The sequence below is a fragment of the Narcine bancroftii genome, chromosome 3 (genome assembly GCF_036971445.1).
Source record: "Narcine bancroftii isolate sNarBan1 chromosome 3, sNarBan1.hap1, whole genome shotgun sequence".
In the NCBI taxonomy this organism is placed as follows: Eukaryota; Metazoa; Chordata; class Chondrichthyes; order Torpediniformes; family Narcinidae; genus Narcine; species Narcine bancroftii.
The window spans coordinates 349,512,192-349,741,514 of NC_091471.1; the positions used below are offsets into that span (position 1 = coordinate 349,512,192).

Here is a 229,323-nt window from a genome sequence, read left to right on the forward strand (position 1 = left end):
AATAAGATACAGGAGCAGGGATGTGATGATGAGGCTTTACAAGGGATTAGTGAATTATTTAAGAAAGGATGCGTTGGCATCGGAGAGGGTTTGAAGAAGATTCACAATTCCTGGAATGATTAGCGTATGAGGAATGTTTGGAGGCTCTTGGACTGTACTCCTTGGAGTTCAGAAGAATAGGGGGACCTGAATGCAATTTGAATGTTGGAAGGCCTGGACAGAGTAGATGTGGCAAAGTAATTTTCCATGGTTGGGGAGTTGAGGACAAGAGGGTGCAACTCTTCAGGATCAGGGTGTCAAAGGTTATAAGGAATGGAGCAGAGTGGGAGGATGGATCAACTCATGATGGAATGGCAGGGCAGACGATGGGCTGAATGGCTTACTTTTGTATTTTATGGTCATGATCTAACATTCATAACTGAAACAGGATTGTAAAATGATCAAGCTTGTGGTTCAAATCTTAGGTAATTAATGTTTAGAAGAGATTAACAAAATGGGCTTCACCCTGATGTCAATGAGGAGGAAAGGAGGCTGGAAGGGAAGGTCTAAACCTCACAAAATCTGGCAGAACTAGTTTGGGTGGAGCTGACAGCAAGGGGTGAAAGTTGCCCAAGCAGCAGAGGTAATTAAGGCATGGGAATATCAGGAAATCAGAAGCACAGATTTCCTGATAACAGAGGTTATCACGGGGACTTTGGTCTACTTGTAGATTATATGGAGTGAAGAAGAAATGTCTTTTTTTTCCCCAGTATTCTGAAAAAGAAGGGAACCGACTTTTTTTTCCCACATCAAGTACTGGATTATGGAAAGGGGGGGAACTGATGATCTGGTATCAGGGAAATTACATCACATCAAGAAATTGATGTCGTTCAATCCAGAACGAGGCTCTTAATCTCAATAAAGAATGGGGTATGAGTTGGCAACGGCAGATTAGAACATCACACTGAAGGTACAAACAATCTATGAGTAAGGACTAATATTTGAAGAACTGATACATCGTTAAGTCATGCATATCGCTCTAAGGCAAAAAGAAATCGAACAGGAAAAGTGGTCCTGCCTCATCTAATAAATAGAAGTTAACGACAGTACTAGATTGAAAGGAAAAGATTTAAACTGTTGTAGAGCCTGATGAGAAATTGTCAGAAATCATCAGGGGAAAATAAACGAAATAGAACACAAGGAGACCAGCAAGAGGCAATAAAGCAGAGGGCACAAACCTCTGTGGATATATTAACCACACTTGATGTGAGCTCCTTAAAGCCTGAGACAGGAGGGATTATACTGGGGAACAAAGACATGGCAGAGAAATGAAATATTTTGTCTCCATCTTCATACAGAAAGTCGAGGTTTTTGACAAAATGATGAGTATGATTGAGAATGAGAGGCGATAGATCAGTGCAAACTGATGCCTTTCTTAATAAATGATTAAAGAGATTGGTTCCAAATTGAGCATGATGGAGGGAGTGCAAAGTTCACTAGGCTGACTCCTGGGGTGATGCAGTGGTGATCTGAGGAGAGGTTAAGTAATCGGGACTGTAGTTCAAATTTAAAAAAGTAACAACGCTGGAGAAACTCAGCTGGACAAACAGTGCACTTCATGTGGCAAAGATAAAGATACATAACCAATGTTTCGGGCTTGAGCCCTTCATCAAGGTGTGTATCAAGGACTGTAGTTCCCCATGTTTAATTGAAGATCCAAAGGTGAGCTGACCTCTTAACTGGTTGTGAGGCTGACAAGGAAGGGTGAGATAAGGAAGGATTTGATTGAGCTTGTTCCGTTGCCAGTGCAGATCAACATGCACAGATGTGAGCCTTGTGCCTGGTGTCTCTTGTCTCAGTCCAAAGCTACTGCAGGAGGTCTGCACAACAGTGCTGTTACAGAGCCAGCGAGTGGGAATGGGGTTCAAATCCCACGATGTCTGTAAGGAGTTTGTACATTCTCCCCCGTGTCTGTTGAGTTCCCCCCAGCTGTTCAAACTGTACCAAGGGTGTAGGTTAATTGGGGGTATCTGGGCAGCATCTGGGCCAAAAGGGACTGTTATCATACTGTATGTCTAAATTTACTTTTTTGAAATAGCTAGAAATGATCCCAGTGCTTTGGCAAATGCCTCTGTCAACCACCATCGCCAAAACAGATTGCTACAATACTTTGTGACGTAGGAGCACATTCAACCAATAATTATTCTCAGAGCAATCCCCCTCCATTTCCCCAGCCACCTATTTTCCCTAGCCAAGTGGCTAATTAACCTGCCAACCCCCATGCCTTTGGAACATAGGAAGAAACTGGAGCATCCGATGGAAGTCGACTCCATCACGGGAGGAAACGTGCAGATAGTGGCAGAGGTTGGATTGGACCTGCATCACTGGAGCCCTTTCAGGCCAGAGCCCTTGATCGAGTTTCTCAAGCACCGTGGTTCTCAACCTTTTTCTTTCCACTCACAAACCACTTTAAGTATTCCCTATGCCACGGGTACTCTGTGATTAGAACGGGATTGGTTAAGGTGGTAAGTCGGTGGAAAGAAAAAGTTTGAAACCTCTGTTTTAATAGCCCCCTAATTGACTCATTATGTGCACGTTTTCATAACTCCAAAGGAGATGGGCCAACGACAATTTTTCTCAAGCAAAATATTTCAGTAACAATTGGGTCTAGAGCAGTGTTTCTCAACCTTCCCTTCCCACTCATGTACCACCTTAAGTAATCCTTTACTAATTACAGAGCCCCGATGGCATAGAGATTACTTAAAGTGGGATGTGAGTGGAAAGAAAAAGGTTGAGAACCACTGGTCTAGCTCCTCACTGTTTGTTCAGGATTCCAGCATCTCCTTTTTGTGTTTCTCTGAACTTCCAAACTTGATCTTTTACATGTTAAAGGTTCCATTTTAATACAAGGTCCTAGTTTATACCAAGAACCAGTTGCGACTCTAAAACACATACTCGTCAACAGTTCTGAGATGCGTGCTTACTAGTTAATTCAGGGAAGGTCTTGTATGCAGACGGTCGATGCTCATCGCTGCTGTATCCACTCTGTTGTCTTTGCAGCTTTTTGCTTTTGATGAGGAGCTGTTGCTCCCTCTACCTGTGGTTCTTTATAACGTCCTCATCTCGTTCCAGTTGAAACTGAGCCTTGTTTTCAGTGGGCTGTTTACAGGCTGAGAGCTGGGTGTGTGTAACCGGTGGCCCAGGATTGACAGCTGCAGGAGAGAAATCTTGCACTTGGTGTGCTGGGACAGGGAGAAGGTCCACTCTGGCCAGGAGGAAACAGCAGGCCTGGCGTTCAAGCAGCAGAAGAGAGAGGTTGCTCTAATCACAAAGTTATCAGGCAAGTGTTTGTTTGGGAGGAGTGGAATATTGGCCTTTACTGTAAGTGTGGGAGTTAAAGTAGAATTAAGCAGCATAGAAAAGGCTCTTCTAACTGCGTGAAAGAAAAATTCTTTTATTTCAAACATCTTTCATTCGATTCAAACCAAAAGCCAGCCTTTGAATGGATTGCAAATGGGAGATGGTCCCAGGAATCCTGGCCAAAATGTCTATTTTCCACTCCCCATCCAGGGACTCCGCAGAACAAATCAGTGTATTCACTGCACCATTCAGCCCATTGAGCCTGGTTATTCCCCTCAAAACTATCCCATCAGTCTCATTCCACATCACCTTGTTCTTCCACCAAACCTTGGCTGTGTGGATAAAAAATTGGCCTGCATGTAGAAAGCAGGAAGTAATAGTAGAAGGAAAGCATTCTGCCTGGAGGTCAGTAACTAGTGGAGTTCTGTGATTTTTATAAATGACCTGATGGGTCAGTAAGTTGCTAGATGATACGAGGGTTGGAGGAAGTTGTGCATGGAGCTGAAGGTTGTCTTGGGATACAAAAGGATATAGACAGGATGCAGAGTTGGGCGGAAAAGTGGCAGATGGAGTTCAATCTAGATACGTGTTAATTAATGCATTTTGGACAGCCAGCACCTTTTCCCTCAGGGCAGGAATAACAAACACCAGAGGTCATGTTTACAAAGTGAATGAAGGAAGTTTAGGGGAGACATCAGGGGTAAGTTTTTTTTTTACACACATGGATTTGTGGTGCGCTGGAATGCCTTGCCAGGGATGGTGGTGGAGGCTGAAACATTAGGGGCATTTAAGAGACTCTTAGACAAGGACATGGATGAAAGAAAACTAGAGGTAGGGAGGGTTTTGTACTTTTTTTCTAAAGGAATCTATGGGTCGGCACAACATTGAGGGCTGTAGTGCTCTATGGGGGTAGTTAACCCTACCTGCGTGTAACTGAGATGAGCAGGACCTTTGAGCACCCAAGGGAAATTCACACAGTTGTAAGGACAGAGTATATTTAAAGTTGGGAGGGAGTTTAAAGGTGTGCAAGGCAGGTTTCTCTGTGTAGAGAGTGGTGGGTACCTAGGGTGTGGACATGGGTGGAGCTATTCTAACAAGCCAGAAGGCGCTGAGGGACACAAGCTATACGCCCGCAGATAGGATTAGCTGGATTGGTATCATGGCCAGGATGGAAATGGTGGGCCGAAGGACCTGTTCCCAGCAAACAACAGAGATCAGGATTAAACCCACCTGGCTGTGAATCAGCATCACCAGGCAGGATGACAAGCATCCAGAGTACTATAACATAGTTGGGGAACAATAGAGGTTGCTCCAGCATGTCCCCATAATAGGCAGGGTTTGTGTTCAGATTCCCTAACCAAAATTTTCCCTGCTATCCAAGTAAGATTGGTATCCTCTTCAATGTAAGAGTCCTTTACACAGGTCCATGGCTCCCACATCACATCTGGTTGTACAGTGGCTTGCACATTTACACGTGCCCCTGTCCTCCCATGTCACAGTTCGTTGTACAGTGGCCTGCACTGAGGCTGCTGCTTGAACGACCCTGGTCTTCCAACACCCATCTGGGGCACACACCCAGGGGTCATCGGTCAGCCACTGCCATTTCTTCAGTTGCCCCTTCATGTCCTCCAGCAGGTTCTTGTACTGGGGGTTAGAGGCGAGGTTGTGAGTCAGGGCTGGGTCAAACTGGGTGTCAAAGAGTTCCCACTGCTCCCTGTAGTAATACTGGTGCAGTGTCTTCTTCCAGTGGGTCGGAAGGCCAGAGTGGCTGCGGTTTAACAGGTCCTGGAAGGTGGGTGAAAGGTAAAAGTCCTGGTCGATGGGGAACGGCATCTTGAATTGAAGGTTGTGGACTAGTTGGTACTGGAGGTGATGAAGGGCCCTCATGGGGTAGTACATGGTGACCTCATGGTGACTCTGGCTGGCAAAGCTAGTTTGCCAGGGCTGTTCGGAGCTTAGTACCAGGAGAATGGACTTGCCAGTAAGATGGACGATCTTCTTCCCTAAGATACTGTAGGTGGGGTAGGGGACAGAGAACCAGTCCAAGATCGTCGGCGTTATATCTGCAGAAGCAAACAGTAAGATGATTTAATATTCTCTCTCTCCCACCTCCCATTGCTGCTTGGCTTTCTAGGGGTCCAGGAGGTTTGGCAGAGAGAGAGAGAGGCAGAAAGAACATTACGGCACTGCATAGGCCCTTCAGCCCCCCAATGATAGATGTGCCGACCTATATATTCCTACCAAAAAAGTACAAAACCCTTCCTACTCCATAATCCTCTATTTGTCTTCCATCCGTAATGGCTAAGAGTCTCTTAAATGCCCTTAATATTTCAGCCTCCACCACCACCCCTGACAAGGCATTCCAGGCTCCCACAACTCTCTGTGTAAAAAACCAAACAACTTATCCCTGATGTCCCTCCAGAATCTTTCCTCCCTCACCCTATACAGATTTCCTCTGGCTGTTTGCCATTCCTGCTCCAGGGAAAAAGGCACTGGCTGTCCACCCCCACCCTATCTATGCCTCTCAGAATCTTGTAGACCTCTATTATCCTCTCATCCTTCTACAATCCAAAGAGAAAAGCCCCAGCTCTGCTAACCTTGCTTCACAAGACTTATTTCCCAATCCAGGCAACATCCTGGTAAATCTCCCCTTCACCCTCTCCATAGCTTCCACATCCAGAACTGAACACAATACTCCAAGTGTGGTTTCACCAGGGATTAAAAGAGTTTCAATATCACCTCACCACTCTTGAAATCAATCCCCCGACTAATTAAACCCAGCATCCCACAGGCTGCCTTAACTACCCTGTCACCCGCAGCAACCTTGAGAGATGTATAGATTTGGATCCCCAAGTTCCTCTGTTCTTCCACAGTGGTAAGTATCTATCCATTAACCTGTTCGGGCTTGCTGACCACACATCCTCCACCCCCTCCCCCCACACTTCCCCTCCAAACCATAGCACTCCATCATCCCCCAACCCCAGACCTCCACTCACCACACCACTACCCCCCCACTCCCCTCCCCACCACTCACCCAACCCCTCCCAAACTCCCCATCTACCCACCCCTCTCATCTTCCCTCACCCCTGCCAAACTCCCCCTCCTCCACTCCCCCAAACACCCCTTCCCCAACACTCTGCCAACCCCCCCCACATGCCCTCCACCCCTTCCCCAACCCCCACCTTTCATCGAACCCACTCTCCACCCCAGGCCAATGCCTCCTCCCCCACGATCCACTCACCTTCCACCCCCCTTACCCGCTCCACCCACATCACCCACCCCCTTACCCGCTCCACCCACCCCCTTACCCGCTCCACCCACATCACCCATCCCCCAACCTTCCCCACCCCACCTCTGCCCCACCTCCTTACTGCCCCTACCCTCTCTACCCCTCCATCCACCCCCACCCACCCTCTCGTCCACCATGCCCCACCCTCACCTGCTCTAACCCACACCTACCATCCCCCTCCACTCCCCACTCCACCACACCCTAACCCACCCTCCTCCACCCCCCTAATCTTGCCCACCATGCCCCCACTCTCCCCCTCCATCCCTCATTTCCCTCACTCCTCCACCTCCATCCCCCCCCCCCCCCCTTTCAGGTAGGCTGCAGAGACCTCTGGATCCTGTGTGGTTCAGTGGGCAGAGCGATATCTGTCAGACTGGAGGTTGTGGGTTCAGGTCTCGCGCTGGGAGTTTGCACTCAGTCCTGTGTTGATAGCACAGTGAAATCCTGCCCTGTTGGTGGAGGCCCTGGATATGCGAGCACGAGGGAACTAGTCCAGGCTCTCCTGCTCTGCACAGCCTGAATGGTGCATTCACCAAGCAAAAGCAGCCCAGAGGACACCAGGCCTTCCTGCTCTATTGTCCCCCGATGCTCTGAGCCATATCATACCAAGCAAGCTGACAAAGGAGTGGCTGACGTGACCCCAGCGCTCAGGGTGATCTGGAGAGTGAACCAGCATTGGCTCAGCAATTCCCGGCCGGTACAGGTTGGTCCTGCCGTTGGGGTAAGGGGTATTCCGTTGTCCTGAACTGTAGATCACCAGTGTGTCCTCGGTGTGACCAGCCTCTGCCAGCTCCTTCAGCACCAGCCCAATCCCTGCAGGAAAAGGATAATGGTCAGGAGGAGGCCACTCGGCCCATACTGTCGAGTATTTTATACAGCCTGCAGACCCACTCCCAGAACCCCTCCCCCCCAAAGTGTGCTGTGAACAACCCTGGTCTAGACAGCTGACGGGGGTGTACCATGAATTACCGTGATCTAGATGGCTGACAGGGGCATGCCATGAACTTAAACTGATCTAGACGGCAGTGTACAAAGCTTACTCTGGTCTCGATGGTGACGTGCCATAACCTTACCTTGGTCTAGATGGTGATATACCGAGCTTACCCTGGTCTAGACGGCTGATGGTGGTGTATTGTGCGGCCAGATCAGCGCGGGATGCTGGTGTGTCAGGCAGGAATGGAGGGACCTGAGGAAGAGCAAGAGGGAAGACAGTGGTAAAAGGGTGCCCATTACGGGATGGGTCTGGATTCCATTCCCAGGCCCATTTCGACTGAAAGATTCACAGAATCTCTGGAACCCCTGGATCTGACATGGATGAGGGATGGGATGTGTGACATGGATGAGGGATGGGATGTGTGACATGGATGAGGGATGGGATGTGTGACATGGATGAGGGATGGGATGTGTGAAAAACTCAGCAGGTCAAATAGTGCCTTTATGTAGCAAAAAGTGAAGATACATCACCAATGTTTCGGGCTTGAGCCCTTCATCAAGGGTGTGGGGGGGGGGGGGGCGGGGGGGGGGGGCGGGGGGGGCGAAAAGGAAAGGGGGAGGAGTCTATTCTAGATGGAGAGAAAAGAAGTAGGAACTGGAATAACGGGATGGGGAAGTGGGCTGTTGGCATCTCTGGCCTACTCAGAGCAGGAGCAGGAAGCCACATAGCCCTGCTTCTCACCTACCTCCACCTGTTCCGGGGTGTACTGTCTTGGATCCCAGTCTGGAATCAGGCCCATTCCCGGCTCCCCATTCCCAAACTTTTCACAGAAGGGCTCCGTACTGGGGGTGGGTGTGTCCACACCGGTGTGGGTCATGGAAGGCTACGTAGAGAAAGAAGGGCCTGAGGGCAGAAGCACAGCAAGGTTACACCGTCCCAAGGCACAGGCCCAGGAAAGGTCAGATTGCCCCTCATCTAGACATGAGCCAGTGAAGGACAGACGCCCCCTTTGTTTACACACAGGCCCAGTGAAGGACAGATGCCCCCCTCATCTAGACACAGGCCTAATGAAGGACAGATGCCCCCCCCCACCCCCCCCCCCATCTAGGCATTGGCCGGGGAAGGAAGGGGCAAATGCCCCCCTCATCTAGACATAGACCTGGGGAAGGATAGATGCCCCTTCGTCCTACACACAGGGCCTGGGGAAGGACAAACTCCCCTCGTCTAGACACAGGAAGGACAGGTGCCTCATTGTCCAGACACCAGCCCTGGGGAGGATGGATGTCTCCTCACCCAGCCAAATATCCCTCATGCAGATACCAGTCCAGCATTCGGTGTCAGCTCCTCATTGTCCAGACAGTGACCCAGAAAGATATCCCTCACCCAGACACAGTCCCAGACAAACCCGCTTCCCACTGAGACACCATTCACTGAGACACTGGGGTCCGGACAGTACACTGTGTCCACGTCCCACGGGAGGTGCTCACCCTCCCTGGAGTGGGGAAGAGGCAGCCCCCCTGGGTCACCCACCTGTCTGCTGTGTCCCGCAGGAAAGCCCTGACCAGCAGTTTGATCCGGGTGATGTTGCGGCCCACCTGCAGGATGGAATTGTTCTCCTCGGTCTTGGCATAGTCGAACGGGGTAAACAGCCTCTGGACCAACATGCTTCTTCCCAATGATCCCTTCAGAAACACATAGTTCAACAAGCAATCACACTTTACAACAAATATGGACAGGAAGGGTAAGGAGGCCTATGGTCTGGGTGCAGATCAGTCGGACTAGGCAGACAAATGGTTCAGCACAGACTAGATGGGCTGAAAGGCCTTGTTTCCTCTGCTGTTGCTCTATGATTCAAAGTGACACAGGATGAGGGGGAATGACAGCACTGACAGGTATGGAACCCATAGTGATGGGGAGTACAACAAGTAGAGACACAAAGGCCAGGTGTGCAGCCTGACACACAAGCCACAGTACGTCACACGTAGGAAACACGGGCATTAGATTATGTAAACAAGGAAGTCTGCAGATGCTGGGGGTCGAGTGCAACACACACACGCAACATCCACAGTAAAGGGTCACCAAGGTTTGAGGCCTGAGTCCTTAGACAGGAATAATAAAAAAAATCAGGAAGGTGTCTGAATGAAAAGGTGAGGGAGGGGGAAAGAGCAGAGGAGGGAGGAAGGGGGTGGGGGTAAGAGGTCATAAGTGGATATAATTGGGAGGGTAGAAGAGAAAAATGGGGGGGACGAGGTCGAGGACTAGGCTGGGCCTAGTTTGAAGGAAGGGAAAGGAAAGAGATCTGGAGGAAAGGAGTCAGAGGTCTGAGGAAAAAAGAGAGAAAGGGAGGGGGTTGTCGGAAACTGATGTCGAGGTTAATGCTGTCTAATTAGAGAGTGCCCAGATGGAATATAAGGTATTCTTCCACCAATTTGCAGGTGGCCATGGTCAAACATGTCTATGTGTTGGAATTGAAATGGGTGGCCATTGGGAGGTCCTTGCTGTGGCAGTGGACAGAGTGAAGGTGTTCCACAAAGGGACCTCCCAGTCTGCATTCAGTCTCCCCGACGTAGAGGGGGGCCACAAATCGCACACCAGTCAGCATGAGCTGTGCGCTGTTAGCAAGTGGCCCAGAGCAGGGTTTGGGATGCACACAGATCGGAGGGGGATGTGTGCACGTTAGGACGTGGGCCAGGGTGGCACACAGGATAACGTTATCCACAAGTTCATCTCAGTGTGGGTAACACACAGCAAGAGGGGTTACAGAATGCAGGAGTCAACGATGGGCCAATGGCTGAAGTTGGGGGGGTTCCAAGGGGTTTGGGAATTGGGACCATGGTCTGTGATCCTCACCGGTTCTAATCCCAGCCTGACTGAGCAGCTGCGGCAAACTTTGGACTGCGTCGAAGGAGTTAAAGTGGTGGATGCTTTGGTGGAGTCCGTACATCCCATTCTGATGCTGCCAAACACAGAACACACTCAGCGTTAACTCCCATTCCCCAACAAAGTCACCTCACAACACCCCCCCCACCCCAAACACATATGGTTCCACTACAGTGAGACACACACACACAGGGAAGGGGGGGGGCTCAGGTTCAGTCTCCAGAGACTGACTGACCACTACCCATTGCCCTCTGTGTACCTGTATGTGTACCTTTGTCTGTGCGTGGACACTGTGATGCCTCCACAGATTAAAAAACCAGCTGACGACACATTGCGGAAAAGGTGGGCAGGTGGCCATCTGGTTACCATAGTTAACAGAACATTGAGCAGTGTACACAGGGATAGGCCCTTCGGCCCACATGCCTATACCCAACATGATAACCCAATTACACCCTCCTGCCTGAACCTGATAGATATCTCTGGATCCCTTCACATTCTGTGTCCATCTGTGTACTGGTAAGAGTGCTAGTGCTGGGTGAGTTGGGAGATGAGCTGTTGCATCTTGGGTAGATTCTAATAAATATAGTACTTTTAAAAGAACCCATTTCTTTATTACAATAAAAGCAACATCACATGGTACCAGAAGTGAGAATTAGTTGATATAGCAGCTGAGAAAACATGGAGAGTGTAAAGACTCCTGACGCTGTAAATTGGACTAGAAATGTTGTCCATAAGTTCAAAGATTCACGCTGTACCTGCAAGCAATTGGACTCAATAGCAAACCTGAGGTATGGAAGATTGCACTGCTACTTACTGTGGCTGGACCTGAAGCAATACATTTGTTTTCACCAAGGCAGATGACCAGGGAAAGTTCGACAAAGTTATCAAGATGTTTGATGAACTCAGTTCACCAAACAAAAATGAAACGTTCGAAAGATGCATGTAAACCCAAGGGGAAAGCTAAAGATAAAGAGCACTACCTCAGGCTAGCAGTAGTCCCAGATGGACATGAATCACTGCTTGGTGACAAAGCATGCAAAAACTTAAGCTTAGTCAGGAAGGTGTACCACATTAACAGTGACAATGCACAGAACAGCATAGACACCTTCAAGGGGTTTGGAGTTCTACCATTAACCTATAAGCTACAGTTAAAGGAGGGCACACAGCCTGTAGTGCATGCCCCGAAGCAGGTTCAGGCGCCACTAAAAGAAAAGCCCAAGCAGGAACTTGACCGAATGATGGCACTAGGGGTCATAAAGAAAGTGGGGGAGCCCACAGAATGGGTGAATTCAATGGTGTGTGTCAAAAAGAATGGTGACCTGTGCATATGCATAGACCCAAAAGATTTGAATGCCAATATAAAGAGGGTGATCAGATTCCAACCAGGGATGAAATTACAAGTGAGCTAGCTGGTGCAAAGTTTTATCACCAAATTGATTGGAACGGCTTGTCTCCCAACTCCCCCAGTGGTCAGGATTAGCACTCACACTCTATCAGTACACATCTGCAAACCTCACCAACACTACCATCATGTCTGCTTTCACCTCTACCCCTGGAAGTCACTTCCACCACTCTGATTCGCCCCACACATCTTAAACCCCTTCCTACCTTTAACAGCTCTTCTAGCATGCTACACTTTGACCCTGGGGAAAAGATTCCACCATCCACCCTTCTATCAGTCTCCTGCACTCAACCTAACCAATGGTCTACCTCACAGAGTTATGTACCGATAACAGTCTAAAGTATTTAACACATTAGAATCAGTCTAGTTAAAATAGCTAACAATCTAGTTACTATAGTTAACATTCCCAGGAATCTGGTTAAACCAGATAATGTACCTACGGCAGTCTAGTTAAAATACTTAACATTACCAGTGACAATCTGGTTAAAATAGGTAAAAAACCTGGGGTTGTACAGGTAAGCTGGTTTCAATAGACCCTCGCCCCCTCCTGTTCAGTACAGTTAAACGGTTCAGAACCCATTCTGCACAGTTAAACGTTTTAGGAATCGTTCAGCACAGTTAAACATTTTAGGAACTGTTCAGGACAGTTAAACATTTCAAAGCCCATTCAACAAAGTTAAACAGTTTGGGTACCTGTGGCAGTCCAGTGAGAATGGATGAGCGGCTGGGGGAACAGCTACTGACAGATGAGAAGGTGTTCCTGAAGATGACACTGCGCTCTGCCAAGCGGTTGAGGTTGGGTGTCCTTATTGCTGTGTTGTTATACACCTCACTCTCAAACCCGGCATCATCAGCTGTCACAGAGGTACAGAGTGGCGTTTAATATACAGTTCCATGCTGGAATCTCACAATCCAGAATCACACAGCAACAATGTGTTGTAGGTGTGCCACATGATCTCCAAATGTACATGTACCACACATATGGGCACGGACCACTCCTGTGCACCAAACATTGAAAGAGTTTCCAAGAAAATTCTATTGCATGCAGCTTCACACAATCCATGAGTTAAAGCTGAGCCAGAAGTCATTTCCGAATATAGGGTTCCATAAAAGCTTATCTGAGAGGACAGATTATGTTTTACTACTAAAATTAAGAAGGATTATATGAAAGAAGTAAATCAGTTGGAGCAAGAAATAAAATTATTGAAAAAAAAAGTCTTCAGAAGTGAAGTTCTGAGATAGTGTAGGCAATTAATTAATAAAAAAAAGTTCAATACAAACTTAGAGAACCAAAAAAATTATCACAAGAACTAAACAGAGATACTATGAATTTGGTGAATGAGCACATAAAGTACTTGCATGGCAACTGAAAATCAAACAAGCCCCAAGAACAATTAAGGCAGTTAAAAACAATTCAAATGTAATTAGTTATAAACCTTGAGAAATAAAAACCTAAAAACTTTTATTCTAAATTATATAGTTCAGAGTCCTTAAAAGGCAATAATAAAATAGATAGCTAATTAGAGGATAAATTTAACTACACTAAAACTGGAAGTACAAATAGAATTGAGTGCACAATTTACATATTTAGAGGTAAAGGAAGCAATAAGTTTGTTACAAAGTAATAAATCTCTGAGGGAAGATGGTTTTCCACCTGAATTCTACAAAGAATTTAAAAGATTTATTGATCCCTATTTTTATGGAAATGTTGGATCAAGCATCAAGAACTTATACTCTTCCAGATTCATTTGTTAAAAAGAGACAGTCAGTGGACAATATGGACAGATTAATTAGTATTATACATGCAGCACAAAAAAGGAAAGATCTAAGTATAGCAGTGGCACTAGAAATGGGAAAAAGCATTTGATAGATTGAAATGGAACGTTTAAAGTATTAGACAAATTTGGGTTTGGACATACCTTTATAAATTAGATCAAGGCATTATAATAATAATCCTAAAGTGAAAGTAGTAACTAATGGACAAATGTCTAATCCATTTCATTTGACAAGATCTAGTAGACAAGGTTGCCCCTTATCCCCAGCTTTGTTTATTGTAGCTATAGAACCACTGGCTGAGGTAATTAGTGATTAGAAATTAGGGAGTTTAAGATTGGACAGGAGGAATACAAAATCAGTTTATATGGAGATGGTGTTTTGATACACCTGACAGAACCAGAGACTTGTGCAAATGACATTTAAATTTGGAAGAATAAGGTAAGCTTTCAGGTTATAAAGTAAATTGGGATAAAAGTGAAATTATGCCCCTTATTACAAGGAGATTATACTCTTTGCTGAAGAAATACTCAATTTACATGGCCAAAAGAGGCAATTAATTACTTAAGGATCCATATAGATAACAATTTAAATAATTTATATACACTGAATTATTCATGGTGTGGGGGGTGTTGTGTGGGGGTGCACATCACTGATGGCAGGCAAACTGGCTCTGCGTGTTACGGTTGCGGCAGCGGAGAAGCCACGTCAAGATGGCACCACCGGGATCGTCTTTTCCGCCGGCTGGGTCGGGTCTGCATGCGCACAGGGTAATGCAATGACGTTGTTTCCGGCGCAAAGGCGGTATTTACCCGTGGCTTTATAAGGCGTAGTGCAGGAAGTTTCAATAAACAACCAGAGTGCAAACGAGCCCGCTGGTTACTGGCGACATTGCCAAATTTAGAGTATCATGTGCAGTTTTGGTTGGTCACTTAACTACAGAAGGATACCAATAAGATTGAAAGAGTGCAGAGAAGGTTTACTCAGAAGTTGCCTTGACTTCCGGAAATGAGTTATAGGGAAAGGTTAAACAGGTTAGGACTTTATTCCTTAAGAAGTATAAGGATAAATTTGATATACAAAATTACGATGGGGATAGACTGTGAGAATGCAAGCAAGCTTTATCCACTGAGGGTAGATGAGATACAAACCAGAGGACATGGGTTAAGGGTGAAAGGGGAAAAGTTTAGGGGGAACTTCTTCACACAGAGAGTGGTGGAAGTGTGGAATGAGCTGCCAGCTGAAGTGGTAAATGCGGCCTCAATTTTGACAAAGAAAAGTTTGGACGGGTACATGGATGGAAGGAGTATGGAGGGCTATGGACTAGGTTCACGTCAGTGGGACAAGGCAGAATAATAGTTCAGCCCAGACTAGATGGGCTGAAGGCCTGCTTCTGTGGTGTTCTATGGTTCTAGGATAGGCTGGGATGCATCTCCCTGAAGCGTAAAAGGCTCAGGGATGACCTGATAGAGGTTTATAAATTCATGGAGTGCATGGATAAGGTCCCAGGGTTGGAGAGTTTTATACCAAATAGCAAAAATTTAAGGTTTAATAAATTAGTTTATTTCCTCTATTACAAGATATGTACATCCAGGACTGTGTCACCAAATAATGCCCCAACTCCATCTTTATGTTCGCTGACAATACCACCGTCTTTTCACAGCAACACTCCACAGGGAAGCATGCCCTCGCTCTTCTACTTTAACCTACTATTTGCACATTAGAGTCACTGTGTTAGACTGTTGGTTGGTGATTGTGTCAAAAATTTCAGCGAGAAAGAATGGGGTTCAGAGGAAATTGTGATTCAAATGGTGTAGGACTCAAAAGGCTGAATGTCCTAATTCTGCTCCTACATCTTGTGCTCACAAAGTGAACCCAACTTTTGGTACCAGGTGCAAGGTGCAATTAATTTGAACGTGCTGTTCTTTTCTTTGCATCTCACACGTGAGACAAGAGTGCACTGGAAATAGACTCCACTGGCCTGAGTGCGTACAACTCCAATAACTCACTGGAATCTTGATTCCTCCAGAACTTGATTGTTTTCCCTGTGGTTCTCTCCAGCCCAGTGCACAGCACCTTTCATGCACTATTAACAATGCACTCTGCAGTTACCCACCCGGGTACTTCCTACAGCATTACCCACCTGCCACCTCTACCATCAAAGCAGACTAGGGGAGCAGGAGATCCCCACCATCGACAAACCCACACTCTATCAACACCTGAATCCTTCATCATCACAGCCCAGAACCTGGCTCTCCCTTCCCAGTGTCATCACTAAGACCACAGCAGTTCAAGGTGGCTCACCACCTCCTTTTCAAGGACAATAAAGGCTACCTTGCCAAAAATGAATAATTTTTAATAAATTGTTTATATTTATATTCCCACAGTCTTCAGTCGCCCTGAGAGATGGTGAAGGCGCCACAGTGTATGATCAGACAAATCTATTTTGGATTGATGTAAAACTGGGGGTCCTGCTGAAGGGTGGGGGAGAGGGTGGTGGGACATGGGACTGTGATGGAGGGTGGGGGAGAGGGTTGTGGGGTATGGGACTGTGATGGAGGGTGGGGGAAGAGGGTTGTGGGGTATGGGACTGTGATGGAGGGTGGAAGAGAGTGGGGGTGATGGAATAAGGGACCGTGAGGCGGGGGGTGTTTAACTGCACGTGGAGATCTGGATAGAGGGGGGCAGAGGAACCGAAGCCCGAGCTCCACACTCACCGATGATGAGCAGCACGTTCCTCCTGTGCTGAGGCCACGTACCAGTGAGGCTGGCGATGAGACAGAAGAAGAGGAAGCCGCGGCCCAGCATAGTCCGGGAATCACACCAACCCGACCAATTCAACAGCAAAAACCCGCTCCGTAAACCCGGCGGCTTCCCGGAAGTGAAAAGGATTCATTCTAGGTGCGATCACGTGTGGCGTGGTCACATGATCGCTCCTTGGACTCTGCCAGGATGTGGGGGTGAGTGGGGATTTGCTGGGACAGGGCGGGGGGCGAGGGGTGACCTGCTGGGGTAGGGTGGGAGGGGCGAAGGGTGACCTGCTGGGGCAGGGTGGGGGTAAGGAGTGACTTGCTGGGACAGGTTGGGGGTGAGGGGAGGGGTGGCCTGGATAGGACAGGGTGGGGGGGAGGGGAGGGGTGGCCTGGATAGGACAGGGTGGGGGTGGGTAAGGGGTGACCTGGGACAAGGGTGGAGGGAGAGGGGGTGACCTGGGACGGAGTGGGGTGGCACTGATTTGAGGACGGCCTTTGTTCCCCTCTCTAACCTCCAAACACGGATGGAGCAGAGACTGTTGCAATTGTTTCCAATAATTCTATCGGATAAACTATTTAACGTAAATGTTTCAATTATTTCTGTCACCCTTTTTTTAAACGTGTCGAATGGTGTTCCACTTTGATGCAACACATCTATGTATAGACTCTACGAGACCTGCTGAGTTTCTCCAGCACTGCGTGTTTGAACCACACATTCTTCAGACGTTCCTGTTCCTTTCCAAAGTTTCGATTGTGTGTGTTGTTCTTGATCTGTTCCTGTCGCTCTGAATGTCTTGGTCGCGTCTCTTTCCCTCCATTGCTCAGTGTCTCGGGCCCTGAATCCTAACCTGTCACTTCCCCTCCTGTGTTTGTTAACCGACTAATTTGTGGTCAGTTGATGGATCCTTAATGAACGCTGTATCTTTTGAAGTTAGCCCATCGGCGGCACCACACCAGTTATGACACATCCTGATGAGCGAGTTCTCTCTGCATCTCCCCCTCCACGATCACTGTGTGACTGTGCTTTGAACCGAGGATTCTCTCCCCGCCCGGCCTCCTCACTCGTGGTCTATTTTTTGCAGTAGAGTTGGTGATCAGAGTGGTATGGGGATGTTCTACCCATTCAGCTGTTAGCAAGGTCAGTTTGTAGCCCCCCCACCCCCCCCTCCCAATCACCAGAACGTGGAGGGTGAGCTGTGGCCTTGAACCCATGAAGTTACAGTCGTACAGCCAAGAACAGGCCCTTCAGCCCAGCATTCTGGGTCAGGTTGTTTCCTGCATTTGAACCCATCGTCTCCATGGATCTGTCCCAATGTCATAATAACATCTTAACTGTACCTGGTTCTACCCCCATCCTCTGGCAGCCTCCACCCTGAGTGGAATATTTTGCCCCTTGGGTCTCTCATAAACCTTCCCCTCCCCACCTCATCTGAAAGCGATGCCCCTCGTTCTAGAATTACCTTCCCTGGGAAAAAGTCTGGGTCCTTTCACTGGAAGATACTGTTGGGAGGGGTTCCCACATTTATACTTGGTGACAACAAGGGGATTTCTTTCCAAGTGAAGATGGGGTGTGACCAGGAGAGGTGCCCACAGGATGTGGTATTCTCCTCGGAGAATTGGTGAGTTTGGCAGGTATTGGAACAGCCTGCGTGAATCTCGAACTTGTGCTGAGTACAGCAGCTGTGGAGAAGGGGACGGGGGTTTGGAGAGACGGATGGGCTGTTGGGATGGTGTTGAATTTTGGACATTAGTCCACCTGCAGACTTGGTTTCACTCCATCCCTGAACATTGCAATGGTCTGGGACGGGCAACCTCAGGATATTTTGCCCTCTGAGGCAGCAGGCCATTTAGCCCCTCATGACTCTGCCAACTCACAGAGCAATTCCATTCCTCACTACTTTGTAAACTGAGGAATCAAGTGCTTTGTAAACTGTTGTCTCCACTTTCCCTTGAAGTCTGCCACCTCCATACAAGGGGAAATTTACAGTGGCTAATTAACCAACCACTGGCATGTCTTTGGGATGGGGGTGGCTGGAGAAATGGAGCACCCTCAGGTAATCTACGTAGCTACAGGGAGAATGTGCACACTCCATGCCAGCAGCACCAGAGCTCAGGATTGAAACTGGGTTGCGAGAGCTGCAGTTCGTCTGGCCGCACCAATGCACTGCTGATGGTTACTGCCTTTATCCTGAATTTGGCAACAGCATCTCTTGAAAAAAGCACCAAAATAAAAGCCAAGCATGCTGAAAATTCTGGGCAGACAAGGCAACATTTGTGGGGAAGGAGACACATAATGATTTCCCAGAACTGGAAGGAGCTTTGAGGTGTGGAGAGGGGAACAGAGAGGCAGGAGGGAGCAAATGGTGATGGTGGAGAGGGAAGGAGGGGTCCCTTAAATGAGGGGCCCCCAAACCTTTTAGACCATTGACTGCTTCATGGAATCCTTGATCCCTCATGGACCCCAAGGCATTGAAATCCCCTGGTGGGGGGAGGAGGGGTTGTGGCAGTGCTGGATGGGGGGGGGGGGGGTTGCAGCACTGGATGGGGGAGGGGGGATGGTGATGGCAATGGACAGGAGGGATGGTGGCGAGGCTGAATGGAGAGGGAGGTGGAAATGGCGTTGGACACATACACATTTCTCTGCTCTGTCCATCCTCCTGTTCACTCTACTTATTAAAAGTCTAAAGACAAATTAAGCATGGCGGCCACCAAGGCCAGCTCTCGCAAGAGGTTGGTCACTCCTGCCATAGGCACTATTTTCCGTAGATGCACTCCTGCTTTCATCCACAAAAGTTAAATCGAAGCTGCCCCCCCCCCCCCAGTGTTTATTGACCCCTTGAATTGTCCCATCGATCCCCTGGAGTCGATATCGACTACTTTGGTGACACCTGCCATAAATCAAAGCTGCAGGCAGGGGAACGGTGTTCTCAGCTATTGTCTTCTGAGCATAATTCCAGGGCTTTGTTTTTTTAAAATACTTTAATACAGAATCATGAACTCAAGTCAAGTCGATAGAACTCCTATAGAAGAGGGACATAATAATGGCCAGTAGCCATGCCCATCTCAGTCTTCTCAGAAAGTCCAGTCACTGTTGTGCCTTCCTGACAAATGAGGAGATGTTGAGTGTCCATGATAGGTCACTAGTTTAAGTGAACTCCAAGGAACTTGGTGCTCTCCACTCTACTACAGAGTTGTTGATGAGTAGTGGAAGGTTGACATTCCTGGTCCTCCTGAAGTCCACAACCATTTCCTTCGTTTTGTCTACGTTGTTACTCTTGCACCATTTCATGAGATTTTCCACCTCTTCTCTGTAGTGCGACTCATTGTTGTTGCTGATGAGGCCAACTACTCCAGGATCTGTCTGCAAATTGAAACGACTTTTATTTTGTACTCATGTGCTAATTGATACTGTTGTCGTCAGTATACCAGGCATACAGCAGGTAAGAATCTTGGTGCATCTGTACAAACAGAATGAGGAAGCATACAGGAGGGTGATAGATCCACTCATTGAGAGGTGTCACACCAACAACCTTGTGCTCAATGTTAACAAAACCAAGGAGAGGATTGTGGATTTCAGGAGAACACGACCCAGTCCTCATTGAGGGATCAGTGGTGGAGAGGGTCAAGTACTTCAAATTCCTCAACATCTCTGAGGATCTGTCATGGAGCCTCCATGTCGACGCAATCAGGAAGAAGGCTCTCCAGCAACAGCAAGCATACTTTGTGAGGTGTTTTAGGAGATTTGGTCTGTCACCGAAGACTCTCAAAAGCTTCTAAAGGTGTCCAGTGGAGAGAATTCTGGCTGGTTGCATCACTGTCTGGTATGGATGCACCAATGCTCAGGACGAGAAAAAACTCCAGAGGGTAGTTAACTTAGCCTGCGACATCACAGGCACCAGACTTCACTCCGTCGAGGACATCTACAAGTTGTGGTGTCTTAAGAAAGCAGGTTTTATTCTCAAGGACCCCCACCACCCAGGCCATACCCTCTTCACTCTGCTACCATCGGGAAAAAGGTACAGGAGCCTGAAGGTGAACACTCAGTGGCACAAGGACAGCTTCTTCCCCTCCACCATTAGCTTCCTGAATGATCAATGAACCACAAACACTTTCTTACTTTGACTTTTCATGCACTCTTTTCATTTATTTTGTAAGGTGGTTTATATAAATGTTTTCACAATTAAGCTGCTGCAAAACAACAAATTTTGTGACTTGTTCATGACAATAAATTCTGATTCTGTAATTGTGTACATGGCAATAAACTCTCATCAATCCTTCAGAGGTCCTGAAACATCGAGGACCGTCCGGGTGGATTCTGAAACTGTTGCTCGGGGTAGAGGGTAATGCCATCACCTGAACCCGGAGAAACTGTGGACAGCTCCAGTGATACATCCAACCAGGAGAAGGGCTTGGCGAGACCGGTGCTGGGAGAGGGGACTGCAGCAAGATGGCGTCCGTGGTGAGCAAGGCCTGCTTCCAACGCACCTTGCAGAGGTGTTTCCCCATCCTGGTGTGGCTACCGCAGTACTCAGTTCGGTGGCTGCGGATGGACATTTTGGCTGGAGTGACAGTGGGGCTGACCGTGGTACCTCAGGCGCTGGCTTACGCTGAGATTGCTGGCCTTCCCGTCCAGGTAAGTGTGGCTGGTTGGGGCTCGTACGAACAAGCATATCATCACGTCATTCCCATTGTACCTCTGGAAAACACCCGGCAGGTCAGGCTGCCTGTGTGGAAAGAGAAACCAGTTGATCATCTTTCCTCCATGTAGTTCAGGGGGAAGTTCCCCTGGAGGCTGGGCTCCTGTGAAGTGCTGCACTGTTGGGGTTTCTGTCTGATCATGCCAGGCCTCTGAGTTCTCAGAGCCATGTCTGGCCAGGCCCATCGGGTCTCAGACCCACATCCAGACCAGGCACCCGGGGTCTTGGGTCCCCATCCAGACCAGGCACCCTGGGTCTTGGGTCCCCATCCAGACCAGGCACCCGGGGTCTTGGATCCCCATCCAGACCAGGCGCCCGGGGTCTTGGATCCCCATCCTGGCCAAACTCTGGGGTCTTGGACCCCCCCTTCCATCCCTACATGCAGAGTCTCAGACCTCTGGCCACACCACTCGGATCCAATCACTCCTTCCAGCCATCAAGTTTCACAAAGGTGGGAATTATTCCCTATATTTCTTCCCAAAGGAACGTAAATCCTCTGGGATCTTGCTGTGTACAAAGTAGTGTCCTGCTTTTCTTCCTCCCACCCTGGCCCTGACTACGGATTCAATGGCACTGAACACATCGGGATGTTCTACAAGGTTGGGATGGGCAGGGCCTCCCATTAACCCAAACACAGGTTCTGAATCATTCTTGTCTAAAAACCACGACCTTTCTCACTGAAATAAAAACATCCGATGAAGCCATTGTAGGTTCTGAAGACGCTGTTCTGGTTTCTGCTGCAGTATGGCCTCTATTCCTCCTTCCTGGGCTGCTTCATTTACTGCCTGCTCGGTTCCTCCAAAGACATCACACTGGGCCCCACAGCCATCATGTCCCTACTCGTCTCCACGTACGCCCACCATGACCCCAGGTACGCGGTGCTCCTGGCTTTCCTCTCCGGATGCATTCAACTGGTGATGGGAATTCTGCGTCTCGGTGAGTTGCTCTCCACCAAGCTTAACCTCAGTCAGTGTCTGAATGGGGGTAAGGAAATGGGTGTTAGATGCACGGGACAGAATTTGAACCCTCGTGGTGTTTATTGTAATACATATAGTTCAAAGTTCAGATTTACTGTCAGAGTACATACATGACATCGCATACAACACTGAGATTCTTTTACCTACGTGCCAGGCAGAATTTCTAAATTATAGGTAACAGAGCTTGTTCTGGCTGCTCTCCGACGATAGCATTCCCTGTAGATGTTCTCAATGGTGGGGAGGGTTTTGCCTGTACAGTGGACAGGTGCACAGAACTTCTTACTTGCTGCAGCCATACAGGTTCATAATGTACACCAATGACAATTTGATATGTTAAATTAGCACAATATTCCAATGCAGAGAAAGAGATCAGAAATGTGAAGGTTGAATGATAAATATTCACAGTTGCAGCTTTAGCAAGAAAAAGGTAATGTTTTAATGGAGCAGACAGATTTTTTGGTCGTCCCAGAGTGGGTAAGGGAACCTGTAAACTGTTCTTGAACTTGGAGATGCTGGACTTCAGGCTTCTGCTCCTTGTGCCCAAAGGTGAGAAGAGATTGTGACCAGGGTGATGGGAGTCCCTTATGATGTTGGTGACCTTCTTGAGGCAGTGTCTCGTATATACAGTGGATGGGTGGATGGTGCCCGCGGTAGGCTTGTGTGCCCTGCGGTGGTAAGGGTCGGGTCTGGGCGAGGCAGGGGATTGAGAGAGAGATGCATACACTAGATCTGGGAAACTCATGGAGATGTGTTGGGGAGACATGGGAGACCCCAGACGCTGTCATCTGGAACAATAATCAAGCAGGATTGTCGACCTTTTGGGTGTGTCATTGGTACCAGTGATTGCATCCTCTCCTCCCTGATGGGTAGACGGCTATGAACCAAACTCGTAGACATGTACTTTATGGTCAGTATTATCAGGGTGGGCCGAAGGGCCTGTTTTGGGCTCTGGTTCAGGACAGAGACGAACACCAGCTGGGGTTTGGTGCTCTAACACTATATAATGAGTGCTGCACTGTGGGGTCCTGTGGAAGGAGGCTGATCTAAAACACTACCTTGTTCTTGTCTCCACAGAAGCTGCCTGACCACCTGAGCATGGCGGCATTTTCTGATTTTTAGTTTTGACTTCCAGCAAGGGCAGCTTTGTTTTGATAAATTTTAGCCCTGCCTGACATTTTGGCAACTGGACCTAAGGCAGGCACTTTGATGCGTTCTTACCCCCTGTTCTATTCACTTTACACCAATGACTATGTGGCTCAGTTCAACAATAACACCATCTACAAATTTTCTGATGGGTTGTGTAAAAAGGGGAGATGAGTCTGCATACAGGCAGGAATTGAAAACTTGGCTGAATGGTGCCCCAACAAAACCTCGCACTTAATGTCACCAAAACTAAGAAACTGATTGTTGACTTCTGGAAAGGAAAGCCAGTGATCATTGGGGGATCAGAGGTGGAGAGGTTGAGCAAATTTAAGTTCTTGGGAGGAACTATCTTGGAGAACCTCCCCTGGACCCAACATACTAATGGCATCATGAAGAAAGCACACCAGCGCCTCTATTTCCTCAGGAGTTTGCGGAGGTTTGGTATGATATCAGAAACCCTGGCAAATTTCTGCAGATGTGTGATGGAAAGAGTGTTGACCATCTGCATCAGAATCTGGTATGGGAACACAATACCCGAGTGGAAAGCCCTCCAAAAAGTGGTAGTCACAGCCCAGGACACCACAGGCAAAACCCTCCCCACTATTGAGAACATCCACAAGAGAGCAGCAGCAATCATCAAAGATCTACACAACCCAGCACACGCTCTGTTCTCTCTGCTGCCATCAGGAAAGAGGTGTCGGTGCCACAAGACTCGCACCACCAGGTTCAGGAACAGCAGCTTCCCCTCCACCATCAGATTCCTCAATCAGACACTCACTTAAGGACTCTTACTTTTGCACTTATTGATTTTTTTTCCTCTCTGTATTGGAGTCAGTTTGTTTACATTTCTTTATTTGTTTACTTGCGTACAACTTTTTTTGTATGACTGATAAGTAGAAATTCTGCCTGGCCTGCAGAAAAATAATCTCAGGGTTGTATGTGACGCACTTCATTTAGGGTTCCCACTGACGCTCTTCAACACCCTGACTCAGATCCCACTGAAGCTCTTCAACACCCTGACTCTGATCCCACTGACGCTCTTCAACACCCTGACTCTGATCCCACTGACGCTCTTCAACACCCTGACTCTGATCCCACTGACGCTCTTCAACACCCTGACTCTGATCCCACTGACGCTCTTCAACACACTGACTCTGATCCCACTGACGCTCTTCAACACACTGACTCTGATCCCACTGACGCTCTTCAACAACCTGACTCTGATCATAAATCTAAATCTGAAGGAGAGCAGGGGAATTAGCCCTTGAATCCTGGGCAATATTTATTCCTTGCTCAACATTATTTGGCCACCTCTACAATCTGAAGGAGTTCTAATCCCACTGATGTTCTTCAACACCCTGACTCAGATCCCACTGACGCTCTTCAACACACTGACTCAGATCCCACTGACGCTCTTCAACACACTGACTCAGATCCCACTGACGCTCTTCAACACCCTGACTCTGATCCCACTGACGCTCTTCAACACACTGACTCAGATCCCACTGACGCTCTTCAACACCCTGACTCTGATCCCACTGACGCTCTTCAACACACTGACTCAGATCCCACTGACGCTCTTCAACACACTGACTCAGATCCCACTGACGCTCTTCAACACCCTGACTCTGATCCCACTGACGCTCTTCAACACACTGACTCAGATCCCACTGACGCTCTATAACACACTGACTCAGATCCCACTGACGCTCTATAACACACTGACTCAGATCCCACTGACGCTCTTCAACACACTGACTCAGATCCCACTGACGCTCTTCAACACACTGACTCAGATCCCACTGACGCTCTATAACACACTGACTCTGATCCCACTGACGCTCTTCAACACACTGACTCAGATCCCACTGACGCTCTTCAACACACTGACTCAGATCCCACTGACGCTCTTCAACACACTGACTCAGATCCCACTGACGCTCTTCAACACACTGACTCTGATCCCACTGACGCTCTTCAACACACTGACTCAGATCCCACTGACGCTTTTCAACACCCTGACTCTGATCCCACTGACGCTCTTCAACACCCTGACTCTGATCCCACTGACGCTCTTCAACACACTGACTCAGATCCCACTGACGCTCTTCAACACACTGACTCTGATCCCACTGACGCTCTTCAACACCCTGACTCTGATCCCACTGACGCTCTTCAACACACTGACTCAGATCCCACTGACGCTCTTCAACACACTGACAGTCTTTAACACACTGACACTCAAAAGCACTGGAAATGCAAGTTTAGTCTTTAGATTTGTATCAGCATTCCTGCCAAATCCTACTGTGTACGTTCGTGTGGCAAATGTTGTCCTGCTTTTCACCCAATGTCTGGGCTCTACTGCTGTCAGTTAATGTTTGAATTGAATTGTTTATCGTCCTGAATACTCAGATGCAGTAAGCTTTGTTTTCATGCCACCCAGGCAAGTCAACCCATAATTGAGTATAGCAGGAAGTGCAGTAATAAAACAAACTTGCAGGGTGACATGTTACAGTGTTGATGGACATAACCTGCATTGATTTATTTCCAGGCTTTCTAGTTGACTTCATCTCTTTGCCAGTAATAAAGGGGTTCACTAACGCCGCCACTGTGACCATTGGCTTTGGCCAGGTGAAGGTAAGGAGAAACCTTTCCATTGACTTGCATTCTAGCTGCAGCTGGATTGATGGATTTGCAGCGGGAGGCTGATGGATCAGGTCAGGGGTGCTGATGGAATGGCGGTGTGGGCCTAATGGAATGGCGGCGCAGGGTCTGATGGAACAACAGTGTGGGGCTATAGCATCACTGAAAGAGCCCATTGTGTCCTTTGAGGCTGTGCCAGCATTTTCTGCTTTGTTAAGGCCAGGCAATATCTTCACACCCCACCCCCCCCCCCCCCCCTGCCCTGCTCCCCTTTTCTGAGGCAGAATCTGCTTTGCATCCCTGATCTTTTAAACTCATTAAAATTGTCGCCTTGTGTGACCTTTTCCCAATTGCGTGACCCTGCTGCCCTGCATGTAGAAGCTTCCAACAGAGGAAGCAGGATTTCATTATACAGTCCGGCTCCTCGTGATTTTGAACATTTTCTTTAAAAATCTTACCTCTGTTGCCTACATTTGCCCATCAGAGATGGGGGGCTAGTGAGGGGGATGGGGGGGGGGGAATTGAAGGTGATGAAAGGGAAACATTTTTTTGAGTGTTTGCTTATTTTGAGCAGCTTAATCCCCAGTGATTGGTGAATTCCAGAATCTCAGCCTACGGGAGCTTCCCAAGTGAAATTAGAAACTTGGCAAAACTTTCTCTAATTCACCTTGTTTGTAACCCAGGCCACGGTTCATCAGCCTCTTTCTCCAGTGAAACAACAAGTTCAGCCTCTTCAGTCCTTGTTTATCAGCCTGATAAAGCCAATGGGCCCTTTTGGCCCAAATCAACCATGTTGCCCATGTTAATGTTCTGGCCTCATGTCATCTGCCTGCATAAGCACCGTATTGTTCTTAACCATTCCTATCCATTCTATCCATCATTTTTAATATCATGATTGGACCCGCTTCCTCTGACAGCTCGTTCCAGAAACAGACCACACTCACAGTGGAAAGAGTTGCCCCTCGGTTACCTCTGAAATCTTTCCCTTCTTGGCTTCTGGTTCTAGAATAGTTCTAATCTGGGAATGATTCATTACCAATGTCCCTCATGATTTTAAAAACTGTTATATACAAGATCACCCTCAACCTCTTAATCTCTGGGGAATAAAGACTGGCCTATTCAACCTCTCCCAATAATACAAGCCAGTCCCAGTGCCATCCTGGTGAACCTCCCCTGCATTCTTTACAAGTTATCAATGTCCTTCCATTAGTTGGGTGACCAGAATTGCACACCATGCTCTCAATGTGATCTCACCAATGACTCATACGGCTGAGTCACTCTGTCCCATTGCTAGTGAAACCAAACATCTCTTCATCACTGTTGTCATTTACATGGAACTGTGCACCTTAACCTTCCACATTCCTACGCCCCCCCCCCCCACCCCACTACATTTTGCTCACACTTAATGAAGGGCTCAAGTCCAAAATGTTGGTTATTTTCTTTATCTTTGTTACATAAGATCTTCGCTACACTGTTTGACCGGCTGAGTTTCTCCAGCATTGTGTTTTTACTTCAATCACGGTGTCTGCAGACTTGCATATTTTACTACTGTCTACAACACCCTCCAGGGCCATGCCGTTTTTGACAAATCCTATCCTGTTTTGACTATCATAAGTACAGCACTCGTAAAAGTTTGACTGTGTTTGCCACTCCTTGGCCCACCTTCCTAACTGATCTAGACCCTGTTGTAAGGTTAGATTATCCTTCCTCACTGTTGAGACAATTTTGGTGTCATTTGCAGATATACTGATCGTGTTAACAACATTGCCATCTGAATCATAAATTTCAATGATAAAGAGCAGCGAGCCCAGTAGCAGTCACAGGCTTCCAATTAGACAGGCAGCTCATCCCTGCCCTCCAATTCCTTGCTGTTGGGCCCTGTGCGACCCAACCTTCCAGACTAACCTGCTCTGCTGGACTTGGGGATGCGTAGTAACTGGCCAAGAATAATTCTTCATTCCTCCCACCTCTTGTGTAGGGCCTAGTCCTCAGTGTGGGTTGATATCTCTCTCTCTCTGGGCTGTAGACCTTCCTCCTGCTGCCTCATTGGATGGAGTGGTTGTCACTTGCCTGGGATTTAGGCCTCTTCCTGCTCCATGATTTGACCTAATAGAGGTGGGAGATGAAGGAAAGAGTGAGGGATGGGTGAGTTGTGGGGAGACTGAGGAGAGGGGGAAATGGGAGAGACAGGTGAGTAAGGGCAGTGAGATGTGAAGGCATGCCATGTTATTTCCTCCTGTGGCCAAATCATTGAGGACCCCTTCCAGCTGCTCCTGTCGGGGAAGAGATACAGGAGTATCAGAGCCAGCACCACCAGACTGAGGAACAACTTCTTCCCACAGGCAGTGGGAATGCTGAACGACCAAAGGAACTGCTCACTCTAATCATGAATTTACAAAAAAAATTATTGATTTATTTGTATATATGAATATGTCCTGCATATGTATTGTGTGTCTGTATGTATGAGTGTTATCTCTGGTTGTGTGTCTGCATGTTTTGCTCTGAGGACCAGAGAACGCTGTTACGTCAGGTTGTACTTGTATAATCTGATGACAATAAACTTGAATGGACCATGGTATTGCCACTTTCTCCTGACCTTGACCTCTGCAATCAATGTGTGACCCAGGCCTATAGCAATGCCCTGATGCAAGGTCTTGACCTGAGATGTGGATCACCCTTTTGCCTCCATTGATACTGCTCGACACGCTGAGTTCCTCCAGCAGTTTTATCTTTTGCTTTAGATCACACCATCCACAGCTAAGTACAACTCCGATAGTAATGTGCTTGAGTGTATGTTCTCCATGGGAAGACCAGATGCTCCTGGGAGTGGATGATAATGGTGGTCTCGGTGGAGATACCCAATCCTTCAAGAAACGCATCACAAGGAGAGTCTGCTGCTCAAACATTGCAACATTTCAAATCTCCAATTTCCTCTGAGCACATGCCTACGTTGCATGGTTCCGGTACAAATATTTGGCTTCCAATGTCACATTTCCGTGGGTTATTTCTGCCTGTTGTTCTGTGAGAGAGAATCTGGAGTGATGTTTATATGTATGTATAACCACATCCTTAGCAAGCTGGAAGTTTGCCTTTGCAGCTGTGGTTTGGTAGGTAGTCTGGTAAAAAGGAATGCTAGGTTTGTAGGGACGCTGATGTGCACATCAGTTTGGTGAAGGTTCAAAATGGATGGCATTGTCTGTCCACAGAGTACGCTCCCTGTCCACACACTGTTCTGTGAGGGTCAGCAAGGTATGTGCAGGGTCTTTTGTGACTGCATTTGTCTAATGCTCTGTCATTTCACCCAGAACATGCTCGGACTTCGTGACATTCCTCGCCAGTTCTTCCGTGAGGTCTACTATACCTTCCACAATATTGCTCACACCAGGTCAGTGTCCTGTTTCATGGCAGTTGCTTCAGTTTGGTCTCTGGTTTCATTCTGGCCCCATTGCAAGTGAATAGAGGAGATGAATTGGCCATTACCACTGTTCGCGATGTCTCGGACAGGGAAGAGGGGTTACAGACTACATAGGGCAGGGGAGAGTGGTTATGGATTCTCTCAGACAGGGAAGAGGGTTTACGGACTCCCTCGGACTGGGAGAGGGGTTACGGACTCTTTCGGACCGGGAGAGGGGCTACGGACTCTTTCGGACCGGGAGAGGGGTTACGGACTCCCTCGGACGGGGAGAGGGGTTACAGACTGCCTCAGACAGGGGAAAGGGGTTACAGACTGCCTCAGACAGGGGAGAGGGGTTACAGACTGCCTCAGACAGGGGAAAGGGGTTACAGACTGCCTCAGACAGGGGAGAGGGGTTACAGACTGCCTCAGACAGGGGAGAGGGGTTACAGACTGCCTCAGACAGGGGAGAGGGGTTACAGACTGCCTCAGACAGGGGAGAGGGGTTACAGACTGCCTCAGACAGGGGAGAGGGGTTATAGACTGCCTCAGACAGGGGAGAGGGGTTACAGACTGCCTCAGACAGGGGAGAGGGGTTACAGACTGCCTCAGACAGGGGAGAGGGGTTACAGACTGCCTCGGGCACGGGAGAGGGGTTACAGACTGCCTCGGGCACGGGAGAGGGGTTATGTACTGCCTGGGATAACACAAGAAATAGGAGTAGGAGTTGATTCACAGCCAGGAGATGCAGCCGCTGTTGTGAGGTACAAGATAGAGACACTGTCCAGGCTGACAAACCATTGCAGACCCCAGAGGGAGCTGCCTCATCATTCGTACCATCTTTAACAGGATCTGAGTGCAGGGGTCTTTGTGACACAAATAACTCAGAGGCCTGGCCTGACGATCTGCAGTTCAATCCTGTGGATTCAGTAAATGTAGTGCAAAATTTGAATTAAACTGGGTGACTGCATCACTGGACACCAACAGTCTGTCTGTGGGTCTACACTGGGCCTTCCTATAGCCAATCACCCATTCCTACAGTGTCATTTATCCTCAGCCTTATCTGTTGTCAGGGTAAAAGGTAAACATGAGTAACCACACATCACATTCCTCCTGGACAACCTTAAATCAAACAGCATTAACATGGAATTCCCAAGTTTTAGATAACCCGCATATGATTCCACTGTTACCTGCACAAGGAAGGGGAGGGAGAGGGAGGGTGGGTGAGTGAATATGTTCAGTGTTCCCAGTTCAGCTCAGTCTGACCCAGTTCCCAATGGCTGAGGCTTGTGGGAAGAAGGCAAGAGGAAACAGTCTGTTCCTGGCTGGCAAAAGATGCAGCTCATTGCAGCTGGCAAATGCACCCCACCCATCCCTTCGGTGTCCCAAACCCTTGTCCGTGCATATGGGAGTAGCCCCAGGAACACCCACCTGGAGGTCAGGGGGGAAGGAAGGGAGATGCAGAGATGTGATACATCTCACCCCTATGACTTGGAGCATAGAGAAGGGCAGGAGAGGGCCAGGCTACTGATCCTATCCACTGGGCAAGAGGTGGGCAGTGTTGGCTCAGAGTACATGAGAAAACAGCTGAATGATTGGTATGGCCAGTGGTTGGGGAATGACTTTGTAACACAGGGGAGGTTACCATGTGTAGAATAGCAGTGGGCAAGAGCCCACTGGGTTGGCAGGCACCTGGTGTTGATCCTGGTGTCCATCCGCCTGGCGTCAGCCCCTGGCATTGGCCTCCGTGGAGTTGGCACAGCCCACTGTATCGGTGGAATTCACAGGAGATCTGAGCCTGATTCCCTTCTCCTTTGCCATGAAGGTTTCAACAGTCCATATCCCATCTGATTGTTACTGCAGCCACACAGGGAGATATGATACACCAAACACAGTTGTACAAATTACATTGCCACAATATTGGTAAGGCAGCAAAAGAGAATGATAAAGGATAGATATTAAATATTCAGAGTTGCAGTGTGGGCAGCCCCAGAGTAGCTAATGGTTCGGGTGGTCAGAGCAGGTTCAAGAGCCAAGTGGTGTTTGTGGAGGGATGGGGGAAGAAACTGTTCTTGAACCTGGAGGTGCTGGCTTCTGTACCTCTGCCCAAAGATAGCAGTGAGTAGAGGTTGTGACCAGGTTGATGGGGGTCCTTTAGGATGTTGGTTGCCTTCTTGAGGCAGTACCTCCCATAACTAAAAGGTCTATGGCATTCTTAATTACACCATCCGTTGAAAAGCCAAGGATGGTTGAACTCAGTGGAATGATTGCACAGTGCACGTTGACCCCAACCACCAGATCGCGTTTGGATCCAGCTGTGGCCGCAACTCCATCACCATTGTCCCAAGTTGAAAACGGAGGGGTGGGTTGGAGGGCAGATGGTCAACACCAATCCGCCTATCTGTCACCTCCTGCCGCTTCATCATTCCTCCCTGTGCTTTGGGCCTGCAGGGTGGGAGACCTGGTCCTGGGACTCGCCTGCCTCTTGCTGCTCGTACTGTTGAAGGTGATGAAGGGCCGCCTGCCAGAAGAGCCCAGGCACCTGCCGCTGCTGATCCGGGTGTGCCGTGCCACCATCAGCTTCACTGCCACCGGTCCGTGAGTCTGCCCAGCCTCTGTCAGTGGGGTCACATTGGGGCTGATACCCAGGGGAGTCCCTGTTGGGAATTTCTGGGGGCCAGGGCAGGCTATTGACAGATGTGGGGAAGAGTCTGGGCATAACTAGCTTTGCTGTTAGCCATGGCAAACCATGTGAGGATTTGGTTATCGAGACCCTAGCCCTTAAACGATGGCTGTTTGGACCTCCAGGATCCAGTTGGTGGTGGATTAGGGGGAATATTCAGTGTCAGTGCACGATCTCTTGACTGGTGTTGCTCATTCTGGACCTGCCACATTGGCACACAGCAGTCATGGGTACTCCAGAGACTTTGGCTCGATCAGGGGCTAGAGTTTGCTCATTTTCTCCTTGCGACGGGGTCGGTTCCTCTTCGTGCGATCCTCTGCTTTCCCCAATTCAGGTTGTTCGTTTAAGTGGATATTGTCAAATTGCCTGGTGAGTGGATGGATGAGAGGAGAATAGGGATGAAGATGATGGATGTGTGGGGGTCAGTGACATGACCAAGTGAGGGGGGGTGGTGAGACTGCTCAGAGTAACAGGCCAGACCTGGTGGATGCCCATGTCAGTCCTCTTTGCATTTAGCATGTTCCCAAGGTAACTAAAGAAAATGGCCTTGGGTATCAGCCTTAGGGAACAGGTGAAAGTGGGATGGTGGGGAGAGAGTCCAATGCACTGACATTTTGCTCTCTTCCCTCCCCCTTCCTCCCCCCACAACAGAGTCGGCATCAGAACGTCTAATCAGGTGGGGGGGGGTCACAAACTGCTTTTAGAAAACTCACTCAGTGGGGGGGTGGGGGTGGATGCCCTACCTGCCATGAGCCTCCTCCGTTTGTGGCCATTACACTTCCCCCTCCCTCCGACGTAACAGCGCATGGAGACGAAACCACGTCACGCTAGAGCTGTGGGAGGGGGCACAATAACTTATTTGACATGACGCCTCTGTAGTGTCAGTTGATGAAGTAGACAAAGACAATGCAGAAACTTATGGTACAATAATGAAAGACAATGGGTGCAAACACAGCCCAACCCAAGGGAAGTGTCCTTAACGGTAGAGATAATGCACAGCCAATGTTTGTACAGCAAGGCTCGCCAGAGGGGAGACAGGCAGCTTGGCAGATGTTCACCACAGTCTTCCCTCCCCTCCATCTCCTCCACCCCCTCTCCTCCCCTCCATCACCCCCTCTCCTCCCCTCCAACCCATTCCTTACACCCTCCCCTCCAAACCCCTCTACCCTCCTTCCCTCACCATCATCCTCCCACCTTTCCCCTTCCCTCTCCTCCACACTGCTCCCCTCAACTCCCCTACTGTTTTCACTCATTCCTAGCTCTTCGACACTGAATCCCAAGGGACTGATGTGAGTTTTTTTTTAATTTTTTTATTTTTCACACTATAAACCACATTGATCAAGATGCATACATTTTCCCTCTTGAACATATACAGTGTCGTTTTCTCCCCCCTCCCTCCTCCTCTCCCTCCCTCCCTACCTCCCCTCCCATTCATTTAAAGTTCAGAAAATAGGATACATTAAACCCGTCAAACAATGTTGTCACTCAATAAAAACAAACAAGAAATTCCACTGAGTCAGTTCTTTTCATTCTCTTCTCCTTCTGTCATTTTAAGTGGTAGATGTCCCCGGTAGGTTTTCTCTATTATGTTTCATGTATGGCTCCCATATTTGTTCAAATATTGTAATATTATTTCTTAAATTATATGTTATTTTTTTGTAATGGAATACATTTATTCATTTCTATATACCATTGTTGTATTCTCAAGTTATCTTCTAATTTCCAGGCTGACATAATACATTTTTTTGCTACAGCTAGGGCTATCTTAACAAATCTTTTTTGTGCACCATCCAAATCAAGTCCAAATTCTTTGTTTTTTATGTTACTTAGGAGGAAGATCTCTGGGTTTTTTGGTATATTGCTTTTTGTGATTTTATTTAATATCTGGTTTAGATCTTCCCAAAATTTTTTCACTTTCTCACATGTCCAGATTGCATGAATTGTTGTTCCCATTTCCTTTTTACAGCGAAAACATCTGTCAGATACTGTTGGGTCCCATTTATTTAACTTTTGAGGTGTAATATATAGCCTGTGTATCCAGTTATATTGTATCATACGTAACCTCGTATTTATTGTATTTCTCATAGTTCCTGAGCATAACTTCTCCCATGTTTCCTTCTTTATCTTTATGTTTAGATCTTGTTCCCATTTTTGTTTAGTTTTACCATATGTTTGCTCATTCTCCTTTTCTTGTAGTTTAATATACATGTTTGTTACAAATTTTTTGATTATCATTGTGTCTGTAATCACATATTCAAAATTACTTCCCTCTGGTAACCTCAGACTGCTTTCCAATTTGTCCTTCAAGTAGGATTTCAGTTGGTAGTATGCCAACACTGTATCATGAGTTAGATTATATTTATCCTTCATTTGTTCAAAGGATAATAATTTATTTCCTGAAAAGCAATTTTCTATTCTTTTGATCCCTTTTTTCTCCCATTCTCTAAAGGAAAGGTTATCTATTGTAAAAGGGATTAGCTGATTTTGCGTCAGTATTAGTTTTGGTAGTTGGTAATTTGTTTTATTCCTTTCCACATGAATCTTCTTCCAGATATTGATCAGATGATGTAATACTGGACAATTCCTACGTTGTACCAATTTTTCATCCCATTTATATAATATATGTTTAGGTATCTTCTCCCCTATTTTATCTAGTTCTAATCTAGTCCAATCTGGCTTTTCCCTTGTTTGATAAAAATCTGATAGGTATCTTAATTGTGCGGCTCTATAATAATTTTTAAAGTTTGGCAATTGTAAGCCTCCTTGTTTATACCATTCTGTTAATTTATCTAGTGCTATCCTCAGTTTCCCCCCTTTACATAAAAATTTCCTTATTATTTTCTTTAACTCCTTGAAGAATTTCTCTGTCAAGTGTATTGGCAATGCCTGAAATAGGTATTGTATCCTTGGGAAAATGTTCATTTTAATGCAGTTTATCCTTCCTATCAGTGTTAGTGGTAAATCTTTCCAATGCTCTAAGTCGTCCTGTAATTGTTTCATTAGTGGATAATAATTGAGTTTATATAGATGGCCGAGATTTTTACTTATTTGTATACCTAGGTATCGCATTGCTTGCATTTGCCATCTGAATGGTGATTCTTTCTTAAATTTTGAAAAATCCGCATTATTCATTGGCATTGCTTCACTTTTATTTGCGTTAATCTTGTATCCCGACACTTCTCCATATTCCTTCAATTTCTTATGTAATTCTTTTATTGATATTTCTGGTTCTGTTAAGTATACTATAACGTCATCTGCAAATAAACTGATTTTATATTCCTTGTCTTTTATTTTTATCCCTTTTATTTTATTTTCTATTCTTATCAGTTCTGCTAGTGGTTCTATGGCTAATGCGAACAATAAGGGCGATAGTGGGCATCCCTGCCTTGTTGATCTGCTTAAGTTAAATTGTTTTGATATATATACATTTACTGTCACTTTCGCCAATGGCCCCTTATATAATGCTTTAATCCAATTAATATATTTCTCTGGTAAGCTGAATTTTTGTAGTACTTTGAATAAATAATTCCATTCTACTCTGTCAAAGGCCTTCTCTGCGTCTAAAGCAACCGCTACTGTTGGAGCTTTATTTCCTTCTACTGCATGAATTAAGTTAATAAATTTACAAATATTGTCTGTTGTTCGTCTTTTTTTAATAAATGCAGTTTGGTCTAGATTTACTATTTTTGGTACATAGTCGGCTAATCTGTTTGCTAATAGTTTAGCTATTATCTTATAATCTGTGTTCAGTAAAGATATTGGTCTATATGACGCTGGTGCGAGTGGATCTTTCCCTGTATTTGGTATTACTGTAATTATTGCTGTTTTGCATGAATCTGGTAAGCTTTGTGTTTTGTTAGTCTGGTTGATTACTTCCAGGAGGGGAGGAATTAATAAATCTTTAAATGTTTTATAGAATTCTATTGGGAATCCATCCTCTCCTGGTGTTTTATTATTCGGTAGTTTTTTTATTATCTCTTGTATTTCTACTATTTCAAATGGTTCTGTTAATTTATTTTGTTCCTCTGTTTGTAATTTCGGTAGTTCAATTTTAGTTAAAAATTCATCTATTTTGTCTTCTTTCCCTTTGTTTTCAGTTTGGTATAATTGTAGGTAGAATTCTCTGAAGTTTTCATTAATCTCCTTTGGATTATATGTGATTTGTTTATCTTTTTTCCTTGATTCCAGTACCATTCTCTTAGTTAGTTCTGTCTTAAGCTGCCATGCTAGAATTTTGTGCGTTTTTTTCTTCTAGTTCATAATATTTCTGTTTTGTCTTCATTATGTTCTTCTCCACCTTATATGTTTGTAGTGTTTCATATTTTATTTTTTTATCTGCCAATTCTCTTCTTTTAGTTGTGTCTTCCTTCATTGCTAATTCTTTTTCTATATTTGCTATTTCCCTTTCCAACTGCTCTGTTTCCTGATTGTAGTCTTTCTTCATCTTGGTTACATAACTTATTATTTGCCCTCTGATGAATGCTTTCATTGTGTCCCATAGTATAAACTTACCTTTCACTGATTCCGTATTTCAAAGTACATTTTAATTTGTCTTTCAATTAATTCTCTAAAATCCTGCCTTTTATGTAGCATGGAGTTTAATCTCCATCTATGCATTCTTGGAGGGATGTCCTCTAACTCTATTGTCAATATCAGGGGTGAGTGGTCCAATAATATTCTAGCTTTATATTCTGTTTTCCTAACTCTGTCTGGCATGCGAGCTGATAACAGGAATAGGTCTATTCTTGAGTATGTTTTATGTCTACCCGAATAATATGAATATTCCTTTTCCTTTGGGTGTTGTTTCCTCCATATATCCAAAAGTTGCATTTCTTGCATCGATTTAATTATAAATTTGGTTACTTTGTTTTTTCTGTTAATTTTTTTCCAAGTTTTATCCATGTTTGAATCCAAATTAAGTTTGAAATCCCCTCCTATTAGTATGTTCCCTTGTGTGTCTGCTATCTTCAAAAAAATATCTTCCATAAATTTTTGATCTTCTTCGTTAGGTGAATATACATTGAGTAAATTCCAAAACTCCGAATGTATCTGACATTTTATCATTACATATCTCCCTGCTGGATCTATTATTTCCTCTTCTATTTTAATTGGTATATTTTTACTGATTAATATAGCTACTCATCTAGCTTTTGAATTATATGACGCTGCTGTTACATGTCCTATCCAATCTCTCTTTAATTTCTTGTGCTCCACTTCAGTTAAGTGTGTTTCTTGCACGAATGCAATATCAATTTTTTATTTTTTCAGTAAATTTAGCAGTTTCTTCCTTTTGATTTGGTTATGTATTCCATTAATATTTAAAGTCATATAGTTCAACATAGCCATTTCATACTTTGTTTATCTTTCCTTTCCGTTTCCTCATCATCACCTTTCCTTCTTATCCATTTCTGCTTTCTTTTTTTGAACACTTTATAAGACAACATTTCTAAAACATAAAACATTTCCCTTATTCTCCTATCTAAAATTTCTTTAACCCCACTATCCCCTCCCCTTCCTGAGTTCCCTTTATCCCTTGTCGGGCAACCACATCTCCCCTCTCCATTTGGATTTGCGAATTCACTCGCAAGCGTCAACTGATTTCGCAGTGACCGTAACTCTTCCCCACCCAGCCGCCCCCCAGAAAAGATTTTAATTTTCATATACAACAAAGGTCACTCTCTTAATTCCCCCCATACTTCCTTTCTTCCCTTTCTTTCCCTTCTTAGTTCTTACCTATCTTTTCTTCTTTGGCTTGGCTTCGCGGACGAAGATTTATGGAGGGGGTAAAAAGTCCACGTCAGCTGCAGGCTCGTTTGTGGCTGACAAGTCCGATGCGGGACAGGCAGACACGATTGCAGCGGTTGCAGGGGAAAATTGGTTGGTTGGGGTTGGGTGTTGGGTTTTTCCTCCTTTGCCTTTTGTCAGTGAGGTAGGCTCTGCGGTCTTCTTCAAAGGAGGTTGCTGCCCGCCAAACTGTGAGGCGCCAAGATGCACGGTTTGAGGCGTTATCAGCCCACTGGCGGTGGTCAATGTGGCAGGCACCAAGAGATTTCTTTAGGCAGTCCTTGTACCTTTTCTTTGGTGCACCTCTGTCACGGTGGCCAGTGGAGAGCTCGCCATATAACACGATCTTGGGAAGGCGATGGTCCTCCATTCTGGAGACGTGACCCATCCAGCGCAGCTGGATCTTCAGCAACGTGGACTCGATGCTGTCGACCTCTGCCATCTCGAGTACTTCGACGTTAGGGATGTAAGTGCTCCAATGGATGTTGAGGATGGAGCGGAGACAACGCTGGTGGAAGCGTTCTAGGAGCCGTAGGTGGTGCCGGTAGAGGACCCATGATTCGGAGCCGAACAGGAGTGTGGGTATGACAACGGCTCTGTATACGCTTATCTTTGTGAGGTTTTTTAGTTGGTTGTTTTTCCAGACTCTTTTGTGTAGTCTTCCAAAGGCGCTATTTGCCTTGGCGAGTCTGTTGTCTATCTCATTGTCGATCCTTGCATCTGATGAAATGGTGCAGCCGAGATAGGTAAACTGGTTGACCGTTTTGAGTTTTGTGTGCCCGATGGCCAAAATGTTTGGCCTGGAAGTCAGCCTGAAGAAAACTGAGGTCCTCCATCAGCCAGCTCCCCACCATGACTACCAGCCCCCCCACATCTCCATCGGCCACACAAAACTCAAAACGGTTACCTATATTCTATTTTTTTTATATATATACATACACACATACACATACATATATATATATATATATATATATATATATACCTACATACACACATACATATAGTTTGTGGTCATTTTTGTTCTCGTTACATATCTTCCTCTCTCTGTCTGTTTTGTAGTTGTTCTGCAAATTTTCTTACTTCCTCCGGATCCAAGAATAGTCTGTTTTGCTGCCCTGGAATAACTATTTTAAGTACCGCTGGATACTTTAGCATAAATTTATATCCTTTTTTCCATAGGATCGTTTTTGCTGCATTAAACTCCTTCCTCTTCAGGAGTTCAAAACTTATATCTGGATAGAAAAAAATTTTTTGACCTTTGTATTCCAGTGGTTTTTTTGTCTTCTCTCATTGCTTTCTCCAATATATTTTCTCTTGTTGTATATCTTAAGAATTTTACTAGAATGGATCTTGGTTTTTGTTGTGGTTGTGGTTTAGGGGCTAATGTTCTGTGTGCCCTTTCTATTTCCATTTCTTCCTGTAGTTCTGGTCTTCCTAGGACCCTGGGGATTCATTCTTTTATAAATTCTCTCATATTCTTGCCTTCTTCATCTTCCTTAAGGCCCACTATCTTTATATTGTTTCTTCTACTATAATTTTCCATTATATCTATCTTCTGAGCTAACAGCTCTTGTGTCTCTTTAACTTTTTTATCAGATTCTTCTAATTTCTTTTTTAAGTCCTCTACTTCCATTTCTATGGCTGTTTCTCGTTCTTCCACCTTGTCCACTCTTTTTCCTATATCTGACATGACCATCTCTAATCTATTCATTTTTCTTCTGTACTTTTTACTCTTTTTATTTCACTGAATTCTTGTGACTGCCATTCTTTTACTGATTCCATATATTCTTTAAAAAAATATATATCCATTGTCTTGCCCTTCCCTTCATCTTCCATTTCTCTGTGTTCTTCCTCTTCTTCTTCTGAGTCCACTCCAGGATCTGTGTCCTTTACCTCTGTCTCTTCTGGTTTTCTTGTTGGTTTGTTTGTTTTATTTTGTTGGGTATTTTTGGTCTTCTTATTTTTATTTGAAGTGTCTTGCTGCTGGTCTTCTTCCTCTGGTTGTTGTTTCTTTGATTTCTTTTTACTCTCTTCTTTCTTGCTCTCGTTATGTTCTGTGTCTTCCTCTTGCTGTTTTGTTGTGGCTGTCATTCTAAGCTGTGGAGATCAACTCCTCAGCTGGTGCCCCCTCCCGTCAGTGTTATTTTTGTCTTGCGCATCCGCGCATGCGCGACTCCTCGCGCATGCGCGGTTGTGCACTTTTGCTTGGCTCCGTGAGCCATTTTTGTAGTCCCGAGTTCGGGACTTCAACTGACCTTGGGAGCAGGCTTCTCTCTCCGTAGCGGGCCTCCTTGGACAGGTAAGGCCTTCACCTTCTTCTTTCGACGTCCTTTCTTCTTCCCGTTGTTTTTGACTTTTCTTTTTTCGCTGCCATTTTCTCCACACCTTTATTTTCACTTTATTTTGGTTTTTGTGTTTGTGCCTTCGTTTTTTCACTGTCTTTATTTTACTTTTCTGGAGAGGGCTGGAGTTCCCTGACCGGCCACTACTCCATCACGTGACTCCTCCGATGTGTGAGTTTTCATGTCGATATTGAATAAGTTAAAAATGATTTTAAAAATTAGATTGTGAGCAGAAGGGCTGTACACACTGTGCTGAATGTTTCTAATGCTGCTGTGGAACTACTGATTTTTCAGGAGGGGGAGTGGGGGGGGTAGAAGGAGATGTATGAGTGGACAAAGGATCTCAGTGGGAGAGTGACTCCAAACTGACCCCTCATCCAGTCTGGAATTGGAGACGCGATGGTATTAGTAAAATGAATGTTGTGGTGGGGTAGGGGTGGTGTCGCTATATGCTGGAAGGGATGGGATGGGATGCAGGCAGGAGGGGGGTGATTGTTTGTGAGGGACTTGCCGAGGCTCCTGAAGACCCAAAAGACACGTTGGTGAAATGCTGTGACTTGTGAAAGAGGCCTATTGGCTTTGGTGTAACCTTCAGTTTGTCGACAGCCCGGAATGCGATGGTGGTGCTAGCTGCCAGCATGGTGGCCCTCTGCTTCGAGAGTCAACGTTGGCACGTGTTTACCCTGACGGGAAAGACGGTTCAGGGACTCCCACTATTCCAACTTCCGCCCTTCTCCCAAGTGACGACCAATGGCACAGTGACCTTCACAGAGATGGTTCAGGTAAGTGTCCTCCTCTCTATTTCCCGTCCTGCAAGAGATCCTGGTCTATTCAAAACCAGCCTCTCCATCCCACTGAGAGCGTGGGGACTGTACCAAATTCGCCATCCCACTGAGTGTGTGGTCCCTGTACTGAGCTCACCATCCCACTGATAGTGTGGTGTCTGTACTGAGCTCACCATCCCACTAGTAGTGTAGGGAATGTACCTATCTCACCGTCTCATTGAGAGTGTGGGGTCTGTACCAAGCTCTCCATTGCACTGAGAGCGAGGGGACCTTACTGAGTTCACGGTCCCACTGAGAGCATGTGGTATGTACCGAGCTCACCATCCCACTATGAGCATGGGATCTGTTCTGAGCATACCGTCGCACTGAGAGTGTGGGGTCTGCACTGAGTTCACCATCCCACTGAGAGCATGGGGGCCTGAGTGTATTCTGGTAGGACAAACTGCACTGAGCTAGGCTGGGTACACCTGTGAGGTGAGGCCAGGGTACCTCAGTACCTTGTGGATGAAGCTCAGACTCTTCCGGTGGTGATTGTCCATCTTCCTCAATGGCCTATTGTCCATCTGCTGACGGAGCTGCTGCCTCTCTGCTCCAGTCACCGACCACTGCCAGTGTAATTGATACAATGCATGGGCTTGTTCTGCTAGTGTAGTGGGTACAATGCAAGGCCTGACCCATAGTGGGAGGGTGGGAATGATGTGTGATGGCCCAATCCGCCCCATTCCACTCAGGCTGATGGTTGTCAATCACTCTTGGTCTTCTCAGAACTTCGGAGCAGGATTGGCTGTGGTGCCTCTGGTAGGATTTCTGGAGAGCATAGCGATTGCCAAAGCATTCGGTGAGTAGCTTCAGGAGCTTCACTTCCCTGACCATTCGCTCCCACTCTCATTCCTTGAGCTACTTTGGAGGAACAAGATGACAGAATGATCAGTGGGAGAAAATGTTGACAATTCTTCCCCCACTGCTGGCTGAGTTCCTCCATCACAGTGAATGTCAGAGACATCTTGATGTAAAACTGAGCTATTGTCAGACATTTTAAGTCTATAAAAAATTAAACTAGTACATTTTTATTAAATTCAAAGCTTATGAATTTCACTAAATCCATAATTGGAAAAATGAATTATTTTGTTTTTAATTGTTTCATTTAGGATTACTGCCTGTTAATTTTAAATCATTGTTATCCCTGCATTAATGCCATGAATCTTCTACAAATCAATGCATTTAAACAGGAAGTCCCTTTCAGTCCCAGAACCACTGACCTCCTCTGGCTCTGTCCCCAACCAGGTAATCTCCTTGGAGATATTCTGCCCAGACCCACCATGTCCTTGCTTCCCGGTGGCTCACGGTTGAATGCTGGTGACCCAGACCTGACAAGTCACTGGGAGGTTCCCTGGGCTGGCCATGTCCTGTCTGACCCTCCTCGTTAGTGGGTGGAGGTACGGGCCTTTTGACGGGTCTCCTGTTGTATTGCAGCCACTCGGAACGGATACAGAGTCGACCCCAACCAAGAGCTCATTGCGATAGGTAAGAGGCACATTTGGAGGGGTGGGGCAGTGGGGAGATTACCCAACCTCTGAAATCGGACCCTTGCCAGATCCAGGCTGGTCTCTCCAGGTAGGGTGGTGGAGGGCAGCATATGGAATGCAGCTGTATTGATCCTGCACCCTTGTGTCTTGAGGTGGATCTGTGTGGATGCCTGAATGTTTAGTACTTCCAACCTTTCCCCTCTATCCTGCTGCTTTTTTTTTGATCTCCTAGATGATTCCTTCCCACTTCCCCACACATTCCCCCGGAGTGTGTAAAGGAGGGGAGAATGGAGAGGATTGGGTTGGCTGTTGAGTAGGACTCTGGGGCCAATATGACTGAGCAATCCAAGCATTGCATAGCACAGGAGAAGAACGTTTAGCCCATGTCCCGGCTAAACCCATTTCCAGCAGTCTCCAATCTTAGCAAAGTCCCCATCACAGTATCTTTGGGAACCCTGGATTCTTTGAATCATCAGATCTCAATGAATGGGTGTCATGTGTTCTAGAAAAGGAGCAGATCCAGATGCACTTGAAAGGGGTGCAGAGGAGATTCACCAGGATGTTGATGTTAAGAGAGGCTGAAGTAGACCGTGTAGAGGGTTACAAAATCACAAGGGATATGGGTATAGAGAATGCTCACAGTCTCTTTTCCGGTGTAAATGATTCTAGAATTAGGTGGCATAAGTTTAAAGTGAGAGGAGAGGGACGATGGTTGGAACGGTTAGCATAATGGCTAGTGCAATGCTGTTACATGGCCAGTGACCCAATTTCGAATCCTGCATCGTCTGTAAGGAGTTTGAACCTGTTGCCAATTTCTTTGGGACTCTATAATTATTTAAATAGAAAACACAACCCAGGAGATTGTTTCAGAAGAGTTTATTGACAAGGTTAAACTTGGACAGTCCACCACAGAGACTCTGCCCATATGAAGCAGAGAACAAGTTTTTATAACCCAAAACAAACAAGTCTTTAATCAATTGCTACTCCCTCTCGCACAATATTGTTACAAGACAGATTGAAAAGGGGAACCAGGGAGGAGTCACGTGATGGAGTAGTGGCCGGTAGGGGAACTCCAGCCCTCTCCAGAAAAGTTAAAAAAAGATAGAGAAAAAGCAAAGGCACAAACTTAAAAACCAAAACAAAGTGAAAGTAAAAGTGTGAAGAAAATGGCTACGAAGAAAGAAAAACCAAAAACAACGGGAAGAAAAGAAGAAGGAAAGACGTCGGAAGAAGAAGGTGAAGGACTTACCTGTCCGAAGAGGCCCGCCGCGGAGAGAGAGGCCCGCTCCCACAGGTCAGTGGAGGTCCCGGGCTCGGGACTACAAAAATGGCTCGCAGAGCCGAGTAAAAGTGCGCTACCGCGCAAGAAAAAAAACACACTGACGGGCGGGGGGAACAACTGCGGAGTCGATCTCCACAGCTGAGAGACACCTGCAGCACAGCAGCAGGTGCAGAACACAGGCAATAACGACAACAAGAAAGAAGAGGGTAAAAAGAAAACAAGGAAACAACAGATGGTCAATCCAGAGGAAGAAGAAGAAGAAGAACAGAAAGAAGTGGAAGAAGAAGAGAAAAGCAAGACAATGGATGTATCTTTTTTTAAAGAATATATGGAATCAGTGAAAGAATGGCAATTACAAGAATTTGATGAGATAAAAAGAAGAATTAAGAATACAGAAGAAAGAATGAATAAAATGGAAGTGGCCATATCAGAATTGGCAAAAAGAGTGGAAAATATGGAAAAAAGAGAAACATTTGTAGATATGGAAGTAAAAGACTTAAAAGAGAAATTAGAAGAATCTAATAAAAAAGCTAAAGAGGCACAGGAGCTGTTAGCTCAGAAGATAGATATAATAGAAAACTATAATAGAAGAAATAATATAAAGATAGTGGACCTTAAGGAAGATGAAGAAGGCAAGAATATGAGAGAATTTATAAAAGATTGGATCCCCAGGGTCCTGGGAAGACCAGAATTACAGGAAGAAATGGAAATAGAGAGGGCACATAGAACTTTAGCCCCGAAACCACAACCGCAGCAAAAACCAAGATCCATTTTAGTTAAATTCTTAAGATATACAACAAGAGAAAATATATTGGAGAAAGCAATGAAGAAAGTAAGAGAGGACAAAAAGCCACTGGAATATAAAGGTCAAAAATTTTTTTCTATCCAGACATAAGTTTTGAACTCCTGAAGAAGAGGAAGGAGTTCAATACAGCGAAAACGATCTTATGGAAAAAAGGATATAAATTTATGTTAAGGTACCCAGCGGTACTTAAAATAATTATTCCAGGGCAACAAAACAGACTATTCTCGGATCCAGAGGAAGCAAGGAAATTTGCAGAACAACTACAAAACAAGCAGAGAGATGAAGACATGTAATAAGAGTAAAAATGACCACGATCTATATGTATGTGTGTAAAGGGGTATATGTGTGTGTGTATATATATATATATATATATATATATATATATATAGTGTGCATACATGAATGTATCCGTATTTAGAGGAAAATATATAGAGTATAGACAAGAATTAATAAGGGAGGGAAATGGAATAGAGGGAATAAGGAGGGAATTAAAAGAGTGACCTTTGTTACATATGAAAATTCAAATCTTTTCTGGTGGGGTTGGGTGGGGAGGAGTTACGGTCACTGCAAAATCAGCTGACATTTGCGAGTGAATTCGCAAATCCAAATGGAGAGGGGAGATGTGGTTGTCCGACAAGGGATAAAGGACAACTCAGGAGGGGGAGGGGAGAATGGGGTTAAAGAAGTTTTAAATAGGAAAATAGGGAAAATGTTTCATGTTTTCTTTCTTTCTTTTTCAATCTTTTTATTATTATTATAATTTATAAACACATACAGTTCAAAGAGATATAAAAAATACATAGTAAGTAATGAATTAATACAGAGATATTAAACAATAATATTACAGAATAAAAATATATCATTAAAAAAAATTTTTTGATCAGTTTAGGGTGTGAACTATCTCTAAAAAAAAAGATATAATTAATAACAATATATGAAAAAAGAGAAAAAAAAACCCAAAAAAGAAGAAAAAACAAATCTGAATTTAAAAAAACTTTAAAAAAAACCTACAGATATAGCTAAACCACGCCGATCACTCCGATCTCATCTTACAGCCCAATTATCATACATAATCATAGAAAGAAAACAGAGCCAGATCAACTCACCACAAATGAAAATATTGAATAAATGGTCGCCAGGTTAACTCAAACTTAGAAGGGGATTCATAGACAGAGTTTCTAATTTTCTCTAAATTTAAACATAGTATAGTTTGGGTAAACCATTGGAAAACAGTGGGAGGATTAACCTCTTTCCAGTTCAATAGTATAGATCTTCTAGCCATTAGTGTAAGAAAAGCAATCATACGATCTGCAGGAAGAGATAAATAAGTCAAATCTATCATAGGTAATCCAAAAATTGCAGTAATGGGATGTGGTTGTAAATCAATATTCAAAACAGTAGATATGAAATGTTGTCTTATAAAGTGTTCAAAACAAGAAAGCAGAAATGGATAAGAAGGAAAGGTAATGACGGAGAAACGGAAAGGGAAGATAAACAAAGTATAAAATGGCTACGCTGAACTATATGACTTGAAATATTAACGGAATACATAACCAAATTAAAAGGAAGAAACTGCTAAATTTACTGAAAAAAGAAAAAATTGATATAGCATTTGTGCAAGAAACACATTTAACTGAATTGGAGCACAAGAAATTAAAGAGAGATTGGGTAGGACACGTAACAGCAGTGTCGTATAATTCAAAAGCAAGAGGAGTGGCTATATTAATTAGTAAAAATGTGCCAATTGAAATAGAAGAGGAAATAATAGATCCAGCAGGGAGATATGTAATGATAAAATGTCAGATATATTCGGAGTTTTGGAATCTACTCAGTGTATATTCACCTAACGAAGAAGATCAAAAGTTTATGCAAGATATTTTTTTGAAGATAGCAGATACGCAAGGGAACATATTAATAGGAGGGGATTTCAACCTGAATTTGGATTCAAATATGGACAAAACTGGGAAAAAAATTAACAGAAAGAACAAAGTAACCAAATTAAATCGATGGAAGAAATGCAACTTTTGGCTATATGGAGGAAACAACACCCAAAGGAAAAGGAATATTCATATTACTCGGCTAGACATAAAACATACTCAAGAATAGACCTATTTTTGAGGAGTCACGTGATGGAGTAGTGGCCGGACGGTGAACTCCAGCCCTCTCCAGAAAAGTCGGGAAAAACAAGAGAAAATACAAAGGCACAGAAATACAAGTTAAAGAAAAGTGAATATAAAGGTGGAAAGAAGATGGAGACAAAAGGAGAAAAATCAAAATCAACGGAAAGAAGAGAGGAAGAGAAGACAACGGAGGAAAAAGGTGAAGGCCTTACCTGTCCGAAGAGGCCCGCTGTGGAGAGAAGACCCCACTACCTCAGGTCGGTAGAAAGAGAACTACAACAATGGCTCACAGAGCCGAGTAAAAGTGCGCAACCGCGCATGCGCGACTCCTCGCGCATGCGCGATGCGCATGAAAAAAAACACACCGACGGGAGGGGGGACCAGCTGGGGAGTCGATCTCCACAGCCGGCAACGACAGCTGCAGAACACCTGCAGCAAGAAGAGACCACAGAAGACAATAGAAACAAGAAAGAAGAGGAGGAAAGGGCAGCAAAGAAACAACAGATGGTCAACCTAGAGGAAGAAGAAGAGGAAGAGGAAGAGTACAGGGAAATAGAAGAAGAAAAGATAGGCAAGGTAAAGGAGGTACTTGCTCTTGTCAGAGGATACATGGAGTCATTTAAAGAATGGCAAACACAGGAATTCAATGATTTAAGAAGAAGAATAGACAACACAGAAAAGAAAATAAATAAAATGGATATGACCTTAACAGAAATGGGGAAAAAAATGGACAAGATGGAAGAACGGGCAATAGCAGCAGAAATGGAGGTAGAAGACTTAAAAAAGAAATTGGAGGAATCTAATAAAAAAACTAAAGAGACACAAGAATTACTAGCCCAAAAAATAGATATAATGGAAAATTATAACAGAAGAAATAACATAAAGATAGTGGGCCTTAAGGAAGATGTAGAAGGCAAGAATATGAGGGAGTTTATAAAAGAATGGATCCCTAAGGCCCTAGGATGTCCAGAACTACAGCAAGAAATGGAAATAGAAAGGGCACATAGAGCATTGGCCCCTAAACCACAACCACAACAAAAACCAAGATCTATTGTAGTAAAATTCCTAAGATATACTACAAGAGAAAAGGTACTTGAGAAGACAATGGAAAAAGTAAGAGAGGGCAACAAACCACTGGAGTATAAAGGGCAAAAAATCTTCATTTATCCAGATATAAGCTTTGAACTCCTAAAGAAGAGAAAAGAGTTCAATGCAGCAAAAGCGATTTTATGGAAGAAAGGATATAAATTTACACTGAAGCATCCTGCGGTATTGAAAATATTTATTCCAGGACAACAAAACAGACTATTCTCGGATCCAGAAGAAGCACGAAAATTTGCAGAACAATTACAAAAATAGACTGAGGGATGAAGACGGGTAATGAGAGCAAAAATTATCACGATTGATATGTATGTGGGTAAAGACAAAAATAGACTGAGGGATGAAGACGGGTAAGGAGGGTAAAAATGACCACGATTGATATGTATGCGGGTAAAGAGGTATAAGAGTGAATAGAGACAATGGGCATATGTGAAAGTATCTGTAATTAGAGGAAAACATAGAGAGTATAGACAAGAATTAATAAGGGAAGGTAATGGAATAGAGAGAATAAGGAGGGAACTAAAAGAGTGACCTTTGTGACGTATAAAAAACGAAATCTTTTCTGGGGGGGGCTGGGTGGGGGGAAAAGAGCGGTCACTGCAAAATCAGTTGACGCTTGCGAGTGGATTCGCAAATCCAAATGGAGAGGGGAGATGTGGTTGTCCGACAAGGGATAAAGGGCAACTCAGGAGGGGAAGGGGAGATTGGGGATAAAGAAGATAGAAATAGGAGAATAAGGAAAATGTTGGATGTTGTAGGAATGTTGTCTGGTAAAGAGTTGAAAATAAGAAAACAGAAATGGAAAAGGAGGAAAGGTAATGATGGAAAAACGGAAAGAGAAGATAAACAAAATATAAAATGGCTACGCTGAACTATATGACTCTAAATATTAATGGAATACATAACCAAATTAAAAGGAAGAAACTACTAAATTTACTGAAAAAGGAAAAAATAGATATAGCATTTGTCCAAGAAACACATTTAACTGAATTGGAGCACAAGAAATTAAAGAGAGATTGGGTAGGACATGTAACAGCAGCATCGTATAATTCAAAAGCAAGAGGAGTGGCTATATTAATTAGCAAAAATGTGCCATTTAAAATAGAAGAGGAAATAATAGATCCAGCAGGGAGATATGTTATGATAAAATGTCAGATATATTCAGAGCTTTGGAATCTACTTAATATATATTCACCTAACGAAGAAGATCAAAAGTTTATGCAAGATATCTTTTTGAAGGTAGCTAATACGCAAGGGAACATACTAATAGGAGGGGATTTCAATCTGAATTTGGATCCAAATATGGATAAAACGGGGAAAAAAATTAACAGGAAGAACAAAGTAACCAAATTTATAATTAAATCAATGCAAGAAATGAAACTTGTGGACATATGGAGGAAACAAAACCCAAAAGAAAAGGAATACTCATACTACTCGACTAGACATAAAACATACTCAAGGATAGACCTATTCCTGTTATCAGCCCACATACAAGGGAGAGTTAGGAAAACGGAATATAAAGCTAGACTATTATCGGACCACTCACCCCTGTTATTGGCAATAGAGCTAGAAGACATCCCTCCAAGAATGTATAGATGGAGATTAAACCCCATGCTACTTAAAAGACAGGATTTTAGAGAATTTATTGAAAAACAATTAAAAATGTACTTTGAAGTAAATACGGAATCAGTGGAAGATAAGTTTATACTATGGGACGCAATGAAAGCATTCATTAGAGGGCAAATAATAAGTTATGCAACCAAGATGAAGAAGGACTATAATCAGGAAACAGAGCAGTTGGAAAGGGAAATAATAAACATAGAAAAAAAATTAGCAATAAAGGAAGATACAACCAAAAGAAGAGAATTGGCGGATAAAAAAATAAAATATGAAACATTACAAACATATAAGGTGGAAAAGAATATAATGAAGACAAAACAGAAATATTATGAACTAGGGGAAAAAACACACAAAATCCTAGCATGGCAGCTTAAGACAGAGCAAACTAAGAAAATGGTATTGGCAACAAGGAAAAAAGACAAACAAATTACATATAATCCAAAAGAAATTAAGGAAAACTTCAGAGAATTCTATGAACAATTATACCGAACCGAAAACGAAGGGAAAGAAGGGAAAATAGATGAATTTTTGACTAAAATTGAACTACCAAAACTACAAATAGAGGAACAAAATAAATTAACAGAACCATTTGGAACAGTAGAAATACAAGAGATAATAAAAAAATTACCAAATAATAAGACACCAGGAGAGGATGGACTCCCAATAGAATTCTACAAAACATTTAAAGACCTAATAATACCGCCCCTCCTGGATGTAATCAACCAGATTGATGAGACACAAAACTTACCAGATTCATGTAAAACAGCAATAATTACGGTGATACTAAAACAAGGGAAAGATCCACTCTCACCAGCGTCATATAGACCAATATCTCTGCTAAACACAGATTATAAGATAATAGCTAAACTATTAGCGAACAGATTAGCAGAACAGGTACCGAAAATGGTAAATTTAGACCAAACTGGATTTATCAAAAAAAGACGCACAACAGACAATATTTGTAAATTTATTAACTTAATTCATGCAGTAGAAGGAAATAAAGCACCGGCAGTAGCAGTTGCTTTAGACGCAGAGAAGGCCTTCGACAGAGTAGAATGGAATTACTTGTTCAAAGTATTGCAAAAATTCAGTTTACCGGAGAAGTATATTAATTGGATTAAAGCATTATATAAGGGACCGTTAGCGAAAGTGACAGTAAATGGACATGTATCAAAGCAATTTAACTTAAGCAGGTCAACGCGGCAGGGATGCCCACTATCACCATTATTGTTTGCGCTAGCTATAGAACCACTAGCAGAATCGATAAGAAGAGATAATAATATAAAAGGAATAAAAATAAAAGACAGGGAATATAAAATCAGTCTGTTTGCGGATGATGTGATAGTGTACTTAACAGAACCAGAACTATCAATAAAAGAACTATATAAGAAATTGAAGGAATATGGAGAAGTGTCGGGATACAAGATAAACGTAAATAAAAGTGAAGCAATGCCTATGAATAACGCGGATTTCTCAAAATTTAAGGAGGAATCCCCATTCAGATGGCAAACGCAGGCAATAAGATACCTAGGTGTGCAAATAAACAAAAATCTAGGCCAATTATATAAACTCAATTACAATCCACTAATGAAAAAATTACAGGACGATTTAGAGCATTGGAAAGAGCTACCACTAACACTGATAGGAAGGATAAACTGTATTAAAATGAACATTTTTCCAAGGATACTATACTTATTTCAGGCATTGCCAATACAACTGACAGAAAAATTCTTCAAAGAGTTAAAGAAAATAATAAGGAGATTTTTATGGAGAGGGGGGAAACCGAGGATAGCACTAGACAAATTAACAGAATGGTATAAACAAGGAGGCTTACAATTGCCAAACTTCAAAAATTATTATAGAGCCGCACAATTAAGGTACCTATCAGATTTTTATCAAACAAGGGAAAAACCAGACTGGACGAGACTAGAATTAGATAAAATAGGGGAAAAGATACCTGAACACATATTATATAAATGGGACGAAAAATTGGTACAACATAGAACTTCTCCAGTATTACACCATCTCCTCAATATATGGAAGAAGATTCATGTAGAAAGAAATAAAATAAATTACCAAATACCAAAACTAATATTGACGCAAAATAAGCTACTCCCTTTTACAATAGACAACCTTGCCTTTAGAAAATGGGAAAAAAAAGGGATTAAAAGAATAGAAAATTGTTTTTCAGGAAGTAGATTCTTATCCTTTGAACAAATGAGAGATAAGTACAATATAACGGGAGATACAGCGCTGGCATATTACCAACTGAGATCCTACTTGAAAGATAAATTAGGAAGCAACTTGAGTTTACCAGAGGGAAGTAACCTTGAATATGTGATTACAGATACAATGTTAATCAAAAGATTTATAAAAAATATGTATATTAAACTGCAAGAAAAGGAAAATGAGGAAACAAATGGTAAAACTAAACAAAAATGGGAACAAGATTTAAATATAAAGATAAAAAAGGAAACATGGGAGAAGTTATGCTCTGGAACGATGAGAAATACAATAAATACGAGGCTGCGTATGATACAATATAATTGGTTACACAGACTATACATTACACCGCAAAAGTTAAATAAATGGGACCCAACAGTATCTGATAGATGTTTTCGATGTAAAAAAGAAAGGGGAACAACAATTCATGCAATCTGGACATGTGAGAGAGTAGAAAAATTTTGGGATGATCTCAATCAGATATTAAATAAAATAACAGAAAACAATATACCAAAGAATCCAGAGATCTTTCTCCTAAGTAACATAAAAAATAAAGAATTTGGAATTGACTTGGAGGATGCACAAAAAAGATTTGTTAAGATAGCCCTAGCTGTAGCAAAAAAATGTATTATGTCAACCTGGAAATTGGAAGATAATTTGAAAATACAACAATGGTATATAGAAATGAATAAATGTATTCCATTAGAAAAAATAACATATAGTTTAAGAAATAATATTGAAATATTCGAACAAGTATGGGAGCCTTACATTAAATACAATAGCGAAAACCTACCGGGAACAAACATTACCTAAGTTGATGGAAGGAGAAGAGAAGAAAAAAATGGACTCAGTAGAATTTCTGGTGTATTTTTGTTGAATGACAACATTGTCTAACTGAATTAATGCAACCTAGATTGTATAACTAAAATGGATGAGAGGGGGGAGGGATGGGGGGGTGGCTTGGGAGGAGGGAGGGGGGAGGGAGAAAAAGTCACTGTAAATGTGTGGAAAAGAAAAAGTGTATATCATGGCTATTGTGATTTATGGTGTGAAAAATAAAAAATTTAAAAAAAAAAAAAAAAAAAAAAAAAAAAAAAAAAAAAAAAAAGAATAGACCTATTTTTGTTATCAGCTCGTATGCAAGATAGAGTAAGAAAAACAGAATATAAAGCTAGAATATTATCGGACCATTCACCCTTAATATTGACAATAAAGTTAGAGGACATCCCTCCAAGAATGTATAGATGGAGATTAAACTCCATGTTACTCAAAAGGCAGGATTTTAGAGAATTCATTGAAAGACAAATTAAAATGTATTTTGAAATAAACACGGAATCAGTGAAAGATAAGTTTATACTATGCGATGCAACGAAAGCATTCATTAGAGGGCAAATAATAAGTTATGTAACCAAGATGAAGAAGGACTATAATCAGGAAACAGAGCAGTTGGAAAGGGAAATAGTAAATATAGAAAAAGAATTAGCAATGAAGGAAGATACAACTAAAAGAAGAGAATTGGCAGATAAAAAAATAAAATATGAAACACTACAAACATATAAGGTGGAGAAGAATATAATGAAGACAAAACAGAAATATTATGAACTAGGGGAAAAAACGGATACCCCAATGCTGCCAATTGTCTTATAACTAAGGGGCACTCCGAGGATGACGGTACAGAGGACGTGGTGGCTCCGGCATCAACCAACATTAAACTCTCCCTCTCTCCCAATTTTACACTGATCATGGATTGGGTCTCTCCGCTGGAGGACAATTGGATGAGGGGAGCCTGCACCACCGATTCCTCTGGGCACCCCTATGGGTTCTGTTGTCGAAAAGAGAATTGGGGTCGCTGGCCATAGGCGTCACATTTCTGGCTCGGGTTAGAGTATGAACCTTTCTGGGGTCTGAATTCCTCCGGGCATCGAGTACCCTCCTTTTGCCAGCCTCTCCCTCGGGATTGACTTCTACACTCCCATGCCCAATGGCCTCTTTTTCCGCAGTTGCGGCACTGATCGTTACCCTTATCTCGGGATCTACCTCGTCCTCTTCTTCTCCCATCATGTGCATATAACATTTTGCGTAAACAGTCCTTCCCTGTCCATATTAGCCAATACCGTGAAAGTATCTGCCCAGTTCTTTCCTTGCCAATCCAATTGCTTCATCTTATACATTTTTTCATTTTGGGGCAGCATACAATTCAGCAAGGTTTGTACCACCAAGGTCTGGTTATTGTGTAGGGATACCCCAGCATTTTCCTCCCAGGTGTTTTTAAATCGAATTACAAATTCCATCATCTCGTCCTCTGTTTTCTGGAGACAGCGGGTGACCACTCCAATATCCCCGTGTCTTTTAGGACTCCGCATGATAGCTTCTCTTCCCCTGTTTTGCAACCAGTGGACCATGAATTCATTCCCATTATCCGCCATAATGTCGTCTGTTCTCCAATCCCCATTCTCTCCAGGCGGTACAGTAAATGATTCTTTCACCGCCTGCCAATGAGAGCCGTAAGCGGCCTGAAGTAACAACCAGACACCTCCTGGTAGGGGATGGTAAAGTTGGCAGGTCTGGTCCACCCAGTGGTGAAATCTAGTGGGGGCCTTAACAGTGTCAGGGGCATTGGTGATCATATCCCGCGCCTCAGCTGGCGTCCAAGGTTTCAAGATTGGGGTGTTGCCTATCATAACTCTAGGGTATTGAGTAGTAGAATCAGGTAGACCAGCTTTGGTCTGACTCCGGGTACGGACCTGCGTCCTGAAATCCCCTTCCTCTTCCTCAGTGCCCTCCTCCATCCTTGGGAGGTTCCCTCTCACTTGGGGATACCTGGGCGGCGTGGCCTAATCCAAGGGTGCGGGTGGGACACTTGCGGGAGTGGGTACGGGTGGAGGTATTGAACCAGCCTCTGCCCCTACTGGCAAGGCAGCTCCCGGCAGTTGTGGCCATAGGCAGCGGCGACGGTCTGAATTAGATCATCCCATCCTTTCCTGTCATAGTTTGTGGGCCATCGTGGATACAGCAGGACAGGTTGGGGGGCCCTCGCATTTGGGTCAGGATATAAAGACGGTTGGTTCGTGGGGCTTGAAGGCGATTTACTCTGTGGCGGTTTAGGCCACAGTTGGTGGCGCCCTGCCACCTTGGTACAGGCTATAAAACATCCCACGTCGGATCCCCTCCTCCTGACTGAATGTCATCTTTGAAGTCGGATATTACTTTTAAGTCAAGTGTTCCCTCATATGGCCAGTCTCCCTGGTACCATCCATAGAGATTGTTACTGAACGGTATGGCATAGTCCCAGTTACCCATCTCGTTCATTACGATGTCCGCTGTGTCTCCTACCAGTTCCTTTCGTTTGCGTTATTGTTTCGATCTCGCCTTCGTAGATCTTCCCATGGCAGGCTTAGGCTTTATCCCGGGAATGGAACCAGGCGCTCGACCGGGCTCTGTCTCCTTAGTCTGACAATTTCCCATCTGTCTGCAGACTTAACAGAATTAGGATACACAAAATAGCAAAGCAACAACAATTTTCTTCTACCTTTATGCGCGTCACTGGTGTCTCTTCTTTCCACGTAGTCGCCCCAGGCTGCTTTAGAATTCAATTTACCTAAGTCTTATCAGCGTCTTACTCCGTCCTTGCTGAGGTCTCGATGTTCACCTCACCCTTCTATACAGGGGTCTTGGTGTGTGAGCCTGGCTCACCCCATTTCAGCTAGGTTCTTGGTCAGGGCCGTCGCCCGCTCACTTCTGTCCGTGATCCTGCAAATGAGGATCCTGCTCACAGCGCCAGATTCTGTCGCCGATTTCTTCGGGACTCTATAATTATTTAAATAGAAAACACAGCCCGGGAGATCATTTCAGAAGAGTTTATTGACAAGGTTAACCTTGGAGAGTCCACAACAGAGACTTCACACAATATGGTTACAAGACAGATAGAAAAGCAGGAAACATACAAGGACACGTCCTTATCACATTCCAACAACTTTGTGTGAGTTACTCCCTCACCCTCTTCTGTCTTGGCGTCTACTTGATTAAAGTCATGTTCCCTTCCACAGTACCTTTTCCTCGTGTTTGTGTGGGTTTCCTCTGGGGGCTCTGGTTTCTCCCACTGTTCAAAATGTACAGGGTTGTAGGTTAATTGGGTGTACTTGGCCGGCACAGGCTCATGGGCTGAAAGGACCTGTTACTCTGTGTATGTCTAAAATTTTACAAAAATCTAAAAAAATAAGATTTGAGGAACCTGTGGGATAATGTTTTCACTCAGAAGAGGGGTGTCTGTATTTGGAATGAGCTGCCTGAGGAAGCAGTAGAGGTGACACAACAATGTTCAAAAGGCATGTGGACATGTGTGGATAGGAAGGGCTTGGGAGGATGGGGACCAAATGGTCAAGAAAGGCAACGTGGACAAGGTGGGTCCATGTCTACACACCGTGGGGGTCATGATCACCTGGTTCATTCTGGAATTCTGTCATTTCTTCAGTTTGTTGCCAGTCCAGAGATCAGCCTGTATCATCCACCTCCTAACTGACCCCTCTCTCCTTTCCAGGCAGCACAAACATCTTGGGATCCTTTGTCTCATCCTACCCAGTGACGGGAAGTTTTGGGAGGTAAGCCTGGTTTCGGGGCTGATGCAGGAGGAGGAGGTTTGGAAACAGTTGGATTTGTGAAGCTGAAAGGTAGATGTTTTGGGGGTTGGGTTCAGGATTGTGATATGTGTGCAGCTGCTGGGAAAGTTGATCCACCAGTTACCCATGGGGCTCTTCCTCTCCTGTTGATCACAAAAGGGGGCGAGAGTGTGGTATGATATGGGTTTGTTGTATGCACAGGTACAGTGTACAGATGCATAAATTGGCCATGGCCTTGGGTACTGCCAAATTGGAGGAACAACACCTTGTATTCCATCTCGGCTCTCTCCAACATTGCAGCATCAATATTGACTTTCCAATTCCTGTTAACCCCCTCCCCTGCCTCTCCCTTCCTCTAGCTCCCCACCCTTCTATCAGAGAGCTACGCTTCATAGCCCTTTCCCCTACCACTTCTTTCTCTTCTGCCTTCCCACCTGCATCTATCCATCTCTTACCTGTTGGTCTGTGCTCTTCCCCTGCCCTCATATTTTCAGTCCAGCATCTTCCTGTTTTACCTCAGACCTGAAACAGTGACTGCCTTTTGTATCCTCTGGATAGTGCGTGACCTTCTGAGTTTCTCCAGCATGTTTGTGCCTCCACAAATTGTTGCTTGCCGCAGCCACATTACACCAACTACAATTGTATACATGGCATTTTGGTGGTCACAGATTAGTTCGTGCTTGGGGTAATACAGGGAGGTTCAAATGCCTGATGGCTGTTGGGGAGACAACAAACTATTCTTGAAATTAAAGGCGCTGTATTTCAGGCTTCTGTACCTTCTGCCCAAAGTGGGCAGTAAGAAGAGGTTGTGACCAGGTATGTGGGGGTCCTTTACGATGTCAGCTGCTGTAGATGTCTTCAATGGAGGGAGGGCGATGCCTGTGATGGACTTGGATCAGTCAGACGGCAGTTTTCTGTGGCGTTCTACCCTCCTGGGGACTTTTCCAAACTGGGCCATGATGCAACCAGTCAGATAACTTTCCATATTGCACCTGGAGATGTTCGATATTGTATATGACAAGTCAAGTTTATTGTCATCTGACTGTACAAGTACAACCTGATGAAACAGATGTACACACATACAGACAAACAATACATATGCGGGACAAGAATCATATCTATTAAAAATAAATATGGGTTTGTACGAATGACGGTCTCGGAGGGTTAGTGTGAGCAGTTCCTTTGGTCATTCAGCATTCGCACTGCCCGTGGGAAGAAGCTGTTCCTCAGCCTGGTGGCGCTGGCTCTGATACTCCTGTATCTCTTCCCCGATGGAAGCAGCTGAAATATGCTGTGTGCAGGATGGAAGGGGTCCTCATTGATTATATGTACCCTCTGCAGACAATGATCCCAGTAGATCACATTGATGGTGGGGAGGGAGACACCTGTGGTCCTCTCTGCCACTTTTATGGTCCTGTGGCTTGACCTCCAATCCATTTCTCTGCAACAACTGTACCACACTGTGATGCAGCCGGCCAGGACACTCTCAATAGAGCTCCTATAGAAGGTTCACATAATGATGGCTGGTAGCCTTGCCTGCTTCAGTCTTCTCAGGAAGTGCAGTTGCTGATGTGCCCTCCTGACAAATGAGGAGATGTTGTGTGTTCACGATAGGTCACTAATTAAAGTGAACTCCAATGACCATTCTCTACTACAGAGTTGCTGATTTGCATTGGAGGGTGGTTGTTCTCGGTCCTCCTGTTTTCCACGATCATCTCCTTTGTCTTGTCCACATTGAGACTCGGGTTGTTACTTTCGCACCCTTTCACGAGATTTTCCACCTCTTCTCTGGAGTGCAACTCATCGTTGTTGCTGATGAGACCAACTGCTGTTTTTTCATCTGTAAGCTTGATGACAGTGTGGAGCTGGATCTGGTGATGCAGTCGTGGGTCAGTAGCTTGAACAAGAGCGGACCGAGCACACAGCCCTGAGGTGTGCCAGTGGTCAACATGACAGTGCTTGATGACTTGCCAAATATCCTCGACCTTAAAAAGTAGAGGCGTTGGTGTGCCCTTTTCACAGTTGCCTCTGTGCTGGCTCTAGGAGAGGTCCTCTGATATGTGGACTCCCAGGAACTTGAGGTTCTCAGACTCTCCACCACTGTTATATCAATGAAGACAGGTGTATGCTCTCTCTCCTTCCCTTCCGAACATCCACAATAATACCCAGCAGGTTGTTGCTCAGGCACCACCCAACCAGGTTCCCTGTCTCCAACCTGTATTCTGATTTGTCTTTTCCTGTTATTCAGCCAATGTGATGTATGTACTCTGACATTAAATCTGAACAACGGCAGTATCACCAGTGAATTTACAGATGGTGTAGGAGCTGAAATTGGCAATGCAATCGTGAATGTGCAGGGAATAGAGCAGGGGACTTAGCATGATGGTGACCATTGACCCGGGAAGGAATGAGCAGTGGAGAAGTGTCAGGTAGTCTCTTGCCTTGGGTTAGAGCCTGGTGCGTTTGTCCGAGGTGAGTTAACCTGGTTGATGCCAGCCCTGACTCTTGATGTATCACTATTGACCATCCAAGTCCCACAACTTTCCTGTGTAACTGGTCTTGTTTTGTCCCAGAACTGCGGTGAATTCCCAGACTGGTGTGTGCACCCCTGCTGGTGGAATCGTCACTGGTGAGTCCGGTTTGTCAAATGTTAACTGTAGCTTTGTCCTGTGACTGCCACGGATCAGAAATGCAGTTCATGGATCTTTTTAAGAACGATCCAGTGTAACTGCATTCCCAGGATGAGGATAATCGAGGGGTGCACAGGGCAAGACGAAATGTGCAGCTTGAATTGAATTGTTTATTGCCACATGTATTGAGATACAGGGGGAAAAAAGCATTTTGGCTGTGATCCAAACAAGTCAACCCACACGTAGTGCAACAGGTAATGCAAGAATAAAGGCAACGATGTGGAAATGGTGTCAAAGAAAAATGTAGTATGGCAATGCAGGGGCACACCTTGTGATTACACTGGACAACAAAGATTTTCCTTCCTGATCACTTTTGGGTTTATGTTATGTATTTTGACCCACTGATCACAAAAATGACCTGAAAATTTCCCAACCACGCACCACTTTTTTAGATATAACCTATTTTTGTGATTTCCTGTCCTATTTTAAGACTATTTCAAGCAGACAAAACCATGAAATGCAACATGTCCTTGAAAATTAATTTTCTGCATTTGCACTTGGACTTCCTCCCAGCTGATCTTGGTGGCGTCAGTGATGAACATGGTGAAAGGTTTCACTGGGACATTGCGTCCATGGAAAAGCGGTATCAGGGCAACTGGAATCCATCCATGCTGGCCGACTGTTGTTTGACACTGACACAAGAGGCATCAGATGCTGAGTACAAACAAAAATCAGCTGTAAAATATTATTTGGTCAGTTGAACTAACACAATGTGTCAACATATGTAAACATTCTAAATTCAATAAAAGTTAATGTAATGTTTCTTCAACTTCCTAAGTGATACAGTAAATCTGAAATTATTTTTGTGTTCAGCTTAAAGTTGTCTATCATAATCTCCAAATTTTATTTCAGGAAGCAAACCTTTTGAAAACATTTGTTGTCCACTGTAACAGGTAGAAAGAACCCAACTGGTGTCTTTGCCTGACGGGGAGGGGGGAGAAGAGTGTGTGATTGGGAAGGATGGGTTGTGTTTGCAAGGCAGTGTGTGGATGGAGGGGAGGTTTACCTGCAGCTTGTGGAGCTGTTCCTGCCTCTTTGGCTGACCCTGATGCTGACAATTCACTTGTGTTCGCAGGAATCATTGTGCTGCTCTCACTGGCCTTCCTCACTCCACTCTTCTTCTACATCCCAAAAGCAGCCCTGGCCGCCGTCATCGTCTGTGCCGTCTCCTCCGTCTTTGACCTGGGAATTGTCGTCACGCTTTGGAGAGTGAGCAGTAGGTGTTGCTGTGTGACTGGGGTTGAAGTTCCAGTTGCTAACCTCCTCGTTACTTTGTCATCTTGTCGTTAGAGGCTCCTTGCACATTTCTGATCAGCTGCTCATCTCGGCAGGGTTGTGGGTTCAACCCCTGACTCGGGTTTGTAATCATACACTGATGCGACAACTAAGGGGCACAACACCAACAACTCCTTTTTAGATGAGCGTAACCTCAGTGCCTCTTGAAGGTGCAGAATGGCTAATAGATATTCCTCCATCAACTATACTGGAGCCTCTGGGTCACACAGCCCCAGTGTCTCGGTCTGGATCATGGCCTCTGGTACAGTCTGTGTAGAGTTCCCTGGTACATGCATGGGTTTCCCCTGGGTAACCCAGCTTCCCCATCCCCCACATCCCAGAGATTGATTGCCCTGGGGTAAGATAGAGATTCTGTATCACTGACCGAGGAGGATCAGAGGGTAGTTGATCGGTAAGAGAGAGAATGTAGGAATGACTATGGGGATGGGAAAGGCCAGTGTGGACCAGAAGGGTCAGGGTTGAATGGCTTCCATCTATGTTTTTTTAATTTCAATTTAAATTTAGATTTGCAGCATGGTTACAGGCCCTTTTGGCCCATGAGCCCATGCCACCTAATTGCACCACAACCTCTTGGTATGCTTTTGAAGGGTGGGAGGAAACCGGAGCACCCGGAGGAAACCCAGACAGACACGGGGAGAATGTAGAAACTTGTTACAGCACGTGAATCGAACACAGGTCGCTGGCGCTGTAACAGTGTTGCGCTAACTTCTACATTAGCCGCGCTGCCCATTGTGAGAATTAAAAGCTTACATAATGATTATCATGTTGCTATTTCTGGGAGCTTGCTGTGAGCAGGGATGTCTCCCTGTTTCTTCCAGTGCCACAGTGATGCACTTCAGAAGTATGTGCCGCTGCCTTCAGAGCAGACGACAAGGTAGCCCTAGCTATTGTAAGAGCCAAGCTCTCTAAGGCCATCACCGAAGCAAAGCATGCACGTGCTCAGCACATTCACAGTCACGTCCTGGACAGCAAGGACACGCGATGCATGTGGAAGGGCAACCATAGAACTACACCATCTGCCTGTGCTGCCTCCCTCCCAGATGCACTGAACAACTTCTACTCGCGTTTTGAGGTGAAAAACGACGTGGCGACAAAGAAGACCACCTCTCCTCCAAATGATCAGGTGCTGTGTCTTGCAGTGGCTGATGTGAAGAGAGAGTTAGGCAAGGTCAACCCACAAAAAGCTGCTGGATAGGATAACATTCCCGGTAGAGTGCTCAGGGGATGTGTGGCTCAGCTAGCAGATGTTTTCACCGACATCTTTAACATCCCCCTGAGAAGTGCCATGGTCCCAACCTGCTTCTAAGTCGCCACCATTGTCACCAAATTCCCAGAACATATGTGGATAGTGTACCATGGACTTTTACTGCATATGGATAGCATATTTTAATATTTCAAAATGTTTAACTTCTATTCTATCATATTTATGTAAATATGCTCTGTGGTCCTGGAGAAACACTATCCCGTCTCTACCGTGCGAGCATGGTACGAACGATAAATAGAGGTGACTTGACATGAAGTATTCGGTGACAAGAAATGCTTTGGGATGTCTTGAGGCTGTGAAGGTGGTATAGAGATGCAAACTCTCTGCACTGTCAGTACTAACTCTCCAGTCTACACTGAGAAGCTGGGAAGTGGATCACCTTGTTGGGCTGAGCCATCTCATCGAGCATTAATGGGCTTTGTGCTGTGAATATTCGTGGTGACTAAAACCATCAGATTATATATCCTGCATTTCATTCTCCCCCAGAGCTGGACCTGCTGCCATTCCTAGCATCATTCCTGGGTTGTTTTTGGGAAATTCAATACGGAATTCTGGCTGGAATTTCTTTGTCTGGGATAATTCTGTTATTTAACATTGCCAGACCAGAAACAAAGGTATGTAGGTCACTCCTGAACACAGTTCTGTTCTAAATGTGCTGGGTCTGACCATTGGAGGACGAAGGCCCTTGGAACTGCCTCCCCCCATTTGTATAGCTGGCCAGCAGAAACAGAGTAGGCCAAAAGGCCTGTGACTGTACACTTTGATGCTAGCTGTGTAATTTGCCCAATGTCCTTTGCATTGAGATGTGTCAGGTCATGTACTCGTGTGTGGCCTCCTGCATGGTTCTTGGCATCCCCTTCTGAGAACAGGAGAGGGAGGGGGGAGCTTGGACCTGATATCTCAGATTGTGGAGGAGTACCATTCTGCTGCTGATGTTCACGGCTTCCTTGGTGGCCCCATTTCAGCTGTCAGATCTGTGCGTTTATCTGGTTTGGGACCACAGTAGTCCCACCCAACAGTGCACCCCTTACCACAGTAAAATTCCAACAATCCGGCACACTCAGGCAGGACTACTGGGTCTTGCATTAAATCCCACAAGAATTTTTTAAAGATATTACACCTTATTAAACTCTCAAGTTCATGCATTAAGTCTCTGGAACATGGGAGCACAGCAAATCCAGGATCAAGAACCATTTCTTTCCTACTATTAACTGACTCCTGAATGAACCTCACTCAGTAAGATCATGTTGCCTTTATCCCTATTCTAACTGATCTCACTCAATCTGTAACTCTGCATTATGTATGGGTTGACTAGTTGGACTGATTGCAAAATGAACTTTCTCACTGTACCTCAGTACACATGGCAATGAACTTTAACCTCACCTGGTGAACAGTCTGAGTTCCCAGTCAGATAGTGGATCATCAGGGTTTTACTTATTGCCACACAACTCTCCAGAGGCCACCTCTTTGGTACACCTTGTCGAGCCTTATTGAGAAACGTCCCCTCTGCCGTGGTTCGTCACTCCTTTGAAAGCAGAACTTTGATTGGCCTCTGCCTGTGTCCTAGGTCAATGATTACGAAGCACTAGTGGTGCAGTTGCAGAGTGGTCTGAATTTCCCTGCTGCTGAGTACATTCGGAACCTGCTGTACAGCCAGGCTTTGGAAGGTGAGTGGAAACTGGAAACCTTGCCAATCCCAGGCCAAATCCTGTATGTCCCTTCTCTGCATTTGTTCCAGCTCGCTCAGCAAGTGTTCTTCAGGGCTTTGCTTGTTCTGTGGCAGGTTGGGATTCTGCCTACATGCCAGCAGACAAGGATGTCTGGAATGGAGCCATCCAATGTAAAACCTGCTCTACAGCTCATCCTTCTACAAATATGGGCATCCAGTTTCCTGTTGCAAACCTGTCCGCTTAATGCTGTCTAATGCATGTCCAAAATGTCACCTCCTTATGAATCATTTAACTGGATCACTTAGGAATGTGCGACTCCTTCCCATCATCTCCAGCTTCACGTGGAGCAGCACCAGTAATAGTCCGCCTGCATTACTGAAACAGCACACTTATTTTCGCTTGTCTGCATCTATGAATATTTGTCCTTTACATATTTATTATATTTTGTCCATTAATTTATGTCTTTACCTACCTGTGTGTTTAAAAAAAATTTTTGGTGCATATCCACATTGAACAATACACTTTCACTTTTTTTCATATATGGATAGGAAAGATTGAGGGATGTGGCCAAATACAGGACGATGAGACTAGTTGGGTGGATGGATCAGTCAGCATGGAGAACCTGGGCTGAAGGGCTTGTTTCTCTGCTACAAATCTGTGACTAGCCCATTTCACTCAGGAACATGGCTTTGTGTTAACTGAGGGGAAGATGACGCCCCTGCAGGCAACCTGGATGATGCTGTGTAGCTGAGGGTGACTGGTGCCATGGAACCACATCTGGCCTCGTGGAAGCGGGAGAAATTGGCAGGGTACTTGCCAGCAAAGTACCTGTTTTAAGGAGTAGTTACAAGGTCACTTTACATTTCAGCCTCGCCTCCCCGCTCCGCTATAGTGGACTGCCTTCATGTAAGCAGCATTGACTACACAACCATCAACAGTTTGCGGGAGCTGACCCTGACGTTTCAGCAGAAGGATCTGTTTCTGCTACTCTCCAACTTGCAGGTATGTGCCCACAGTCAATGTGTTTGGACTCGTTCTTTGACAGTGTACCTTCAGCTGTCAAAACCCTGCCTCTGCAATCTCCACCTAAACCCCTCCCTTCAAGATCTTCCCCAAAACATTTTCCCGTTCCTAGCCCTTTTGCCAAATGTTGTTGATACTCCCGTTAGCTGCCTTTTACCAACTCAAAAAAGCACTTTATGGGAATGTTTTATTCAAGTTTAATTCTGTGAGATTTGGGAACTTCCAATCTCTGCACCCACTGCAGATTTGAGCTTTCATTCATTGGATGCTGTACACATTTCAGACAGCAATCCTACTGCAGAGCTATAGATTTGGTTTAAAGGGAAATTCTTGAAATCAACCTCCTGCCTGGTGACTGCGCAGGGTATTAAAGAGGAGTGGGCTTGTATTGTTGGTGCAGATATAATGATGTTAATGGGAGGATATCAGAGCAAATGACTCTTGCCGCAACTCTCAACAGTTAATCTTGGAACCATAGAAAATTGCAGTCCAGAAAACAGGCCCTTTTGCCCTACTAAACTGTCATACTATTAATCTGTCTAGTCCTGACCCAGACCATAGCCCTCCATACCTCTCCCATCCATGTACCTGTCCAAATATTTCTAAATGTGAACATTGATCTTGCAGTCAGCTGGCAGATCGTTCCACCCTACCACCACTCTCTGTGTGAAGAAGTTCGCCCTCACGTTCCCCTTTCACCCTTAACCCTTGACCTTTGGTTTGTATCTCATCTACCCTTAGTGGGAAAACCCTACCTGCATTTACTCTGTTGCCCTCATAATTTTAAATACCTCTCCCCTCATTTTTCTATTCTCCAGGGAATAAAGTCCTAACCTGTTTAACTCTCCCTGTAACTCAGTTCCTCAAGTTCAGGCAACATCCTAGTAAATCATCTCTGTACTCTTTCTATCTTATTGATAACTTTCCTGTAGTTAGGTGACTAAAACTGCACACAATACTCCAAATTTGTACACCTTTACCATAATATCCCAGCTCCTATACTCAGTACTTCGATTTATGAAGGCCAATATGCCAAAAGCTCTCTTTACAGCCCTATCTGTGACACCACTTTCAAGGAAATGTGTATCTATAATTCCCAGATCCTTTTGTTCTGCCGCACTCATCAGTGCCCAACCATTTACCGTGTATAACCTACCTTGGTTGGTCCTTGCACTTGTCTCCATTAAACTCCATCTGTCCTTCTTCAGCCCATGTTTTCAGCTGGTCCAGATCCCTCTGCAAGCTTTGAATATCTTTCTCACTGACAACAATGCCTCCCAGTGTGAAGCACTGGCTTAGCTAGGTATGTGCTCTTTAAGAACTAAAATTGGTATATATTGCAGGAAATGTTCCAGCTTGCAATTCTTACCCTCACATTGATTAGGCAGCAGGGAGACTAATTCATTCTTTTTCTAACTCAGCCCAAGATATTGTCGATTCTGACTTCAGCAGAGATTGAAGGACTGAGATACTTCCACAATACTGAATCAGCGATGCATCACTTGGGTATGCTTCATTTATTTTGCATTATTTGGTGCTGGCGTTGGGGTGGATTTGCATTTGTCGATACCTGCACAGCCCCAGATCCACAAATCTTCCAGTGAAGGCAATCTTCCCCTATAGACTGGCTTACCACATTACACAGCAGTAAAAACTATTATCAGCTTGCTAAACGTCAAATCTTGGAGCTTTTAGTGTTGAGGATAACAAAACCAGAGAATGTATGTGATTAGAAGTGCTCAGTGCTCCCTATGCCAGTGTTCTCTTAAGAAAATGAGTTTCAGCTCCGTTGATGAACACATCATCTTTCCGAACTTCCCTGCCCTGCTCGTATTATACGGGTGCCTGGTTAGTAAACCTCTTTCTGTGGAGAGCCATCATTTTCTGCCAGGGACCCTTTGGAAGGACCCCTTCAGCCCTCTCAAGCCTGTTTGGCCATTCACTGCTCTGAGGTGATCTGGCTCCTTACCCCAAAGTTGGCTGTTGACCCAAGAACTGGCTTTTCCTAACATGACTCAGCTACAAACCATGGCTTTAAATTAATGATTTCTTTGGCTTGGCTTCGCGGACGAAGATTTATGGAGGGGGTAAAAAAAGTCCACGTCAGCTGCAGGCTCGTTTGTGGCTGACCAGTCCGATGCGGGACAGGCAGACACGATTGCAGCGGTTGCAAGGGAAAATTGGTTGGTTGGGGTTGGGTGTTGGGTTTTTCCTCCTTTGCCTTTTGTCAGTGAGGTGGGCTCTGCGGTCTTCTTCAAAGGAGGCTGCTGCCCGCCAAACTGTGAGGCGCCAAGATGCACGGTTTGAGGCGTTATCAGCCCACTGGCGGTGGTCAATGTGGCAGGCACCAAGAGATTTCTTTAGGCAGTCCTTGTACCTTTTCTTTGGTGCACCTCTGTCACGGTGGCCAGTGGAGAGCTCGCCATATAATACGATCTTGGGAAGGCGATGGTCCTCCATTCTGGAGACGTGACCCATCCAGCGCAGCTGGATCTTCAGCAGCGTGGACTTAATGATTTAACTTGATGTCAATTGGCATTTGTGGATGTTGGCTACAAATATCTACCACCCCCTTGTTGGTGTGTGGCTAATTCTGCATGTATCTAATCTCTCTGTATACAATGCACTCAATTATGGTTCTTAAATACCCCTTCCATTTTGGAAGGTCCTGGATACAGAACTTGCATGGGGGTGAGTCTACTAACCCCAAGATGGCTCTCTTGGCACCATCAGAGCATGTCTTCCCTCATTGTCCTTGAAGCCATACTTGCATGGACGCTAAAGATTCCGAACCCCTAGAGAACACGGGTAGAGGTGAGAGGGAATGTTTAAAGATTTGAGGGGTAGGTTTTTCTACATGATGGTGGGATAAGCTGCGAGAGGCGGGCGTAGAGGCAGTTCCAGCCACAGTATTACAAAAGCATTTGGACAGGAACAGAAATAGGAAGAGCGGATTTGGGCCAAGAGTGGGAAATTGGGAGAGATCGCGGTTGGCATTGACTGCGCTCTTAACCTCTGTTTCGATGAATGTATTTGAGGAAAATCCTTTCTGAATACAATGTGTTTTGGAAATCCAGAGGTTGGAAAAATGTTCCACAGAAAAGCAAATGCCTTTGCTTCCTGTCTACAACTTCAACTTCAAAGCACTGGGGAATTTTATCTACATTTCCTTCCACTCTATTAACCTTGATAACAGTTTTTAATATTTAGTTTTTTTTTTCCATTTGTTTCCAAATGAGCTGAACTGCGGTGGCTGCATGTCACCTCGCTCAGAGCAAGGAACGTGACAATGGGAGTAGGCCCTGATCTTGGTCTATACCACGCTTTCTCCAATGTTGATACCCTTTCCACTTTTGAATGGAAGGCCATGGATCCAGAACTTGTATGAAGGGGAACCAAAAAAGATTTCAGCCCTGCACATTTGAGAATGTCTGCACCTCTCCTCCAGTACCAAAACAGTGCACCTATTCCACAAGTTGGCAAGAGATCAGCACACTGTCGGCCAACGTTCCAAGCACTTTGAAGATCATAAGCTAGATTTTGTTCACCTCGGAATAGTTTACATTGGAAAATCAGAGACCAACAAAATGATGAGCAAATCTCAAGCAACATCTCTCACCATGGGAAATTTTGTGCATTTTTTCAATAATTAGTTTTACAAGTAAGAGATCCAATCTCGAAGGTGATGTGTGTGAGTCCATGTTGATCTCAGCACCATTTTCCTGTTGGTATTCATAAATGTATTCACCCAATCTTGAATGAACTTTCCTTTAGTTCAAATTCAGCCAGGGGAAACACCAACTCCATGATATTCTATCTAGCTTCACCTCAAAGATTTTATTTGGTTCTTCATTATCACTTTACAGTATGCTTTCATAACACCTTCCCAGGAATCAATCCTTTTACTGCACACCTTCTTTCATGTATATTCTTCTTCAGGCATGGGAGACTAGACTGTATTCCAGATATAGTCTCACCAGCACCCTGTATAATTGGAGCAAGAGGTTTTTATTTACTCTGATCCTGTTGCTATAAAGTCAACCTCCTTGCTGTATCTATATGTAAACTTTAAATTTTTTTAAAATTTAGACATGCAACACTGTAACAGGCCAATTTGGTCCTACAGGTTCGTGCTGCCCAATTTAAACCCCATTAACCTACAGCTTGATATGCTTTTGAAGGGTGGGAAAAAAATCAGAGTCCAGGAGAAAATCCACGCAGACACAGGGAGACAGTGTTGAATTCAAGCCCAGGTCCAGTCCCAATTGCTGGCGCTGTAAAGGTGTTGCGCTAACTGCTACACCAAACGTGCTGTCCCTACACCAACTGTACCTTGCCCTGATTTTTGTGTTCAAGGACCCTGACACCTTTTGGTCTTGTGCCATTTTACAAAGTACTAATGTTCCCTGTGTTAATCAGAGGAAAAATCTATTTTTCCACACCATTTTCCTCTGCCTGTCTCTGTCCATTCACAGGAATTGTTTGTTGCTCCATGAAGCCACGACATCAGTCAGGGGTCCACACTACAAGGTAATGTAGACCAAGTGTTAACAGAATACCAGGACTGAGGAGACGGTGACCTGCTGTGCATCAAAAGGGTTACAAAACCCAGATGTTTTGAACATTTTTTTTCTCTTTCCACCTCAGCTACAAGAAGTGACCATATCCAAGATCTGGATGAGAGCGAAAAGCTTCTGTTTGATGGCTCTGGGCCAATAATGTAGTCGCTTACAATGGGGCAACACGACGACATCGGGCTGCTTGGTTGTAGCACTGTGCAGAATGTCACCAAGTTCTGCTGAAAACAGGTACCTGCACTCGGTGGTGACCGAGCCTCTTTTTTGTACGTGCAGCAGCAATAAATGTTTCCAGAGGACAGGTACAAATCCTCGTTCAAGCAGGTTTCGCATCAGCCTGTCATTCTCGTCACCGATTTTCCACAGGAGCTTGTTTTGATTTGCTTCTACAGTAAATGACGTTCACTGATCTGGAAATAATGATGTAGCCTCAGCTGGGCAGTTTCCAGCTCTAGAGGCTAGTTATGGATCAGGTGATCAGAGGATGAGTGATGGACAGATGTTTCAACGTTCCGACTGTTGGATCTGAACCACATACACTTGTGGGTGTTAATCTTCTGTTGAAGAGGCTCAGGCTGACCAGCCTCAGTGTGATGTCCCACTCTATACTGAGCACAAGTTCTAAGATTTCAGAGCGCATTTTTCTTTTGTGATGAATTTTCAGAAAGGATTCAAATCCATTTAGAATTTATTTGTCCTCATTGACTGCATTTAGAAACCATATCCACTAGTTTTGCACATTTGAGACACCTGTACCTCATTTTCCTCCTCTCCTCCAGTACAAAGAAATGCACCTGTCCAATAAGCAGGCTGGGGATCAGCGTGGAACAGATCAGTTCCAAGACACCCTCGCTCAGTGTTGTGAACATTTATTGCACTCCTTCGACTTGGAACAGTTTACATCAGAAAAATTGCGGACCCTAAAAGGACACGGAACAATTGCATCTTGAAGGAAAAATTTCTAAGTTTCACTGGGGAATTTTAATTATACATTGTGATAGGTTTTACATTAGTTATTTAATCTTAATCTTTTGTTACTTCCGTTTTTCGCACAGAAATTGGGCAGCAGCTGTTTTTGTGCTGAACTGATTTGTGCTAAGCATAGGGTCAGAGGGGAACATTTTAAATAATATCCTGGAAACTACAATCATGCTGTGTAAATAATCTTGTAAGTATGAGGCTGGCAACATCCTTGGTAAGACACTGTTTTAATCGTGACTAATTAAATTAACTTTGAAAGTTAACCCAGTTTCTCTGGTATTTGTAGCTGGGGAAAGGGCTTCCCTTTATTCCCATATTCTGGATTTCAATCGAATTCCCTGCCTTAAATATTTAAAATAGATTTTTGCAAGGTAAGGGAATTGAGGGTAAGGGGTAAGAGGTGGGTCCACAGCCAGGTCAGCCATGACCTTCTTGAATGTGGAGCAGGCTCGATAGGCCAGACGGCCAACTCCTGCTCCTGTTTATTATGTTCTTAGTAAAAGTCCTAAAATCCAGACTGCTTGGGGATTGGATCAGTCCAGATTTTCAGGATTCTCAGGCAATACTTTTAAAATTGAAATTAGGAATAAAGAAGAGATGAACAGGTAAATTTTGATAGTTTATTCATTAGCAAATACAGCATGCTTCATTTATCAAAACGAGCAATTTTAAAGAAAAATAAGTGTAAACATAAATATTTTTCACTACAATAAAAAGTGTATAATACTTGAAATTACGTTAAAAAATGAACTAAAAGAAAAATTACAGTATACAAATGAATTTCTTTGTGATGGGATTATCTATATTAAGCATGGTGGCCTGTTGCCGCTGTGTATCTGTGGCGCTTACGCATGCACACAAAAGCCCACTAAATTTAAAACGTTTTGAGAGTCCAATTTGCAGGTGGTCTGGCATCCGGATTTTTTGACTTCTACTGCATTAAGACTAGGAAATGTAAAGAAAACCATCCACTTCCACTATTTACAATCCAGGTATATATTTTTATAACTAGTTCTTTATGAAATATATAAAGACAAATGACAGCACATTTTAATTGCATTTTTTGTTTTTAAAGTACAAATGTAACAGGAATCATCCAAATGCAGTGGCATATTTACTGAGGCAGGAATAATGAATGCTTCCATTCTCTTTTTAGAACTGCGTATAAGTGTCCTTAAATCCATATTTTTGTTCCTCAAGATTGAATGTGATTCAAAATGTACAGAATTTAGTCTTTCCACACAATTCTCTTGACATAGGTTTTGGGATATTCTCCTTCATCTTGTTTCTGAGGAAGACAGCGCATGCAATGTTTCTGGGCTCTGCTGAACACATGGAATGGGTCCTGTGGGAAAAGCTGCAGCATCTACGGACTTCAGGGCAAGTTTTTCCCCTTGAAGTGGGAATTAAGCCATTTCAAGACCTGGTCTAACCCTCTGCCAGTCCGTGCACTCACCTCCAGCACATGGATTGTCTGCTTGGCGCAGGCTAATATGTCATCCATTCTGAACAGGCTTTTCATTTCAACAAGAGACATGTGGCAGGGTAGATCACTGAAATGAAAGGCTAAAGTTATTTCCCTTCATTTACAATGCAAGATCAATGGTTATTAATTCTTTAAACTTGTTTCATTTCTTTTCAAATAAAAACACAATGCTGGAGGAACTCAGCAGGTCAAATTGTGTGCTTTAAAAAGCAAGGATAAAGATACATACCAACATTTTGGGCTTGAGACTTTTATTAAGGTAAGAGCAAAATGTAGGCAGGTGCCCAAAAAAAATTGGTGGGTTGTACACAAACCTACAAACAGAAGATGGATAAGGGAGGGAGGGTGTACCAGCAAGCAGGGGGAGGGGGGGATGGTTCAGCGAATGGAGAGGGAAGGGGGTGGAGAGCTGAGGGAAAGAAGACTGAAGGATGGAGAAGAAACAAGCTTTCTACAAATTCTTTTACAAACCAACCAACTCCCACAACTCCCTCTACTATACTTCTTCACACCGAGATCCCTGCAAGGACTCTTCTCCTTTCTCTCAATTCATCATATCTGTTCCCAAGATGAGGCCTTCAAGTCCAAATCATCCAAAATGCCTGCCTTCTTCCACAAAAGTAGTTTCCCCTCCACCACCTTCAACTCAGCCCTCATTTGCATCGTCTCCATTTCCCACTCATCTGCCCTGGCCCCATCTGCTTACAGACGTAACGAACACAGGATTCCCCTTGTTCTTACCATTTCACTAACCTCCGCATCCAACACATTATCCTCTGGAATTTCTGTCACCTACAATGTGATCCCACCACCAGACACATCTTCACCTCTCCGCCTTCCATAGGGACTGCTCCTTCTACTCATCCCTCCCCATTAATCACCCCCTTGGCACCTTCCCCTGTAGCTGCATGAAGTGCCACACCTGCGCCCACACCTCCTCCCTCACCACTATTCAGGATCCCCCAAACAATCCTTTCAAGGGAAGCAACACTTGTGATCTACTGCAGCCGATGCTCCCTTTATGGCCTTCTCTATATTGAAGAGACTGAACATAGACTGGGAGATCGCTTCACTGAGCACCTTCGCTCTGTCTGCATCAGTTACAGGGATCTCCCAGTAACCAACCATTTCAATTTCATGCCCCACTCCCATGCTGACATGTCTGTCCATGGCCTCGAACTGTCACACCAAGACCACCCATAAGTTGGAAGAGCAATGCCTAATTTTCTATCTAGGCAATCTCCAACCGGATGGCATTAACATAAACTCTGGTTTATGCTAGCCCACTTCACATTCTCCTTCTCTTCTCCATCCCTCTGTCTTTCCTCCAGCACCCCACCCCCTTCCCTCTCCATTCAGAGCCATCCCTCCTCCCCCTGCTTGCTGATGTGCCCTTCCTCCCTTGTCCACCTATCACCTCCTGCCTCTATGACCATGTCCTCCCCCTGCCCGCCCCCACCATTTTGTTTGGGCACCTGTCTACATTTTGCTCGTACCTTGATTAAGGGCTCAAGCCAAAACATTGCTTGTGTATCTTTATCTTTGCTATATAAAGTACGTTTGACCTGCTGAGTTTTTCCAGGATTGTGTTTTTACTATACTCAGTGGTAGTTTAGTTTATTTATCTAGCAAATTTCAAACAACTCACCTTGACTAAAGTGCTGTACAGATCATAAATTACATCTTAACTTAAGCAAGTATTTATTTAACAGGTACCTGAGGTTTAGAATTGTATATACAACATGTAACAATCAACAATCACTTCAAAACGTTTGCGAATAAAAATACAACTTTAGGCTGGATTTGAAAGAGTTAAAGGAAGGGGCTGATCTGATGAAGGGAGGAATATTGTTCCACAGCTTGGGGGCTGCTATCGTGAAGGTGTAATCTCCCATGAGTTTGTGATTTGAGTGCAGAACAACCAAGTGCCCTAAATTGGCCAATCCGAGGGATCTTGAAGTGGAGTGGGGCATTAGGAGATCAGTGATGTTGGGGGGGGGGGGGGGGGGGGGCGGGGTGGGCTAGTCCAATGATGGCTTTGTAAATAAATTGGAGAACTGTAAAATCTATCCTGAGCTGTACTGACAACCAGTGAAGGGAGGCGAGAACAGGAGTGATGTGGTCTCTTTTTCTGGGCTCCTGTCAGGGGCCTTGCTGCTGCATTCTGAACCATTTGCAGGTGGGATAATGACTGATTAATTCCTGTGTAAAGAGAGTCTAAACAAGAGAAAATGAGGGCATGGATAACTTTCTCCAGGTGACAGAAATGATTTGATTTTGGCAAAAGTGCGAAGCTGGAAAAGGCTGGCTTTTACTAGTGCATTAACTTGTGGCAGAGCCCACCTCACTGACAAAAGGCAAAGGAGGAAAAACCCAACACCCAACCCCAACCAACCATTTTTCCCCTGCAGCCGCTGCAACCGTGTCTGCCTGTCCCGCATCGGACTTGTCAGCCACAAATGAGCCTGCAGCTGACGTGGACTTTTACCCCCTCCATAAATCTTCGTCCGCGAAGCCAAGCCAAAGAAAAAGAACTTGTTTGTCAAACTTGAAAAATGGAATTGAATATTATCACCCCAAGGGATTTGACGTCTGGTTTAATGTAGGTGGCTAAGTTGCCAAGTACTGGATTTCCAACCACACAAGATTCCATCAAGCATTGCCTCGTGAACTTCTCCCATTCTCAGCTCTATTGAGCATAAGCTTCTCCTACTTGTTCAGAGTTTTGAAACTACAGGGCAGGAGCAACTGTGCCCAGGATTATTCTAACATAGTAGTGTTGAAAAGAATCAAATCTGTTCACTCTGAGCAAAAGCACAGAGATACGATCACTGGGGCAGCCTTTGCTGGCTCCAATAGCCCTGAGTCATCATCCATGCTTCTCAATGAAAGGACAACCAGCAAGTTGTGCCACATGCATTCTCTCACTGCTCTACCCCGCCTTGCCACATAATGCCTCACTTGAAGGAAGCAACTACCAGTCACATTGCTTGGGTCTGTACTTACACTTTGTTGAAGAGGATCAGAACTGGAGTTTGCTGCAGTTGCTCAGCTGCAAGGACGTCAAGTAGCTGAATGCACGAGGAGGAAACCTGGGTGGGATTGGCAGCATCTATCACAAACTATGGAGGAAAATATTCAATGCTGTAAAAGGGCAGCTGGAGAATTGGTGTGTGAATCAAGGACTAGCATCTTATGAGGCAGGACCAGAGGCACAGGAGCAGAAATAGGCCATTCAGCCCATTGAGTCTGCCCCACCATTTAATCATAGCTGATCCATTTTCTCACTCAGTCTCACAGCCCGGCCTTCTCCCCATAACCTTTGATGCCCTGGCTAATCAAGAATCTATCAATCTCTGCCTTAAATATACCCAATGACCCAGCCTCTACAACCAACTATGACAACAAATTCCACAGCTTTACCACCCTCTGGTTAAAGAAATTCCTCTGCATCTTTGTACTAAGTGGACACCCTTCAGTACTGAACTTGTGCCCTCTTGTCCTAGACTCTCCCACCATGGAAAACAACCTTTCAACATCTACTGTCCATGCCGTTCTCCTAAAATCCAACAAGTACAGGCCAAGGGCTGTCAAAACACTCCTCAATATGATGATCCCTTTTATTCCCAGAATCATCCTTGTGAACCTTATCTGAACCTCTCCAAATTCAGCACATCCTTTCTTAAACTGCTCACAATATATTTTTAAAATAGAGACAGACAGCACAGCAACAGGCCATTTCAGCCCACAAGCCCATGCCACCCAATTACACCCAATTGACCAACAACCCCCATATTTTTTGAACATTGGGTGGAAACAGGAGCACAAGGGAGAACATATAAACTCCTTACAGACAGCGCGGGATTCGAACCCGTCCCTATCGCTGGCGCTGTAACAGCCCCTAAGCTAAGCATTCTGCCCACCAAGTGAGGATTCATCAGTGCCTTATAAAGCCTCAACATCGCATCCTTATTCTTGTATTCTACAGACAGACCTGGGCTCTGTGGAGCATGGAGCACAACCCAACAGAACATAATTAGTCCAGACTGCCGCACTGTACTAACATTGGCCAGTAATAATTTCCAAGCCTACCCACAAAGTGTGGTCCTAGCTTTCGTCCAATCCCACAAAAGCCAACGAGCACCCCGTCCTCCATTTTCTTTTAAAGAAGGAAGCAGCAGTCTGGTGATCGGATGAAGGAACAGACTAAATTTCACAGGAGTAAGTAAACTAGTTAATTCACCAAGAATGCCAGGTTTTCTTGTTTCCCCTCCCCCTGTAACTGAGCAAGATGCAATTCATGAGCCCATCAGTCTTGTGTGGCCCCTCAAATCACAGCAAGAGAGCCACTCTCCTGGTACTCACGATGATAGCTCCAGAGTCCATGTAGTAACTCGGCCAGATGGGTCCCATACAACCTCCTAGTTCTCGGAGAGTAATTTTCCTTTTATTAACTGTGATATCCATTAAATTGGTTCCTACCTGCAGACAACGCAATTTAAAAAAGTCATCAAGTGCTTACTGAATATGGTAAGATTTTACTCGGATGCAATCAAAAGAGCTTGTAATTCATGTCAGTGCTTAACATACCGCTCCTTCCATCCATTCCCATTTCTTCCATCCTCCCGAGCTTAGCTGCAATTGTCAGCTCAACTATTCTCCGAGGCATGGAGTTATTCTCATCACTCTCAAACTACTAGCCAGCAGTTTTGTGAATGCTGCTTCGTTCTTTGTTTAAATTCCAGTACATTCAATGAATCAAATTTAATTTCCTAAGGTACTGAACTCACAATCAATAGTCCCAGTAACTCAAGCATGATGTGCTATGCCTTGTTGACAACCTTTCATTTCCTTCTGTCTGAATGCTACAAGATGTTTTAGAATTTGCCTTTTTTTAAAAAATTCAGATTGAAGGAAGCTGTGTATAAAGTCATGAGGGGCCGAGTTGAAGTAAAATGATTATCCTTAGCAGAGGGTTTAAAGTAATTTGTAGAGGGTATAGATGGGAGATGAGGTGATGATGTTTACACCCAGAACATGGTTGTGTTCTGCAGAGGGGGACAGCCATCAAGACCTGAATGGATGGGTACTCAAAGAGCCACGACCTGCAAGGCAACCAACTAACTGTTGAAAGGTGGATCTATTTCCCACGGCAGTACAATAGACGACTGCCTTCAAAAACCATTTATTGGTTCTGGTGATGTAGAGGGAACACAAAGTTTTATTTAAAGTTCTGCAACTGTGGGGTCTGCGCCCAAGATGCCAGCTCCCATGATCAGAAGCAGCCATGAAGGGCTGCAGACTGCAGGGGACTGGAGGACTGGCGCAGGGCACCAGAAAACAGGGAGATCACCACCTGGCTGAGAAGCAGAGGAGATGACCCACGGGATGGTGACCTCAGCGATAGACCAGTGAAGGGGCTCTGTGGCTGAAAGGCCCACGCACGCGGCAGGCTGCTGGCGACTTAAGGTGAGGAACCTACGGAGGCTGTGGGCTGCTGGAGACTGTCAAGGGCTTGCGCTGGGCTGTGGGCTGATAGAGTCTGGCTCAAAACTGACTGAAAGGGGTATCAGAACCGGGATGCAAGAGGGTGCCAAAGGCACTGAAGGGTTCCTCATCATGTTGGAGGTTTGGATCTGGAGCTCAGGTTACCATTGGTTTGGACTGTGTGGCTGTGGAAGCACTAGAGGCGAATCTATGGCCACTTGGTGTCTCTGGGAGGAATACTCTTTTGCTTCTCTTTCTCTGACTGTAAGAGACACTTCAGATGGTGAATCTGTCTGCTTTACAGCTGACAAGAGCAATTTTGTGTAATATTGACACTTTTATGACAATGACAATAAATTAAATCTTGAACAGAGGTTCAGTTACACCACTGAAATCATCATCTTCCAAATCATTGTTTTGAACAGTAAACTTGCTTGTTGAAGCATTTCACACAAGACTTTTACAAGGAGTAGTTAGAGACTACTTTCGCCTGAGTGGTAAAGCCAGCACATGATTTACTAATGGCTTTCCTGTCTGTGGCTTCCTGCAGGATATTTAATCATCGATCAATCATTGATAAGGAAGAAAATTCATAATCTTGCAAATCAGGAACATTGTGATAAACTGTGGTTAGTTGGAAGCAAGAAGTGAAAGGGGATGGATTTTTTAATGATTAGTACCACATCAAGATTTGAAACCAGTTTCAAACACATTGAAGCATGAGCATACCGTTGGAAGAGTTGGCAAAGGCTCATCAAATTTACTAGTGCCTTCTTTCGAACTCATCTGTGCTCATTGTTCAAGGAACCAAAAGTGCAAGACTATTTCAAATACTGAAGATCAGTTTAATGTTAAATAACCAAAAATTTATACACCGCATTCTTAATGTGCATCCATTAAGTGCTTTTTGTCAGTGGTATGCCACAGGTGCCACATGCAGCTCTTTGACATTTAACGTGCGGCTCGAGGAAATGTGTTGGCAGAGACAGGAATTGTATGAGCTGGTGCTTACAGAGGTAGTGTTAGTGAAAATATTTAGTATGTATACTGTATATTCACCTGTAATAATCGATAGCATGTAAAAGTCACCCCCCCCCCCTAGCTTTCCACCAACATATATTACAAACCCACTAACTCCCTTGACTACATTTCCTCACACCCAGTCCCCTGCAAGGATTTTATCCCCTTCTCTCAATTTCTCCATCTGTTCCCAAAATGAAACTTTCCAGCCCAGATCTTCTGAAATCTCTGCCTTCTTCCACAAACATGGCTTCCCATCCACCACCATAAACTCAGCCCCACCATTTCCCGCTCAACTGCCCTGGCCCTCTCTGTCCCCAGATGTAACAAACACAGGATTCCCCTCATCCTCACCTACCACCCCACCAGCCACTGCATCCAACACGTTATCCTCCAGTTTCTGGCACTTACAACAGGATCCCACCACCAGACACATCTTCCCCTCTCCGCCTTCTGTAAGGACCACACCCTCCTTGACTCCCTCATGCACTCATCCCTCCCACCTGGCACCTTTCCCTGTGGCCACAGGAGGTGCCATATTTGAGCCCATATCTCCTCCCTCACCAGTCCGGAACCCTAAACAGGTCTTTCAAGTGAAGCAACACTTCACTTGTGTATCTGCAGGACTGATTTACTACATCCAGGGCTCCCTTTGTGATCTTCTCTACATCAGAGAGACTGGGCGCAGATTGGGAGATCACTTCGCTGAGCACCTTTGCTCTGTCCAGTAGCCAACCATTTCAGTTCTGTGTCACACACCCAACTCACATGTACTGTCCCACCCAGACCACCCGCAAATTGGAGGAACAACACCTGATATTCCCTTCAGCCAGATGACATTAACATCGACTTTTCCAGTTTCTGTTAACCTGCTTTCCTCTTCTCACACTTCCCCCCCCCTTCCCTTCCAGTTTCCAGTTCTCCTCCCTTCACCCAGCCTTCCCCCCCCCCCCCCTTCTCCACCTATCACCTCCTGCATTTGCGACCACACCTCTCCCTTACTTGTTTGTTTGGACGCCTACCGGCTTTTTTTACCTTTGTAATATAAAGGACACAGATTGTCCTGCCGAGTTTCTCCAGCTGTGTTTTTACTTCAACCACGGTGTCTATAGATTTTCATGTTTTACTCCCCCCCCCACGTCAACTATTACGTGCATACAGTATGTGTACTGTATGATTATTGAAACTAATATAAATTAGCAGTATAAAAACTAAACTCATGAATAAATATTAGATAAATACTAAGAGTAAAAAGGAGTATTTAATATTTGTTCATTCCTGGCTCTGAGCTGATCCCCTGTCCACACATTCCACCCATTGTCTCCAGCATGTGCTAGTTTTTCATCTAATCTAACAGACTGCAAGGATCAACATGACAGCAGCGGCCAGCCCTTCCACCCATCTCATCCATACTAGGCCAGTAGACACTCCGGCTGGCTCCTGTGTAAGCCTCTACAGCCTACTCCGGCACGTTAGTGACGGAGCTCGGAGCAGAGAGGGATTCAGACCCTTGGTCGGGATTCAGACCCTTGGTGGGGACGGGGGCGTTACCGAGGCCTATCCCGGGTCGGGGACGGGGGGGAACGAGAACGGGGCGTCCTGAGGACGGGGACTCAATTTCCAAGATCTATTCTGGGCCCCGGGACAGAGGAGCCCAGGCGGCCACCACCAAGGATATTGTGCAGGGTTTTCATCAGCAGAGTCTTCCCCGCGGCCGCCGGCCCCAGCAGCAGCGCCATGCCCGCCGCGCGAACCCGACACCAGGCCAACAGCGCGTTCCCGCGGCCGCCGGCCCCCAACTGCAGCGTCATGCAGGCCGCGCGCCCCCAGCACTGAGCCAACAGCGCGTCCCCACGGCCGCCGGCCCCTTAAGCAGCGTCGTGCCCGCGGGGTCCCACCAAGTCCGGGGGTTTATTCCCGTGTCTGGACCCGGTCTAGGACTTTATTCCCGCGAATGAATCCGGTCCGGTGCTTTATTCCCGGATACGACTATTTCGCCTGACGTCATAACGGAGCGACGCCGTCCGCGAAGGACCCTGCCTGAGCCTGGGAAGGCAGCTGCGGCAATCGCCGAAATCGGAGAGTGACGAGCGACGAAGGGCAGCAGCGACATGGGGAAGGGTGGTGGCCCGTTTGAGCGGCTGCTCGGTAAGAGACCTGGACTTCCTCCCAGATTGGAGGACGGGACGTCGGTACCTTGCCGCTGTGTTACTGCCGAGGGGGGGGTAGCGAGCAGCCCAGCCCAGGGCCCCTCCACGACCAGGCCGCTCCCTCTGGGGGGAGAGATACCGGCCTGGCATCGCCCCCATCTTCGTCAAACTCCTCGTAAACGGGCTGAAGCAAATCCATGCCCGGTGACAGGGTGACTGGTTGGTAGGCAGACCTTGACATCTATCTGTCCTTCGCTGTCGGGGAAAAACACAAAGCTGGAGAAACTCAGCAGGTCAAAGAGTGTCCTTTCTATGGCAAAGATAAAGATGTATCACCAACGTTTCGGGCTTGAGCGCCTTATTGTGCAAAATATCTACCTCTATCAAGACCAGGATCTCTAGGCTCTAATTGTTATCCATTAGGTAGTTGGAGTTTGAATCTTCCCAAACTAGCCTAACACTAAACATAAATAACAAGGATAATAGTACAAACCAACGTTTTGGGTATGGGAGGCTAGGATTTAGAGAGAGTATGAATTGGCTTGAACACATTGCTATTCTGGGGCCACCATAGACTGGATCAGCTAACAACCTCTTGGCTTTTTTATGTATAATGTCAAATTTGTCATAATTTTGTTATTGAAGGTTTTTTAAAAGCAGTTTTTACTTTGTGTAGTTTATAAATTCCAGAAGAATCAAGAACAAAATTATTCAAACCCTCAAAAATCATCCTTTTGGCTCTGGCTGCACAATTTGAGAACAGATACTTTATGAGGCATAAGGATGTGGGGTGTGACCCATCAAATGTGCTCTACTGTAAAACGAGATGCAACGACTTTATAGTGCCAGCGATCGGGATTGAGCTGGAGTTTGAATCCCATCCTTTCGGAAAGGAGTTTGTACTTTCTCCCTGTGTTTGCATGGGTTTTCTCCAGGGGAGCTCCAGTTTCCTCCCACCATTCAAAACGTATCAGGGGTGTAGGTTAATGTGTAAATTTGGCAGCACAGACCTGTGGGCCGAAATGGCCTGTTACCATGCTGTATGTCTAAATTTTAAATAAAGCACAAAAGTACAGACACCATGGCTGAAGTAACAACACAACACACGAGAAATGCAGCAGGTCAAACTGTACTTCCTGTAGAAAAAGTTGCATAACTAATGTTTCGGGCTTGAACCCTTCACCAAGGTTTGGAAAAATGTCGAGTGGCACCTGAACATAAGGTTGGGGGGAAGGAGCACAGGCCCACAGGCAGGAGGTAATAGGTGGATAAGGGACAGAGAGCACACCAGCAAACAGGGAGGTGAATGGCTGTGAATGGAGAGGGAAGGGGATGGAGAGCCGGAGGAAAGAAGAGAAAGGGAAGAGAGGATGAATGGAAAGTAGGCTAGCAGAAACTGGAGAAGTTGATGTTAATGCCATCTGATTGGAGAGTGCCCAGACAGAATATTGAATGTTGCTCTTCCAATTTACAGGTGGGTTTGGTTTACTGTTGTCCCATCAAACCTGCTCTGCTGTTTAACAAGAACTACCTCAACCCAATTTTCCTGAGTTATACTTTTATCTCTTAATGTGAAGAAATATATTGATCTTTGTTTTGAATGAAATTGGTGACTGAGCCCTCATGATCTAAAAAATAGAGAATTCCAAAGATTAACCATCCACTGAGTGAAGAAATTCCTCATCTCAATCCGAAGTGGCCTTTCCCATATTGTGAGATTGTGACATCTAGTTCCAAATTCCTCAACAAGAGAAAATATTTATCCATGTAAGATTCTTGTCTTTCCATGGTTGTTTTATTTGTTGAGGATGATTGGGCAGATGATGATGATAGGGGGGATTAGTTGGGCAGGAAAATATAGGATGTGAAGTATAATTTAGCTTTAATTATATTTTTACCTAAAAATACACAAGTGCTTAAGGTATGATCTGATGATTTTGCTCCAAAACAATGTGGTCTTTTTTTTCAATCTAATTAACATTTGTTTATGAACAGTTGATGGTTTGCCCAATAGCCTGAGCTATGTCACAACAGTGAATTTATGCAAGCTCTGGTTTCCGAAACCTCTGCCTTCCAAGCCAGGTTGCGAATTCACCTCTTGTCAATGACGTTAGAAAGAGAGGCAGCAATAGCAATTCAGCCCCTTGTGTCTGCCCTGCCCTTCAATGGGATCACGGCAGTTCTTTTACATCCCTACTAGTTTGCACTAATCTCACTTCCTTGTTTTTAAAATCCATTCTCGTGGATTTGGTGACTTAAATTAGTGAATGTAAATAGGAAATAATTAAATGCTAAGAATGTATTTTTGACCCTTAAACAAATTCAAGTGTGGAAAATGGTTCTTGTCCTTTTATCATTGTTTCTAGGATCGGTTAATGATGTTTAAAACATCAGGGTGAGGCTAAAAGGTCAAACCCATTTCTGAGTGTGCCAGGTTCTTGTTTAATGTAACCATAGGGAGGGAAATAAAAAGTAAACTGCTTTTATTTTCTGTTTTGGAAAGAGTAAATAGCTGCAAAACAGCTCTCACTGTGATTAATTTCTGGATCTCCATTGCAACCCATTTGATTGATGAAGTGAAGAAACGCAGGTTGTTTGCTTGTATTGCTATGGTCACATCGGGCAGTGTGAGGTGTGTTAATATGCCACTGTGTGTATCACTCTTCTCTTCCTGAACAGACAAAGCAACTAGCCAGTTACTTCTAGAAACTGACTGGGAGTCAATACTGCAGATCTGTGACCTGATTCGGCAAGGAGATGCTCAGTAAGTGTTGTCCTTTCTGAAAGAAAAATGCTCAGTATTTTGGTTCTGGCTTTGAGCACAAGGTCATTAAATTGTAATGGCCTAATTGGTTCTCTTATGGTCTAATAGGATGCCCGACACCTCATCGATAGAGAATTGGAATGGTTTCTGATGTGAGCAGATGCCCTAATCTAATTTTCAGTGAAGAATGGATTTGTAGAATGCTTATTTGCTAGCAGAACATTTCCAAAGCTCCTTGAGAAATTGCTTTAATAGGGTCATCTCTACAGCTTGAAACTTTGACCCTTGTATGCTTTGATAGCACGTCTCCAAAGTTTCTTGAGGTGGCTTGAAGTCTTGTACACAACTAGCTTGAAATGGACACACTGGGTCTTCAAAGGACAGAGGTTTGGGCTTCATTGGGCAGATCTTAACTTCTTCAAATTTCAGATTTAATTGTCAGAATATCTGCATGGCATCGCATACAACCCTGAGATTTTTTTTCTTTTGGGCAAGGCAGAATTACCACTTATTGGTAGTGCAAAAGAAACTGAACACATGAAAACAAACTGCAACATAGAGAGAATAAAAGAATCAATAAAGTGCACAAGTAAAAGTCCTTAAATGAATCCCTGATTGAGTTTGTTGTTGAGGAATCTGATGGTGGAAGGGGAGCAGCTGTTCTTGTGGTGCGAGTCTTGTGGCACCTACACCTCTTCTGATGGTAGCAGTAAGAACAAAGCATGTGCTGGGTGGTGTGGATCCTTGATGACTGCTGTTGCTCTCTGACGGCAGAGTTCCCTGTAGATGTTCTCAATGATGGGAAGGATTTTGCCTGTGATGTCCTAGGCTGTGTTCTCTACCTTTTACAGGGCTTTATGCTCAGGGTTGTTGGTGTCCCCATACCAGACTGTGATGCAGCTGGTCAGCACACTTTCCACCACACATCTGTAGAAATTTGCCAGGGTTTTCAATGTAATACCAAACCTCCGCAAACTTCTGAGGAAGTCGAAGCATGAGGGTTATGCCACTCTCTCCAACAATACCAAACAAGGCAGTTAAAGGATTAGGCTTAAAATTAACTTTAAAAAGTACAGAAAAAGTTTGAAATACAATACAACCTTGATTATTAAAAATGGTCGGGGCTGGGCCTAATTTGGATAAACTTTTTTTTGGAGAACTGGTCACTTTTTAAAAAAACAGCCCAGTAGCAACAGCAAATCAATTGTATTATTTAAACAAAACAAACAATAAGGTAAGGCTTTTTAAGCATTAAAATAATTTTTAATTCTCACCCAAAAAAAAATGCTGGCCACTGTTGATCATTGACACTTCCCCACTGAGGCCCTGCTGCCACTGGGAGCCCAAGGACCGCTGTTGCCAGTGCCAGGAGCCCTAGGACTGCTGTTGCCACTGGGAGCCTGACACCCTGGTCAATTTGGCGCTGCAGTACTGAATTCCCTCTCTCAGAGAGAAAACCTGTTTGACTCTCTCTGCTTGCAAAACCACATGACCCTTAGAACAGCAAGTCCCCCTCCAGACAGCTGGCAAGAGTTCTTCATCTTTTATCTTTTTGTAAACAACAATCCATTAGTGACTTCTGCAAAGGCTTTTGGCACCGGCTTATCTAGCAGGAGCAGATAAGCAGTATTTTAAATAAGACCTATACTAAAAAACCTGCCACAATTCATCTCCCAAAAACATATCTATACACAATACAAACACAACATAATCTGTCACACCAGGTTTTTAAAATTTTATCTAAAGGAGCCTCTCTTATTTTCATCAACGTGCCATAAATGTTAGATAATGACTATTATAAAAAGGTAGTAAATTAAAAATTACACCTATGTGATTGAGATTTGCAAAAAATCTCTAATGTATAAATTTAAAGAAATGAGTATTTGGTAATTTATATTAACTGACAGTTGTTCAAAAGAAGCAAGGCTTCCTTTGATAAATAAATCTTTAAAACATTTAATGCCTAATCCATACCATTCTTTAAAAGCTACATCAATTATGGGTTTAAAGAGTGAATTGTATCCAGGTCCTCAAAGTATGTTTAACCACTGGGTTATCAGTTAATTTATTTAAAGATATAGGAAGTGAGGATCCAAGAAGGGAAATAATAGAATTTTTTGTAGCAGAGTTAGATTCCAATTGGACAGTCTTCATGGTTAATATAATATGACCAAAATGTAAGATTTCATATATTGACTGCCCAATAATAGAACCTAAAATTTGGTAAGGCTAAACCTCCATTCTTTTTTAAGATTTTGTAAATGAACTTTGTTTAGGCAAAGATATAGAAAGGTCTAAAAACAGAGTGTGTGTGTGACAAGTCAAGAAGCTGTATGGTGTTAGCTGCAAGAACATTGCTAGAATCCTAACCGGGCACTTACATAATGATGATGCTTGAAATGGCAGGGTGAACAGGATTAAAACATTTTAAGGTTTTAATTGAATGGGTTTGTTGAAGATGTTACTGGTTAGCATCGGAGGATAGGAATGTCATAATGAAGTGGGGAGTAGAGAATTATCCGATCTGACTGCCAGGCTATCCTCTCTCAGTGCAACCTTAAATAAACTCGCTGGTTGTTCGTCTTGATGTTATGCCAAGATTCCCCATATAATTCCTGTATTGTCTACATGCCATGTGATTGCAATTCATAAAGTTGGCTGAAGTATAATGTTTTCTGCGATGTGATGGCGGGCTGTAGAATTGCTCGTTTGGCTTTGCAGGATGCAAAATACAGTCAAATGCTGGGAAGTTGAGCTGTGGAAGGGATTGAGTTGCTGAGTTCAGATCAAATGGTCTTTGGTCTTTATTAAAAATGCCAGCATTCTGTTATGGAAGTGTTGGATGAGCTTTGCACGTGTGCTCACTAGAGCATCACCGGTCACCACATTGTCAGAGAAAATCAAGGAGAAAATACAGTCTTCTCCCAGACTAGAAAGCCAGAACACTGCCTGCTACTCCTGATCTTTTTCCTGGTGCTTCACAGCAGTGCTGCTTTCTGTGTGTTTGACACCCACATTTTCTTCCTGGAGAGCTGCAAGAATTGATCCATCCCCTTCGGCTTCCTGAGATAGGTGTGACAAGCATGAACTTGTCTGATTCAGGTTGCGACCTTACTTAACGGGATTTTCTGTTTCATTTATTCAGGGCTAAATATGCAATTAGTGCCATTAAGAAGAAGCTGAATGATAAAAATCCACACGTGGTTCTCTACACGTTAGAGGTGAGCTTTTCTTTCTTAGCTCTGACTTGAGCCAGTGTTAGCAGGGTGATGGAAAGGTGCGACAGCTGTGTGAGGGAGGAGAAGACTGAGCAATGTGGTTCAGATGCTAGAATTTTTAAAGTGATATTTTAAAGCTTTGAGTGCACCTTATGACTTGCTGTATCACATCACGGAGAAAGAACAAGCAGAGTTGAAACTCCACACTGTTTTATTGCATCTGCCAGTTTGCATTGCAGTGGGATCAGCATACTGGCACAGTGAAAATGATGCTATTTTGGAAAGCAAGTGGAATGAAATGGAATGGTTCACCTTGCAGATGCGAGGGTGTGTGACTTGTAAGAAGGTCTCAGCATTCCATATGAAATGGTGTTAACTGCATATTTTTGTATCTCAACGCCAAGAATATCATCCTCCAAAGTATGAGCCTCGTCTCTACCCTAATCCAGTAAATCACTCTTTGTTTGTAAATGTAGAGGGTCCCTATTGGGTATTGAGTAAGGTGGGGGTGACGGAATAAGATGAGAGACAAAATTGGTGGACTTATTTTGATGAAGTGAAAATCAAAACGTTCTGGAAATTTGAAGTAAAAGTAGAAATGTTGGAAATGTTCAGGAAGCATCTGCAATTAATTTTTTGGGTCAAATATCCTTGGTCAGAACTTGGAAGGAGAGTGAACATGTTGGGAGTTGAGCTGCATCTGGGGCATTGTGAATTCAGTAAAAACTCCTGGGTATCCAGCACCTAAGGGGATTGGTAAATGCCAGATAAGTGAATTTGCTGTTTGCTTGAGATTGAGTGTTTGTGTGGATTGGTGACCTGTCTGTTTTTTACCTGTTTCTGTGGAGTTTTTGCCAGTTGTTTGAGGCTGCTAGTTGCTTGAATTCTGGATAATAGGGAATTTACTGTATCTAATAAATTGGGATAAATAGTAAATGAGCCCATCAGATGATGGGAAAATGGGGACTCTAAGGGAAGAGAACATAGTCCATTGGGCATTATGAAATGAGGGCACATGGAGAGTGCAAAGAGAGGTGAATGTAAATACTTTGAAATGCAGGAGCTGCGGGAGATGACAGGTTGGATCGTGGAGGGATGAAAACTGGGCTAATCTCACAGGGGGATGACCTGGTCCATTCTCGTACAGGCAGAAAAAGCTAGTTGGCTGAAGTCATAGTTGGCATCAAGACCTGTAGGCTGCAGTGCCCTTGGGCGGTAGAGAGAGCATTGCTCTTCAAGCTTGCATTAGAAGAGTAGGAGGCCACAGGTGTGTCAGAGAGACAATGGGGAGGAGGAGTCACGTGATGGAGTAGTGGCCGGTCGGGAAAACCAGCCCACTCCAGGAAAATAGGAAAAAAAGTTAGGAAAAAGCAAAGCATAACAAAAATAAAATATAAGAAATAGAAGATAAAGATACAGAGAAGAGAAAGAAGATGGCTTTCAAGAAGGAGAAAGTAAAAACAACTGGAAAAAAAGAATTAGAAAAGTCGCCGGAGAAGAAAGAAGAAGGCCTTACCCGCACAAAGGAACAGGACGCTGGGGTGACGAGGAGCGCCCGACCTTCGAGGTCAGTGTCTGCCCTGCGAAGTCGCGACCCACCAGCTGGTGCACCACAAAAATGGCTCTCGGAGCCAAACAAAAGTGCGCAGTGTGCAATCAAAGGAGAAAGAGGACACTGGCGGGAGGGGGGCTCAGCAGAGGAGTGGGCTGTCACAGAGCGAACAGCTGAGGGATGCCCAACACCAGGGCGCTCAGCTGGAGGACGAGGAAAGTAGCAGAAGAGGGAGCGATGAAGCAGACGTGGGAGATAGACAGAGGGATGACCGACAAGAAGACCAATGTCAGGAAGCATAACAGTCGAGCAGCCCAGGAGGGGAGGCCCAGCAAGAAGAGGCCCGACAAAGAGATACAAGCAGCTCATCAGGAAAAACAGAAGAGACACAGACACAAAGAAGACACAAACACAGAAGAAGAGGAAGAAGAAGACCAAGATCTTCACAGAGAAATAGAAGGTAAAACTGATGGCCAAAGAGAAATAAAAGGTAAAACTGATGAACAGAATATAGATAAAGTCTTTTTTGAAGAACTAATGAGAGCATTAAAAGAATGGTTGTCATTAGAATTTAGTGCAATTAAAAGAAAAATGAAAAGAATAGAAGATAAAATGCAAAGATTAGAACTGGTAATGACAGAAATAGGGAAAAGAGTAGAATGTGGAAGAGTGGGAAACGGCTGTAGAAATGGAAGTAAATTACTTAAGAGAAAAATTGGAAGAAAGTGATAAAAAAATTAGAGACACAAGACTTGTTATCTCAGAAAATTGATATGTTGGAAAATTATAGTAGGCGAAACAACATAAAAATAGTGGGCCTGAAGGAGGGTGAAAAAGGTGCAGACATGAAGGAATTTATAATAGGATGGATCCCGAAGGTCCTGGAAACAACAGAAATGCAGGAAGAAATGGAAATAGAAAGGGCACACAGAGCATTAGCTCCGAAACCACAGGCACATCAAAAACCAAGATCCATCTTAGTAAAATTTTTGAGATACATGACAAGAGAAAATATACTGGAATGGGCAAGGAATAAAGTTAGAGAAGATAATAAACCATTGGAATACAAGTTTTGAACTCTTAAAGAGGAGGAAGGAGTTTAATACAGCGAAATCGATTTTATGGAAAAAAGGTTACAAATTCATATTAACACATCCAGCCGTACTTAAAATATTTATACCCGGGGAACAAAACAGACTGTTCTTGGATCCAGAGAAAGCGCAAGAATTCGCAGAACGTTTGCAGGACAGAAGAGATGAAGAAATGTAACAAGAATGAAGAACAGCAATAAAGTATATATAAAGATGTAAAAACAATGTATATGTAAAGAACTAAAGAGGGAAAAGAGAAGGGAATAAGGAGGAGAAAAAAGAAGAGAGAGAGCTTTGCTATATGTGATTTTTTTTGTATTTTCTGGAGAGGCCTGGGTAGAGGGGGAATAACCGTCTCTGCAAAATCAGTTGACGCTGCGAACAAGATCGCAATCCAAATGAAAAGGGGAGTTGAGTTTGCCAGGCAAGGGATTTAGGGCAACTCAGAGAGGGGGGGAATTTTTTGGGGTTAAGGTATTAGTGGATGTGGGAACTGTGGGGGTACTTTATGTCTTAAATGTGTTGTCATACATCAAGTGTAATAAGAAAAAACTAAGAGATGAAAATGGGGAAATGGGAGATAGAGGTGGAAAAAAGGTGTATGCAAGAAACAAGATGGCCATGTTGAACTATATTACTATAAACATTAATGGAATACATAACCAAATTAAAAGGAAGAGGCTACTAAATTTATTGAAGGAAAAAATAGATATAGCATTTGTGAAGGAAACGCATCTAACTGAAGTGGAACATAACAAACTAAAGAGAAACTGGGTAGGACACGCAACGGCAGCATCCTATAATTCAAAAGCTAGAGGTGTAGCCATACTAGTTAACAAAAATGTACCAATTAAAATAGAGGAGGAAATAATAGATCTGGCAGGGAGGTATGGAATGATAAAGTGTCAGATATACTCAGAATTTTGGAATTTGCTCAATATAGATGCGCCTTACGAGGAGGATCAAAAGTTTATGCAGGGTATTTTTTTGAAATTAGCAGGCACACAAGGAATTATATTGATAGGAGGGGATTTTAACCTTAATTTGGACCGAATGTTGGATAAATCTGGACAAAAAACAAGTAAAAAGAATAAAGTAGCCAAATTTATGGTTAAATCAATGCAGGACATGAAACTTATGGATATATGGAGGAGGCAACACCAAAGAGAGAAGGAATTTTCATATTATTTGAGTAGGCACAAAACTTAATCAAGGATTGATATGTTTTTGTTGTCAGCCCATATACAAGGGAGAGTTAGGAAAACTGAGTATAAAGCTAGACTACTATCAGATCATTCACCCCTATTATTAGTAATAGAACTGGAGGACATCCCACCAAGAACATATAGATATAACATATAAACTCCATGCTACTTAAAAGACAGGAATTTAGGGAGTTTATTGAACACCAAATTAAAACATATTTTGAAATAAACACAGGATCAATGAAAGACAAATTTATATTATGGGACACAATGAAAGCCTTCATTAGAGGGCAGATAATAAGTTATGTGACTAAGATGAAAAAGGATTACTATTGGGAAATAGAGCAGTTGGAAAAGGAGATAGTAAGTACAGAAAAGGAATTAATAAAAAAGGATGATATAACAAAAAAAGGAGAGAATTGGCGGACAAAAAAAATTAAACATTACAAACGTACAAGGTGGAGAAGAACATAATGAAAACAAAGCAAAAGTATTACGAACTAGGAGAAAAAACACAAAATATTAGCCTGGCAACTTAAAACAGAACAAGCTAAAAGAATGATACTGGCATCAAGGAAAAAGAACAAACAAATGACATATAATCCAACAGAGATTAATGAAAATTTTAAGGAATTTTATGAACAATTGTATCAAACTGAGAACGAGGGGAAGATGATAAAATAGAGGAATTTTTTAGCTAAAATTGAACTGCCGAAATTGCAAATGGGTATTTTTTTTCCATATATAATGTTAATTTTATTAACTCTTCACTCTTTATTTTGGGGGGGGAGGGCTGAACTAATTTTAAGTTAGATTACTAATATTGTGTTACAATTAATGGGGGGGGGTTATTTTGTGTAGTTTTCTAATGTAATATTGTAATCATACCATTTTAATTTTTTAAAAATTTTTCTTTAAATGTAATTCTCTATTGTATTCATGTTATAAAATTTTAAATAAAGTCTTCAAAAATGTTACCAATTCCTTTAACAGAAAAATTATTTAAGGAACTAAAGAGAATAATAAGGAAATTCTTGTGGAAAGGGAGGAATCCAAGGGTAGCGTTAGATAAATTAGCAGAGAGGTATAATCAAGGTGGTTTGCAGTTACCAAATTTTACAAATTATTATAGAGCCGCGCAATTAAGGTATTAATCAGATTTCTACCAGACGGGAAAAACCAGACTAGACTAAGATAGAACTAGATAAAATAGGGGAAAAGGTACCGGAACATATACTTTATAAGTAGGATGAAAAGCTGGTGCAATATAAAAACTCACCAGTACTGTATCATTTACTTAATACATGGAAGAAGATCCACTTAGAAAGGAAAAAAATGAATTATCAAATACCAAAATTATTATTGACGCAAAATCTGCTAATCCCTTTTACAATAGACAACCTTTCCTTTAGAGAATGGGAGAGAAAGGGAATCAAAAGGATAGAAAATTGCTTTTTGGGAAATAATTTATCAACATTTGAACAGGTGATGTATAAATATGGAATAACTCATGGTACAATGTTTGCATATCATCAATTGAAAGCTTATTTAAAGGATAAATTGGGAAACAGCTTGAGATTACCTGAAGGAAGCATCTTTGAATACGTGATTACAGACACAATGATAATTAAAAGATTTATAACTAACATGTACATTAAGCTGCAAGATAAGGAAAATGAAATAAACTGTAAACCTAAGCAGAAGTGGGAAAACATGAAGTATGGGAAAAGTTATGTTCTGGAACTATGAAGAATACAGTAAACACAAGGTTACGCATGAGACAGTATAATTGGTGACACAGGGTATATATCACTCCTCAAAAATTAAAAAAACTGGGATTCAACATTATCAGATAGATGTTTTCACTGTAAGAAGGAAATGGGAACAACATTACATGCAACTTGGGCATGTACGAAAGTAAATAAGTTTTGGGAAGAATTAAATCAGATACTAAATAAAATTACAAAAAATAGCATACCAAAAAAACCAGAGATATTTCTTTTAAGTAACATAAAAAGTAGAGAATTTGGCCTCAAATTGGATAAATGCAAAAAAAATTCATTATGATAGCCTTAGCGATAGCAAAAAAATGTATAATGTCAACTTGGAAAATGGAAGAGAGCTTGAGTATACAGCAATGGTACATGGAAATGAATAAATGTATTCCATTGGAAAAAAAATAACATATAATTTAAAAAATAAAGTCACAATGTTTGAACAAATTTGGGAACCGTACATGGAACATTTATCAGAGAGAGCTTGTCTACGACCTCCATCCCCTAAAATGAGAATGAAAATGATAAGAAGACAAAATGACTAGATTCAGTGTGTTATAAATTTCTTGCTTATTTTCCTTTGTGCAAAAATATTGTTTTATGATTTTATTGTATTGTATATGTTGAATATTTATGTGTTTTGGAGCTGGGTGGGTAGAGGGGAGGGAGGGAAAGGGGGAAAAAAAAGGGGAGAAAAGACCACTGTGTAAATTTAATGAGAAACATTTGTACATATTTTGGTTGATATGGTTCATAGTGTGAAAAATAAAAAAAATATTAAAAAAAAAGACAATGGGGTGGTGAGTTACAATGGCAGGCAATGGAAGCTCCAGGTTTCTGCTGTGAATGGGATGCAGGTGACAATTTACGTTTGCTTTCTCCTGTGTAGAGGTGGACACTGAGTACAATATTCTGGATAGGAAGAAGTGCTGGTGATTCGTTGTTTTGCCAGGAAAGTCTATTTTAGTCATTGGGTGGTGGGGAGGGAAGAGATGAAAGGACTGGTGTTGAGGTTCCACGGCAAATGACTTAAGAAGTGTTGTGGTTCGTGGAAACCAAGGAGCAAACTAGAAAGCCAAGGAGAGAGCAGTACCTTCAAGAGGAAGGAGATTGCTTCTGGTGATGAGATCTGGTTGAGGCTGGCAGGTTGTGAAGAATGATTTGTTGAATGCAGGGGCTGGTGGAATAGAAGGTGAGGGCCATGGGATCTCTCCCCTTGCTCCAGGAGGAGAGAAAATGTGTGTGGGAAATAGATGAGTTGCACCCAAGGACTCTGTTTACTTGCTGTGTCTAAAGCTGAGGAGCTTAGTCTCAGGATAAAGATATGTCTTCTGGGATGTAGATGAAGGCAAACTTCAGTTTAGTGGTTGGGAGTCATCCAATTCTGAAGGCAACAGATGGTCAAACGTCATCAAAGCTGAGTGCAATCCACAAATGTGCTGGAGAAACACAGCAGATCAAGCAGTGTCCATAAAAAGTAAAGGGTAGCCAACATTTCGGGCCTGGGCCCTTTTCTTCTTGAGGATGCTGCGTGACCTGCTGAGTTTTTTCAGCATGTTGGTGTATTGCACTCGACCCCAGCATCTGCAGACTTTCTGGTTGAACTCCATCAAAGCTGAGTTCATTGGGGACTGAACAATTATGGAATGTGGAATTGAGCAGTAAAGTGGACTTTGGACACAAGGATTACCTCTTATTTTAATCATTGGTATATTAATCTTGGTAAGGATTTTATCATGCAAAATATATTCGGTTTGTGGGTGGCTTTGCCTGAATTGAATGCTGCAGTATTTCTTTACGTCAGATCTCTAAATAGTCTGCCACTGTTTTATCCCATGATTCTCCTTCAGGTTTTGGAATCTGTGGTGAAGAACTGTGGCCAGACTGTTCATGATGAGGTGGCTAATAAACAAACAATGGAGGACCTCAAAGAGCTGTTGAAGGTAAGTTGAGCAGCCCTTCCCACCGTTTAACAAAGATTACTTGTATGTATATAGCGCTCTTCACAGCCCTTTTGCAATGGAGAGATGTGATTTGCTGATTTGCACTCAGCACAAACCGTACCAGACAACCTGTTGATGCTTGAGGGATGAATGTTGCCCAGGAATGCTGAAGACTTGCCCTGCTTCTCTGAGGAAAATATTGCATGCACCCGAGAGACGAATGTCTTGTTTGAAAGATGGTGTTCAGTAAACACTAGTTTTCTGTACTGGAGTTTCCAGGCTGAGTGAGGGTACCGCTCATTGGGCCATTCTGATACATACTTTAGTTGTGGGTGATGCATCCCATTGGCTCAGTGGAACAAGGCCACTGCTCAACTCTAATTTCATGCAAGATTCTTAATGCCCATTTTCCTTGGGGTACAATCATTGTTTTGAGTTAGAGGTGGTGTTATCCTTGTGAGCACAGGAGGCTCTTCATCAGCATTCTGTTTGGATCTATGAATATATAAATCAGGGTGTTGGAAATTCCCATCTGTCTTATTAGCTACTTCTAAATAATACTGATTTTAAAAACTGGAATTGTAATTTATTGATAGTAGAAGAAGTAAAAGACGAAAACCTGTAGGCACCGTGGTTGAAGTAAAAACCACGGTTGGAGAAACTCAGCAGTGTCCTTTATATGCAAAGGTTAACATACAGAACCAACATTTTAGGCTTGAACCCTTCATCAAGGAATGGAAAAATGTCAGCAGGTATCTGAACAAAATAGTGGGGGAGAAATGTGTGGTTGCAACTGAACAAAATAGTGGGGGAGAAATGTGTGGTTGCAAAGGCAGGAGGTGATAGGTGGAGAAGGGAGGGAGGAGGGAGTCACGTGATGGAGTAGTGGCCGGTAGGGGAACTCCAGCCCTCTCCAGAAAAGTTAAAAAAAAGATAGAGAAAAAACAAAGGCACAAACTTAAAAACCAAAACAAAGTGAAAGTAAAAGTGTGAAGAAAATGGCAGCGAAGAAAGAAAAACCAAAAACAACGGGAAGAAAAGAAGAAGGAAAGACGTCGGAAGAAGAAGGTGAAGGCCTTACCTGTCCGAAGAGGCCCGCCGCAGAGAGAGAAGCCCGCACCCTCAGGTCAGTGGAGGTCCCACTGAAAAAGAAGTGGAAGAAGAAGAGAAAAGCAAGACAATGGATGTATCTTTTTTTAAAGAATATATGGAATCAGTGAAAGAATGGCAATTACAAGAATTTAATGAGATAAAAAGAAGAATTAAGAATGCAGAAGAAAGAATGAATAAAATGGAAGTGGCCATATCAGAATTGGCAAAAAGAGTGGAAAATATGGAAAAACGAGAAACATTTGTAGATATGGAAGTAAAAGACTTAAAAAAGAAATTGGAAGAATCTAATAAAAAAGCTAAAGAAGCACAGGAGCTGTTAGCTCAGAAGATAGATATGATAGAAAACTATAATAGAAGAAATAATATAAAGATAGTGGGCCTTAAGGAAGATGAAGAAGGCAAGAATATGAGAGAATTTATAAAAGATTGGATCCCCATGGTCCTGGGAAGACCAGAATTACAGGAAGAAATGGAAATAGAGAGGGCACATAGAACTTTAGCCCCGAAACCACAACCGCAGCAAAAACCAAGATCCATTTTAGTAAAATTCTTAAGATATACAACAAGAGAAAATATATTGGAGAAAGCAATGAAGAAAGTAAGAGAGGACAAAAAGGCACTGGAATATAAAGGTCAAAAAAAATTTTTCTATCCAGACATAAGTTTTGAACTCCTGAAGAAGAGGAAGGAGTTCAATACAGCGAAAACGATCTTATGGAAAAAAGGATATAAATTTATGTTAAGGTACCCAGCGGTACTTAAAATAATTATTCCAGGGCAACAAAACAGACTATTCTCGGATCCAGAGGAAGCAAGGAAATTTGCAGAACAACTACAAAACAAGCAGAGAGATGAAGACATGTAATAAGAGTAAAAATGACCACGATCTATATGTATGTGTGTAAAGGGGTATATGTGTGTGTGTGTATATATATATATATATATATATATATATAGTGTGCATACATGAATGTATCTGTATTTAGAGGAAAATATATAGAGTATAGACAAGAATTAATAAGGGAGGGAAATGGAATAGAGGGAATAAGGAGGGAATTAAAAGAGTGACCTTTGTCATATATGAAAATTGAAATCTTTTCCGGAGGGGGGGCTGGGTGGGGAGGAGTTACGGTCACTGCAAAATCAGCTGACGTTTGCGAGTGAATTCGCAAATCCAAATGGAGAGGGGAGATGTGGTTGTCCGACAAGGGATAAAGGACAACTCAGGAGGGGGAGGGGAGATTGGGGTTAAAGAAGTTTTAAATAGGAGAATAGGGAAAATGTTTGATGTTTTAGAAATGTTGTCTTATAAAGTGTTCAAAACAAGAAAGCAGAAATGGATAAGAAGGAAAGGTAATGATGGAGAAACGGAAAGGGAAGATAAACAAAGTATAAAATGGCTACGCTGAACTATATGACTTGAAATATTAACGGAATACATAACCAAATTAAAAGGAAGAAACTGCTAAATTTACTGAAAAAAGAAAAAATTGATATAGCATTTGTGCAAGAAACACATTTAACTGAATTGGAGCACAAGGAATTAAAGAGAGATTGGGTAGGACACGTAACAGCAGCGTCGTATAATTCAAAAGCAAGAGGAGTAGCTATATTAATTAGTAAAAATGTGCCAATTAAAATAGAAGAGGAAATAATAGATCCAGCAGGGAGATATGTAATGATAAAATGTCAGATATATTCGGAGTTTTGGAATCTACTCAATGTATATTCACCTAACGAAGAAGATCAAAAGTTTATGCAAGATATTTTTTTGAAGATAGCAGATACGCAAGGGAACATATTAATAGGAGGGGATTTCAACCTGAATTTGGATTCAAATATGGACAAATCTGGGAAAAAAATTAACAGAAAGAACAAAGTAACCAAATTTATAATTAAATCGATGGAAGAAATGCAACTTTTGGATATATGGAGGAAACAACACCAAAAGGAAAAGGAATATTCATATTACTCGGCTAGACATAAAACATACTCAAGAATAGACCTATTTTTGTTATCAGCTCGTATGCAAGATAGTGTAAGAAAAACAGAAGATAAAGCTAGAATATTATCGGACCATTCACCCTTAATATTGACAGTAAAGTTAGAGGACATCCCTCCAAGAATGTATAGATGGAGATTAAACTCCATGTTACTCAAAAGGCAGGATTTTAGAGAATTCATTGAAAGACAAATTAAAATGTATTTTGAAATAAACACGGAATCAGTGAAAGATAAGTTTATACTATGGGATGCAATGAAAGCGTTCATTAGAGGGCAAATAATAAGTTATGTAACCAAGATGAAGAAGGACTATAATCAGGAAACAGAGCAATTGGAAAGGGAAATAGTAAATATAGAAAAAGAATTAGCAATGAAGGAAGATACAACTAAAAGAAGAGAATTGGCAGATAAAAAAATAAAATATGAAACACTACAAACATATAAGGTGGAGAAGAATATAATGAAGACAAAACAGAAATATTATGAACTAGGGGAAAAAACGCACAAAATTCTTGCATGGTAGCTTAAGACAGAACAAGCTAAGAAAATGGTATTGGCATTAAGGAAAAAAGACAAACAAATCACATATAATCCAAAGGAGATCAAGGAAAACTTTAGAGAATTCTATGAACAATTATACCAAACTGAAAACGAAGGGAAAGAAGGGAAAATAGATGAATTTCTAACTAAAATTGAACTACCAAAACTACAAATAGAGGAACAAAATAAATTAACAGAACCATTTGGAATAGTAGAAATACAAGAGATAATAAAAAAATTACCAAATAATAAGACACCAGGAGAGGATGGATTCCCAATAGAATTCTATAAAACATTTAAAGATTTATTAATTCCACCCCTCCTGGAAGTAATCAACCAGATTGATAAAACACAAAGCTTACCAGATTCATGTAAAACAGCAATAATTACAGTAATACTAAAGCAAGGGAAAGATCCACTCGCACCAGCGTCATATAGACCAATATCTTTACTTAACACAGATTATAAGATAATAGCTAAACTATTAGCAAACAGATTAGTAGAGTATGTACCGAAAATGGTAAATCTAGACCAAACTGGATTTATTAAAAAAAGACGCACAACAGACAATATTTGTAAATTTATTAACTTAATTCATGCAGTAGAAGGGAGTAAAGCGACAACAGTAGCAGTTGCTTTAGACGCAGAGAAGGCCTTTGACAGAGTAGAATGGAATTATTTATTCAAAGTATTGCAAAAATTCAGTTTACCAGAGAAGTATATTAATTGGATTAAAGCATTATATAAGGGACCATTGGCGAAAGTGACAGTAAATGGATATGTATCAAAGCAATTTAACTTAAACAGGTCAACACGGCAGGGATGCCCACTATCACCTTTATTGTTCGCGTTAGCTATAGAACCACTAGCAGAATTGATAAGAACAGAAAATAATATAAAAGGGATAAAAATAAAAGACAAGGAATATAAAATCAGTTTATTTGCGGATGATGTTATAGTATACTTAACAGAACCAGAACTATCAATAAAAGAATTATATAAGAAATTGAAGGAATATGGAGAAGTGTCAGGTTACAAGATTAACGTAAATAAAAGTGAAGCAATGCCTATGAATAATGCGGATTTCTCAAAATTTAAGAAGGAATCACCATTTAGATGGCAAATGCAAGCAATAAGATACCTAGGTATACAAATAAATAAAAATCTCGGTCATCTATATAAACTCAATTATTATCCACTAATGAAAAAATTACAGGACGATTTAGAGCATTGGAAAGATTTACCACTAACACTAATAGGAAGGATAAACTGTATTAAAATGAACATTTTTCCAAGGATATTATACCTATTTCAGGCATTGCCAATACACCTGACAGAGAAATTCTTCAAAGAGTTAAAGAAAATAATAAGGAAATTTTTATGGGAAGGGGGGAAACCGAGGATAGCACTAGATAAATTAACAGAATGGTATAAACAAGGAGGCTTACAACTGCCAAACTTTAAAAATTATTGTAGAGCCGCACAATTAAGATACCTATCAGATTTTTATCAAACAAGGGAAAAGCCAGATTGGACTAGATTAGAATTAGATAAAATAGGGGAAAAGATACCTGAACACATTATATAAATGGGATGAAAAATTGGTACAACATGGAAGTTCTCCAGTATTACATCATCTACTCAATATTTGGAAGAAGATTCATGTAGAAAGAAATAAAACAAATTATCAATTATCAAAACTAATATTGACGCAAAACAAGTTACTCCCTTTTACAATAGATAACCTTTCCTTTAGAGAATTGGAGAAAAAAGGGATCAAAAGAATAGAAAATTGTTTTTCAGGAAATAGGTTCTTATCCTTTGAACAAATGAAAGATAAATACAATATAACTCGAGATACAGTGCTGGCATATTACCAATTGAGATCCTACTTGAAGGACAAATTAGGAAGCAGTATGAGTTTACCAGAGGGAAGTAACTTTGAATATGTGATTACAGATACAATGATAATCAAAAGATTTATAACAAATATGTATATTAAACTGCAAGAAAAGGAGAATGAGGAAACAAATGGTAAAACTAAACAAAAATGGGAACAAGATTTAAATATAAAGATAAAAAAGGAAACATGGGAGAAGTTATGTTCTGGAACGATGAGAAATACAATAAATACGAGGTTACGTATGATACAATATAACTGGATACACAGGCTATACATTACACCTCAAAAGTTAAATAAATGGGACCCAACAGTATCTGATAGATGTTTTCGATGTAAAAAAGAAATGGGAACAACAATTCATGCAATCTGGACATGTGAGAAAGTAGAAAAATTTTGGGAAGATCTAAACAAATATTAAATAAAATTACAGAAAACAATATACCAAAGAATCCAGAGATCTTCCTCCTAAGTAACATAAAAAACAAAGAACTTGGAATTGATTTGGAGGATGCACAAAAAAGATTTGTTAAGATAGCTCTAGCCGTAGCAAAAAAATGTATTATGTCAACCTGGAAATCGGAAGATAATTTGAAAATACAACAATGGTATATAGAAATGAATAAATGTATTCCATTAGAAAATATAACATATAGTTTAAGAAATAATATTGAAATATTTGAACAAATATGGGAGCCTTACATGAAACACAATAGCGAAAACCTACCGGGGACATTCACTACCTAAATTAACGAAAGGAGAAGGAAATGAAAAGAATTGACTCAGTGGAATTTCTTGTTTATTTTTATTGAATGACAACATTGTTTGACTGGTTTAATGTATCCTAGATTTTGTACTTTAAATGGACGGGAGGGGGGAGGTAGGGAAGGTGGGATGGGAGGAGGGAGGTGGGGGGAGAAAATGGCACTGTATATATTTGAAAAGGTAAAACTATGTATCATGGTTAATGTGGTTTATGGTGTGAAAAATAAAAAAAATTTAAAAAAAAGAGAAGGGAGGGAGGGGACAGCAGCATATTTTTTTATTGTAGTTCATTCTTAAGTTGACTGGAAACTATTATGTCAAAGAGCCCTTTGTTGTCATTCGTATTAATTCAAGAATCACATCCTGATGACCTCATTGCCTTGTGATTATGAGACTTCACCCTTTTACATTGAGATCACATGATTAAGGCAGATTATATTGATGCTGTTTGCGTGCAGGTCTTATCCAAGCGATCACAATCCAGCATCTTGAGCTCCATGACATGTCTGGAAATAAAGAGGAAAGTCTGCTATGTTTGTTGTGCAATACCCAAAAGTGCTGGAAAAACTCATACTTGAGGAGCCTGATGGGGTGGGAGGTGAGGGAAATCCTGACATTGTTGTGTCCAGGAGCAGAGGGGGCCAGGGCAATAGAGGAGATGTCGATAAGGACTGAGTTGATAGCAGTAGAGGGGAAGCTATGTTTTTTTTGAAGAGGGAGGACATCTTGGATGTTCTGGAATGGAAGACCTCATTGTGGGACCAGAGTGACAGAGGTGGAGGAATTAAGAGAAAGGAATAGAATCCTCACAGGATGTGAAGAGGTGTAGTCAAGGTAACTGTGGGAGTTGGTGGGTTTGTAGAAAATGTCTGTTGAAAGTGTGTCTCCTGAGATGGGGACAGCGAGATCGAGAAAGGGGAGAGTGCTACTCTAAAACTTTTGGTATTGCACTTGACATGTGTGTTTTTATTTAACAGCACTTTCATTATCCTGCTCTTTCCTGAATATCTCTTGTTTACCTGTTGACTAAACCAAATCTAAACAACACTATCAACATCTCATGGAGAGTGGTGATATTAATTTGATGTTGGCTAGAATCTTTCCACATTCACACACCCATAGCCAATCCTAAATGTGAACTCCCCTGCAGAATAATTTATGTAAATAAGGAGTTGCTGGAGGAACTCGGTGAGTCAGGCAGCATCCATGGGTAGAGATGTACAATTCATGTTGGTGATAAATCTGTGTCATACTGTCAGTCTTCTGCTGTGCTTAGTTTGCTCTACTGACATTGGACGTATTATCTCTACCACTAAAGACACTCCCCTTGGCTATAACTGTGTACGCACCCATTATCATTCATTATTGTATTTCTGAGTTTCTACTAATAAAAGCCATGATTCCTGGCTAACTACACAGCCTTTGATTTCTTAATTAACTGGCACTTCAATGTTCTTGGTCAGTCCTGTGATTTAACCCCTGGAGTGCATCAAACTCTCACTTCCCAGTCAAATTCCAAGCTCCACTTTCATATTTACCTAGATTAGTATTCATTTCCAGATATTTTTATTAGGTGTCATTATTTTTCATTGTTGATCTGATCTTTATGACTTTCTGCATTTAAATTATTTTAACATTATCAAAACTATCCTTTTTATAATTAACATTCCTTGCTTTTATCAGTGTACTGTTGCTACAAGAGATGTAGCTTAGAGAATCAAACTCTTCCTTGTAGTAGGCAGTGTTGTGATGTGAGAACTATCAAAAATGAGGATTCCCAACTATTGCTCTTTTTTTAACCTGAGAGGCCTTGAGATTCCCATCACTGGTGATTCACCTTCTTCAGTTATTGACCTAATATGTGCCCTGCATTGCAGAAGCAGACTGAGACCAATGTTCGCACCAAGATCTTGCAGTTAATCCAAGCCTGGGCACAGGCCTTTCGCAACGAGCCCAAGTATAAAGTTGTGCAAGACACCTACCAGATCATGAAGGTTGAAGGTAAGGGTTTCTTGTGATGGTTAGCAATTCCAGTAGGTTTAACTGATTCAAAGGAACAGCACATTTATCTCTCTCTCTCTCTCCCGGACCGCCTCTCCCCTCTGCCCCCAACACCTCTCCCCTGCCCTCCCCCCTTCCTGCTACCCCCACCGCCTCTCCCCAACCACTTCCACCACCTCTCCCTCTCCCCCCACCTCTCCACCTCCCCTCACCTCTCCTGTCCCCAAAAGTTGTGGTTGTTCCTTGTAAGTGAGTGGTGTCCAGCCATTTGACTGTGGGGCATCATAGTTTGAGTGCAATCCATCCTTTGCCAGACATCTCTATTCTGCATCTCTAATGGGCCCTTTGGCTTTGCTGATGGCTTTTAATTCAGATTGTCTGCACTTTAATCATTTCCATTTTTATCTTACCAACTACTATCCATCTTTTAAGCACCTCAATTAACACTGAGGTTCTACATCTGTTACATCATCTCTCAGACAGTAGCTTCCTCCCACGGTGAAGATGTAGTTAACTCAACAGTAAGCACATAGCATTGTTATGGAGTTTGATCCCACACTGGAGAGTTTAGAATCTGAGCAATTAGTATAGCCCTGTGTTTATTAGTACTATACATTCAGAAGATGAATTTTTTTTCCAATGCCATGTTGGCACCAGGGATTTACTGGATACATCTGCTTTCCTTGGGCAAAAGAATCAACTTTATTTAATTACTCATATTTAATTAATGTCTGTTGCATAATTAATATCCCATTTGTATCACCAGCTGTACAGCAACTGTCTGTGCTTTGCCTCCAGATCCACAACTGAGTGATATTTCTGTTTCTTGTTAGTGGCATCTTGTGTTTCCGTGCATCTGAAGTATTTCTATTATAAATGTTGGTGTTCGTCGTGTAAATCTGCTGATGGGGTCTCTATTCTGTGGGTGCCTGTGTTACCTTCCACTTGCACCATGCTTTTTACTCTCCCAAGCTAAGCTGTAATCTCCATAGGGAAGTATTAGATTGGCCTCGTTTGTGTGGCTTTATTGTCATTTTTTACTGGAGGAACATCTTCCTGATTATCTGTCTCCAGGTGTGATTGGCCACAGGTGATGTTGAGAGTTTAAATAAAATTTGTGTTTGTAATTGTGAGGCTTGTTTACCTTCAAGAAGGAATCCAATGTCAGCAGGTGGAGTTGATAGGAAGCCTGGTTGACTGATCTCAGTTGCATGAAGTCGAGTCCTGCAACTGAATAGTTTGCAGGGTCCAAGAAAATTCAGGAGACTAGGAATCTTTTGACTGTGTTAACAGGTAAAGCAGAATGATTAGTTAAAGACCATTTGAGAACCCATCATGCTTTGTTTTCTGACCAAAGCCCATTAGTCCTTGGCCTCCACTTGCTGAACTAGATCCATCTGCGTCACCTGTCACGTGGATGGAAATAACACCCTCATTCTCTAGACCACAATATCACGATCTCTCAAAGGAATGGGCCCTGCAGAAGAATGACTGGTACCGGATGTCAACTTGCAGTTTTAATCAGGAATGATTGTTATTACCAAATATGAGCTTCATGAGAATTGACAAAAGATTGTTATTTGAAGTCCTGATCATTTTCAGAAGGAAGTTCAGAATTCCTGTATGTATTGTGTATTGTTAATGATTTAACTGTTAATGGTTTAATTCTCATTTCAGGCAACACCTTCCCAGAGTTTAAAGAGAGTGATGCAATGTTTGTTTCTGAGAGGGTAAGGGATATCAAGCATCCATTTATTTGATGTTGATATAAATGTTGTAAATTATAAAATGAAGGCAAGGTGGATAGTCTTGTTTTAAGTTGGGTGTATCTAATTTGATGTTTTATTGACTTCCAGGTTTTAAAAATGAAATTTGTGAATTCTACAACTCTTCATTGTCAGTCTGTATTCTGCTCACTGTGAAAAATATATTAGAATTTAAGCTATGTGACTTGCAGAGGATTTATTTTCTATTGAACATTGTACTGATGTTTCCTGCATGTCATTCCTGCAGAGAGGGGTTGTATGGAAGAAAATAATGATGATTTTACATAATTTTGACCGTGGGACATTTCCAGCAGCATTATTTAACAGTACCAGAGATCTGGGTTTAGTCCTGTTCTCTGCTGCTGTCTGTGTGGAGTTTGCACATTCTCCCTGTGATGTATGCATTTCATCTCCATCACCCTGGTCACAGCCTCTTCTCACTTCTCCGTTTAAGCAGGTATAGAAGCCTGAAGACCAGCCCCTCTAGGTTCAAGAACAGTTTCTTTCCAACAGCTAACTAGTTCTGCTTTGACACCACAAAAAAGTTTCTCTACTATTGCAAAATCATTTTTTTTTTTGTTGCACAAGAGATATTTATTATTTATCTTCAATATTAATTGTCTCATGTATATACTATTGGAGTAGTTTTTTTTGTGAGGTTCCTGTTCACCTTCAGCAAATAAGAATTTCAGTGTATATGTACATTGTAAAATGATTATGACATAAATGTGTTATTGTTCCTCCCATGGATTATGTGCTGGTTGGTGGGCTAATAGGCTGCTGTACATTACCACCCACTGACGGGGGATTGAATCTGGGGATGTGTTGAAAGAATGTAGGGAGAGTTTTACATAAAATGGGATTAATGTCAGATTTATGTAAAATAGGGGGCTGGTGATTGGTGTAGAGCAGGAAGGGCCTCTTTCATGTGCTCTCCCTCTCCAAGACTCAATTTACTTTTGCCAGTGGTTGCTGCTTTGCAGAGGAAAGTTGGAAGCGAGTTGGCATTTGGCAAAAGAGCCCTGGCCGAAGGTTGACTTTGTTTTACTTTTGCGCCTATGCAGGCTCCGGAATGGGTGGATGCTGAGGAATGCCATCGGTGCAGAGTGCAGTTTGGAGTGGTCACGAGGAAGGTAAGTGACTCCTCAACCTCTTTCATGAGTTTGTCCTGCCTCACTACCCATTCATTTTCAGTGGGTGGTCAGGCAATGCAGCTGGTAGTCAAAACAATGCCTGAATGTAGGAAAACATGGTATGCAAGCAAAGAGTTTGGCTTTCATGGCATCTGTTGTTACTCCTTGATTTCCTAAAGTACATAACTGCCAGTCAACTCATTAGCTGCAGTTACTAGTTCTTGAGTAATAAAAAGTTCTCACACAAAGCAACAGGTAAATGACTGGGTGGTCAAGTTTGTCTTTAGAATAAGCATTTGTAAAACTGCAACAGTGGATTCTGTAATTCAATACTGCTGTTGTAAATTCTACTCCCCAGCATCACTGCAGAGCATGCGGGCAGATCTTCTGTGGAAAATGTTCTTCCAAGTACTCCACCATCCCCAAATTTGGGATCGAGAAAGAAGTCCGTGTCTGTGAGCCTTGCTTTGAGCAGCTGAACAAGTTAGTAACTTTGATCTTGATGTGTGAGGCTTCACAGCTGGTTGATTGGCAGAGGCAGCCGGTCAGATTTCGGTAGCAGCGTTGCCATGAACTTCTGGGGCCGCTGCTTTCTCAGTCTCACGGAACTGCCCACTGCCTGGGAGGTGTTAAGCAAAGGTAAGATGTTCCTTCCTGGGCAACTGACCAGAGGTGACTGCCAAAATTTAATGTGGATTGAAATTTGTTGCACATCTGTACAATGTTATGACGAGGAGTGTGCACATACTTTGTTAGTTATTTCTGGTTAACATAAAGCTACAAATCGAGGAACAGCTCCACCCGATGTGGTTTTGTTTTGCTGCTTCTCCTGAGCTGTCCTGCACTGTACAATGTGTGTAGATTGTACTGTCAAAGTACAAGGGGCGCATGGTTGGCGTAGCAATTAGTGCAACACCTTTACAGTGGTAGCAATTGGGACCAGGGTTCAAATCCCATGCGGTCTATAAGGAGTTGGTACGTTCTCCCCGTGTCTGAGTGGGTTTTCCCCAGGGGCTCCAGTTTCCTCCTATCGTTTGAAAGATACCACCGGGGTGCAGGTTAATTGGGTGACACGGGCTCGTGGGTGAAATGGCCTGTTACCATGCTGCATGTCTAAATTTTAATGTGCACTGTTGTTGGGAACTTCACCTCCCAGACAATAGAAAGATATGATCTGATTTTTTTTTTCCTCTATGCGATTGGGGCTCTTCAGCCACTTCTTTGCTCCATGCTATGTGTAGAAAGCAGAATGGGTGACTCCAGGAGATTTTGTCCAGTTTCTTAGGCTGCGCATTGTTCTCCGTGGCAAAATGCCAGTTTACTAATGGTCCATTGCTGGGCCCCATGGATAAAAGGGATGAGAGTTCAGATACAGGCCTGACAAAGAAACAGTGTCTAAAGCCTCGACACTGAAATACCAAAACAGGGCAGTACGAATGAATTAACAGTCAATGGAGGAAAATGTAGTCAAAAACTGGTGGACAAAAGATGTGTGAACGGTAGGTGTGAGGCAAACATGTTTCTTTTTCATAAGGTTTCAGAATCGGCTTTTAATTTAAAAAATTTTTTAAATTTAGACATACAGGCTATTTCGGCCCACCAGTCCATACCACCCAATTTACACCCCATTAACCTACACCCCCAGTACATTTTGAACGATGGGAGGAAACTGGAGACCCTGGGAAAACCCACAGACACAGGGAGAATGTACAAACTCCTTACAGACAGTGCAGGATTCGAATCCTTTCTTTATTTAGCTTAGCATGGAGAATATTTGAAAACTGGAGTAGATAATAGTTGTGGACAACTATTCTTTCTCTAATCATCCACTTGGAGCAGCGCAGGAACAGGTTCTGTAGCCTAAGTGTCTGTACAAAAAATGATTCCCAAATTAAAGTAAAACTTTGCTGCTTGCACATGATGCCATATCCTATTCTCTGCAATTCATGCTTTACTGAGAAGCCTCTTAAACCATGCTATTGTTTCTGCTTGCACCACTAACCCTTGTAGCCCATTCCAGATACCTACTCCTGTGTCCAAAATATCCCACACATTCCCCCCCCCATCCCCCCTGCCTTAAATACATTTTGTGTTCAGGTATCTAATGCTTCGCTGTTCCACAGGCCCATTTTAATCTTGCCACACTAACACCAGTCCTTTGCTCTCTTCTGCATGAGTTACGACACTTGGAGCAGACGCAGTCAGTCAGGTTTCTCGCTAAATCCAACAATTTTCTTTTAGTGGGGAAATACTTTGGTCACTCATGAGAACTTGGAACATTTCAGGGTGTTTTATTCAACGAGACCGTACAAATAACTGCCTCTGAGGAGTTCCATTCTCACAATGAGTAGACTGAAGAGGGTGGTTCAGATTGTTAAAGTTAAGAATACTGCAGTATGTATACCTCTCTGGTGACGTATAATTTTTTTTTCACAGAAAGGAAGACCTTGACACCAGTAACATGTACGCCAAACTTTATTCTTATTGAAATGGTAGATTACAGTTAATCCATTATTGCCACGTAACTTCACCTTTATTAATTACAGATAGATCTATTTATGTACCCATTTTGTGGAGATTTAAAGATGATGCCATTTAGCATTGTATATTGACAATCAGTGTTTACTTTTGTAGGTTAGAGTTTGTAAAAAATTAATGCAGTAGGACCTACCCAACTGGATTGGAACTATTAATTTTCTCTTGGTCAGTACAAGTTACACTTACGATTCTGGCAACTCACTGAATCTGACTGCCAGTGTCTGAAAAAATGTCCAGGGTTGGCCCAGCCCAGTTGTGTCCTCGATCCAGGTCAGGATGCCCCAGTTGTCCTGTTCTTGATCAGTATTTGGTGATTAATGCTAAAAAAAATTAACAGCATGTTTGCGGTTTATAATATTTGCAACAATTATCCGATCGGGTTTAGGAAGAAGTATTTAGGATCAGGTTTGGAATGGACGTGATCAGGTTTATATCTGAATGGTACTGATTGTCATTTCTGCCCTTCTGATAGCTGGAAGTTCAGCAGATAGTAAAATTGGAGTCTGTATATAAACATTGATTACATTGCTAAATCCGTATGATGAGCAAGTTGCATTTCCAAGGAGCTATCCTCGTTGAGTAGGTTCATTGGAGAGCTATTTTCTGCAGCTTTCTTTTCAATTTTCCAGCATTTGACTAGGTCTCCATTTAGGAACTGAATCCAAAACTTGATGGCCAACAACAGTGATTCTTTCCTCTGTGGGTTTGTCTCTAAAACCTTGCCCAGGGACTCGCTCCTCTCCGAACACACTGTAGTGTAAGGTGTTGATGTTCTTCATATTAGGTTACTGACTCTAATGTGCCAATAGATTCCTAGGTCGCACAAAGAGAGGAAATCCTGAGGTTGCATTGATGGCAAGTTTCAGTCTGCACATTCAATTTCTAGGTAAATTGCTTCAGAGCTTCTGATCTATTTGGAACTGCCCACTCCTATACAGTGACCTGATAGGGCACCATCTCCAAAATAGATGTGTAGCACCTGGGTTCTCCAACCATTAACTTTCACCAATTCTAAAAAAAAAACATGCAGGCAACAGTTGCAAAACCGTGTGATCCATTGGGTCAAAATATGCATGTAAATGTACCACATGTGGCAGGTTCTTAACCCAGCAGCACTCACTCCTCTGTTTCCTGCCATCATTATCTTGGTGAATAAAGGCTCTGGTTGAAAGATGAGAATTTGTGAATCCTGGCAAGCTTCAATGAGGTAGTCACTGGACTCCTAAGCTTTTGTACAAGATGCTGTTATTTAAATTGTTAAGGGATCATGGCCTTTGTGGCATTTCTAGGTTGAAAAATTGAGCTGTCGTTTATTACTTGATCTGATGCTATAGGGACTGACTCTCTTCTCTTCCCAGGAAATCAGAAGTCAAGCCCTCAGCTTCCACACCAGTTGACCTACCCCCAGAGTACCTGACCAGCCCTCTTTCCCAGCAGTCACAGGTAAGCAGCACTTCACTTGGATTCGATGAGGGTCTGTACTCTCCTGCACAGTGAATGCTTGCATGTTTTGAATTCCTGCAATAAGTATTTCACCCAAAGCTCACTCTGACCACTGATGAGATCTGTTGAGGATGGTACATTTATTTCAAATGCTTAAACTTTTCTTGTTCCCTGAATTTTGCATTTCTGTATTTGCCGACAGAGTAAGGTCCATGGTATATGTTACAGACTGTTAAGAAAAATTCCCAGGTTCGGAATCATTTAGGATGAATGATGATGAGATTCCTATTGAATTGATGGAGACACCCTTGCTAATTGCAACTTTGGAGGGAGAATGGAAGGGTATAGACAGAGTGAATGCAAGCAGGCTTTTTCCACTGAGGGTAGGTGAGAAAAACTAGATGACGTGAGTTTAGGGAAAATTCAGGGAAACTTCTTCACACAGAGATTGGTGGAAGTGTGGAATGAGCTGCCAGCTGAAGTGGTGAATGCGGGCTCAGATTTTTCAGATTTATTGTCAGAGTACATACAACATCGCATACAACATGGAGATTCTTTTTCCTGTGGGCGCAGCAGAATTACCACTAATTGGTAGTGCAAAAAATAAACTGTACACAGTGTAAACATGTAAACAAATAAAATAACTGTAAACAATAACAAAAGTAAATAAACTGTGCCATACAGAGAGAACAAAAAAAAAATCAATAAAGTGCATAAGTAAAAGTCTTTAAATGAGTCTCTGATTGAGTTTGTTGTTGAGGAGTCTGATGGTGGAGGGGTAGCAGCTGATCCTGAATCTGGTGGTTTCAGTTTTGACAGATACATGGGGGGTATGGAGGGATATGGTCTGGTTGCAGGTTGATGGAACTAGACAGAATAATAGTTCAGCACAGACTGAAAGGGCCAAAAGGCCTGTTTCTAAGACTATAAGGTACAGGAGCAGAAATAGGCCATTCAGCCCAATGAATTTTCCCCACCATTTAATCATGATCTGATCCATTTTCCCTTTCAGCCCCACTTCCTGGCCTTCTCCCCATAAGCTTTGATGCCCTGGCTAATCCTGTCAATCTCTGCCTGAAATACGCCCATGACCTGGCCTCCACAACCACCTGAGGCAACAAATTCTTCAGCATCTCTGTTCTAAGTGGACTCTGTTCAATCCTGAGATTGTGCCCTCTTATCCTAGACTCTCCCACCATCTACTCTGTCTACATCTACTTTGTCCATGACTTCCAATGTTCAAAATATTTCATTGAGATTCCCCTCCCCCATTCTCCTAAATTTCAAGGAGTACAGGCCATGATCCGTCAAACGTTTCTCATATGATAACCCTTTCATTCCCAGAATCATCCTTGTGAACCTCCTGAAAACTCATCAACACATCTTTTCTCAAATGAGGAGCCCAAAACTGCTCGCAATCCTCCAAGTGAGGTCTCACCAGTGCCTTATAAAACCATCACATTCCTGCTCTTATATTTTATTCCTCTTGAAATGTATGTGCTGTAGTATTCTATGGTTCTAAGGGAAGAATTATTGGAGCAAACAAAAAATCGATGTTTATTGTGGTGATTTAATTTTTTTTAAAAAAGGTATATATCAGGGAAACAGAATGACTGAAGAGAAGAATCTTTTCCTATTACCCTTCCAGCCATAGAGTAGTGTGAGGTACAGTTTAAACTGGCTGGGGGAGAGAGGCTTTACAACAATGGAATGCAGTTGCATTGACCATTTCTTTGCCTCCTGAGCTGATGACCAGGTCCCATTTGTGTTTTTCCTTGATTTAGTTGCCCCCCAAGCGTGATGAAGCTGCCTTGCAGGAGGAAGAGGAGCTTCAGCTTGCCATTGCCCTGTCACAGTCTGAGGCAGAGGAGAAGGAGAGAATGGTGAGTGATGTCCTCCGATAGGTTTCACTGCACAACAGCAAAGTGGGTGCTGTGGCTGCATTTGGGGTGTGTGTGTGTGTGTGTGTCTGCTGGCTGTGTAAGATCTCGCCTTGTTGGGTGGGAGTCAGTGCTTCTGCCTGATCTGACTTGTTGTGAGTTGTTAATGTGATTTATTCACACCAGTGTGAGAGGAATAATTATTGGCCTAATTACCTGTTGCATTGCATGCCTGAGTGCTTGTATGTCAGCAGTCTAGATCAGCATTAAGCTCTCTGAATGTATGCTGAGCGAAAATAGATCTGAGCTCCAGGAGACGCAAGAGCCCACAGATGCTGCAATCTGGTCCAAAAAAAAACAATCTGTGGAGGAATTTGATGAAGGGTTCTGACCCGAGATGGCAACAGTATTTTTCCTCTCACTTTTGCTGCTCAACCCACAGATTTTTATTTGTATCTAAGTGTCAACATGAAATAGCCCAACAGACCAATGCTGACCACTTGCATGCAAACTGGTAGGGTCAAGATGTTATGTCTTCTGTCTATTGGCAATGTTTGATTGTTAGGGAGCAGGTGCAGTAGAATCCCTGGTATCCAGAATTCAAGCAACTGGCAGCCCAAGCATCCAGGAGAGGGAGAGTCATTTGTGATGGCAGCACAGTTAGTGCAGAAGCTGACACTGTTACACTCCAGATGTAAATTTAAATTTAATTTTGGATTTAAATTTACAGTTTGCAAATTACAGGAATTGTCAAATTAAAGTGAACTTTACTTAATTAAATACTAAAATATTTAGTTTTTTTTTACAAATCACTTTACAACTGTCATGTTTTTTAAACTGTTTATTCTTAGTGCGGGTGTATTAGTTAGGCATTGCAAGAGTGTGTCTCAGGCAACTGGAAAACTCACTTATCTGGCATCTGCGATCCTCGTAGGTGCTGGATATGAGGGATTTTACTGCAACTGTTTCAGCCTTTCTGACCACATTTTTACATTCACCTTCATCCTCCACTGTTCTACCTTGTGGTCTGCCAGGTTTATAAAAAATGGCTGTAAGCTTTACCTCAGTGCCTACCTTGCCCAAAGTTAGTTAAAAGTGTGGCCACGATTGAGCTCACGTTCAGAGCATTCTTTGTTATTACTTTTGCTATTTAAAATCAGTGGAGGAATTTGATGAAGGGTTCTGACCTGAGATGGCAACAGTACTTTAGGCTGACCCACCAGATGATGATTGTCATGTTCTAGTGAGGGTCTCGTTGATTTCACAAAAAGTTAGAAAGTTTTTTTTAAGGGTTGGGTTTGTGTGTTGGAAGTTGATCACTGGGAGTGGAGGTACAAAGCTCCAAGGCTGTTAACCCATGCTTGCTTTTACTGGCAACTCACTGACTGCTCTCTCTCTCTTTCTCCTGGTAGAGACAGAAAAACACTTATTCCATGTACCCAAAGACTGAGCCAACACCAGTCACGTCGTCAGCACCGCCAGTCAGCAGCTTGTATTCATCCCCAGTGGTAAGAGTTCTAAGTATGATCAATTTGAGGGGGAATATTGTCATTCCTGTATCTTTGGCTTGGCTTCGCGGACGAAGATTTATGGAGGGGGTAAAAAGTCCACGTCAGCTGCAGGCTCGTTTGTGGCTGACAAGTCCGATGCGGGACAGGCAGACACGATTGCAGCGGTTGCAGGGGAAAATTGGTTGGTTGGGGTTGGGTGTTGGGTTTTTCCTCCTTTGCCTTTTGTCAGTGAGGTGGGCTCTGCGGTCTTCTTCAAAGGAGGTTGCTGCCCGCCAAACTGTGAGGCGCCAAGATGGACGGTTTGAGGCGTTATCAGCCCACTGGCGGTGGTCAATGTGGCAGGCACCAAGAGATTTCTTTAGGCAGTCCTTGTACCTTTTCTTTGGTGCACCTCTGTCACGGTGGCCAGTGGAGAGCTCGCCATATAACACGATCTTGGGAAGGCGATGGTCCTCCATTCTGGAGACGTGACCCATCCAGCGCAGCTGGATCTTCAGCAGCGTGGACTCGATGCTGTCGACCTCTGCCATCTCGAGTACTTCGACGTTAGGGATGTAAGCGCTCCAATGGATGTTGAGGATGGAGCGGAGACAACGCTGGTGGAAGCGTTCTAGGAGCCGTAGGTGGTGCCGGTAGAGGACCCATGATTCGGAGCCGAACAGGAGTGTGGGTATGACAACGGCTCTGTATACGCTTATCTTTGTGAGGTTTTTCAGTTGGTTGTTTTTCCAGACTCTTTTGTGTAGTCTGCCAAAGGCGCTATTTGCCTTGGCGAGTCTGTTGTCTATCTCATTGTCGATCCTTGCATCTGATGAAATGGTGCAGCCGAGATAGGTAAACTGGTTGACCGTTTTGAGTTTTGTGTGCCCGATGGAGATGTGGGGGGGCTGGTAGTCATGGTGGGGAGCTGGCTGATGGAGGACCTCAGTTTTCTTCAGGCTGACTTCCTGTATGTAGTACAGTAAAATCCCCATTATCTGGCATTCAGTCAACTGGAAAGTCAAAAAAAATTCAAATAAATAAATTATTTTAAATATAAATAAGAATAATTTAAGTTTTAAATAAAAGTTTAAAATCGTAAAAGTAAATGTTCTCTGAAGCAAAATACAATCCCTTGGGAGCAAGCGTTCAGCCAGCGGAGCGCCCTGGTCGTAAATAAAGTTTCAATAAAGTTGTGTTTGAATAAAATGGTGGCGCCTGGATGAAAAGCCGGCTGATGCCGCTCACCACTGGGGCGAACCTCCCAAAGTCTCTCCCTATCCTTGCTTAGTAAGAGTCTTTACTTTTTACTCGTATTAAGTATATTAATAAGGCTTTATCTGTAAACTTGGGGGGAGGGGTTTAATTATCACGACGGCACTGATAGCGTAGCAGTTAGCACAACACTGTTACTGCGCCAGCAACTGGAGTTCAAATTTAAATTTTGTAAGTTACAGGAATTACTAGATTAAAGCAAACTTTTACATAATTAAAGACGACAATATTTTTTTTTCCTAATTACTTTACATTTTGCACTGTCTTCAAAAGGTGTATTCTTAATGCAGGTGTATTAGGCATTATAAGAGTGAGTCTCAGTCAGTCAGAAAATTTGCATTTCCGTCATCCATAATCCCTATAGATGCCAGATAATGGGGATTTTACTGTATATGCGAGTACAGTGGTGAGGTTATGTGACTAATAGTCAGAGGCCTGGGAGCATTGATAGAAATCCCACATTAGCTAGGAAATTTAAAGTCAGCAAATATATCTGGAATAAAAGTCTAGCATTGACTCCAAGTTGTTCTGAAACCTATTCTTGAAGTTGGAAATTTCCCATCCACGCCCAGCCTAATTTAAGCACATCTCCTAGCCTTCTGTCGCATTGCCTCGTCATACAGTGCATTTCATGGAAATGTCCATCTTCCTTCAATACACTTGAAGTGTAACATGTGGCAGGTGATGTGTGCATAGCAGCATCTAACAAAATGACCACCATTGATTTCTTGGGGGGGTGGGGGTTCTTCTCACAATGCAGCCATGGGGAGAGGAGCAGCCGTCTCTCATCCCTGGACCAGAAGCATCAAGGTAATAGTAACACACTCAACAGTAGGGGATGTTGGCTGACCGCACAGAGACCCAGTGCCTCAACTGTTCGTGTGGCATGCTTTCCCAACCAGCCACCCTGGCAGCTCTTCTTGATGTTCGGGTGCCAGTCTACATTTTGCTCATACCTTGATGAAGGACTCAAGCCCAAAACATTGGTTATGTATCTTCATAGAATATTACAACGCAGAAAACAGGCCCTTCTAGTCTGTGCCGAACTATTCTGCTTAATTCCACTGTCCTGAACCCAGTCCATAGGTATCCATGAACCTATCCAAATTTTCCTTAACTGTGCAAATTGAGCTCCAATCACCACTTCAGCTGGCAGCTTGTTTCACATTCCAGCCACTCTCTGTGTGAAGTTCCCCAAAAATTTTTCCCTATTTCTGTTAACCCATGTCCTCTGATTTGTATCGCACTTAACCTCAATGGAAAAAAGCCTACTTGCATTTACTCTATGCCCCTCATAATTTTGTACACCTCTGTCAAATCTCCCCTCATTCTTCTACACTCCAGGGAATAAAGTCCTTTCTCTGTAACTCAGTTCCTCAGGTTCTGGAAACATCCTTGTAAATCTTCTCTTTTCCCTTTCAAACTTATAATTTTCCTGTAGATTCATAACCTGGGCACCTACTTACATTTTGCTCATGCCTTAATGAAGGGCTCAAGCCCGGAATGTTGGTTATGTATCTTTATCTTTGCTCTATCAGTGGGGTGATATCGCCTCCAACCGTGCATCTTGGCGCCTCACAGTTCGGCGGGCAGCAACCTCCTTTGAAGAAGACCGCAGAGCCCACCTCACTGACAAAAGACAAAGGAGGAAAAACCCAACACCCAACCCAACCCACCAATTTTCCCTTGCAACCGCTGCAACCGTGCCTGCCTGTCCCGCATCGGACTTGTCAGTCACCAACGAGCCTGCAGCAGACATGGACATACCCCTCCATAAATCTTCTCCCGCGAAGCCATAAGAAAAAAAGAAAGAATAAAGTACACTGACCTGCTGAGTTACTCCAGTATTGTGTTTTTACCTCGAGAAACATTGAGTTCACTTTATATTAAACCAGCAAGCTGATACCAGTGGGGTTACACAAGTAACCCAGTGAAGTAAACAAGAGGGAAAGTTGCAACTCATCGCAATGAGTGGCTAGTGTGAATTCTTTTACAAGTCTTGTGCTTTGTCCTTCCAGAATTCTTCTGCTCCAACAGCTGAGGAGATTGACCCTGAGGTAATGGGTTGTATGTGTTACTAAATGATTTGGAGTCATTTTCAAATGTGACAAAAACAGATGGCTCTAAATACTTGCTTTGCTCTCTTGTTGAAAGCTGGCTCGATACTTGAATCGCAACTACTGGGAAAAGAAGCAAGAGGAGGTCAGAAAGAGCCCCACTCCCTCAGCCCCAGTGTCCGTGGTGGAGACGGTTGCCCAGCCTGCTGATACTCACCCTGCTCCTGTCACTGTTGTGGAGGTAAGTGTGTTCTCATCTCCTTTCCTTTCATTTTCTTCTTGATTTAATTTCTCTCTGACATTGTGTTGAGTGGGTTTTATAAACAGTGGATGTTTGCAGTTCTGACAAAGCGTGACCATTGCCAATATTGTGTCAGGCATTCAGTAAGAAATGGCATGGCATAGGGTGTAGCACATAGCAGTCTGTGAATGGTGGAGCACATAGCAGTCTGAATGGTGAAGCACATAGCAGTCTGTGAATGGTGGAGCACATAGCAGTCTGAATGGTGAAGCACATAGCAGTCTGTGAATGGTGGAGCACATAGCAGTCTGAATGGTGAAGCACATAGCAGTCTGTGAATGGTGGAGCACATAGCAGTCTGTGAATGGTGGAGCACATAGCAGTCTGTGAATGGTGGAGCACATAGCAGTCTGAATGGTGGAGCACAAAGCAGTCTGAATGGTGGAGCACATAGCAGTCTGTGAATGGTGGAGCACATAGTCTGTGAATGGTGGAGCACATAGCAGTGAATGATGGAGCACATATCAGTCTGTGAATGGTGGAACACACAGCAGTCTGTTGTACAGGGGACCACGGGGTGGAACACACAGCAGTCTGTTGTACGGGGGACCACAGGGTGAAGCACACAGCGGTCTGTTGTACGAGACAACACGGGGTGGATCACACAGCGGTCTGTTGTACGAGACAACACAGGGTGGATCACACAGCGGTCTGTTGTAGGGGGTAGCATACGGTAGCAGGTAGAGGTTGCAGGAGCACGGTTACCATACCCATGGACACAGTGCAATGAGGGGACTCTTCTTTTGCTTCTCTTCCTATTGTACTGTTAGGGACGCCGGGCAATGCTAATTGCAAATTTTTGTCTGCTTTGTGGCAGACTAAAGGGAATTTTATGTAATATTGCACATTTTTTACTACATTACAATTAATTGTATCTTATCTAACCTCTATGGTTAGAGGATTTAAAAAAAAACGCTATTGGCTGGTTCCTCTAATGGAGCCCTAGGCATCATGGCCTGGCAGATCAGAGCTCCTATATCCATGTTAGCAGTAAATAACATCATGAGAAGCAGACTTGCACCTTAACAGGTGAAGTAACTGCATGCAATGTGGGTTTGAATGTTTTCTCTCCTCTTTACTGTTCAGCAGCAGTACCAGAATGGAGAGTCTGAGGAGAACCATGACCAGTTCCTGAAGGCACTGCAGAACTCAGTGGTGACATTTGTGAACAGGATGAAGAGCAATCACGTGCGCGGCCGCAGCATCACCAATGACACAGCGGTGCTGTCCCTGTTCCAATCCATCAACAGCATGCATCCTCAGCTGCTAGAGCTGCTGAACCAGCTGGACGAGAGGCGGCGTGAGTACCCGAGCATCCGTTCTGAGAGGAAGCAATGTCTACCAGAAGGGGATTTAATGCTGCCTCGACCTGTGAAGACACATCTTTTGAGCAATTTTTAAAAAAATGTCAGCAAAGGGCATGTGAGAAACCAGATTTTTTTTTGGGGGGGGGGGAAGGGATTTATGGGGCAAGGATGCACGTGTAATTAACACCTGGGTGACCTATGTCCCCGCTGAGCATCCTTCCTGCAGATCATTGTCCCATCTGGGTGCTGCTGAATGGGCTCAGGATGGGGGCAAGACACAGGACCAACCATGATGATAGCAGGCACCCAGAACTTGTAGCAGCCTGCATTGCACAATACTTTGCCTTGGATTGTTTGCATGGTGACTGGTGCAGCCAGTAATGACACAGGAGAGTGGGCAGAGGAAGACACTTTGAGGGACTACCACTGCCATCGAGCTGCCAGCTGGGTCACCTACTCAAGGGCTGGCTCTTGAAAGCAGTCATGTGGCTTTTAATTCTCCTTCATGAAGCCTGTCTAATATTTGTAAGCTTGATAGTTATCGATGCTGCCTAAATTCCTTCAACATAGTTGACAGAAATAGAGGTACAGTAAAACCCCTGGTATCCAGCATGTATGGGGCCAGATGCCCAATAAGTGAATTTTCCGGATGCATGTTGCGTATTGGCCACCAATTTAAACTTTTCATATTTTTTCTTTGCTGGTTGCTTGAATTCTGGATAATGGGGGTTGTACTGTATATGAGTTTTTTTTCTGGATTGAAATACAAAAAGAACACGGAACAGCCCCTTTGGCTCAACTTGTCCATGTCAACCTACTAGCTATTCTGGTTTGCTCCTATTTCCCTTTATTTAGTTCCTATCCTTCTAACCCCTTCCTATTCATATAATCTGTAAACATATCTTATGAATGTTGTAATTGCATCCACTTTGACACCTTCCTCCACCAGTTCATTCCCGATATGGACCACCCTCTGTGGAAAAGGTTGCTCCTCAGCTCCCTCATAAATGGTGTCAAAGCAGCTTCCAGATCCAACAAGAATTTGGATGCTGGTTTCACAGAGAATGTGTAGAGCCGTGGTTGAAGAAGGAGGAGTGTGGTGGAATTAACATGTTGGGGAAATCGTTTGAAGAGCAGATGCAGGCGCGATGAGCCAAACATCCGCCTCCTTGTATCAACCCTCAACTTGCCACTTTTGGAAGCGAGACCCGAGTGAAATCGCTGGTCTCACCCGCAAGGGCTAATTGTGTTTTAAACTTATCACCTGGACAGCGGGCATGGTAGCAACTGCTGAACCAGCCAGCCTGTTTTTAATTCATGTTTTACTTTTGTGCTTCAGTGTACTATGAGGGTCTCCAGGACAAACTGGCCCAGGTCAGGGATGCGCGAGGGGCCCTGAATGCTCTGCGCGAGGAGCACAGCGAGAAGCTGCGGCGAGCGGCAGAGGAAGCAGAGCGCCAGCGACAGATCCAGTTGGCTCAGAAACTTGAGATCATGAGGCAAAAGAAGCAGGTGAGTTCCTCCCACTGAAGAGTCTGGGAAAGGCATGCTTCAAGGCATTGATGAATAGCTAACATCCTCCCCCTTGTCTCAACACCCACCCAAGCTTATAAATCCAAATCCAACATAGTCAGTGTTACAAAAGAATAAACCTGATTCCCAGAACACTTAGCTCAAATTATCTGACTAATCACCAGTGTAATGGAAGGAAACCAGCATGCCGTTTGATTTAATAAAGTCCAGCGATCACAGAACGTTAAATGTCTGAGAATGAAAGGCTTGTCATTATGAGGAATGGCTCTTGACCTGTAGGTGAATGAGTGGGGAACTCATTGAAACATTTTGAATGTGGAAAGGTTGTTTCCCCATAATGAAAGAGTCTAAGACAAGTGGGCACATCTTCAGGATTGAAGGGTGTCTACGTAGAACAGAGATGTGGAAGAATTTAATCAGCGAGAGGGTGGTGAATCTGTGGAATTTGCTGCCACAGGTGGTGGTGGAGGCCAAGTCATTGAGTGTACTTTAAGCAGAGATTGATGGGTTCTTGATTAGCCTGGGTTATGGGGAGAAGGCCGGACAGTAGAGCTGAATGGGAAATGAATCAGCTCATGATTAAATGGCGGGGCAGACTTTATGGGCTGAATAGCCTATTTTTGCTCCCATGTCTTATGGTTTTGTCTATAATTGTAATGATAGTAAAAGACTGACGAAATATTACTCATTATAACATGACTGCCATCTATACCGAGAGAACTTCTCACATTCGCAGACAGAGCAAGTGGACCCTTGGTTTAATCATTCAGGCAACAGATCCAGTGTGTGTATGATATGTATTATTTCCTTGGTGTGTTGCAGGTTTAAGAAGAGAAAATCTGGAAACATTCAGCAGGGAATAAAGAAATTAGATCTACATGTACTGAAGTTTAAAAAAACGAGTGTGATCTTAATGAAGCTATGAACAGAGGTGGAAAAATAGTTCAGCACAGACTAGAAGGGCTGAAGGGCCTGTTTTTCTGCTGTAATGTTCTATGGAATGAGGCTGGTTTCATTCATTTGGCTTTAGAGGAGTCCACCAAGGACACAGTTAGGGCACCTTTGCTAATTGGTGTGTGCCAGTTAACAGAGGAACTATTGACTGATCTGGGAAACTCGCTGTACTGTTTTTCCCTATGGTTGTTTGATCCCTTGGTCACTGAGCCTTGGAACTACCAACTTGTGATCATTTTTCTTTTCATTCTTGCTTCTTGATAGAAATGATAACTGATTCATTCCATATTTATCACACGAGGTAATGTGCAACATGGGAGAGACCTGAAGTCATCGATCTCCCATTTAACCTGAGGCTACCTTTCTGCTTGGTCCCACTCCTCGCTGGTGGGCTAGTGCTATCACACAGGTTTTGAACATTGTGCCTTGTTCCTCAGGAATACCTGGAGATGCAGCGGCAGCTGGCCATCCAGAGGCTGCAGGAACAGGAGAAGGAGCGGCAGATGCGCCTGGAGCAGCAGAAGCAGACCATTCAGATGCGAGCTCAGATGCCGGCCTTCCCACTACCATATGCACAGGTTAGAATTGAGCACCAGCGGATGGGTGCCTGGCCAGCAGAGTGAGCAGATGTCCGTGAACTTCGCTCATCCAAGGACTGGGTGCTGCCATTATAGACTCAACAACTTGATCCACAGCTCTATTGTGGTGAATCTGGGCTCTGAAGCCAGTTTCTGGGTTTGTGTGATGCCTCAGGAGCTATTTACAATGTGCTTCATTGCTCGCAATTACGCAGAAGGCATTGAGCAGTCGAAGAAATGGCTGCCTCTGTCTGGGGTAGGGTGATTTTCGATGGTTGGCTTCTCATGCAGAGTGCGGAGCTTTTGTAGCTGTCCTTTCATTGGGGAAATTACAAAATAGTATTAAAGTGGAGCAAAATTGATCAGCTGGAGAACGTCAGTGCGCCAGACACGATCTGTGCAGGCAAAGGGATGGTGGATGTTTCAGGTCCTGTCAGGACTGAGTAGAGAATGAGGTAACCAGTATAAAGAAGTGAGATGTAGGGAAGGAGCTGGCAAAGCAAGGTAGATCATGACGTGGAGGGGTTCATGGGCAAGCAGACCTGGGTTCAGGGGAGTGTCAAAGGTGATGGAATCTGAGAAGGAAGGTGATGAGTGGAACCAGATAAGGGAGTGATGATGGCAGATGGAACCAGTTGGGAGTGGTTGATGGGGTGTGACATGGGGGTTGGAGATGGAGCCGGAGAGAAGGGTGTGAGTGAAAGGAGGTGGCTGGATCAAACAGAGGGGGTGAGGGTGACCTGAATTCAATGTTTATGCTGTGGGGTTGTAGCCAACGCAGTCAGATTGAGGTGCAGTACCCCTCAAATGTGCTGGCCACATTCTGGAGAGTCGTCATGGGAATAGGGAGGGGATTAAAGTGCTTTTAGTTTTGGCAGAAATGTAATTTTCCATTATGTTTTTATATATTCTTGGAGTAATTACAGTAATCTATTACAGGAGTTAGCAATGGGATTGGAGTGTCTTGTATCTACACCAGCCTCTTTCTACCTCCACCTTCCTTCCTTCCCCTTTTTGTCTGTCACCCTGCCCCACTATCTCCAATGATCATCCCTCACCTAGCTCCATCTACCTACCCCTGCTCACCTGGTTTAACTGACCAGTTCTGCCTCGTAAATGCCCCCTTTCCATTTCTCCTTTGTACTTTGCAACCTCTCACCCAGAGACGTGACCATCCCTTTGCCACCACAGATGCTCCCTGACCCACTGAGCTCCTCCAGCATTGTTTTTTTGTTTTTGCACGGTTGAGTTTGGTATGGATTTCAGTTTGAATGGACCTGCCCTCTGGTTGACGTAAATGGCACAATGCCCTTGTTCCTGAGGTCTGTTCCCACCTGAAATCTGCTTTGCCTTACACTCCGTCTCATGGTTGAATAGTTTGCTGGACTTCTAAAGAAGAATAAACTCGACATTTTGCAGTAATTTATAATGAAACGTGCAAGAATTTTGTGATGGGGATCTGGGTTCTTATTCAGTCTGTATTCCGCTACCAAATCATTGCTGTGGTTTGACCCCTAATTTTGTAACTGGGTTGATCAAAATTTCAGAGAGAAAATAACCAATTTCAGGTGTTCTTTTCATTAATGTGCTGCTTTTCTGTGTGTTGCTAAATTGTATGGCGGTTATCAGTGAATTATTGCACTGGCGTTTAAGAATTAATCTGACAACCCTGTTTGATCCTCTCAGCTGCAGTCCATGCCACCTGCCAGCGGCGTGATGTATCAGTCTTCTGGCCCAGCCAGCTTCCCTGCCACCTTCAGCCCCGCAGGCTCAGTGGAAGGATCGCCCATGCACTCAGTGTACATGAACCAGTCAGGACAGCCTGGCACTGGACCATATCCATCCATGACTGTCTCTGGAACAGGTGAGCTGCAGTTAGGGGGTCAAAACACTCAGCTTGAATCAATCGTGTCTGTCTATTGCATTTCAGATGATCTCCTTGGTCTGGAACTAACTGATAGATCAGGGGAAGGTTTGAACATGGACAAACATGGCTTGAAACGTATGGGTAGCTGGACCAGAGAGGTGCTGAATCACTGTCTTGAGACTTTCTCTGCTGGCATCACAAACTCTCAGTCAGAACAGTGACTGAGATGCCTTTAAGAAACAAAAGTAATAAGACACAATCTCCTGGAGGAACTCGGCAGAGGACAGCATGAGGACGTCGTATCAGCTCCCTGTCCTGATGAAGAGTCCAGCTAATGCTGGCAATTTTTCTCCAACTATAATTTACAGCAGCCGTTCTCAACCATTTTTTTGGGCTGTGACCCCCTTGGGACAGACCTGCTTAAAGTTTATGGGCTCCCTTCCCTGTGAAGCAGTCAGGTTTAGTTGGTTTCTTCTGTACTTCAATCAATGTCAAAAAATATTTTATGAGTCCATGGCCCCTTTTAAATGTGCTGCGGTCCCCAGGGGGCCCTCTTCCCCTGCCCCCTCTTCTCTCTCCCTTCCATCTCTACCCCTGTCTCTCTCCCTGTCTCCCCTTCCTTTTCTATGTCTCCCTTCCTCCATCTCCCCTCCCTTTGTCTCTTTTTTTCCTTTTCCCTCTGTGTCTCTTTGCCTCCAGTTCTACATTCACACAGCCACTACCCCCCCCCCCCACCCCGCCAAGCTTGTGGCTGTTGACCTGTGCTCCTCCCTCTGCCGTTTCTTCCCTTCCCCCTCTATCTTTTTATTTGGGCACCTGTACTGCTTTTTCCTCATTTTGACTAAGGTCTCAGGCCTGAAACACTGGTTTATATATCTTTGCCTCCTACAGGACATTGCAGGACCTCCTGAGACCCTCCAGCACTTTTGTGTCTTTACTGCAATCTGCATCTTCAGACCTTTGTGTTTCACTTGCATTTATATAACTGATTTTGCAAAGTACAGAAATGGCAGTTCAAAATACCTTCTTGAAATATTTGTCAACTGAGAGTGCAATAGAAACGGCTCAGCCCGCCCTGGAGGGGAGGTGTGTGAAGATTTCTAATCCAAACTTTTCTCAAAATGTCCCTTCGGTTACATTGGGTGGACGGAACCGAGCCTTCTGCTGAAACTCGTAGTGCGCAGTTTGTTTTTAAACTGATTGAAAAGGATTGGTGAGAGTTCTATGTAGATAATGGTTAACCTGGGAAAATCTCCATTAACCAGTGGGTGATCAGATTTAAAATTGCTTTATTGTTGTGTAATAGTACAGAACATGAAATTGCCTTTTGCCTGCCATAAAAGAGTTGCCATAAATGGTGCCTGATTCTGCTTATAGAAAGGGGGAGGGGGGGAGGGGGTGGAGAGAGAGAGAAATAAAAGAGTACCTTCAGAATCACTGAGTGTTTGGGGATTCACCCCTAGTGCTCCCACAGCCTCTGCAGCTGCACAGACTCTTGACTGAACCACCAGCAGCCTGAGCTCCAGATCCAAACCTCTGGCACAATCGGGAAGCCTTCCCTTCTTCATTGATACCTGCTTCCCGTGAGGCAGTCCCCAGCAGCCCAGAGACCACGCTGCTCCCCTGACCACAAGGAGCTTGCAGACTTGAGTGGGTCATTCAAGCTGTCGAGCCCCTCGCTGGTGCGTGGCTGTGGTCACTGTCCTGTAGGACAGGCACAGAAATTTGGTGAGGTGTGATTGTGAGGGAATGAAACTTGGGTAATTGGATTTTGGTGAATAAATTTATATTCTATTACTCCTGCAAAATTAAATTGTAAGCTTGAGATCAGTGTTTGATGTGAACAAGTCTAGCTTCACTAAGAATATTTTCAACTTCAGGGGAATTCCCTTTGTTGGATGTTCCTGCTACAGATATTATCCCATAGTTATTCATACCTGGATCTGAAGAAAATACTCATTTGTGGGTGTGCCTTATAGAGGGTTGTGCAGGTGGTTGTGCCCCCAAGGTACCACAACTTATTTTTTTGTTATGATGAAGAATTCCAGCTGAAAATGTAGCACTGATGCTGTTTGACCTGTTTAGTTCCTGCAGCATATTGCTGAATCAGAATCAAAATTTATTATCATGAGCATATGTCACAAATTTGTTTGGCGGCAGCATTGTTGTGCATTACTAGGACAAAAAATTGCCATAAATTGCATTTCTGTAAATTCATCATTGTTAAAAATTAATAAATTAATACAAAAGAAGAAAAAAAAACTGAGAGTGCAATAAAAATGAGGAAGTAAAAGAAGATAGTATTGGTTTCAATTAAATCATGAAGTTGAAATTAGCCTGAAGTAGACAAATCCCAAGATGTGGTAAGGCCATTCTGCCCCTCAAGTATGCTCTTCCACCTCTAGCATTTCCCACCTGATTTCCCCTGACATTTTTCTTGAATCTGAAGCTTGTCAACGACATTTGACGCTAACCTACATTGAGGGGAGTCTGTCAGGAACTAAAGGTTTAGTTGAGGGAAGTGGATTTAAGGAGGAAGAGGAGGAGTTGGAGGGGTCTTGGCTTCTGTATTTGCAGCGGGACTCAGGAAGATCAAGGATTGGAGTTTAAATGCCAGAGGAAGTCAGACTCTGTGCTGCAGTCAGTTTGGTTCAGTTTCCTATTCCCCTTCCAATCTGGCATCGTCCTTGATCTGTGGGTTTGCTCACGATTTCTTGTGTGCATATAGTTTGTGGGGTTCATGCAATTCTTGTGCACCTTAGATCCGGCCATGGCGAATCCTTACATATACCAGGCTGCTAATCCAACCAACCAGACGACCCAGCAAGCCCAGGCAGTGCCTACGACCAACCCTGGATACTCTAACTACCAACCAACCCCCACACAGAACTACCAGGCAAGTAGCATCAATCTTCCCAGATCTCCAGCAATCGTTAACAGGCAGGTATAAAAATGTAGCAGTCTATCTTCTGTGCTCACATTCTGTCTCTCTTATTTTCTCTTTTTCTTTTTCCTCCTTTTCTCTCTTCCTCATTGTAGACGTGGGGTGTTTGGTGGTCAGTGTTATTTTGGTTGATGTGGACCGCTGTCTGGGTTTACCCCATGTAGTCAGATGGACAATCGATCACCCTATCTATAATGCAAAACTATATTGAGCCAAGTCATAGGTTTTTTTAATTTCATTTCACGAGGCCATTCACGAGTCTGTCAGTTCTGAGGAGTTCCATCCCCCACTAGGTTTCCCTGCCACATATATTCTCCCTTGTCCCTCATCTAATTCCCTTGCCTTCACGAGGAGCCATTGACCTCTCAACCCACACTTTGTTGGGATGTTGGGGGGAACTGGAGAAGCTAGGGGAAACTCAGGCAGTCACAGAGAACACCTGTGATTCCCCACACATACAGCACATTGTTCAGCAATGACCCAGGTCACTGGAACTTTACCAACTGTGCTGTGTTTGAGGTCACAGCACACCCAGGTAGTAGTGAGCCTCTTGCCACAGTTATCGGCAAGTCTGTGTTTGCACCTGTGGAAATCTCTCATTCAAAATGGATGGAAGTGGTGCTGGGTGTGTGTGACTGATGCATCAGATTGGGGAGGAGGATATCTCATCTGCCTGGCACGAGGCTGTTCCATCCTCTGAGTAAGGGCAGGGCTGGGTGGTCTTTGTCTGTCAGTGTTCACTGGTCCCAGCAACAGTGGCTACACCTCAACAGTGGCTCAAAGGGAGGTCAAAGACACTATATGTGGTGAATTGATGTAGCGGCCTCTGTTATCAAGCATTTAGCATAATGGTGTAAAAAAAACAGTTGGTGCTTTGTAGGCAGAGGGTGTCCTGATGTAGTGTCCACATGTGTGCATGTAGGTATTGTTTCAGCTTATTGAATGTGCTCCTTCTATTGCAGAATGTGGCATCCCAGGCACAAAGCATGGCCAATCTTCCCCAGCCTCAGTCAAGTGGGCTGGGTTACATGGGTTCCCAGTCTGCCCCAATGGGCTACCAGCCGTATAACATGCAGGTATGCAGTTGTCTCCGTTCTCCATGGTCATCATTTTGTTGTGTTAATAATTAAAACCCCGTGATTGTAAAGATTCTGCCCTGAAGCTCAGCATATCATCAGTTCTACAATTAAGGATCCTTTGGAAATGTTAACACATCCTTATCTGGAAGTACCTGTTGTAAAGAATCCCTGAGATTTGAGTGGTATCAAATGTCAACTTAATTTAAACAAAAATTGTGTCATTTTTAAATGGTTCATCATTAAAATATCTCTGGCACTTTTTCATTCTGTCAGACCCAGGCCTGCAGTTACAATGGATATGCATAGGGGTGTTTTGTGGAGTCTGAGCTCCCTTGCGCTATTTTCAAGCCTCATTCTGCAGAGTGAATACTTCACTCTTGTGTTGTTTTCCCACAGAATATGATGTCTGCGGTCCCAGCTCAGGATCCATCCATGAGCAGCCTGCCGCCACCACAATCGTACCTCCCAGCTCAGCAACCCATGTACCAGCAGGTAAGAGTTAAGCTGCTGTTGGTGCCGAGACCACGTTAAACACAGCTTCAAACTACACACATCAGGTTGTTGTAGCGGTTAGCGCAACAGCATTTCAGCGGCAGCGATTGGGACTGAGGTTCGAATCCTGCGCTGTCTGTTAGGAGTTTGTAGGTTCTCCCTGTGTCTGTGTGGGTTTCCTCCAGGTGCTCTGGTTTCCTCCAAAAAACGTACGGGAGGGGGGTATAGGTGAATTGGGTGGCAGGGGATCATGGGTCAGAAGGGTCTGTTAATGTCTAAATTTAAATTTTTTAAAAGTTAAATGAAAGAATGGGAGTACAGTAAAAGCCGTAAAGTTTGAACTGCTCAGGGATTGGGTCGGTTTGGATTCTTGGGCAGTACTTTTAAAATTCACATTTGAAGAGAATAAAGAAGGTAAATTTTGATAGTTTATTAACAGAATACAATGAACAAAAATAACAAATGAATATTTATTCGACCATTTCAGCAACTTCTGTGCATCTGTGGAGCTTTGGAATTTTTTGAGGAAATCTCAAGTAGGATGAACAAGGGAGAGGCTGTGGATGTTGTGTATTTGGATTTTCAAAAGGCAAAGGGCGGGAATAAAGGGGATCCTGTTCTGGTTGGTTGCCGGTTACTGGTGGTGTTCTGCAGGGGTCGGTGTTGGGGCCACTTCCTTTAACAATTATATTGATGACTTAGATTATGGATTGAATGGTTTTGTGGCTAAGTTTGCAGCTGACATCAAGATAGATGGTGGAGTAGGAAGAGTTAAAGAAACCGAAAGGTTGCAGAGAGACTTGGACAATTTAGGAGAGCGGGCAAAGAAATGGCAGATGAGATAGAATGTTGAGAAATGTACGATTGTACACTTTGGAAGAGGAAATAAACAGGCAGATTATTTGGATGGAGAGAAAATTCAAAATTTAGAACGGCAAAGGGACTTGGGGTTCCTCGTGCAGGATAACCTAAAGGTTAGCCACCAGGTTGGATCGGCAGTAAAGAAAGCAAATGCTATGTGGTAAAGAGGTGTTGATGAAGCTCTATGGGGCATTGGTGAGACCTCATTTGGAGTAACTGTGAGCAATTTTGGGCCCCTTAGAAGGGATGTAATGATGTTGGAAAGAGTACAAAGAAGGTTTAGCAGGATGATTCCTAGAATGCAAGGGCCAATATATGAGGGACGTTTATCAATTATTTGTGGACTGTATTCATTGGAGTGTAGAAGAATGAGAGGGGATCTCATAGAAACATTTTGAATGCTGAAAGGATTGGGCAGAGTAGATTCACCCTTGGTGGGTGAATCCAGGACAAGAGGGCACAGTCTTAGAATGAGAAGGTATCCATTTACAACAGAGATGAGCAGAAATTTCTTTAGCCAGAGGGTAGTGGAATTTGTTGCCACATGCAGCTGTGGAGGTAGGATCATTGGGGGATTTAAGAGGGAGATTGACAGGTATCTAATTAGTCAGGGTATCGAGGGATATGGGGGAAAAGGCCAAAAATTTGAAATAGACGTGAGAATGGTTTAGCTCAGGGAGGAGTTGCGGAGCAGCTCGATGGATCTTATGCACGTACACACATGCACACAAAAGCCAGCTAAATTTTAAAAAAAAGTTTGTGAGTTTTCGCGTGGTCCGGATTTCTGGCATCTGGATTTTTAGACTTTTATTGTATTGTCTTTCAGTGTTTTGGAAATATCCTGGGATCCAGCCCTGGACTAACAGTCCTCCAACATTAACTGTTTCACAATGTACCCAGAGGGTGTTCATGTTGATGATGCATTTTACAGTAAATAAATTTTCATAAGATCATACAAATGGCTCACCAATACTGTCAGGTGTTTTTATCATAGGGCAGGAAAGATGGAGAGAACTCTGCAGACACTGGCGTCAAGTGTAATATACAACGTGCCAGAGAAACTCAGCAGGTCACACAGTCCATAGGAAATAAAGGGTAACCAACATTTTGGGCCTGGGGCCTTCATCAGGTATAAGCAAAAACAGGTGGGATGGGGTGGGTGGAGGAAGGGGCAGGAGGAAGAGCACGGGGTAGCAGGGAGGAGGTGTTGGTGGGTGGATAGAGGAGGGAAAAAAAGGGTTGAGGTTAGATCTGTGATCGAAGGGAGTGGGCCCCAAGGCCTGAAACATTGGTTACTTTTAACTTCCTCTGGATGCTGCATGGCCTTCTCCAGCATGTTTGTGTGTTGCAGGAGTTTTACCTTGTTAAACTCAGAGTCGTCAGATTTCTACAGCACAGAAATGAGCCTTTCGTTCCAAATAGACCAAGTTGTTTGCCTGAGCTCGTCCCATTTGCCTCTGTTGGCCCATATCCCACTAAACGTTCCTATCATGTATCTGACCAAATGATTTTTAAACATTACAATCTTCTGGCAGTTCACTCCATATTCCCATCACCCTCTGTGAAATAGTTGCCTCTCCATTACCTTTAACATTTTTCCCCTCACCTTAAATCTGTGCCCTCTAGTTTTGGATTCTCCTACCCTGCGGAAAGAGCTGTGACGATCGTGTCTATGTCCCTCATGATTTAGCGAACTGCAACGGTCCCACCCTTAACCTAGAACACACCAGAGAGAAAAGTCCAGGCCTTTCCTTAGACGTCAAACCCACTAAACCCAGTAATATTCTTGTGAATCTTTTCTCCCTGTTGCACCTTGATATCCTTCCTCTATCTGAGTGGCCAGAACTTCACACAACACTCCAAGAGTTGTCATACGTAACATTTAACTGCAGGCTGTTGGACACTGATGACTCAGCAGGTACTAACAGCCACTTCTTCCAATACACTGGGTGTTCCTGGGTACCTGGTCCTTTCCCACACCAGCACTTCTGTACCTGGAGCAGGATGTGGAGGATATGCAACAGTTGTTTGTTTGATAGGGCGGAGTTGCAGGAAGAGCGGTTCCCTTGCATCTCGGTGACCCGGGCTCAGTCCTGACCTCATTGCTATCTGCGGTTTGCTTGTTCACCATGTGAAAATGTACGTGTTGGTTGGTTAATCAGCCATTGTGAACTACCCAAATCTGGGGGAAGAGTTGGTGAGATTGTAGGAAGAATAAAAGTGGTTCAGGTAGGGTGCTCAATAGGCCTGTTTACAAGCTGTACAGCTCCGTGACTGATATCTTCCCTGGTCTGGTTGTGTCTCAGTGTTGTGGGGAGAGAAACATGGCAGCCAATTTTAGCACAGCACTCAACATGTGGACAAGTAGTTGAGGGATAATGATCAAAGGATGAGTATTGAGCTGTGTTGCAGGGAAAGGTTAAACAGATTAGGATTTTATTCCCTTATTCCCTGGAGTATAGGAGAATGAGGAGAGATTTGATATTTAAAATTCTGAGGGGTAGAGATAGAGTAAATGTAGATAGGTGAGATACAAACCAAAGGATATGGGCTAAGGGTGAAAGGGGAAAAGTTTAGGGGGAGCATGAAGCTCCTTAACACAGAGAGTGGTGGGAATGTGGAATGAGCTTCCAGTTGAAGTGATGAATGAGGGCTCAATTTTAACATTTAAGAAGTAAAACAAAAGTCTGTAGACACTGGTTTCAGTAAAATCACAATGCTGGAGAAACTCAGCAGGGCACACAATGTACTTTATATAGCAAAGGTACATAACCACCGTTTCTGGTTTGAGCCCTTCATCAAGACAATCATACCTTCATGAAGGGCTCAAGCCTGAAATGTGTTTATGTAATTTTATCTTTGCTATATAAAGTACACCGAGCAATCTGCTGAATTTCTCCAGCATTGTGTTTTTAAGAAGAATTTGGGCAGGTACATGGATGGGAAGGGTATGGAGGGCTATGTATTGGGTGCAGGTCAGTGGGACTCGGCAGAATAATAGTTCGGCACAGACTAGAAGCACCGAAGGGCCTGTTTCTGTGCTGTAATGTTCTATTGGCCCAAACACTGGGAGAAGTCCTGTTCAGCTTTGAAGCACGGTACCATGGGATCTCGTACCCAGCTGAAGGAGCACAGATTAGTGTCTCTCCAGGCAACCACCTCAACCCACCACTGTGTTCACAATTTCCTAGCTCAGACTTGACAGTAGAGTCACTCATGTGAACACTTGTCTGCTGATGAGTGGCAGGAAGAGTAAAGGATGAGAGAAGAATTCTCAGCTCCTTTACTGCCAGAGGTTACCTTTTGTGGCACACTGAACTGATCAAAATGGTTTGGTGGGAAATGTACAAGAGCAAGAACCTGCTATCCAGAAAGTAGTTACAGTTGGGAAAGGTGGTGAGGCATTATAAAGGAATGAAGAGGGAATAATTTATGGGGCTGTGTAAAGGTCTTGGCCAATGCGAATGATGAGACCATTCAACAAGGAAATAGCAGACCATGGGCTGAAAGTCTCCGACTACCAAGCCCATTCTGTGATACTGGTTTCCTCAAACCATTTGCAGCCTAACCCTGTCCCATCTCCCTCCACAGATGGCCCCCCCTGGAGCACCAACGCAGCCACAGCAGCAGCCACAGCCGCAGCCACCACCACCGCAGATTCAGCAGGCACCGGGCTCCGAGGCACAGCTCATCTCGTTCGACTGACTGTCCCGCTGTGGGTGGAGGGGGTTGGAAGAGGGAGTGGCACCCTCACACTGGGGCTGCCTTCATGCTGCCAGTTAACCATTGGAGGGGAGCAGACATTGGTTCTGTGTGTCGCTACATGGTGCATTAACGTTGCTTCTCGCTCATTGTTAGAAGCTTGGATCCTGCCTAATTAGTTCCAACTGCACTACAGGTCTCCTGTCAAAACCAAGCTTGCTCTCTTTTCAGCCACACACTTTCATGCACTGGGAGTGTCCCTCAGACGGCAACCACGCTGGAGGGGGAAACCTGCTCAGACTGTGTTTCCTTGGGAATTGATTCACTTCTTCCTGCCTGTCTTTCCAAGTTTTCCTGTCCCGAGTCCTGCTTGAGTCGCTCATAGAAAGGTGGCAGACCAAGGTGGTGAATGGAGGCTGAACTCCACCACCCATTCACACGATTGCTCTCTTCCCCCCCACCTCCCTGGCTGCTCCCTCAACACCCCGACACTCTCTCGCCCCCCCCCCATCTCCCCGGCCACTCTCTCCCCCACACCTCCATGGCCGCTCTCTTGCCCCCCCCCCCCTTCCACTTCCCCAGTCACACTCTTTCCACCCCCCCCCCACTTCCCCGGACGCTCTTTTACCCCCTCTTCCCTGGCCGTGCTCTCTCCCCCCATGTCCCCAACCACTCTCTCTCCCTCCATGACCCCGACCGCTCTTTCTCCCCCTATATCTCCAACTGCTCTCTCCCCCCATGTCCCCCACCGCTCTCTCCCCCCATGTCCCCGACCGCTCTCTCCCCCCATGTCCCCGACCGCTCTCTCTCCCCCCATGTCCCCGACCGCTCTCTCTCCCCCCATGTCCCCGACCACTCTCTCTCCCCCCATGTCCCCGACCACTCTCTCTCCCTCCATGACCCCGACCGCGCTCTCTCCCCCTATATCTCCAACTGCTCTCTCCCCCCGTCCCCGACCGCTCTCTCTCCCCCATGTCCCCGACCGCGCTCTCCCCCCATGTCCCCGACCGCTCTCTCCCCCCATGTCCCCGACCGCTCTCTCCCCCCATGTCCCCGACCGCTCTCTTACCCCTTCCCCTCAATCTCCCTGGCTGCTCTCTCTCTCCCCCAACTCTCTAGCTGCTCTTGCCCCACCCACTTGCTGTGCCCCTTCCCCCTGCTCATGTCCCCTCCCTTCTCGCTCTCTCACCCCCATCCACCGCTCATGCCCCCCACTCGTTCTCTCTCACACCTCCTAGCAATCAACTTGGTCTTGGTCTTTACACAGTAAAGAACAAGATGATTCTTCCTTTCCACCAGCCCATCCATTCCCATGTCCTCTTCCCAGCACAGCAGCACATTCCGTTTCCTGTGAACCATACCTGCTGGGATCACTGTATGATTTCCCAACCCTGTGACAACCAGACTGTCAGCTCCAATCTCTCTGATCCACTTGTACCTCCTGCCACTCTGAGAATAGAGGAAGGCAGCAAAGCTGCCAGCTTATTGCCTGCTGATTAACAAGCTGCAACAGTGCCTTGTTCAAGGAGGGCAGTATCTCATTGAGTGAACACCTTGTGTGCAACACTGGATATGTGATCAATTCAGGGACACTGATTTGCATATGGCAAACCACAAGTTGTTCGCTGTTTCACTCTAGAAGACACACCTTCCTTTACTGAATCATTGCTGCAGCTCGCTAATCAGGCACTCTCTGGGCTTTACCACCATGAATCTGTTGGGGAAACTTGTCAGCATTGAATGGCATGTTCAGAATTCTTCCTTCTGTACATTCTTTGTCCTGGTGGAGTTCCTGTGCCTCAAACACTGTAAATGGCTGATTCACCACAGTGGAAACCCTGAAAGACAGCACTCTGAGTGCACCCTATGTCCTTTGGTACAATGCCTGCCAATCCTCAGGCTGTCATCCAGAGGCTTTGCTGAGTACACTGCTGGTTTCTCAACTGTGTTCTTTTCTAAAGCTGAAAGCAGATGCTTTTATGATCTTGGTCTAGTTATCAGTGACGACAGAGTGACCATGACCATTGGTGCTGGTTATTTCCAAACACCTTGAGAGCCTCTACCTTAAACTGCACATTGATCCAAACTGAACAAATCAATCACCTGGACAGCAACACAACCCTTTCACCTAAATAATGGGTATAATCTGCTATGTAGAGCAACTGCTTCTTCTCCCTTCAGGAGCCACAGTGGAAATGAATGATCTCTGTGATCTGTCACTACATTGCAACTGGGTTTTGTCTAATAAGGCTTAATTGATTATGATAATCCATGGAGCTGATTGTTTATTGTTACTGACCCTGTGGTATATATTCATGTTCTTTACAGTAGAGAAGCTAAAATTCTAATTTAAAGAACTCTTGGCTTCAGTAAAAACAGTGTGCATGTTTAAAGCTGGAAAACTATTCATTTGTAAAATAATAGTTTGCAGGAGAATTTGAATTGCCTGTGTTTTGGGGAAATGGCTAGTTATCCTGCTGTCAATAAGACATTTAACACGCATGTTCTGTTATTACTCAAGATGAACGCCTCCTGTGTGTTACTTCTCATTTTCTGTTGAGCACCTTGTTGTTTGTTAAGCTTTGATCTTTTTTCCAACTAATTTTAAAAACCTATGTTTAATAAATTTTCTTCAAATGAGGTGTTTAAACTGTGTGAGTTTTGACGAGGAACACAAAAGTGAATTGGGTAAATATTTGGGGAGTGAGTAACTTACAAGAAAATTAAAGTCCAGTTCATTTCATGATACGTTTTGTTCAAGACTCCAGCGTCTGCATTTTCGTGTGTCGGCTATGTCATTTGGATATTCAGGAAGAATGGTGGTACTAGATAGAAGTAATAGTCAATGGTGCAAATATTAACTTTCAGGTCATGGGAACGGTTTGCATCTGAACTGGAAGAGGACTAATATCCTAGTGCTGTTCCGGTGGGTTTAAACTAGATTTGCAGGGGGAGCGGATCCAGAGTGGCAGAGCAGATAAGGTGTGAAAGAGGAAAAAGATGTTAAAATTGTATGCACTGTGAGAAATTAACGGGTTGTACGTGGTGGAATTATTCTAGGTGCATCTATTTCAATGCAAGGAGTTTTGTAGGAAAGGCAGACGAGCTTGGAGAGTGGATTGGCACGTGGAAATATGACATTGTTGCCATTGGTGAAACTTGGTTGCAGGAGGGGCAGGACTGACAGCTCAATGTTCCAGGCTTCCGTTGCATTAGATACACAGAACAGGGAGGGTGGGATGGGGGGAGAGGAGTGGCATTGCTCAGGCAGGACAGACCAGAGGGCTCGTCTACTGAGGCTATATAGGTGGAGCTGAAGAACAGAAAAGGTGTGACTACATTCGTAGGGCTGTATTATAGACCACCCAATAGTTGGCGAGAATTGGAGGAGCAAATCTGTAGAGATAGCAGACAGCTGCAGGAAACACAAGGTTGTGATAGTAGGGGATTTTAATTTTCCATATATTGACTGGGACTCTTGAAAAAGGGCTGGATGGCTTGGAGTTTGTAAATGTGTTGAGGTAAGTTTTCTAAATCAATATATAGAGTTACCAACGAGAAAGAGCACATTTATAAATCAAAGCATAGAATATAGGAGCTGGGAGGTGATGTTGCAACTGTTCAAGGCATTGGTGAGGCCAAGTTTGGAGTATTGTGTGCAGATCTGGTCCCCAAATTATAGGAAGGATATCAATAAGGTAGAGAGGGTACAGAGAAGATGTACTAAAATGTTGCCTGGATTTCAGTATTTGGAATACAAAGAAAGATTGAATAGACTGTGTCTCTATTCTAGAAGGTTGAGGGGGGATTTGATAGAGGTATATAAAATAATGAGGGGGATAGATAGAGTAGATGTGAATAGGCTCTTCCCCTTGAAGATAGGTGAGATTGGAATGAGGGGTCATAAGTTGAGGGTTAGGGGGCAGAAATTATGAAGTAACATAAGAGGGAGCTTCTTCACTCAGAGGGCGGTGGCTGAGTGGAATGACCTTCCAGAAGAGGTGGTTGCAGCAGGGTCAATTTTGTCATTTAAGAGAGGGTTGGATGAGATGTGAGGGGACTGGTGGGTTATGGAGAGGGAGCAGGTAGGTGGGACTAGTAGAGTTCACTTAAATTGGTGCTGACTAGAGGGGTCATAATGGCCTGTTTCCGTACTGTAATTGTTATATGGTTAATTCTGGATGTTTGACACCTCGCTGTCAAAAGACAAAGGAGGAAAAACCCAACCCCAACCAACCAATTTTCCCTTGCAACTGCTGTAACCGTGTCTGCCTGTCCCGCATCGGACTTGTCAGCCACAAACGAGCCTGCAGCTGACGTGGACATTACCCCTCCATAAATCTTCGTCCGCGAAGCCAAGCCAAAGAAAAGAAAAGAATTCTGGATGTCCTATTAGGGAACGAGACAGCACAGGTGACAGAGTTGTGTGTCGGGCAATATTTTTGGGTCCAGTGATCATAATGCCATTAGTTTCAACTTAATTATAGAGAAGGATAGTTTGGGCCTTGCATTGAGATTCTAACTTGGAGAAAGACTAATTGTGAGCAAATGAGAAAGAATCTAGAATGCGTGGATTGGGATAAGTTGTTTTCCGGCAAGGATGTGCGAGGTAAATGGAGGACCTTCAAAGGTGAAATTTTGAGAGTACAGAGTTTGTATGTTCCTGTCAGGATCAAACGCAAGTTTAGAAGGCATAAGGAACCTTGGTTTTCGAGGGATATTGGGGATTTGGTTCGGAAGGTGTACAATAGGTATTGGCAACACAGAGCAAATGAAGTACTTGAGGAATATAAAAAATGCAAGAAAAACCTCAAGAAAAATCAGGAAGATAAAAATAAGACATTAAGTTGTTTTGGCAGACAATATGAAGGAAAATTCTAAGTTTCTATAGGTATATTAAGAGCAAAAGGATAATGTGATAAAGTGGACAAAATTGGTCCCCTTGAAGATCAGAAATAGACAACTTTGTATGGAGCCAAAAGAGATGGGAGAGAACTTGAATGTTTTAAATCAATATTCACTCAGGAAAAGGGCAGAGATTCAAGGGATGTAAGGAATACAAGCAGTGAGATAATGGAACCTATATAGATTAGAGGAGGAACTGCTTGCTGACTTAAATAAGGGTGGATAAATCCCCAGGGCCTGACAAGATATTCTCTCAAACCTTGAGGAACTCTAATTTAGAAATTGCAGGGGCTCTGGCAGAAATGTTTAAAATATCCTTAGCCATGGGTGCGGTGCCAATGCTCATGTTGTTCTGCTGTTTATAAAGCTCCAAAAGTAACCCTGGAAATTTAGGACAGAGCCTGACGTCAGTAGTAGGTAAATTATTGGAAGATATTCTAAGAGATCAGATATACAAGCCAGAAACTAATTAGGGAGAGTCGACATGGCTTTGTGCAAGGCTAGACAGGAGAAGCCAGAGTAGTGGTTGATGATTGCATCTCAGAATGGAGGCCTGTGCCTCAGGGATTAATATTGGAACCACTGTTGTTTATCACCCGGATCATTGATATAGATGATAATGTGATAAAGTGGATCAGCAGGTTTGTATATAACACTAAGATTGGAGGTGTTTGTGGACAGCGAAAAAGTTTTCAAAGCTTGCAGAGGGATCTCAGCTGGAAAAATGGTCTAAAAATAGCAGATGGAATTTAATGCAGACCAAGTGAGAGGTGTTGCATTTTGGAAGGATAAACCAAGAAACTACTTACACAGTAAATGGTAGGGCACTAAGGAGTGTGGTAGAGCAGAGGGATCTGGGAATACATATACATAAATCCCTGAAAGTGGCATCACAGGTGGATAGGCTTGTAAAGAGTTTTTTTGCATATTGGCCTTCATAAATCAAAATATTGAGTACAGGAGTTGGGATGTACATTAATAGTTATAAGATATTGGTGAGGCCAAATTTGGAGTATTGAATGCAGTTTTGGTCACCTAACTACAAGAAAGATATAAGAAAGAAAGTGTGCAGAGAAGATTTACTAGGATGTTGACCAGGAATGGACATTTGATAGAAGTATTTAAAATTATGAGGGGGATAGACTGAGTAAATGTGCTACACCTCTCTGGCAGCCACGGTACAGAGGACCGTATTTGTATCAATAAGATGAACCTGCCGCTGTACAATGGAGTTGGAGTGTGTTAATGATACTTATCCTCCCCCCCACCCCAGCTCTCCCACTATTTCATACAGCCTATCAACACTAATCCCATTGCCTGCATTGGGCACGTATCTCATGGCATCTTTCCCATGCAAATACCTGTCCAAATGCCTTTTAACATGAGAACTGTACCTGCCTTTGCCATCATGTGTGGCGGCAGCTTCTATATAATCCACATTCTATGAGAGAAAACCTATCCCTCAGGTCCCCAGTACGTTTCACCCATCTCACCTTAAGCTTGTGCCTTCTGTACCCCGAGCCCCCACCCCTTCCCCTCTCCAGGCACTAGCCCCTTCCAGGCACCAGCCCCTTCCACCAACCCACCTTCCAGACACCAGTTCCATCCACCCCCACCCCCACCCCCACCCCTTCCCAGGCACCAGCCCCTTTCCCACCTCCACCCAGGCACCAGCCCCTTTCTCTCCCCAGTTCCAGGCACCAGCCCCCCCCCCCCACCCAGGCACCAGCCCCCACCCCCCCCACCCAGGCACCAGCCCCCACCCCCCCCACCCAGGCACCAGCCCCCACCCCCCCCCACCCAGGCACCAGCCCCCACCCCCCCCACCCAGGCACCAGCCCCCACCCCCCCCACCCAGGCACCAGCCCCCACCCCCCCCACCCAGGCACCAGCCCCCACCCCCCCCACCCAGGCACCAGCCCCTTCATCCCCATCCCCACTTCCAGGCACCAGCCCCTCTCCCCACTACCCCCTTCCAGGCACCAGCCCCTCTCCCCACTACCCCCTTCCAGGCACCAGCCCCTCTCCCCACTACCCCCTTCCAGGCACCAGCCCCTCTCCCCACTACCCCCTTCCAGGCACCAGCCCCTTTCCCCCCCCTTCCAGGCACCAGCCCCTTTCCCCCCCCTTCCAGGCACCAGCCCCTTCCCCCCCCCCCCTTCTAGGCACCAGCCCCTTCCCCCCCCCCTTCTAGGCACCAGCCCCTTCCCCCCCCCTTCTAGGCACCAGCCCCTTCCCCCCCCCCTTCTAGGCACCAGCCCCTTCCCCCCCCCCTTCTAGGCACCAGCCCCTTCCCCCCCCCCTTCTAGGCACCAGCCCCTTCCCCCCCACTTCCAGGCACCAGCCCTTCCCCCCCCCTTCCAGGCACCAGCCCCTTTCTCCCCCCCCCCCTCTAGGCACCAGCCCTTCCCCCCCCCCCTTCCAGGCACCAGCCCCTTCCTCCCCACCCCCCTTCCAGGCACCAGCCCCTTCCCCCCCCCTTCTAGGCACCAGCCCTCCCCCCCCCCCCTCCTTCCAGGCACCAGCCCTCCCCCCCCACCCTTCCAGGCACCAGCCCCTTCCTCCCCACCCCCCTTCCAGGCACCAGCCCCTTCCTCCCCACCCCCCTTCCAGGCACCAGCCCCTTCCTCTCCACCCCCCTTCCAGGCACCAGCCCCTTCCCCCCCACCCCCACCCCGGCACCAGCCCCTTCCCCCCCACCCCCTTCCCCCCCACCCCCTTCCCCCCACCCCCTTCCCCCCCACCCCCTTCCCCCCCACCCCCTTCCCCCCCACCCCCTTCCCCCCCACCCCCTTCCCCCCCACCCCCTTCCCCCCCACCCCCTTCCCCCCCACCCCCTTCCCCCCCACCCCCTTCCCCCCCACCCCCTTCCCCCCCACCCCCTTCCCCCCCACCCCCTTCCCCCCCACCCCCTTCCCCCCCACCCCCTTCCCCCCCACCCCCTTCCCCCCCACCCCCTTCCCCTGGTCTGCACGGGCCGACAGTCCTCGCTGCTCGTGTCGATAAAGTTTTGTTGTGGCGCGCTGCCTGCCGGGAGGTGAGGATTGGAGGTCACCGACTGGCCCATGTGTTTCCGCAGATACCGGGATGATGCTTGCGGCGCTGGGGAGAGTTGCCGGCCCAGCGCGGGGCCTGTTCAGGTACCGGGTCACTCCGAGGGTCCCCGGCCAGCCCGGGGCTCGGGCCGCCGCTCCACGCTGCTCCCTCAGCCCCTGCCGGTGGCAGAGAAAGGGGATGGGGAAGGAGGCCGCAGGTCCGCGGATTCCCCCCCCCCCCACCCCCACCGTCTCGCCCCGTCCCCCTCCCTTTCCTCGCCCCGTCCCCATCACTGACACCCCCACCCTAATCTCTGCCAGTCTCTTCTCCCCTTTCTCAGTCCTCATACCCCTCCTCTCTCTCTCTTCCTTCCTTCTCCCACCCCGGCCTCCACTGTAATTCGCCGCCTCCTCCTTCATCCACTTTGCCTCCAACTTCCATCCTGACCTCATATTCACTTGGTCCATCTCTAGCAACACTCTCCCTTTCCTCTCTCTGTCTCCATCTTGGGAAACAAACTCTTGATATACATCTTCTACAACTCCACCAACTCCTGCAGCTACCTCGACTACACCACTTCCCACCCTGTCCTCTGGAAGGATTTCAGTCTATTCTCTCAATTCCTCTATCTCCATCACATCAGCACCCAGGATGAAGCCTTTCATGCCAGAGCATCAGAGATGTCCTCCTAACAATGTGGCTTTCCCTCTACCACCATCAACTCAGCATTCACCTGCATGTTAACCATTACCCACACATCTGCCCTGGCCCTCTGTGTCCCCATACACAACAAGAAAAGGGCCGCATCCAATACATCCTCCACCTTTTCTGCCACCTACTATGTGATACCACCACCAGACACATCTTCTGCACTCCTCTTTTCGTCTTCTGCAAGGACCACTCTCTTCATCAGTCCCTTGTTTACTCCTCCCTCCCCACCAATTGTCACCTTGGCACCTCATCCTGTGACAGGAGATGCTCACTTATGCCCATACCTCCTCCCTCACTACAGTTCAGTGCCCCAAACAGTCCTTCCAAGTGGAGGTACAGGGGTGAATGCAGAGGTCATATACTGCATCCGTTACTCCCATTGTGGTCTCCTCTACATTAGAGAGACTGGGCACAGGTTGGGACATCGCTTTGTTGAGCACCTTGACCCTGTCTGCTGCAATAGCATGGCCACCTATTTCAATTCCCCATCTAATTTGCTTGCAGACAATTCTGTCCATGGTAACATGCACCGCCAGAATGAGACCATCCACAAATTGGAGGAACAACACCTCATCTTCTGTCTGGACATCCTCCAACATTAACATTGACTTCTCTGGTTTGCATTAACCACCACCACCCCACCCCTCAGCTTCTTCCCTCTAATTCTGTCTTTCTCTAGCCACTTTTAGGTGGCCAGAATACCCCAACGTAAAGCCGCCTAAAATACCCGAATGCGGCTGTTGGGAGGCCATCTGAAAGTGGAGAACCCTGATCCAAGGTGTACTTAACCTAACCCTCCTCGGGTAGGTGTATTCTCCACTTCCGAGCGCGCCCCCTAGGCACCTGAAAGTGGGCAGAACTATGGCCAAAGCCATCTGAAAGTCGCTTCGCACACATCCGTAGCCAGCTCCAGAGCCACATTCTTCCAGCTATTCTACCTGAAAGCAACTTCTCTCTCCCCTTTTCCCCTCTGTCTCCTTTCACAAAATCAATTCTGACCTTTCCTCTTATCATATCCAATTAACACCTCCCCCTCCTATTCTCCCTTTCTTTCTCAAGCTTTATTGAGGTGTGTGCCTGCTTTTTACTTGAAAAAGGGCTCAGGCCTGAAATATCTTTACCTCCGATGGATGATGCGAGTCCAGCTGAGTTCCTCCAGCATTTCAGTGTGTGTTTATTACAGTCACAGCACCTACAGACTTTTGTGTTTCACTCTTCCCAAACCCATTCCCCGCCTCCTGGCTCCCCACCTCCGGCACCTGGCTGCCTGCTCCTGCCTCTTGGCTCTCCCACTTCTGCCTCCTGGCTCTCCCTAACCCCCCCAACCCATATCCTGGCTCCTGCTTCAAGAATACACTTTAATTGATCATTTGTTATGACAATATGCCATCATTCTCTCAGTTAAGAGTGTGGTCACCTTGCTGCTGTTATTGCAGCAAACGTTTTGGGAAGGACAAATTTTAAAATCAGGAAATGTGAAACAAAATTAGAAAATCAGGAAACTCAGCCAATCGTGCAGAATCTATAGAAAGAACCATAGTTGATATTTCACATTCAAGAGCTTTGTCCCTTATATCTGGGATCTACCCTGATTCTCTTTCCACATTTTCAGATTTTGTTTTCAGAGTTGTGTTTTCTGCAGAGTTGGTGTTTAAGCCACACTGGCCAACAGAACCTCCCATTGAACTTGTTCTTCCTTTCCAAATACGTGATAGGCGAGAGATGCAAACCTTCTGTGCCCGGAGAGCGCTGAGGACCAGTACCTGCAAGTGTGAGGATACCTTGGCACCGCCGCCCCTCGACAACACTCCCAGGGTTTACTCGCCAAAGATAGAGCAGCTGGTGCAGGAAATAGCAAGCCTGACGCTTCTCGAAATCTCCGACCTGAATCAATTGCTCAAGGTATGTTGTTGCAAAGCACCAGTCTGACCCTTCACTGATTTCAAGTGTTTTCTGAGCAAGAACATGTCAGGATGTAGCCCAGTGGATTCAGATGCAGCTTGCATTTTCAGTGTCTGTAGCATCTGACCATGAGATTCAACCCATTCGCAAGGAAATGAAGTCCCTCCACTCACAAGATATTTTCAAATTAGAGTCTTCCCTTGGCTGACCTGCCACCTTCCCTCTGGATCCAGTTGTGTTCATTCTCACTTCTTCTCACATCTCAAGTTGTTCGTCCTGTTCACCCTCAATGCAGACCCACATTCTATTTTACCTCATAGTATCGGCAGTAATTTGCAACATAGACATACCACCATGGAAAAATTGTGACCCAAACTAATCTTCTGCTGTGAAGTCAAAATCTGTGGGTCACACAGCCTCAAATAACTGGCAAAAAAATTGTAGAAAATAACTAGGTTAAAAATATGGGTTTAAAATTGGAGCACCTCACCGTTAGTTTGCCAATCGCATAACATGTGATCTTAACTGGAAAATGAACTTATCTGGCATCTACAAATCCCCATAGGTGCTGGATACTGTTTTTTTTTTAACTGTATGTCTTATTTAACTCTCCCCTCAACTTCCTCTGGTATTAGAAAATAATCCAGGCTTCAGCAACTTTTTATTCCCTCTCTGACTGCTTTCCTCTATCTCCCTCATGGCCACTGTGACTGACTCGATGGCACCAAAAGCTATGTCTTATGGTGCCATCAAATATAGATTTGGTGGCCTTTATCATCTCCTTCCACGGGCACTGAGAATTCTGATCGACCAAATAATCAGCTCATGAAATAATATTTATCTATCTGTAAATATGAATTCTTGTCCTGCATATATTGTTGGTCTGTATGTGTGTTGTGCCTGATTGTGTGTCTGCATGTTCTGCACCAAGCACTGGAGAACACTGTTTTGTTGGGTTGTACTTGTGCAATGACAAGAAACTTGACTAAATACCGCTTCACATTGTCCATAAAGCAGGTTAGGGTGCCCTAAGGATGTGGGTAGGAGAGAAAAACAAGTTGCACAGATTGAGTAGGGAAATTAAGGCTTCTGGGGAACAGCCAGGAAGTCCACAGCCAGATCAACTGTGATCTTATGACTCCTGTGCTCCTATTTCCATGGTTCTTATTTTGGGAATCCAATGGGTTTCTACCACCACACCTGTCATCAACAGCAGTGCATGATAGTTCAAGGCAGAATTGTGGGAGAGAGGAAAATGCTGCAGGATGCTGTGAAATAAGGCAAGGCAGCAATAGGCTGCCTATACCGAGGACAAACTAAAACTGGATGTAACATCTACAAGGGCACTCTGGGGAAGGTCCAAGTGTGGCTGAGCCCAGTGGCTGAATCTGGAAAACCCAAGGGACTATTTTTGTTCAAGAGCTGTATATGATGCGAGCATTACATGAGGAAAATAATGAGGAATATTTTGCATTACATTTTAATTTTTGTGAATTGGGTATATTTTTTGAAATTTAAATAAAAGGTGCAGTGTAGTTGATCTTGTCCCTTCCTCAGTCCAGGTGAATCAAGCTAGTAACGGCAGAGTTGATGCACCTTACTTTTCCTGGATGGGGCATCTGTTTGGAAGTGGAGGGCTGATTTCCTCCCCCCACCTGTCTGTTATCTGCTATTGGCGATGTTGCTGCTTCCTGTGAATTCTTTGACTCTTGTTTAAAACGCTTGTGTCCCTGCAGAAAACACTTAAAATTCAGGATGTTGGGCTGATGCCAATGTCTGGAATGATGGCAGCTGCTCCACCTGCCACCCAGGTAAGGCCCCAGGAGGAGGTGGGTCACTCACTGGTCACATTCACCAATGTGCTGGTGGATGGGATTAGGGACAGGCTGAGCAGCGTTGACTGGGAACTTACCTGAGGACTAATTTGTTCCTGTGCCTGCTTCATGCCAGATCTGTGCATGGTCTAATAGACTGCAGCTGCTGGAAACATTATCCTTCAAGGCTTTGCCTTCTGTCCCAACAAAGGTGGGAAGTCACCAATGATTTCTAGACACCTCAATTTGTTGTCAGCTAAAAGCATGGTGAGGGCCATGTAAGCTGTGCAATAACCCTCTGGGTGGCAATACCAGCTGGAGTAATCCTTCGGGAGTGGGAGTGGAGGTGGTGGGTGTGGGTTGTACCCTTTCTCTCCCTGATCTCCCTGTTTCCTCATCTCTCCAGGAGATCGAGGATGAGTCTGAACCTGCCAAGAAAGAGAAGACCCGATTCACGGTGAAGCTGGTCGAATTCAAGACAGCCGAGAAGGTGAAACTCATCAAAGAAGTGAAGAACTGTGTTCCAGGGCTGAACCTCGTGCAGGTGAGCCAACTCACAGAGGAGAAGAGTGGCCTTTTCCATAAAGACAGACTCCTCAGTGTTCAGGGCTGACAGGGTGTTCTCTTGCCCCTTGACTTGGGTTGTGGATTCAAGTCACATTGCTGCGAGTGTGGTGCTGAGGGGGAGCAGTGCACATCTGCTCCGATGATTGTATAGTTGATCCACCTTGGTAGTCTGAAGAAAGGTGCGGGGATTTTCAATGGTTCCTTGTGAACAGACATCTTCCCTCAAGCAACACCACCACTACTGGAATGACTGATCAAGTTCACCTTGCTATTTGTGAGAGCTTTCTGTGCATAGAGTGCATGGTATACATGAACCATATACTGGGTTGGTGTCTGGCTACCCTGACTGTGTTAAACTATGTATTTGGTCTGTTTACACATCCTACCTGTGTGTTAGACCATGTAGTTGGTCTGTTTACACATCCTGCCTGTTACTCCCTGCCTGTGTTACAGGGTAGTTGGTCTGTTTACACACCCTGCCTGGTTACTTGGTAATTGGTCTGTTTACACACCCTGCCTGCGTTACACTATACTTGGTCTGCTCATACCCTTACTTCAGTGCTCCTTTCATTGGTCAGTGACGAGGTGCTGCATGTCACTGTTTCTCAGTGTTTGATGAGCCACAATTGAAGCTGTTTCACACCCTGATGTGATGTTCTTCTGCTCCTCAGGCCAAAAAGCTGGTGGAGTCGCTCCCTCAGGAGATGAAGTCCAATGTCTCAAAGGAAGAGGCAGAGAAGTTAAAGGCTGCACTTGAGGCAGCAGGTGGAACTGTGCAGATCGAGTAATTTCCAGTTTCCTGCCGATGTTCGGCCCTGAAGATGCGATTGAGACCAATTTAAAGGCCTTGGGGCCAATTGGTGTCACAGCTGCTATCCTGCATCCTGGGACTTAAAGTATTCAATGGAAAGTGTCGTTTGACCAAGATGTTGTTATAAATCTACATATTGTGGTTTTATAACCACTGCTAAAGAGCTGGAGGATGGAGATTCTGTAAATGTTCACCATACCGCAGGCCCTCCTGGCTGCACCCCATTGAGTTCCAGCCACTCAGCTTGTCAATTCCATTCAACATTAAATAGGGAAAAGGGAGTATGTTTAGAAAAGCTGGCTGTATTTGATGTCCTCTGATTGAAGCTGCTTCACAACGTGGGCTGTCAGTACCAAAACACAGAGCAGGGTCAGCCTGTGACCACTCAACGGGTTACAGGCCTCCAACTTAATTGTCTCTTGGTGCTCCCGATGCAGTCTCTGCATCGGAGTGTCCAAGCACAGGTACCTGGGTTCCAGAGCATCCGCACTCTGTTGGCTACAGCCCTCCCAGTTGCTGCCATTTCAACTTCACCCCATTCACCAACCAGTCCGCCTTTGGCCTTCTCCATGCAAATACAAGGAATGCAACGTACCTGGGCAGCCTGAGGATGAACCATCACATTTTCCAATTCTAGGAATCCCTCACACATTGTATTCCCCTTCCCCTCCGACCCACATACCCCCCCCCCCGATCCCGCTGTTGGTTCACCTCCACCCCCTCCGATCCACACGCCCCCCCCCCCCACCCTGCTGGTTTCACCCCTACCCTGCTGATCTCACCCCAACCCCCTCTGACCCACATGCCCCCCCCCCCCATTGGTTCCCTCCCCCTCCAACCTGCACACTGCCCACTGGTTCCCTCCCCCTCCAACCTGCACACAGCCCACTGGTTCCCTCCTCCTCAAAGCTGCACACCCACCCATCTCCCCCACTGATTCCATCCCCCTCCCCCCTCTGACCTACATTCCCCCACTGGTTCCATGCCCTACCCATCCAACCTGCATACCCCCCCACTGGTTCACTCCCTCTCTGACCCACACCCCCTCCAGTGGCCCCATTCATCTCTCCCTCTTATGCACACAGCCCAACACTGGACCCATCAGCCCTTCACCTCTCCCTTGTGGTTCCTGTCAGCACCTTATTAGGTTGTCACTGTTCTTTGATCTTTCAGGTCTCACTCTGTCACTCTACCCCTCCAACCTGGGTCCATTTGCCTTTTTGTTTCTTCTCTTTGCTTCCATCTGTCACTCACCTCGTTTCAACCAAGGGTCCCGATGCAAAACGTTGACTGACCACCTCTCCTTATGGATGCTGCCTGGCCTGCTGAGCCTCTCCAGCTGCTTGTTTCTGGCATCCCACAGTACCCCTGTTTCTCTTGCCTTCCTCTGTCTCCCATCTCTGCCTGTCCCCCTCTCCCTACTGGTTCTCTCTCCACTCTGTCCTGATGCAGTGTCCACCTGAAATGCCAATTATTCCTTTCTAGTAATCTCTGCACCCCCCCCCCCCACAGAGGTTGCTCGACCCACTGAGTACCCCCAACCCTCCAGTAAGTTCCCTCTTGCTCCAGATTACAGCATCTGTAGACTCCCGTGCCTCTGGAGAGAAGATGTGATGGGGGTAATTAGAGGATGGCCAGTTTTTACGGGACAGGAGAGGGTAGCTGTTCTCTTGGGGGATTAGACCATGGATAGAAAACGAGTGAAGTGTATGGAGGAAGCCAGTGTGATCTTGCTGCCTCTAGTTTGGTGCTGACAATTGATTGGTGCCTTCACAATCATATAATTCACAATATACACAGGCCATTTGGCTCATCACATCTGTGCCAGCTGGAAAAGGGCAATCTAGTCCAATACTACCTTTCACACTAGGTTACAGATTATGAAGTACACGTCTAGGCCCCTGTTCAATGTAGGGGGAGGGAAGGTTTGGTGCCTCCATTCCATCAGAGAATTCTCTCGTCACTTACATATTTAGTTTTGCTTCCCTTTCCCTGCCCAAAGGGTGGGGGAAGGAGAGGGGATGTCAACACAGCCTAGCCCTTCTTTCCTTGTTGTATTTAAGTGGGCATGAGAGGGAACCTTTTGCAGGATTAGGACAGACTGCCCACGAAGGTCTGGCATAGACTTGACCCTTGTATTCCAGTGGGTTTTTTGTCTTCTCTTATTTTTTTTCATTGCCTTCTCCAATATATTTTCTCTTGTATATCTTAGGAATTTTACTAGAATGGATCTTGGTTTTTGTTGTGGTTGTGGTTTAGGGGCTAATGTTCTGTGTGCCCTTTCTATTTCCATTTCTTCCTGTAATTCTGGTCTTCCTAGGACCCTTGGGATCCATTCTTTCATAAATTCTTTCATATTTTTGCCTTCTTCATCTTCCTTAAGGCCCACTATCTTTATATTGTTTCTTCTATTATAATTTTCCATTATATCTATCTACTGAGCTAACAGCTCCTATGTTTCTTTAACTTTTTTATCAGATTCTTCTAATTTCTTTTTTAAGTCCTCTACTTCCATTTCTATGGCTGTTTCTCCTTCTTCCACCTTGTCTACTCTTTTTCCTATATCTGTCATGATCATCTCTAATCTATTCACTTTTTCTTCTGTACTTTTTATTCTTTTTATTTCACTGAATTCTTGTGTCTGCCATTCTTTTACTGTTTCCATATATTCTTTAAAAAAAATATATCCATGTACTTGCCCTTCCCTTCATCTTCCATTTCTCTGTGTTCTTCCTCCTCTTCTTCTGAGTCCACTCCAAGATCTGTGTCCTTTACCTCTGTCTCTTCTGGTTTTCTTGTTGGGTTGTTTATTTTGTTGGGTATTCTTGTTCTTCTTATTTTTATTAAAAATGTCTTGGTGTTAGTCTTCTTCCTCTGGGTTGGTCATCTGATATCCTATTTTTAGTCTCTTCCTTCTTGTTCTCGTTATTTTCTATGTTTTCCTTTTGAGAGTCTTGCTGTTGTGTTGTCTTTTAATGTTGTCATTGTACCCTCCTCTCCCACTTCCTATTAGACAGCCTCTGGCGGTTCATTCCATTACCCCCACCATGCTTTGTGGAAAAAGTTGCCCCTCTGGTCACCATGAAACCTTACTGAGTACTTCAGGTGGTGATATTTCATCAAAATTCATCACCTTTTAAACGTTATCTCCTTGCCAGACTTTCTTTTATTTCAGATTTTCACCATCTGCGCTATTTTGCTCTGCGCCTCCACCTCGCGTTTGCCTTGACCTCCATTGTTTGGTGTGTGTTATCTGCTCCTGAGCTCTGCCATGAGCTTCATTTCCCTCCTGCTGCCTCACCCAGCAGCAACCCAGTCATCACTGCTCTATCCAACCTCGGGTTTGCCCAAAGACCATCCATTGTCATTGAGCACGGCCTGACAATAAGATGAAGAATTAATATTTTTAAAATGTAGATATATAGCACAGTTACATGCCCTTTCGTCCCAATTACACCCAAATGACCTATAACCCCTGGTGCATTTTGAAGGGTGGTAGGAAACTGGAGTCCCTGGGGAAAAAACCCGCGCAGACATGGGGAGAACATAACAGTTCAGGATTCAAACCCCAATCCTACTCCATAGACGTGATGCTTCTCTCTCGAGTGAAATGTTTAATTGTTCCCCCACCCAGTCTTTTTTTTTGGGTGGAATTCCAGGCTGTAGCTGTCCTTTATATAACAAAGTGCTTCTGCTCTTTGAAACCCCCACCTCTTTCATCCACCCTGGCTCAACAACTGACCTGAGGTAGATCCACTGGATTAATCTGGGCTCTGGTGCAGTGCCAAGGAGCTGCTATACTTTTGGACATGAAACCAAAGTGCTCTTGACTCAGCAGTCAGAAGAGATTATTGTTCACTGTGAGAGAGAATGTTATAACTGGATCAGAGGAACAAATCTGGAGAGGGGTTCCGGCTGCCCTGTGCCCACTCTGGGACTTGTACCTCTTCATTCCCCCAGTGAATATCAGGGATAGAAAATGATAATCTCAGTGATGGTTGAAGCTGGATGGGAAGATATATCTCACAGTTCACAATGCCCTATTGTCTGAAATGACACCTAAGACGTCCTTTCACAGTGAAAGTGGTACACCTAGCTGGCAGATGATTTTACCTGGATGTTTGTTCATTGGGTAACTGCAGTCCAACCAATTGGAACGCAGCACCAGGTATGGAAGGACATGGCTGAGGAGAGTTGGCACACTGCCACAGCTAACTCAGAATGATGCCTAATCTCAGTTAATGGGCCATTAAACCCGAGGTTCAAGGTCTAAAGGCCACATTGGGATGGAGGGAGTTGGGAAATGTTTCTGGGTGTGAGAGGACAAGAAACTCATGATTGACGAAGGTTTGAAATTGCAGGAAGTGGGGCCAGAAACCTTGAGATTAATTTGACTGGCCTTAGATTCAACACCGACAGGAAGGCATCAATGCAATCAATAAAGTTCCACTCAGCAAGTTCTTCAAAGTCAGCCCAATGGATAATTAAAACAGAGTAAATTTGAAGTAATTGTAAACCTGGCATTGAATATGATTGTAATTTTCTCCCTGCCTCTTGCAGGCTACAACTATACCTGTATCTAGAATGACCTGCAGAGGAAACTAGAAGCAGGCACCATTTTGACATTCCTAGGATATTCAAACACATTTATGGATAGAAAGGGTGTGGATCAAATGCAGGCAAAGGGAACAAGCCCAGAATGCAAAGTTGGTCAACCTGGATGTGTTGGGCCGAAGAGCCTGTTCCCGTACGGTAGGACTGATTATTCTTAGGATCTTGCTTTGTCCAAATGCTGACAAGAGTTGCAGCAAACTATTTACCTGTGGAGGCATGAGTTTCAACCCAACTTCATCCTTACTCTCCAGAGGTCTGGACTCCGAGCCCTGTCCATTCCCCAGTGGGGTCACTTTCTTCCCATGGAGTTTGAAGTTGCTCCCCAACCATGTATTCTGCTCGGTTCAAGGGGAGTGCTGTGCTATACAGATACTGTATAGGGTCTGAAGAAGAGTAAGTGAGATCTCCCTGCTGGAATTCAGAAGAATAAGAGGGGATCTTAAAAATAAAATTATGAAAGGGATAGACCAGAGAGAGGCAGGAAAATTGTTCCCCTGTCAAGGAAGACTAGAACTAGCGGACATGGCAAGATTCAATAGGTTTAGGACAGAGAAGAGGAGGAACTACTTTTCCCAGAGAGAAGTGTATCTGTGGAATTCTCTGCCCAAGGAAACAATGGAGCTGTTTAATATATTTAAAACACAAAAAGGATGTTGTAAAGCAGGGGAATTCTGGGGAAAGGGCAGGGAGGAGGAACTGAGTCCATGGTCAGGTCAGCCATGATCTTATTAGATGGAGAACCAGGCTTGACAGGCCAAATCCTGCTCTGATTTCATGTGCATGTTATGTTCCCTGACCAATATTTAACCTTCGCGGAGGTGCTAGTTTTTGCTGTGCTTGAATTGCCCTACATGGCAACAGTCACCCAACTGCACAGGGTCAGAACAGCAAACAGCACAGAGGAACCTGGCCCCAAATTTCTTGCTTGTTCTTCTGCCAAGCATTCAGATTTCCTTTTATCCCTTACCACTGCAATATTTAAATGTATATTGAATGTCTAATTAAAATTTAACCAGTGCTTTCTCATACAGTAAATTCAAAATCCTACCCACACCTTGTTTTATAAACAATTTCCTCCCCTGCCTTATTGAATTCTGATAGGACAAGAGAGTAAATGGACGTCCTTTGGAGCATTGATGTACAGGGAGACCTTGGAGTGCAAGTTCATAGGTTCCTGAAAGTGGTGACACAAGTGGATAGAGTAGTAAAAAAAAGCATTATTCGTATGCTGGTCTTGATAAGCTGTGGGAATAAGGATTATCTACCGCTGGCTCACCCTACCTTTACTCTCCTTGGAATGTGGTTTTGTTGAGCACTGTGAAAAATCTCTGTGAAAGACTTTGTTCCTTAACTATTCCACCATATGGCCCATGCTCCCTTAGCCAACTCATTCCTCATTGCAATGCAAGTGTCTCTTGGGTGTGGATGCAGGAAAGAATCTTGCAGGGAGTCGATGGCAATGTGTTGGGGGGGGGGGGAGAGAAGAATTGTGATTTATTGTGGTATTATGTAAAAATGGGTGGTTGGTGGATAGCACAGATGTGATGGGCTGAAGGGCCCGTTCCTGTGCTCCACCTCTTTCTGGATGACTACATTTCAAGTTATGTCCAATGAGGAGGGAAAGGACTGGTTCTAAGTTCACAAACAGTTTTGTTTTCCCCAATGGGTTTCAGGCTCTTGAACCTCCCCTTCCTACTCTAATCACAAAGCTACCATTAAAAAGACACGTCTGCACTATTGGAATCCAACTATTTTTCATACTCTACTGTATGCTTTTGGAGTTCACAAAGTAATCAGCTCATTGTCATACACATAAGTGCAACATACTTACTGTATGCTCAAAATACTTACTTGCTACAGCCAACAAGGAAGATTCGAGCAAGGATTAACTTTGGGCACATTACATTGTGCATGCCAATAAAGTCATGCCAATAAAGTCAAGCCACCTTTATTTGTTGTTCATACCATGCTTTGCACAGTAAAGATGAGATAGTATTTCTCAAGGGCTATGGTGCAGATTTACATAAATATAAGTTAAAATATTAAGACATATGCAGTACATGGTACACTATCCACATATGTTCTGGGCATTCAGGAGCCTGATGGCTTGGGCGGGGGGAGGGGGGGCAGGAAACTATTGCCCAGTCTGGATGTAAGGGCTCAAATACTACAGTACCCCCCTACCAGATGGCAGAAGGGAGAACAGTTTACATGAGGAGTGTGTGGAGTCCTTCACAATGTTTATTGTTTTCCACATTCATCAAGTGTTGTAGATGTCCATTGTGGTAGGAATAAAGCCCCCAATTTATTTTATACTGACTTCACTATCCTCTAAAGCAGACATGTCAAACTCAGGCCCATGGGCCAAATTTGGCCCGTGATATAATTATATTTGGCCCGCAAGATCATATCAAATATGTATTGGAGATGGCCCGCTGGCCGCCGCGCCAGTAGAGCGCATGCACAGCTAATACTACAAATCCCAGAATGCTTTGCAAATGCATTGGCGCCGGCCCGTCAGCCTGCTAATCGCCCCCACCTCCTCTCTTTCATTAGCATCTGTGACCTGTCGCCCAACTCACATGTAATAAACCCCTTACGAAAAATGGCCAAACGAGAGATAGAAAACAGGACCTTTCAAGACAGGTGGGAGGAAAACTCTGACCCCAGACTTTGATGAACTTGCATCTAAGAAGAGATGCCAAGTATCTGCTTTAGACCCAGGTGCATCAGAGTAAATCACAGTGTAGCTTGGATTAATATTTTCTTTGGTTAACTTTGGACTGTTCATAGTTGAAAGATTGGATTTTCATTGAAGCAAGTTGTTATTTTTTTGACTTGTTGGCTTGTGGAAAAAAAAACATTTAAAAGGAGCTTAATGTTTGGCCTGGAAGTCAGCCTGAAGAAAACTGAGGTCCTCCATCAGCCAGCTCCCCACCATGACTACCAGCCCCCCCACATCTCCATCGGGCACACAAAACTCAAAACGGTCAACCAGTTTACCTATCTCGGCTGCACCATTTCATCGGATGCAAGGATCAACAATGAGATAGACAACAGACTCGCCAAGGCAAATAGCGCCTTTGGAAGACTACACAAAAGAGTCTGGAAAAACAACCAACTGAAAAACCTCACAAAGATTAGCGTATACAGAGCCGTTGTCATACCCACACTCCTGTTCGGCTCCGAATCATGGGTCCTCTACCGGCATCACCTATAGCTCCTAGAATGCTTCCACCAGCGTTGTCTCCACTCCATTCTCAACATTCATTGGAGCGACTTCATTTCCAACATGGAAGTACTTGAGATGGCAGAGGCCGACAGCATCGAATCTATGCTGCTGAAGATCAAACTGCGCTGGGTAGGTCACGTCTCCAGAATGGAGGACCATCGCCTTCCCAAGATCGTGTTATATGGCGAGCTCTCCACTGGCCACCGAGACAGAGGTGCACCAAAGAAGAGATGCAAGGATTGCCTAAAGAAATCTCTTGGTGCCTGCCACATTGACCACCGCCAGTGGGCTGATCTCGCCTCAAACCGTGCATCTTGGCGCCTCACAGTTTGGCGGGCACCAACCTCCTTTGAAGAAGACCGCAGAGCCCACCTCACTGACAAAAGACAAAGGAGGAAAAACCCAACACCCAACCCCAACCAACCAATTTTCACTTGCAACCGCTGCAACCATGTCTGCCAGTCCCGCATCGGACTTGTCAGCCACAAACAAGCCTGCAGCTGACGTGGACATTACCCCTCCATAAATCTTCGTCCGCGAAGCCAAGCCAAAGAGAAAGGCCATAGAGAAATATTATTTATTGAATATTTTATTTCTCATTTGTTAATGCTTCTTCTGGAAAGAGTTTAACCAAAACTATTATTAAACATTTATTTTAACAAGAAAAAGTTTAACATTACATATGTTGAAAGAAGAGAAAACATGCAGATGTTGTTGAAAATTTTCAATAAATATTTAGTTTGGCCTACGACTTAGTCCAAGTTTTTAATTTTGGCCCTCTGTGAATTTGAGTTTGACACCCCTGCTCTAAAGGGTCATACGGTCTGAGCTTCCAAACCAGGCAGAGATGCAATTGCTCAGAATGCTCTCCATACATCCTCTGTAGAATGTCGTGAGATTAATTTTCCTCAGCCTTTGCAGGAAGTAGAGGCGCTGCTGGGTTTTCTTGACTATGGACTAGGTGAGATTCTCCACCAAGTGCACATCAAGGAACTTGATACTTGACACCCTCAACGGTAGAGCCATCAATGGTCAGCAGAGAGTGATTCCCCGGGTCCTCCTGAACTCGTAATGATCAAAGACGCAGGGATATAGGGAGCAATTCCAGAGTTCAGACAAGAGACATTGGAGAATGCAGATGCCTGGTGAAAATTTCTGACCTGAAATGCTGTCATTCTTTTTCTCCCACTGATGCTGCTTGAACTACTGAGTTCAGGATTTCGGTAGATGAAGGTATTGCTGGCAGCATATCAGCGATTACAACCTGAAATGTTAATGCCTCCTAACCATGAAAGTGCAAATCAAGTTATTGTCATGGGCGTGTGTCATGAAATTTGTTACACGGTGTAGATCAAGGTTGCAAAATCACTATAAAAATTACAAGATTTTAAAACAAATAATGTGCAAAAAAAAAGATATAAAGTGAGATAGTGTCCTTTCAAGAATCTGATGGCAGAGGGGAAGAAGTTGTTTTTGTGCCACTGAGTGCTTAGCTTCAGGATCTTGTACCTTTCTCCCAGTGGTAGCAGTGTGAAGAGAGCATGGCCTAGTGGGAACATAGCCTCAGAGGCTGCTTTCTTGAGACACCACCTCTTTTAGATGTCTGTGATGGATTGACGACCTGTTCCTGTCCTGTACATTGGCACCTTCATACCAGACAGCGATAATGCTCTCCACGTTTTGCAAGAGTCTTTGGTGAAATACCAAAGCCCCTCAAACACCTCATGAAGTATAGTTGCTTCTTCATGTGTTCCCAATGTCTTGAGATGAATTCAATGTGTTATTTTTTTAAAAAGCAAATTGAGATATTCAAAGAAATAAAGTGCAAAGCTCTTTATATTATTCATGGTCTTCACTCAATGCTTTCAGCGCTCCTAAGAGGCTATATCTGCTCTGTAAAGAACACTGGTTGACCTGATGAGTTTCTCCAGCATTGTTCTTCTTCACAGAGTGTGGTGGGAACGTGGTATGAACAAACTTAAGAAAAGTTTGATAATGTTCAGGCGCCCGAAGATCGCTTTATGTATCTTTATCTTTGCTCTATAAAGTACACTTTGGACTTGCTGAGTTTCCCATGCATTCTATTTACTGCATTCCCACCATCTCTCCTGGAGTTGCTGCAAACAGGAGCCGACTCGACTTCCTTTCGCACACAGCACGTGTCACAGAGACTGACCTGTCACTCAACGCCCTGCGGCGGAGGCTTGCCTGCTATTGGAGGAGACCGCTGTCCATCATGGCCGGGCTGCGCTGCAGACACGCCCGAAGCGACTGACAGGGACGGGAGGAGCATTGGGCCGGCTGAAGATGCGCGTCTAACCGGGGAGGGAGAGATCCGGAGTCGCAGCCGCAGCGATGGCGGAGAAGCGCATCTCCCGCTGGTATTTCGGAGGCTTGGCGTCGTGCGGGGCGGCGTGTTGCACCCACCCGCTGGATCTGCTTAAGGTGAGCTCAACCTCTGGCTCTGCTCTGCTTCTGGAGCAGCGTGCCGGACCACCGGGCACGGGGTCCTCCCGGAGAGGTGTACCGGACTACTGGGTTCTGCCCTGCTCCCGGAGCAGCTTGCCAGACCACCAGGCACAGGAAGGAGGTCTCCCAGAGCAGCTTTGCAGACCACCAGGCTCTGCCCCACTTCAGGAGGGCCGTGCTGGACCACCAGGCTCTGCTTCGCTCCTGGAGTAGCGTGCCAGATCACCGGGCACGGGGGGAGTGGTCTTCCCTAGCGGTGTGCCGGACCACCGGATTCTTCCGCTCCTGGAGCAGCGTGCCACACCACCGGGCATAGGGGGAGTGGTCTCCTGGAGTGACGTGCCGGACCACCAGGTTCTGCCCTGCTCCTGGAGCAGTGTGCCGGACCACCGGGCATGGGGGAGTGGTCTCCCAGAGGGATGTGTTAGACCACTGGGTTCTGCCCTGCACCCAGAGCAGCTTGCCAGACCACCAGGCACAGGAAGGAGGACTCCCTGAGCAGCATTGCAGACCTTTGGGTTTGTCCCCATTCCGGGAGCGGCATACTGAACCGCCAGGCGCTGCCCCACTTCGGGAGTGCCGTGCTGGACCTCTGGGCACAGGGGCTGCACCTGTTCCTGCCATGCAAACCCACACACAAGCCGCTGATGACGAGGCAGCCACTTAATTGCAGAGATTGTAGTTTGGCTGAAGCCCTTTGACCATCAACACTGCTGATGTCATCGCTGCCAACCCCCTTCTGGACCAGACTGCTGCATCTCATGGAGACATAAGGAAAGAACTCGTGAGCTAGAGGCACGAAAGTTGACTCCACTGGGAGGGATTGGGAACACAGCCTCAACATTCAGGGAAGTGGATTGAAGACAGATAAGGAGGAACTGCTTCTACTGGAATGGTTAATTAAGGTGGTGAGTGGGGGGAAAAGGTTGAGGACCACTGTTCTAGAGAGTAGTCAGTCTGTGAAATTCTCCGCCTGATGAAGGCTGCCTCGTTAAATGTATTTAAGAGATAGATTTTTGTGTTTGGGGGTTAATGGGGAACTGACCGCCTGTTCCTCTGTTCTCTTGTGTCCTCATTTTCATTAAGCCCACTTGTTTGGGTTCTGGTTAGAGTGCTTTGCCAGCTTGTTGCCAGAGCCAGTTCCGCAGGCTGTCATCTGACCTGTGGGCTTCTCCTTCCCTCTATAGTGCTCTTGACATCCCTTATTTTCCTCACCTCCCTCCTTTCCTGTGGCTCAGACCATCACACAAACCACTCTGTGTTCCCTCCATCAACTCCATCTATAACTTGGAAATGCAGCCAGTGTGATTAAAAAGATTAATCCCACACTGACCACACTCTTCTAACCACCCCCCACTACCTTCAGAAAGAAGATTTGAGTGATGGAGAGCGGCTGCCTTCTGGAACCACTGAGTGGCTGTGCTGAAGGGGCTCCCACAATGGGAGGTGTGAACGCATTTGCGTACACGGATTTGATCCAGTTATGTGACTTGCAGGTCATGGTGTCTAGACATCCGCCACCCTCTGTGTAAAAATGTACCCCTGAAGTTTTCCATGAATTTTCCTCCCCTCCCCTCTGAAGCTTCTGAGGAAGCTGAGGCAAGACTGCACTTTCTAGCTGTGGCATGGACGAGGTTGGACCAGGTCAGGTTGTTGGGGGTGTTTACACTGAAGAACTTAAAGCTGTCGATGAGCTCCACCTCTGTGACATTGGTGTGGACTGGGTAGTCAACCCCGACCCTTGTTCTGAAGTCTTCTGACCACTTCCTTTGCCTGACTGACGTTGAGGGAGAGGTCGCTGTTTTGACACCAAACCACTAGTCCCTCTGTCACCTGTCTACATTCCAACAGGATCCTGCCAATAACCATGGGGTCACCTGCAAATTTATAAATGGAACTGGAGTGGTGTTTGGCCGCACAGTGATGGGTGTACAGGGAGTACAGTCAGGGGCTGAGGATGTAGCCTTGCAGGGCAGCACTGCTGAGGGTAATCATGGAAGAGGTGTTCTCACTGACTTTAGTGTGCAAGGCAGGAAGATATGGATCCTGTGGCAGGCCAAGGTCACAGTTTACTTTGGAGTTTACCTGATGCTGTTTCAACGAATACTCCCACCCTAATCCTATATTAATCTGATTTTATTCTGGCCACCACTCATGGACACACCTGGAGCACTATTCAGCGGCTGGTTTATCTGCCAATCAGCCTGTCCTTGGGTGTGGGAAGTGTTCTGGGACAGAATCAAACCCAGGGCAAGGCAGCCACTCGTGGAGGAATATTGATGACGTTGGTGTGTGCGTGATTGATTGTGGGCTGGGGGAAGATAATCTCTGTTTACCTTTATCCAGTTAATCTATGCGAATTTGGAATTTGAATTGGACTTATGGACCTGAGCTCTGCACATGCCTGCAGAGAGGGCAGGGGGGAATGGGGGGGTTGGAGGGTGAGGGAAGGAACATGACCCTGTACAACACGTTATCCTTAACCCTCGTCCAACACCTTGACATTAACTGGGTAGGACCAATGATTCATAGAAACGTAGGTGCAGAAGTAGGCCATTTGGAAACAACCTACCTTCGTCTAGTCTGTCTAATCCCTTAAGAATTAGAGTTTCACCACCACCTCAAATGAGAAGGCTTTCAAGAAGGCCGTTTGGATCGAAGTCCATGCTGATACTGCAGAACCATCATAATCCCTCAGTGTCCTGCTCATTCTTTCCCCGAAAATATCCAGTCCCTTTCTGAAAACCAAACCCGCCCGCCCCCACCTCAGCCTTTTGGAGACTCAATCACTGGCTGCAGAAATTCTGTCACTTTTCTGGTAATTTTGACAACTCCCTTCGGCTTGGGACCTTAACTCTGTGCACAGCGCACAAACACACCCAGCACAGCACATGAACACACGCAGACACAGCGCACTAACTTTGTGCTACCAAGAGCCCTTCCTCTCTGGTAAAAACACTATCTAAACCCTACAACATTTTAAATGGCTTTCTTGTGGATTCAACTTGCTAACTCATTCATTTTGCTTGTGTCTGCGCGTGTGTAGGTTAGAACCATAGAGCAGAGGAACAGGCCCCTTCGGTCCTGCTAGTCTGTGCTGAACCTACTGACCTGTACCCAGTCCATAGCCCTCTATACCTCTCCCATCCATGTATCAATCCAAATTCCTCTTAAATGTTCAAATTGAGCCCACATTCACCACTTCAACTGGAAGCTTGTTACACACACCCACCACTCTCTTTTTTTTTTTTTTTTTTTTAAATTTTTTATTTTTCACACCATAAATCACAATAGCCATGATATACACTTTTTCTTTTCCACACATTTACAGTGACTTTTTCTCCCTCCCCCCTCCCTCCTCCCAAGCCACCCCCCCATCCCTCCCCCCTCTCATCCATTTTAGTTATACAATCTAGGTTGCATTAATTCAGTTAGACAATGTTGTCATTCAACAAAAATACACCAGAAATTCTACTGAGTCCATTTTTTTCTTCTCTTCTCCTTCCATCAACTTAGGTAATGTTTGTTCCCGGTAGGTTTTCGCTATTGTATTTAATGTAAGGCTCCCATACTTGTTCGAATATTTCAATATTATTTCTTAAACTATATGTTATTTTTTCTAATGGAATACATTTATTCATTTCTATATACCATTGTTGTATTTTCAAATTATCTTCCAATTTCCAGGTTGACATAATACATTTTTTTGCTACAGCTAGGGCTATCTTAACAAATCTTTTTTGTGCATCCTCCAAGTCAATTCCAAATTCTTTATTTTTTATGTTACTTAGGAGAAAGATCTCTGGATTCTTTGGTATATTGTTTTCTGTTATTTTATTTAATATCTGATTGAGATCATCCCAAAATTTTTCTACTCTCTCACATGTCCAGATTGCATGAATTGTTGTTCCCCTTTCTTTTTTACATCGAAAACATCTATCAGATACTGTTGGGTCCCATTTATTTAACTTTTGCGGTGTAATGTATAGTCTGTGTAACCAATTATATTGTATCATACGCAGCCTCGCATTTATTGTATTTCTCATCGTTCCAGAGCATAACTTCTCCCATGTTTCCTTTTTTATCTTTATATTTAAATCTTGTTCCCATTTTTGTTTAGTTTTACCATTTGTTTCCTCATTTTCCTTTTCTTGCAGTTTAATATACATATTTTTTATAAATCTTTTGATTAACATTGTATCTGTAATCACATATTCAAGGTTACTTCCCTCTGGTAAACTCAAGTTGCTTCCTAATTTATCTTTCAAGTAGGATCTCAGTTGGTAATATGCCAGCGCTGTATCTCCCGTTATATTGTACTTATCTCTCATTTGTTCAAAGGATAAGAATCTACTTCCTGAAAAACAATTTTCTATTCTTTTAATCCCTTTTTTTTCCCATTTTCTAAAGGCAAGGTTGTCTATTGTAAAAGGGAGTAGCTTATTTTGCGTCAATATTAGTTTTGGTATTTGGTAATTTATTTTATTTCTTTCTACATGAATCTTCTTCCATATATTGAGGAGATGGTGTAATACTGGAGAAGTTCTATGTTGTACCAATTTTTCGTCCCATTTATATAATATGTGTTCAGGTATCTTTTCCCCTATTTTATCTAATTCTAGTCTCGTCCAGTCTGGTTTTTCCCTTGTTTGATAAAAATCTGATAGGTACCTTAATTGTGCGGCTCTATAATAATTTTTGAAGTTTGGCAATTGTAAGCCTCCTTGTTTATACCATTCTGTTAATTTGTCTAGTGCTATCCTCGGTTTCCCCCCTCTCCATAAAAATCTCCTTATTATTTTCTTTAACTCTTTGAAGAATTTTTCTGTCAGTTGTATTGGCAATGCCTGAAATAAGTATAGTATCCTTGGAAAAATGTTCATTTTAATACAGTTTATCCTTCCTATCAGTGTTAGTGGTAGCTCTTTCCAATGCTCTAAATCGTCCTGTAATTTTTTCATTAGTGGATTGTAATTGAGTTTATATAATTGGCCTAGATTTTTGTTTATTTGCACACCTAGGTATCTTATTGCCTGCGTTTGCCATCTGAATGGGGATTCCTCCTTAAATTTTGAGAAATCCGCGTTATTCATAGGCATTGCTTCACTTTTATTTACGTTTATCTTGTATCCCGACACTTCTCCATATTCCTTCAATTTCTTATATAGTTCTTTTATTGATAGTTCTGGTTCTGTTAAGTACACTATCACATCATCCGCAAACAGACTGATTTTATATTCCCTGTCTTTTATTTTTATTCCTTTTATATTATTATCTCTTCTTATCGATTCTGCTAGTGGTTCTATAGCTAGCGCAAACAATAATGGTGATAGTGGGCATCCCTGCCGCGTTGACCTGCTTAAGTTAAATTGCTTTGATACATGTCCATTTACTGTCACTTTCGCTAACGGTCCCTTATATAATGCTTTAATCCAATTAATATACTTCTCCGGTAAACTGAATTTTTGCAATACTTTGAACAAGTAATTCCATTCTACTCTGTCGAAGGCCTTCTCTGCGTCTAAAGCAACTGCTACTGCCGGTGCTTTATTTCCTTCTACTGCATGAATTAAGTTAATAAATTTACAAATATTGTCTGTTGTGCGTCTTTTTTTGATAAATCCAGTTTGGTCTAAATTTACCATTTTCGGTACCTGTTCTGCTAATCTGTTCGCTAATAGTTTAGCTATTATCTTATAATCTATGTTTAGCAGAGATATTGGTCTATATGACGCTGGTGAGAGTGGATCTTTCCCTTGTTTTAGTATCACTGTAATTATTGCTGTTTTACATGAATCTGGTAAGTTTTGTGTCTCATCAATCTGGTTGATTACATCCAGGAGGGGCGGTATTATTAGGTCTTTAAATGTTTTGTAGAATTCTATTGGGAGTCCATCCTCTCCTGGTGTCTTATTATTTGGTAAATTTTTTATTATCTCTTGTATTTCTACTGTTCCAAATGGTTCTGTTAATTTATTTTGTTCCTCTATTTGTAGTTTTGGTAGTTCAATTTTAGTCAAAAATTCATCTATTTTCCCTTCTTTCCCTTCGTTTTCGGTTCGGTATAATTGTTCATAGAATTCTCTGAAGTTTTCCTTAATTTCTTTTGGATTATATGTAATTTGTTTGTCTTTTTTCCTTGTTGCCAATACCATTTTCTTAGTTTGCTCTGTCTTAAGCTGCCATGCTAGGATTTTGTGTGTTTTTTCCCCTAGTTCATAATATTTCTGTTTTGTCTTCATTATATTCTTCTCCACCTTATATGTTTGTAATGTTTCATATTTTATTTTTTTATCCGCCAATTCTCTTCTTTTGGTTGTATCTTCCTTTATTGCTAATTTTTTTTCTATGTTTATTATTTCCCTTTCCAACTGCTCTGTTTCCTGATTATAGTCCTTCTTCATCTTGGTTGCATAACTTATTATTTGCCCTCTAATGAATGCTTTCATTGCGTCCCATAGTATAAACTTATCTTCCACTGATTCCGTATTTACTTCAAAGTACATTTTTAATTGTTTTTCAATAAATTCTCTAAAATCCTGTCTTTTAAGTAGCATGGGGTTTAATCTCCATCTATACATTCTTGGAGGGATGTCTTCTAGCTCTATTGCCAATAACAGGGGTGAGTGGTCCGATAATAGTCTAGCTTTATATTCCGTTTTCCTAACTCTCCCTTGTATGTGGGCTGATAACAGGAATAGGTCTATCCTTGAGTATGTTTTATGTCTAGTCGAGTAGTATGAGTATTCCTTTTCTTTTGGGTTTTGTTTCCTCCATATGTCCACAAGTTTCATTTCTTGCATTGATTTAATTATAAATTTGGTTACTTTGTTCTTCCTGTTAATTTTTTTCCCCGTTTTATCCATATTTGGATCCAAATTCAGATTGAAATCCCCTCCTATTAGTATGTTCCCTTGCGTATTAGCTACCTTCAAAAAGATATCTTGCATAAACTTTTGATCTTCTTCGTTAGGTGAATATATATTAAGTAGATTCCAAAGCTCTGAATATATCTGACATTTTATCATAACATATCTCCCTGCTGGATCTATTATTTCCTCTTCTATTTTAAATGGCACATTTTTGCTAATTAATATAGCCACTCCTCTTGCTTTTGAATTATACGATGCTGCTGTTACATGTCCTACCCAATCTCTCTTTAATTTCTTGTGCTCCAATTCAGTTAAATGTGTTTCTTGGACAAATGCTATATCTATTTTTTCCTTTTTCAGTAAATTTAGTAGTTTCTTCCTTTTAATTTGGTTATGTATTCCATTAATATTTAGAGTCATATAGTTCAGCGTAGCCATTTTATATTTTGTTTATCTTCTCTTTCCGTTTTTCCATCATTACCTTTCCTCCTTTTCCATTTCTGTTTTCTTATTTTCAACTCTTTACCAGACAACATTCCTACAACATCCAACATTTTCCTTATTCTCCTATTTCTATCTTCTTTATCCCCAATCTCCCCTTCCCCTCCTGAGTTGCCCTTTATCCCTTGTCGGACAACCACATCTCCCCTCTCCATTTGGATTTGCGAATCCACTCGCAAGCGTCAACTGATTTTGCAGTGACCGCTCTTTTCCCCCCACCCAGCCCCCCCCAGAAAAGATTTCGTTTTTTATACGTCACAAAGGTCACTCTTTTAGTTCCCTCCTTATTCTCTCTATTCCATTACCTTCCCTTATTAATTCTTGTCTATACTCTCTATGTTTTCCTCTAATTACAGATACTTTCACATATGCCCATTGTCTCTATTCACTCTTATACCTCTTTACCCGCATACATATCAATCGTGGTCATTTTTACCCTCCTTACCCGTCTTCATCCCTCAGTCTATTTTTGTCTTTACCCACATACATATCAATCGTGATAATTTTTGCTCTCATTACCCGTCTTCATCCCTCAGTCTATTTTTGTAATTGTTCTGCAAATTTTCGTGCTTCTTCTGGATCCGAGAATAGTCTGTTTTGTTGTCCTGGAATAAATATTTTCAATACCGCAGGATGCTTCAGTGTAAATTTATATCCTTTCTTCCATAAAATCGCTTTTGCTGCATTGAACTCTTTTCTCTTCTTTAGGAGTTCAAAGCTTATATCTGGATAAATGAAGATTTTTTGCCCTTTATACTCCAGTGGTTTGTTGCCCTCTCTTACTTTTTCCATTGTCTTCTCAAGTACCTTTTCTCTTGTAGTATATCTTAGGAATTTTACTACAATAGATCTTGGTTTTTGTTGTGGTTGTGGTTTAGGGGCCAATGCTCTATGTGCCCTTTCTATTTCCATTTCTTGCTGTAGTTCTGGACATCCTAGGGCCTTAGGGATCCATTCTTTTATAAACTCCCTCATATTCTTGCCTTCTACATCTTCCTTAAGGCCCACTATCTTTATGTTATTTCTTCTGTTATAATTTTCCATTATATCTATTTTTTGGGCTAGTAATTCTTGTGTCTCTTTAGTTTTTTTATTAGATTCCTCCAATTTCTTTTTTAAGTCTTCTACCTCCATTTCTGCTGCTATTGCCCGTTCTTCCATCTTGTCCATTTTTTTCCCCATTTCTGTTAAGGTCATATCCATTTTATTTATTTTCTTTTCTGTGTTGTCTATTCTTCTTCTTAAATCATTGAATTCCTGTGTTTGCCATTCTTTAAATGACTCCATGTATCCTCTAACAAGAGCAAGTACCTCCTTTACCTTGCCTATCTTTTCTTCTTCTATTTCCCTGTACTCTTCCTCTTCCTCTTCTTCTTCCTCTAGGTTGACCATCTGTTGTTTCTTTGCTGCCCTTTCCTCCTCTTCTTTCTTGTTTCTATTGTCTTCTGTGGTCTCTTCTTGCTGCAGGTGTTCTGCAGCTGTCGTTGCCGGCTGTGGAGATCGACTCCCCAGCTGGTCCCCCCTCCCGTCGGTGTGTTTTTTTTCATGCGCATCGCGCATGCGCGAGGAGTCGCGCATGCGCGGTTGCGCACTTTTACTCGGCTCTGTGAGCCATTGTTGTAGTTCTCTTTCTACCGACCTGAGGTAGTGGGGTCTTCTCTCCACAGCGGGCCTCTTCGGACAGGTAAGGCCTTCACCTTTTTCCTCCGTTGTCTTCTCTTCCTCTCTTCTTTCCGTTGATTTTGATTTTTCTCCTTTTGTCTCCATCTTCTTTCCACCTTTATATTCACTTTTCTTTAACTTGTATTTCTGTGCCTTTGTATTTTCTCTTGTTTTTCCCGACTTTTCTGGAGAGGGCTGGAGTTCACCGTCCGGCCACTACTCCATCACGTGACTCCTCTCTCACACCCACCACTCTCTGTGTGAAAATGTTCCCCCTCACGTTCCCCCTAAACTTTTCACCTTTCACTCTTAACCCATGTCCTCTGGTTTGTATCTCACCTACCTTCAGTGGAAAAAGCCTATCTATATTTACTCAGTTTATCAAATCTCCCCTCATTCTTCTAAGCTCCAGGGAATAGTCCTAACCTGTTTAACCTTTCCCTGTAACTCAGTTCATGAAGTCGGGCAACCTCCTAGTAAAGCTTCTCTGTACTCTTTCAATCTTATTGATATCTTTCCTGTAGTTCGGTGACCAAAACTGCACACAATACTCCAGATTTGTCCTCACCAATATCTCATACAACTTTAACATAACATTTTAGATCCAGCAGGGAGGTATGTAATGATAAAGTGTCAGATATATTCAGAATTTTGGAATTTGCTCAATGTATATGCATCCAATAAAGAGGATCAAAAATTTATGCAAGATATGTTTTTGAAGATTGCAGATACGCAGGGGAATATACTGATAGAAGGGGACTTTAACCTTAATTTGGACTCAAAGATGTACAAAACTGGACAAAAGACTAGCAGAAAGAACAAAGTAACCAAATTTATGGTTAAATCGATCCAGGAAATGCAACTTTTGGATATATGGAGGAGACAACACCCAAAGGAGAAGGAATACTCATATTATTCGGGTAGACATAAAACATACTCAAGGATAGACCTGTTCCTGTTGACAGCCCACATCCAAGGGAGAGTTAGAAAAACGGAATATAGAGCTAGATTGTTATCGGATCACTCACCCCTGTTATTAGCAATAGAGCTGGAGGACATCCCACCAAGAACGTATAGATGGAGATTAAACTCCATGCTACTTAAAAGACAGGATTTTAGAGAATTCATTGAGCGCCAAATTAAAATGTACTTTGAAATAAATACGGAATCAGTGAAAGATAAGTTTATACTATGGGATGTAATGAAAGCCTTCATCAGAGGGCAGATAATAAGCTATGTAACTAAGATGAAGAAGGACTACAATCGGGAAATAGAACAACTGGAAAGGGAAATAGCAAGTACAGAAAAAGAATGAGCAACAAGGGAAGATACAACAAAAAGAAGAGAATTGGCGGACAAAAAATAAAATATCAAACACTACAATCATACAAGGTGGAGAAGAACATAATGAAGACAAAACAGAAGCATTATGAGCTAGGAGAAAAAACACACAAAATACTAGCTTGGCAGCTTAAGACAGAACAAACTAAAAGAATGGTATTGGCATCATGGAAAAAGGACAAACAAATTACATATAACCCAACGGAGATCAATGAAAACTTCAAGGAATTCTACGAGCAATTATATCGAACTGAGAACGAAGGGAAAGAAGACAAAATAGATGAATTTCTAGCTAAAATTGAACTACTGAAATTGCAAGAAGAGGAGCAAAACAAATTAATAAAATCATTTGAAATAGAGGAAATACAGGATATATTTTAAAAAATCTACTGAACAATAAAACGCCAGGAGAGGACGGACTCCCAATAGAATTCTAAAAAACATTTAAAGACTTATTAATTCCTCCTCTCCTGGAAGTAATGAACCAGATTGAAGAAACACAAAACATGCCAGATTCATGCAAAACATAACATTTCAACTCCTATACTCAAGGATCTCGAATCTCCATTGCCTTTCCTTCCTTTTCCAAATGACGAGTTTACAATGTGCATCAAAATTCTTACTTGCTGCAGAAACACCTGTAATAGTAAAGTAACTGAATTAATTTAAAAGTTCCAATAATGCACAAAAGATATAAATATTCACAGTAATCGTAGTGCAAAGAAAAGAACTTTGCAGAAGTGCAGACAGACTTTTTGTGGTGTTGGAGCAGTCCCTGGTCAGTGTAACAAGGAAGGGTTCAAGAGCCTGATGGATGTTGGAAAGAAACTGTTCCTGAACTAAGTGGTGCTGGTCTTAAGGCTTCTGAACCTGGTGTCCGAAGATAGCAGTGAGAGGAGGTTATGACCAGGGTGATGGGGGTCCTTTATGATGTTGGCTGCCTTCTTGAGACAGCAATAACATGTAGGCACGCCACACAGTGCACAAACACACACAGGGACATCATACGGCGCACAGCACACTAACGCAGGCACAGCGCAGAAACACACGTAGGTGCTCCGCACTCTGGACTAACACATGCAGGCACTCTACACAGTGTTGAAACACACGCAGATGCATCACACAGTGCACTAACAGTAGGCACAGCACACAAACACACCCAGCACAGCACATGAACACATGCAGATACAGCGCACTAACATGCATGTGCTCTGCACAGCACTCTAGCGCATGCTGCACTGTGAGGGGAGCACGAACACTCATGCGTGCGGTGTTCCACACAGCACACAAGCAGGAAGCAGCGTTTAAGTTTGCAGTTTGAATTCAGCGTAGGCTGCTCCAGAGCAGTCAGCTGCCAGTTTAGGAGTGCACTGGGTTCCAGTAAACTCCTAGCTTGTGCTATCAGTTGATCTGTGACTGTAGGAATAAGTGGTGTAAACAGAGGTGAGCTGATTGGCAGATAGTCACTGCAGGCTGCATGCCTTGTCATGAGAACCTGTTGGGACCATTGTGCCAGGCCGGTCACCGCGCTGTTCAGCCATTCTCTGTCACGCTGCTCTCTCTTCACTGGTAGATACAGGAAATAGGCCCTTCAGCCCCTTTTATCCTTTCCACATTGACATCTCACCTACACACTGGAGTGATTATAGCACGGCCATTAACTATCTCCCAACCGAACGTCTGCGATGTGGGACCAAGCCTACATGGTTACAGGTAGAACGTGCAAACTCCACACAGTCAACCTCCGAGCTCAGGATTGATGTCAGGTCTCTAGACCTGGGCGGAAAGATCAACGTTGACCAATCCCTGTTCTACCGCTAACCTTCCCTTGCAATGGACCTCCTATAAACCTCCAGCCCTGTCCCAGGCCTTTCAAACTCTCCCCAGCTGCTCAGTCAAGATGCTGCCATGATTCTGGGGGTTGCATCCAGGGTTTATGTGACCTCCGCACAGTAACCCTGGCTCCCATCTTGGACCAGTCTCTGCTGGTCCTGGGTTGGTGTGGCTTGGAGGGATTGTCTTGAGACATCTCTTCATCAGCTCATTTCTCACCTTTCTATTCTCTCCTGGGAGATGGTTGTCTATGAAACAGGGAGTGAGATTGGAATTTCCTCCCCAGCCCTGCACCCCGAGGCACGGTCTTGTATCCCTTGAGCTGAGAGTTGCCCATTGCTCGTCCTCCACAGTCACTACCTGCCCCTGCTGATTTCCAGCAATGGATGAGGAGTTGTTTTTGCTTCAGTGTTTAATCCAGTTCCTTGTGGGCCTTTGGGGAACAGTCGGGCAACAAGGTGGGTTTGGGCTTGGATGATTGGCTGGGGAAGTGGGCGGTTTCCGGCAAGGGGAGCAGGCGGTTTCCGGCCGGGGGAGCGGGCGGTTTTCGGCTGGGGTAGCGGGTGGTGACTGCTGCCTGTATTTCTCCTGGCAGGTTCACCTTCAGACCCAGCAGGAGGTTAGGATGCGGATGACAGGAATGGCCCTCCACGTGATCCGCAACGATGGTGTCCTGGCTCTCTACAATGGGCTGAGTGCTTCACTGTGCCGACAGGTATCATCCCCTCCGTGGGCTCACCCGACCTGCACTGGGATGGGGCACTGGGAGACCCACCTCCACACTACCCCACCCCACCCCATGGGGGCATCTGCACCTGGGCTGGGCATAGACATGAATATCCCATCTCAACCCCTATGGGCACAGGGAGACACCCCCACCCCACCCCATCCGGGGGTCATGGGGACTGAATTGGGGATGGCTACACTGGTCTGTGATGGCTCAATCCATGAGGAGGGCATAAGGGGCTCTCAAAGGAGGTGAGGCCACACAAGGGTCAGGAGGGGCTAGTGGCGCAAAGGGTGTTCGAGGGGTTGGGGAATGTGCAAGAGGTGTGGGTGGGCACGAGGTGGGTGGGGGGTATGCAAGAGGTATTGGAGGAGAGGGAGGGTGGGTAGGTGCAATGTGGGGCTCTTTGGGTTGTGACCCAAAATGTTGACTGCCTGTGGCTGTATGCTGCCTGATCTGAGTTGCCCCAGTTCCCTAGCAGATGCCCTTTCTGTTTACTGTCACAGCTGCAGTCAGTGCAATGTAAGCGATGTTTCTCCAGTGAAGTGCTGATGAGATCCAAGGGGGTGCAGGGTCCTGGAACCTGGTGAGTTTCAAGGGGAAAGGGGGAACAGAATAGTAGCCGCAAACAACTATGGTGCTGCCAGCTGATGCCTCACAGCCATCCCCAGTAAGTTATGACATAGGCCATTCACCCCATCGAGTCTGCCCTGTCAGTCAATCATGAGCTGATCCATTTTTCTACTCAGCCCTACTGCCCGGACTTTGATGCCCTGGCTAATCAAGAACCTAACAATCTCTGCCCCCAATGACCCGGCCTCTTCAACTGCGTGTGGCAACAATTCCACAGACTTACCTCACTCTACATCTCTGTTCTAACTGGACGGCCTTCAGTCCTGAAGTTGTAGCTTCTTGTACGAGACTCCCACTGTGGGAAACAACCTTTCTACATCTACTCCGTCCATGCCTTTCAACGTTCCAAATGTTTCAACGAGATTGCCCTCATTCTCCGAAATTCCGAGTACAGACCAAGAGCCGCCAAACGCTCCTCATAGGATAGCATTCGTCAAAGATGAGCATCCTTGTGAACCTCATCTGAACCCAATCAGTAGGTCACACCTTAACTGTGCGGCTGATGCCTCACAGCTGGCCCCAACTGGGGGACACCCGAACTGCACCCTATGTGTGCGGCTGATGCCTCACAGCTGCCCCCAGGTGGGGGGATACCTGAACTCCACCCTACGTGTGGGACTGATGCTTCACAGCTTCCCCCAGGTGGGGGACACCCGAACTGCACCCTATGGGCACAGCTGATGCCTCACAGCTGCCCCCAGGTGGGGGACACTTGAACTGCACCCTTCAGGTGCGGATGATGCCTCATAGTTGCCCCCCTGTGGATGGCAGCTAAACTGCTGGACGTTCCCCGTGAGTGTCCAGATTTCAGTGAAGCTGTGAGCTACAACAGTGGGGTAGGATGAAGCGGCTGAATAGACCTGCTCAGAACTGGTTTCTCGAGTCAGGTTTATTGTCATCTGACTGCACAAATACAAAATGAAAGTGTTATCTGGTCCTCAGTGCAAAACATGCAGACATGCAACCAGACATAACGCACATTCAGACAGTGATACACATGCAGGAGAAGCATTTCATCAATGCAAATGAGAGGCTCGGACGGTTAGTGTGAGCAGATCCTTTGGTCGTTTATCGTTCTCACTCTCCATGCGAAGAAGCTGTTCCTCAGCCTGATGATGCTGGCTCTTATTCTCCTGTATCTCTTCCCCGATGGGAGCAGCTGAAAGATGCTGTGTTGAAAGGTGATTTTGTGCACCGATGGGGGGAGGAGGGGGAGACTCCAGTGATTCTCTCTGCCACTCTGATCCATTTCACTGCATGCACCCAATTCCAGTTTTGTCACAAAATGCCTCATGTGGAGATTCTTCTCCTAACAGAATGATAGGTTCTCTCAAACATTCATAGACCTGTGTAAAGAGCACATTTACAGAGTACAGGACTATAATGAAAAGAATCAACACCAATCAAGAGCAGTGTGAGAATACTGCTGTGGGGTTCATTCAGGAGCCTGATGGCTGCGGGGAAGACCCTGTCTTTAAGCCTGTTGCTGTGTGCTTTTACACTCTTGAGCCTTCTAGGGAGAGGATGGTGTGTCCATGGGTGTGAAGGGCCCTTCAGAGTTGTCTGAATGCGCGCAGAGACTGACATATACGTGTATTTGGAGTCTTACACACACTCACAAGAGGTGCACGGCGGCCTCTGGGTGTGGGGGACAGGATGGGGATGTGATGGGCAGCAATGAGCAGGGGATTTCCAGTGGGGAGTTGGGGAGGGGTGTGAGGAGCCTGAGCCCCTGTGATGTGACCTCTCGTCGCTGGTTCCATGCAGCTCACCTACTCGATGACGCGGTTTGCCATTTACGAGACGGTGAGGGACGCGCTGGCTGGGGGCAGCTCCAGCCCACTGCCCTTCTACCAGAAGGTTCTGCTTGGAGCCTTCGGAGGTTCGTTGGCTGATGTTTCCCCTCCTCCCCTACCGGCTTTCCACCCCTCCCCTGCTCGCCTCCCCCTCTCCACCCACCTAACTCCCCCACTTGTTTCCCTTCCCCCACATACCTCCCTGCTCCTCACCCCTCTCCCTCCCCTACCCTTATCTCCCCACCCCCACCCTGGGGGTCCCAGTGCTGGCTGTCACCCCTCTAACCCATTCCTCATCCTGCAGGATTCACCGGTGGGTTTGTCGGCACTCCGGCTGATATGGTCAACGTCAGGTCAGAGAACAGCTCCGTCCTCCATCACCTTCGCCTGGTCTCCCCCACCCCCATTCTCCTTCTTCCCCCTCTCCCTGCAGGCCATCCCCGGCTGCCCCCTTCCCTGACCCCTGGCCAATCCCTCCTCATGGGCTGCCCATCCCCTGCCCCCTCCCTCTCCGTAAGCAGCAATTCCTCCTCCTCTCTGTCCCCCTCCCCACTGCGAATCGTGAGGCTGTGCCCCCAAGTGCTCATCTTACCCCCTTTAGAAACAACCTCACTGCATCTATCGTGATGGCATTTCCCCCATCCCCCACCCCCAGATGTCTTCCCACCCCTTCCCCAGACTTGAGCTGCCAGTCTGTGTAATCCACCCTCCACTTCTTACTTTTCCACAGGATGCAGAACGACATGAAACTCCCGGCCAATCTGCGGAGAAAGTGAGTGTTTCCTGTCTGTTTGTGCTGCCATTTGGCCCATTACCTCCATGCTGTCCCTGCCCAGACACTCTGGCTCATTGTTAACTGAGCCCCTCCCCTAGTCTGAGCAGGGACTGTAGGCTGAGGCAGTGGGTCCTGTGGGGATCTCGCAGGACTGATGGCTGGTTGCAGATTCCCTCCCCAGGGGTAGGGTCTTGATCTGCTTTGCAGCGATATATGTTGTTCTTATGTAGAACATTCCAGCGCAATACAGGCCCTTCGGCCCATGATGTTGCTCCAACCTATGTAAACCCACTCCACAACAATCTAACCCTTTCCTCCCTAACCTGTAACCTCTATTTATCTCCCATCAAAAAGTCTCTTAAATGCCCATAATGTTCCAGCTTCCAGCCTCCACCATCTCCTCTGGCAATGCATTCCAGGCACCCACAACAATGTGTGTTTAAAAAAAAACTTACCCCTGGTGTCTTCCTTGACAATTCCTCCCCTCAACCTACACACACATCCTCTGGTTTTTGCTACTCCTGCCCTGGAAAACAGGCGCTGGCCATCCACCCTGTCTCTTCCTCTCACAATCTTGTCGACCTCTATTAAGTCTCCCCTCCTCCTTCTCCGCTCCAAAGGGAAAAGACCCAGCTCTGCTAACCTTGCCTCATAAGACTTGTTTCCCAATCCAGGCAACATCCTGGTGAATCTCCTCTGTCCCTTCTCCAAAGCTTCCACATCCTTACTGTAATGAGGTGACCAGAACTGAACACAATCCTCCAAGTGGAGTCTCACTAGAGATTTATGGAACTGCAACATGACCTTGCGACTCCTGAACTCAATCCCCCGCCAAATGCAGGCCAGTGTCCCTTGGGCCTCTCAGCCACTCTATTGACCCACACGGCGACCTGTGCACTCTCATTTGATTGGTATGTGCCTGTTGTTGAGTCGCCCACAATGGATGAGAGGAATCCAAGGGGAGGGATTGAACTTTCAGACTCCAGCAGAGTTGGGGGGGGGGGTGGGGTTGATAAAACCCAGAACCTCCACCTCCATCCCTCAGGATTCGGGAAATGGTGTTTTCCTTGAAACCCTGCCTCGGGAGCTGGATGGGCTCCTGCACACCTGGTCTGAGATCCGTAGAGGGGCAGAGGGAGAAACAGGTGGGTGTGCAATCCTTCCCCTTCCCACATCCCTTCTTCCCCCCCCCCCCGGCAGTTCTCTGGATGTCTACGGCCATATGACCATGATGGGAGAGGCGTTGTTCAAATGCAAGCTGAGGGTTTGAGTGTGGGTGCTGACCGTCTGCCTCTCCTCCCCTCCCCCCCCCCACAGTTACAAGCATGCATTGGATGGGCTGTACCGCGTTCTGCGGGAAGGTGAGATCATCCCTCGCTGTCTTCCTGTGAGGGTCCTGCCTCAGGGCCAGGGGTTGGGCGGGGTGGGGGAAGGGGGGCAAGGGCATGACTGGTGGAGGAATCTCTCTCCCCATCCTCAGGTGTCTGGCCTCGGGGCCAAGGTTTGGAATGGGTACAGACCACTGGTAGGTGGGATACCTTCTCTACCCCCCCCCCCCCCCACCCTCATCACCCTTTGGGAGGTGGAAGGGGAATCCCTCCTTGGTTCCTTCACCCATCCTTATGGGATGTGGCAATTCTCGCTGGGGTTAGTGGGGATGGGGCAGAATAATTTGTTTTCACGACAAATATATGTTTTCACTGGGCAGGGGTTTGGAACAAGGTATTGGTCAGGGTCCTGAGAATCTGAGCAGTTCGAAGGTGGGACTGGGCAGGAGTTAACCGGGAATGTCTGTCAGCGCTGGGGTTGAATGTAACACTCCAGCAGGAAGGAAGGAAGGGATCACCAAGGTTTCGGGCCTGGGCCATTTGTCAGGGATAACACCCAGGGATTTAACAGGAACCCGTGGGGTTTTTCACGGAGGTGTGGATGTATGGAATGGGCTGCTGGAGGGGGGAATCTGCCTTAGGGAGACCACCACATGGGGAGGGCTCTGCGTGGAGCTGGTCCTGACCCTCCTGTGCCCACAGAGGGGGTGCGGAAACTGTTCTCCGGGGCCACGATGGCGTCAAGTCGAGGAGCCCTTGTCACCGTCGGACAGGTATGTCCTGAGGAGTAGGGGGACAGAGTCAGGCTGGGTGGAGGGGTGTGTTAGGGTGGGTGGGGGTGAGGGTAGGAGAGAGGGTAGGAGTGGTGGGTGGGGGTAGGAGTAGTGGGTGAGGGGTGAGGGTAGGAATGTGGGTGGGGCTGAGGGAAAGAGTGGGTGGGGCTGAGGGTGTGTGTGTGGGGGTGAGGGTAAGAGAGGGTAGGGGTGAGGGTTGGAGTGTGGGTGGGGGTCAGGGTAGATAGTGGGAGGGGGGTGAGGGTAGGAGTGGGTAGGGGTGAGGGTAGGAGTGGATGGGGGTGAGCAGTGATGGTAGGAGTGGGTGGGGGTGAGGTTGGAGAGATGAAGGTGGGAGGTGTGGGTGGGTGGGGATAGGGTGGGTCACCGAAGGGAGCTGCTGAGTTGCTCTGCCCCGTTGCAGTTGGCGTGTTACGACCAGGCGAAGCAGCTGGTCCTCAGCACCGGGCTCCTGTCTGACAACATCCTCACCCACTTCCTCTCCAGCTTCATCGCAGTAAGTATCCTCACCCCACCCTCCTGCCCTGCTGTCCCCCGCTCCTTCCCAGGACCCCTCACCCACTCTCCCCGGACCCCTCACCCAACCCTGGACCCCTCACCCCTCACCCGCTTCTGAACCCCGGACCCCTCACCTGCTCCCCTGACCCCTCATCCATTTGCCTCCCAGACTCCACATCCCCTTCCGCTCTGAGAGGGCCATTTTCCCTCACCCCACATATCCTTCCACTTCCCCCCTTCCCCCCCACAACCCCTCCTGTAACCCGGCCCCCTCTAACCTGGCCTTCCTTCCCTGCCTCCAGGGCGGTTGTGCCACCTTCCTGTGCCAACCACTCGATGTCCTGAAGACCCGGCTGATGAACTCCAAGGGCGAGTATCGGGTAAGGAACACATCGGGCAGTGATGGCGTGGTAGTCCTGGGCTTCGCTCCACGCCGGCGAGTGAGTAGAAATAAATGAACCATTGTTGACGGAGTGAGCCGATGATGCTGTGTGCAGGCTCTGGGAGTCCCATGAGAGGCCGGGTGTGGGTGCTGGGAGGCCTGTGCAGGTACTTTCATCTCGTGTTGGGTCTGACTACTCACTGCATGCTCTCTCTCTCCAGGGTGTGTGGCACTGCTTGCTGGAAACCTCCCGACTGGGACCCCTAGGCTTCTATAAGGTAAGCTGGGGGTGAGGTGAGGGAGCAACCCTCCCAAGGGGATCACCTTCCCATGGAGGGCTGAGGGAGGGGTGGTACCTATTGTCTGGGTGTCCCGTGTGAAGGAAGCTGCCGGAGGCAGAAGAGTCCGGGGGAGGGGACGTGATAATGACGGAGGGGACATGACTGTGGGGGAGGGGTTGTGACTTGGGGAAAGGGGTTGTAGCACCTTTGAGAGGATGTGAATGGTTGCATGGGGATGGAACGCAGTGGAAAGGTTGGAGGTTTGAGGGGATGTGAGGGACAAGGTAGGTGAGGGAGTGTGAGGGGGCAGGGGGGTAAGTTAGGGTGAGGGATGAAGGGAGGTGAGTTGAGGGGTGAAGATGGGATAAGGGGATGAAGTGGGTGAGATGGAACTAGGGGGGTGAGTTGGGGTAGGGGGAGTTAGGTGGGGTAGGGGTGGAGGGGGACGAAGGGGTGTGAGGAGGAGTAGGGGGGTTGGCCAATGGGCTTCAGCACGTGGACCTACCCTTTCCTTACACCTTGCTCTGTCCATAGGGCTTTGTTCCGGCCGCCATCCGCCTGGTGCCGCACACCGTGCTCACCTTCGTCTTCCTTGAGCAGCTCAGGACTCACTTTGGACTCCTGGTGCCGGCCTAAGGCTGGGAGGCCCCTCCTGCACCTCCTGGACACTCTGCCTCCCCCCTCACCAGATCCCCCCTGCCCCTCCACATTCCTCCACCATGTTATCAAAGCTGACCGTTTTCACCCCTTCCCCCTCACCCCCTTTCCCTAAATTCCCTCTCCCCATCCCCTTCCCCAGCCCTGTTCCCCTCAACCCCTCAACTCAACCCCCTCCCCTTAAACCCCCCTCAAATCCCAACCTCCTTAAACCCCCTCCACCTCACCCCACTCCCCCTTCCCACCTCATGGAGCGGGTCTTGTGCCTGAGGGAAAGCCCCTTCCCCCTCCCCTGATTCGCTGCTGACCCCTCCCTCCAGCCTTGGTTCCCTGATGGGATCGTCTGGTGTGAATGGAATCCGTGGGTCCACAGCTTGGACCCTCACCCCCTCGGGGCTCTATAGCACCCACTGACACCAGATTCCACTTCCTGTCCGGCCTCCCTCCTGCAAGAACATGTATGCAGAGCTTGGCCTTGTTCCCTTCTCACCCCCTTTTTCACATCTCCCCCTCACATTCCCCCCTCATCCCTCCATCACCCTCACACTTCCCCCTCACATTCCCACCCTCGCACGCAGCCCCCTCTCACCCTTGCACCCCCCTCCCCCCTTTGCAACCCTCACACCCCCACTCAGCACCCCTGTCCTGTTTGGGGAAATCTGATCTCAGTTCCTTGCTACTCAATCAGGAACCCTGTCCAAGTTACAGTGGGATCAGCCCAGCAAGCAGATATTCCCTGTAATTATTGTCCCCTTATGAAGTTTGTGCCCTGCATCATTTGGGTCATGAACATTTTTTCAGGAGAAAGTGCCTTAAAGGTGCAGGGTGCTTGGTCACAGCCGAAACAGCCTTTTCACCTGAATACTCTGCATTCCATGGCATCGAGCCTGCCTGGGACGTAGTGCAGCTAACGTGTGGATCACAGCATTCCTCATCCTGTGTGTTCTTCCCTCCTGTTGACCTCAACAATTCTGTCTCTTCAGTGTGAACAGTTCTGGAATTTCCTCATGTCTCCCCCTTCATTTCCCCCCTCTCCCCTTCCTGATGTTGGACGTGGGCAAGGGACGGGGTTAATCATGTGGGGTGAAGCAGCTCACACCCAGAGTACTTGGGTATGGAATGGGCAGCAGGGGGGCTGACACATCCTGTCAGGTCTTTATCAGTCCTGTGTAAGCAATCCAGTAAATCTCCCCAAAACCCTGCCAATTATTCCCCTTTGTATACCCGCTTACAGTCTCCTGGCAGTAATGCAACCACTGTTGATCAAAGAAGTAGTTGGTGTCACTGTGGACCAAGTTCCAAACCGCTGCACTGTGTCAAGCATCCTTCATGTGGGAAGCACCCCTCACCAGATCTCACAACCACCTCTGTTCCCAGCAGAACAACTCCCCCACCACCACCCCCGACCCAGAACAACTCCCCCACCACCACCCCCGACCCCATCTCAAGGGTGGTTGGAATCGGGAGCACACTGCCTGAGGGGCAGACCCCAGAATGACCAAAGCTGTGGGGCAGGAGTGACTCGTGAGGTTAGTGCAGAAGGGCAGTAGGTGGCCCACATGAAGGCAATGGGCCAAAGGTCCTGTGTCTGGTCTGCACAACTCCATACCACCAACCCTTGCCTCTTCCTTCCATCTCTTTCCCTTCCCTGTTCAGAGGCGTGCCCTCCTGATGTGTGCTGGCCCAGAACTGTGTGCTACCGAGCCTTCGCCCATCTCTGAGAGAACACCATGTGCAATGTGTGTGTTTTAATTTAATCCACTGGGTCATGGTCTCAGCTTAATGTCTTCCTAGAGTTAGCTCCTTAGACCCTGCTGCACCCCCTCAGCCATGACCTCATCGCTAAGAGCTTGGGAGAGGGGTCTGAGCCCCAGTCTTCCGACTGAGGAGGGAGAGGCCGTGGCCTTGTTTCAAAGGGCTGCTCATCTTGAGAGATCTGGTGCAAACGTGGTCACATCAATCACGCAGTTACAGGTCGCTTTAAATCCACATTCTACCCTGAGCCCAGGGTTGTGGGCACCAAGGGCACAAATGTTTCAATTCTAATTATGACTAAGATTAAAAATGAAATTAGTTACATTTTTTGTGAGTTCCATTTAATGCTGGAGCATTTATTCTCAATGTCTAATAGGAAAAATAATTTTGCAATAAAGTCAGTGTTACATTAAAAACGTTTCGGAAGTTTTTGTCCCTCTTGGGTCTGTAGACCCTCTCATCAGTCCCTCTTGGGTCTGTAGACCCTCTCATCAGTCCCTCTTGGGTCTGTAGACCCTCTCATCAGTCCCTCTTGGGTCTGTAGACCCTCTCATCAGTCCCTCTTGGGTCTGTAGACCCTCTCATCAGTCCCTCTTGGGTCTGTAGACCCTCTCATCAGTCCCTCTTGGGTCTGTAGACCCTCTCATCAGTCCCTCTTGGGTCTGTAGACCCTCTCATCAGTCCCTCTTGGGTCTGTAGACCCTCTCATCAGTCCCTCTTGGGTCTGTAGACCCTCTCATCAGTCCCTCTTGGGTCTGTAGACCCTCTCATCAGTCCCTCTTGGGTCTGTAGACCCTCTCATCAGTCCCTCTTGGGTCTGTAGACCCTCTCATCAGTCCCTCTTGGGTCTGTAGACCCTCTCATCAGTCCCTCTTGGGTCTGTAGACCCTCTCATCAGTCCCTCTTGGGTCTGTAGACCCTCTCATCAGTCCCTCTTGGGTCTGTAGACCCTCTCATCAGTCCCTCTTGGGTCTGTAGACCCTCTCATCCATGATTGTGAGCCGTAGTTTTAAGGTGCTTCGAGGTAGTAAAGTGTCCCAGGAAACCAGACAGGAGGGGGGAAGTCAAAGCAAACAGGCCCTGTCCTGATTCTTCAGTCTCATGTCAGCAACAAAATAACGTTCAGCTGGTGTCCTTTCTCCTGAAATAATTGCCCTAATTTATGGTTACTTAACCCTCAGAGTTGGGGAGGAAATCTTCCGTCACATCCTGCTCCTGGAGTCCACACGAGGAGTCGGGGGGGAAATCTCCCGTCACAACCTGCTCCTAGTGTACACACTTGGTGTCGGGGGGAGAACTTGTCACATCCTACTCCTGGTGTCCACATTCAGAGTCGGGGGTGGGGGGGGGGGAAATCCCGTTACATTCTGCTCCTGGTGTCCACACTCGGAGTTGCGAGAGGATGTGTTACCATTCTACCTGGCCCCTCCTCAGTACCACTGCTTTCACTATGGATGTGTAGATATGTGTTTGGAGACACAGTTTTTCAGCTGTGCATCAAATATGAAAGGTAAATCACATTATTTCAACATCAAGTGTGTAAAAAAAAAGCAAAAATAATGCCCTATTATTCTACGTTAAGGAACACGTTGCTTCTTAATTTGCCTTTTATGAAGGTTATTGCAGGGACCAATATTTCCTGTCTTAAAACAGAAGCAGCTGACAACTCATTGGGAGTGAGCAGTGTCCAAATTGGAGACAAAATGGGGTTAAGATCAGTGTATTGTGTGTTTGTGTGCTTTTTCAAAAGAACAATGACAACAGTGTAAAACGTGGTGGAGGAAGGTTAATTTATTGGATTTGTTCACCTCAGTGACCCTTGGTGAGCTCTGTTGCCAGATGGTCCAGGGATGGGATGTTTGAACCAGATTCGCTGTTATTTAGGGCACACAGAATGCTGGAGGAGTGGCTTTAGCAGAGGACAGAGTCTGCTGCCTTTCACTCATCTCTTGGCTGGGTCTTTAAACATTTCCAAAGTGCCTCTCGAATCTCCTTGGCTTAAATCTTTAATTGGCTGTATGCCTTTTTAGTGCCGGGATTAAGGTGTTCCTTCCAGGTGGGAGACAGCCCTCTGTGGACTGTGGGAAGCTTGTGGGCGGTGTGTTGGGCTCATCGGAATCGCAGGGGGTTTGGGCCAGTGGTGTGCTGCTTTCATCTATCAGGGCATAGATGTCAGATTTGGGATGTGTTGCAACTGTACAAAACACTGGTAAGGCCACATTGTGTGCTTTCATTGTGTGCTTTCATTGTGTGCTCCCGGACAGCACTCAAAGCAGACGTTTCTTATTATATCTTGGTACACGTGACAATATTGCAATTCCGTTCTGGTGACCACACTATACGAAGGATATTAGCCTGGCTTTGGTGGTTGGTAAGATGTTAGAACCTATTATTAAGGATAAGGTTTCAGTGAACTTGGAGACATACAGTAAAACAGGTCAGAGCCAGGATGGTTTCCTGAAGGGGAAATCTTGCCTCACAAACCTGTTGGAATTCTTTCCACATGGAGGAAAGATAAAGGAGAGTCAATGGATGTGGTTCACCTGGATTTTCAAAAGGCCTTTGACATAAGACTGCTAAGCAAGATGAAAGCTCATGGTACAGTAAAAGTCTGGATGCCAGAAATCCAGACCACCTGAGAATCTGGACTCCTCAAACTTTTAAAATTTAGCGGGCTTTTGTGAGCATGCACGAATAAGCGCTCAGATGCACAGGAGTCATGGAAATGAATGAATAAATACTTTTTTTTAATATGAAAAAAATGTTTCATTTGAATTTTAAAAGTACTGCTCGAAAATAGGGACTGACCCAATCCCCAAGCAGTCTGGATTTTAGGACTTTTATTGTGGTCACGGGAAAGGTACGAGCATGGAGGAGAGATTGGCTGACTCGCAGCAGGCAGAGAGTGGGGATATCGCTGTGGGTAGAATGTCTGCCACAGCTGGGCACACCTGAGCCAATGCGCCTGACCTCTTCCCACTCCCACTTCCCACAGACTGAGTGGGCGATGCCCTGTCACTGGTTATTCCCAGAATCAAAGCAAACATTAAGCGGATGTTCTTGACACATGGAACACAAATATCACACTCTTAATCAGATTTACTCGATCCTTTTTGTCTACTTATTCCCTTAAGCTGTTTCCCTCTATTAAATTATCCCTTTATAATGATTGGAATGAAGACTCGTTCTCTGCAATGATGCTTATAGCTGCCTTGTTCTGTCTGCATGCCGTCTGTAAGTATGTGTATGCTTGCACATTTATGTAGATGTGTCAGCATATTAAGTGAGTGTGAGTGTCTGCATGCCTATCTGGGGTTTTGTGCATACTGTATATGCAGTCACTGTATGCACATGTTTACATCAGCACATGCACCCATGTGTATCTGTGTACCCCAATATGTGAGTCTGTGAATGTTTTTGTACTGCACGTGCATCTCTGTGTACGTATGAATGTGTGCATGTATGTGTGACTGGGTATATGCTTGTGTGTCCACACTAATGTCTATGTGCAGGAGTTTGTATACATGTGCATGTGTGTTTGTGTCTGCATGCCCTGCGTGCCTACGCTTTCCCGTTCTGGTGCAGTGATGTGCGTCAATTTACACTAGTCCCACTTGCCTGTGTTAATTGCACATCCCTATACACCCTGCTCGTTCAAATGTCCAGACACCAGTTCACTGTTGTTCCTGTCTTCACCATCACCTTCAACAGCTCATTCCGCATACCAGCCACTCTGTGCGTGAAAAATTTGCCCTCGGATCCCCATTAAACCTCCTCCCTCTCACTTTAAACCCATGCCCTCCACTTCCAAATGCCCTTACCATGTGATGTCTAATACACCTCTGACACATCACTTTCAGCCTCCTCTGCTCAAGGGAAAGTACCTATCGTATCCAATACCCAAATCACCCCCCCCACCTCCCAATCTAAGGAGATTCACTCTTGGGATGACTGCAGGCCTCAGCTGATTCCAAATGTCTTTTTTAAGGAGGAGCAGAGAGTTTTCCCACTGCCCTAGTCCTCCCACATGTAAAACAGGAAAGTCAGTCATTAGTGGGATCTTGCTGTGTACAGATTGGCTCAGTATGGGGGGTGGCAGCGGATGGGGAGTGGGGGGGGGAAAGGCGCCACTTTCGAAAAACATGCTTGGGGGAGCAGTCACTCCTCCTGCACTCCCCACCCCTTATCTATGCCACTGCCTTCAGCCCAACAAATATTCACACACCCCATTCTGTATAGCTCTAGCAGACAATGCTTGGAGTCCACTTCTGGACAGGCAACCCCTGAAGAGAAGCAGGAGCCATGTTTATGGTGGACAGACATTTTATTAGGACCTGCAAAAATTAGAAAGGAACCAGATCTGGTGAGGTGGGGTAAAGAGTGAAAGGCATGATTTGTGATGGGAGAATCTGACACAGCTCACTGGTCCAAGGTGAGAGGGGAAATGGGTAGAGCAGAACACATCCCAACCTCAGGAACCCTGGTAAATTTCCACAGATGCGTGGTGGAAAGTGTGCTGACTGGCTGCATCACAGACTGGTATGGTTGGTGGTTCTGCTTTATGCAGAGCATAAAGCCCTGCAGAAGTTAGTGGACACAGCCCAGAACATCACCTTCCCCACTATCAAGAACATCTACAGGGAACGCTGCCATCGGAGAGCAACAGCAATCATCGAGGACCCACACCACCCAGCACACGTCCTGTTCTCAGTACTGCCATCGGGAAAGAGGTTTTGGTGCCACAAGACTTGCACCACCAGGTTCAGGAACAGCTGCTACCCCTCCACCATCAGATCCTCAACAACAAACTCATTTAAGGACTCTTTTTAATTAAATTTTTAAAAAACATTTACACGTGCAGCACTGTAACAGGCCAATTCTACCCTACGAGTCCGTACTGCCCAATTTACACCCCAATACACTTTTGAAGAGTAGGTGGAGAAACCCCCGCAGACACAGGGAGAACATACAAACTCCTTACAGACAGCACGGGATTTGAACCCAGATCTGGTCCCGGTCGCTGGCGATGTAAAGGCATTGCACTAACCGCAACACTAACCATGCTGCCCTTTGGCACTTTATTTTTTTATTCTCTGTATTGCACAGTTTTTTTTTTACATTTCTTTATTTGCTTACATGTATACACTGTGTACAATTATTTTTTTTACATTACTAGTGAGTGGTAATTCTTTGTGGGAGCTGTGTCATCCCTAGGGGAAGATGAGATGATGATCCCCTATTATGCTTTGGCTTGGAGTGGGCAGGAAGGTAGTGAGGTGGAGAATTAAAGTAACCCAGCCTGTCCCTGTGAGGAAATCTGAAACTAATCACCCTGGTTGCTATCTGGTCACCTCCCTTCCCCATTCCCACATTGATCCATCTGACCTGAGCCTTCTCCTCTGCCAGAGTAAGGCCTGACTTTAACCAGAGGAAGAACTCCACATGTTCCACCGGGTGCTGCCCAGAGCCCAGCGATGTGAACATATCTCAGTAATATTCCCTCTTCCCTCACCCATCCCCGAACGGTCCCCGTTTCACCCCTTCCACCTTGTTTCCATGACACTGGCCTCATCACTCTCAGGCCTCTGGCCCAAATATGTTGACCACTCTGTTTCTACCACGGGTGCTGCTTGACTGGCTGAGCCTCTCTGCAGCAGGCCGTGCTTTGACACCTGGTCTGGGCCAGACAGTGGTCTCAGCTGTACTGGGGGGTGGCCACCAGATGGCAGTGAGGCTGCAGCTTCCTGGGTGCAGTAAAAAGACAATGCTGGAGAAACTCAGGAGGTCAAAGAGTGTCCTTTACAGAGCAAAGGTTTCGGGCTTGAGCCCTTCATCAAAGTATGAACAAAACATTAGGGGGATTGAGAGGCAGGGTCCCACAGGCTGGAGGTTATAGGTGGAGAAGGGAGGGAGGGCACAGCAGAAAATGGTTGGGGTGGGGGGGGGTTGGTGGCTCTGTGAATGGAGAGGGAAGGGGTGGGGAGCTGGATGAAAGAAGACAAGGGGAAAGGGAAGGGAGGGAGAACGAGAGTGGGCCAGAAGAAACCAAAGAAATCGATGTTAATTCCATCCGGTTGGAGAGAGCCCAAATCAGAAAATCAAATGTTGCTCCTCCAATTTATGGGAGGTCTTTGTGGAACAGACAGTGCATGAGGCCACGGACAGACATGGGAGTGGGGCACAGATTTGAAGTGCTTGGCCACTGGGAGATCCCTGTCACTGATGCAGACAGAGCGAAGTAGCTCAGTGAAGTGATCTCCCAGTCTGTGCCCAGTCTCTCCGACATAGAGGAGACCACAGAGTGAGTAGATGACCCCATGCAGATTCACAGATGAAGTGCTGCTTCACTCGAAAGGCCTGTTTTGGGGCCCCAAGTGGTGAGGGAGGAGGCCTGGGCAAGTGCGGCACTTGCTGCGGCCACTGGGGAAGGTGCAGAGGAATGTTTGGTGGGGAGGGATGAGTGAACGAGGGAGTCACAGAGGGAGCAGTCCCTATTGGAAGGCGGAGAGGCGAGGAGAGTCCCACCCACCACCGGGCTCCACAGCCTTCGCCCTGCCCTCCTTGCTTCAAAGGGACCCGTCTCCAAAAATCGGCAGGCTTGTTCTGGAGGAGAATGCAGAGGAGCACAGTGAGGTGATGAATGGGCCCTCTTCCTCACAGCACCAGAGCCAAAGGTTTCATCCTGCACCCTAGCGCTGTCTGTGTGGAGTTTGTTTGCATGTTCACTCTGTGACTATGTGGGTTTTCCCCAGATTCCTCCCACACCTTGAAGATGGACATCTCTCCAAATTGCCCCGGTCTGCAGGTGAGTGGCAGAATCTGGGCGCATTGATAGAAATGTGGGGAAAATGAAATGGTATGAGTGTAGGATTAACAAACTGCACCCTGTCTAAACTCCACCAGGGTCCTGAGGGGCATGTTTACCCTACAAAGGGTGGAGTGTGTGGAACAAGCTGGCTTAGGAAGTGGGAGAGACAGGGATAATTACAATGCTTAAAAGACAGAATCAGAATTTATTATCATGAACAAGTCATGCAATTCGGCAGCATCAACAGTGCAAACATTTATATAAACCACCTTATAAAATAAATGCAAATAGTATACAAAAATGTCAAAAGCATCACAGTGTTTGTGGTCCATTGATCATTCAGGAACCTGATGTCAGCGGGGAAGAAGCTGTCGTGCCACTGAGTGCTCATCTTTAGGCTCCTATACCACCTTCCCGATGGTAGCAGAGTGAAGAGGGCATGGCCTGTGTGGTGGGGTTCTGTGAGGATGGAGAGGCTGCTTTCTTAAGATACTTCCTCTTGCAGGTGCCTTCGATGGAGTGAAGACTGGTGCCCGTGATGTCGCAGGTTGAATTAACAACCTTCTGGAGGTTTTCCTTGACCTGTCCATTGGCATTTCTGTACCAGATAGCAGCCTCAATTGCAGGGAAAGCAAAACCCAAGAGCCTTTCACACTGCACCATTATCTGCAAGTAATTTTGCAATTCAGGATTTTAAGTGGGGGCGGGGGGGTGTCCTGTCTCCAGCGGTGACATCACGACTGGTGCTCTGACAGCCCAGTTACAGTTACATTTCACAGCTGATCTGCACTCTGACAGCCCTGCCAGCTGATTCATGACCAATAATAATTTTTTTCATACACACCAAATCAGCTGCGTGAAAATCGCCTTCCCGGTAAAAACAATAAACACTCCTGCTATTCGCTCTCCAGTGAGAATGTTCACATCTCTTTTGCTAACATGTTGCCATAACAGTATTAGCCTCTGTCAGGCAGCAGGGCTAAGGCAGCGGAGCAGGGTGGCTGTTAAGCAGAGGGGCAGGGTGGGGGTGGGGTTCTCAAGCAGCGGGGCTCAGAAAGTGGGTGCGGGACTGGCAGAGCGCGGCCGGCCACACTGAAATATAACTGCCAGACTGACGCAAACCCATCATTAATGATACCCGGTAAGTTGAGTAAACCATTCACACCACCAGAAGGCGATTGGTGAATTAACTCAGCCAGGGTCTGAAACTTGCTCCCATCATGTATCAGAGCCCAGTTGAAATTGATTCGCCCTGCCCTGTTATGCCATTTCAAACTGCATAATTTGACCCGCCAAATTGGAGAGTTAACTCGTATGTAATTGGCAGAGTGAAAGGGGCTAGTGATGCTACCAGCCAGAATGCTCTACACGGAACACCTGTAGAAGGTTTTGAGAGCATTCAGTGACATACTGAATCTCCTTAAAGTTCTCAGAAAGTATAGCTGCTGGTGAGCCTTCTTCATGATTGCATCGACATGGAGGTTCCAGGACAGATCCTCGGAGATGGTGATGTCCAGGAATTTGAAGTATTTGACCCTCTCCACCGCTGACCCCTTGATGAGGACTGGGTCTGGTTCTCCTGATTTCCTTCTGAAGTCCTCTCCTTGGTTTTGCTAATATTGAGCAAAAGGTTGTTGGTGTGACACCTCTCAATGAGTGGATCTATCTCCCTCCTGTACGCTTCCTCATTCCCATCTGTGATTCTGCCGACAACTGTGGGGTCATTGGCAAACATAGATAGCAGTGGAATTGTGCCTGGCCACGCAGTCATGGGTGGAGTGCGAGCAGAGCAGAGCAGTGGGCTAAGTACACATCCTTGAGGTGAGCCGTCAGTGAGGAGGAGATGCTGTTTCCAGTTCATACTGACTGTGGATCCAGTTGTAGGGAGGGGTGCAGAGGCCCAGGGTTTGAACATTTGGACATGGGGAGGAAAGGTTTAGAAGGATATGGGCCAAAATGCAAGTAAATGAGATTAGCTCAGGTAGGCAATGGCCAGCACGGAAGAGTTGGGCCAAAGGTCCTTTCTCTGTGCCATATAACTAAATAACTCTATCTGTTCAGATCTAACAGAATTTTCTGTTTTATTTCCGAGCTGTCTGATCAACAAACGCGCAAAGGGAGTTAAAGATTGAGAAAAACACAATGTCATTCCTGCGGGAATCGCTCAATACAGTCACTCAGCGGTAAATAAATTGATGGACATAGGAAGATGGCATTGTGTCAAAGACCCCCATGGACTTTCTGAATGATGTACAAAGTAGAGGGACTTTTTTTAAAAAAGAATCGGAATTTCTTGTCATAAACAAGTCACTAAATGTATTGTTTTGAAGCAGCATCAGAGTGAAAACATTTTTATAAACCACCTTATAAAGGCAAATAAGAAAAGTGAAAGTGAAGCAATGACCTTGGTTCATTGTTCATTCAGGAATCTGATGGTAGCAGGGAAGAAGCTGTCCTTGTTCTGCTGAGGGCTTGTCTCATACTCCTGGACCTTTTCCCCCTGACGGGAACAGAATGAAGAGATCATGGCCTAGGTGGTAGGGGTCCTTGAGGATTGAAACTACTTTCTCTTTTTTAAAAATATTTTATTTTTTGTTTCTTTGTCCATAAATATACATAGTAAACTCTCCAATATCAAAGTATATATCTAAGACTTTTTCTTACAAACAAAACCAAACAACCCCTTTTTTATAATATAAATCTATACTCCATCAGGGCTCACTCTTATATTGACCATAAAAATTCTATAAGGAGAAGTCATTTGTATTTATACCATAGTAGCCTCTATTCTTGTCCTTCTGTTCATTATTATAGTTTTAATTGGGACCCTAAATGATCCAAATATGGCTGCTACATCTTGACAAATATATTTGTTCTTTGGATGTAATCAAAGGTATGCAACTATTCATCTCACCTGTCCATCGTGCTATGTGTAGAGGAGAGTTGGATTTCCAAGTAATTGCAATACATTTCTTAGTTGCTGATAAAGTTATTTTAACAAATGAAATTTGGAATTTAGTTAATTTATTGCTTATTTCAATGAAGTTGCCCAAAAGGCCACGAAGGCCACCCCTGTTATCTTTGTTAATATTTCGGTATTATCCTGCCAGAAAGGTCTCACCTTCACACACGACCACGTAGCATGTAAAAACCTTCTTGTTTCCACATCTAAACCACATCTCTAATATTTCAGATTTTGATCAATGCAACTTCTGGGGTGTAAGATATAGTTGGTGTAGGAAACTAATCCATATTGTGCAATTATAATTGATGTCATACTATCCAAACACTAATCAGACCAACATCTTTCTACTATTGCAACACCTAGGTCTGACTCCCATCTCTCTCTCGATCTCTGTTAGCCTGGTTTTGCACTTTCATTCTGGAGAACAAAACTTTATACTTTACTTACTTTGGCTTGGCTTCGCGGACGAAGATTTATGGAGGGGTAATGTCCACGTCAGCTGCAGGCTCGTTTATGGCTGACAAGTCCGATGCGGGACAGGCAGACACGGTTGCAACGGTTGCAAGGGAAAATTGGTGGGTTGGGGTTGGGTGTTGGGTTTTTCCTCCTGGAGATGTGGGGGGGCTGGTAGTCATGGTGGGGAGCTGGCTGATAGAGGACCTCAGTTTTCTTCAGGCTGACTTCCAGGCCAAACATTTTGGCAGTTTCCGCAAAACAGGACGTCAAGTGCTGAAGAGCTGGCTCTGAATGGGCAACTAAAGCGGCATCGTCTGCAAAGAGCAGTTCACGGACAAGTTGCTCCTGGTGTGAGCTTGCAGGCGCCTCAGATTGAAGAGACTGCCATCCGTGCGGTACCGGATGTAAACAGCGATTTCATTGTTGAGGTCTTTCATGGCTTGTTTCAGCATCACATTAGTTATAAATGTGGGTATATTCCCAACCAAAGCATTTGTTCCATCTTACTAATTTCAGGTGGGGCAAAATTTGGCCCCATCTTTTAAAGGATACTTTCTTAAGACACCACCTCTTTTAGATGTCCTTGATGGAGTGAAGTCTGGTGCCCATGATGTTGCAGGCCAGATTAACAACCCTCTGGAATTTTTAAACTTATCCTGAGCTTTGGCAACTCCACACCAGACAATGATGGAACCAGCCAGAATGCTCTCCACAGTGCACCTGTAGGAGTTTTTGAGAGTCTTCAGTGATGCACTGAATCTCCTCAAACACCTCACCAAGTATGGTCGCTGATGAGCCTTCTTCATGATTGCATCGACATGGAGGCTCCAGGACAGATTCTTGGAGATGTTGACACCCAAGAATTTGAAGTTCTTCATCCTCTCCATTGCTTCTGCTTTTCCTGCCCATTTTATTGTTTATACATGTGAAACAAAAGATGTGAAAAGTTTGGGTTCAGTGTGTGTTGCAGGCTGCAGTGTTGATCATTGGACTGTGATTTACTATCCAGTCAAGAGAGATGCTGTTACACGAGAATCCATGATTCTGACATTGAGCCTTCAAACAAGGATTGATGGTACTCATATATCCATCACAAACAGAATGTGCTTTCTGCTCATCTCTAACAAAAGCTCCAGGTGATTCACTAATTTAATACTCACCCATGTTTAAATGTGTAATGAATCTCAGTCACTGAAGATGAGATTCTTCTGACATCAGATCACACTCATTGATAACTGAATAATTGGAGCAAATCAATGGGCTGTCAAACTGGATTAATCTGAGTTTGTTTGGACGCTTCAGTTGGTGACAACTCCAGAGGCTGCATCACAAGGCACATAATACTGTCGACTGAGGGATCTCTAACCCAGGAGCAACTAGAATGGATGCACATCCCATCAGAACTTGGTCTTGGCCTTTTATGCCCCAGCATTAGTGATCTCCAATGGAATAGATGCTGATCATTTGGCCCAACTAATACAAACTGGCCCTCTTAATCTAAATCCAAACTTTATCAGTACACTTGTGATGAGGGAGCATTCAAAGGGTTCATACTGATAATACATATTAGTACCAAACTATGAACCTTATTTACATTTGCTGTGGGCAGGAAGTGTGTGTTACCATGAGCAGATACAGTCTGCTGCCATGGGCAGAAACCATGTGTTACTGTGGGCAGATACAAACCTATTCCATGGACAGAAACCATGTGTTACCATGGCCAGATACAGCCTCCTGCCATAGACAGGAACTGTGTGTTACTGTGGGCAGATACAGTCTGCTGCCATGGGCAGAAACCATATGTTACTGTGGGCAGATACAGTCCATTTCCATGGACAGGAACCATGTGTTACCATGGGCAGATGGAGCCTCCTGCCATAGACAGGAACTGTGTGTTACCTTGGACAGATACAGCCTCCTGTCAAAGACAGGAACTGTGTGTTACTACAGCCTTGTGTCATAGACAGGAACTGTGTGTTACCATGGGCAGATACAGCCTCCTGTCATAGACAGGAACTGTGTGTTATCATGTACAGATACAGCTTCCTGTCATAGACAGGAATTGTGTGTTACCATAGGCAGGTACAGCCTCCTGTCATAGACAGGAACTGTGTGTTGCTATGGGCAGATACAGCCTCCTGCCATAGACAGGAACTGTTTGTTACCTTGGACAGATACAGCCTCCTGTCAGAGACAGGAACTGTGTGTTACTACAGCCTCGTGTCATAGACAGGAATTGTGTGTTACCATGGGCAGATACAGCTTCCTGACATAGACAGGAACTGTGTGTGAGCATGGACAGATACAGCCTCCTGTCATAGACAGGAACTGTGTGTTACCATGGGCAGATACAGCTTCCTGACATAGACAGGAACTGTGTGTTACCATGGGCAGACATAGCCTCCTGTCATAGACAGGAACCATGTTACTGTGGACAGATACAGCCGGTTGCTGGTCTCAGCTGATGCCTGTTATCTGGGGTAATAGACAGAAACATCTGGGAAGAAGACCTTTGTGGTTCTGCTGAATATTGAGGCTGTGCAGTGCTAGGTGTGAGCCACCATCCATTGCCAAAATTTTCTAAATCCGGGTCAGAAGGGAGGCACTTAATCTGCCCACAGTAACAGGAAGAATCTGCTCTAACAACAAATGATGCTATACAGTCTATACCTGTGATAGTACAGATCTATCACCAATGTACATAGTGTATATAGTTACTGTATCTAGACTGTGCTTACAGCGATTGGCTGAGAGCTAAGCCACGCCTACTGTCTGGCCTTAAAGGGTTGTGTCCCTAGCCAGGTCGGATCATTCCAGACTGGTCGGACTGGTCGGCCACCTGTGCTAATAAAAGCCTTGGTTTGGATCAACAAGTCTTTGGTTCTTTCGACAGGCTCTACAATTTTATTAGCAAAAGAATTTTTTTTTGAAAGGGATGGAGCGTTTAACTCGGCCAGAAAAACTTGATATCGACCCACAGTCAGCTACAGCCTTCAAAGTCTTTAAGTTCTGGCTGCTGAACTTTGAAAACTTCCTGAGATTCATTGAGGTGGAGGAGGATAACCAGCATCTAACAGCATTGCTGTTTATGGTGTCCTTGAGAGTCTACGAGAACATCCAGGATGAGACCACTTACACCGCAGCCATAAAGGTACTGAAAGAACTGTATGATCAACCGGTAAACAGAGTTCATGCCCGGCCCGTGCTTGCGTCGAGGAAGCAACAGCCCGGCGAGTCCAGCAGGGCATATTTACAAGTGTTAAAGGCGTTGGGCAAATACTGTAATTGTGTGGACAAAACTGCTGCCGAGATCACAAACGATCCCGTCCGGGATGCCTATGTGGCCGGGCTCCGATCGAATGAAGTGAGGCTGCGCTTGCTCGAGCAAGGGGTAGAAAAACTAGAGGACGTGGCCCGGATTGCAATCACAATGGAGGATGCAGCCTTAAAGTCCAACGAATTCTCTAGGGACTGGACCCCTCGTTCTGATGTGAGTAGAGTGCCCTTCTACCCTACCACCCCCCGAGATACTGACGGCCTGTCGGCTGCTGCTACACTGCCCTGGGCGAATGTTATTTCTGCGGGAGTGATAGTACAGATCTATCACCAATGTATATAGTGTATACAGTTACTGTATCTAGACTATGCTTACAGCGATTGGCTGAGAGCTAACCCACGCTTACTGTCTGGGCCTTAAAGGGTTGTGTCCCTAGCCAGGTCGGATCATTCCAGACTGGTCGGCCACCTGTGAAGAGTTCCTGTCTTTTGCTAATAAAAGCCTTGGTTTGGATCAACAAGTCTTTGGTTCTTTCGACAAGCTCTACAATACCATAATAGACTGTACAGTACGGGTCTATAGTAGCAGACAGTGGGTGTCAAACAACACTAGCCCTGATAACAGACTGTACTTATCGATGGAAACACACTGTACATGAGGGGGCTAATATGCAACAGGACAAACATGCGCACACGCAATGCAGTATTGCACAAATCATACACTTCAGATACAAGGCTAATAGTGTATGTGACCTACACTAAAAAAAGTCCACAATTTATCTTCTTTAAAACATATCTATATACAATATAAAATATAGCATAATCCGTCGCACAAGAGAACATTGCCCATCAACCAGGCAACAAGCACAAATATTTAATTCTAGGTAAAACACGGGATTCTGTTGACACCGTCATTAAGTGAAAAAAACTCAGCAGGTCAAACAGTGCCTTTATGTAGCAAAAGTAAAGATACATAACCATGGTTTTGGACTTGAGCCCTTCATCAAGGTGTGGGGGGAACATGAGAGACCCCAGCTCCAAAAGGTTATTCCTTCCATTTTATTGGTTACAATTAATTTCATAAGTTTTCCTCAGACCACTTTCTGCACTCTACAATTCTAGTCCACTTCACCTACAACTGCAGAACCACAAGGCTGACGGTGGTGAAGGGGCTTCAGGCATAGGTCTCGCATTGCATTTCGGGACTGGTAGTCCAATAGGGGAGTTTAAACATCCCCCTCCCATACCGCAGGAAATGACAACATCCGAACTACAATTCCCAGCAATCCTTTGCTCTATATGCAGGTATGAACAACCGGAGACCCCCCCCCCCCACGATAGACCCACATTGTCTGTCTATGGCTTCATGCATTGCCAAACTGAGATCTTTATCGATACGCCCAATGTTAAATCACTCCCTGATTTTCATACACTCCCTCCTTCTCTTTTCCAATAGTTGTCAGCCTCATGGGAACATCTCTCCCATATTTTTCATTTGATATCAGCCAATTTGGCACAGACATAGGGGTTGCTGAGGTCAGTCTGGCTGTGGTTCACTGCAGACAGTCTCATGCTGTGGGTTGGACCCTTGCTTCTGAATCCGGAAGTTGAGAGTACATCCCACTTGGAGATTAGAGACCAGGTTGGCATCCAGTGTGGTGATGCGGGAGTCATGCAGTTTCCGTGTTAAATGCTGGTGCTATCTGCTCTCTCAACCTGACCTGAGTTATCCCACATAGGAGGGCAGGGAGATGGCCTGGTTTCCAGGCTGATGTTTAATCCCTTCCAAAATCTGGTCATCGTTGCATTGCTCTGAGCGGGTGCTTGCTGATGCCAGATCAGATGTTCCGTGGCCAACATTGCAGCGGTAACCATCCAGTTGGTCTGTGCATCCGAACAGGTGCCTTATAAATGGAACTTAATTTCCTCGGAGCACTTTTCCCATTTTACATTTTAAAAATTACAGCAGTATGATTACAGGCCCTTCCGGCCCACGAGCCCATGCTGCCCAATTACATCCTATCAGTCTAGACCCCCAGAACGTTTTGAACAGTGGGAGGAAACTGGAGGACCTGTAGGAAACCCACGCAGACACGGGGAGAACATACAAACCCCTTACAGTGCAGGATTTGAACCCCGGTCATGATCGCTGGTGCTGTAACTATACCAACCGTGCCACCCTTGCAATCCTTTGCCAACCTTGTTCCCTTTCGCTGGAACATATTCCCACCCAGTAAATTGCCTGCTGATTATTAACTGGTGCTCTTTCTCAGCATTTAAAACTTTTATCAGTGTGTGTCTGGATCAGCTCAGCTTGCTGCCTATCATAATCTTTACCTTTCTACCATCTCCTCAAAACCTTTTCCCATAAAAGGCAAGTACAACTTCCTCAACCCCTTCACATATTTTAAATTCTCGCCTTCCTGAATCATTCTGGTTCCTCGCCTTTGTAACGTTTCAAAAGATTTATGATGTTGGAATGATTGATCAGGGCACCCGCCCACAGGTCAGGAGTCGAGAAAGTGCCACGTCCAGCACATTTGCTGCTTGTCCCTTCTCACATGTTGGGGTCTGATGGTGGTGGGGGGGGTTGAAGGTAAGAGCCCTGGAGATAAGGGAGACCAGAGTTGGGAAAGGTGGGGGTGGGGTGGGTTGGTATCAATGCTGGGAAGCACCGGGGTTACAACTTGTGGCTGTAGTCAAAGGCTCTTACCAGGCTGTGTTAGGAATCCTGCCTCCAGTTCATATATACTATATATATAACTCTTTGCCCAGGCAGTTCCCATCCCAGGAAGAGTTATGGTTTAGTAAAGATGGTAATGAGTCAGTGTCATACACAATGTACAAGGTACATGTGCACTAATCATTTTACTTGCTGCAGCTGAACAGGTACTTTGTTTTTAAAAAAACTTCCAAAACAACTGTAAATTTACTTAATTGAATTAGAGAAAATAGATGATTAATATTCACAGTAATCCAAGTGCAAAGAAAGTTATTTGCAATCTAGGAGACAATTCTTTTGTGGTGTTGGAACAGTCCTTGATCAATGTAACAAGGGGAGGTTCAAGAGCCTGATAGGTGTTGGAAAGAAACAGTTCTTGAACCTCGTGGTGTGGTCCTCCAGGCTTCTGTACCTTGTGAGAGTAAGTTGTGACCAGGATGATGGGGGTCCTTTATGATGTCGGCTACCTTCTTGACGTAGCACCTCACACAGATGTCTGCAGGGGAGGGAGGTCAGATTCTGTGATGGATCTGGCTATGTTTGCTACCATCTGTAGACTTCTGCGTTGCTGGGCAGTAGAATTCTCAAACTAGAGCGTGATGCATTTTTCTAATGTTTTTAAGGATATTTATAACAAATCCCGTAACCCAAATACAAGAGAAATAGGAGCCCCCCCCCCAAACCTGATCCAGTCTTGATTACACCTCCACTTCCCTCCCCATACCACTTGCCTTCTGGTTAAAACAAACACCACCCTCCACCTTGAGTATGGTCAATAACTGAAGTTCTTTGAGAGTCACAACTCCTTGAGAGAAAAAAAACTTTCTCTGACTGAATGGGAGCACCTTATTCTGAAATCTTGTTCCAGGAACCCCGAGAATTTTTCTTTCCTCTTCTCGGAGTTCCTGGAACAAGATTTCAGAACATTATGGTTCAACCTGCTCCATTAGTTCATATGCCAACCTTACATCCCAGGAATCCACCCAGGGAACCTTTACTTCAGTGTTTCATGTACAGGTATATCTTCCTTTAATACAGTTATTCTCAACTTTTTTCCTTCCGCTCACATACACAGTAATCCCTTACCAACCACATACATCCTATGCCATAGATCAATGTGACCAGTAAGGAATTACTTAAGGTAGTTTGTGAGTGGGGGAAAATTGGTTGAGAATCACTGGTTTAATACGAAGATCAGACCGTAAGCAGGTCGCCTGGCCCTGTGGACATGGCATTTATATATTATACCCTTTGCGATAAAGGCCAATGGTTTCCAAGTTCAAATTTGTTTATTGCCACATTTTATGTGGAATTGTGGGAAGACACCTTTTACATGCAAATCAACTGACACACCTGTGTCTATTCAAAGTGAAAGGACCATATGAGGGCACTGTAGTGGGGTTCAGAAGAATAACTGTCTTTAAGCCTGTAGGTGTCCAATTTCTCCCGGATGATAGTGGCTTAGTTTAGATTGGCACCTTGTTTGGTATGGATGAGATGAGCAGCAGGGCCTGTTCTGTGTTATCTGTCTTAATTGCTTGCTAACGATGCTTGATAACTATTTTGTTTTTCATATTTTGAACCCTTGACCTCTACTTGTTCTCCCCCATGCACCCCTCACCCCATACTCCCATTGCAGCTCAGTTCTACCCCAGCTAAAGAATTCCAATGGGAGACGCAGCTGCCCTGTTAAAGCTGCTGAATGGTGGGGCATTTTACAAAATACTTTAGATTTGAGATGGGATCATCGAAGATGATTTTTTAAGCATTCCTTTCCATTTGTAAGGGATTACCATTGAGACTTTTTGCATGCATAGAGAATGTTGGTGGAATTTGTGATGTACTCTGTAATACCCAATAACGGTGAACAGATGCAGCTGCCATTATATCCTTTTGAGAGACCAAAGATTCACCATTCAGATGGAAAATCACTTCTGGAGCACTATCAAGTAAAATCTTCTGTAAAAAAATAACAACTCAATGTCCTCCAACACCCCAACCCCAACAACTCACTGTCCAACAATATCCCAACAACTCACTGTCCACCAACACCCCAACCTCAACAACTCACTGTCCACCAACAACCCAACCTCAACAACTCACTGTCCACCAACAACCCAACCTCAACAACTCACTGTCCACCAACAACCCAACCCCAAGAACTCACTATCGACCAACACCCCAACAACTCACTGTCCAACAACACTCCAACAATTCACTGTCCTCCAACATTCCAAGTCCAACAACTCACTGTCCACAACCACCCCAACGTCAACAACTCACTGTCAACCAACACCCCAACCCCAACAACTCACTGTCCACCAACACCCCAACCTCAACAACTCACTGTCCAACAACACCCCAACATCTCACTGTCCTCTAACATCTCAACCCCAACAACTCACTGTTGACCAACACCCCAAAAACTCACTGTCCAACAACACTCCAACAACTCACTGTCCTCCAACATTCCATTCCCAACAACTCACTGTCGTCCAACATTCGAACTCCAACAACTCACTGTACACCAATACCCCAACCCCAACAACTCACTGTCCAACAACATCCCAAAAACTCACTGTCGAACAACACCCCAACCTCAACAACTCACCGTCTTCCAACATCCCAACCCCAACAACTGTCCACCAACACCCCAACCTCAACAACTCACTGTCGACCAACACCCCAACCCCAATAACTCACTGTCGACCAACTCCCCAACCCCAACAACTCACTGTCGACAACACCCCAACCCCAACAACTCACTGTCGAACAACACCCCAACCTCAACAACTCACTGTCCACCATCACCCCAACCTCAACAACTCACTGTCCACCATCACCCCAACCTCAACAACTCACTGTCCACCATCACCCCAACCTCAACAACTCACTGTCCACCAACACCCCAACCTCAACAACTCACTGTCCTCCAACACCCCAACTCCAACAACTCACTGTCTTCCAACACTCCAACCCCAACAACTCACTGTTGACCAACACCCCAAGCTCAACAACTCACTGTCCACCAATATCTCAACCCCAACTCACTGTCCTCCAACACCTCAACACAAACAACTCACTGTCCTCCAACACCCCAACCCCAACAACTCACTGTCCTCCAACTTCCAAACCCCAACAACTCATTGTCGACCAACACCCCAACCTCACAACTCACTGTCCACCAACACCCCAACCTCAACAACTCACCGTCCTCCAACATCCCAACCCCAACAACTCACTGTTGACCAACACCCCAACTCACTGTTGACCAACACCCCAACCCCAACTCACTGTCGACCAACACCCCAACCCCAACAACTCACCATCCTCCAACAACACAATTCACTGCCCTCCAACACCCTAAACTCGACAACTCACAATCATCCAACATCCCAACAACTCACTGTCCTCCACTCCCCAACTCATCCTCTTCCAACACTCCAAGCTCAACAACTCACCACCACCACGTAAATCAACCCCCAGCTCCTACACCCTAACCCCAACAACTGAGCCATAAACATTTCTCTTAAACCAATAACATATCAGAATCAGAAGAATGAATGAGTCTCACCAAAAATCACATCAGTGCAAGATGTAAACTCTTAAAACAAAGAAACATGGGAACTGGAAGCAATAAGACCACTGACTCCTTACCCCCCACCCTGCTTTCTCCTGCAATACTTTTGACTGATCCTTTAGCTCAGCTTTATTTTCCTGCACAAACCTCATGCCACCTAATTCCCTCAATCTCAGAAAAATGATTTATTGTCAAATCATTTCAAAAACAACAGTTGTGGAATTAGTGATCAAACTGTGCTGTCCATTTTTTCACATTAAGTGCACCGGCACACACTCTGCGTTACCAGCCATCCATTTCCTGACTAAATTTCAGGTCCAGAAATTAAAGGCAACACAGTTATTTGGTTACTATGGCCACTCATTTATTTAACATGTATTTGGTGTAGATATTAAAGTTCAGTTCGTCTCCAATGACAGATATTAATCTGTTGAACTTAAGGGACAGGTCAATGAGAATCCCATCCTTCCAATCCTCTCTAAATAGTAAATCACTAAGCCCCAGAATGCTCATTTTGTGTATATTTGAAATATTCCTTCAGGTTTTCTTCGTAAACAAAGCATTCCATTGGGTTTAGAATTTGGAAAACAGTGCATTGCTAAAAACCGCAGAGCCCGTGGATATGTAGCTTTTAACCCACCCTTCCCTATATCCCTCCACCTCACACCTCTCCCTCAACATACAACCTACCCTTCCCTATACCCCTCCACCTCGCACCTCTCCCTGAACATACAACCCACCCTTCCCTATCTCCTCCAACTCGCACCTCTCCCTCAACATACAATCCACCCTTCTCTATCCCCCTCCACCTCGCACCTCTCCCTCAACATACAACCCACCCTTCCCCATCTCCTTCCACCTCTCACCTCTCCCTCAACATAAAACCCACCCTTTCCTATCACCTTCCACCTCGCACCTCTCCCTCAACATATAACCCACCCTTCCCTATCTCCTCCAACTCGCACCTCTCCATCAACATACAACCCACCCTTCCCTATACCCCTTCACCTCACACCTCTCCCTCAACATACAACCCACCCTTCCCCATCTCCTTCCACCTCTCACATCTCTCTCAACATACAACCCATTCTTCCCCATCCCCTCCACCCTCATCAATCTCCACCTCATCTCTCCCGCATCAATATAACCCATCATCCCCATTTCCCTCTGCATTCCATCCTCCACCCTTCATCTGTCTTGCAACCCAACTGTCTATCCTTCTTCTTTTACTGCTCTCCCCTCCCTACATGTTCATTTAAAACTGATAGACCTTGATGAAGGGCTCAGGTCAGAAATGTTGATTATGTATCTTTATCTTTCTATATAAAGTACACTGTTGTACCCTGCTGAGTTTCTCCAGTGTTGTGATGTTACTTCATTTAAAACTGCTTGTAGAGGGTGATGAATCTTTGGAAGTCTCTGCCCTGGAGGTCTGGCTTGTTAGAAATATTTCAGGTACAAGGAGATACACTTGTCTGGGTAGCATGCAAAACAAAATGTATCTCGGTACACTATTTTTTTACTTCAACCATGGTGTCTGTTTGTCAATGTGGTGGCAACGACACAACTTGAGAGGAGATGTTATAACAATAACTATTTACTGCTATATACAAGTAAATGGGAGCTCAGTACATGATGGCCATACTGCATCAGGACTCCATCGAACTCCAGCCTGCCAATCCGGAGCTCGTACATGCACAGACTGCTCCCGTGAGTATGGTGGGTGCAACGTGATTGCAATGGGTGCTGTGCGACTGGTCTACATCCCCTTTCTTTAGTAACCCCCAACATAGCATATTTTGCAAGTTAACATTACACAACAAACACAACCGATGTGGATCAGTCTTGTACTTGGGGTTCGGATTACAGATGCACCCAAGCATCTGTGAAGCTAGAGCCTATGGTACCTCAACCTGAGAATGTGCACTATCCGTTATCTCAAGTGTGGCTACTGATGGAGTACCACAATCTTTAGGCTCAAGACTCGTGTTCTGGTACACAGTTTCGTCAGGATCGCGTTGATCTGGGGCCAGCTCCCTTACAGGAAGGATATGTCTTTGGTTTCTCCTGTACACTTTTCCCTTCCGATTGGACCAGGTATGACCTCGGCCCCTGGCAGCTTTCCTCTACCATGCCAATCTGGTCATAACCCTGTGGAGTTTGCGTGCTGACGACTTGTCCCTCTGTCAAAGGCTCGACCGGTCGGCTCGCCTTGTTATAGCACTCCTTCTGCGACAGTCTTTTGTTCAACAGCCGGGCCTTGATTTCTCATTTGGGACTCCAGAAGCTTCCTTGCCACAGGTAAGGTTGGGTGTGTCTGTCTCGACATCAGTCTCTGTGCTGGACACCCAAGTGTGCTATCACGAGGGATGTTCCTCAGGATAAGCAGGTTGAAGAATACATCCATTTTATCCCTGGAGGACTTTTCAACGAGCTGCTTCGCACTTCTTACAGCTCTCTCAGCCAGCCCATTAGACTGTAGACAATCTGGGATGCTGGTGATGTGAGTGAAGTCTCACTCTGCTGCAAAGTCCTTACATTTTTGGCTCGTCAACTCTCTGCCATTATCTGATAACAGGGTCTGTGGTGCTCCAATGCACTGAGAAGAGCCTTTTCAACTTGGTGATGACTGTGGTGGAAGTAGCATCTTTTGAAATGGTTCCACTTTCTGCAGGCTCGACACTGCTGGCCGAAAGCTGGACACACTTCTGTCCGCATGGTCACCTTCACAGTAGTGGCACTTTGTAATGGATGATGATGATGGTCTGGCTGGCTCTTCATCCTGGTCTCCAGCCATTGTTTCTTTGCATCAACACTCATGGTAGGCTGCTGTGGAGAGGCTAATTTCTTGCTCTTCTCCTCAGTCATTTCATAAATCAGACAGGTAGAGATGGCCTTTGCTAGCATTAAGTGACTGTCGCGAGAAGCACCTTCCTCAGGCTGTCATTATAAATGCCAAAGACCTTCCTGTCTCTGAATAGTCCTCGCAGAGCATTACAAAGTTGCAGGTCTTTGCTCTTATCTTTTAAATCGCTGATGTATGAATTGATCGATTCACCAGGCTTTTGATCTCTCATTAAATTTGTGCCTTTCCATTGTGATATTTGTCTGTGGATTGCACATTTCTCTAAATTTCTTTTTCAGGCTCTCAGGGGCCTCTCTTGATTCTGCCGGACTGAGAATCAGCTCCTCTTCACGCACTTCAGTTGCATAAATGAATGATCTCTCCCTTTCTATGGCTTCTGGATGCACAAAATTTAATAAAGTGTATGCTCGGGTGTGGGCAGACTTGTCATTATGCGCTGCAGCAATAAATATATCATGCTCTTGTTTGAAAATACACCGGTTCTCGGCAACTTTACCCTCAAAGATGAGTGGGTTGGGTTGTCTGAATCCATTCGCCAGAGCGACTGCTGCAACATGGTGCTGGTTCCTCACTTGCAAGTCGACTGTGAAGCCCCAAGCTTGGGATGCTCGCAGTCCCACTTCTGACACCATGTTTATCGATGTGGTGGTAGTAATGACATAACTTGAGAGGAGAGGTTATAACAATAACTATTTACAGGTAAGTGGGAGCTTTGTACATGATGGTTGTACCGGGCCTGGACTCCGTTGAACTCCAGCCCGCCAATCCGGAGCTCGCGCATGCGCAGACCGCTACTGTGGATATGGTGGCTGCTATGCAATTGCAGTATGCCAAGTGACTGGTCGACAGATTTTTGTGTTTTCCTTCATAATTCTATTCAATTCAGTTCTACCCCAACTTTCCCCATTCATTCAATGACCAGAGAACCCTTGTCAGGTTTGTCCAGAGATGCCTCCCTCTCCCCCACACCCTTCCTGAAGCTTCACAGATTTTTTTGGTTTCCTTCCCAGCTCTGATGAAGGGCCTTTGACCTGAAATGTTGGCTTCATTTCTATTCCCACAGACATGGCCTGAGCTGCTGAATATTTTCAGCGCTTTCTGCTTTTATTTCTGTTGCCTTGGTCTGTTGGTTTTGCACCAAAGGAGTGTTGGATTATTCAGCGAGGTGGGTTTTATTTTTAAATCTTTCCCCCTTGTGGTATTTCTTAAGATAAATAGATTTTCACTCTGGCACATTTTTCTGAATTTTGTATTAACACAGGGATTAAAAGATGAGAGGGAACCAATTCACATTTAGCCTTGCTTTACAAAATGCAGCCAATGGTTTTAAATTCTCCAGAGCAAATGTAAAGTTTTGATAGAGGCTCTTAAGGTGAGCAGTGATGGTGTGAGAGTTTCAGATTTATTGTCAGAGTGCATACGTGACATCACATTTAACCCCAAGTTTCTTTTTCCAGCGGACAAGGCAGAATTGACCACTTACTGGTTGTGCCAAAAAAAATGTAAACACATAATAAAATGTAAACAAACTGACTGTTCAATACAGAAAAAAAATCAATAAAGTGCACAACTAAGAGTCCTTAAACGAGTCCCTGATTGAGTTTGTTGTTGAGGAGTCTGATACGGAGGGGTAGCAGTTGTTCCTGAACCTGGTGGTGTGAGTCTTCTGGCAACTCTACCTCTTTCCTGATGGTAGCAATGAGAATAGAGCATGTGCTCGGTGATGTGGATCCTTGACTTATGATGCCATTAGTGGGTTTGGTCCAGGAAAGATCCTCCGAGATAGTAACTCCCAAGAACTTAATTTTTTTAATCTTCTCCACCTCGGATCACTGAATCGAACACCTCTGGTTTTCCATTCCTGAATTCATCTATCAATACCTTGGTTTTGGTGACATTGAGTGCAAGGTTATTGTTGGTGCACCATTCAGCCAAGTTTTCAATCTCCTCCCTGTATATAGACTTATCCCCTTCCTTTATGCAACCCACTACTATGCTATTGTCAGCAAATTTGTAGAAGGCATTGTTGTCGTACCGAGCCACGCCAGAGAATATCCCTTAATCACAAGACCGCTATCTCTCTAGGGTTCTCCTGCAACAGCCACAGAGTACACCAGGAAGGTGGCAATGCCCCTGCCAGGATCAGGAGTAGAGACCCTGCGTACACTGACTGCACAGGGGCTGGCACAGTGAGTGTTCTGGGTATACACTGTTGACACTGGTACAGACTCCGGGGTTGTTACGCTGACGGCCCTGTACATATTTTAAATGCTCTGTGGGAGAAAAAGCTGACGGTTTTTTAAATTTAACATCAGTATACTCATGAAGCCCGTGTCGAAGATAGCAGATCAGAGTGGGACCAGCAGCTGTGACCCAGAGTGACTGACCTAGTGTAGATGATTTGGGAAAGATTTTTCAGACTTACTCTCAGTACAGAGCTTATCCTTGGCATGTTGAAAGAGCATTGTCAGGAAATATTCCCATCAGGGGTTTGTTTTTTATAGCCACCTCAGGGAATATCTGGGAATAGAACACACAGGGCCCGGATTTCCTATTCCCTATAATTGTTCCACGAAGAATTGTCACTTCCCTATTTTTGGCTAATTACTTCCCAATGAAAACAATTAAACATTGGAGTTTATCTGGCTACAGTTCTAGCTCAACATCATTAGGTGATCAGTTCACAGCACCTCTCCTGTACACAACCTCTTGCTGGGCAGGTAGGCATCAGTGGAGAGAGCAAAGCTGTATCGATCTTGATAATTGGAGTATTCTGTCATATACACAATGTACAGATACGCTGACATTTTGACTTGCTGCTGACCGATACTGTAGTATAAATTAAACTGCCCCAAAATGCCAAGACAGAAAAAAAAGATAACAAAATGTAAAATATTAGATAAATATATATAACATAACATAACAATTACAGCACAGAAACAGGCCATTAGGCCCTTCTAGTCCGCACCGAACCAAACACTCCTCTCTAGTCCCACCTACCTGCACAATGACCTTAACCCTCCACCTTCTTCTCATCCATAGACCTGTCCAGCTTTTTCTTAAATAATAAAATTGACTCTGCCGCCACTATTTCTCCCGGAAGCTCATTCCACACCGCTACCACTCTCTGAGTAAAGAAGTTCCCCCTCATGTTACCTCTAAACATCTGCGCCTTAACTCTTAACTCATGTCCTCTTGTTTCAATCTCTCCTACTCTTAACGGAAATAGTCTATCCACATCCATTCTGTCTATCCCTTTCATAATCTTAAATACCTCTATCAAATCCCCTCTCAACTTCTACGCTCCAAAGAATAAAGACCTAATCTGCCCAATTTCTCCCTGTACTCTAGATGTTTAAACCCAGGTAACATTCTGGTAAATCTTCTCTGCACTCTCTCCACTCTGTTTATATCCTTCCTATAATTAGGCGACCAGAACTGCACACAGAACTCTAAATTAGGCCGCATCAATGCCTTATACAATCTCAACATCACTTCCCAACTCCTATATTCCATGCAATGATTGATAAAGGCCAGCATACTAAAAGCCTTCTTCACCACGCTATTCACATGAGTTTCTACCTTCAGGGAACGATGTACCGTTACTCCTAAATCCTTCTGCTCTTCTGTATTCATCAATGCTCTCCCATTTACTACGTATATCCTGTTCTGATTCTTCTTACCAAAATGAAGCACCTCACACTTATCAGCATTAAATTCCATCTGCCATTTTTCAGCCCACTTTTCTAAGCAGCCCAAATCCCTCTGCAATCCTTGAAAACCTTCTTCATTATCCACTATTCCACCTATCTTAGTATCGTCTGCATATTTACTAATCCAATTCACCACCCCATCATCTAGATCATTAATGTATATAACGAACAACAATGGGCCCAATACAGATCCCTGAGGAACACCACTGGTCACTGGCCTCCAACCTGACAGTCAATTTTCCACTACCACTCTCTGGCCTCTCCCTTTCAGCCAATGTTCAATCCATTTGACTATCTCAAAATTTATACCTAAAGACTGCACCTTCCTAACTAACCTTCCATGTGGTACCTTATCGAAGGCCTTACTGAAGTTCAGATAGACAACATCCACCGCGCTACCCTCATCCACATTCCTAGTCACCTCTTCAAAAAATTCAATCAGATTGGTCAAACAGGACCTTCCGCTCACAAATCCATGTTGAGTGCTCCTGATCAGATCCTGTCTATCCAGATATTTATAAGTACTATCTCTAAGAACTTTCTCCATTAATTTACCTACCATAGACGTCAAACTTAGCAGGCTTCCTCCTTGAACCCTTTTTAAATAACGGAACCACATGCGCAATATGCCAATCCTCCGGCACTATCCCCATCTCTAATGACATTTGGAAAATTACCGTCAGAGCCTCTGCTATTTCCTCCTTTACTTCTCTCAATGTCCTGGGAAAGATCCCGTCTGGTCCCGGAGACTTATCCACCTTTATATTCCTCAAAAGCCCTAACACTACATCTTTCACAGTAGCAGTTAGTGCAAGCAGAAGGTCATGTTTCAACAGTGCAGTCAGATCTTCTAGTGGTTGCGGAGTAGTGGTTAGGGTAGTACAAGAGCTGTTTGACCAAACACTGTTCTTGATCCTAGATTTCAGGAGCTGGATTTCAGTACTTTATGCCTGAAGGGAGCAGTGAGGAGAGGTTGTCACCATGGTGGTGGGGTCCTTTATGATGGTGGTTGCCTTCTTGAGGCAGCAGCTCACATAGATGTCTGTAGGCCCGGCTTTGGCTGTGAGGCTGCTACATAAATGCAAGGCACTCTTTGCCTTGGCTGCACAATGATTTTCGCTCCTTGAAAGCCCAAATGCAGGGGCTCCAACCAATGCTTTGTTGAAGGCTGAGGGTGGACGAGGTCATTTGACAGGGTAGGACCTGGTTACCACCTCTTCCTGCTGCTACCTTTAGGTACAGAAGCCTGATGACCGGCACCTCTAGGTTCAAGAACAGTTTCTTTCCAACTCCTATTGGGCTCTTGAACCTCCCCTTGTTTCATGGACTGCTCAGACACCATGAAAAGGCCTATACTGCCACTTTTATCTTGTTCTATAGTAAATGAATGTTTATTATCTATTTTGTATTTATTATCTCTTTCTGTGAGTAATTTATTGTATACAATTGTAGTTGTTTCTTTTTACAAAGTACCTGTTTGACTGCAACAAGTAAGAACTTTGGTGCATATTTACATCGTATTTTGGGTATAACAATAAACTCATCATCATCAGTATTACCAGATAAATCAGAATTTATTGCCACGAATATGTCACAAAATTCGTTGTTTTGTGGCAGCAAGCTTTGATATAAATACCTTACAAAATAAATAAAATAGTGCAAGAAAAAGTTAAAGTAAGGCAGTGTCTATGGTTCATTGTTCATTCAGGAATCTGATGGCGGAGGGGAAGAAGTCGTCCTTGTGCCGCTGAGTGCTTGTCTTCAGGCTCCTGTACCTCCTTCTTGATGGTAGCAGAGTGAAGAGGGCATGGCCTGGGTGGTGGGGGTCTTTGAGGAGAGAGGCTGCCTCTTGTAGATGCCCTCATTGGAGTAAAAGTCTCTCTGCCACTTTACTTAAAGGTTTCTTGCTCCCACTTCCTAAAGAGATGTTTAAAATTTTATAGCAGGCATGGCCCTCAATGCCAGCATTTATTGCCCATCCCTAATTGCCCTTCAGAAGTTGACGCTGAGTTCCCTTCTAGAACTGCTGCAGTGAGGGACAGGGCTTCCAGCAGTGACAAGTGATCACAAAGTGAAAAAGCTTTCCATGCCCAACTAACCTTTTGCCCCATCTATGTCAATCCCATTTGCCCATATTAGGACCATATTCTTCTGTGCCTCGTCTCTTTAAGAACCTATGTAAACATAGTAATTGGATCTGCCTCCACCACCTCCTCTAGCACGGCACACCAGATATTAACCACTCCTTGCATAGAAAATTCTTCCCTTAAATCTCCTTCAAAACTCAGATTGTGGTATTTCCATTAGGAAGTCCAGAATGAGCGATCAATGGATGAACTGATGAGGAATGAGCCATGTCTCATTAGCCTGTGAATTGTGGAGTTGGCCTCAGCTTTGGCTTCCTGGGAAATTTGAAGGAGAATAGATTGCAGGGCAGCAGGACTGCACCAGAAATTAACTAGTCAAGGTTTGATGGACGGAGTGGCCTACTTTAATTCCAGGTTCGCAGAAGCAATAAGCAGTGATTGATAATAGAATTGCAGGCTGGTGTAATCCCTGTTGACTGACAAAGGACTTGGATTGCCGTCTTGACGTTTAACTTCATTTCTCAAAGCCTGTCCCATGAGAGGAAAAACAGATGAGCCTTTCACTTAAATATTAATTCATTTCAAAAATAATAGAAGGTGATTGATGAGAGCAGTGATAACAGTGGGTGAGTTTACCAAGGGGAGGAGCGATATTAAACGCTCATCCAAGATGAGACTTCAGTGGGTCTGTGTTAGCATCTGCACCATCTCCAGCAGGTAACTGATCTGTTAACAGTGCAGCAGATCCACAGAAGGAATTTAATTTATATTAAGTGCTTGCAGCTTGATAGTCTCTTTCATGAGTTCAGCATGTCCAAAAGAGCTTCACAGCCAAGGGAATGAACTTGCAGTGTAGCACTGCTCTAATGTGGGACATAATGGCAACTGTGATCTGTGCAGAGCCAATTCTCACAAGCCTACTGCCTGAGTCATCTGTGAACTGACTGATTGGCCTCTCTGAATGGTGCCAGAGTGTTTTCCCCTCATGCGAGAGGGGAGGGGGTCCAATATCCCTGGTCGGAAAGCTGAGGGGTTTGTGAGTGTATATTTATTGTCTTCTTCCCTGACCCGGATTTGGAAAATGTTGGCAATGGATGGTGGCTCACACCTCAGCACTGCACCATCCTCAGTATCCAGCAGAACCACAGAGGTCTTCCTCCCGGAGGTTTGTGTGCATTATCCCAGCTGAACCCAGCAACAGTCTGTATCTTCCCATGGTAACACACAGTTCCTGTCTACAGCAGGAGGTTGTATCTGCCCATGGTAACACATAGGTCTTGTCTACAGCAGGAGGCTGTATCTTCCCATGGTAACACATGTTTACTATCTACAGCAGAAAATTGTATCTGCCCACAGTAACACATGGTTCCTGTCTACGGCAGACACAGACCCATTGAAGTCTCATCTTGGATGAGCATTCAATATCGCTCCTCTGCTTGCCCACTGTAAAAACACTGTTCCTGTGTATGGCAGGAGCCTATATCTGCCCATTGTAATACATGGTTCCATCCCACGGCAGGAGGCTATATCTGCCCTCAGTAACACACGGTTCCTACCCATGGTAGCACACAGTTCCTGTCCACAACAGCACTCTATCTGCCCACAATAATAGGAAGAACCCACTCTAACAACAGATGATACCTGCCCATCATAATAAACTGTACCAGTCAATGCTAACAGGCAGAGGCTGTCTAACAGCACCTACTTGCCCTGATAACAGACTGTACTTATCGAAGGGAACAGTCAGTACCTGTCTAGACAATGTGCTGTTGCTTTCCACAGTAAAAGACTGCATTTAACCCCATAATTGTGTGTGTGTGGGTGTAGACTGAAGCTCTACCACTGAGGTTGGGGCAACTGTGTCGTGTAGTTGACAGAGGTTGTCCAATGTGCCATTCCCCCTGTACACTGCTTGAACTCCATCTGAAGGTTCGTTCAAGGTGAGGGGTAATAATGTAGCCACGAATTGGAACAGGCTTGTGGTGACAGTCCTGCTGTGTTTGGTCCCGGTGAACCCCGTAAACAGTGGTGACGACCCTGCCGTATCCGGTCCCTGTATCCCTTTGGAATTATTAGTGCTGAACCCTTTGATTATTTGTTTTTAATTAGAGATACAACACAGTAACATGCCCTTTTGGCCCACTTGACCATGCTGCCCAAATGCACCCATGTGACTAATTAATTATCTAACCCTGTGCATCTATGGAACAGTGGAAGAAAACTGGAGCCCACGGGAAAACCCACACAGAGATGGGGAGAACGTACAAACTCCTTATAAATAGTGTGGGATTCGAACCAATACTGCACTACTAGTAACCGTCACACTAACAAAGCTGTAGTGATTCTCTAGATTCTGTTATATAGCAGGTGTGGATGGACACAGATTTCGGAGGGAGGCCGACTTTAATAACTGAAAGAACACTTTAGATGGTGGGAGACTGGGTTAAATGATTAAAGTCAAGACTGTACTTGAGAAACGCTAGGATGAGAGAGAGAGGGATAGAGCCCAGACACAGACCATTCAGCCCATTGAGTCAATGTCATCGTCAACATCCCCATTTACACTCCTTCTTTGGCTTGGCTTCGCGGACGAAGATTTATGGAGGGGGTAAATGTCCACGTCAGCTGCAGGCTCGATTGTGGCTGACAAGTCCGATGCGGGACAGGCAGACACGGTTGCAGCGGTTGCAGGGGAAAATTGGTTGGTTGGGGTTGGGTGTTGGGTTTTTCCTCCTTTGTCTTTTGTCAGTGAGGTGGGCTCTGCAGTCTTCTTCAAAGGAGGTTGCTGCCTGCCGAACTGTGAGGCGCCAAGATGCACGGTTTGAGGTGAGATCAGCCCACTGGCGGTGGTCAATGTGGCAGGCACCAAGAGATTTCTTTAGGCAGTCCTTGTACCTCTTCTTTGGTGCACCTCTGTCACGGTGGCCAGTGGAGAGCTCGCCATATAACACGATCTTGGGAAGGCGATGGTCCTCCATTCTGGAGACGTGACCCACCCAGCGCAGCTGGATCTTCAGCAGCGTGGACTCGATGCTGTCGGCCTCTGCCATCTCGAGTACTTCGATGTTAGGGATGAAGGCACTCCAATGAATGTTGAGGATGGAGCGGAGACAACGCTGGTGGAAGCGTTCTAGGAGCCGTAGGTGATGCCGGTAGAGGACTCATGATTCGGAGCCGAACAGGAGTGTGGGTATGACAACGGCTCTGTATACGCTTTTCTTTGTGAGGTTTTTCAGTTGGTTGTTTTTCCAGACTCTTTTGTGTAGTCTTCCAAAGGCGCTATTTGCCTTGGCGAGTCTGTTGTCTATCTCGTTGTCGATCCTTGCATCTGATGAAATGGTGCAGCCGAGATAGGTAAACTGGTTGACCGTTTTGAGTTTTGTGTGCCCGATGGAGATGTGGGGGGGGCTGGTAGTCATGGTGGGGAGCTGGCTGATGGAGGACCTCCGTTTTCTTCAGGCTGACTTCCAGGCCAAACATTTTGGCAGTTTCCGCAAAACAGGACGTCAAGCGCTGAAGAGCTGGCTCTGAATGGGCAACTAAAGCGGCATCGTCTGCAAAGAGTAGTTCACGGACAAGTTGCTCTTGTGTCTTGGTGTGAGCTTGCAGGCGCCTCAGATTGAAGAGACTGCCATCCGTGCGGTACCGGATGTAAACAGCGTCTTCATTGTTGAGGTCTTTCATGGCTTGGTTCAGCATCATGCTGAAGAAGATTGAAAAGAGGGTTGGTGCGAGAACACAGCCTTGCTTCACGTCATTCTCTACATCACCTTTGTTGACCTCACCAAAGCCTTCGACACCGTGAGCAAGAAAGGGCTTTGGCAAATACTAGAGCGCATCGGATGCCCCCCAAAGTTCCTCAACATGGTTATCTAACTGCACGAAAACCAACAAGGTCGGATCAGATACAGCAATGAGCTCTCTGAACCCTTCTCCCATTTACACTAATCCCACATTAATCCCATTAATGATAATGATTTTATGGGCATGCACATTGTATAACATACATATGCACAGAAATTCTGACTTGCTGCAGTCAAACAGTTATTTGTAAAAAAATTATAATAGTGAATTTAAAAAGGCAATAAGCATATAAGATGGATAAATATTCACAGTAATCCTCAGGTAAAAAAAAGTGTCTGATTAGAGTAATGAGGGCAGGTTCAAGAGCCTGATAGCTGTTGGGAAGAAACTGTTGCAGAACCTGGAGGTGCTGGTCTTCAGGCTTCTGTACCTTCTGCCCGAAGGGAACAGTGAGAAGAGGTGCGACCAGGGTGATGGGGCTCCTTTATGAGGCCTTCTTGAGGCAGCGCCTCACACAAATGTCTGCAGTGGACAGGAGGTCGGGGTCTGTGATGGGATTATTTTGTGCTCATGACATTCTCATCAACTGTGTCCAGATTCTGTTGGATTTTACATTTCATCTGGATCCCCCTGTAATTCTGAGAAGGAGCCAAAAGCAAGCAGGGGTCCTGGGAGGCCATGCTATGATAGTGAGTGGGAATATGTAAAACTGCCAATTCTGCCTGGCCCACAGGAAAATGAATCTCAAGGATGTATGTGATGTCATGTATGCACTCCGACAAGAAATCTGAAATGAATTCTGCAGACACAGTGATTGTAGTGAAAACACAGAAATTCACAGTGTCCACAGGAGATAAAGATATATAACTGATGTTTTAGGCCTGAGCCCTTCTTCAAGGTATAAGCAAAAATATGAGTGGGAATAGAACTCCAGGAGAGGGTGGAGAGCAGATTCAGCAAGATGGAGAGTTTCAGTTATGGGGAGAGACTGAGCAGAGGTGTTTGAGATGGCATCGGGCAGAAGAATATAAAGTAATAATGAGCTGTATATACAGGTGGACAGTGAGCAGCATTTCCCTGCACTGGAGACATCTAAAACCAGAAGGCATTGGTCTAAGGTGAGGAGGAAGAAGAAGATTAGAGGAGTTGCAAGATAAAAATATTCATGCAGAGGTACTTGTTGGGGACTTGTGGAGGCAGAGATTCTCACAGCATGGAAAAGGTAACTGGATGGTTACTTGAATCACAAAGGCTACAGACCAAATGGATGGGATGGGCTACAGGGCTTGGTTCCTTATTCTGTAATAAAATACACTACTCATTTGCCACAGTGTTCCAGATCTGAGGCAAGCAGTCCCGGTGACCAGTTGGTTCCCAGTGATTAACCTGCAGCCCTGCTGTTAAACACTTCCCATTTCAGACCGGATAAGGAAGATGTGAAGGCCTGGCTGCCCACAGACTAATTTGTCTGGTTGCATAATACCCGTCCTTAGCTTCAGGCAGACTCTTGTGGAGTCTCTGTGCATCAAAGCCAGTCATTGAGTTCTTCCAAATGCCAGGGCGGCTCCATGTATAAGGTCTCTACAGGCCGAGAGGCATTTGGCAGCCACTGAGGGGGTTCAGGTTATGGGGTAGACAGATGCAGGATTGAGCCTCAATTACATTGAATTTACAGCACAGAAATAGGCCATTTTGCCCTTCTGGTCCATGCTAGCAGTGATGCTCCATCCATTTCTACTTCATCCCACTCTATCAGCCCATGTTCCCTATTCCTTCCTCTCCCCCCCTCACTCACTCACACACACAATCACACACACTCTTTGGTTGATTTCAACCAATAGAAGACATGTTTGCTGGTGGAGGTGGGAGACTTAAAGGAGGTGCGTATGTGGAACCCCTGCATTCTACAAAAGGAAACGTGAGCATGTGGAGCAGTCATTGTAGGGGTGGTGAGTGAGAGTTTGAGGCTTTGGTGAACAGTGGCTGAGAAAGGACCTTCATGTTGTTGTTCTTCCTGCCATCTGTGGGAAGTGAGGGAGCCCTGCAGAACTCCCTCTGTGAGAGGTGTAACCAGCCACTGCTCCTGGCAGGCAGATCATGTACCTGTCTGATTTCTGTCTGAAACATTTCCTTTTCATTAACATTTGAGGAGGAAAGCCATTGGTCGGGAAGCTCTAGGCCAGTGATAGACCATGGCCAATTGCCAGACTCGTTGTTGAGTTAGCCATGCTTTGTATGCTGAGGCAAAGTCTCGTACAGCAGAGCCACACACTGATATTCTGAGAGGCCTGAAGCACCTGAAACAAGTTACATCTTCCCATTAATATTTGGTTACAAGGAGAGGAAAAATACAAGTTGAGGCTGAGTCCTATCTACCCTACCAGTCCGTCAGCTGCTCACACTATCTCCCCGCTGTCCAGCCAGTGAGTTTATGATTAACGTTTTTGTGAAATAAACTCAAGCAAGGTCAACAGAATTTCTAATCCAACGTTCCACAGAATTCAAAACCTGCACATTTAGAGACTTTGCCCTGGATTTTCTCCGCTCGCCATGGGATTCTCTCGAACGACGATCAGGTAGACCCAATGAAGTTGCATTGGGGGGGTCTGTGCAGATTTCCCAGCTCGAGGCTCACCTCCTGCTGCACCATTGCAGGTAAATGCCAAGGCACCCTGGGCGTAGCCCCCTCTATCTCCTTCTGAAGCACTGCCTCATACCAACCGTTCCAGTCCACGAAGGCCAGGTTTGTACTGGGAATACCTTACCTTTTGCTCTTTGGGTGATGTTGATGCATGTTGTTGTCAGGAGTGGCTAAACCATGGCTCACAAGCCACATGAGGCTCTTTGACATGAATGTGTGGCTTGCAGAGGTATTTTGGCTGTGTCTTGTTAGTGGGGCGTGGCTTACGATCACGTGATTGAGGTATGTGGCTTGTTGCGGGCAGTGGGATTGGTGGAGTGTTAGTGTGATCGAGGCCACCTACCTGTCAGAGCTCCTGTCGCCCAGGGCGCCGCCTGTTCAAAATTGCGTCGTTTCTCTCGGCTGCCCACTGACTGAAGCACCTGATGTCCCGACTGCAGACTCTCCCCTAGGCCACAGCTGCCTGCCCACCCATCAGAGCTCCCGACGTCTTGGACGCAGACTTACCTCTCAGTTCCATCCAAACTCCTGACACCTTGAACAACTCAGGTATTTATTGCGGTCAAAAGTTGTATGTGTGTAATAATTGGTTTAAAAATTGGTTCACAGAATTGAGAATATGTTTGTGTAATTTTTAATTGTTGAAACTATACAAATGAGCAGTTTAATAACTGCATACGTGAATAAATATGATCATGTACATGTATTTATTAATATTTATATAAAATTTCTGTATCAAAATGTGCATGTAAGAGTAAAAACTTGTACGTGATTTTTTTTCACATCTTGTGCCTCTCAAACATCTGAAATTTATCATGTGTGGCTCTTACCTTAAGCAAGCTTGGCCACCCCTGATATATTTGAACCCTTGTTCTGTTACTGAGAGGGCTGTGCAGAGTAAAAGGGACACATGGCATGGGAAATTGTAAGGACCACAGTAGCAGAATATGGGATGACCTTATCGGGTTGGCAGCATGGAGTAAAAAGCTCAGGCATGGTTGTTTTAGCCTCTATTTGTTGTACAGACAGTACTGAGCACTACATAAATGATGGTAGCTTTCTTTATTGCCACAGCCAAGATGCTAGGCAGGCTAAGGTCTGTACACTGTCTTAAGGAGGAGAAACAGTCTTCTTAAAAGGGAATGCACTAGTGTAGCATGACCGTACCATCAGACCAAAAATCTATCAGACATTGGAGTGCAAGTAGGCCATTCAGCCCATCAAGTCTGCACTGCCATTCCTCCATGGCTGATTTACAGTCCTGACTTGAGAAGGAAGGATGTACTGGCTTTGGAGGCGGTGCAGAGGAGGTTCACCAGGTTGATTCCAGAGATGAAGAGGTTAGCCTACGAGAAAAGATTGAGTTGTCTGGATCTGTATTTGCTGGAGTTTAAAAGAATGAGAGGGGATCTTATAGAAACATATAAAATTATGAAAGGCATAGATAAGATTGAGATAGGTACCGTAAGTTGTTCCCATTTGTGGGAGAGACTAGAACCAGGGGACATAGCCTCAAGATCTAGAGTAGTAGGTTTAGGATGGAGATTAGGAGGGACTGCTTTTCCCAGAGAGCAGTGAATCTATGGAATTCACTGCCCACTGAAGCAGTGGAGGTGACCTCAGTAAATATATTTAAGAAGGTTGGATAGATTTTTGCATTGTAGGGGAATTAAGGGATATGGGGGAATAAGTGGGGAGGAGCCCATCATCAGATCAGCCATGATCATGTTGAATGGCGGAACATGACAGGCCGGATGGCCGACTCCTATTTCTCTATTTCTTATGTTCTTATTTACTATACTTTTCAACCCCATTGTCCTGCATTCCTCCCGTAACACTTGATTCCCTTCTTGATCAAGAACATATCTACCTCCTTAAATATTCCCATTGACTTGGCCAATTGTCAGTGGCAACCAATTCCATCGATTCATCACCCTTGTAGTAAGGAAATTTCTCCTCATCTCTGCTTTAAAGGTGGGGAGGGGATTTTGTATTCTGTAATGTCCTCTGGTCCCAGATTCCCTGACCTAATTCAAAACCACATCCCTCCTCATGGTAGTTGAGAGAAATGTCTTGATTTCCTTCTCCCTCACATCAGAGATCTGTGGGAAGGTTCCACTTGGACAGTGGCCAAAGTGAAGATGCAGCATCATGGGGCTTTGCCTGGTTCCTTCTTGATCCTGCTACTCCTCACTCCTCACTCCTCACTCCTCACTTCATGGGTGGGAGCGTTTAGTGGAATGACAATGTCAGTGGACAGTTGGGCCAAACTTCTCTGTGGTGTCTCCGGGGATGCTGGGCCACACATCTCTATGGTGTCTCTGGTGATGCTAGGCCACACGTCTCTATGGTGTCTCTGGTGTTGCTGGGCCACACGTCTCTGTGGTGTTTCCGGTGATGCTGGGCCACACGTCTCTGTGGTGTCTCTGGTGATGCTGGGCTCGGCTACCAATCTCTGCAGTGTCTCCAGTGATGCTGGGTGGGGCCAAACATCTCTGTGGTGTCTCCGGTGATGCTGGGCTGGGCTACATGTCTCTGCAGTGTCTCTGGCGATGCTGGACTGAGCCACATGTCATGTGGAGGTCCTTTTCTCCGTGGTTACTGGTGCCATGAGATCTACGTCTGTTGCCGATCTGAATGTCAGGTGCTGTTGATTTTCTTCCATACTGTTTCCTTTGTTTGTTTAAATGCTGGTAGCCTACCTTGCTGGCTGTCTGGAGGGTACATGCAAATCTTGTGCAAATACAGTGGAATGGCCTATTGTGGACTGCCGATGCCCCACAATTTAATGAGGATCTTGCTTCCACAACTTCTCATCAGTGTGAGTAGACCAGTGGTCTTCTTCCGTGCTCTCCACAGCTTATGGCCAGCGAGCTGTGGTTACAACAGCCTAACAGCTTCACAATAGCCATCTAGCACCCAACCACACAAATGGCTGGGTCACAGAGTCACAGAGTCAGATAGCATGAAAACAGGCCTTTTGGCCCAACATGGCCATGCCAGCCACATGTCCCATACATATCAGTCTCACCAGTCTGTGTTTGGCCCAAATCCCTCTGAACCCATCCATCCAAGTCTCTGTCAAAATGTTTTCTTAAACATTACAATAGCACCTGCAAATTGTCATCCAGTGGAAAGGTGGCTGGAGGAATGTTTAATGGAATTTAATGCAGAGAAATGTGAAGTGTTGCATCTTAAGAGGTCTAACATTGGTGGGCATTTGTACAACATGCATTTCCTTGCATCTGCACATTGTATAGAATAAACTCTCCATTAAGGGACATAGGGAAAAGGCAGGAAGGTGGAGTTGAGTCAATGTTCAGATCAGTCATGATCTTATTGAATGACAGACCAGGCTTGATGGGCCGGATGGCCTACTCCTACTCCTATTTCTTATGTTCTTATGTTTAAGTTCTTCCTGTCCCATTCACAGAGAGATCCAGAGATGCCTTATGCTGACATGAGATGAAAGGGCAGATAGGGTCTTGATTCAAGAGGCCAGGCAGCAAGGTGGAGTCATCACCAGTCAGGAGTGGGCACATGCCAGAACACAGGGGTTCACCTCATCCCTCATGGTCCAACAGCTCCAGTTTGTCCACCATGGCCTCTTTAACCCATACACCCTGGTCACTGAGCCCTCTGTTGGGAGATCTGACTTGCTTACTCTGACCAGGTGCTTCACCATGGAACATTGCCATTTGACTAGCCGTGTGTTTTTGGTGAGTTGGCACCGACTGGTTGGGCTGCCATCAGTGGAGGAGCTTTCTGTGGCTGACGGCAGGCAGTGGCACCTGCTGGGTGACATTCTAAGGTCCATCTCCTCTCCAACAACCTCCATTTTCTCTCTTCAAACATTGATCAATCTGGGCATGATCACATTTCTCTTTGTGGAATCTTGCTGTGTGTTAATTAGTAATTATAGTTCTACATATCAAAAATACTTCACTGGTGATGAGGCATCCTGTGATATTCTGCCAAACAAATTCAGGGATTTCTAATTTTTGTTGTTACTTGCTTTGAGTTGGTTGTGCTTGTATTGACAATGTTGTGGTGCACAAACTCAAGTGAACTTACTAACTACAGTTGGCGTGCATGTGTGTAATATCCTTGAATGTTGGGTCTAAGCAACGTGCCTTGTTTCTCAACACAGAGCAGGAGTGGAAAAGTCTACATTCTGCACCGCACACCAAATCCTAATTAGATTGATTCCTACAACATTAACCAACTTAAAACAAGATAAACGGGCCATCTGTTCTGCCGAGCTAAGGAACCCATCATTAATTAACAGGAGGATGGGTTTCAGGCTTTCAGACTCTACTGAGTTTTGCCGTGTCTGTCCCTGTCTTTCTACGTGAGGTTGTGCATGTAACACACTGACCTGCGTTGAACTGGACAGACTTCTGCCTGGTGAACACTGATCGGATAGGGGGGGGGGGGGGTTACAGGACGTGTGCTCTTTTATGTTCCTAATTTAAATACTGACTGGACATTCCTTATAAACTTCTATGCACCTTTGCCATTCTTTGGGATGAGCCCTGATGGAACCCTCTCCACAGGGCTGGGAAGGGGAGCTTAATGGGATAGCACATTATGCTGGGACATGGTGCCAGTTATCCAGCCATGTTCAGGTTTCAGATTTATTGTCAGAGTACATACAACACATACAACCCTGAGATTCTTTTTCCTGTGGGTGAGGCAGAACTACCATTTATTGGTAGTGCAAAAAAAGCTGTACACAATGTACACATCTAAATAAACCGACTGTGCAAATCAGAGAGGAAAAAAAATAATAAAGCGTTGTAAGAGTCCTTAAATGAGCCCCTGATTGAGTTTGTTGTCGAGGAATCTGATGGTGGAGGGGTAGCGGCTATTCCTGAACCTGGTGGGGCAAGTCTTGTGGCACCTATACCTCTTTCCTGATGACAGCAGTGAGAACAGAGCATGTGCTGGGTGGTGTGGATCCTTGATGATTGCTGCTGCCCTGTGACAGTAGCATTTCCTGCAACTGTTCTCAATGGTGGGGAGGGTTTTGTCTGTGATCTCCTGGCTTGTGTCCACTAATTTTTGCAGAGCTTTATGTTCAGGTGTATTGGTGTCCCCATTCCAGACTGTGATGCATCTGGTCAGCTACTTACCGTCACACATCTGTAGAAATTTACAAGGGTTTCCGAAGTCATAACCAAACCTCTGCAAACTCCTGAGGAAGTAGAGGCACTGCCATTCTTTTTTCACAATGCCATTAGTGTATTGGCTTCAGGAAAGATCCTCCGAGATAGATAGTGATTCCTAAGAACTTAAATTTGCTCACCCTCTCCACTTCTGATCTCACAATGATCACTCTTGTTTTCTCTTCCTGAAGTCAACAACAGCTTGGTTTTGGTGACATTGAGTGCAAGGTTGTTGTTGAGGTACCATTTAGCCAGATTTTCAACCTCCCTCCTGTATGGTGACTAATTGCCCCTTTTTATACAACCTTCCACTGTGGTGTAGTCAGTGAATTTGTTGATGGTGTTGTATTGTGTTGATGGTGTTATACCGTGTTGATGAATTTGTAGATAGTACTTTCTTCCTGATGCTCCAGCTTATGCGCTGATGTACAGTTCGGCATCAATCCCCATCAGCTTCGGTAATTGAGTACTCACCAACTCAAGGATTGGAGGGGTTCAGTGCCCACTCCCACTCTCTCAGCTGCAGCTGGTGCGGCCTGGCCTCTTGAATCAAGACCCTATCTGCCCTTTCATCTCATGTCAGCATAAGGCATCTCTGGATCTCTCTGTGAATGGGACAGGAAGAACTTAAACATAAGAAATAGGAGTAGGCCATCCGGCCCATCAAGCCTGGTCTGTCATTCAATAAGATCATGACTGATCTGATCATTGACTCAACTCCACCTTCCTGCCTTTTCCCTATGTCCCTTAATTCCTTTTTTATGTAACCATCTATGTAATTGAAACTTGAACATGTTTAATGAAGTAGCCTCAACCGCTTCCTTGGGTCTTTGAAGTTCCTTGGTCAGAAGGAATCCCATCACTCAGGCCCTGGGTGCAGGAGGATGTGAGATAGATGGAATGAAACATGAAAGTCTGCTGATTGTAGTCAAAACGCAGAGATTCTGGAGGAACTCAGCCAGTCTCTCAGCATCCTCAAGATATGAGTGAAAAAAGACAGGCATCTGAATAAAAGGCTGGGGAAAGAAAGGGGGAAGTATGGCAGAGGGAGGAGTACGAACCAACAGACAAAAGGTATTGGATATGATAAGAGGAAAGGTGAGAATTGATTTTGGTTCTGTGAAAGGAAACAGAAGGAAAAGGGAAGAGAGAGAGAGAGAGAGAGACAGAACTGGAGAAAGGCGATGGGGAAGAAGATGGCAGGGGTTGAGGTGGTTAAATGAAACCTGAGCAGTTAATGTTAATGCCAACCAGTGTTGTTCCTCCAACTTATAGTCTTGCAGTATGTGTTGGCAAGGGAATGGGAAGGGGAATTGAAATGGGTGGCCATTGGGAGATCGATGCTATTGTTGCGGACAGAGCCAAGGAGCTCAACAAAGTGATCTCTCAGTCTGCGTCCAATCTCTCCGATGCAGAGGAGTCCACAATGGGAGCACCAAATGGGGCAGACAGAAATGGGTGTCAACTGGAAAATCCTCCCTGTTGCGGCGGACAGAGCCGAGGTAAATGGGCTTAGAGCCAGCATAGACTTGATGGGCTGAATGGCCTCCTCCTGTATCATGACCAAATGCTAGGTGAAAACATCCAGACCAAAGTATTTTTGTCCTTTTGCTTCTTTTTTGTGGACATTTCCCTTTTTAACACTGGTGTGAACCGGCCCCTGTTAGAAGATGCCTAAACCTGATGACCCCAGCAACAGAGAGGGGCCTTGCTTCATTAAAACCCCTTCCTTGGCTGAGCCCACAATAGACAGCAGTCTGCTCCTCATTCTTGGGTGGCTGTGAAGCTGAAGGAAGGAAATGCCGCAGCTCATTAAGAGAAATTCTTGAGACACGGCCAGACTTTGAAATTCATAGGTCTTTTGAAACAATTTCAAGTTTACATTTGCACAAGCATTCAGTGCACACATACTTTTGTCACAGTGCACACATGGATTACTAAAAATTAGAGGGAACATTGGTTACGGGGAACCATGTCATACTGCAGACAGGCATTGCAAACCACTTGTGAACTCTATGAGGAGATCTGGCATGTCATTGAATACTCCTTCAGGTTTCTACAGGTGCACTGTAGACTGATCAGTTACATCAGAGCCAGGGAACTAGAAACCCAGCCACGTCCACCAAGGCCGTCCTCCAGTCCATCGAAGTTCATATGAAGAGCTGTCTCAGGAAGGCAGCCAGTAGTAGTGACTCATTGACCATCCTCAGCTCAGGGCCACTGTGTGGCCTGGTACTCTCCGCCACTGTAGGAAGGTTGGACAGGCCATGCTAACTCAGGACCCCTATAGGCCACTGTGTTCTCTGGTCTTGGGCCAATGGTTCCATCACCCACCGACGTTGTCCAGACCTCATCACAGTGTCCGGATAAACTTCATCCTGAATGTGGCCGTAAACCTTCCTCCCCCGGTGCCATGGTGGATGGAGTGACAGTCTCCCAGTGCTAATTCCAAGTCCCATTTCCAACCCTGGTCCTGCTCCCAGTCCCAATCCCAGTTCCGGTCTTGATCCAGATCCTGGTCTCAGCCCTTTCCCAGTCCCAGCCCCAGTCCAGGTCCCAGTGCCGTGATGTAAAGTGGATGAATCTAAGCATGTCACCTGGTCAGCAGAGGAATTCTCTCCCAAGAGTCCTGACCCCCTTCTCCATCTCCTGAATTACCTACAATCTTCCCCCATCTCTATCTCCGGAATCTCTCCCAACCTTTCCCCCCCCCGGCCTCCAGAACATTCCACAACTTTCCCCTATCCCTTCCTCCGGAATCATCCCCAACCTTCTCCCCTCCGCCTCCTAAATCTAAGACTACCAACATTGTTGAAAATTAGCGAGAAGTGATAAATCACTACTATTCACATTTTCAAATTAAAATCCCATTATCACGTGATCCCTGATGAGCCAACTATTCCTGGAACTTGCCCACTGCATACTTCTGCTCCAACACCACATGTGTCTGGACGTAACTCCAAAAGATGGGAACGCAGTCAGCTTGTATTGTACTCTCAACTGCCCACTTCATCTACCCATGATGCTGGTCAGGCCAAGCATCATCTCCACAAGGAGCGACCAGCTGCTTCTGGGTAACCATAGATCAGAAATGTGGGGATAAAATGCAGCCGGAACTTGAGGAGCAGCCCCTTCAGGTGGACGAAGAGGGGCTGGAACATCAAGCACTCCATATACACATGGTACACCATCTCCTCCCGGCCGCAGAAGTGGCAGGCAGCAGGGGTGTTAGTGAACCGACTCAGGAAGCATTTCAGCCCTGGGGAAAAAAGCCTCTGACTATTTACACAATCAATGCCTTTCATCCTCTTAAATACCTCTCAGGTCACCTCTCATCCTCCGTTTCTCCAAGGAGAAAAGGCTGAGTTCACTCAACCTGTTTTCATAAGGCCTGGTCCCTAATCCAAGCAACATCCTTATAAATCTCCTCTGCATCCTTTCTATGGCTTCCACATCCTTCCAGTACTCAGGCAACCATAACTGAGCACAGTGGGATCTGACTAGGGTCCTACAGCTGCAACATTACCTCTTGGCTCCTAAAATCAATTCCCCGACTAATGAAGGCCAATACAGAATCAACCTGCACAACTGCCTTAAGTGCTCTATGGACTTGGACCCCAAGGTCCATCTGATCCTCTACACTGCCAATAGTACATTCTGCCATCAAAATGAACCATTTTGACCTACCAAAATGAACCATTTCACACTTATCTGGGTTGAACTGCATCTGCCACTTCTCAGCCCAGTTTTTACATCTTATCAATGTCCCGCTATAATCTCTGACAACATTCCACACTATTCACAACACCCCCCACCTTTGTGTTAACAGTAAACTTACTAACTCATCCCTCCGCTTCCAGGTCATTTATAAAAATCATGAAGAGTAAGGGTCCCAAAACAGATCCCTGAGGAACACCAGTGGTCACCAACCTCCAAGTAGAATATGACCCATCTACAACCACTCTTTTCCTTCTGTGGGCCACCCAGTTCTGGATCCACAAAGCAATGTTCCCTTGGATCCCATGCCTCCTTACTTTCTCAATAAGTCTTGCATTGGGTACCTTATCAAATGCCATATACACTACATCCACCGCTCTTCCTTCATCCATGTGTTTAGTCACATCCTCAACAAATTCAGTCAGGTTCATAAGGCACGACCTGCCCTTGACAAAGCCAGGTTGACTATTTCTAATCATATTATACCTCTTCAAATGTTCATAAATCCTGCCTCTCAGGATCTTCTCCATCAACTGACCAACCACTGAAGTAAGACTCACTGCTCTATAATTTCCTGGGCTATCTCTACTCCCTTTCTTGAATAAAGGAACAACATCCAATCCTCCAGAATCTCTCCTGTCCCCATTGATAATTCTGAGACCATCGCCAGAGGCTCAGCAATCTCTCCCCTCACCTCCCACAGTAGCTTGGGGTACATCTCATCCGGATCTGGCGACTTATCCAACTTGATGCACATCCTTTCTCTTAACATCTACTTTTCAGTCTGCTGCAAGTCATCACCTCAATCACCAAAATCTTTTTCCGTCGTGAATACTGAAGTAAAGTATTCATTAAGTACCTCTGTGATTTCTTCTGATTCCATACACACTTTCCCACTGTCACACTTGACGGGTCTTATCCTTTTGCTTTTCACATACTTGTTGTGTGCCTTGGGGGTTTTCTTAATCCTGCCCGCCAAGGCCATCTCTTGGCTCCTTCTGGCTCTCCTAACTTCCTTTTTAAGCTCCTTCCTGCTAGCCTTATAATCTTCTAGATCTCTAACATTTACCTAGCTCTCGGAACTTTTTGTAAGATTTTATTTTCTTCTCAACTAGATTTATTACAGCCTTTGTACATTATGGTCCTGTACCCTACCATAACTTCCATGTCTCATTGAAATGTACCTATGAAGAACTTCTCACAAATATCCCCTGAAGATTTTCCACGTTTCTTCTGTACTTTTCCCTGAGAACATCTGTTCCCAATTTCCTGCCTGATAGCCTCATAATTCCCCTTACTTCAATTAGATGCTTTTCTAACTTACCTGTTCCTATCTCTCTCCAATGCTATTGTAAAGAAGATCGAATTATAATCACTAAAATGCTCTCCCATCAGGATAATTTCCCAATACCAATTCAAATACAGTCTCTCCTCTTGTAGGCTTATTTATATACTGTGTCAAGAAACCTTCCTAAACACACCTAACAAACTCCACCCCAACTAAACCCCTTGCTCCAGGGAGATCCCAATCTATAATTGGGAAGTTAAAATCTCCCATCACAGTAACTTATTATTACACCTTTCCAGAATCTGTTTCCCTATCTACTCCTCCAAATCCCTGTTCATATTGGGCAGCCTATAAAAAACACCCAGTAAAGTTATTGACCCCTTCCTCCACCCACAGAGACTCCGTAGACAATCCCTCCATAAAGTTCACCTTTTCTGCACCCATGACACTATTTCTGATCAACAGTGCCACACCCCCACCTCTTTTGCTTCCCTTCCTGTCCTTTCTGAAATATCTAAAACCCAGCCCTTTAAGTAACCAATCCTGTCCCTGAGCCATCAAAGTCTCCATAATGGCCACCAGATCGTAGCTCCAAGTATTAACCTATGCTCTAAGCTCATCAGCTTTGTTCACAATACTACTTGCGTTAAAATAGATGCATCTCAAACCGTCCATCTGAGCGGGCCCTTCTCTATTGCCTGCCTATCCTCTCTCACACATTATCTCCAAACATTCTCTATTTGTGAGCCAACTGCCTCTACCCCAGTTTCTTTAGTTCAGCTCCCATCCCCATCAATTTTAGTTTAAACTCTCCCCAGTAGCCTTAGTAAACCTCCCCACCAGGATAATGGAATTCAAGTGAAACCCATCCTTTTTTTATGTCCTGCCTGCCCCAAAAGAGATCCCAATGGTCCAGAAATCTGAGTCCCTAGCCCCTGCTCGAATCCCTCAGCCACACATTTATCCTCCACCTCAAACTAATCCAGAGATCCGAGGTCCTGGTTCTCAACTCCCTTCATAACTCCCTGCTGGACTGGGTCTTGAGAGGGGCTTTGGGTCCAACAAGGACCCCCAGATGATCGGGGGTCTGCACAGCTGGGACTGCTCCACTCCTGGAGCCCCCATCGCTATAGGATGGGGACCGATCTTTCTGGCAAACCCATGCCCCAGACCCGACCAGTTCCCAGTAAAATGCAGGCAGCTCCACCATAGCAGCATGGCTGATTTTTGCTACTGGGAGCTGCATGCCTCACTGTAGGCAGAATTCCCAGTGAAAGGAAGTAGGGGCCAGGATGTCCCATCGCAGAGGGTGCTCGGTTAGCATGTATATCTGCAGGGCCTTGAGACGGGGACGCACACCAGCAACTGACCGCCCTCCTCGATCGACAGACCGTTCTTCTACAGAGACCCAGTGCCTCCTTTACCCCAAAGAAGTCCACCAACTTTCTCTGAGTTGTGGTGATACAAACCATGGGTTTGATGGGATGACCAGCACCCGATATGAAATTATATGAAGGAGATCTGACCAGTGCCTCAACCTCCCAGAGACCTTTTCCTCCAGATTCCACTAGTTGTCCAGCCAGTACTCCCCAGTTGCACTCAGGTAGAACCCCCAGGTAGAGGAGATGCGTAGCACTCCAATCAAAGGGATTCATCTCCTCAAGCAGTGACTCCACCTGTCACTGTCCCACCAGAAGGACGGAAGACTTTGCCCAGTTGACCCTGGCAGAGGATGTGGCCGAAAAGACCTCCAGGCATGCACACATCCTCTGCAAGTCATTAGGGTCAGTGACCATGAAGAGGAAGTCATCGGCATAAACCAACAGGACAACTTCCATCGCCAGCTCGCACAGCACCAGACCCATCAGCCTTTTCCGGAGAAGGCACGGGAACGGCTCTCTGCAGATGGAATACAGCGACCCTAACATGGAAGCTGAAGCAGAAAGGTGCCATCAAAGACCCATTGACCTTGATGAGAGTCTGCTGCGGTGTACAAATTTTGGGCATGGGCCGTAAAACATGATCCAGTCCGAACTCGTGCAGGGTCCCATGGAGGTAACTATGATCTACCCTGACCAACACCAAGGTAACTGACAGACAGTTGGACCAGATTCCAGACCAGAAGAGGGTGTTTGTATGTCCCTGTTTCAGCATCAACTATTTCAGGAACAAGGAAAGCAAAGGATGAGTTTGAGGTCAACCCTCCCAACAGCCTGGTGGGCATTTGGAAGTTGCTCTGCTTGGCATGTGTGCAGTTTCAGGGAAGTGTTGCTGGTCACTGCAGGCAGCCACAGCCCCACTGATTGCCCCAGCCATGGCCATGCCTTGCCCCACTGGCATCCAGTAGCAACAGCTCAGGCTCCTCGCTGCCCTCCGCTGGCAGTGCCTTTAAATGCAGCAGCAGTCTCTGACAGCTACTGAGACCTGTTATCCATGGACCAGCTCCTGCCTCCAGGGTCACATAACTGGGACATTAGGTCAGCACAGGGAGTAAACCATCGAGGCTGGGTGAGTATGAAGAAATTGTTGAGCTTTTAACAATGGTTGCAAATTTCAGGTGTGTTATGTTTATTATTTTAAATTTAAAATGAGTTTGCCAATGCTCCTGACTGCAGCTGATGTCCACACTGACATTCCCAGTAGTATCAATGAACACAATGGACCATATAGCCTCCTCCTTGTACATATCTTGCTATATACCATGCGCATTACATCTCCATGACAGAGACCACGCTATTTACTTTTATGAAGTGCACCGATATGATGTGATGCTTGTCCCAGTTCCAGTGCAGGGATGTATATCCATTTCTGTGGTATGACCTGTGGTATTTATTGTGCTATTCTATGATATATTTCACTGAGTTTGCTACGTCATTGGGACAATTGAGTGTCCAGCGGTATAACTGGATGGGTAAACTGGGCTCGTTAGCCTTGGTTGGCAGCCAGCCTAAGAGAAGGACAACTCTGATTTTAGACCCCGGCAGATGGGGTTTGTTACCCTTGTCAAGCCATCCATCTAGGAAAAGTTCACTCCAATATAACACCTATGACCAAGTACCTGGCTGTCACTGTACCAGCTTGCTAGGCCATGGCAGATAAACCCCAGGTGTAAAGGATGAGGCCAGTACTGCACACACTGCAGTCCACCTAAAAAAAAATCTATCATGCAGGCTCGAGGGACATGCCCACGTCATCGACCATCTTCTCTGACACAGCAGCACCAAACCCAGAACACACTTTCCCTTGCAGCTGCTGTGGTCGGGCATGTCTGTCCTGCATAGGCCTTGTCAGCCACCAGCGAGCCTGCAGCAGATGTGGACAGCCCCCTTCCTAAATCTTCATTCGCAAAGCCAAGCCATGATGATGACATATAAAGTGACGTATTAGTGATTTTTTTTTAGAATAGTTTATTTTTGATTTTTAAAGTTTCCATTTTCAAGAAATATAGATATAAATAAAAAAATATGTGTATAAAAAAAACTAACTTTTTTCTTACAAAACACAACAACCCCTTCCCTCCCACTCCCTTCACAGTATAAATCTGTACACTGTCAGGGCTTACAGTTGGGCTTTTTAAAAAGTCTTCATTGGGGAGGTCACTTATATTTTTATTATAGAAGCACCTTTTATATTATTATATTTGGGCCCCTATATAGTCCAAATATGGTTGTCATATTTTTATAAATACATCATGTTTATTTTTTAGATTGTAGGTGATTTTTTTTTTCCATAGGTATTCAACTGTTCATCTCTGTCTTCCATTGTACATTAGGGTTAGGGTTAGGGAAGGGTGTCGGATTTCCAAGAAATCGCAACACAATTTTTAGCCACACCTAAAGCTATTTTAACAAATAAAATTTGGAAATTAGTTAGTTTATTATTTATTTCAATAAAATTTCCCAAAAGATATAGCTCTGGGTCACCTGTCAAGGCCACCCCTGTTAAGGATAACAGGGGTTAGTATTTCAGTAATATTCTGCCAGAAAGGTTTCAATTCCACTCACAACCACATAGCATGTACAAACATTCCTATTCTTATTCCACATCTCCATTATTTCTGATTTGATTTATGTAAATTCTGCAGTGTAAGATGTAATGTGTAGAAAATTATATTGCACTCATTCTTATCTTGCATTGATAATTGACATCATCCTATCCAAACACCAATCAGACCAATATCTTTCCATCATGTGACTCCTAAATCCGACATCCCCTCTCTCTCTCGATCTCTGTAAACCTGGTTTTGCACTTTCATTTTGGAGAGCGAAGTACATCAGAGATATAAATTTAGGCGTGTTCCCCAGCCAAATCGTTCATTCCATCTCACAAAGTTTGACCCCCATCCTTCTCTTAAGAATGATCTTAGCTGGAGAAAACAAAAGAATGTCCCATCAGCTACTCCATACTTATTTTGTAATAGTTCAAAAGACATGAGATTCTTCCACATAACAATCATTAACATATCTTATTCCTTTGTCATCCCATGAATTCAATATTTTGTAACCCAGGTTCATAGGCATCGTACATTTTTACATAATGGTATCTGCAATGATATGCCAGTTTTTTCCCCAATGCATTAATTTATTTCTTGCCATATTCAAATCATGTGTATTATTATAGGACTGTCCATTTTTTTGGTTATTGACTTAACATTCCACATAAATAAAGTCCTTTATTGTCTCTTCTTTTATTGAATTCAGTCCCATTTAAATTCATGAAGGGTGACTGTCTTCTTCAAAGAAATATGTTAAAAATCTTGCTTGTACTGATAGATAATACTTCTTAAAATCCAGAAGTCTCCCAGTTTATAGACTCATTTTAACTTATCCTGTGTAATTCTTAGTATTTTGTTATTCCATAGGAATTGTCTTTTACAATTATGTAATAATTTAAAGAATTTGTTTAGTGCAATAGGCAACAATTGAAAAGGAAAACTTTATTTTTATACAATTTACCTTCATTACCATTTTTATACAATTTACCTTTCCTATTAATGTAATTGGCAGATTTTTCCATTTTCTGGTAGAGGGGTATAATTAATCTTATATAAGATTGCCAAATTATTATATGTCAATATTCCTAAGTATTTAATTCCATTCTTCTTCCATTTAAATCTGCTTCTTTTTGGTATCTTTCATAATCAAAGTTTTGCAATGGTATTATCTCACTTTTATCCATATTTATTTTATATCCTGTCATTCTTCCATTTTTTTTAATGTTGTTTGTAATCTCATCAGTGATTCAGCTGGCTCAGACGTATATAATAGCACGCCATCAGCAAATAAACTCATTTTATGTTCTTCCTGTCCAACTTTGAAGCCCTTAATATCTGTATTTCTTCTTATAATTTCTGCCAGAAGTTCAATAGTTAGAATAAATAATGATGGTGATAGGGGACACCCCATCTACTCGATGTACTCAAAGGAAAAATAGATGACATTTGGTTATTAGTTATAATTTTAGCTTGTGGCTCATGGTAAAGAGTTTTTTTTAATCCAATCTATAAATGTTCTACCTATACCAAATTTTTCCAATGTTTTATATAAGAAACCCCATTCTAGTTGGTCAATTGCCTTTTCTGTATCAAAAGAAACAGTTATGCTTAGATTCAACCATGATTTTGCTATATGTATTATATTGAATAATCTATCTAGACTATTTGAAGAACGTCTTTCTTTAACAAATCCCACCTGATCTGGATGTATTAATTTTATTAAATAGTCACCCAGTCTATTGGCTAGTTCCTTTGCTAGAATTTTATAATCTGCATTCTGGAGTGATATTGGTCAATATGATGAGGTTTTTAGTGGGTCCCTACTTTTCTTTGGTAGCCTGCTCCAACACATCCATCAAAAGAGGCGTCAACAAATCTTTAAAATGCCTACAGAACTCAGGAGGGAACCCATCTTCCCCCAGGGACTTATTAACTTGTAAAGTACTCAGAGCTTTCTCTATTTCTTCCTTTGTAAAAGGTGCATCTAAGCCATCTTTTCTTTCTCTTCTAGTTTAGGAAGTTCAGCATTTGTTAGGAATTCTTCCATCTCATCTTCATTACTTACTAATTCTGATTTATATAGTTTAATATAGAATTGTCTAAATGTACTATTTATTTCTTTTTGATTATATGTTATGGTATCAGTTTCTGTTTCCAGGGCATTTATCATTTTGGATGACTTCTCTGCTTTAACCTGCCAAGACAACACTTTGTATGCCCATTCTCCTTATTAATAATATTATTGTTTCATTTAAATTTTTTAAAAATGTTCTATATGTTTATAGTGTATTATATTGTAACTTTTTGTTTTCTAATATTCTATATTTCACTTGTGTTCCTAATATCTGATATTCTTTTTCTAATTTTATTATATCCTTCTCTGGACCTTCCAATTCTCTCGCAGATTCTTAAGATTTTTAGTGTAGGAAATAATTTGTCCCCTCAAATAAGCTTTAAGTGTATCCCATATTTGAAAACTGTTGTCAGTGGAAAGAAGATTATTTTCACGAAATATTTCTATCTGTCTCTTAATACATTCACAAAAATCCTTCCACTTTAGATGCCATCTATTCATGCTTTTCCATTATCATAATAGATCATGTTAATCTGTCTGATAAAAGTCTTGCCAAATACTCTGTTTTTACCACTCTACTTTGTAAATGGGAAGATATTAAAAATAAATCAATCCTTGTATGTGAATCATGTACCCTTGAATAGAATGAGAAGTCTCTTTCTAAGGGGTTAAAGCTGCCTCCATATATCAATTAAATTTAAATCCTTCATAAATGATAATGTCATTTTTGCACCTTTCACCCTTGTTACTGTTCTCACTTATTTGTCCAATATTGGATCTAAACAAAAATTGAAATTTCCTCCAATTAATATATTTTGTCTTCCCCCTGCAGTTTTTGAAAAGATATCTTTCATAAAGACTTTATCATCATAATTTGGGTTGTAAATGTTCATGAAGGTCCATGATTCTGCATAAATTTTGCAGTGTTTCATTATAAATCTTCCACTTTGATTTGTCAATGTCTCTTCTATTATTATTGGTATATTTTTATTAATTAAAATCACAACACTTCTTGCATTTGATCCAAATGAAGATGCTATTACTTGCCCCACCCATCCTCTTTTTTAATTTTGCATGGTCCAATTTGGTGAGATGTGTTTCCTATGAAAAGACTATATCTGCCTTTAATTTTTTTAGGTATGCCAAGACCCATTTTCTCTTCACTATTCCGTTAATTCCATTAACATTAAAACTAATACATTTCAATATTCTATCCATATTATTCTTCAAAAAAAATTATTTTAACAGTAAAATCTCTTTGACACTAAATAATAAAATGATCCTTCCCCTTTAAGAAAAACATACAATGTCTCTGCCCTGACAGTCTTTCTTTCTTTGGCTTGGCTTCGCGGACGAAGATTTATGGAGGGGGTAAAAAAGTCCACGTCAGCTGCAGGCTCGTTTGTGGCTGACCAGTCCGATGCGGGACAGGCAGACAC

General features: G+C 44.8%; 6 protein-coding genes across 15 annotated transcripts; 4 read left to right on the top strand and 2 right to left on the bottom strand.

Moving 5' to 3' along the window:
• Window positions 1-4,747: 4,747 nt before the first annotated feature.
• Window positions 4,748-16,540, bottom strand: sgsh (N-sulfoglucosamine sulfohydrolase (sulfamidase)). The gene is given in 11 exon segments (XM_069929686.1): window positions 4,748-4,887; window positions 4,889-5,402; window positions 7,235-7,441; window positions 7,733-7,814; window positions 8,308-8,394; window positions 8,396-8,465; window positions 9,093-9,202; window positions 9,204-9,244; window positions 10,413-10,518; window positions 12,538-12,698; window positions 16,335-16,540. Coding segments are annotated over 11 exon segments (1,524 nt in total). The 5' UTR covers window positions 16,426-16,540; the 3' UTR covers window positions 4,748-4,832.
• slc26a11 (solute carrier family 26 member 11) lies at window positions 16,405-69,878 on the top strand. Of its 3 annotated transcripts, XR_011354814.1 has the most exons (18): window positions 16,409-16,577; window positions 20,651-21,003; window positions 21,811-22,003; window positions 25,739-25,824; window positions 29,136-29,215; window positions 31,676-31,818; window positions 40,643-40,818; window positions 41,587-41,659; window positions 42,295-42,345; window positions 56,036-56,096; window positions 58,688-58,743; window positions 59,880-60,020; window positions 61,851-61,978; window positions 62,932-63,031; window positions 63,903-64,036; window positions 65,479-65,563; window positions 68,705-68,865; window positions 69,414-69,878. XR_011354814.1 is itself a non-coding variant. In XM_069929684.1 (17 exons), the coding sequence occupies exons 2-17, from the start codon at window positions 20,818-20,820 to the stop codon at window positions 68,779-68,781; spliced, it is 1,770 nt and encodes a 589-aa protein (XP_069785785.1). In that variant the 5' UTR covers window positions 16,410-16,577; window positions 20,651-20,817; the 3' UTR covers window positions 68,782-69,878. The 3 variants fall into 3 exon arrangements, 2 of the variants coding, with proteins under 2 accessions (XP_069785786.1, XP_069785785.1); XM_069929684.1 differs by having other exon boundaries at window positions 16,410-16,577; window positions 68,705-69,878; XM_069929685.1 differs by lacking the exons at window positions 65,479-65,563; window positions 68,705-68,865; window positions 69,414-69,878 and adding an exon at window positions 65,266-65,354 and having other exon boundaries at window positions 16,405-16,577.
• Window positions 69,879-70,221: 343 nt separating this feature from the next.
• Window positions 70,222-79,625, bottom strand: arl16 (ADP-ribosylation factor-like 16). Of its 4 annotated transcripts, XM_069929688.1 has the most exons (5): window positions 79,286-79,500; window positions 77,318-77,375; window positions 75,467-75,583; window positions 74,108-74,223; window positions 70,222-71,168 (listed from the first exon to the last, which is right to left on the bottom strand). In XM_069929688.1, exons 1-5 carry the CDS (start codon window positions 79,417-79,419, stop codon window positions 70,991-70,993), a joined length of 603 nt encoding a protein of 200 aa, XP_069785789.1. In that variant the 5' UTR covers window positions 79,420-79,500; the 3' UTR covers window positions 70,222-70,990. The 4 variants fall into 4 exon arrangements, with proteins under 4 accessions (XP_069785789.1, XP_069785791.1, XP_069785790.1 ...); XM_069929690.1 differs by lacking the exons at window positions 77,318-77,375; window positions 79,286-79,500 and adding an exon at window positions 79,507-79,625; XM_069929689.1 differs by lacking the exon at window positions 75,467-75,583.
• hgs (hepatocyte growth factor-regulated tyrosine kinase substrate) lies at window positions 79,448-133,469 on the top strand. Of its 4 annotated transcripts, none has more exons than XM_069929681.1 (22): window positions 79,448-79,756; window positions 82,438-82,522; window positions 85,668-85,743; window positions 93,214-93,306; window positions 101,506-101,629; window positions 103,307-103,359; window positions 104,460-104,528; window positions 104,887-105,011; window positions 106,965-106,991; window positions 108,425-108,509; window positions 110,294-110,392; window positions 111,802-111,897; window positions 115,173-115,211; window positions 115,309-115,452; window positions 116,602-116,812; window positions 118,159-118,331; window positions 119,744-119,884; window positions 121,571-121,748; window positions 124,514-124,647; window positions 125,658-125,771; window positions 126,171-126,266; window positions 130,719-133,469. In XM_069929681.1, the coding sequence occupies exons 1-22, from the start codon at window positions 79,720-79,722 to the stop codon at window positions 130,830-130,832; spliced, it is 2,313 nt and encodes a 770-aa protein (XP_069785782.1). In that variant the 5' UTR covers window positions 79,448-79,719; the 3' UTR covers window positions 130,833-133,469. The 4 variants fall into 4 exon arrangements, with proteins under 4 accessions (XP_069785782.1, XP_069785781.1, XP_069785783.1 ...); XM_069929680.1 differs by having other exon boundaries at window positions 79,449-79,756; window positions 116,599-116,812; XM_069929682.1 differs by lacking the exon at window positions 82,438-82,522 and having other exon boundaries at window positions 79,449-79,756; window positions 116,599-116,812.
• Window positions 133,470-138,701: 5,232 nt separating this feature from the next.
• mrpl12 (mitochondrial ribosomal protein L12) lies at window positions 138,702-144,870 on the top strand. Its single transcript, XM_069929692.1, has 5 exons — window positions 138,702-138,874; window positions 141,197-141,383; window positions 143,120-143,194; window positions 143,604-143,741; window positions 144,436-144,870. The coding sequence occupies exons 1-5, from the start codon at window positions 138,822-138,824 to the stop codon at window positions 144,550-144,552; spliced, it is 570 nt and encodes a 189-aa protein (XP_069785793.1). The 5' UTR covers window positions 138,702-138,821; the 3' UTR covers window positions 144,553-144,870.
• A 9,787-nt stretch (window positions 144,871-154,657) lies between these two features.
• Window positions 154,658-184,401, top strand: slc25a10a (solute carrier family 25 member 10a). Of its 2 annotated transcripts, XM_069929694.1 has the most exons (12): window positions 154,658-154,866; window positions 167,695-167,814; window positions 170,227-170,341; window positions 170,560-170,608; window positions 170,986-171,027; window positions 172,348-172,391; window positions 173,061-173,131; window positions 173,556-173,648; window positions 173,953-174,030; window positions 174,254-174,310; window positions 183,478-183,530; window positions 184,039-184,401. In XM_069929694.1, exons 1-11 carry the CDS (start codon window positions 154,777-154,779, stop codon window positions 183,493-183,495), a joined length of 777 nt encoding a protein of 258 aa, XP_069785795.1. In that variant the 5' UTR covers window positions 154,658-154,776; the 3' UTR covers window positions 183,496-183,530; window positions 184,039-184,401. The 2 variants fall into 2 exon arrangements, with proteins under 2 accessions (XP_069785795.1, XP_069785794.1); XM_069929693.1 differs by lacking the exons at window positions 183,478-183,530; window positions 184,039-184,401 and adding an exon at window positions 174,848-177,141 and having other exon boundaries at window positions 154,659-154,866.
• The last annotated feature ends 44,922 nt before the right edge of the window (window positions 184,402-229,323 follow it).

What these genes read in the sequence shown, in the direction of transcription:
- slc25a10a (XM_069929693.1), top strand. Translation starts at nt 154,777, where the DNA reads ATGGCGGAGAAGCGCATCTCCCGCTGGTATTTCGGAGGCTTGGCGTCG. An exon ending in ACCCGCTGGATCTGCTTAAG is followed by an intron (nt 154,867 to 167,694) that starts GTGAGCTCAACC and finishes TTCTCCTGGCAG; the next exon opens with GTTCACCTTCAGACCCAGCA. An exon ending in GTACCGCGTTCTGCGGGAAG is followed by an intron (nt 172,392 to 173,060) that starts GTGAGATCATCC and finishes CTGTGCCCACAG; the next exon opens with AGGGGGTGCGGAAACTGTTC.
- mrpl12 (XM_069929692.1), top strand. Translation starts at nt 138,822, where the DNA reads ATGATGCTTGCGGCGCTGGGGAGAGTTGCCGGCCCAGCGCGGGGCCTG. An exon ending in CTGCTCCACCTGCCACCCAG is followed by an intron (nt 143,195 to 143,603) that starts GTAAGGCCCCAG and finishes TCATCTCTCCAG; the next exon opens with GAGATCGAGGATGAGTCTGA. An exon ending in CAGGGCTGAACCTCGTGCAG is followed by an intron (nt 143,742 to 144,435) that starts GTGAGCCAACTC and finishes TCTGCTCCTCAG; the next exon opens with GCCAAAAAGCTGGTGGAGTC.
- hgs (XM_069929680.1), top strand. Translation starts at nt 79,720, where the DNA reads ATGGGGAAGGGTGGTGGCCCGTTTGAGCGGCTGCTCG. An exon ending in GACCTTGACACCAGTAACAT is followed by an intron (nt 106,992 to 108,424) that starts GTACGCCAAACT and finishes TTCTCTTCCCAG; the next exon opens with GAAATCAGAAGTCAAGCCCT. An exon ending in CCCCCACACAGAACTACCAG is followed by an intron (nt 124,648 to 125,657) that starts GCAAGTAGCATC and finishes CTTCTATTGCAG; the next exon opens with AATGTGGCATCCCAGGCACA.
- arl16 (XM_069929688.1), bottom strand. Translation starts at nt 79,419, where the DNA reads ATGACGCTGCAGTTGGGGGCCGGCGGCCGCGGGAACGCGCTGTTGGCC. An exon ending in CTTTGCCAACTCTTCCAACG is followed by an intron (nt 75,584 to 77,317) that starts GTATGCTCATGC and finishes CGTTGTCTGCAG; the next exon opens with GTAGGAACCAATTTAATGGA. An exon ending in TGGACTCTGGAGCTATCATC is followed by an intron (nt 74,224 to 75,466) that starts GTGAGTACCAGG and finishes TTTCCTCCATAG; the next exon opens with TTTGTGATAGATGCTGCCAA.
- slc26a11 (XM_069929684.1), top strand. Translation starts at nt 20,818, where the DNA reads ATGGCGTCCGTGGTGAGCAAGGCCTGCTTCCAACGCACCTTGCAGAGG. An exon ending in TTGGCTTTGGCCAGGTGAAG is followed by an intron (nt 25,825 to 29,135) that starts GTAAGGAGAAAC and finishes CATTTCACCCAG; the next exon opens with AACATGCTCGGACTTCGTGA. An exon ending in AGCGATTGCCAAAGCATTCG is followed by an intron (nt 41,660 to 42,294) that starts GTGAGTAGCTTC and finishes GTTGTATTGCAG; the next exon opens with CCACTCGGAACGGATACAGA.